Source organism: Pan paniscus, chromosome 13 (genome assembly GCF_029289425.2).
Source record: "Pan paniscus chromosome 13, NHGRI_mPanPan1-v2.0_pri, whole genome shotgun sequence".
NCBI classification, from domain to species: domain Eukaryota; kingdom Metazoa; phylum Chordata; class Mammalia; order Primates; family Hominidae; genus Pan; species Pan paniscus.
The window spans coordinates 63,682,126-63,925,918 of record NC_073262.2 but is presented as its reverse complement, the minus strand read 5'-3'; the positions used below and the strand labels follow the sequence as shown (position 1 = coordinate 63,925,918).

General features: G+C 37.7%; 1 protein-coding gene, 1 long non-coding RNA gene and 1 pseudogene across 3 annotated transcripts; 2 read left to right on the top strand and 1 right to left on the bottom strand.

The window, feature by feature from the left end:
- Positions 1-2,385: 2,385 nt before the first annotated feature.
- Positions 2,386-78,226, bottom strand: TANK (TRAF family member associated NFKB activator). 2 transcript variants are annotated; one of them, XM_055108672.2, is made up of 9 exons: positions 78,084-78,226; positions 77,156-77,283; positions 58,829-58,976; positions 34,969-35,077; positions 33,770-33,888; positions 14,564-14,640; positions 13,811-13,926; positions 7,011-7,591; positions 2,386-3,217 (listed from the first exon to the last, which is right to left on the bottom strand). In XM_055108672.2, exons 2-9 carry the CDS (start codon positions 77,278-77,280, stop codon positions 3,041-3,043), a joined length of 1,452 nt encoding a protein of 483 aa, XP_054964647.1. In that variant the 5' UTR covers positions 77,281-77,283; positions 78,084-78,226; the 3' UTR covers positions 2,386-3,040. The 2 variants fall into 2 exon arrangements, with proteins under 2 accessions (XP_054964647.1, XP_008972666.2); XM_008974418.5 differs by lacking the exons at positions 77,156-77,283; positions 78,084-78,226 and adding an exon at positions 77,746-78,030.
- LOC134728698 (uncharacterized) lies at positions 78,170-144,416 on the top strand. The gene is made up of 3 exons (XR_010109395.1): positions 78,170-78,467; positions 79,363-79,434; positions 142,027-144,416. It is a non-coding gene; the product is annotated as an uncharacterized LOC134728698 (long non-coding RNA).
- Positions 144,417-187,802: 43,386 nt separating this feature from the next.
- Positions 187,803-191,076, top strand: LOC100995895 (ATP-dependent RNA helicase DDX18-like; annotated as a pseudogene).
- The last annotated feature ends 52,717 nt before the right edge of the window (positions 191,077-243,793 follow it).

The following is a 243,793-nucleotide window of genomic DNA, read 5'->3' as shown; positions in this document are numbered from 1 at the left end:
CCTGCTGCTTTTCTCTTTTCTTCCCGACTTCTGCTTCCCTCCCCCCGCTTTCCTTCCTAGTTTATTTATTTATTTATTTATTATTTTAAATGCAATCCCGGTGCTTATTTGGGCGAGTCCTCCGCCGAGTTAACCTTTCGCGTATACATGTGTGCATTTATCTGTATATGGGAAATTGGGTGTCTGTGCGTGAGCGGGGGGCGGGCTGGCAGTTTTGCGGGAAACACTGCTTCCACGCCGAGAGAACTCGCTTCTCCTAAAGATATTTTTGGGAAGGGAGGAGTTGCAGAGAGGGACGGGAGGGGAGAGTTGGGGAGACCTCAATTAATGCTTTAAAGATCTCTTAGAAATTAACAAACTGGGGAGTCTTGGAATCTGCTGTTAGAAGCGTGTTTCCCCCTCTCTCCTCTAACAAGCACTGACAGTCTAATTACTGTAGCTACAAGCAGCTGTCGAGGCAGCAGCCCGGGAGAGGAGGCGCCACAGGCTGGGCGCACCCGGCCGGCCCCTGCGCCCAGCCGAACCGCCGAAGCGCGGCCCGACTCGGGGAAGGACTCAGGGAGGATGGAGAGGGGCAAGGCCCCGCGCCCGAGAACCCCGGCGGGCCTGCGAGCCGGCGGACACGCTTATTGTTTCCTTAAGTCTTTACCTTGAAGGTTAAAAGATGTGACGAAAGGAGGGGACATGGGGGGAGTGGGAAGAAAATCTCTAAGCTTCTATCCACCCCTTTTCTACCTCCTCGAGCTCTCCCTCCCCCCGTGTTGGTAAAATAACCACGCAACCCGGGGCTGAGGGGGCGGGGTGAGCCAGGCTGGAGTGTAAGAAAGCAGATGTCCCCGCTGGCAGCAGCCTCAGCCTCCGGGGAAAGCTGCACCGGGGGGGCCCTCCCGAGGACATTCACCTCCCACTTCTCAGGCATCCCGCTCACAACTGCCTCGCCTCGGCGGGGGTGGTTTTTTCAGACTCGGCGTTTCGCGTGTGCAGCTTTTTTACCTGGGAGCTGTTCTTACCCGGCCACGCTTAGCAGATGCCAAAAGCCAGACCCTGCGCGACTCAGTCATGAGACAGAGGGAGAGACCTGGCGGGTGCCCACTCCACCTTTAGAGCGGTGACCCGCGCTCCCTCTGTAGAGCAGGGCAGGGGGCTGCTCTCCAGGCTGCCTTTCCTGTGGCCCCAAAGGGTCTATGTCCCTCACCACGTGGAGCTTAGGGTGCCGCTGGAACCCAGAAGAAAACCGAGTTTGCTAGTCCTGCTAAAAGTGGTGGGGGCGGGGAAAGGATGGGCTGGGGAGGAAGGTCAATGGTACACTTTAATTTGAGTCACCTTCTGGGACACGGAGTTTCCTCTGGTTGTCAGCAAGCTAGTAGATGTCAACTGTGTTGAGAGAAAGTCTTCCCATCTAGAAAAGGACAGGGGAAAAAAAGAATCCCCTTTCACCAGATAGGTACAGTGGTATATTCTGGCTGGTACACGCTGGGAAGTTTTTAATTTTGTGTGTGTGTGTGTGTGTATGTGTGTGTGTGCGCGCGCGCGCGCGGAGAAGGGAGGCTGGGTGGGCGGGAAGTGGGGGGAAGGGAAGAAACTTGGATAATTGTCTAGGCATTTCCATTCAGCCCTAGTGGCAATGAAAGAAAGATGTACATACCTCAGAACCCTTCGCAGTGAATACCTAATAATTACTGTCACCCTGGTGAGGAACATGTCAATATGATGTGCTTGGCACCGGGAGAAGTCGAGGCACCACTCTCATTCTTCCACAAGTTAAGGTTCTTCACTGTGGCACAGAGGCCTGCTCAAATTCCCCCATCCCACACCCTCTAGTTTAAAGCACTTGCTTCAAGAAGGCTTAAATTTCTGAGAGTTGCAAATCAATGCTTACTTCATAAAATGGAAGCCATGCCTTAAACACTTTTAAGAATCAGGGGAAAACAGAAACCTATAAGGCGAGAATCATAGGGAATAAAAATGAAAGGGAAGTCTCATTTTAAACAAATTTAGCAGCCGTCTGAATTTGGTATCCACTCTCTCAAATGTCTTCAGTGGCCATCAATCAGGCTGCTAACAATGAATAACAAATTTCTCAACAAGAATATGAACATTTCTAATCTAAGTTAACAAATATAGATAGTCCTTGCAGGGTTTTAGATTTTCTCCCGTTAAAAACAAATGTTTCTTTAGAAAGTTTAGTTTGAAGAATAATTCTAAAATTCAAAGTGATTCACTAATTGTAATAAATGCCACCAAATCTGGTCATCACCATTCTATTAGGTTACTGAAATGAAAACATGAATTTTATAAACTTCCCTAAAAATGTGATTCCTTCCTTCCCTTTTTTTTTTTTTTTTTACTCAGGAACAAAGGACATACAAATGATCACAACATAAGTACCTCTTAATATTTAATTAATTTCATCATGTAGCTATACACACAGTAAAAATTAAAGCCATGTATATTATTTAAAAATCTAAAGTGTTTAAATAATTCTACCAGTTGTTTTATCACTGGACAAGAAATGCATTAGGTTTGATATTTACAAAGATGTTTATGTTGTCTGCTATTTTCTATTATAGGTTTATTCAAAGAGAATATCACCTATAGCATAAATAATTAAATTTTTCAATAAAAACAAACTAAAAAAACCCTAGAAACATTTGACATCACCAAATTCAACAGCTCTCACTAGAAATCCAAGCAATAAACTTAGATATATGAAATAAACATAAATTATGATTATATAACTCTAAGTCACATACATAATTTTGAATTATAGTAATAGCACTGTAAACATGAATACAAAGGATTATAGTTTTATACAGAATTTTTTTTTGTTTTTCTTCTTTTAGGCTTATTTCTCCTTGAAAGAACAGAATGATCTTTTAAAAAATAAGAGTTATATAGTAAATCCAGAAAAAAATTCAAATAGCTGTGAAACTAGATTTTCCTATAAATGATCTTGAATTTAGTTTACAATCAAGTATTTACAGTATTAAAAACCCAAAATCATCACATAGAACTTGATATGTCTGTTTTCAAATGTGTCTTAAGTCTCTCCATTGAAGTGTGAATTAAGATGCCGAAGGAAATCCCCCCTGGATGTAATGGATGGTGGGAAAACTGCTTGACAGAATTCACATACTCGAGGTATATGCAGTTCTGAGTCTGTGCCACTTAGTACCACCGAGTCACTGTCTTGATTAGGAAAGGGCTTCCAAATGGGCTGCAGGAAACAAACAAAAATATCTGTTACTTATGTTTAAATTCAAATAGCACTGGACTTCAAATTTGAATTTCTGAATGCGTTATGTATGGGCATATATATTGAATTCCCTAATATAAAAGCAAATTACTTTTCCGTAAAGTTAGCATGACATGACTCAATTCGTGGTTTCATAAAGGGCACAACTAAACTTTGATTAAAAGTCACTTGGGACACACACAGTCATGCATTTTATCTTTATATATTTAAAAAGATTGCAGCTTTAGCATGCAATTTTTAATACTCAATGATCACAACAGCAGTAGTTTTGGAACAATAGTTAATACTTTGGTCTTTTAAATTAAATTCTATCTTTTGTTTTTTACAATAAAAACCTTAAATTATAGGGGCTTTATTAATTACATAGTACACAAGACATGATGTGTGTGTGCATTGCGTCTTAATCAAAATCAATTTCACTACTGTTTATAAGCAAATACAGTGGATACATCATACATGAATCAGCATTATTTTGATTTTTAAAAAGAAAATTTTCCTTTTAAACTACTGAACAAATTTCACTGATGTTATCTTTTGTTTTTAAAAACACAAATATTTAATCATTCAACAAAATCTAACACATGCAGTGTTTTGACTTCTTACTTTGCTTCTGTTATATAATAGGTAGTTTGGCCTTACTCATTCTTGTGGCTGAATAAAGTGAAACTCGTCAATAGTTGCCTGGTTAAAGAATTATGGAAAGTCATAATCTAACAGAACCACCTCCACTATAACCAGCACATAAATACCCTTTCATAACTGCATTTATTCTTTTTTTTAAATTTCTAGAAGGACAAGAAATAGCATTTAGCTTAATAATAGCTACACAATAGATGTCTGTTAACTGGAAAATATTTTCCTGAATTGTGTAAACCAAATTATTTTTTTAAATTTCTTTCTTATGTGGACACAGGTAAATTCCTCTGACACAGCTAAATTCTGATATTTTAAGAATCATCATCTCATAAAGTCAAATTTAAAGAGACCCCTTATCCTCCTATTACTAATATGTTTTTAAAGTCACACATCCTAGTCTAGCACCTGACAAGTGTTACTGTTATTTCCCCTAACTTCTTTCATTCTGGTTAACCAATCATTTACATAAACAGTATATTACTAATGGAAGCACTTGGGTTTCACGACATCACTGTCTTCTTATGAACAGTTTACTGGACAGCTGTGTACAATTGGTGTAAATATACAACGTCTGTCTAGGCACCCAGACACATTCAAATATCAGTATGGAGGACTTATAATAATGCTGACTCAATTCCTTTCATAAGAAATGTCAATTTTATTACAAAAATAGTAATATTTAAAATAAATGTTATAAAATTTAGGGTAAAATAACTCTCTGGAAAAACTTCTTTGATAAAAGTAGTAAAAATTGTGAGCATACAAACAAAAATCTAGTTAGAGTTAACTTGATTCTAATTTTAATGTTTTCAGTTTAAACAAAAAAGTACAAATCACTGTAATGGGAAATTGATATGGCCAAAAATAAAAGATTATTAAAGATAATTCTTATTTATATAAAATAGTAAGAAATTAAATCAGAAGCAATTTAGCTTCTAAATTTGGTAAGCCAATCTTCTACTCCCAATTTACCTATTAAGTCCATATTCATTTTTCTCTATTAAGAACTTTTAGTTCAGATTTGATCTCTTCATAGAATTTAGTTGGGATCCCACTCACTGACTCAGCAAAGTAAAAAAGAAAATCACATAGAACAATAATAATCTGATATACTTTAGTCTTGGTTATGATAGCTGAATATATAAAATAGATGTTTAGTAGTAATGATTGATATAAAGTAAAATTTTGAAATATGTAGCCAAAAATTTCACTTGTCTTTGCTACTATCTACAAACAACTCAGGATTTTTTTTAAAAAAAATTATTATTATTATTATTTTGAGACAGGGTCTTGCTCTGTCACCCAGGCTGGAGTGTGGTGGCACCATCACAGCTCACTGCAACCTCGAACTACCTAGCTCAAGCAATCCTCCCACCTCAGCTTCCCAAGTAGCTGGGGGCCACAGGCGCAAGCCACCACACCCAGCTACATATATCTATATATCTATAAGTATTTGTAGAGACAAGGTCTCACTATGTTGCCCAGGCTGGTCTCAAATTCCTAGGCTCAATCAATCCTCCTGCCTCAGCCTCCCAAAGTGCTGGGATTATAGGCATGAACCACCGTACCTGGCCCAACTCAGGAATTTTGTACTTATACTAGCTTTGTACTTATACTAGCTTGCATAATACTAGCTTTATTAATACTAATAAAATAGCTTAAAAGGTTTTTTTTAAAAAACTCATTTTAAGAAATATTCTTTCCATCCTAAACTGTAACATGGTCTTCAAAACAAACTAATTTCTTTGCTTTTTCTGCCAAAATATCAATTATCTAACCTTATGCCCCATGTCTTGTGACAACTCAACACTAATTCTCCTGAATTTTTTAAGCTGAATACTTTTCCATCAAGTTGTAATCACATACCAGCTGTTTCCCTTGCTGTAGTATAGAAAGCAAATGTACAATGCAGGGTGCCATCTACTGAAACATGAATGCACAGACTAGTAAAAGAACAAGCAAGACATACAATAGAGAAAAAAGTAACAAGCATTAGAACTGATGCACTTCACAGCTCCACAAGAATTCTACTTGCAATAAATGAAATTGTTTAATTTGTTTCATTTAGTAGCAACTATAACTGAGACTATGACGTGAAATAAAGTACAATGAACAAGAACATAAGTGAGGTTATAATTAAAACTTATTGTCAGCCATGCCTAGTTCTTCCCACTACTAAAATATACCACAGCTTGACAACTGCCTTCTTTGCATGCTGATTTAAGTCTATAACCTATATGTGTACTTAAAGCAAAAGGGTATTAATAACTTTTTTTTAAAAAATATCTCAAGGCAAAGAGAAATCAGACAAATGTTTGCAAGTTACATAGACATTTACATCAATCTGTATTTTCATAAGCTTCTGTTTTTTGTAAAAATTATATAGTTTTCATTTGCTTTCAGACATTAAACTTTTTTTTAACTAAAAGAATCATTCTGTGATAGAATTTGAATCTAAAAGGGAGGGCAGGAGTGGTTTGGGGGATATTAGCCTGTGAGCTTTAGAAACATTAAATAAAATATTTGATATCATACACATGCAGAGACTATTTAAAAAATATACTAGGCTACATGTTCATTTCCAGATTAGCAACCAAAACCAAACTAAACCCTACAGATCTGTGTACTATATAACTGAAGATGTAGTAGAAGTATTCACTGAAAGATAGTTCACTTATTTTGATAAATAGAAATGTAAGATGCAATTATTTACTTATGAAAGATCATGAATTCTTATAAAGATGAATATGATATACACAAACTATTAAATAAAACAGCATGTTTCACACTATGAAATTTAATAATCTTATTAATCCTGAGTAAACAAGCTTTTAATAAGGAACTAAGAAAGTGACACCACGACAGATATGGATAAGGCTTAACATGTATTTTTAAATCTGACATAAATTCTAAGGTACTTTCCAATAAAGTTTTACCATATTCAGCTTTTCTAATTTCATGTCATTTATTATGGGACTTGTTTTTTTGAAAGCCTTAACTTTGGCTGTCAGTAGTTTAAAAAGGATGTTTGATAACATAAAAGAGATGCATATCTGTGCATGTATGGCAAAATGTGTGTTCACACATAATAATATATTTGTTAATGCAAAACAGTTACCTGCTGTGGTCCTCGGATAGCTTTTCCCGGGGAATCGAGTGAGGGAAAAGGTGCATCAGATGGGTCCAGAAGTGGGAAGCTATTTACATATAATGCATTATGGTCTCCAGGTGGCAAACACGCAGCTCTATCCAGAGTTGTCCTGATACAAGTGTTTACAAGATTTGAGGGCTTTGTTTTGTCAGTTGTTTTAAGGTTTTGTATAGCTGAAGCTATGGGGTCAATTCCCTGAATTTCAAATAAAGTTTCTTCTGTTTTAACAAAGTTCCCTGGGTTGTCTCTGAACTCCATATTAAATTTCTCTTGGCACATTGCCTCAGACGTGGCAGGACTAAGGATGCCGGGTCTCTCTGGAGTGCTATGTAAGAAAGTTGAGTCATTGTCCATAGGTGGAAACTTGACATTGAATTTAGAAAGTGATTCAAAAGAGGTGTCTTCCTCATCTCTGCACAGTCCTCTTGGTGTGACAGATGTGATGGATGGTGCACCTCTATTTATATCATCTTTAGCCTGAGGCTTAAACAGCGCTTCTTGTTTATCTGTTTTATCCGTACACTGTATAGGCACAGAGCACTGTGTTTCTGCAGGGAGAAGAACACAAAAGAGAAACAGACGCATTCAAATCATTAAAAAAATCTGTTCAATCAGCTTTGGAGAGATTATTATTATTTTTTCTATTGGTTTTTATAGCAAATGAAGACAACTGGGATTTTAAAATCTGCTACCACCTTACACAGAATATTAGCAGTCTCCAGCGGGTGAACTGAAACATAGCTTATTAGTTGCAATTTAACTACTTTGTCTTTTCCTAGGTCTTCTGCCGTAAGCTTTGCATCTTGTTCACAGTTACACTGCTCCACACTTGAAAAACATTTGCTTGTAGTGTATACATTTAAACATTTTGTCAGTAACGGAAGCTATAACTGTGAGTTTGCTTAGACAAATAAGTTGTTAAAAGGGAAAATCTTACTAGGTATATCTAAAATTAGGTCATTTATTATTAATGTCACTGTCTAACTAAGTATATCACTAATCAGTTTAGCCACTGTCTGCTCTCAATAATCCATGTGAGGGACTGGTGGTTGCAGGAGTTGGGAAAAAGAAGACAGTGAAGGCAAAGGAAGGATGAAATATTGTGATGCATGTTAAGAAAACTGTGGATGAATAGATTATTTTATCATCTTATATCTTTTTTTAAAAAAGACCTCTGTAAAAAACAGGTAAATATCTGGTAGACAAAAGGGCCTCTGTAGCTCATTTATCTAGAACCACTTATCCAACAAATTCAGCTTTGTAGGACACAGTCAAAAGCTAGAAAGAAAACAGAGCTTCTGAGGAGCCAGAATTAGAGCCACAAGGTTCATAGATAGATGAATTTTGTTCCTATTGTCATTTTAGATTTATTCTAACAAACTTGGTGGTATTTCCACAGCTCATAGCTGGTTTGAAACAGCAAATTAAAAGGGAGTATGAGTTGCTAAAGGCAGACATAGATATCAACAAGAGCTAAAAGCATAGGAAGAGATAAGAAAGACAAAGAAGCTGATATAAGAACTTAGAAAACACTACAGTCTAGTATAGGGCCAATGAGTGCTCAATACAAAAAAACAATCATCAAAGTACTCTCCATGTTGATGATTCTGAGACACTAGAAAAAGCCAAATTAAGCTCCACAATGTCCCTTAAAGAAGGCACTGAAGTTGGTAATGTATGTATTTTAAGGATTGTCATCAGCACTGTTGAACATTCACAAATGGAGACATTACCAATGATGCAAATCTAGGTAGACAGGGTATACAGAACACAAGGTATACAAAGTATCTGTACAGGTTAGTAGGCACTTAACAAATGTCAGTTCCTTTATATTCCTTTGGTCTTGGCAGTCTCATGACACCTCTCTGTCTTTTGCCACAGCACATTCCAATATATTTTTTTCTGTTTGGGTATGTGTAGTAAAATGCAACCAACTTCTTTGGTTCATTTTGTTATATACCTACTGCCTCTCTTTATACCTCTCTTCATACCATCCTTTCTTATTGGATTATTGTAACAGCCTTTAAACTGCTTCCTTGCCTCTGAATTTGTCTCATATCCAATCTGTTCTCTTCACTGCAACTTCCCCTCCATCCCTCATTCTCAGAGTAGTTTTTCTAAAATACTAATCTGACCAAGTTACCTTCCTAATAAAATCTTTTGATGGCTCTACAAGCCCCTCAGATCTCAGAAAAGGCTTATTAGACTGTTCATGACTGGCCCCTGGTCATCTCTCCATGCTCATCTTTCACTCCATACTCTGGCTACAATGAACTTTGTATAGTTCTCCAAAATAGCTACACTCTCTTGTCTTTGCACCTTTGCACATGCTGTGCAGACTGCCTGAAGTGTCCCCTCCCATTACTCTTTGCCCAACTCTTATTTGTCCTTCATATCTTGGCTTGGACATAAGTTTCTCTGGATGACTCTCCCATGACTCTTGGATGCCCTGAGAACTGAAACACTCTGTTATATAGTTATGTGTCACTTAACGACGGAACATTTTGAGAAATGCAGTCTTAGGCAATTTTGTCATTGTGCAAACATCATAGAGTGTATTTACAGAAAGCTAGACAGTATAGTCTACTACACACCTACATTATATGGTATAGCCTATTGTTCTTAGGCTACAAACCTATACAACATGTTACTGTACTGAATACTGCAGGTAACACAATGGTATCTGTGTATTTAAACACTGAAAAGGTACAGTAAAAATATGGCATAAAAGATAAAAAATGGGTATGCCTGTATAGAGCACTTACCGTGAATGGAATTTGCAGGACCGGAGGTTGCTCTGGGTGAGTCAGTGAGTTAATGGTGAGTGAATGTGAAGGCCTAGGATATTACTGTACATCACTGTAGACTTTATGAACACTATACACTTAGGTTACACTAAATTTACAAAAAAAAACAAAGTGTGCTACAATGTAACAACAGCTACCTACAATGTCACTAGGGTGATATTAACTTTTTTTTTTTTTGAGACCAAGCTTTGCTCTTGTTGCCCAGGCTGGATAGAGTGCAATGGCATGATCTTGGCTCACCGCAACCTCTGCCTCCCAGGTTCAAGTGATTCTCCTGCCTCAGCCTCCCGAGTAGCTGGGATTACGGGCATGCGTCACCACGCCCGGCTAATTTTGTATTTTTAGTAGAGACGGGGTTTCTCCATGTTGGTCAGGATGGTCTCGAACTCCCAACCTCAGGTGATCTGCCCAGCTCAGCCTCCCAAAGTGCTGGGATTACAGGCATGAGCCACTGTGCCTGGGCTGATATGAACTTTTAAGTACCATTATAATCTTATGGGGCCATCATTGTATATGCAATCTGTTGTTGACTGAAAATGTCATTTGGCACATGACTGTATTTCCAAGTATAACTCTCTTTCTTCCCACTAAAGTAGGTTTTTTGAGGTCTTAAACTGTTTTGTTTCCCTGTAACTCCAGACCCTTGCCCAGTGTCTGGCACATAGTATGCCCCTAACAAATGAATTCTGAATGAATCTGTAATCTCTCCCCTACAAAGCCTACTATAATAATCAACATTTACCAGATACTCTATGACTAGGAGTGCTATAGTAATTGTCACCAAGCTTAATTGTTTATCTGGATTTCTTTAGCCTCTGAGGTTCTTAAAGTCCATTAACTCTCGAGTAGTCATTTTCCCTGGCAGTAGACTTGAAAGTGGTAGGAAAGTCTAGGAAACAGTACTGTCTTTGTAGATGACATTTGCTACTTGCAAATAACAAATCAGGAAAACCAACTGTCGAGGTAATCAGATTCTGTAACACCCAAAGAGGAGAGACTTATCAAATGATCTTCACAAGGAGAACAAGGTGAATGCTGGAGAATCTGCTGCTGCTGCTAATGGAAATGACTATTAACATTAATAGCACTTCCACATGGCATGTACTATTATAATAATTGTATGTACATTAATTCATATAATACTCAAAGTAATCCTGAGGCAGGCACTATTATTATCTCCACTTTACATGTGAAGAAACTGGTTGGAGAGGTTAATTCAAAGGCCACACAACTATTATAGTAAGTGGTAGATCTGCCACTGGAACCCAGGCAACCTAACTGTAGATTTGTGCTCTGAACCATTAGGCTAAATTGAACATGTTGGTTTCTGTATATAGAGAGAAGTCCCCAAATTGACAGAAATGTGCTTTGAATTATTTTTCTAGCAGTTGATCTATCCCTGCTGTGAACAAAACGAGGAGAAATCAAACAGCTCTAAAAAAACATATTTTCTTTCAGCAAAGCTAGCTGGCATAAAACTCAGCCACATTAAAATAATCTGAGTTAATCTGCTCAAGCAGTGAGAGTTAATATCTATTAAAAAAATTTAAACCTTACATTCCTAATGCTACTAGAAATCTAAGCTGAGACAACTTAAAACTCAAATGAGATGCATGAAAGCACTTGTCATCCTGACACCATATTGAGAAACATGATCAGGTGAGCAAATAGCTTTTCTATTTTGTCTATTTTAAGACTACTTAGCTTTGCAAGGAAAAAGTAAAATGGGAAATATTTTTAGATTTCCCAATTTTAAATACAGGCTATCCATTTAGTTACTTCTCAGTATAATCACGTTGTATACTGACAAAAGAAAAAGACCTCATGGTTGTTTATTACCCTTCTCATGGATGTTTGTTACCCTTAATCCTATATTCTTCCTTCCTAATCTCTACTGAAATTGGACACTCCTTTATGAACCAAACAGTACTTTATTTGAAGCTATGGATAAACATACATTTTATCTTTATCATTTCTTAAGTCTACTGCCATATGTAGATGAGTAGAAAAAACAAAGTAATAATAAATAGGAAATGTAGAATTCTACTAACTCAGTATTTTCAAATGAATCATATCTGGTTATTTAAAAGTAAAAATCAAATTTTAATACAAAATAACATAGGAACAATACACATACTCTTCCCAGATATATTGTGCAAATCATATTCAAAATAGTTCTTCTATATTTTTATACAGTGTAGCATACATACTTGGAAACCCTGAATAGGCATCTTTTCAAAAAATATTTTTTCCTTTCTCCTTTTGATATACCACTGTCAGAGTATAATATTTATTTTGGTTTCTCTTTGGACCCCAGCAAAACTTCACTAGAGTCTGTAGCACAAAATATTTTGAGAATAATGTACTTATTATTTGTGACACTGTTAACATAAAGCATAAAAATAAGGCATCAGGAAGCAGTTTTAGTGGAGGAGAAATTGAAGTTAAATACTCAGTGTTCTAGCTGACAGACACATACTCAGATTTAGACCTGTGCAATTTAAAAATGGTCAAAGTATTAAGCCATTGATAATGAGGTAAGTTTTCTGTGTAACAAAGAATATATCACCATTACAATGCCTTGAAAAGATGTTGATGTTCAAAAAAGCATGTTTATGAATTCTAGGTACTACATCTCCATAGCTAGCATATTTTAAACAGAAATAATTCATTTACTTCAGAGGTACCTAGTATCTTTAGTCCATACAAAAGATCAATTTCTCATGAAAATGACAAAAATTAAGGTGAAGAAAAGAGTTGTTTTGGGGGAGGTGGGGGAAGGGAGAGAAAGAACCAAATTATGTCTGTCTACAAAGATTATTTTGTTTCTGTAATACCACATTGTGTAACTTTTCTGAAAATAAAATGGTAGTAGTAGCAAAAAGTGAATTTACACTATAAAATGATTTTAAATAGCCTAGATGTAAGAGCTGCAAGAAATGGAAAGTGATCTTTAATTAAAAGGGTGTTAGTCAGCAAGACTGCAACATCTCTCAGAGTGAAAACTGTAAATCACATCCTTTGGGAATTGTCTGCAGAATAGCTCAAATCACAAAGGTAAAGGAGAATTTATCATTATAAATGATCAGTTTACCTTCCTTTTGTTTGCAGAAGTGTTTGGTTGCCAGACCTAATCCCTTATATTTTGCTATTCATATAGAACTACTGAAGCAAACACCAGGAAGCCAGTCTGGGGTTTTAGGAAAGGGTACAGCATTTACAAAACATACTATAACACATATGTAAAACAAATGTTCCTTCTAAATTATATTTTATACTAAATGTGTATTTTGTGCATTAAACACAACTAGCACTCAGGAAATTTGAGTGCCACGTTTTTATTCTTGAACCAAATGAGTTCAAAGAATTCTTGAGCCCAGGAGTTCAAGGCTATAGTGCACCATCAGGCCTGTGAATAGCCACTGCACTCCAGTCTGGGCAACATAGCAAGATTCTGTATTTAATTAAAAAAAAAAAGAACATGAAAAAAACATCTATCCATAGTGTATGTAATGAACTTTCAGGCAGAAGTTACAAACAAACCTGATGTTATAATTTTACTTAGCTCATATAATATGGTAGTGTGGCTTCAAGGTCACTTATTAACATAAAAGTTAATGTTTAATAAGGTCCCCAAAAAACAACTGAAAACTTTCAGGGATATAGTCTGTATTTATTTTGTATTTTTTTAAGGTGGGATGTCTCATTAAGATAATTAGTAATTATGTCTTTCAATTTAATCTATATAGTACCATATACAACAAAGAGAAAAAAACCAACAATTACACATGTAATACATTACAGAACTTACACAGCATGTACACATTCAAACATACGTGGATGAGGGGTAAATTACAGATGCTACACACTTAATAGGCATTCAGGAATATTTTCACATTCAAAAGGAAATCAATTTCAATCAAACAAATCAATATTACTGTAAATTAAATTAAATCTTACCAGTTGCAGTGTCTGGTATATTAAGTTTGCTTAAGTGGTCTTTCTGTGCTTTTGCTAGCATGCATATTCTATGAAATTCTTCTTTCAGATCCCAGAAAGTCTTCTCTATATTACCCCTAAAAAAAAATCAACATTTTAAAATGTAAAGCTATAACTTCCAAGTTTTTTAAATAATCAAACTTATGTAGTACCATTTTATGTGCCACAAAATAATTATTTAAAAGTAAAAAAAAATTATTTTAAATTCCTAGACAATGTCCCCAAAATCAGCTTGTGTTTGTAGAGGGCCAGGCACAAAGTAAGTGATAAATTAAAAGTTTTAATACATAAATATAGTATAGTCTAGCATATCTACTTATTCATATATACACTAATGCTGGCTGTCTTATTCTCACATTAGAAATTTCAATGCATTGACTTTTGTTCTCTGCAAATATCTTAAATAGAATATTAAATATTCCTCATTTTGGTAAGGTTCACATTAGGAGCCATCCATATAAAGAAATACGACCTTAACACTTGGTCTATTGAAATAGTAGAGCTTTACAGAATTCAAGTTTTAGATTCAGCTCTGCTATTAACTGCATGACTTGTTTAGGTCATCTTTAACATGTAGGATTCTGGGGTTGGTCACTTCCACTTATTCTAAAAGGCTATTTTTTTTTGCAATTGTTAAAGCTTAAAAAAACAAATATAAAATATATTTCAGTATTGATAATTTTTAAGAGTTGAGAAAAAAGGATGTAGAACTACCTTTCATGGAGCAAAGGACTGCCAAGACTCCTTGCTGAAGTTTCTTTTCTAGGAGAAGAAACCTCTTGTCTTCTTACCTTAAAGATACAAAATGATTACTATTACTACTTTAAATTGCTCCCAAATTCAAATGAGGTCGAGTAAAGAGAAAACACAAAGGAAATTTTATTTACCTTCCCTACTGAAAAATAACTTGAGACAGCTTATAGACCTATATGTAATATACAATTGATTTTTTTCTTTAAATGAGAAAAATCAAGGAAAAAGGAAAATGAAGAAGGAAAGTATGAAGAGATGAAATATTTCTGGTAACTTCAATTACTATTTCCGGTACTGGTAATTCAAGAAATTTCTCAAATTCAACTATTGATCAAAATTGCTGCTCTGTTCACCAAGCACCTCATACGCTCAGAAACTTAGGGGGAAAAAATCTATGTGTCTACTTCTTTTGATATTCAGTAAAAATGGCCTATATATTTAAATCAACGTGTTTGTCTTTTGTTATAGATTCTTTGCTGAAGAATGCAGCTGTATTAAAGGAAGAAAGAAAACCAAGCTACAGCTCCTTATAATTCAACAAGCATTTAAAAGGTTTATAAAGATGGTGCAATTATGTATTTAAGCTGCTTCAACACAAGTTCTTGCCTTTCACTCCCACCCTGTGGCTTACACTGGTATTACATCTATTCTGACATTTAAAAATCAACATTAAAGAACATATTGTAATAATGTGTTCTATGGTTTAAATATTTAAAAAATTTTACATCATACCTAGAAAGTGTTGTGTACTTTCTAAAGCTTATAAACTGAAAAGCCCAGAGATTTGAAGAATCCTAATACAGAATCATAAGTTATAATTCATCCAAAATTGAATAGTTCTTAAATTTCAAATCCAAACCAGTGGATATCTGTCTTTAGTGACATTTAGATTTTATTCAATTAAGGTCATTGTAGCTATTATAAATGGAAGATTTTACTTCATTGTGTCTTATCACTGAAGTACTTCACTCTTGCTTTTCAAAAGATTTCTTTCAATTTCTTCAGAGTCTTATTTGTTCTCTAAGACAAAGACTTGATTTCAGTTTGTTTTTCTTAAAATTAATATCTTCTCCAATTTATTTCCCAGTTTTTTCTAAATAAATACTTTAAATATATAGAGTATTATTTTTATAGTATCTCAGAATTAGTAAAATAAAATCTTGCCAATACAAACAATTTGTGATTTTATACATTATATTGTCAGACTGAAGTAAAATAAAGATTATTTTGTTGCTGCATATCATGTGTTTGACAAACATTCAGGTCATATATTCTTCTGGATTAAAACTGCTGTATTGAGCGTTATAATGCAGTCACATCAGAAGATATTTTCACATTCACAGTTTGTTTTTAAAAGTGGTAGACAAGGTTTTTCTATGGTGTTTTGTACAATTAGAACACTCAATGGATTTTAGTGTGGACTAGGAAGAAAGGCAACATTTTACAGCTAGCCAGCCAGTCAGAACACTACAAATACGACAACAAACTTTTAAAAGATTTTATTATTAAGTCTATATCAACAAAATCAGAGAAGAGGTATATTAAGAGAATACTTATATTTGATAATTTAATGTCAAACAAATCATAAAATAAGTGATTATATATTAAATGGAATGACCTCCTTATAGTGAGCCAAGATTGTACCACTGCACTCCAGCCTGAGTGACAGAGCAAGACTGTCTCAAAAAAACAAAAAACAAAACAAAAAAAAGAGTAATGCCCTGTAGTTTTAGCCTAAAACTGGAGATAGTTACAGAAAGTGGTAAAGATAGTGCTCCAAATTCCAAAGTCCTGACTTTGACATAAACTAGGAATGACTGCTTCTGAGATTAAAGAAGTATTAAAAACTAATGGGGATGAAGAGGGCTGAAGGAAAAGATAGGAAAAAAATGACAAATCTTTGTCTCGCTTGGTAAATCATTGATGCTAACTTACTTCTGTGATGTTTGGATTTGATAACTAGTGTGGGTGAATTTATCAAGAAAAGATTCCTTTGGTGTGTTGGCAGGAGGTAAAGGAGGACTCCTTGAGGAATTCCTATGACGTATCTAAACTAAGGTCTTCAGCTTCTTTGGGGTTAGAAACACAGCTCTGCTTACTATTATTTTTGTTTTTATTCTTATTGAAAAAACTATTACTGGTTGTACTAGGCAATACACTGCACCTTTTATCATTCATGCCAAATAAAGCTGTTAATATATTTCAAATGAAAATTCTGAGTTCCCGGTACCCAAGAAAAATTTTCAGAAAGGCACCTCTTAACATGTTACCTGGGGGAAAAAAAAAAAAAAAGTAAACGGTTTTCTGACAGACATTTTGAAGTCGGGTTTATTTAGAATGGGGCATAACATGTTAATGCTATTTTCCATTACAGCAGTCTGATACAACTTTCTGAAAACAATCATTAATTTTTCAAAGGATTTAGGATTAGTATAATCAATGGCAACTTCAACACTTTCCCAGAAACTCAGACTTTTTTGTCAATGCATTATCTTAATAAAGATTAATCAGTTTGTTCAGCATCTCAGAGAGTAAGATAACTTGTATTTTTCTTTCTATTCTCAAATATAATCCAAGTGGGCTCTGTACTGCAGGAAGATGAAGTTGTAACTTCAAATAAGAAAGCAAGGGAATTTTGAACATTATATTTTAGGAGATTTTAAGCATTAAATCATTCAAAAAATGAATTTATTTTGAGGTACTAAAACTTAAAATACTTAACATCATAAACTGTTCCAAGTACTAGTTTGGAAATGCTGAACTTGTGGAATGAATGCTGAAATAAGAGTTTTACACATCATACTTTTCATATACACTTCCAGTATGTCGCTGGGTAAGTCATTCAACTAAATCCATTAAGATAAACACATCTGAAACAGTTGGAAGATGTAAAATGTTTCCTTAAATTTCCTATGTGAATTGGGAGAATTTTGATTTAGTGTAAGTCAATTTAAGCTTCTCCCTAGATGGGTATTATATCAAAAATATATGTTCAAGGGACAGTTGAATATGCAGTGATATTTAAGGAGGAGAAAAAAAGTGGTTAATATTTCATTAGTCCAAATCAGGCTTTATTATTGATGCAAAAATAATCAAAAATGTTTTTGTTTCCCATTCTAGGATATGTTAGATATCAACCTCTCAAAGAAAGAAATGTACATTTTCCTTAACACCTGCTTTTGTTATAGTTGATACTAAAAGTGAAATTATTTTATTCCTTTTATAAAAAATTGGAAAGATACAGAAAAGAAATAAAAATTGTCATTCAAAACCATATTTTTTCTTAAAAATTTTAAGCAATTAAAGTCAGCAAAATAAAATTGAGTTACGGAATTTTTTTTTTTTTCCTTTTTTGAGACAGAGTCTCGCTTTTGTTGTCCTGGCTGGAGTGCAGTGGCGTGATCTTGGCTCACTGCAACCTCCATCTCCTGGGTTCAAGCGATTCTCCTGCCTCAGCCTCCCAAGTAGCTGAGATTACAGGTGCTCGCCACCACGCCCGAGTACTTTTTGTATATTTAGTAGAGACAAGGTTTCAACATGTTGGTCAGGCTGGTTTCGAACTCCTGACCTCAGGCAATCTGCCCACCTCGGCCTCCGAAAGTGCTGGGATTGCAGGCGTGAGCCACCGCGCCCAGCTGAGTTATGGAATTTTTAAAGATAATTCTGACTAAACTCTTTAACAAGATGTATATTCTCTCATATGTATGTAAGAAACCTAAACTTTAAAAGGCTTCTATTAAGTAAAGAAGGTTAGTTTTCAATGATACATATTTCACTTTACTCCAGTGTTCATATCAAAGACTCCCTTTAAACTTTAGTTACGATCCTTGCATGCAAAGGAATATTTATTTTTAGCTAGCTTAGGCAACTGAGTGTAGTCAATGTTTTATTTCGTTTCTGGATGAGGCTAAATAGAAATATGCTTTTAAAACAGAAACGAGAATCCTTACTTGGATCAATGTAAACCAAGAAATAAGCCAAGGTGGGATGGGATGGATTGGTAGAGGGAATATAAACTATGGAATAGGTATAAATGTTAGCTTGATAAAATTCACTACAGAAAAAGGAAAAGTAAGTAGTAGGAAAAAAACTGAAAATAAGATTCATTTGTCACTTAGATTTTTGAGAACTAAGAATGAAATGTTAAACGAGGAACTGAGGTTGAATATTTCCTTACCAGTCTACATATACTGAGACAAAAGATGTTATAGTGAAGTCAAGCACTGGATACAGCTGAATCAGGGAGAAAGTGAAAAAAGGGCTGAGACAGAAAAAGATTAAGGTATAAAACAGGACCAAAAAAAAATTACAAAAAGATATTTGATAAGAATAAACATAAAAGAATAGTACATAAAAGTTTGAGGACAAAAGATAAAAAAATAGAATATTGTATTTAATCTAAAAGAACTTACGGCCATATAAAATCTATGGTTCTCTCACCCTCATTAACATTCCTGAAAATCTAGCAAAGCAAGAGAAACACAAATCCTAGGAGCCTTGTCTGTTCTGTGTGATACAGTGTGCTAGGCAAACCCACTGCCAGTGTGGGAACAACTCCAGGGCAAAATGGGATCCATCCCAGAGTTCTGAAGGAAGTGGCAAGAAAATAAACAATATAAAAATAAAATTAAACACCCTAATTACTTCCAAGTTCTTTATTGGGTTGTGGTTTAACATAACCCATCCCCACAATCTCTACTGATTCAATGCTACAATAAAACATATTGTTCAGAAAAGGTAAAATCCTTTGCCAGTACTGCCACAATTACTGTAATTTCAATTCTATCAAAGTTAATTTGTAGAATGAGATGAATACTTTTCTACTATCTGTCTTCTAAGTCTTTCACTTTGTATTAGGTACCTTTTGCATATATCTTTCTGATTTCTTTAAAGGGAAGAAATATTTAATTGTGGACATGCTTTTTTAATGCAAAATAGAAACTGCATAACTTCAGTGAGCAATTTAATTAAGATTTCTCACACTCCTTTCACTCTTTCCCCAAACACTACATTTAAAATGAACTGATCCGTGCTGTGCATGGTGGTGTGCTCCTGTAATCCCAACTACTAGGGAGGCTGAGAGGGAGGAGTTTGAAACCAGCCTGGGCAACACAGCAAGAACTCATCTCAAGAAAGAAAAAATGAACTGATTTGGAAAAATCCTTTAACCACAAATTTAGTGTTATGCCACTACACCATGAAGAACAGAAGCTATCTTCTTGAAAATAGCTATTATTTAAGCAATTTGCATGTATTACTTATTTAACTGAAATCACAAAAGCTGCTTATTTTGAGATGGAGGTCTTGCAACGTTGAGCAGACTGGAGTCAAATTTCTGGACTCAAGCAGTCTTCCTGCTGCAGCCTCCGAAGTAGCTGGGACTACAGGTGCACGCCACTGCACCTGGCAAGCCACAAAATCTTCTGAATTACGTATTTAATTATGATTTTTAAATTTGCTTTGAAGAGATCAAATAATTTGTGTATAGTTTGGCAGGCGGAGTAGCTGTGATTGGAACACAAGCCTTTTTGCCCCAGTAGCTTTAACTACTTAGCCATAATGCTTGGCTGCTGGAGAAGCTAAGTGGTACAGTTATCCAGCATAGGGTTGGAGATAAAGAATGGTTACATTTACATATTGCACCAAGGCAAACTAATTTTAAGATTCTAAAATCTTCCTGTCATACAATAAAAAATATATTTATCACTGAGAAGCAGTTACAGGCCATGTTTTGATGCTTAAATATTGCCCAGGGTGGGAGGGGAAACCTTTGGTATAGCCTTTTTTTTGCTGCGTTCTCAAGGATGTATCGTACAAATAGAAATGTACATCCAAAAATAACTTAAGATAGATTTACTCAAGTTTTGCCAAACGAGTCACTTGTTAACATAGGCAATTTGGCAGTATTTTCTTTGACAAAATTTCATAGTATTTCTCAAACTTGGCATAGAAGTTAAGCATTTGACAAAGCATGACAATGGGTGGAGTACCCTACTGGTTAATTCTATCCTCTCTGGAAAGCTTAACTCCCTTCCTGCCTCCCCAGCTATCTTTTAATAAAAGACTGGGTATAGTTATAGCAGCTGATAAAGTCCTTGTCTGATAATTTCAGTGTCTGAATCATCTTAGGGTTGATGTCTGTTCTCTTATAACTGGGTCATATTTTCTGGGTTCTTTATATGTTGGGTGATTTTGGACCATATCCTGACCATACTCAGCCAGAAAAAAAACAAAAAACTAGACTTTAGGAGCTCAGATTCCATTGTGGAGGAGTGAGCACCTAACAAACCATTCTTCTGCAAATAACAGTTACAAACTTTGGACAACACACACACACACACACACACACACACACACACACACACATGCACACACAAACCAACTACCTGAAAACATTGAAGACCGAACTTTGCATATATTGGAGGAGAGTAAAAAATGTGTAGTAAGTAATTGGCTTAGAGTGCATTCCCAGTTTTCTATGGTTTTGTCCTGATGATGGCCACACTGCAGTAGAGGCACAGTAGTGGCTGAAATTCCAGTAACAAAGCCCACTAACATTCTGGCTGGAAGAACCAAGAAGGAGAATGAGACCATAACCATGGTCACCAGAGAGTGAAGGAAAGGAGCCCTAGAGAATTTGAGAACCTTAAATTCCGAGTTTAAATTCAGCCCAAGTCTCTGGCAGTCCCCAGGTTGGGCGAGGCTAAAAGCTTTGCAGCTAAAGCTCTAAGGATTGAATGGAGATTGGAGCTGCCCCTCTCCATAGGAGTGACACTTACCCTGAGCTAATCAAGTTCACTGCCTGTAAAAACAAAACTACCAATACCCTTTACCACTCTAGAAAACATTTTGTCTGTTTCTTAAAATAAACAAAAAAACTCCAAACATGTAAGTACTATATGACCCAATGAATGCACTCCTGGGCACTTCAAAATTTATGTTCACACAGAAACCTGTATACAAATGTTTACAGCAGCATTCCGTCTATAAAGTAAGAAAAAGATAGGAAGCACTTTCTCCTCTGAAGCCATGATTATATCACCTAAAAACGGTTATGGTAAATGAAATGGCTCATTCAAAACTCTCAGTTTTAGCTTTCAGTTTACATAATGTTCTCCCAAGTGACCTAGAATAATTGTGGCTCTTGTCTAGAAATTATCGTTTTTCCATTAACATCTTGTAGAAAATTTAACTTTACGTATCTATGCACACATAACCAAGATAAAGGCAAATAAGAACTTGTCTTCTTTTCTGTTAGCATCAAAAAATCTTAGGGCAGGAGAAACCCTAAAGAAACTGAGGTTAGGCCTTTCCTGAGTAGTAAAATTTCAAACTGGGGGCCTCACCAACTTTTTTTTTTTTTTTTTGGCCAAGAAAGAACTTAGTAAAAAATAAACTACCAAGACCTAGTATATTCTTCATGTCAAAGGGGAATGAACATTTATCAAAAAGAAAAAAAGTAGGAAGAAGAGTTTTAGATTCAGCTTTATCAAAAAATTATCACTTTATGCTTACGGCTCAGGATAAGATGAGAAGCAAGAGCTGAGGACAGAAGTGAGGAGTCTCAGGCTGCAGCACAGGTAAAAAAGAGAAAGCAGGATAGAATGTTCAATTAGTAGAAGCAAGAAGGAAAGCAAGGAGATTCACTGTGGCCATTTGGCCATCTAGCAGACATACGGTCCAGATGTAACTTCTAGAGAATACAGACAAGTCAGTGGCTCCCTATAATATTATTAAGATAAAATGTAGAGGGAAACATGCTGTCTTTAATGTTAAATAGTCAAGAGAAATTAGGAGTAGAAATAACAATGAGTAAATCCATTAAATATGGAATTACTTAGAGGAAACTAAGCTTAAATGCAAAAATCACACTACTATTGACAAACATAACAGGAAAGAGACAATAAAAGATGCTCGTCTTAGAATTATTTGTTTCCAAAAGGGACTTATCAGGGAGGGAGACAAAAACCACAGGTTAATGACAATGCAGAATGTGTGGAAACTGCTATACAATAGTTTTATTAGGATTCTAAGATATATAGCTTAGAGCATAAGTATATAGAAAGATGACTAACTGGCAAAGAAAAAAAAATCTTTCAGGAAATAAATCAGCTTTCGTAACATAGCAAGACACTGCTTAACCAAGCAGCAGAGAAGCTCAGAGTGTATAGGTGCAAATGAAAAATTAGGTGACTCTTCCCCCTCCTCTACCCTCAAAATCTAGCAGTATCTTAGAGGGAACTAAGAATCCAGTTAGAGGATGTTAAAATACAATACTGGGAAGAGTGTTAGCTGAAGATCCTGTACTTAAACAAAGCTAAGTGGTTTTCTTAGTATTGATTTCAGATCCCAGATACAGTCTTGCACCTTTAAAAATTACCAGAGTACCTAGTATGCAGCACTTCATAGTCCTAGGGTTTTATGGAACATACTAGAAAATGCAGGTATCTACTATCAAACTATCTTTTAACAAATTAGAGTCAAAATTCAGAGTCTGCTCTAGACTTAATATAGATTAATTTACAAGCATCACGATTTAAAGTATGAAGATATAAGACAATTGATTATCCAATGTATGTGAAAAGAACTGATGAGGAAGCACTAGGACCTCCATGTACAAATAAAGGTTCCTGAGGAGATGCTGGAATATTCTTAGAACATGACATTTTTTCAGCAGGATGAAAAGTAACTTACTAAGAAAAAGGCAATATGATTTTTTTCTAAAAGGAAATTATAATCTGGTTAAACCAGTGGTTCTCAAAATATGGTCCAGGATCCTTAAAGGTCCCAAGAGCCTTTCAAGGGATCCACTGTTGGGAGAGATAATCTGCCATGGCCCCTGAGCATCCTGGCACATTTTTGCTGTTCATGTCAGGAATACAAGAATCTCACTGTTCTTTACCGGAGCCTTTTCTTAGGCTTGTGTTTGCAGAGCAAATTTGAAAGACTAGGTAATGTCTCCCTCTTGGACAAAGAGCAGGCATGCTTACTGCCTGCTATAAAATGGTGGGTTCCCCAAGCTCAATATGCCTCTCCTTTAATGTAACCATTGCATGTATAAGCATCATCTGTGTCTGTGTTACCTCCTAGGCAGGACCAATGAAAATAAGATGTTCTTGGCTACTAGCTTTACTGTAAATAATAAAGTCCTTTTCCTCTGATTCACTTTTCTGTTTTCCTCCAGTACCCACCCATGAAACAGTAACTAACTTATTAGCTTGTAAGTAGAATAAAATGAAATCCCAGAGCCTGACATAATTGAAATCAACTATTGTCACAATTAAGATATTATTAATATTTGCATTTTTTACTGTGTTGGCATTTAGACTGATGATGCAAAAACAATGAATAAAACTGCTGGTGCCCGAGTATGACTAAGGCCATATCAAACTGTTGTCACTGTATTCTTTAATGTCACACACTCAGTTAAAAAAAAAAAAAAACCAGCAAAAAAAGGCAGTTTCAACTAAGAATGTCCTTAATAAGGCAGTAAAAGTGATTACTTTTATTGAAACTTGATCTCAACATATTTTTAATATTTTGTGTGACAAAATGGGAAGTATACACAAAAGGACTTCTGCTGCATACTGAAGTACAATTATTGTCTTGGGGGGAAAGTACTTGTGCAACTATTTGAGTTGCAAGTAAACTGGTTACTTTTCTAATGGAATGCCATTTTTGCTTGAAAGAATGACTGACACACAAGCTATGGTTATTCAGACATTTTCTCAAAAGCAAATGAAGTTAGCCTGTCATGTTAAGGAAAGCAACAGACAAGATTTGTTGCCAATGATAAAATCTGAGCTTTCAAGTGAAAATTAAAATTTTGGAAGACCTGTACCTGTCACAGTAAGCTTGACAGATGCCCAATACTTGAAAGATTTTTCTGATGCAATCAGTGATGATGTTAAATGTGATATTAAAATATTATATAATAGGTCAACATTTGCAAGATCTACATAACTTAGTGAACCAATATTTTCCAAATGATTGATTCATGATGTTACAGAATCATACATTAGTAAAAGACATACTCAAAGTACAAGATAGACCAACAGCTTTTAATGTAGCAGAAAAGTTCATTGATACGCTTTCAGATTCCATATTGCAGCTAACATTTTAAGACACTACCAAATTTTAGTGCAGTATCAAAGACTATCCACAATCGCTAAAAATGCTATTAAAATACTCTTCCCCTTTTCAAATACAATATCTATTTGAGGCTGAATTTTCATCATACAATTCAACCAAAAAAAAAATCACAGCAGGTTGAATGTAGAAGCATTTCATAACACTGAAAAAAAAAAAAAAACCTTCAAAACAGATTTAGAGAAATTTTCTTTTTTTTTTTTTTTTTTTGAGACAAAGTCTCACGCTTGCCCAGGCTGGAGTGCAGTGGTGTGATCTTGGCTCATGCAACCTCCACCTCCTAGGTTCAAGCGATTCTCTTGCCTCAGCCTCCAGAGTAGCTGGGATTACAAGCACCCACCATCATGCCTGGCTAATTTTTGTATTCTTAGTAGAGACAGGGTTTCATCACGTTGGCCAGGCTGGTCTCAAACTCCTGACCTCAAGTGATCCACCCACCTTGGCCTCCCAAAATGTTGAGATTACAGGCGTGAGCCACTGCGCCCAGCCAGATTTTGAGAACTTTTAGGATGACAGGTTATAATAATAAGATAAACTAGATGGTTTGTGGGTGCTATAGTTTGGATACTTGTCGCCTCCAACTCTGATTTTAAAATTTGATCCCCAGTGTTGGAGGTGGGGCCTAATGGGAGGGGTCTGGGTCATGGGGGCAGATCCCTCATGAATAGAGAAATCCTGGGAGCTGTGGGGGTAAGGATGGCAGGTGAGTGAGTTCTTACTCTTTTAGCCCCTGAGAAAACTGGTTGTTAAAAAGAGTCTGCCACCTCCCCTCTCTCTCTTGCTTCCTCTCTCATCATGGGATCTTTGCAATGCTGGCTCCTCTTTGCCTTCGGCCATGAGTGGAAGCAGCCTGTGGCCCTTGCCAGATGTCAATGTCCAATCTTGAACTTTTACAGATATCAAAATCATGAGCCAAATAAACCTTTTTTCTTTATAAATCCCCAGCCTCAGGTATTCCTTTACAGCAATACAGACTAAGATGGAGGTGGACAGGGGGCTATTCCTTACCTATCAAGGTTTAGAGAACAGCCTTTCATTCCTTGGCCAAGAGAAATCAGGGCTGGATAGACTCTTATCGACTCTATTTTGTGTGCTTTGAAGACAAGTTTTAAATAAAGAGAAGTGTGAGAAAAGGGATGATAGGGGAAATAAGGAGAGAAAAGCCATACTAGAGACATTCGAATTTGCTTCTAAGTTAGGAAAGACAATTTAGAAGGTGACATATCACTTCTTATTTTCTTTTCTTCCTCAAAATTATTTCCAGTATTTTAACAAAAGCAAAAACTGTAAGATGATGTACTGAATTCAAAAACACAAACCCAGAGCAGGAAAGGGTTAGGATTAATTAATAATTTAGATTGGAAACACAGTTTCTGCAATAGAAAATTTCAATGTAATTATTAAAATGTTTTGGATATCAATATTTGTTTTCTTAAGAGTTTGTGTATCAGCCAGGCACAGTGGCACACGCCTGTAATCCCAGCACTATGGGAGGCCGAGGCAGGTGGATAATTTCAGGTCAGGCATTTGAGACTAGCCTGGCCAACATAGTGAAACCCCGTCTCTACTAAAAATACAAAAATTAGCCAGGTGTGGTGGTGTGTGCATGTAATCCCAGCTATTCGGGAGGCTGAGGCAGGAGATTCACTTGAGCCTGGGAGGTGGAGATTGCAGTGAGCCGAGATGGTGCCACTGCACCCCAGTATGGGTGACAGAATGAGACCCTGTCTCAAAAAAAAAAAAAAAAAGTTTATGTATTATGACTCTTTGGAAAAAACTGAACTTTTAATGAATAAATTGGTTGAAGATAGTTATTTTCCTTTCTAATTAACATTCTACCAGAAAGTCTATAAAAAAGGCTAGTCTCCAAAGAGGAGTAATATAGAAGCATTATATATAAAAATAGGGTATATATAATGCAGTTTCTAGAAAGAAAACCAGGAGAAGCGGTACATTTGCTTTGGACTGCAAGGCAAGGAGTACCTGAGGTACTACACACAAACACGTTTTTCTCCAGTTCTCTAAGCCCCAGCCTACATTGGCCTGTGCCATTGTACAGTGTGCATAATCACCATTTCTGTATGATAAAAGATAGAAAGATTAAACATTAAAGGAATTCAGGGGCAAATTTGTAAAAAGTTGAGTAACGAACACATGCAATTACATTTATTTCAAGTTCCTCTTTTAGAAGAGGTGCTATGTGTTTAGATGATGTAAATGAGATTTGGCTTTTCCATAGAAATCACTTAGTAGCTAAATATGTTGACTAACGGCCTAATTTTTAGCTTTTGTTCAAATGATGAAAAACATATTTATCATTTACCTATAAACCATTTTAAAGCTTTTACAATGAATATAAAACCAGGTACCTGGACAACATACAGCAACTTAACAAACAAATGTGGATTAAGGGACTTGCAACAGAAAGTGTCTGGAGTGTTGAGAGAAGCTACAGGGGCCCAAAACTCAGACGAAGATCCCTAAGTGGGCACTGCACTTGAAGTCCAGTGTATATAAGATATGAACAGTGTAAGGATGGGAATGCCATCTAAGACCTAGACCTGTGAGATTAGGATTTTATTAGCTACAGAAGATCAGAAAGCAAAACAGAGTTCAAGTTCATGTACTGCCTGCCAAAACTGCTATACATAATTGAAGGAGCAGACCATGCGTAAATGTCGCTCACTGAAGGACTGTCTATAGAATAAAGTTAAGAAAAAGGTAGAAAGCACTTTCTCCTCTGAAGCCATGATTATGTCAACTAAAAATGGTTATGGTAAATGAAATGGCTCATTCAAAACCCTCAGTTTTAGCTTTCAGTTTACATACATAATATTCTCTCCCAAGTGACCTAGAATAATTCTGGCTCTTGTCTAGAAATTATCCTTTTTCCATCAAAGTCTTGTAGAAAATTTAACTTTACTTATCTATGCACACATAACCAAGATAAAGGCAAGTAAGAACTTGTCTTCTTTTCAGTATTTGAACTTAAACTTTGGGCCCTTGATCAAGCCTACCTTAAGCTCACTGAGAATTTTAATTTTTAAATTAAGGTCCTATATGTTTTATCTGTGCCATAAAATTATAGTTAGAATTTCTTTTTTTTTTTTTAGACAGAGTTTCACTCTTGTCACCTAGGCTGGAGTGCAGTGGCGTGATCTCAGCTCACTGCAACCTCCACCTCCCGGGTTCAAGCAATTCTCCTGCTTCAGCCTCTCAAGTGGCTGGGATTACAGATGCCTGCCACCACGCCCGGCTAATTTTTGTATTTTTAGTAGAGATGGGGTTTCATTTTGTTATATAATTAGGACTTTACATTATTTTATAATGCTTGCTAATTGCTGTAGGTCTCCATATTGTCATTTCCCCAACCAGACTATATCCTTAAAGGGGATAGATGTTGTCTATTACAATACTATTGCTATTGCTGTGTTTTGTTTTTTGTATTTCTGTTAATGACTAGCAAGGCTTGGCAAATAGGAGTTCAATAACTACTTCTTGTGTAAGTGATTGACAAACGACTTTTTAGACAACAGCTTTCTTCAAATATGTCAGAGCTTCTATATTTACTTGCAATTGTCAGGTACAGCACATCTTACTGCTTGCAATTGCCAGCTCCACAGCTATATCACTGTTTATACTATTCTAAACCTAAAAAATCTTTCTTGTTCCTCAAAGCCACCATATCTGCTGATCTAATCACAATGATAGCTATATTTGAAATCTGCAAACTGTTTAACTGACATCTTTCAGTAACTGCACTCGTCATTTACTTGAGTTTTTGATTAACTCAGATGAAAAATAAAGACATGTTTAAAGAATAAATTAGAAATATATAGACATGAGAACACATAAACTCTATTTAATTAGTGAACTCATACCATGTTCACTTCATATTTTGGATCCTAGAATCTGAAATAACTTTTCAACATTCAATAATGTTAACTATTAAATCAAGACTTTAAGCCAGAAGACAGGGACAACATCTCTTTGCTCTCCAGTGGTTGGCAGTGTTAAGTATACATCATGAATTCAGAATTACTGGATAAATGAAGAAAAATAATTTACCAATATCACCAAATTTTTTGTCTTCTATATTATTGCTTTCTACATATTTTCTTGCATCAAACCACCGGAGAATTTTGTATAATTCTCCACAGGAACAAAAAGTAGCATAGAAAGATGAGGGCAAACAATTTCTGTCAAAACCTAGACACTCAAGATAGTATTTAGTTTGGCAACCAAACTATTTCCCAGAAGCAAATTATAAAAATCTCATTTCTGAGATTATATAAGTGACACAGTACATTACCATCCTGGTTTTTAAAAAAGTGAATTAAACTGACAATTTATAGTTTTGTATTTTTATAGAATGCCTTTATATTTGTTACACAAATACAAAACTTGTTATTTAAATAGTAACTGCTAACATGGACATAAGTTACTATGTCTGAAAATGGTGTTCTGTAAACAAGAGATGAATAGTCTTTGTCAAGAATAATTGTGTGCATTTTTGTTATCTGATTTCCTATCTGCATTTTCAGTTTTTAACATTATAAAAAAGAATTAGTAATATGCAACAATTTCTTAGTTCTCTAAGCATTGCTATTATTCTCCTCTGGAAAGTATATTCATATTAGAATTTTTGAAATTGTTCTTAAGATGACAGGCTATGATATTTTTTCCCTTTAGGATTAATAATCACATAATTCAGGAATTTAATTCACTATTAAGTGAATATTAAGTTCCCTTACGTTTCATCAATATTTGTCATAAGGTAAATTAAGTATCAGCCCCCTTGTCTCTTGATCTTTCACATCCTCTTCTGTACACCACAATCTACAATACCTGTGTTGCTTTTAAAATATATCTATGAAACTTTGATACTTTTCCCTTCAAGGGGTGCAGCTTAATTTCTTGCCCCACTACTTAGTGACTTGCTTCTAATGAACAAAATTAAGTGGAAGTGAAGGAATGTGACTTTGAGACTACGTCACAGAGGGCACCTTTCTCTCTCTCAGATCCCTTACTTTGAGTGAAGTTAGCTATCAGTTTGTGCAGAGAGGCTCATATGGAAAGGCCTCCTGCCAACAGTCATGTGAGTGACTCATCTTGGAAGTGGATCCTCCAACCAGTTAAGCCTTCGGATGACTGCAGTCCTTGTCCACATCCTGACTTCAACATAAGAGACCCTGAGTCAGGGCCACCCAGGTAAGTCACTGGGTGAATTTCTGACCCATAGAAACTCAGGTAAATTTGTTGTTCTAAGCCCTAAGTTTTGGGGTAAGTCTGGAATAATATGATAGATAATGCAAAAGACTGTGCAAATTACTGTGGTGTACAAAAGACAAAACTAAGGTTTTCCATTAAACTGAGTATTTCCTTCCCTACTGTCTCAAGCAGAGTACTAAGGGTCATCTAATGATAGAGGCTTTGTCTTTACCTCTTTCTGTCCCTTTAGAAGTCAAAGGATTTTTGCATTCTTTTTGTGTAGCAATAACATGAATAGAGACTGAACTATAAATTTCAAGTTTCTTAAGTAAAATTTTCTAAAAGGGCCTCTTTCCCCTTCAACTATCCCTCTTGCCTCTACTTTGTGTCTCTTTTTTCCAAGGCAGCCAGAGTGGCTATTTGCCAAAATGTCCACAAGTCTTTCCCTTCTCAAACATCCTGACAAAACAAAATCCTAAACAAAACAAATAGTCTAAAGAAAACAAATCCTCAAACCACCCACCAAACAGAAGGAGGAAAGCACTGTGGGTGGCTCGTAGTGGCTTCCTTCTGTTACTGGTTCAAAGCATTTCTATTAACTTACTAATTCATTATAGAAGCTAGGCCAATTGACTGGGAATGTGATTTCTAGAAATAGGTTAGTTTTGCAGAAGACCATTAAAGTATATTAAAAATAGAATAAAAAAGAATCATACCATCACCTTAACCATTTCTCTATAATGCCTTCCAGTTCTCATCCATGTGGGTGCATACTTTTAAAAAACTGCAACAGACATGGATTTTTTTCATTGTGGAAGAAGCTTGAATATAACCATATATTCAGAGTTCTTTAGGAAAGGTTTCACCTGTATTAGCTAAAGGTGAATTATAACTCACTAAGTATAGATCAACACATAGGCCAATGGAACATATTTTAATTTCCATTGCTTGATGGGCCAGTATTTTTTCTAACATAGGCCTAATTTTTTACACTAAGCACACAGCCAACTCTCAAATATTCAATAAATCTAATTTATCCATTCTTTTACAATATATTTTCTCTTTTCTTTAATCCCTTATACGTTTAGTGCTCATTAGCACTTTGGCTAGAGATACATAAAAAAAGAGAAAGCTGAACTGCAAGACAGTTAATTTTTATTTTTATTAAATGGTTACAAAGAAAATTGAGTTGATGAGCTATTCAAAGTATAAAAATGTGGCTAAAACATAAACCTTTCCCCTATTAGTAAAGATAATTAAGAGAACTCACTGAAGTTAGGTTTATTCCTTACTTGGAGCTTTTCCTCTTACCGTCTGCCCAAAAATATAGTTATAATTGATGTAATATTATTCATTCTTTGCACACAGGCTATCTCTGAAATGATTTCTGTTACTTAAACTTAATTTCATCCCAGGTATCCAAATATATATTTCACAGATAAAATACTTAGCTTACAGAATTTAAACAAATATAATTTTTAAAAAGATTTCCATTGAAGGTCTGCTTTTGATACTTATTGACTGAAAATAAACTCTAAAACTTGCATAAATAACAAATTATCCAAATTTAAAAAAACAAAACTATTACTATATCTTAGAACTTTTCACATCATCCCTTTTGTTCTAACCAAGGTTTTATTTTCAAAACTACCTTCTACATACTTTAAACTGGAGATATTCTATTACTTTCAAAGGAATGCTATAAATTATTATTAAATTTGCAGTTAAGTAATGGCATTTGGAAGACATTGAAAGAGGAAGATTAGAAATATTGTTTATTTGAGCACTAACTTTATGTCAGTATAGTAATTCAACAATTTTATAATGTACTACAATAGGCCTAGTAAAAAAATTGCATTCCAAAAAGTCAGAATCATTGTTTCTCAATTTCCTCTTTTGCAAAATAAACCTAGTATATTTCATTGCCATGGTTTCTGTGTTTATCAGCATTTTTAGATAAATGAAAATTCGAATGGGGGTGAAGAAAACTGAATGACTCAAAGAATGGTTTAAAATAAAAATATATGTACTAAGGGGTACCAAGAGAACTTCTTATTCTAAAATTTTTATTTATAGAAAAAAGCTCTCAAAATTGGATTTCTCAGATTTGATGTTAAATAGTAAGACAGTCTTAGTTATGCAATCAGTAACTGAATAACCCTAACAAAGTGAAAATCTCCTACTTTATTTAGAAGGAAAGAAATAAATATAGCACTCTTGATTTAATTGTTCTTGTTGATGTTAAGAAACCTTATTTGCTAGGAGTTCGTATTTTATTCAAAATATGTATCGTCCCACTAAAAGCCAACTCATCTCATTAAAAATATCCTTTTCAAACTTATAAAATTTCAATGACTTATGAAAACATGGAGAAAAATATAATATACATACATATACTACTGAGTTAACAAGTGTTAACATTTTGCATACTTGCTTGGCTCTCTTCTATTAAAAAAAAAAAGCTGCAGATATAACTGCTGAAGCCCTCATTATTCCTTTCTCAGATATCACAGTCTCTTTTCTCCCCAATTCTAGAGGTGATCGTTTTTCTAAAGAAGATGTGTGCCCTTCCTGTACAGGTTTTTATACTTTTATTACATATTTGTGTTTTCACAAACATTAATGTTATGTTTTAAAAACTACATAAAGTATCCTAATTAGCCAGGCATGGCAGCATGCGCCTGTAGAATTGCTTGAACCCAGGAGGTGGAGGTTGCAGTGAGCAGAGATTGCACCACTGCACTCCAGCCTGGGTGACAGAGCAAGACTTCATTTCCAAAAAAAATCCAAAAACAAAACAAAACCAAACCAACAACAACAACAAACTACATAAAGTATTCCCATTTTATCATTTTGTAATTTCCATCTTTACTCAACATTGCTATTGAAATTTAGGCAAATTAATATATATTTAGTATATTTTAATTTTTATAAAGAGTTTCTAAAGATGGACTATTCTATTATTGGTGGATATTTAGGTTGTTTCTAACCCATGGCATGAACGTCCTTGTATATGTCTCCTTGCAGATATGTACTATTTCTTTCTGTATTACTTCAATAGAGTCTTGCTTAAGCTAGTTGGGTGTATTTTTCTTTTAAACTAAGCACAGACAATTGAAGAAAAAGCTAGAAAGCTATTATCTAATCTGTGTCTTATTATTTACCTGATTTTAATCTTTTATTTCATTGTTTATATATATACACACACACACCACACACACACATATATGTACATATGTATGTGGCATTCATTCATTAATTCATTTATTTATTTATTTAGAGATAGGGTCTCACTCTGTTACCCAAACTGGAATGCAGTGTCATGATCATGGGTCACTGCAGCAGCCTTGACTTCTTAGGCCCAAACAATCCTCCTACTGAGTAACTGGGACTGCAGGCGTGTGCCATTCTGCGTGGCTAATTTTTTCATTTTTTATAGAGATAGGGATCCCCCTATGTTGCCCAGGCTGGTCTCAAACTGCTGAGCTCAAGTGATCCTCCCTCCTTGGCCTCCCAAAGTGTTTGAATTACAGGAGTGAGTCACTGTGCCCAGCCCTATTTCTTTGTTAAATCTTTTCTTTGTTGAAATGCTTGTGATGTAGAAAAACGGTCAGTAGGAAATACAAAACCTCAGCCTTTATTTTACTTGAAAATAGTTCTTCTATTTAGAAATATTTAAGCCACATATTTGTATATATGGAACTTCTGTTTGGAATTCCAGCAGTAGATCACTTCAGAAAAATAAAATGAGGAAGCTATGTCACGCATCAGCATTTAAATGCTGCTTTCTGCAGAAGCAATGTCTACCTTTGGTAGTTTTTCTCTTGCTATTCCTGAAATCACTTTATCTTGTGGCTGATCAACAGTCAAATTATTCTTTCTTGTTTCACTGTCTTCAAGCAGAGGAACACAGCCATAATTGTTATCTGCAAGACAAAAACCTCTTGGACATTAGCAGAAAACCCTTATTTTTGGTACCACCTGAAAAAGCAAAAAATAATACAAACTCAAAACCATAAAGAGAATACATTTTAAGGTAGGAGTTTTAGAAAATTCTTTAGGTAATAGTTACTTTGACAAGTTGTCCATTTATATTTTTTCCTTCCCACTAAACAAACACACAAAACCCCTGCTCTCCAAAAGCCAGCAGTATGTAAAATATGCAGAATTTAGAAAACTAGAAATATGCTCTTTGCATCTGTCAGCAACAATTCAACTTTTATATTCACATTTTCAGGTATGCGTTTCTTATTTAAGACAATTATTTGTATTATGACTCCATGCTTATTATGGGAAAATTAGAAAATGCAGACAGCCAAAAAGAATAAAAAGTAAATGCTACCCAAATTTTTATCACCTGTGAATTATTCCAGTTAATATTTTGGTTTATATATTCTATCAGAATTCTTCTTTTCCTATACATATAAATTCACACAAGAATCACCTTTTTCTGCATAAATGAAAAATAACACTTATTTATGTATCCTGCTTTGTTCATTTTGCTATATATCGTCAACATATTCTTACAAGTTAATACCTATTATCATCACTTTTCTTGGCTACATAGCTATTCATATAGATCAGTGTAACTACTGAATATTTATTTCTAGCTTTCCATGATTAGACATTATACTGTGATACACATCCTCGCATATATATTTTTGAGTACCTGAACAAATATTTTCTTATGATATAGTCTTAGGACTTGAGTTTTTGGTTCAAAAGGCATAGATGTTTTCAAAAGCTTTTGCTGCTATTTACTGGCAAATTGCTTTTTAGGAAGTTTTATAAACTTAGAATTCTACCATATAGTATAGTATATGTGAAAGTCCACTTTCCCATATCCTGCAAGTGTTCATTTAAATAAACATAACATATAACTGTACCACAGTTATAATATCAAAACTATTGAGAAACAACGAAGGAATAAAATAGAAAAACTCAACTTACACCCTTCTTTTCACCAAGAGGTTCTAGAAATACATAAAAAATTAACATGAACATACCTTGAGTGGAATTCACAAGAAGTAACTGAGATTTTAGCTTGTCAATAATAGTCTGTTGAAGTGACAGCTGTTCCTGTTGTTCACGTATTCTCTGCTCATAGTTCTCAGTCTGCTGACATAAAAACCAGTTAGCCTGATATTCACTGATAGACATGAACATATATTTACCATCCATTGATAATATAAATAGATATGAGTTGCCCACATTGTCATTTTGCAGGTATTGTGATTTATGAGATACAAACTGGCTCCAGGAATGTACTTGTAATTGTTACAAACATCAGTGATTTAAGACACTTAAAGCACCGTAGAAGTTTTAAAGATTAACTTATTTAAAGACATTTCAGTCAAGGATTCAATCTATGATTTCCTGATCCTTCAGTAAGGATCAAAACTGTAATTTAGCATTTATTTCTTAATGGAAAAAAAAAAGCACAAATGATACAACAGATGCTATATTAAAGTGATTCTTTAAAAATACATACTAACTTAAAAAATTAAGATTTTGTGTCTTTCAAATAAACACACTTCTAAATTTATTTTTAGAGTACACAAACACTAAGGAAGTGTTGATACAAATCAAAGGGACAAATGCAAATTATAAAATTATACTGACCAGAAACTTCTCCACTAAGTTTTAAGAAATTAAGAGAATATAGTTGACCTTTGGTGTCTTAAATGCCAGTTTCCCTTATATTGTTAATCCATTCATTTTGCTATGTTATTGCAGTGACTGTGAGAATAAAGCAATGAAAAAAGACACAAGTTTGTACTGAGGAATACAGATGCTGCAAACATTCAAGCAAATTTGAAACTGTTGTATCACAATTACCAAATCAGTACAGTCTTAAAAGCGTATCACCAAACAATAACAGAGAACTCTTTTTTTAACCAATTTCTATCCCTGGAGGGATAAATAAATAATGACTAAGTTGCAAATTCCTTGAAATATAAAATGAAAATGAAGTTCTAATAATCTCAGAATGATCTTCAGTAGATACTAGATATTTCACTTTAAACTGATTCTTAAAGTTCAAAATTAGTGAAGCTCTATTATTTTCAGAGACCAATAAACTTAAAAATTTTAATAAATTACATAGCTGTTCATAGATTAGCAAATATAAATTAGCTTAAGAAATTAAAGCTTGGGAGGCTGAGGTAGGTGGATCACGAGGTCAGGAGATTGAGACCATCCTGGTTAACACAGTGAAACCCCATCTCCACTAAAAATACAAAAAATTAGCCAGGCGTGGTGGCAGGCACCTGTAGTCCCAGCTACTTGGGAGGCTGAGGCAGGAGAATGATGTGAACCCGGGAGGCGGAGCTTGCAGTGAGCCAAGATCACACCACTGCACTCCAGCCTGGGCAACAGATCCAGACTCTGTCTCAAAAAAAAAAAAAAAAAAAAAGAAATTAGAGCTAAATACTACATTTTCCCAAATAAAAGGTAAACTTTTATAAGTAATACACTCCAAATATGAATAACTGACAAAGCTGATAAGCAACCCATGTGGTACATTGTCTTTGCATATTGCCTAAAGGCAGTCTTACATAGTTTCACATTCCCCACAGAATTCATATGGATTAAGTAACTTATACATAGGAGATGTTCAGTATATGTTCACTGAAAAATTTAAAAAGGAAATACGGATTCCAATTACATTTTATTATTGTGAACAGAAGAATGAATCATGTGGGTCTACCTGAAGTGCATGTCCAATGAATACGTCTCAGAACTGATCACTGATACCCAAGTCTAGTCTAGGGCCTGGCTTCCCAGGATAAGACATCTTATTCCTGTATAAATTCACACCCAACCCCCTAGAAACAGTGTGGTAAGCTGACTGAATGAAGGATCCAAAAATCTACAGCAAATTCTAAATACCTTAGATTTACTTGGGCTACAGAGCACCACCAGGGCTGAAGAATCAGCAAACAAGTTACAGTCTTCTCTATATATTTCTGCGCTAATTAAAGCTTTCTCCAAGAACTCAAAGTTCTTCACAAACATCAATCAATAAGTACCTATTTTTTCACTTTATTTTGATAGGTATATACATTATACTGTCCAGAGATTAAGTAACCAGTCCAAAAAACTTAGCAAGTTAGAGATAGGCGCAGAATAAATGCCTATGTTATTCAAGTCTCTCTGTCTTTTTTTCCCACCTTAATGAAGAAACCATATATTTTCTTTTGAAACCAACTCAGAAAGCTTCTGCCAGTTAATTTTTATCTTCTATTCTCTGGCTTAAAAAACATACTTTAGCACATCTGCATATAAGATATTACAATAAATAAATAATCCTGAAAATGTATTCAATAGCTAAGAAAAATTAATGGATCAATGGCTATTTCAAATTGAAGTTTTAACTACTTCTTAAGCTACTTAATAAAGTATTATAAAGGTCGAGCAAAGTCTACAATAATTTTAAAAACCAACACTCTGAAAGTATAGTAAGGGAAACAGAACAGCAAGAGTCCATGTTTTCCTCCTACACTTTTCACATACTTGTATTTAGCAGTTATAATATTCTAGTCTAATTGTCTAATGTCTGATTTCCCTCTAGACTGAACTCCTCAAGGGTAGAGAGTATTTCCTCCTGATATCTCCAGAGTATTACAGAGTGCCTGGCACATATTAGGATGCTCAGTAAATATTAGTTGAATAAACAAACTAATTAACTTGTTAAAGAAATATCAGAGTTGAGCATCCCATGCTGCTGCTCTGCCTCTGGAGTAGCCATTCTTTTATTCCTTTACTTTCTTAATAAACTTGCTTTCACTTAAAAAAAAAATCAGAGGAACAGATATGCTTTTAGAAATGATCTGAAGGAATGGAGGAATGCTTTTGCTTATATTTCTCTAAGGGAAACACTAAAAACAGAAACAAGGTCAGTAGGTAAATACGACAAAGGGAAACTAAGTTTGAGAAAATGGATGCAAAAGATAGGTAATGTTTGAAGATTCTTTTTTTTTAAAAAGGGAAGCTTATACCATTAGAAAAAAGGTAGTAATTTCAGAAAATGCATATTCAGAAAAAAGTATAAAGATTTTGACCACAGACTATGAGAGGGAAAGTCCAAAAGGAAACATTACATCAAACTGGGAAATAACCAGTAGAACTTGGTTTATTTGCTATTTGGAAAGTAAATGAAACTAGTCTTTTTTTTTCATTTGATTAAATGCTTTTGTTCACAGAACATATCTGCCTAAACTTAAAACCAGAAAAGTCCTTTTACAAGGTCAGATTATTGTTGCATACTCATAGTATTTTTTTAAAATACAATTACAAAGCAAGTACATTCTAGCACTATCAAAGACCCCACGAAACAGAAAACTCACTAACAACCACATTGAAAATGTACAACAGCAATGTCTTGTCAACACTTCTGTACAGAGCACAGACATGACAGCTAAAACAGACAGAAGAGAAGATGCTTTTGACAGCCAGTGTGTGTGAATGATTCTTTGAGTCAGATGGCAGCAACAAGTTACCAACTAGGAGATCTGCATGACAACTAACCATCCATCTGTATCAAACACCATCTGGCCAAGATGACTCTGGCTTCTGTGTATTTGACACTCCTTCCAATTTCAAAGACTAGCAAAACAAGTGGTCTACCAGCATCTAAAGAGGTAAACAGGTACTTAGGTACTTGTGCTATAAGGTACTTTGTTTTTTATTTTATTATTATGTTATTTGTATGGAGACAGGGTCTTACTATGCTGCCCAGGCTGGTCTCAAACTCCTGGGCTCAAGTGATCCTCCCACCTTGGCCTCCCAAAGTGCTGGGATTACAGGCATGAGCCACCATGCCTGGCCCATAAGGTTAACTTTGTATTCTTTCTTAGTGTTCAAAAGTAAAACTTAAAACACTGGTGATCAAATATAGCACACGTCCTAAATTTATCAAAAATGGTTGCCCATACTCTGGATTATGATAAGCAAAGCAAAAAGTTTATTTTAAAAATTGCCCTTTTATCCAGGCAAAATTTCAATATTTCCTCTTCAAAACTAAGGCAGCATATTTCCTATAATTTTCTGTAGATAGATGTTTAAATTTTCATGAGTATCATAAATATTAAAATAGAGTTCCATAAATTGAATTGTTTCCTATTGCTGGTATTGAACATTTTTTTTTTTTGTATTTTCCAAGGCACTTATTTCTTACATAGGGGAAAAACAGTTTAAGTGCCCTTAAGTTATCTATAATATCCTAAGTCAAACATTTCTTCTCATCCTCAATAATTAATTGCAATATTCTCAAAAATATCACTGCTTTCCTCCAATGATTTATTAAGGAATTTAATAAATGTTGAGTGGATTGAAAAAAAAATGAAATAGTCCCAATTTAAAAACCTTTCAAATTATTCCAAGGTTAATAAAGAGAATGAAAGATTTACTAAAGGATTTGCGTGGCTACCACAAATGCTCTCCATAGGAAGCTCTACAGTTCATGAAGGAAGATAATTAAATATTAATTATCCTAATACATAGCACTTTAGATAGAAACTAATTAGACACAATCTAATTAAAATACATCTTGAAATTTTGGTAAGCTAAGAATCAACTTCAATTTTGAGTTTTCTTTAAATAGTATGAGATCAAATAGGATCAGCAACCCAGAGATCCTGGCTTACACAAGTCTTTCTTCAACCATTTTCTGCCTACTAGGTTATAAGCCCTGTATGTTCCCACCCTCCAGTACCAAGATTTATCTAGAAGATCTGCAATTTGACAGATCAGATTTCCAATCTAATTATCTACTTTTAGGTGACAGTGCTGCCACCAATTTCTCAGCATGCCAAATGGTAAACTATGACAAACTATTCTTATTTTACAATCCTGTGTTTCGGTCCTGATTAATTTACTTGCCTCTTTGAGCCTTTGGTTTCTTCCTCTGTAAATGAAAATTATACTTACCTGAAGGATTGAAAGACACAGAATATATAAAGTATTTGTCTCGCGATATGCTCATTGGAAATATTAGTTCCTGTTTTTAACAATGAGCAAGGTATCTAAATAATATCCAAAGCCGTGGGAGTGAGGCCAATGCAGAGAGTCACCATCAGGGCAATTCCTAGTGGAGTTGCCCAGGCAGGGCCATCCCAAGACCCCAGACCAGTAGAGCCACCAGGGTGCAACTCCAGGCTGGGAGACCCAAAGGCATGCAACTCCAACACACAAGAAATGCAGCCAGCAATGTGATGAAGTAGGGTTGCCTGGAGCCTTGGGGGCCCAACTTCCACCCCAGTGTGTCCAGAAAATGAGAAATGGGAGTAAAAGACTACACTCAAGCTTCAGGGTTTAATGTTTGCCCTACTGAGTTTTTTGTTGTTTATCTGAGGTGTTTGGATTTGGTTAGAACCTATTAGCCCTTTGTTCTTTCCTGTTGCTCCATTTTGGAGTGGGAATGTCTATCCTATGTTTGTCCCACTATTGTCTTTTGGAAGCATATAACTGTATAATTTCATAGGCTCACAGCTGAAGAGGAATTTGTCTCTGGATGAATTGTACTTTGAGTCTCATCTCCGTATCTGACTTAGATAGTGTTAAGATGAAACTTTAGATTTTAAAGTTGATGCTGGAACAAGGTAAGTCTTTTGGGGGCTTTTGGGATGGAATAAATGTGTATCACGTGCATGTATCTCATATATTTTGTATGTGTGCAGGATATAAATCTGGGGGAGCCAGGGGTGAAATGCTATGATCTGAATGTGTGTCCCCACCAAAATTCATGTTGAAACTTAATCCCCATTGTGATGGTATTAAGAAGTGGGGCCTTTTAGGAGGTATTAAGTTATAAGGGCTGCTCCCACATGAATAAGATTAAGGCCTTTATAAAAGGGGCTTCACACAGAGTTCAGTCCTTTTTGCCCTCCATCCTTTCTGCCATATGAGAACACAGTGTTCATCTCCACTAGATGATGCAGCAATGAGGTGCCATCTTGGAAACAGAGACTGGGCCTTCACCAGACACCAAGCCTGCTGGAGCCTCGATCTTGGACTTCTCAGCCTCTAAAACTGTGAGAAATAAATTTCTATTATTTACAAATTACCTTGTATAAGGTATTTTGTTATAGAGTGCAAATGGACTAAGACACAGAGCATGTAGCACATGTTTATGAACAAAAGCTCTGGTTATCACCGAAGCCAGATCTCTCAGTCATTTTTCTAGTTCGTTGTAACCTAGGATTCAGGTGTTTCTTCATGAGAAATCAGTATGGTATCTCCATTGAATCAAAAACATTCTGTCAAGCAAAGAAAACAAAACAAAAAACCAACACCTGATTGTTCGAAGTTTACAAAGAGACAAAATGGACTAAATGATTAAAGATTAATGGCTATAAAGAGTTATAAAAATCGCACATTTGTTGAAAAATTCAAATAACAAAATGACCACTACCACCAACAGAACAAAAATAATGTACAAGTACGTACAGATATGTACAAAGTAAAACATGGCAGTATCATCCCTTACTTTGCCTTCCATTTTTCCTCAAGGGTAACTGCTATTGACATTTTGGTATATACCCTTTCAGAACTCCTGTATACATGTGTGTATATGTATCACACTTTTTTACAAATGAGAACTATTCCGCAACCAAATTTTTCAACTCAGCAACACATTATCATCATGTGATAATTTCATTTAATACTATGTACCAAAATCAGTTTTATTTTCTTTATCTCATTTAATCCTTAAACCAACCTTCCCAGGAGACTATTTCCCACATTTTACAGATGAGGAAACTGAGTCTTAAAGAGGTACAAAATAATCTGCCTAGGCTCACTGCAACTTCCACCTCCCAGGTTCAAGTGATTCTCCTGCCTCAGTCTCCTGAGTAGCTGGGATTACAAGCGCTCCCGCATCACACCTGGCTAATTTTTTTATTTTTAGAAGAGACAAGATTTCACCATGTTGGCCAGGCTGGTTTTGAACTCCTGACCTCAAGTGATCCGCCTGCCTCGGCCTGCCATAGTGCTGGGATTACAGATGTGAGCCACCGCGCCTGGCCCCCAAGTATCAATTTTAATCTTAATTATTAAGATTTCCCAGTAGATAGTAGAGCTAAGATTTGAATCTAGGCTTGCCTGAATACAAAGCCCAAGCCCCTAACTAACCACTATGCCACATCGTATTAGTACCTCTAGCTCACCTGAGGCCCTCTCTTGCTATATATTCTCTTCCTAGGTAATCTCATCCATGCCAGTAGCTCAAATTTTTCTTCTAGCTTAGATCTCTCTTCTAAGCTATAGATCTATGTGGCCAACTGTTCCTGGGGAAGCACTTAGAATATTCAAAACTGATGATTTCCCCCAATTACCACTCCCTCTCATCTCTCCTCTCTACCCCGCCAAAAGTCTGGTTCTTTGCTAGTATTCCTTTTCTCAGTATATGGTGCTCTTATCTATACAGAAAGCTGTAACCATCTTTGACATCTATTTGTTGTACAGCCAATCCATTACCAAGTATCAATTTTATTTATCTTTTTGAGATGGAGTCTTGCTCTTTCGGAGCTCTGTCTTGCTCACTGGAGTGCAGCGGCGTGATCTAGGCTCACTGCAACCTCCACCTCCTGGGTTCAAGTGATTCTCCTGCCTCAGGCTCCTGAATAGCTGGGATTACAGGTGCCCGCCATCACGCCTGGCTAATTTTTGTGTACAGACAGGGTTTCACCATGTTGGCCAGGCTGGTCTTGAACTCCTGACCTCAAGTGATCTGCCTGCCTGGGCCTCCTAAAAAAAGTGCTAGTATTACAGGTATGAGCCACTGCGCCTGGCCCCAAGTATCAAGTTTAATCTCAACTATTAATATCTCTTAAATCTATTACCACATCCTTAATGGACTGCTGCAATAGCCTATTCTCTAGTAGCCACTGTGTTCTTTGCAAAATGCACATGTAATCATATTACTCCATACTTTTTCCCTACGCCTCACCCTTGTCCCCCAAAAAACCTTAAATGGCTCCTTACGCTCCTAGAATAAAGAACCGAAAGTCCTTAATATGGTCTCCAAGTCCCTACTAAGAGCCCCTGACTCTTCTCATTGCACTATTTCCCTTATACTTTAAGTTCTTTTAGGCCAATGGGTTTTATAATGCAGGTCCTTGAACTTAAAAAGCCCTCCAAACCTGCCCTTTCAAAAATCATTATATAATGATAATCTTCTCTGACCTGCTGGATTAGGTCAAGTCCCCAACAGACATTCTAATAGCAATTTACCTTTCTTCTTGATACTTTGATCAGAGTTTCAAGCTATATTTGTGAGATTGTTTGATTAGTCTCTGCTTTACTAGACTGTGCCACCATTCCATGAAGCAGGAAGCAAGCATGTCTGTTTGCTTATCATTGTAGATTTAGTACTTAGTGCAGTTCCGGATACATAGTAGCTGCTCAATATATTTTTGAATGAATATCATTAATTCTTTATTAACCAATCTCCTTGAACATATATCCTACATACCTGACTAAAAGTTTTAACACGACATATTTCTGGAAGTAAAACCTTGGAAGAAAGGATACAAATATCTTCCATTCTGATAACGTGGAAAATGAATCTACTGGCAAAGTACTGACAATGTACAACAAAGAAATAAAGCTTTGATCAGAAACTACCTGGAGCACTTTTATTCTAATACCAGTAGCTTCATTAGGAAAAAAAACCAGAATGAACTGCTTTACCCCATCAACACTTTGGATAGAGTATATATGTTGTTGGGGAAAAAAAAACATAAAAAATAGAGTGGTAAACAATAATGAGGCCATTTACATTTTATGTGAAAATGAAGGATTTTTTTTAACATAGTACCTACAATAAAGGTATTTTATGCCGTTTGCAATCCTTTAAAATATGTTTTACAAGCTTTTAGAGGTAGCATAAGCCTTAGGCTAAAGGTTTACATTTCACATGGGTCAAGACTAGCTCTTGAGTAAAGCAATCTGACAACAAAACGGTCCTTATCGCTTAACATTTATTGTCAGAAAAACATTAGAGAAGATCTGTAACTTATGATAAAAAGACAAGGCACAGTCAAATTTACTCTTATTTTAGGCCTTCTCTTCAGCCTTACTGGCAAGTCAATAAGACTCTTTGCTTAGCAAATTGCATGGTTTTAAATATTATGTATCCTTCACTTTTCTTCTCGGTACAAAGAAAAAGGAGTCAATACATCATAGCATCTGAATAATTTTAGAATTAAGGAGAATGCTTCCCTTCTATGTAAGACTTTGTCAGTTTTTCTCTTTTAATCAAGAGGGGGCAAGAAGAGAAAAATTCCATTTCAAATTTCTCTTCTCAACAAAGAGATTTCTATTTTCTAATTACATAATACAAAGAATCTTGGGACAAGCAGGAGAGGCCAGCTGCAGGTTTTCTATAACCTAATCATTTACGATTATGGTAATCTGACTTGTAAATTGCTATCAGTTTTAACATTTTCAGATGTTTTAATTATTTTATTACTGATTCTACTCTTGGAAAGATGGTCAAAGAAGCAATAGAAATTTCTCTCATGGAACAGTGGCAGAAATTGATGACAAGTAACTTGGTATGAGTAATAAACTGATTAAATATTTAATTCCATATTATGGAGTCTTGTGATACTTGAAACTCTCCAGGCAATTTTGGCGTAGTCAGCCAAAAGATGTGGCAAGGACTGCTAATTATTCCTCATATCCATTTTCTTTCTTTCTTAGAGTTTTAACACGGCACATGGTCACCCAGCTAGAGGATATATTTACCAGCCTTCTTCACTACTAGATGTGATCATGTGACTAAGTTCTGGCTAGAGGGTGTGAACAGAAATCATCTGCACAAATTCTGGACAACATCATTAAAAGAAAGCTGCCTGCTCTTCACTTCTCTTCCCCTTCTCACTGGCAAGGAAATGAGGAGAGCAGCCATTGTGATTTGGGAGAGGGAAACCATATTTTAAGAATGGTAGAGCTGCCTTACTAGCCCTGTTCTAGTCACCTGTGGACTGCTACAAAAGAGAGAACTTATTTATCTATTTATTTATTTTTAAATAAAGACAGGGTCTTGCTATGCTGCCCAGGCTGGTCTTGAACTCTTGGGCTCAAGCAATCCTCCTGCCTTAGCTTCTCAAAGCGCTGGGATTACTCACATGAATCTTTGTGCCAAGCACAGACAAAAGTCAACTTTTATATTTATGCACTGTATTTCTTAGTCTCTCTGTAATAGCGTATCCTATATAATAACCAATTCAGGGGCCAAACCAACTCTACCACCCTATACTCTCCATAATAATCTTTTGTCTTATTCTGTAAGCATAGTAAAAGTTGTCTGGTCAGAGGCTATTGTGATTAAAAGATTCCTCTACCTTGGAATGAACAGAAGACCTCTTAGTGTGGGTATGTATGAATGCTTACACATGCCAAGAAATGGAATAAGCAGTATTTGACTGTGAACCCTTTAAGTGAATGCTCTATCTTTTAATTGCTAGCATATATGATGTCCCTGGCACATGATAAATTGAAGGATGAGTAAAGGAAATATTCATAGCAAACTTTATACTCTAACCTCTCTTGCTAAAAAGAGATGTATAAATCACAAAGTAAGGATTCATCCAAGAAGAGAGGAGACTATATTAAGTTATTCATAGCAATGGGAAGAAAACAGTTTGAAAACCTGGAATGAGCTATGACTTAGCTAGGTTAGTATAACGAATATGGTCTTCGGTCTGATAAACCTAGTTTCAGTATAGATTCTGCAACTTAGATTGGAAAATCAACATTTCTGAGTCTAGGTTTCTTCATTTGAAAATAAAGCTAACAATGTCTACTTCTGTAGGGCTGTGACACCTGTAGAATATGCTCATTCATTAAATGTTAATTTTCCTTTCTTATTTATGAAGTAATATGAATTTAAATGTTGAAGGGAAGAAGATTGCTTCTGTGTATCTGAGATTAGTGCACTACTTCCATGTATCTGAAATTGTCTGGTATTTTAGTATGGTCTAGAATGAGGGCTGTACCAGAGGATAAGCTAAAAAGAGCCATGTTTTAAGACTAGAGGTTCTAAAAAAAACAATTTAACAGCATGGTGGCAAGAGGGCCTAGGCATAACAATGGAAAATTTAGTCTAGAACTAAAAGAGAAAAACACAATTTAGAGGCCAGGTAAAATAAATATACTTCGTGATCAGTAGCAGGACACTAGTAGTGGTAAGAGGAGAGATTATCCTTTGAAATTTATGTGAAGTAAATTTAGGGAAAATAAAAGGTAGTATTATTCCACGCAGCAGCTTATTAAACTCATTACTCTCTTGCAATGGTACAGGTGAGAAAAAATGGTGAATATGTAAGTTCAGGTCTGGATATTCAGTTTAATATGCCTTCCAAGTAGCAGTGATACAAATGGGTATACAGTTCAGAGGGCAGGTCTGGACTAGGAATATAAATTTAGGAGTTAATTGTCACAGATATCTCAAGCCACAGGAAAAAATGAGAAGGTTCATGTAAGAATAGAAAGTAAGGGCTGGGCATGGTGGCTCACACCTGTAATCCCAGCACTTTGGGAGGCTGAGGTGGGCAGATCACTTGAGGTCAGGAGCTCGAGACCAGCCTGGCCAACAAGGTGAAACCCCATCTCTATTAAAAATAAAAAAATTGGCTGGGCATGGTGGTGGGCACCTGTAATCCCAGCTACTCAGGAGGCTTAGGCAGGAGTATCATTTGAACCCAAGAGGCAGAGGTGAGCCAAGTGAGCGCCACTGCACTCCAGCCTGGGCAACAGAGTGAGATTCCATCTCAAAAAAAAGAAAAATAGTGTTTTAAGAAGGAAGGGTAGTACAAGGTATTGTCAGGTATTCATGATATGAGGTAGGTTTATATGTACAAACCTGAAAGACTATTGACAATTTTTGGCAGAGAAGTTATAGACAAGAAGTTTGTGGTCAAACATTTTTTGCAAATTCTAGCTCTACTAATTCTACTAACTTAGTAGCTATGTGGTTGTGGGCAAGTTACTTCATCTCTCTCACTTCATTTTCCTCATCCAAAAAATGAAAATAATACTTCCTCATAAGATTTATACAAGGATTAAATAACTGTAAAGCTCTCTGGCAAACAAACCTCAACAAATCTTAGTGATGAAGATGATGACATTAAAACATTTAAAACCTTTTTCAGATTAGCATGCTTGCATTTTTGAAAAAATATGATTCTCATACTCTGAAAGGATATATACCCAATTACTAACAATGGATAGCCCTGGGGAGTGAGGGAGAGGACTATCACTTTATATTCTGTACATCTTGAATTGTTTACTTTAAAAAAATAAGCATGTGGTGCTTTCGTAATTTAAGCCAATAATATTTTAAAAATCACTTATCTGTTTTGTCTTTACCCCCCTTATCAATTTGGAATACTTAGATGTCTTTCCTGAACAGAATGTTCCTTAATGGATACAGCATACTGACTTCTCAAAGAAAAACTTCTGAGCCTCAAATTGCAGTGAACTGGAAGAAACACTGAGAGAAGAACTGATGTGGAGTATAGACAGCTAAGTGGTAAAAGGCTGGTGAGTTTATATAAATTGATGAGTGACAGTTGAATAGCAATAAAACATGGCTACTAAGATTATCTAGGCTAGACCAATTCTTTTTTTTGTAATAGAGTTTTTAAAAATATGGTAAAATATATATCAAATAAAAAATTCACATTGTTGTGCAGCCATCACCACCATCTACCTCCAGAAACTTTTTTCATCCTTCCTAACTGAAACTCTGTATCCATTACGCAGTAATTCCTCATTCCTTCCTCCCTCTCAACCTCTGGCAACTACCCTTCTACTTTGTCTTTATCAATTTGACTATTCTTAGTGTCTCACATAAATTTAATCACATAAATTTAATCATACAATATTTCCGCTTTTGTGACTGAGTTATTTAACTTAGCATAACATGTCCAAGGTTCTACTCTGTAGCACGTGTACAATTTTCTTTCCATTTTAAGGCTAAATACTACTATGTTGTGTGTATATACCACCTTACAGTGTGTATATACCACCTTACAGTTATCCATTCATCTGCTTATGAACACTTGGGTTGTTTCCACCTTTTGCCTAATGTGAAAAATGCTTTTCTGAACCTGAATGTGCAAATATCCAATTGAGTCCTTGCTATCACTTCTTCTAGGTATGTAACCAAGAGCAGTAGGATTGCTGAATCATATGGTAATTCTATGTTTAATTTTTTTAAGAATTGCCACACCATTTTCCACAATGGCTGCATTATTTTACATTCCTACTAGCAATGCATAAGGGTTCTAATTTCTACACATCCTTGCCAACACTTATTTTGCTTTTTTGAATAACAGCCACACCAATGGGTGTGAAGTAGCATCTCACTGTGGTTTTACTAATGAATAGGGATGCTGAGCATCTTTTCATATGCTTATTGGCCATCTGTATAACTTCTTGGAGAAATCTCTAAAGTCCCTTGCCCATTTTAAATCCAGGTTTTGTTGTTGTTGAGCTGTAGTTCTTTATATATTCTAGATGTCAATTTCTTACCAAATATGACTTGCAAATATTTTCTTTTATTCTGTGGGTTGCCTTTTCACTCTGTTGATAGTGCCCTTTGACGCACAAAAGTTTTAATTTTGACGAAGTCCAACTTAACTATTTTTTCCTTAGTTGCCTGTTTTCAGTGTCATACGCAAGAAGTCACTGCCAAATCCAATGTCATAAACCTTTCCCCCTAAGATTTCTTCTAAGTCTTTCATGGTTTTTACCTCTTGCATTTGGTCTTTGATCTGTTTTAATTTTTGTATATGGAGAAAGGCAAGGGTCCAATTAATGAAAATGTGATTTCTTTCCATATATTTGTGTCTTCTTTAAATGGTTTGTTGTTAATGTATAGAAACACAACTGATTTTTGCATGTTGATTTTGTAACTTTACTGAATTTGTTTATTAGTTCTAACAGGTGGGTTTTTTTTGGGTGTGGAATCTTTAGGGCTTTCTATACTTAAGATTATGTTGTTTACAAACAGAGATAATTTTATTTCTTCGTATCCAATTTGATGCCTTTTATTTCTTTTTCTTCCTTAACTGCTCTGTCTAGGACTTTCAGTACTATGGTGAATAGAAGTATATCCTTGACTTATTTCAATGGTAGACAAAAAGCTTTCAGTCTTTCACTCTGGAGTATGATGCTAGTTGTGGGTTTTTCCTATGTTGGATGATCTTTATTTTGTTGAGTTCATTTCCTTCTATTCTTAGTTTGTTGAGTGTTTCTTAAAATCCTAAAACAGTGTTGAATTTTATCAAATGCTTTTTCTGAATCAGTTGAGAGGATCATGTTTTTTCTTTTTAATCCTGTTAACGTGGTATATTACATGGTATATCATGACTAGTTTTGTATGCTGAACCATTACTGCATTATAGGAATAAGTCTCACTTTGTCATGGTATGTAATTCTTTTAATATGCTGTTGGATTTGATTTGCTAGTGTTTTGTTGAGGATTTTTTGCATCAATATTGTCTTAGTCTGTTTTGTGCTGCTATAGCAGAATACCTGAGGTTGGATAAATTATAAAGAACAGAAATTTATTTCTTCACAGTTCTGGAGGCTGGGAAGTCCAAAACTAAGACACCAGTATCTGGCAAGTCCAAAACCAAGACACTAGCATCTTCCACATAGTGGAAGGTATCATGTGGCTGAAGAGCAAAGAGAAAGGGCAGCAGCAGCCAAACTGACAGTTTTGGAGCAGCATTAATTATGCCCATGGGGGGCAGAGACCTCATGGCCTAATCATCTCTTAAAGGTCCCACTTCTTAATATTGTTATACTGGCAATTAAATTTCAACATGAGTTTTGGAGGCGACAAACATTCAAACCATAGCAAATGTTCATAAGTGATACTAGTCTGTAGTTTTCTTTTCTAATAGTGTCTTTGGTATCAGGGTAATGCTGGCCTCATAGAATGGGTAAGGAAGTGTTACATACTGTTCAAGTTTTTGGAAGAGACTGAGAGGATTGGTATTAATTCTGCTTTAAATGTTTGGCAGAATTCACTGGTGAAGCTATCTCATCCTAGGCTTTTCGTTGTTGGGAAGTTTTTGATTACTGATTCAATCTCCTTACTAGGTAAAGGTCTATTCAGATTTTCATTTTCTTCATGATTCATTCTTAGTAGTTAGTGTGTTTCTAGGATGTTTTACTAGCTTATCCAATCTGTTGGCATACAATTGTTCATAGCACTCTTTTATGATATTTTTAACTTTTGTAAAGTAGGTAATAATGTCCTCATTTTCTTATTTTAGTTATTTGTCTTCCCTCTTTTTTTAGTCAAGCTAACTAAAGGTTTGTCACATTTCTTGATCTTTTCAAATAGTCAACACTTGTTTTCGTTGTTTTTCTCTATTGTTTTTCTATTTTTTATTTATATTTGTTTCCATTTTTATTATTTTCTTCTTTATGCTAGTTTTGGGTTTAGTTCTTTCTCTAGTTTCTTCAGGCATAAAGTTAAGTTACTGATTTGAGATCTCTCTTCTTCAATACATGCATTTACAGCTAAACATTTCTCTATTCACTGCTTTTACTGCATCCTAGAAGTTTTGGTACTTTGTATTTACATTTTCATTTGTCTCAATATATATTCATTCTAATTTCCCTTGTGATTTCTTTTTTGACCCACTGGTTGTTTAAGAGTGTTATTTAATTTGTACATAGTTGTGAATTTCCCACTTTTTCTTTTGCTGACTTCCAGTTTCATTTCATTGTGATTAGAAAATATACTTAGCATGATTTTAATCTTTTTAAATTTATTAAGTCATTTTTAATGGCCTCTCCCAGAGAATGCTCCATATGCCCTTGAGCAAATGTGTATTCTGTTGTTGCTGGGGTTTTTACATATGTCTGTTAGGTCCAACTGCTCTACAATGTTGTTCAAATCCTCTATTTCCATATAGATCTTTTGTCTAGTTGTTCTATCCATTATTTAAAGTGTTTAAAGTGTAACACTTTAATTCTCCTACTATTATCATAGAACTGTAATGTTTCTTCCTTCAATAGTGTCAATGCTTGCTTCATATACTTTGGAGCTCTGGCATATGATGCATATATAACTGTTAATATTTGCTTGATAAACTGACCCATTATCATTATATAATGTCCCTTTCCTGTCTCTTGTAGTAGTTTTTGTTGTTTTGTTCTTTTATTTTTGAGACAGGCTCTTGCTCTGTCATCTAGGCTGGAGTGCAGTGGTGTGAACATGGCTCACTGCAGCCTCCACTTCTGGGGCTCAACCAATCCACCTGCCTGTCTCCTGAGTAGCTGGGACTACAGGAGCACACCACCATACCTGGTGTTTTTTGTTTTTGTTTTTTTGTACAGATGGGATTTTGTCATGTTGGCCCAGGCTGGTCTTAAACTCCTGTGCTCAAACGACCCACCTGCCTCAGCCTCCCAAAGTGATGGGATTACAGGTGTGAGCCACCATACCCAGTTTGGAACAATTTTTGATTTAAAGTCTGTTTTCTCTGATTTAATATATTCACTCTTGCTCTCTTTTGGTTATTAACAACTGTATGAGTGTTCTCCCTTTTCCACCTCTTTGCCAGCATCTGTTATTTGTCAAATTTTTTAATCAAGAAAACTATTTTAACTCAGGTGAGATGATATCAAATTGTGGTTTTGATTTCCATTTTCCTAATGATTAGTATGGTAAGCATTTTTTTAAATGCCTGTTGGCCATTTGCATGTCTTCTTTTGAGAAATGTCTATTCAGATCTTTTGCCCACTTCAAAATTGATTTGTTTTTGTTGTTTTGCTACTGAATTTTCTTTATACAGTCTGCTTATTAATCCCTTGTCAGTTTGCAAATATTTTCTCCCATTCTGTAGGTTGTCTCTGTACTTTGTTGATTGCTTCTTTTGTTGTGTAATTTTACTTGATGTAATCCCATTTGTCTAATTTTGTTGCCTGTGCCTTTGAGATCTTACCCAAAATATCTGCCCAGACAGATGTCCTAAAGCATTTCCCCAATGTTTTCTTCTAGTAGTTTCATAGTTTCAGGTCTTATATATAATCTTTAATCCATTTTGATTTGATTTTTATACATGGTGAGAAATGAGGGTCTACTTTCATTCTTCTGTATCTGCTTATCTAGTTTTCCTAGCACTGTTTATTGAAGAGACTGCCCTTGAAAGCAATAAAGGAGGAAAACGATAAGGGAGAAAACCATGAAAATATCCAAAGAAAAACCACTCCAACCAAATGGGATAGTAAATGCAAAGGTTCTGAAATAGGAATATATTTGAAAAACAACAGGAAGCCCATGTGGTAGAAAGGCTGTGAGAGAATAGAGTGGTAGGAGATAAATGGACTGTCTGGTAAGGGCCAGATTAGGCTCTGCCTTAGTAGGCCATGGGAAGGACTTTCGTTGTTTTACTTTTTTTGAGCCAGGGTCTCGCTCTGTCACCCAGGGTGGAGTGCAGTTGTGTGATCTCAGCTCACTGCAGCCTCAAACTCCCTCAACCTCCCAGGATCACTGGGCTCAAGCAATCCTCCCACCTCAGCCTCCTGGGTAGCTGGGACTACAGGCACATACCACCATGTCCAGCTAATTTTGTTCATAATTTTGGCTTTTATTTTATAGAAATCACTGAAAAATTTTGAGTAGGAGACTGATATAATTAACATTTAAATATTTCTTTTTAAAAGGATCACTCTGGCTGTTGTGTAATGTGATTGTAAAAAGGCATGAATTTTTTTTTTTTTTTTATTATACTTTAAGTTTTAGGGTACATGTGCACATTGTGCAGGTTAGTTACATATGTATACATGTGCCATGCTGGTGCGCTGCACCCACTAACTCGTCATCTAGCATTAGGTATATCTCCCAATGCTATCCCTCCCCCCTCCCCCCACCCCACCACAGTCCCCAGAGTGTGATATTCCCCTTCCTGTGTCCATGTGATCTCATTGTTCAATTCCCACCTATGAGTGAGAATATGCGGTGTTTGGTTTTTTGTTCTTGCGATAGTTTACTGAGAATGATGAATTATTTTTTCACTCTATGTTCAGGCTTTCTCCTCTCTCTCTGCTATGTTATTTATTCTTCCACATTGTTTCATTCATCCAAAAAAAGAAAAAAAAAACAAAAAACAAAAAACCTCACTAGTTATCACTCTATTTATCTTCTGCACAGTCAAGCTTTTAACCACGTGGTTTATATTGTCTTTACTTCTTCATTCCCTAATTCTCCTCAGCCTACTACAATCTGCCCTTCCCACTCAACTTAACTGCCTTCATAAATGTCAGTAACCTCCACATAGCCAAATGCAATTGGCTTCTCAGTTGTCATCTTACTAGATTTCTTGGATATCTGGTACTGCTAACCAGTGCTTCCTTCTTGAAGCTCTTTTCTAATGCCTTCTATGATACTACACTCTTTTTCTATAATTTGTTTCTTACCTTGTAGAGTAGTTTTTATTAGTTTCCTTAATGATTTTTCCCTCTCTATGCCTATTCTGTAAAATATTGGTATTCTCCAAGTTCTCTTCCTATGCGTCTCAAATTGCTTAACCTATGTTCTGAATCTCCAGAGGCCAAGTGACTGATCTTCTTCCCTTCCTTCTCCATCTCCCACTTCTGTCCTTCAAATATTCTTTCAACCTATACACTCTTAACTGGGAGATGTTATCCACATTTAAGGATACAATAAAATCCATTACTTCCATATCTACACTTTCCAATTCAGAACTTCTTCTAGGCCTAGATCCAAATTTACAACCATCCATTGGCATTTTCACACCTATAAGCCTCACAGGTAACTACAACTATTAACTAAAACCTAATTATAGATCTTATTTCCCTACCCCAAATTTGTACCCTCTTATCCATCCTTGGTTTCAGTCATCAGCACCACCATTAATCCAGTAATTTATTCCAGATACCAGGATACCATCTGAGAGGGTACCAGGCCTCAGATGTGGCCTGCATTCAGGCACCCCTGCTTTCCATTTTATCTCCTAAATAAACCTTAAATCTTTTCCCCAACTCATCTCTAATGCTTAATTTATGTCCTCATTTTGATTGCTTGAAATGATTGCCATTCACTTTTTTAAAAAATTGAGGTATAATATATATGTGCATACATTTAGTATGTGTATTAATAGATATTTTATGTATCATATAACTACATAATTTTATATCAATACATATATTAAAGTCCATAAAGTGCAACTGGATAGTTGCCAGTTATTTTATATTGCTTGCTCTTAGAACATTGCTTAGTATGAAATAGGTTCTTAATATATATTCGTTGAGCTCAATTTCACATTGTTCTGTATCCTATCTATCTCTATCCCACTCTCAGGAAGACTGTTCCAAAGCACAAATTAATCCTTCAATAACTTTTGATTGAAAAGGATATAGTACAAACTACTTAGCCATACTAATCTACCTTTACAGGTTCTTTTCCTGGAATGTCCCATCATTCTCTTTGAAGCTATATGATTCCTTGTGGTACATGAAATGTATCATATACTCTCTCACTTCTGAGTTTTTTTTAATATATAGTGCTCCTCCTGCTTCTTCCTAACCTTAGCTCAAATATCGACTCACATTGAGCTTATTAACTGATTCTCATAGACCAAGTGTCTCTTCTCTGTGCTCATGTATTATCCTATACTGATCTCTATTGTAGTACAAAATACACTATAGTAATAACTACTGTCTTTTTTTATTCTACTATATAGTAAAATATCTATTTTATTTATGATTTATTTGAACTTTTTAAAGTTCCTTAATGATATAAATGATATTTTATTTATTTCAGTATTCTCAAAACTTCATGAAGGGCCCAGTACTTAGGAGGTACTCAATAAATGTTTCTTAAATAAATCTACCAGAATATTTTGAATTTAACATACAAGAATATATATTATACATTTTTTCTTCATCCATTCTTGAGTACTTAACAAATATTAGCTTTGAAAACTAAATGTAAAAAAATTTTCCTTTTTCCTTCTTTGGAATATATGCTAATGTGAGCAAAGGCTTCTTCCACAGCAGATAAGGGGTTAAACTCCCAATTGCTTACCAATGGCTAGTGCAAAAAGAATAGGAGTTAACAGGAATTCCTGTTTCTGTCTTATCCAAAAGATATCTTAATACTCCTCTAGAAGAAATATAGAATTGTCACGGTTTCTTAATGAACCTAAGAAGAACGTTGAGTTTTTTGCTTTCTACAAAAGTAGTTATGTCTTAAACCTGAACTGAAAAAAAAAATAAATTCAAATTCTAAACTTCATTTCAATAATCTTAGAAAGCCCTCTCTCATACTGTGCGCTCTTTCCTCCTATCCGCCCCTAATGAAGACTTACAGTCCATAAGTATTCATAGGTATTCCATAATGGAGTATTCTTTTGTAAACCAAGAGGAGACTCACAAAGAATAACAATGATTTCTGAAGAATGGAGGGAGTTATGAATGACAGCTAGTTTTATAGATTTATCAATTAGAAAGGAGAAGGAAATTGTGTAGCTCCTGTATTTAAGGAAGAAGCTAATAATTGCATGGCTAGCTGTGGCATTATGATTAGGTTTTTGTCCATGGTTCCTAGCTCGTAACTCTCACAACTCTTGTTATAGTCTTTTGTTACAATGCTGAGGTGCTTCAGGCCTTGGAAGCACGCCTCAGGAAACAGTCTCTCTAACCTTCTCCTGCTCTCCTCTCACTTGCTGAAGACAGGACTCTAATATGACTATGGGTTATCAGACCTTCATTCCAGAGAGGGTCTTGCTGCATACTCTGGAGGAAGGAATGCTGCACAGAATGACCAAGAAGAATCTGAATAGACAGGAACTGCTGGGTTTAGATCACACCCTTTTTGTGCAATCACATTTTGAACTGGTTGTCCATTCTTCAATCATGGACAATCAATGAAGTCTCCATAGACGCCCCAAAGGACAGGGTTCAGGGAACTTCTGGGGAGCTGAACATACGAAGGTTGACAGAAAGATGAAGAACTCATCCACGTGCTGGGAGGGTAGTGCACCCCAACTCCCCAAAGACAGAAGCTCCTGTATTTGGGACCCTTTCAGACCTCACCTTATATGTCTCTTCATTTGGATGTTAATATCCTGTAAAATATCCTTCAAAATAAACTGATACAAGTAAGTATTGGTTCCCCTGAGTTCTGTGAGCCACTCTAGCAAATTATTCAAACCCAAAGAGGGGATTGTGGGAACTCCAACTGGAAACTAGTTGGTTAGAAGTTCTGGAGGCTGGGACTTGCAACTTGGGGAGGGGAGAGGGTGGTCTTGTGGGACTGAGCCCTTTACTTGTCGGATCTGATGTTATCTCTGAGTAGATGGTGTTGGAACTGAATTGGAAGACATCTAGCTGGTGTCCACTGCTTAATATGTGGGGAGAAACCCACACACATTTGGTCACAATTGTCAAGTCTTCTTAATGAACCTAATCACAAAATAAGAATAAACTCTGAGATTTTTTTTTTTAATAAAAATGGTTATGCCTTAAACCTGAATGGAAAAAAAAAATCCAAATTCTAAACTTCAATTCTCTGACGTTCTCCTGTTCTCCTCTTCTATGTTGTTGATTATTGTTGTTGTGTGAGATTAGAGGAAAAACAAGGTTCGAGAATTTTTCCAAAATATTAGCATATTAGACTTCAGAGTTTCACAGGCTAGTATTTTTTTTTTTTAATTGGGAAAACCAACATAAGATCTCTCACTTTCAACTGCCTGTGCAGAAGTAATTTAACACAGCAGGCCTGAGGCTGTTATCTTCAGAAAGGTTTAGGTGCAAGTTTTCCCTTGGCTAGTGATGTGGTTTGCCTCTGTGTACCCACCCAAATCTCATGCTGAATTTTAATTCCCAATGTTGGGGGAGGGACCTGGTGAGAAGTGACTGGATCATGGAGGCGGATTTTCCCCATGCTATTCTTGTGATAGTGAATGAGTTCTCATGAGATTTGATGCTAAAAGTGTGTGGCACATCCCCCCCTCCTTGCTCTCTCTCTCTCCTGCCACCTTTGAAGAAGGTACTTGGTTCTGCTTTGCCTTCCGCCATGATTGTAAGTTTCCTGAGGCCTCCCAGTCATGCTGCCTGTTAAGCTTGTGGAACTGTAAGTCAATTAAACCTCTTTTCTTCACAAATTACCCAGTCTCAGGTAGTTTTTGTTGTTGTTGTTGTTGTTGTTTTTTGAGATGGAGTTTCGTTCTTATTACCCAGGCTGGTGTGCAATGGTGCAATCTCAGCTCACTGCAACTTCCGCCTCCTAGGTTCAAGTGATTCTCTTGCCTTAGCTTCCCAAGTAGCTGGGATTAAAGGCATGTGCCACCATGCCTGGCTAATTTTGTATTTTCAGTAGAGACGGGGTTTCACCATGTTGGCCAGGCTGGTCTCAAACCCCTGATCTCAGGTGATCCACCTACCTCAGCCTCCCAAAGTGCTGGGATTACAGGCGCAAGCCACCATGCATGGCCGTCAAGTAGTTCTTTATAGCAGTGTATAGCAGTGTGAGAACAGACTAATACAGCTGGCATTTGGGAACCTGGCTTTTGAAAACCTTTCCTAAATGATAATGTTGTGCCTGCTGTGCCAGCCCACTTAAGACTATACAATGAGATTTACGATGAACACCTTTCCTTTTGAGAGAATCTGGAATTTTGGTTGACAAGAGGTTGCCTATGTGATCAATCCTCAAAAAAAAAAAAAAAAAAAAAACTCTGAAACTAAAATGGAGTTCCTGATATACTGCACACGTTACTGAATTTTAAAGTTGAAGGAAAGGTGTATAGGAAGGCTGAACAACATGGATTCCTCTAGACTCCTCCTGATGTCTTTTTCCATTAATAATCTGGCTATATATCTTTACTATGTCACTGTAATAAATCTTAGCTATGAGTATGATCCAATGTTGAGTTGTATGAATCCTTCTGGGGAATCACAGAACGTGTAGGTGAAATTGGAGACTTCTGAAACACTACTATGTAAACATAATAAAAAGGAGAGAATCCTATCATCATCATTTCACAAAAGTATATGTTAATAAAATTCTGCTCTTTACTTTGATCATATGGAAACATGGAACATAACATCAGAATAGAAGGCAGAATTTTAAATGAAATAAATGTAGCATTATGAGAAGTTTAATACTTAGCCTTATTTTTCTCATTTTGCTGCAGATCAGTGAAAATCTCATCATGAACCAGTAACAGATAGGTGCTTAAGAACTATGAGATTAAGTAATTTTTGCCTGGATATGCCTTTCCTCCAATTTACTTTCTTCTGAAACTAAAAGTACTAAAAATAAATGTTATGTGTACAGGGATAATTGTAAAAGCTGAAACTTTAGTAAGTCATTAAAGATTTCACTGAAATAGTCCACTTTGAATTGTTATAAAGAATGGAAGAGTATTATTAATTAATAACAAATTTAGTTCTTAAATATTTTAAGATTTGAGAAGTTTTCCTGTCAGCCAAATAACAACATAAAAAACACCAAAACCAAACAAACGGAGACAGTGATACTTCTGTGTCATAAAACTGTTTTTATAGTTATTTCCTCCTTATTTATAAATACTGATATTTTAAAATTATTTATGGAAGACAACATTCACAATCTTTCACAATCACCTGAAAAGGAGCCCATCAAATCAACTCTTCCTATGGGTTGCAATATTTTTAAAAAAAACAACAAACAAAAACTTCAAATTTAATCCATTAATATATACCTGCATTTCTGTAATTATAGTTCTTCAGGGCAATTTCTAACAATATAACATTTTTCAGATGCAAAAGGCTCTAAAATTCCATGTACCAAGATAAAGAATAACTTTCAAAACCAGAACCACACACCTTTTGCTGTAATTCTTTTACTGCAGAATCTCTATCCATGCAAGCCTGCCGGAAGGCTTCATACGCTTTATTGAGTTGCTCGCCAATGTTTTTATCCATTCCTCTTCGTCCTGTAGCATCACTATAAAGGATGGAGTAAATGACAGGTCTGCAAAATAATGAGATCAATTTAGATAATTACTAAGTTACATAAACCTCATTTTAAAAATGCATCTTGAAGATAGTTCTATAAGGTTTACCACAAACATTATACCATCAAGTACTATAAACATAAGTCTCATCTAAAATCCTGACTAGAAATTGTATGAAACCTTAAGTTCCACAATTTTAAAATATTCTTATTCTAATGTTCAAGGAGCAAGTGGGGTTCTGGTTCAGGAAGATGCTACTTTGAGAATACTAATCTATAAACTTAACCTAAAAATGAGAAAATATAAAAGGCCATTTTAAATTCTTTATTATGGAAATGTACAATAGGATCAGCAATGTGGGAAGGGATTTCATTTTATTAAATGGACTCTTAGTCCCACTTATGAGGTGAATTCTTGCTACACTGAAATTAGAGCAAAATTAAATAGATAATAAATGTTTGTGGATGGAGTTCGCACTGTTGTTACCACAGAGCAATTAAAATGTGTGAAAATGCTCTTATTTTAGCACAAAATCTAGGGAGAGCCACTGTTGCATTGTACGTTAAAAAAGAAAAATCACATCCCTTCAGTCCTACCCCCACTACCGACTAGTTTTCCAGCTTCCCTGCTGTTTCTGAATACAGGTGATTTGCTCAGTGGAGGTAATTTGGTTTTATAACCTCAGTTTGCATAACATCTCTTAACGACATTCCTTGGCTCTGAGCAGAAGGCTAAGTAATGATTCTGATTCTTCCTGTCCAACTATAAAAATCACAACGCAGGACCTTTCTCTTAATTCTCTAAAAGTCACAGACTAGACAAAGTTCTCTATCAGTTATATTGGGTACCGAGTTATTTCATGTTTGTGAAAATTCTTCAAAATTTCAGTCTCTAATCTGTCATAACATCTTTTGTTATATCCTCAGGCACACTTTTTTAATTTTCACATTTTCAATTGAGATACAATTCATATAGTATAAAATCCACTATTTTAAAGTGTACACTTTGGTATTTTTTAGAATATTCATTATGTTGTGCAAGCATCACCATCATCTAATTCTGGAACATTTTAATCACCCTCCCTAAAACAGTCCACACCTATTAAGTTAGTCCCAATCCTCCTCTTCCCCCATCTCCTGGTAACCATTAATCTTTTTTTTGTCTCTACGAATTTGTCTGTTTTTGACACTGCATATAAATGGAATAATACAATACATGGTTTTTGTGTCTGGCTTCTTTCAGAAAGATATTTCTGAGGTTCATCCATGATGTAGCATGTAACAGTACTTGACTCCTTTTTATGGCTAAATAATATTCCATTGTAAGATATGCAACATGTTGTTTATTCCTCAGTTAATGGACATTTGAGTTGTTTCCACCTTTTGGCTGTTATGAATAAAGCTACTGTGCACATTTGTGCATACATTTTTTGTGTGAACACGTTTTCAATATTTTCAGATATATACCTAGAAGTAGAACTGCTGAGTCATATGGTAATTCTATCTAACTTTTTGAGGAACTGCCAGTTTCCACAGAAGCTGTACCATTCTACATTTCCACTAGCGTTGTATAAGGGTTCCAATTTCTCCACATCCACACCAATACTTCTTATAGTCCACTTAAAAAATTACAGCCATCCTAGTGGGTGTGAAAGGATACCCTATCAAGGTTTTGATTTGCAGTTCCCTAATGACGAGCATCTTTCCATGAGCTTATTGGCCATCTGTGTAACTCTGGCAATTTATCCATTCAAATCCTGTGTCCACTTGTAATAAATGGGTTATTTCTCTTTTTATTGTTAAATTTTAAAAGTTCTTTATATATTCTAGAAACTAGACTCTTATCCAATATATGATTTGTAAGTATTTTCTCCCATTCTGTAGATGCCTTTTCACTTCTTGATAGTGTCCTCTGACACACAATGTCTTTAATTTTAATATAGTCCAATTTACCTATTTTTTCTTTTGTTGTTTGTACTATTGCTGTCATATCTAAGGAACTGTTGCCTAATCCAGGGTCATGAAGATTTTCAATTGTTTCTTTTTAAGAAGTTTATAATTTATATTAAAGTCTTTGATCCATACTGAGTTAATGTTGTATAAGGTGTGAGGTAGGGGTCCAGATTCATTCTTTTGCATGAGGTTAGCCAATTGTCCTGGCATTATTTGTTGAAAGGGCTATTCTTTTCCCACTGAATAGCCCTGGCACCCTTGCCAAAAATCAACTGATCATAAATCACAACTTTTTTTTAATACCCACATGCAAGTAATCTTTCAGCCAAAGTCTTTCATTTTAAGATACTAAATACATTTTAAGTAATTTACCAGGCTCAATAAAAACAATTCCAGGGTTTTGGATAACAATGTCATTACTTTCTGAAAAACTGAAGAAATGGCAATTCTTTATGCATTCCACTTAGGAAGTTAGTTTCTACTGCTACCTCTGATAGATGAAAAAGTTGAAATCCTGTTACGATAATTAATGTTGCTAGGATCTTGGCCCAGACATAGACACTATGGAAACATAAGCAGTTAGCATTAATAAAAAGCATCATTTTGAGTATTTTAGACACTGCTTCATTCGAAAACATACTAAGGCTACTTACAAAAAATACATGAGATTAAAAATAAATATGCAAAGAGGAAAGAAAAAGTAAGTATAGGTAGTCACAGGGACTATAATATACTATAATAAACTAATACAGAAGTTAGAGGTTTTAAGTAGCTAAGTGGCTAAGCTATCTATCACTGCCTTAAAAAGCTGCATGTCGTGAAAAATTGTCAATATAAACCACACCTGTACCTTTAGATCTGAGACAAATAAGAGCCTCGAACTGGAAATCCATCTAGTCCCTTGCTTTGTTCTATTACTGACTGACCCTTAGTTAAGGGCCACTAAATCTTTTGGGACCAAAGTTTCTTTTTCTTCAGTACAAAAAGGTGTTTGGACCCAATTTCTAAGAAACTTCCTTTTTCTACAGTTCTTGAGTTTGTGAGTTAAAAATGCATGTCTGTTCCATCGAGAAGGTGCATTCTTGTTTTTAAAAATGTAAATGCAGCACTAAAAACAGCTGCATCATATGCAAGTAAATCATGTGGAGCCATCCCTTCAGGTCCTTGAATTAGATCACACAAATGTCACTAAGAGAGGAGCTACTGAGTAAATTCCACACGGATGCATCCTATTTCCTGAAATAAGAATGTATGCTGAAGAAATAAGTTCCAGGTTGATACAAATAAGTAAATGATACTTTTAATTCCTATTTCACAACCAAGAAGATAATTAGGTGTTAGATCAGCGACACTGACCAGAGAAAAAGGAAAGTCTCTGGGACTCAGCTAATTAAACTGGACAGATTTCAAATATTAACACCCTGAACTTTAAAGCCACTTGTTTATTTATCTATTTTTAGCATTTGTTAAGTATAAAATTAAGAGGCAGCTACATTTCAATTACATTTCAGTACACCTTCCGCAATATTTGCCAGACTCCAGGAAAATGCTTTTTATTTATAGTAAACATGCTCAAACCTAAATCTCATGGTTAAGCTCATTCTCCAAACCCAGGAGGCTGATGCTATAGCAATCTCTCCCTTGAAAACACTCTCCTAGTTAGGGTTTTGCTTTATTTCTGGATTTGGTTTGCTGGTTTCCTTCCATTACATGAGAAAAAAATTCTGAAATCCCTGAAGGTAGCAGGGCTAGCTCAATGCAAATCACCAACCCAATCTTGTCCCCTGCAGTTCTTCTGGAGCCTGGATACTCTCATCTACCCACTGTTGTCAATCTAGCAGTAATTCCTTTTTTCCTACCCAGACCAGTGGTTCAGACAAGCAAAACTGAGGGCAGTCGGTTCTTGTCCCACCTCTCCAGCCCAGTGATTGCCCATGGTGTGCCTGTCCATGAAGAAACACCAAGAAAATCCCTGCTTCCTCTTTCATTGATCCCTTGGTTCAATAATGAAACTGTCCTGGAGTAAGAGAGGCAGCATGAGCAAGAAAGATAATTTTCCCTTCCTTTGGTAAAGCTTCCCAGCCCTAGCAAAACTTTGATTTTAATAAAATATATCCCATTACCATTCAATCAGAACAAGGTATTTGCTGGCTTATGATGTGTAAGGCACCATATGGGGAACAGCAAGGGATTCAGATATAGTACTATCTTAAAGTTATGTTTCTTTCACAAAGTATTTTCACCAATTCTTCATTTCCTATTACATATTAACATTCCTCTTTGACTGATAAGGCTCAGAAGGCTTAAATGACTTATCTATAGCTATAAAGCTGTGTTATGAACTAGATTAAATCTTTAAAATTCTTGGTTCAAGGATTGTTCATTAGAGTCAGCTGCAAAGTGCTCTCCCAGGGTGTTATGGTCAATATGCTTATTTGATAAAATATTTAGTGCCAACTATGAGCAGAAGTGTGCTGGGTACCACCGATACAGTGAGAATGAATCAGACATGACATCTCCTCCCATGAAGGTACCATTAACTGTAACTTGAAGCATATAGTATATGAGCATCCTAAGATATCCAAAAGGCTAGAGTTTGGAGAGGAAAGTTAATCTATTTATGAAGTTTAGGAAAGGCTTTGAGAGGTAGGTGGCATTTGAATAGGGTGTTGAGATATAGGTGGGAATGATCTTACCCATTCCTTTTATTTAATTATCAAACGGCAGTCATCCTTTTTCAAGCAGGTTTCCCACTGTGATAAGGATGTTTTTAATATTAAATAATATCAATTCTTTACTAAAACAGGCCAGGATTATATGCATTTCTTATGCACTGCTCAGTTTGATTTTCCTGATCAGGACAACCACGCAAACCTGAGACAATTCTTAAGCATAACAATGATGGTTACTATAAACATGACGGATTACGCTAAAGCTTTTCCCATGATGCCTGAAAGCAAGTAGAGGTGGAAATGAAAGAAAAGGCAAGTTCTGCAGCCTTGATTTTCTTTGTTATTAAGACAAAGAGTTTGGATAATAGAATCTCCTTTAACTTTATAATTGTATAACATTACCAAACTATACACAACATAAAAACTTTTGCTCAGCAAATATGGTGACTTATTTTTCCTCATAAATGATATCATATATTTAAAAACAGTAGCTGCTTTGTCTTAATTTATGTTACAAATTAAGCCTTGATTGCAAACCAGTTGCTAGGGCATTTCATTTCACAATGGTGAGAAGCAAGGAGTAAACTTTATATATAAGAGTGTCCTGGAAGTAAAGAGATGATATGATACTGTAAAAGTATGTGATATGAAAAATATGTGATTACAAGTAATACTGTGAAAATTACTGTGACTTTTGTGTATTCAATAACATTTATATATTCCCTCCTAAACACTTTACTAAATAGACTGAAAAAAAATACAGCCTTTAAATTCAGACCCCAGATCTGCAATTTCCTAGCCATTTACTGAACTCTGAACATCACTTTTCACATCATACATAGTTGTAGGGTTACAATAAAAATTGAGACCATATATACAGTAAAAATTAAGTAAAACTTCAGTGAGACCATATATATAAAATATGTTATTTGTTCCTCAATATCTAGTCTCTCCTCTTATAGTACTAATACTTCTGATTTTTAGCTGGTGTGGTCATGTGACTACGTGCTAGTCATTGGCAAATGGGTGTAACTTCCATAACAAGTTTTCCCTTTCACCTTTTTTCCCAGCTGGATGGAATGTTACAGTGACAAGCCACCTAGAACACTGTGATGCAGGCAACCCTTGTTTAACCACTGTTTTGTGGGTCTCTAAAGGAGGAACTGAGCTGTATCCTGATTGGTACAATGTTCAAGACTGGTTCAGTGTTGAACACACAGTAGGCACTCCTTTTCTCCCTGGGAAAGTGAAAAACAGTCATGGTCTTTGCCTTTTTCTCCAATTAGAGCTTATAATTGAGTGAGGCAGACACACATGAAAATAATTAGCCAAAAGGTCAATTATAAATGTTTAAAAAAAAAGGTCTGGGCACATCTTCACAGAGGTCTGGGTAGCACAGGTATAAGCATTTGTAGACCTCAACCAATGGTTCACTAGAGATTTACGCATTTCATTCACAGTTTTACCTAAAAAGAAGAAGAAAACTGTTAAGTAAAAGGTATAAACAAGATAAAGGCTCAATAGAAGGAACAATCAAAATAAGAAGGATTGTGGAAGGCTTCACAGAGGATCTGACACTTAAACAGAGTCCCGAAAGATGAGAAGAGTTTCAACAAGTAGAGAATGAGTGGGCAAAGTACATTCATTCTGAAAGAGCAGAGGCCCTGAAAAGTCATTAATATGGTGCATTTTAGTGAAGGGAGTGAGTATTCTGTTTATGCAAGTCTAGCATGTGTGCAGAGATGATAGCGAGGTGAGGGTGCCATGATAAGCTATGGTCAGGGTCAGCATGTATGACTGTGCTGTACTACAAAAATCCTAGGGAAGACCATACATAAAGACCATGATTGGAATGGCATCCCATAGAGCTGTAGAGTACACTGGCTGCATAAACCACATGCAGCAGACTCAGTTATGGCTAGACTATAGTAGACCTCGAATGTCACTCTAAGAAATTTAGACTTTAACATGTTGACACAAGGAGTAATGAGAGATTTTCAAGGAGATGATGGACATATTTTAGACAGAACAGATAACAGCATGGACTACAAACTAGCGAGGGAGACAAAGTGAGGCTATACCACAGGCAACTAATGCTGTATTCTAGGTAAAAGATGAGGGCTTGAACTAGAGCAGGGGAAATAAAGATGAGTGGATTCAAGAGGCATTTCAAGAGTAGAATTAACAGGATTTGGTGGCCGACTGGATGTGCACAATAGACAAGAGGGCAGCAATTCAGGTACCTGTGACTGCAAATCAGTTGGCCTGAAATGGGACCTCAGAATCTACATTCTAGTTAGCAAAGCGCCTCAGGTGATTTTGTTGCAGATGGTTCACCAGCCACTGGTTTTCAAAACACCCAGTAGAAAGTGGTGATAGCCAGACATAAAGTGACAGGAAGAAAATTTTCAGGAGGAGAGGGAAGATACTGAATCCAATTTTGGACAACAGTGCTAGAAAAGACATCATAATAAAGAGGAAGAAAGCATCACCTGCATAATTATCTATAGGAAAAAAATGAAGGCAACTATGCCTTCACTATTGTTTGTATTCTTGAAGTCCTGTTTTTAATGTCTCCTGATACTAGTACATCCTTGGATGGCCAATCAGGCCAAAATCATTTTACCCCAAAAAAAAAAAAAAAAGAAAAGCCGAAAAAAACTACATTTTTGAAAAGAAAACAATAGAGAAAAGCAATACACATTATTGTACCACCTTATAGCACAAGATGTACATGTTTTTCCTACCAAATATAAACCAAAAAAGAGGACAGGCCCACTTATTATTTCTTTGAAGGAGGCCAGAAGGAAAACTAGGAAATGCATAAAATAGTGTATGACATTTTGTGTCTGTTATTTTATGTAAAAAGACTATTAATCCAATATGTAGAAATGTTATCTAATGCTCTGTTTTGTTAACCTTTCTATGCTGTTAAATAACAGGAAAAACAACTCTGGCAGAGTATTTGAATGCAAGATTTTCCTTAAGTATCTTCTACTCTACCAGATTTATAAATAAATAATAAGGTAGTACTAATGATTTTTCAAAAGAGTGGTACAGTTTGTATCTATCCTCTGGTCTTAACCAGAAAAGTTTGAAAAAAAATATTTTCAGTAATCTCAAAAAGGTCCCCCAAAACACAAGACAATAACATAAGAGAAGTCACAGGCTACACAAGATTCATAAATGGTAAAGTTGTTTCAAAAGAGAAGTAGTTAAAATCTTATGAGTTAACGGGTTGGCTGCCCCTCGAGTATCCCTGAGTCATTTACTGTATCAGAAAAAACCACTATGGAGGAAGAGAGCTCTTCTATGAAAAAAGAGTTGAAATTTCAAGAGATAGAGGACCTTTTCACAAAAGGGCCTAATTTCTCTTTAAATCACAATTTAAAATAGCTGAGCAGCCATTTAGCCTTGAGAATATTACCAATGATAAATAGGAACAGGCAAAAACCTACATAATTATAAAGCTTTACTCTGTGCTCTTAACCACTGGCACAGGACTCTACAGCTCTTCATATCCCTTGTTTTTAATTTCCCTGAGGACATCCATAGGCTGCTGGATTTGCAAGTCACAACTTGTTTTATTAGAAGTAATTGTGAGAACTCTAATGAAAACATAAATAAGGTTTCAGAGATTTCCGGATCTCCATTTTCAGCCATTCTGAAGATGTTTAGGGTATGACTTTAACATATTAGCTTAAAACCAGATCTAATATTTTTAATCCAGCACCATGCAACAAGTTCTCTCCTTCAGACTGTTGAATATTCCTAAAGAGAAGGCTACAAAAATCCCTGGGCAGCCCAACAGACCAACATTCCAAACTTGCATCTGTGCCAAAATCACCCAACTTTCTACCCTTTTCAAGGCCACACCAGTTTACCTCAAATATGAATATTCAGACCTAGTAAATCTTAACACTTGCTGTGCCACCCTACTGTGGGGAAGTAATAGTTGATTAGAAACTCAGATTTGCTGTTTCACTTCCTTTTGCCTCTGGAAAAAAATAAAAAGACACTATAAAATAAAGATTGCAAATGATATTTTTAACTATACCACATCTTGTGTAAAATGTACTAATTTCTCTGCTAAGGCAATTTAGATTAGGTTCTCTAAATTAAAAAGCCTAGTCAACTGAAGATAAAATCAGAGTTGAAGTATACAATACATGTCCAGTCTAGACAGGCTTGGTGATGGGTGAGAGTAAACAAGTCATTTAACCTTTCTATGGACCTCTGTTCCCCCATTTCTCCCAATTTAGAATCTTGGCGTACAGTCAGGCTGTAGGACATTGGTTCGCAACCTGTCAGTAAATTAGAATCATCCACGGTGGTTTTAAAAAATACATTACCAAACCCTGTCCAAGACTCCTGGATCTAATTTTGTACAGTGGGGAGATGTAAGATGGATTTAAAATTACTGCCATAGGGGGTCGAGTCATAGCTTGGAAAGCACTATAAAATGCTATACAAATATGCACCAACGCAGGGAAACAGGCTTTCATAAAGTTGCCTTTTTTCCCATAGTGATCTGCTTTTTAATTATTCTACAAGAAGTATATAGAATTTCGGAACAAAAATAGCAGTTGCTAAGGTAGAAGACTTTCTCAAATAAATAAATAAAGGTATTTTGATACTTTGGCAGATGGCCCAGAGCAACAGCACTTTGTTGATCTTGCTTCCATAAAACTTCCACAACTCATCAACTTAATTAACAGAGAAAACAAATGTTTTCTCTATTAATGGCATTTGTTGAAGTTCTTGTTGAGAAATTTGACTGACCATAGCCCATCTCCCACTAAGCAGCAATGACACTTTTAACTTGATGTTCCCCCTATCAATACTCTAATCATCTTAATTCTATTTAAATTCTCAAACTATCTACAGATAGTTGAGAGACAAGATAGATCTCAAAGACATGCCTTTAATTCAAAGAGGCACAAAGAGTCATGGATAAGAAGGACAATCTCAGTCTTCTGTTTGGATGGCAATCATCCCAACAATGAAGAAGGTGGTTCCCTATTTGATCATGGGAAGCACTGGGGTTAGGGGCGGAACAAAGATCTATTTGCAGGTGCTTTACATAAACTACCTCATTTTTAATCGTCCCTCTGCAGAAGCATATATTGTCTTCCCTTTACAGAGGAGGAAACTGAACTTCAAAACTGAGCTTCAAAAGGGTAAATAAGTTGCATAAGGCACAGAATTAGAAAATGGAAGAACCAGATAAACCTAGGTCTCTGTTGCTAAAGCACAATCTCTAGCTCTCTCCCCTCTAATTTTTTATTTTAATCAGAGCTATACGTACCTATATCTTAATGAGTTGTGTAGTTCTACAAAATAAGAAAAACAGTAGTCCTCTGCTTTCCCCTTCCTATTTCCTGCTTCACCTTCGCAACAAATTTTGACTAATTCTTTTTTGTATTTATCTCTGTATCCCTAAATAACATGTAATACTGCCACTACTGATTTTTCAGTTTTTGTCTCCTCATTATGGAAAATTAGGATTCAGCTCTCTTTAAATATCCCCTACCTCCTATTCTCCCCCATTTCCCCAATACAGTTATATCTAATTTTTCATTAGATTAGCATTCAGCTTTTACTTTCTTATTACTATGTAATGCTATTCACTGCTGAACAATACCATGGATACTTTTCCTTTTCTGAAAATTTTTTTCCCTGAAAATTCTTGTTTGCTTTGTTTCCTATTATCACTAATACAACTCCTCAATATATTCAGACACGTCAGGTATTCTATCTCTTTAGAAGAATCACTCTGTAAGCTTTCTGGCTTGCTCCAATCTAGACTAGTTGCTCTCTATACCTGATGGAAAGCCTTCATCTTGGGACCTTCTTTACCTTGAATTTGGGGATACCCTTTGTCCATCTCTTTCTTTAATTGAATCCCTCATTTTCAGTCTCCTGAATCTTGTTTTATATACCCACGTGGTGATGCAAATCTTCTAGCAGCTTCCTAAGAAAGTGTTTGGGAAGTAAATTTTTTGAGGCTTTGCATAACTAAAAATATCTTTACCCTCTGACTTAACTGATCCTTTGGCTAGATTAAGAGTTCTAGGTTGGAAGTAATTTTTCCTCAGAATTCTGAAAGCTTTGCTATGCTATCTTCTAGCTTCTGTTTATTTTTTTTGAGGATCAGATCCATTTTGATTCCTGATCTTGTACAATTCTCACTCTGTTGCTCGAGGCTGGAGTGCAATGGTGTGATCTCAGCTCATTGCAACCTCCACCTCCAGGATTCAAGCGATTCTTGTGCCTCAGCCTCCCCAGTAGCTGGGATTACAGGTGCACACCACCACACCCAGCTAATTTTTGTATTTTTAGTAGAGACGGGGTTTCACCATGTTAGCCAGGATGGTCTTGAACTCCCAGCCTCAGGTGATCTGCCTGCCTCGGCCTCCCAAAGTGCTTGGATTATAGGCATAAGCCACTGTGCCTGGCCTTAAACCGGTTTTTTTCTCTTTGAAAACAATTAGGATTTTTTTTCTTTTTGTCCCTAGGATTCTGAAATTTCAGGACCATACCTGGCCACGGACTATATCATAGCAATAGGTGTTTGGTGGGCCCTTTCAATCTGGAAATTCCTCCTTCAGTTCTTGGAAATTTTCTTGAAAATTTTTTGGGGCAATTTCTTTCCTTTTGTATTCCTTTCTGGGACTTCTGCTATCTGGGTTTTGAATCTTCTGTACTGGTTCTCCAATTCTCCTTATTCTGCCACTCCTTTTAAAATGAACTTCCCTCCTTATTTCATAGTGAGAAATAAAAACTTTTAATGTGAGGAGTGCAAACCCATTTTAATTATCAGGCCCAGAGAGGCACTGAAATGTAAGTGTGTGACAGCAGTCACACCTCACTCTCCCCTGTGAACTAAATGACCCTCTTGAAGCTACCTACTATGTGATGCCAAGTAGCCATAAAATGCCATACGTTAGATACCAAAACTCATGCCCTGTAGTTCAACAATGTATAATCACTAATCAATGTTATTTCTGTAAACCAATGAGAATTCCTATCAAATAACTTAGTATCAGCCCATTCTTTGCTCTCTTTTGCCTTTAAAAACCTGGCTGCGGCCAGGCACGGTGGCTCACACCTGTAATCCCAGCACTTTGGGAGGCCGAGGCGAGCGTATCACAAGGTCAGGAGATCGAGACCATCCTGGCTAACACGGTGAAACCCTGTCTCTACTAAAAAATACAAAAAAATTAGCTGGTCTTGGTGGCGGGCATTTGTAGTCCCAGCTACTTGGGAGGCTGAGGCAGAAGAATGGCGTGAACCCGGGAAGCGGAGCTTGCAGTGAGACAAGATCGCGCCACTGCACTCCAGCCTGGGTGACAGAGAGAGACTCCATCTCAAAAAACAAAAACAAACAAACAAACAAAAACCTGGCTGCAACAAAGGCCGAATGGAGCAACCCCCCAAGGCAACCTGGAAGTGTGTCCAAGGCAGCTGTCGTCAACCTTTACCCAAATAAATTCCCTATATTAATTTTGCCTCCGTTTCTTTAGGTTGACAATAGATACAATATCTTAAGTCTGTTGTCTTTGGCAGCCATTATCCTGCCAAATGACAGCCAACAAATCCTGGATAAAGAAAGTAGTAATCAAGGGTAAGTAGTGGTGCCTCTGGAGCTGCACTGAGGCTGACAGTGCATGAGCCAAATCATGTTCCACCTCTAACTGCCTGTTCAACCAGAACATCTGAGCTTTGATCAGTTATGTATATATACATTGGAATTCCACGTTTGAAGAGAATCAAAGGCTTAAAGGTAGGATTTTCGCCATCTTGACCCCAGGATGATTAGTCATTCTTTAGTAAGGTCTACTTTTTTGTAGGTGGTTGAGACAAGTGTGAGTAATTTGGGAGGCAGGCAAGGCCCCTCTGCTGGGTTTCCCCAACTGCTGAGCCTATTCTGTTTCTGGGTAAATGTTCTGCCAGAGTTCACACTTGTGGTGAGAGACCAACTCAAATCTAAAGCAGTTTCAGGATGGGGAAAGGAAACCACCTTGAATAACTGCTACTCCTTCCACTTTGCCCTAGAAAAGAAAGCCACCAGCCTTTCCCAACCCCTTGGGCTATGAATAAGAGGAGTTCATATTCTATTTCAGAAAAGTTGCCACTCTAGTACATAAAGAGGTGAATCAGTGAATGAAAGACACATTCTGTGTTTTTGTTTTGTTTTTTGTTTTTTTTTGAGACAGAGCTTCACTCTGTCCCCCAAGGGTAGAGTGCAGCAAGTGTGGCGGTGCAATCATAGCCCACTGCAGCCTGGACTCCTCACCTCAAGCAATCCTTCCACCTCAGCCTTCTGAGTAGTTGAGATTATAGGCATCAAGCCACTGTGCCCCACTACATCTTGGTCTTTTCTGTATCTTAGTTACATGTTTGCCTTCTCACCCACAAAACACATCAGGAGTAAAAAGCAAAAAAATCAGTCAACAACACGGCATATACACATAAATAAGACATCTTCTCTTTTGGATGGTTAGGAAGATCTTTAAAGACACTCAAAAATATTAAGTGTGTTTTCCTTACCTGAAGAAAGGAAATGGAAGAGAACTGTCACTACTCACATTTACTTGTGATCATTTTCCACTTTTAAGGAGTTATATAACACAAGCAGCTAATTCCCCAACTGACCTCTTGCATTTCTATTCTCCTTCCACATTGTAAACTTTGGTCATGAATATACCCATAGCATATTGTACTACACTGTTTCTGTGCTCCATCCAGGCAGCTGATATAATAGAAACCTTAAATATCATAAATCCAGCAGAGTTAGAATTTGAATTTTGTATTTTTCCATAAGCTGGAAGGCTAAATGCAACAGGATAAACAAGACAATCTCACTGGTTAAACCCAAAGGTCCCCAGTACATGTTCTCCATTTTGCTGGATGTTAGAACTTGGTGAAATTTTCTATGCGATCTTGCAAGAGCTAAAAGATTTCACTGTCAAAGACCACACCCATGAGTCTCAGTTTTGCCTTACTTCCTTTTTTTCTCCAGTAATACTTCTTTCTCTGAGACTATTTATCAAATGTTATGGGTTTAAGTGCACAACTAAACAGTATAACACCAAAAGGGAAAGCAGGCATGTGATGTTCTACTCCTCTGAGGTGAACATAAACATGGCACTGCTCAGTGCTGAACTGAGTAATCTTTAAGGGGTATCCTCTCCTCTGACTAGGGGCAATGTTAGAATCTGAAGATGGGGGAGGAAGGATATACAATTTTGAAATAGTTAATATTAAAAATCTATTACATAAATCATACAAAGAAGGACTTTGCATAATATTCACAGATGAGGGAACTAGAAGAGAAAGTCTGTAGTCAGTATGGTGAGGTGTAGAGGAGGAGTAGGACTGTATGGGAAGGAACATGTATGACAATCCTCTAGGATTTGTGAGATTTTAATGTTTATCAGAAAGGAAATATGGATTTTTAAAGGTTGAGAAACAACAATCTCAAGGGAAAGGCATTTCTACTTTTGGGATTCCAAATACTTGAGGTTATGAAACCACATTCCAGTAAATGCCACATAATAAATGGTTATGAATAGTAAAACCACTTAAATCTCTCACAATAACAGTTGATTCGCTGATTCCAAAAATCCTTCTTCAAGCAATTTAAAAAAATCCTTTATTTTGAAAGAATCTAAGTCTCTAACTTCTGTCCCTTATAGCAAGTCACTCTCTGGAAAAACTATTACCTGATTGGGTTGTTTCGCTGTTCAACAGAACAATTCTCATACTGCAACTATTTCAAAGACTCTCATAAGTTCAACTTGCTAAGTAACCATCAAAATGGAACTCATATTAATTTTGTTTGTCTACTCAATTTCCCGTAATTCCTTACTGCAATGACTTAAAATACTTTGTTGTCAATGTTAGCAACCTATTTTCAGTAGACCCTTCCTTTTGCAAAAAAAAAAAAGTATTGGTGTTAAGTAAAAGCTATTATAGATCACTAGTATTCAAACTGTTTACTCTCATAACTTACTACTGATAATTACCATTTATAGAGAATATATCTCTGAAGGTAAAAAGTTACTGTCCAGGAAATTTTCCATGAGACAAACAATTGCCATCATTTACTTCCCAAACTCTTTTCCTTAAGAAAAATACGTCCCTTTAAAAATGTTTTTCTTGGTTGCATAGCAATGTGAATGCACTTAACATTATTGAACCATATACTTTAAAAAAAGGTTAAGATGGTAAATTTTATGTTATGTGAATTTTACCACAATTTAAAAAGCTTTTATAGATTAGGAATTGGAAAATGTGACACATGTACTACCTAAGTCCCAAAGCCTGTTTTCAGTTGCATAGGGCTTGGTACCAGTTACCCTCAACTTATTTGAACAGCGACCAAATACTGCACTTAGTTCAAAAGACTTTGAAAATTAATTAACAACTCACTGAAAAGGTAGTTCATTTCATATTCTGTTATCCCTTCCTGAAGATAATCATAATCTTGGTTCTGAACTATAAAGCGATTTTTGTTACATATCTAAATAATAGCCTCCTCTTTCCCTGTATTTATGATTCAAAACCATGGCAGCAAGCATAGGAGATAACAGGTGGGAAATGGCAGCCACAGCATAAATCCTACAGGAAATAGAAACTAAAACTAGGCTTTACGTAACTGAACACAAACGAACTGCAATTAAACAGTAATATTTTATGCTTATAAGGTGTTAGAAAACAAAAAGGATAAACAGTAACAGTCAATCAGCTAATGCATAGCATCGAAATAGCGAAGCTTTATGTCAACAGGCTATTTTTATTTACCATTTGCTTTTGGACAAAGGTATGGTTTTAAAAAACATGCAGTCTTCTTTCATCATAGGGCAACTCCCCAATTATTTTTGCTATAGTAGCCCATAAATGGAAATAAAATACCCACGCATTCACATAATGCCTGCATCCTACTGTTAGTAACACTTCAGTGTCTGTAGGTATCCTCCACAGTTCATAGATGCAAACTGCTAAATTACAATACCTGTCTCAGGTCATATTCTTGAAGGTGATCAAAAAGCATTTGAAATAATCATTTATAAAAGTCTATCAAAGATTACACTATTATCGAGGTATTAACAGTAAACAATTAGTCAAGTAAAAAGGTGGGCTTCTGTTAGATGACAGCACTGCCCCATGTGCGTGCACATACCATGCACATACCTGAACTATGCTAATGATTTTCACTTCATGTTAAATAAGTATAAGCATGTTAAGCTTGTATATTTTTTCACCCACTCATTTTGAAACCCTCTGTAGGATTTGGCTACAGTAAAATGTCAGCTTGGTTATTACCTTTAAAGTAAGAAATTTCCCGGCAAAATTGGGAAGCTAGTGACAATAAAGTGAAACTGATGCTTTCCCAGTTGAGTTTCACTCTTGGTTTCTTTCAGGGCATAGACAAACTTGCCTATGCAGAAGCAATACCCTTGCTTCTGTAACATAACTGAAGAAGAGAAGAGAAAGAATAGCAAGACATTTTACTTAACAGCCTCAGCCTACCTACAGCATTTTTCCCTGTCCATGAAAAAAAAGTTGTGTGTAGGGGGGAAATAACCAGCATCAGTACAGCAGCTGTTCTTAGTTCTTGACATTACTGTGTCCCAGACTCTTTCATTCAATTGTATTTACTCCAAGGAGTTTTTGTTTGTTCTGAACCATTTTGCTGAGTATTGTTGCTGTCTTAAGAACAATGAACTTCCAGACCCACATGGTTTCATGAGTGAATTCTTTCAGATCTTCAAAGAGCAGAGTTCTTAGGCTATTTAAACTACATCAGAGCAGAGGAAGAGGAACTCTGCCCAGTTCTTTTTAGGAACCAGCATAACCTTGATACCAAAACCTAGCAAAAATAACAGAAAAAGGTGAGTATAAAATGAATCTCAATCATTGATTTTAAATAAAAATGCTACCAAAGGAACCAATATATACTTAAACATTACACCATGACCAAGCGTAAAATTGGTTCACAAACTGGAAATATACTAAAGTAATTCACTATCCTGTTAGGTCAAAGATGAAAAGTACCTATGAAAGGTTATGATAGATGTCAAAAAGCCATTTGACAAAATCCAACTTCCATTCCTGATAAAAATGTTAAGAAGTAATGAATATACACACCAAATGAACATCCAATATCTGTTATTTAAAATTGTTCTCAAAGTGCTATCTAATACAATAGACACTCCCCATCCCCAGTTGCAAAAATGACTTTGGATGCAATCCAAACAGTTCTCTGCAAAAATCACAATGAGCTAGAAATATTAAAGGAAACTTCCCTAATATAATTTATTAGATATTAATAGTAACTTCATATTTAATGACATAATAAAAACATCCCCAAACTAAGAAACAAGATAAAGGATGGCCAGAATCACTGTTTTATTTACCACTATTCTGGGGAAGCCAGCAATTCGCTAAAGCAAAGAAAGAAAGAGATAAGATGAATTATAATTAGATGATTGTTTTCCTAGAAAATTCAAGTGAAATAATTTATTAAAATTAATAAATTTAGAAAGTTGGCCAGATACATAAACACTCATCTACATACCAGTCACAAAATATAAGAAAATATAATGGTTAAATCCCAAAAAGAGTATTTTAATGAAGCATGAACAGTTTATGTTAAATTTTATCTCAAAGATAATGCAATTATATTCAAGAAAATTTTGAAAAGGAAAAATGAAGAGGGACTTGTCCTATGAATTACTAGAAAACGTAATATCAAAGCAGATTGGTATTTTTAAAGGAAGAGACAAAAAGATCAAAGCAACAGATGAGTCTAAAGAAAAGATGCACGTACACATGAGAATTTACTATATTAAGGAGGTATTTCTAGTCAGTTGGGAGAGAAATGATTTCAACAAATGATTTCAGGAAAAATGGCTGCCCAGTCATAAAAACAAAGAAAAAAAATTAAATCCTTATCTTAGCATACAAAAATCATTTTCAGATGTTTTAATGAGTAAATCATAAAAAGAGAATTAACAGGCAATATAGGAGAAGATTTTAAGAATTTTTGAGTGGGGACTACCTTCTTACCTGAGATAAAAAGCCTGGGCATTTTAAACCAAAGCATTGATAATTCTTGAAAATATTTGCCATATATTTCACAAAGGATTAATGAAATCTGTAGTCTAATGAGAAACAGATAATTTTGAAGAATACTGGGCAATATATACGGACAGGACATAGTAAGTGACAGTTAACTATAATTTGGTACATCTACACAATGCAGTACCACGCCAACATTACAATAAAATAGAGCTACATATGGCAAGACTTTCACCATATATATATATTTAATCTGAAACAGATTATCGAACAGTATGCATAATCTCATTTTCATAAGAAAGCAAAATAACATGGTTATGCACATACAGGAAAGATGTGGAAGGCTTGGATTACAACTGGGGAGAGGACTGAGAAGGATTTCACTTCCTGCTTTGCACATAGTTGTATTATTTGAGGATCCCTCCTCTCTCAAATGAGGACACAATAATTTTTAACAGAATGCACTGCTTGCTTCTCTGCTACCTCTCGTTTGGGTGTGTATTCCAACCGCGGTAAGGAGGCAGGTCATTTTCTTTTCCTTCAATTTCACGTCGCTTCTTCACTTCCTTTACTACCATCTCTCCCTTATTATAACTTGTCAAAAGCATCTCCTGTGAGGTGAGATAAACACCACTTTACATAGCAAGGCTGCTTTACTTTTGCTCGTTATAGCATAACAATAAAGGCACAGCTCTTCTTTGATTGTCCTCCCCCTTTCTACTTCTAGAAAAGCACAGCTTTTTTGCCTGTAACTCGTTGCTAGTCAGTTTACACCGGCGTGAGGACTCTACCTAACGCCTGGGTTCCCACTGTGGGCGGTGTTGGCTTCTGTTCTTCCTGCCTTGGCCACCCACTCCCTCCGTGACCCTCTGGGAAGTTACCCAACTTCTCATTGACCAGGCTATGATGACACCCCACAGGAAGGCAGAGGGGAATTGTGCAACCACCTTGGGAAAACAACAGAAAGAACCAATTAAGTTTTCGAAAGAGTAACCACGATACTACTTGATTCTAGGAGGCAGTCTCTCTCCCGAAGGGAAGTCGGGAATGTTCCTGGAGGGTCCACTGCTCACCTCGACACCGCAGGCCCTTCCACCCCCATTTCCCGGGCAAAGCAGCCGGGACGAGTCCCTCCCTTGAAGCCGTTGGGGCAGAGGCCGACGATGCTATGCTGACATCGCGGGCCCGGAAACCAACCCACAAGGAGTCCGCTCCGGGGGAAGGACTCGCGTGGTTTCTCCCGCACAAAATCCCTCCCCAAACTGCAAATTGGTTGTCTCCGCTGCTCCTCGGCTTCTCTCCCTGCGGCGCCCCTACTGTCAGCGCGTCCCTCTCGCTCACGCATACAAATTCTCCGACGTCGTGCTTGACGGATTCGGACACACCAATTCACAAAGTTTCTTACTCACACAGTTCACGCTTTCAGCTGCGCTCCCTCTCCCCTCAGGTCGCCGGCGCCTGGCCGAGTGACTCCAACCGGAAGTTGCTTTTTGTTCCAGTTCAGAGGGCAGTGCCTGCGCGCGGAGCCATTAACTCTTCACCTTCCACCCAACAAGGCCAGGGCCCTTCCGCCTTGCCCCACCCAGCCCAGGGCTCTTCTGCCCCGCCCCTCCCCGCCCCGCCCCTCCCCGCCCCGCCCCTCCCCGCCCCGCCCAGCGCCCTCCCCCAGCCCTGCCCAGCCAAGTCCCCGCCTCTTAGAAAAAAAAAGCGTCAGCAGCGGAAGAGAATCCTATGTCAAGTGTAAAGGTCACTTGTGAGTCTTTGCTGGATTTTTTTGCCAAACGATAAATAACCGGTAAATAGATAACCAGTAAATAAATAACATCACCCTATATATGAGTTAGAGTACACAAGAATCACCTGAGAAACAAAATGTAGTTTCACCAACCGACTCCTACAGCTTTCATTTCAGAGCAACCGGAGTGAAGCCCAGGAACCTGCATTTTCAACAGATCCTCGTAAATTTATGTAATTAAACGTGGTTAAAGTCCACACTCTGAGAAACACTACATATACACATACCCATTTGGTTTCTCCCCAACTAGTAGTATTTTTCACTAAATGTATTTGTTAAAGAGGAATGGCTGGAAATGGAGGTGGAACTTTATTAGAAAATTTCCCATGAATTAAGACTTTCCCATTATTCCAATTCCTAGCCATGCATGAATATTCTCTAAGATTCATATCTTAGATACCGCAAGAAAGATATCTTTTCCCTTTAGGGCAAGAGGATGAGGTCTGGCTGCCCCAATTTCTCCCTGTATTTCTGAATCATGGATGTTTACACATCTTTCCTTAGGCCAGTAAGTCCAAGGATTTAAAAACCTGCCAAGTTGCAGTGCATTCTGTCTAGTTATCTTGAATGTTGCTGTATACTTTTAAAAGTCAAAGCCTAAATATATTTGAAACAATGTTTTTAACAAACAGAAACTTCTTATATATAACGTTTTGACTAGTTGAATAGTTTTCTTGTAATAAGTAATTGAGTTAAACATCACAATACAGTACTGCTTTAAAAAAATTATTTAAACTTTTTTTGAGGGCAGTTTTAGATTCACAGCAAAATGGAAAGGAATGTCCAGAGATTTTCCATATACTTTCTGCCCCGACACAAGCATAGCCCTTCCCCATTATCAACATCCCTCACCCCAGTGTGATGAAGAAAAGCTGTTATAAATATCTGTGTGCAGGTTTTTTTGTGCGGACATAAGTTTTCATCTCCTTTGGATAAATACCAAGTAGTATGATTGCTGGATCATAAGGTAAGAGAATGTTTAGTTTTGTAAGCAATTGCCAAATTGTCTTCCAAAGTGGCTACCATTTTGCATTCCCACCAGGAATGAATAAGAGTTCCTGTTGCTCCAAATCCTTGCCAGCATTTGGTGTTGTAAGTGTTCTGGATTTTGGCCATTCTAATAGATGTGTGTCATATTTTATTGTTGTTTTAATTTGCATTTCCCTGATGACATATGATGTGGAGGATCTTTTCATATGGCTATTTATTTACCATCTGGTTAACTTCTTTGGGGAGGTAAAGGCCTTTGGCCCATTTTTTAATCAGGTTGTTTTCCAAATGTTGAGTTTTAAGTGTTCTTTGTATTTTTGATAACAGTCCTTTATCAGATATGTCTTTTGCAAAAAATTTTCTCCTTGTCTGTGGCTTGTCTTTTTACTCTCTTGACAATATCTATTGCAAAGCAGAAATTCTTAATTTTGATGAAGTCCAGTTTATTCAGCACTGCTTGAGCAAATTAAATAAGCTGATTTGAAGATTTCTGATTGAAATAGTGGAATTTAGTAATATACTCAGAGTCTAAAGCTGAATGCATAGGCATTTTGAAATATGGAGGTGCTAAAAACTTTGAATAAGGAAATAAGCTATATATACACATTTCTTAAATGTGTATTTTTCTCTTTCCACTTCCATGATGTTGTAGTCTTGAAGAGAAGTGGATGCATAATTCCCCTGTATGTGAAATATGCATAAATGCTGGTAGAATTATTTTCTAATCAATGCTAAAATGGCATCAAACATTTTCCTTTTCCTATAATGATGATTTTTTAAGAATTCACATACAGTATGTTTTACAAAGGTTAGAAATTGAGTTGACATTTATTTGAGGAATAATCTTTTAAAATAATGACATAATTTTATTCCAATTTTCCTTCACTCATATTATTATATACCTCAAGTTAGTGAGCAGTGATGTGGCATTGGAGGTTGGGTATGGTGGCATGAAAATGGGGAACTGACCAGGTGTGGTGCTCACACATATAATCCTAACACTTTGGGAGGCCAAGGGCAGAGGATCACTTGAGCACAGGAGTTTCAGACCAGCCTGGGCAACATAGTGAGACCACGTCTCTATTTAATAATATTAATTAATTATTATTATTAAAAGAAAATGAGGGAATTGCAGGCCTTTAAAAGATATTTTGGAACCTGGACGGGTGCAGTGGCTCTCGCCTGTAATCCCAGCACTTCGGGAGGCCAAGGCGGGCTGATCACTTGAGGTCAGGAGTTTGAGACCAGCCTGGCCAACATGGTGAAAACCCGTTTCTGCTGAAAATACAAAAATTAGCCAGGTTTGGTGGTGCACACCTGTAATCCCAGCTATATGGGAGGCTGAGGCAGGAGGATCACTTGAACCCGGAAGGCAGAAATTTCAGTGAGCCAAGATCACGCCACTGCACTCCAGCCTGGGCAACAGAGAGAGACTCTGTCTCAAAAATATTTTGAATCCTAGTTTTAAAACTGCTTAATAATTTATTGAGAATTCTGAATATAAACCTAAGGACAAGGAAACCTGGCAATATAAACACTTACTATGACTTGGAATGTCAGTTATGTTCTCAGTCAAATCTTTGATGTGCAATATCACTATTAATGGAATCTGGTTGACTTCTGATTTACGATGACATCTGGACTGGCTGATTATATTGCAGACTCTCCAACTAAAATGGCTATGAAAAATCAGAAAAACATGAGAACTCACAATGGCCTTGGAAGGCAGACTGACAACCAGGGCCACTGTGTATGGTTGAGCAGGCTGTGCTCAGTTGCAAAGCCTTGCCTCCTTCAGCCTGTGTCTTCTCAGAGAGGTGCTTTTTCTAACTCACAGAAAAGTACCATAAAAGCAGCTATAACCCTGTTGAGAAGCACCCTAGTTCCAGAATTTGATAGGATACTGGACTTATTGCAAGAACTGTGAAGCTGAAATGGACATGTACTTTTTTGTTGGAAGGCAATCAAAGGTGTTGGTATGGAAGGATAGTAAGGAAGCTACCTGCCTCACGGCCCCTACTAGTAATTCCACTACTATGTGTGATGGCTAAGAAGTATTTTACACCTCTTTGCCCTAATCTCTCCCATTAGTTTCTCCACTCTATGACCCATTTTGGAGCTACGGCCTAGAGAATACCAGCAATAACCCAAAGGGAGTGGATAGGTGTAATGCTCTGTGTCCAAGCTTAGGAAACTAATAATGAAAGGGGTTGGGCAGACAGAACTGGGTGTTTGTTTCTCTGGGGGTTTACTTTTTCATATATGGTTCTTATCAAGAAAAAGACAAATCATTGTTTCTGATTAACCAGGAATTCTTCTCTTTATAGTAAAATAACTAGCTATTAAAGGTAAGGAATCTCACCTCAGCCCAACACCCGCAGTGACAAAGTTGATAAATGTCAGCTTCAAGCCAAAAAGTTAGCTGTTGACTGTGCATGTCTATATGTCTTCCAGCTCAACATCTATGCTGAAGAACTAATAGCATCAGACAGATAATGAGAAGAGCCAAGAACCAAAATCCACACATTCAGGTAGTAAGGTTGACACAAGGCTTGGAACGAGTAATTACAAGAGAAAGCATCCCTTTGAAAAGATTATGCTGTCTGAAAGAGAGTCTTCAAAATACAAAGAAAGTGAATACTTTGGAAAATTATTTACCAGAAGCAGAAGTATATGGAGAGAATCTGCTTTGTATTTTCTATGCAAAAAGAGATGAAATACATGATAAGCTATTAGACTAAGATAAGGAGGGAACTAGAGACAAGGTGAAATAAAACCAAAGTTGGATAAGTTAAGTCTGTAAGGACACAGAACAACATGCAATGGCAAAATTCACATATAATTTGGACATAATCAAAGATGGAATCAGTATTGCAGAATAATAAATCAATGATTAGAGTAAAAGCTTGAAAAACTCTTCCAAAATATGACTGGAAAGTACAAATAGGTGACAACCATTAAAGGAAATGGTAGAAAGATTATGCCCCAACTTCTTCCTGAAGAAGAAATTGGGGTAAATAGAACAGAGACGGCAACCACAGATATATCAGAAGCTATCTGAAGTAATACTTTGAACCAATACAATACTTCGTAAAAATGAAAAGGACTCAATGTGTTTTGAAATATATTAATGACCTATCTTGTTAAAAATTTCAATATTAAATGCCCTATCAAGTCATTAATTTAATCAGTGAATATTTTGGGAATATTTGCTATGTGCTAAGAATTAGGGATAGAAAGATCACTAAGACACTGTCCTACCTTTAAAGAACTTGGTGTCTATACTGGGTAACATACATACAAGAATCAGGCAATTATTATACAATGTGGTATTATGATTTTACATTAGGGGTAATATATGGTACTCTGAAAAGACATTGGAAAGTCCATCGTCCAGCCTTGAGAGGGTGAAGGAAGGCTTCTGGTATCTAAGTTATGGAAAAAGTTCGACAAGAATCCAGGTGGAAAAAAAATTAATTGCAAAGGAAGAAAAACTTGTCTTCAGCAGTAAACTTCAAAAGCTGAATAGAATAACATCTACAGTTGCCTGGGAAAGATTTGACCTATAGTGTCTGCCTACTCAAGTTATCATTTATTCAAGAAAAGGAAAACAAAGACATTCTCAGATACCTCAAGGTTCAAACATCATACCACCCATTTTCTGAAACAATTGAAGATATGCTTCCCTTATTCGAGAAGGAGTCAAAATTAAAAACTCAAGAAAGGTGAAATTTTGATATAAAATAAATATTAGAAAACATTTGAAATAATTTAAACATAAATTAAAAACATGTTGCAACTACAAAGCAATGGAAAAATGTAATTTTTGACACATAAGATATAAATTATTACCTAATAAATAATTTAATAATAATAATATGGTCACAACTTTCTGATTACAGCAACAAATATGCAAGTGGGTGGGAGAGAGGTGGCAGGAAGTAAATGTGTTCTGCTATTTTACTCATTTTCTAATCTATATATAGAAATAAGAAAATTACAGGATCTCATTCTAAGTATAATAATTGAAGATGTATCATTTTAGTTTTTTTAATATGAAGATAAATAACTACAAGTAGAATTTAAAAGTGTACGCTTGTTTTTGGCTGCACATTGTAGCTCACACCTGTAATCCCATCACTTTGAGAGGCCAAGGCAGGCAGATCACTTGAGGCCAGGAGTTCGAGACCAGCCTGGCCAACATGGAGAAAATTCGTCTCTACTAAAAGTACAAAAATTAGCCAGGTGTTGTGGTACACGTCTGTAATCCCAGCTACTCAGGAGGCTGAGACACAAGAATCATTTGCACCTGGGAGGCGGAGGTTGCAGTGACCTGAGATGGCACCACTGTACTCCAGCCTGGGCAACAGAGTGAGACTCTGTCTCAAAAAAAAAAAAAAAAAGTGTATGCTTAATTTTTATGTTAATAGAGGAAGAAAGAAATTAAAACATTGTCCACATAATAAAGATTTAAATATCTTAATTCCCAACATTCAATCAGTCACCCAATCAGGTACATCATGTGAGTACTCCTCTGCAGTATTTCTTGCATGCTTACACTCTATGTCCCCATTGCTACTATCTATCTCCATTCCTACCTGTTGTTCAAGCCACCATCAACTCATAGTTTCAATGCTAACCTCCTAATTGTTTGCCTCACTTTTTCCCTTGTCAGATTCTATGTTGTTATGTTTCTTTACCACCTACAACTATTAAATGTCTTCCCCTCACCTTTAGAATAAAATCCAAAATCTTAATCCTGGAATAAGGCGTCTTCCTAACTCTCCAGACTTATGTCCTGCTGCTTCTTCCTGGTGATTTTGGGCTTCTTTTAATACCTTAAGTGATCACTCTTTTGTCCTTTTCAGGTATTTGCTGCTTTCCTCAGCCTAGAACATGTTTTCCTCATATTTTACCTGGTCTGTTGAGTCCTCTACTGAATGATCTGATTCTAAGCTAGGCCACACTTGATTTCCTTTCTAGGTTAAGACTGTGGGCTCAGCTGTGGGCTCCTATTTTACCCTGTCCTTTCCTCTTTATGACATGCATTATGCTTGAAATTTCAAGATACATATTTGAATGTTTTTAAGCTTAGGATGGCCATTATGACTGATATTAGAGAAACTTATACTCACTAGGCAGAGTCCTAGGTTATCATTGCCCCCACGAAGGCAAACTACAGCTGAGAGAAGCTAAAGCATGATGATTGTAAGTGAGAGTTCTGTGTTAAAGTTGCCTCGTTCATATGTTGGTATTGCCATTTACTAATCATATGACTTTACTAATCCCGTGCCTCAGTTTCTTTTCCTGTCAAAGGTCGAGTGTACTTGTCCAACAAAATAATGTATGAACAAGATCTGGCCTACAGGAGGACTGCAGTAAATATTGGGTAATATAGAAAATTCCTGTAACTTAGTAGGTGGTTCTACATGCGGTTGATTTTTTTTTTTTTTTTTTTTTTGAGACAGGGTCTCACTGTTGTCACCCAGGCTGGAGTGCAGGGCAGGATCTTGGCTCATTGCAGCCTTGACTTCCTGGGCTCATGTGATTCTACCACCTTATGCTCCTGAGTAGCTGGGACTACAGACGTGCACCATCATGCCTGGCTAATTTTTGTATTTTTTGTAGAGACAGGGTTTCACCATGTTGCCCAGGCTGGTATTAAACTCCTGAGCTCAAGAGATCCATCTGCCTCTGCTTCCCAAAGTGCTGGGATTACAGGTGTGAATAGGGATCACACCCAGCCTGATTTTTAATTTAAATAAAAAGTCATAATTATCACTTAAAATGTCTTTAAAAGTTCATACTGAGAAGGCCTCTATATTGGACTTAATAGAAAAAGACTTTCAATCAGTTGCCTTAAATATGCCCGAAGAACTGAAGAAAACCATGGACAAAGAACTAAAAGAAATCAGGAAAATGATTTATGAACAAAAGGAGAATATAAAAACATGATATAAATTATAAAACAGAACCAAACAGTAATTCTGGAGCTGAATGGCACAATAACAAATGGAAAATTAATTATAGGGGTTCAATAGCAGATTTCAGCAAGCAGAAGAAAGAGTCAGAGAATGTGATAAGATAGTTAACATCAAGCTTACCTTCTATGCATTGTGGGAGTCTTGAAGGAGAAATGAGAGAAATGAAGCAGAAAAAATATTTCAAGAAATAATGGCTGAAAACTTCCCAATTTGCTAAAAGTCTGAACCAGCTTATTCAAGTTGCTCAATGAACTCTAAGTAGAATAAACTCAAAAAAATCCACACTGAGGCATTATAATCAAATTATCCTTTAGCTCTTTGGGCATATTTAAGACAATTGACTGAAAGTCTTTTTCTAGTAAGTCCAATATCTAGACCTTCTCAGTGTGAATTTTTAGACATTTTAAGTTATAATTATGGCTAATTATTTAAATTAAAAATCAAATGCATGTAGAATCACCCACTAAATAACAGGAATCATTTATATTACCCAGTATTTATTGAGTTCCTTCTGTAGGCCAGGTCCTGTTCATATATTATTTCATTGTACAGATACTCTCAATTTTTGAGGCAATTTTTGAACTGAGGACAAAGAGAGAATATTGAAAGCAGCAAGAAAGAAGTGACACATTATGTGCAAGGGATCATCAATAAGATTAACAGCCAATTTTGCTTTGAAACTATGAAGGCCAGAAAATAGTAGAATGACATATATAAAGTGCTAGAAAAAAGTGTAAACCAACAATTCTATAAATGGCAAGACTATCCTTCAAAAATAAAGAAGAAATTAAGACATTTTGAGATAAATGAAAGCAGAAGGAGCTTGGTGTTAGTAGACTTACCCTAAAGAAATGATAAAGGGAGTACTTCAGGCTGACTACTAGGAGATAATTTGAGGCCATACAAAGAAATAAAGAACTTCAGTAAAGACAACTACATAGGTAAATATATTAAAGCTAGGATAATTGTATTTTGGTTTGTAACTCCTCTTTTTATTTCCTATATGATTTAAAAGACAAATCCTTAAAAATAATTATCAATCTGGCACACAACTTATAAAGATATAATTTGTGACAACAACACGTAAGGGGTGATTAAGCTGCTTAGTAGTAGAGTGTTTGTATGTTACTGAAACTAAGTTGGTATCAGTTAAAATTAGGTTGTTATAAATTTAGGTTGTTAATTGTAATTCACATGGTAATGACTAAGAAAATATTTTTTAAAAATCACAAAAGAAAATGAGAAGGGAATAAAATGGTATACCACTAAGAATAAGCTAAAATACAAAATAAGATAGTATTGGAAGAAGTGAGAAAGAGAAAAATGGTATAGAACATACAGAAATCAAATAGCAAAATGGCAGCCGTAAGACCTTCCTTATCAATAATTACTTTAAATGTAGATGGATTAACCTCTTCAATCAAGAGGCAGAGCTTGGCAGAATGGATAATACAACAGGATCAAATGATCAAATCATATGTTATCTGCAAAGGACTTAATTTAGATGCAAAGACCAATAGATTAAAGTGAAATTATGGAAGAAGATTTTTCATGCAAACAGTAACCAAAAGAGAGATGGCGTGGCTAAACTAATATTAGAGAAATAGACTTTTAGTAAAAAACTGTTACAGGAGACAAAGAAGGATATTATGTATTGACAAAAAGATAATTCATCAAGAAGATATAGCAATTATACACATATATCCATCAAATAACAGGGCCCAAAAATATATGAACGAGACATTGGCAGACTTGAAGGGAAAAATAGACAGTACTACAATAGTCACTGGAGACTACATTATGTCACTTTTAATAATAAATAGAAAAACAGAAGATCCAAAAGAAAATAGACAACTTGAAAAATAGTATAAACCAACTAGACCTAGCAGACATGTAGAGCATTCCACCCCAAAAAAGCTGAATATACATTCTTCTCAAGTGGATATGGAATCTTCCCCAGGATAGATCAAATGTTAGGCCACAAAAAGTCTTAATATATTTAAAAAGATTGAAATCATACAAAGTATCTTCTCTAACCAAAATGGAATGAAACTAGAAGTTAATACAAGGAAAACTAAAAAATTTACAAATATGTGCAAATTAAGCAACACATTCTTAAACAACCAATGAGTCACAAGGATAAATCACAGGAAAATTAGATTTACTTGGAGAAGAATAAAAACAAAATTGCAATGTATCAAAATATATGGGATGCAGTAAAAACAGTGCTCAGAGGAAAATTAATAGCAGCAAATGTTCATATTAAAAAAGATCTGAGAGTTGGGCATGCTGGCTCACGCCTGTAATCCCAGGACTTTGGGAGGTTGAGACAAGCAGATCACTTGAGGTCAGGAGTTTGAGACCAGCCTGGCCAACATGGTGAAACCTCGGCTCTACTAAAAATACAAAAATTAGCTCGGTGTGGTGGTATGCGTGTGCCTATAATCCCGGCTATTTGGGAGGCTGAGGCAGGAGAATCGCTTGAACCTGGCAGGCAGAGATTGCAGTGAGCCAAGATTGCACCAGCCTGGGAGACAGAGTAAGACTCCATCTCAAAAAAAAAAAAAAAAAAAAAAAGAAGAAGAAGATTTGAAATCAATAATCTAACTTTATACCTCAAGGAACTGGAAAAGGAAGAGCAAACTAAATTGAAAGCTAGCAAGGATGAAACTAATAAAGATTAGAGAAGAGATAAATGAAACAGAGAATAGAAACACAGTTGAGAGAATCAATGAAACTAGAAGTTGGTTCTTGGAAAAGATCAAGAAAATTGACAAAACTTTAAATCGATAAGAAAAAGAGGAAGAAGAAATAAATAACTAAAATCAAAAATGAAAGTGAGGACATTACCACCAACCAAATAGAAATACAAAGTATTATAAATATTATGTTATGGAACAGTTGTAGATCAACCAATTAGATAACCTAGATGAACTGTACAAATTCCTAAAAACACATAGACTACTAAATCTAAGTAAAGAGGAAATAGGAAATCTGAACAGAATGATAATAATACAGAGATTGAACCAATAACCAAAAATCTCCCCACAAAGAAGCCATCTGGTGAATTCTACCATGCACTTAAATAACACCAAATTTTCAAACTGCTAGAAAAAAAACGGGTGGAAAGGATGCCTACTAACTCGTTCTATGGGGCTAGCCTTGACTTTATACCGAAGCCAGACAGAGATGTGATAAAAAAGAAAGCTAAAAACCAATATTCCTTGTGAATATAGATGTAAAAATTCTCCACAAAATACTAGCAAACTAAATCCAACAGCCTATTAAGTGTATCATACATCATGATCAAGTGTGATTTATCCCTGTAACGCAAGGGTGGTTCAACATAAGAAAATCACTCCGGGCAATGCACCACATCATAGAAAAATGGAAAAAAACCCCACATGATTATCTCCACTGATGCAAAAAGGCATTTGAAAAAAACGAACACCCTTCCATGATTCCTCAGAAAACTAGGATTAGAAGGGAACTTCCTTAACATAATAAAGAGCATTTATGAAAAACCCTCAGGTAACAACATATCAAATGGTGAAATACTAAAAGCTTTCTCCCTAGGATTAGGAACAAGACAAGGACACTTTCTTTCACCACTGCTATTTAACACTGTCCAGGAAACAGTAGCCAGTGCAATTAGACAAGAAAAAGAAATAAAAGCCATCCAAATTGGAAAGGAAGAGGTAAAACTATTTCTATCCTTAGATGATATTATCCTATATATGAAAACTCCCAAAGTATTCACAAGAAAGCTACTAGAGCTAATAAATGAATTTAGCAAAGTTATAGGGTATGATATAAACACTCAAAAATCAGTTTTTTCTATACATTGCCAATGAACCCTCTTAAAAGGAAATTAAGAAAATTCTATTTACAGTGGCATCCAAAAAAAAAATGCCTAGGAATAAACTTAACCAAAGAGGTAAAATAGTTATAGACTGAAAACTACAAAACATTTCTGAAAGAAATTATAGAAGACCTAAGTAAGTAGAAAGACATCCTATGTCCATGGATTGGAAGACTTAATATTATTAAGATGGCAGTACTCCACAAATTGATCTCCAGATTCAATGCAATTGCTATTGAAATTTCAATAGCCTTTTTTTTTGTAGAAATTGAAAAGCTGATTCTGAAATTCATATTAAATTGCAAGTGTAGCCAGAAGAATATTGCAAAGGAAAAACAAAGTTGGAAGACTCACGCTTCCCAATTTCAACACTGACTACAAAGCTACAGTAATCAAAACAGCATGGCACTAGCATAAAGATACACATATGGACCAAAGGAATAGAACTGAGAGTACAAAAATAAACCCTTATAAGGGTGCCAAGACCATTTAATGGAGAAAAAATAGTCTCTTCAACAAATGATGCTGGGACAAGTGATAACCACATGCAAAAGAAAGAAGGTGGACCCCTACCTCACACCACATACAAAAATTAACTCCCAATCGATCAATTACCTAAATATAAGAGATAAAACCATAATAGCACACTTAGACAAACACAAGTGGGTAAGTCATCATGACATTGGATTTGGCAATGGATTTTAGATATGATACCAAAATAACAAAGAAGAAAACAAACCAATTTGACTTAATAATTTTTTAAAACTTTAAACATTGAAAGACGTCAAGACACTGAAAAGACAGTCTATAGAAAAGGAGAAAATATTTGCAAATCACATATCTGATAAGGGGCTAGAATCTAGAATATATAAAAAACTCATGACTCAACAACAAAAAGACAAACAATCCAATTAAAACGTGGGTAACTGACTTGAATAGACATTTATCTAAAGAGGATCTACACATGGTCAACAAACACATGAAAAAATGCTTGACATTATTAGTCTTCAGGGAAATGCAAATCAGGACTACAATGAATTACCACTTCACATTCACTAGGATGGCTGTAATAAGAACCCAAATAGAAAATAACAAGTGTGGAGGAGGATGTGGAAAAATTGGAAGCCTTATATATTGCTGGTTGGAGTGTAAAATAGTTCAACCACTGTGGAAAATAATTTGCCAGTTCCTTAAAATGCTAAACATAGAATTACCAAATGACCCCAGAATTCCACTGATAGGTATATTCCCAAAAGAACTGAAAACAGGTACTGAAACAAATACATGTAAATACATGTTCATAACAGCATGATTTACAATAGTCCAAAAGTGAAGACAGACCAAATACCCTATCCATCAACAGAAGAATGGATAAATAATTAGCGGTATATACATATAATAGAATATTATTCAGCCACAAAAAGAAATGAAGTACTGATACATGCTACAACATGGGTGAAACTCAAAACCATTGTGCTAAGTAAAAAAAGACAGTTTAAGAAAGTCACAGGTGAGGACATGATGGCCGACTAGAAGGAGCAGCAATTGGAGGCTCCCATCAAAAAGAACTATAACAGCACGCAAATCCTTCACTGGCAACGGAGGTATCCAGGTTCTGTCATCAGAACTGACCAGGCAGCTGGCGTGACCCTCGGAGAGGAAGGAAGACCATTATGGTGCGGTGGCCCACCTGAGAGCCACATGGGGCAGGGAAGCCCCCAGCCCACAGCCAAGGGAGGCAGTGAGTGAGTGTGCTACCAGCCTGGGAAACCATGCTTTTTTCATGGAACTGTGCAACCCACAGGTCAGAAGATCCCACTAGTGAGCCCACACCGCCAGGGCCTAGCCTCCCAAGCACGGAGTTGCACTGATTCTCAACAGCCACTCAGCTAGAATCTGCTTAAGCCTGCTAAGTTCCCAGGGGCAGGGGCAGTCAGCACCACAGCTGCAGCTCTCTGCTGTCCAAGCTGTTTGAGCTCCTTGGGGGAGAGATGGTAGCCAACACTGGGACTGATAGCCACCTAACACACTAAGTTCCCAGGGTGGGGGAAGGGCGACAGCCATCTCTATAGCTCCAGGCTGCGCTTTTTCCCTGCTGGAGCCAGGGAGGCTGGATGGCTTGGTCCCAAGCAGTAACTCCCACACCCCCACCCCAACACACCAGCTGTGGCAAACTGTGGCCAGACCCTCTTCAAGCCTGACCCTGACTCATCCCTCCTTATTGGGCGGGGCCTCCCTGAAGGAACTCCAACAACTCCAGCCAGGGACTCAGGGACAGAACTCTGACCCCCTGGGGCTGAGCCCCTAGGGGGAGGGGTGCTGCGGTCTCCATGGACCAGCAGACTTATTCTTTCCTTCTGCTAGTTCTGAGGAATCTAGGCAGCCCAGATGAGTGGGTTCCCCCCAGCAAAGCACACCCCCTCCACCAAGGGATAGTCAAAGTGTTTCATTAAACAAGTCTTGCTCCCCATGCCACCCAACTGGGTGAGACCCTCCAACAGGGATCGTCAGACACCCTATATAGGAGCATTCCTACTGCCATCTGGTTGGTGCCCCTCAAGGTCAGAGATCCCAGAGGAAGGAGCAGGCATCCATCTTTTCTGTTCTCCAGCCTCCTTGAATGATGTCTCCAGGTGCAAGAGCAAACACCAGATGAATAAGGCCTGTAGTGAATCCCTAGCAAACCTCAGCAGTCCTACAGAAGAGGGACCTGACCTTTGAAAGAAAAACAAACAAACAGACAGCAACAACAACAGCATCAACAAAAAAATTCCCCACAAAAACCCCATCCAAGGGTCAGCAACCTCAAAGATCAAAACTAGACAAACTTGTGAAGATGAGAAAGAACAAAAAAACTCTGAAAACCCAAAAGGTCAGAGTGTCTCTTCTCCTCCAAATGATCACAATGCCTTTCCAGCAAGGACACAGAACTGGACGGAGGATGAGATGGACAAATTGACAGAAGTAGGCTTCAGAAGGTGGGTAATAAACTCCACTGAGCTAAAGGAGCATGTTCTAACCCAATGCAAAGAAGCTAAGAAGCTTGATAAAAGGCTATAGGAGCTACTAAATAGAATAACCAGTTTAGAGAGGAACACAAATTACCTGATGGAGCTGAAAAACACAGCACGAGAACTTCGTGAAGCATACACAAGTAAGTATCAATAGCCAAATTGACCAAGCAGAATAAAGTATATCAGAGTTTGAAGATCATCTTGCTGAAATCAGGCATGAAGACAAGATTAGAGAACAAAGAATGAAAAGGAATGAACAACACCTCTGAGAAATATGGGACTATGTAAAAAGACCTAACCTACGATTGATTGGAGTACCTGAAAAAGACAGGGAGAATGGAACCAAGTTGGAAAACACACTTCAGGATATTATCCAGGAGAACTTCCCCAACCTAGCAAGACAGGCCAACATTCAAATTCAGGAAATACAGAGAACACCACTAAGATACTCCACTAGAAGATCAACCCCAAGACACATAATCATCAGATTCTCCAAGGTTGAAATGAAGGAAAAAATGTTAAGGGCAGCTGGGGAGTAAGGCCAGGTAAACTACAAAGGGAAGCCCATCAGACTAACAGTGAACCTCTCAGCAGAAACTCTACAAGCCAGAAGAGAGTGGGGGCCAATATTTTAAAGAAAATAATTTTCAACCCAAAATTTCATATCCAGCCAAACTACATAAGAGAAGGAGAAATAAAATCCTTTCCAGACAACCAAATGCTGAGGGATTTCATCACTACCTGGCCTGTCTTGCAAGAGTTCCTGAAGGAAGCACTAACTATGGAAAGGAAAAACCGGTACCAGCCACTGCAAAAACACACCAAAAAATCAACATCAACAAAGACCAATGACACTATGAAAAAACTGCATCAACTAGTGTGCAAAATAACCAGATAGCATCATGATGACAGGATCAAATTCACATATAACATTATTAACCTTAAATGTAAATGGGCTAAATGCCCCAACTAAAAGACACAGACTGGCAAATTGGATAAAGAGTCAAGACTCATCAGTGTGCTGTATTTGGGAGACCTATCTCACATGCAAAGACACACATAGGCTCAAAATAAAGGGATGGAGGAACATTTACCAAGCAAATGGAAAGAAAAAAAAAAAAAAAAAAAGCAGGGGTTGCAGTCCTAGTCTCCTAGTCTTTAACAAAACAGACATTAAACCAACAAAGATCAAAAAAGACAAAGAAGAGCATTACATAATGGTAAACGGATCAATGCAACAAGAAGAGCTAACCATCCTAAATATATATGCACCCAATACAGGAGCACCTAGATTCATAAAGCAAGTTCTTAGAGACCTACAAAGTGACTTAGACTCCCACACAATAATAGTGGGAGACTTTAACACCTTACTATCAATATTAGACAGATCAACGAGATAGAAAATTAACAGGGATATTCAGGATTTGAACTCAGCTCTGGATCAAGTGGACCTAATAGAAATCTACAAAACTGTCCACCCTAAATCAACAGAATATACATTCTTCTTAGTACCACATGGCACTTACTCTAAAATAGACCACATAATTGGAAGTAAAACACTCCTCAGCAAATGCAAAAGAACTGAAATTATAACAGTCTCTCAGACCAGAGTGCAATCAAATTAGAAATCAGGATTAAGAAACTCACTCAAAATGACACAACTACATGGAAATTGAACAATGTGCTCCTGAGTGACTCCTAGGTAAATAATGAAATTAAGGCAGAAATCAAGAAGTTCTTTGAAACCAATGAAAACGAGATGATGTACCAGAATCTCTGGGACACAGCTAAAGCAGTGTTAAGAGGGAAGTTTATAGCACTAAATGCCCACATCAGAAAGCTAGAACTGAAATTGACAACCTAACATCACAATTAAAAGAGCTAGAGAAGCAAGAGCAAACAAATCCAAAACCTAGCAGAAGACAAGAAATAACTAAGTTCAGAACAGAACTGAAGGAGATAGAGACACCAAAAAACCCTTCAAAAACTCAATGAATCCAGGAGCTGTTTTTTTGAAAAAGTTTACAAAATAGATGGCTACCTAGACTAATAAAAAAGAAACGAGAGAAGACTCAAATAGACACAATAAAAATGATAAAGGGAATATCACCTCTGACCTCACAGAAATACAAACTACTATCAGCAAATACTATAAACACCTCTATGCAAATAAGCTAGAAAATCTAGAAGAAATGATTAAATTCCTGGACACATACACCCTCCCAAGACTAAACCAGAAAGAAGTGATACTTGAATAGACCAATAACAAGTTCTGAAATTGGGGCAGTAATTAATAACCTACCAACCAACAAAAGCCCAGGACCAGATGGATTCATGGATGAATTCTACCAGAGGTACAAAGAGGAGCTTGTACCATTCCTTCTGAAACTATTCAAACAATTGAAAAGGAGGGACTCCTCCCTAACTCATTTTATGAGGCCAGCATCATCCTGATACCAAAACCTGGCAGAGACGCAACAAAAAAAGAAACTTCAGGCCAATATCTCTGATGAACATCAATGCAAAAATCCTCAATAAAGTACTGGCAAACCGAATCCAAAAGCACATCAAAAAGCTTATCCACCAAGATCAAGTCGGCTTCATCCCTGGGACGCAAGGTTGGTTCAACATACACAAATCAATAAATGTAATCCATCACATAAACAGAACCAATGACAAAAACCACATGGTTATCTCAATAGAAGCAGAATAGGCCTTCAATAAAATTCAACATCCCTTCATGTTAAAATCTCTCAATAAACTAGGCATTGATGGAACATATCTCAAAATAAAAAGAGCTATTTATGACAGCTAATATCATACTAAATGGGCAAAAGCTGTAAGCATTTCCTTTGAAAACCATCACAAGACAAGGATGCCCTCTCTCACCACTCCTATTCAACATAGTATTGGAAGTTCTGGCCAGGGCAATCAGGCAAGAGAAAGAAAGAAAGCGTATTCAGATAGGAAGAGAAGAAGTCAAATTGTCTCTGTTTGCAGATGATATGAGTCTATATTTAGAAAACCCCATAATCTCAGCCCCAAACCTCCTTAAGCTAATAAGCAACTTCAGCAAAGTCTCAGGATACAAAATCAGTGTGCAAAAATCACAAGCATTCTTATACACCAATAATAGACAAGCAGAGAGCCAAAGCATAAATGAAGTCTCATTCACAATTGCTACAAAGAGAATAAAATACCTAGGAATACAGTTAACTAGGGATGTGAAGGACCTCTTCAGAGAACTATAAACTACTGCTCAAGGAAATAAGAGAGGATACAAACAAATGGAAAAACATTCCATGCTCATGGATAGGAAGAATCAACATCATGAAAATGGCCATACTGCCTAAAGTAATTTATAGACTCAATGCTATTTCCATCAAACTACCACTGACATTTTTCACAGAATTAGAAAAAAACTACTTTATATTTCATATGGAAACCCCAAAAGAGTCCATATAGCCAAAACAATCCTAAGCAAAAAGAACAACCTGGAGGCATCACGCTACCTGACTTCAAAATATACTATAAGGCTACAGTAACCAAAAGAGCATGGTACTGGTACCAAAACAGACATATAGACCAATGGAGCAGAACAGAGACCTCAGAAATAACACCACACATCTACAACCATCTGATCTTTGACAAATGGGACAAAAACAAGCAATGGGGAAAGGATTCCCCATTTAATAAATGGTGTCGGGAAAAGTGGCTAGCCATATGCAGAAAACTGAAACTGCACCCCTTCCCTACACCTTATACAAAAATTAACTCAAGATGGATTAAAGACTTAAACATAAGACCTAAAACCATAAAATCCTTGGAAGAAAACCTAGGTAAGACCATTCAGGACATAGGCATGGGCAAAGACTTCATGACGAAAATGCCAAAAGCAATGCAACAAAAGCCAAAATTGACAAATCAGATCTAATTAAACTAGAGTTTCTGCACAGCAAAAGAAATTATCATTAGAGTGAGCATCAACCTACAGAATGGGAGAAAATTTTTGCAATCTAACCATCTGAAAAAGGTCTAATATCCAGAATCTACAAGGAACTTAAACAAATTTACAAGAAAAAAACAACCCCATCAAAGAGTGGGCACAGGATATGAATAGACACTTCTCAAAAGAAGACATTTATGCAGCCAACAACATATGGAAAAAAGCTCAACATCATTGATCATTAGAGAAATGCAAATCAAACCCACAATGAGATACCATCTCATGCCAGTCAGAAAGGTGATTATTACAAACAAGAAGCAATAGATGCTGATGAGGCTTTGGAGAAATAGGAATGCTTTTACACTGTTGGTGGAAATGTAAATTCGTTCAACTATTGTGGAAGACAGTGTGGCAATTCCTCAAGGATCTAGAACCAGAAATACCATTTGACCCAGCAATCCTATTAATGGGTATATACCCAAAGGAATATACATCATTATACTATAAAGACACATGCACACATATGTTTCGTGCAGCACTATTTACAATAGCAAAGACATGGAACCAATCCAAATGCCCATCAGTGATAGACAGGATAAAGAAAATGTGTACTTATACACCTGGAATACTATGCAGCCATAAAAAAGAATGAGATCATGTCCTTTGCAGTGTCATGGATGAAGCTGGAAGCCATCATCCTCAGCAAACTAACACAGGAACAGAAAACCAAACATCGCATGTTCTAACTCATAAGCGTGAGTTGAACAATGAGAACACATGGACACAGGGAGGGGAACAACATACATTGGGGCCAGTCAGGGTTGAGGGGCAAGAGGAAGGAGGGATAAATAGCTAATGCATGCAGCGCTTAAAACCTAGATGACAGGTTGATAGGTGCAACAATACACCATGGCACACGTATACGTATGTAACAAACCTACACGTTCTGCACTTGTATCCCAGAACTTAAAGTAAAATAATAATAAAAAAGAAAGTCACACTGTCTGGTTTCACTTATATGAAACATTCAGAATATATGCATCCAGAGACAGAATGCGGATTTGTGGTTGCCAGGGGCTGAGGGGAGTCAGAAATGCAGAACAACTGCTTAATAGTACACTGTTTCCTTTTGGGGTGGTAAAAATGTTTTGAAACTAGATAGAGGTGGTGCTTACACAACATTGTCAGTGTACTGAATGCCACTGAATTGTTCATTTAAAAATGATTAGTTTTGTGTTATATGAATTTCACCTCAGTTTTAAAAAGGGAAAAAATAAGAAAACCCGAATAAACTATGGACTTGAGTTAATAATAATGTACCCATATTGGTTCATAAATTGTTACAAATGTGCCATACTAATGCAAGTTGTTAATAATAGGGGATGCTGTGAGTGGTGGGGGTAGGAAGGGTGGTATATGTGAATTCTCTGCAGTGTTCGCTGAATTTTTCTCTAAATCTAAAATGGTTTTTAAAAAGACAGACTATTCATTAAAAAAAAACCCTTACTATCCTAAATAAATCTGATCAAAGAGGAAATAAAACTTCAATTAAAAACTTTAAGACAGTGAAATGTGAAAGCAATGTATCAGAAGTTGTAAGATGTTAAAATAGTACTAAAAAACTCCTAGCCTTAAATATTTTCATTATAAAAGAAGAATAACAATACATGAACTAATAATTCAACTCACAAACTTAGAAAACTAAAATAGTCTAAAAAAGGCATTGAGAAAATATTAACAAAGATAAAGCAAAAACAATTTTACAAAGAGCTAACTATAGAAGGAATAGATCCAAGAAATTAGTTCTGTGACATCCAATCAGAAAAAAAAAGAGAGAAAAGACAAATGGACAAAATGCATCATGAAAAAGGGTTATCCACATAGTTATGGAGATGATTTTAAAAAGTTCAAGGGAATACCATGTATGCCAATATATTTGAAAAATTTTTTAAAAGAGTAATTTCTAAGCAAAAGCAAGTAAACTAAGCTGCATGAAAAATAGCATAAACCCCAAATAGATCAATAACAATGGAAGACATTGTAAGCATTTAAAGAATTATTTTCAAAAGGGGATGCCAAGGCCCAACAGTATTATGGATTCTTCTTTAAACATTTCAAGGAACAGATAACTCCTATTGAATTTTCTTTAGAACTTGGAACATTTTGGTATTTTTATCATTTTACTTTATTAAGCTAGTCTCATTTTAAAACTGAAACCTATCAGTGATATGTTCTAGAAAATAAAAATATAGACTAATTTTTACAGACTTATGAATATAAAAACAAAAATACACACTAACCTTCTAGTTTTGAATATGAATATTAAAAATTCTTAGCAAATTTCAAACATTTCTCTTTAGCATACATTTTCTTAATATAAGTTGGATATAAGATTAATCAATTTGGACACACATTTTGCTTACCACAGTTGTAACTGAATTGCGGTCTGCAGCTAGCACTGTCATAATAGGAAGAAGGCTTTTTGCACAAAGCGTAGGAATAGCTGCTTTGTTTATTTGGCTGCTATGCCTGGATAGGGTTACTTGGCTTATGTCACATTGTTTTCATTCTTTTTCTATTAGTTTGAATTGGGAACAGAATTATGAAGCCAAAATAATAGAGAAGAGGTGTCTAAGCATGTGGATTGGAGAGAAAAAGAGGAAACGTGTAGGTTTGGTTGGTTTATTTTGAACTACCAATTTATTATTTTAATTGGAGCAACAATAAATCATAGCTCATAACTATAAATCTACCTTTATTACCAAAGCAATCATTTTCATATCACAATATTTGATGACATGGAGTTTTTAAAAATGCAATGACTCTCTTGTGTAACAGCAGACCACTACACAGTTTGAAGTAGAAAAACCATACAGTTGTCTCTAATGATATCAAAAAGACATTGAGTATAGTTTAACATGAAGTCTCTATTTTGTTTTTATTTAAATAAGCCTCTAGTAAACAAGGTACTTGGCAATTATTTGGTTTTTATGATAAATGTACTTATCTCAAACCAACAGCCAACCTCATTCTTAATGTTAACCACTAGGGAAATTCCCACTGAGATCAGAAACAAGACAAGGTTGACTGCTCTCTTCTCTGTTATTAAACACTGTTCCAGAAATTCTGGCCAATGTGGTGAGGAAAAAAAGGGATAATACATAATTGTATTTTTTTCTGTCTAGGCATCACATGTTAATTACCTAAAGTAATTTAGAAAAAATGAGGGATCAATAAAATTGCTAGATGAAAGATAAAATTGTGAAATTAAGAAGCCAGCAATAATTAGTTAGAAAATATAGTGGAAAGAATATCCCTATCAAGTACCTTTACTACACACACAAGAAGACAAAACAAAATATATTGGAATACATTTAATGATAAATAAAGAACTTTTATGTCTACTGAGGTCTTAATACATTAGAGACATATTAATAGAATATTCAGGCAGGAAGTTTCTATGCTATAAGGATGATCACTTTCCTCAAATTAGTGCATAAGTTTCATGACATTCTAATCAGAACTTTTTCAGGGGAGCTTTATTTATTTTTAATCATCTAGTTAGTTATCTCTATGACTCAATGTCATAAGTGTTTAAAAGAAGTAACTGGACATTGCTCTAGGTCCCCAGTTGGCTGCTGGGCAGAACCTCAAGGCAGGTTAGACTGGGTATACAACCCCACATCTTCCGGCTCTGAAGCTAACTGCTTGGAGGCACACTAGTGTGCCCACCTGTATGCATGTGGAAGTGTATCCTGGAGGGAGTGAAGAGATGGGAGTGGGTGAGTGAGAAGAAAGACCTAGCTTCTAAAAATGACTTGGTTGCTGCCTGAACATGGCCAAGTCATCTTCCTTTTTCTATCATAAGAATCTCCATCTTTTGGGATATGACATCTCTCAAATATTATTTTAACATTATAAGAATGCAGGGCAGTAGTAACAGAAAGCCCTGGATAAAGAGGTGATATGAATTTATGTTTAAGCCCTGGTTCTGCCACTTACAAGCTTGAATATGACAGCTATTATAATGTAACAATAGTGATAATAATTCTTGACTTTTAATCTTTTTGAGCTGTCATTTTTCCTATGATTATTCTTAAGAAAATAACTTAATGAAATATTACATGGTATTTGATGTTCATTTTTGGTTGTGAAAATATGAGGGCTAATTGATAATAGAATAAGACTAGATTACTATAACTGTGTAAGTTTAAATGGTCCAAGGAGATGCAGCATTGTCTATAAGATTAACACTTTAGTGTAATGAAATATTCACTATCATGTGCTTTTTATGAGATGAGAAAAATACTAAACTTGAGTTAATCATTATTATTATTATTTTTTTGAGACGGAGTTTTGCTCTTGTTGCCTAGGCAATGGTGCTGTCTTGGCTCACTGCAACCTCTGCCTCCTGGGTTCAAGTGATTCTCCTGCCTCAGCCTCCTGAGTAGCTGGGATTACAGACATGTGCCACCATGCCCGGCTAATTTTTGTATTTTTAGTAGAGACGGGGTTTCATCATGTTGGCCAGGCTGGTCTCCAACTACTGATCTCAGGTAATCTGCTGGCCTCAGCCTCCCAAAGTGCTGGGATTACAGGAGTGAGCCACCATGCCCAGCCTTGAGTTAATGTTTGTATAGACACACTGGATCAGGCCAGGATCGATTTTTAAAAATATAACCAAAAAAGTATGAATACACTTTTACTTTAATTTACTTTTCAGCCTAGTAAGTTATGAACAACTTAAGCCAAATATCTTTCAGCATAATGTCAACATTATGTTATAAAAATCATTCATTGGAGAAGGCTCTCATTCCAGATATAAACTTAAAAAAATCATTGAGGTAGAGACATAAATTCTATCTTAAAAGTTAGAAAGAAAATTAAAAAGAATTTAAAATTTTCCTTGGTCTTGGCTAGGGACCCCATTATTTATTTATTTATGTATTTATTTATTTATGTATTTATTTATTTATTAAATAGAGATGGGGTCTCACTATGTTGCCCAGGCTGGCCTCAAACTCCTGGGCTCAAGTGATCCTCTTACCTTGGCCTCCCAAAGTGCTAGGATTATAGGCATGACCCACCACGTCCAGCCATTTTTTAAAGGCCAAATTTCTAACTATGACGTTAACTACAAAGGCATTATTGAATCATGTCATAAATTACTTACATAGCAAGAGTAAGAGGGTAACACATCTGCAACACTTCAGTTTAAGACACCCAGGCCACTTTCCTAGGTTAAGAATCAGTAGGAACTATTGAAATTAGATTACCTCTTCTCCAGGTTACAAGTCTTCCTTTGTAGACTATTCCTCTGTAAAGATGAAGACAGTTACACAGTCGTAAAGTGTTTTCCACAGGCTCTAACAATGCTGCTCAAACTGTCCAGAGCTCTCCCTTATGTTGAAGTGGGAACTTCCACTGAGAAATCCCCCAACTTGAAGACTTCCTTATTTGTAGCTAGCAACAGCCAATCATGGCACGATACTGAAATGAAGCAAAGACTATCAGAAAATATTCTGTAAACCACTCGTGACTGTAGCTCTGACTTCCTTTTGAAGCAAGATACTTTATGTGAATAGTTAAGGCATTTTAACAACAACAACAACAACAACAACAAAAACCCCAGGAATTGTAAACACAAAAATATTTTTGGATTAAGCATTTTATGTAAGAAAATTTAAAAGTTCAGTTTATTTGATAAGTGGCTTTTTAACCTTTAAGAAGTCACTTTTTGACCTAAGAAGCATGTTTATAAACAGGAGGTAAAAACCAAATTTGATTATAGTTGTCTTTATGGCCTACAGAAGTTACTTGGAAGAAGCTTTGTAGTAATAAGGTTTAAGCTCAATTGCAGAGCCTGAGCTTAGGTACTCAGAAGAGAGGTGAAGCAAACAAGGCTCTTAAGACAGCTTTTCTGCCTTGAGAACTTAAGGTTCACTGTTTGTGGGATAAAAGTGTGTTCCAGCAAACTCGGGAAATGCTTTACAAATACATGTATTTCTCTTAGGTTGCTTAGAGCAAAACATCACATTTTACATGCAAACGGAAGACAGCATGTGCACCACAGACATTTTTCTTTGATATAAAATTTTAGAGCTGGAAATGTCCTTAGACAACATCTGTTCCATTTCCTTTTTATTACAGATGAGGGAAACAGGAGAAGGTAAATGCTCAATGTCACAAGTAAAGTTAGAAGCAGCGCTTAGATTAAAATCTGAGTCTTTTGAATCCAAGTGCATTTCTTTTTTTTACTGCACTACACTCTTGGCATATAAAGTTACTGAGCTGGATAAAAACTGAATTAAGCAGTCTCCTTTTTCACCTCCTGCATTTTACAGATGAGAAGTCTGAGGCTTTACCTAAACTTCAACAGTTATTAAAAGGTCTAGAATTTAGAACTTCTGATTCTTAGTCTAGTTTGTTTTCCACTTGAAACACTGCCCTCTCTTAAATTATATGTTAAATAAATCTGAGATATTGCTACTTATGATGAAATTATTCTATAAAAAATAATTTCAAAAGTATCTAAAATGCTGAATAAACTTATGATTAAAGGCTTCTACGTACTCATCTAACATACAATGAAGCATTACATTTCTTTTGGAACTATGGGTTTTATAACTATCTTACTGATGAAATGCTAAATATTAAATGCTATTGTGTGCAATGGAAAAATAAAACCAACCTATCCCGTGCTATAAATATAGCAAAACAAACCAACAAAAAAGTGAGATAGCCACTAGTGAAAGGAAAACTTACTTCTTAAGAATTTACAGTTTTGAATGAGCAGAGTTTTAAAAACACAGCTTTTAAAAAAAGCAGTGCTCCTGTCTAGACTGGGAAATGCCCCTTTCTTTGGTCTCTTCATCCTGTGCCCCCTCCCTCCTCTATTTACTTTGGCATTTGAGCTTGGCTGACACCCAGGCTCCTGCAGAACTGGCTACTCCTGGGTATGCTGGCCTCAGTCTGGTGGGGCATTGTTTGAGAGAGGGTCCTACAGCCAAAACAGAGAAGCTACAGTTAGAGAAGCTTTTTGAAGAAATTCTGAGTACATGAAATTTAAAACCTATGCCACTAACCAGTTCTAGACTAGGCAAAATATGTGAGGCAGATGGAAGTTTTAATTTTTGTCATCTCTAGTAGTTCCTTTTCCTATTTCCCTACTCCCCACCTTTTTCCTTCTCTCGGAGTCATAAATCAAGTGACTAGGGCTGACAAAAATGCAGAAATTCCTTCAGAGGAGGAAGCAAACTGGTACTAAGCCAGGATTGGCAAGGGTTAGGGTATAATGACCAGGGCAGGAGTGGGATGAGCAGCTCCAAGCCCAAGTTAGAGGGTGGGAGGCAAAACTCATGTTCCTATTCAGGGAGAGAAGAATGGCTGAGGGGAGTTACTAGTCAAAGAATGCGGACATCACTGCCCGGGGGCAGCAGGATTCTCAGGGCAGGTCTGGTCGAAAGGCCTCCCTAAGAAGAATCCTGGAAATTTTTTTTTTAGTGAAAGTGGAGAGCAAGAAAGCCAGGTCTCTTAATTGCTAACTAGGATTTAGAAATAGGTTCCCTCCTTCGGAGGGAGACCCAGGTGCCTGCGACTCTGGCCAAGTAGCTAGTTAGGTAGCCAGGCTGCATGGGGTGGGTGTTTGATTGAGAAACTTGGTTCAGATGATCACATGGACACCTACAGGACGAATTCATGCTCTAGGCACAGTATTTGTGAAAACGGCGTGTTTTCCAGGCTCTACTTGCTGGTGGGCTGATGCTTCAGGATTTTATTGGCCTGTGGCCACAGCAGGGCTGATGCTAAGGGGAATTGAGACCTGCAGGGATGATAGATGCTCTTTTTCCATGACCACCCCAACCTCTATAAATTGTGCACTGGGCAGAGTAACCTATATGACTTATTTGCAACTCAACAAAAATTTATGCCAAAGTTTTGCTTCTCCAGAGGGGATATTTGCATTTTAGTTCGAGTGGTGGAATTAAAGGTATCCCCATTTAATGAAACTTCTGGTCACACTGAATGGATGAAAGGGATATGGTGGATGTAGGGAGTGGGGTAGTGTAGGGAAAATGTCCTTACTCTTTATAATTCATATACTTAAGCTGTTACCTAAGTTAATGATTGGCCTTATACCTGTAGGGACATTTAGTTAGCATGCTTGGTCAGTTACAGTTGCATCAACCCCCCTCATATAACTTTTGACTCCTCCAAAACTTAACTACTAATACATCTTACCTATAATATAAAATCGATTAATGAATATTTTGTATATATGTTATATACTATATTCTTACAATAAACTAGAGGAAAGAAAATGTATTTAAAAATCATAAGGAAGATAAAATATATTTGCTATTCATTAAGTGTAGTGGATCATCATGAAGGTCTTCATCCTTGTTGTCTTCACATTGAGTAGGCTGAGGAGAAGGAGGAAGATGAGAAGGTCTTGCTGTATCGGTGGTTTGAGGAGTCAAAGAGAAGGAGAAGGTGAAAGGGGAGGCAGGGGAGGTGGGCCCACTTGGTCTAACTTTTACTGAAATATATTCACATGTAAGTGGACCCACACAGTTCAAACTCATGTTGTTTGAGGATCAACTGTATTTATTCAATAAACTTTTATTATCTACCATGTGTTAGGCTCCATGCTGGGTGCAGAAGTTCTTAAAATGGTTTTTTTGCTCTTGAGGAGCTCATGTTCTTAAGCAAGAGATAGACGTGCAAACGTTTAACTCTGCTCATTGACAAAGTTAAGAGTGGTGATGCATACAAAGTGCTGGCTGTGTGGGCAGAGAGGCAGTTCTCAGAGCTCGAGCTACGCATGAAGAGATGCCTAGATACCCATGGATTAAACAAGTGAAAGGATCAAGGGTTAAAAATTTATTTTATACCCTTCTCCGTATTCTCAATAAATCCACTCTGATTTTTTTTAGACTAAGCTTGTGGTTTTCTGCTTGTTTCCATAGCTTTATTAGTAAAATAATTGTAAAAATCTTATCTTTTTAACATTGTAGGGGATTATTTATAATCTTTACTTTTTCTTTTTTCTTTTCTTTTCTTTTTTTTTTTTTTTGAGACAGGGTCTCACTCTGTTGCTCCTGGCTGGAGTGCAGTGTTACAATCATAGCCCGCTGCAGCCTTGAACTTCTGGGCTCAAGCAATCCTCCCACCTCAGCCTCCTCAGTAGCTGGGACTACAGGTGGGCACCACCACTCCCAGCTAATTTTCTTTTTAAATTTTTTTGTAGAGTTGAGATCTCATCATGCTGCCCAGACTGGTCTTGAACTTCTGGGCTCAAGCAATCAACCTTGGCCTCCCAAAAGGTTGAGATTACAGGTGTAAGTCACTGTACCCGGCATATAGTCTTGATGATAGTTAGACACAATTTGAGTGTTCTTAGCATCTAGCCTTAAAAAATAAATCTGTGAGGTACGCAGACTAAGTAGTTAAGAAGTAGCTTGAGCATATTCTTTTTAATTTTTTCAACTTTTAAGTTCAGGGTAAACTTGTGTAATGCAGGCTTGTCGAATAGATTATTTTTTCACCCAGGTATTAAGCCTAGTATCCATTAGTTATTTTTCCTGCTCTTCTCCCTCCAGTGTGTGTTGTTCCCCTCTATATGTCCACGTGTTATCATTTAGCTCCCACTTATAAGTGAGAACATGCGGTATTTGCTTTTCTGTTTCTGTGTTAGTTTGCTAAGGATAATGGCCTCTAGCTCCATCCATGTTCCTGCAAATACATGATCTTGTTCTTTTTCATGGTTGCGTAATATTCCATGGTGTATATGTGCCACATTTTCTTTATCCAGTCTACCATTCATGGGCATTTAGGTTGATTCCATGTCTTTACTATGTGAACAGTACTGCAGTGAACATACACGTGCATGTATCTTTATTGATAGAGCAATTTATATTCCTTTGTGTACACACCTAGTGTTGGGATTGCTGGGTCAAATGGTAGTTCTGTTTTTAGGTCTTTGAGGAATCGTCACACTGCTTTCCACGATGGATGAACTAATTTACACTCCCACCAACAGTGTATAAGTGTTTCTTTTTCTCTGCAACTTAGGCACATTATTTTTGAGAACAAGAATAAAAGTGGGACCCTGGATTCCCCAGCACCTTGTCCTCCCCTTTATATGATAGGTATGTATTTTTGGCTATCAAAAGAAAGAGGAAACTTAGTAATATGTGATAAAACAAAGATTGATAGACTAAAAATTTTAAAAACTCTTGACAAACTCAAGTAATAGGCTGATGCCAAAATGAAATTCAATAGGAATAATTATGAAATTGTCAGTTACTACTCCCCTCCCTACCACCATCCCACAAATGAACAAAAACCAGAAAGGAATTGCATAATCACGGAAAGAGTTGATGAGATGCAAGTTAGTAGTAGTCACACAAAACTGACTTGAGTTTTATTTGAGGTGATAATATGGGGATTCTAAAAATATCCCCAAAGTAATAGGACCTTAGAATTCCCTCTAGAATGAGGGACGCATTAGTCCTGCTTTCTGACCCATCTTTCTGGGTACCACTCTTTAAGACCACAGACAAACTAGTTATCAAATACTCATCCATATTACACGTGTATGATTGCAGGAATGGAGAATGTTTAGCTTAGAGAAACTGGGAAGGAGAGAACTGTATTCAAATATCAAATTCATTTATGCAGCTCCAAGAAAGGCCTCAGACAGTGAGCCAGAACTATAAGGAAAAAAAAATTGGCTTGTTACAGGAAGATCAACGTTTCAGTAGTCAGAAAATGAGATAGGCCACTTTAAGAGGTAATGAGTTCCTTCTTCCCCGGGAGAAAGGAAACATATGATGAATGACCATTGTTTGGGAATGTAGAAGAGATTAAAATCTCAGATGGGTTAATAATGACAAATACCTGTATATAATTTACTATGGTCCTGGCACAGTTCTAAGTACGTTACATGTATCACTTTATTTAATCCTTATAATACCCTATAAAGGAGGTACTCTTTTATAGATTCAAAACTGAGGCATAAGGAAGTAAAGTGGCTTGACCAAGTAAACATAGCCATTAAATGTAAGTGGAAACTGAAGTGTCTGTCTCCAAAGTCCATCCTCTTAACAACTTTTAAAGCACCTGGGATTGCCCAATACAGGGCACTTTATCTAGTGAAGATTCTCTCATTCATTGATACATGAAATTTTAACGGAGGTGGAAAAAAATTCAGATGCATTCTCTACCACTTTCAATTTCTTTCTTTTTTTTTTTTTAGATGGAGTCTCGCTCTGTCACCAGGCTGAAGTGCAATGGCGAGATCTCGGCTTACTGCAACTCCACCTCCCAGGTTCAAGTGATCCTCCTGCCTCAGCCACCATGCCTGTCTAATTTTTTGTATTTTTAGTAGAGACGGGGTTTTACCGTGTTAGCCAGGATGGTCTCAATCTCCTTATCTCATGATCCGCCCGCCTCGGCCTCCCAAAGTGCTGGGATTACAGCCGTGAGCCACTGCGCCCGGGCTGATTTCTTCTTATGCCTAGTTGTGGAAGCTTCCAGGCTGACAAGAACGTAACGAACTGAGAATATGCCACCTTCAATTCCTGCTTAATACCTACCTTGGTCTTGGGATGGGCATGTTAAGAATAGCATAATTGAAGATGGCAGGAGGATGGGAAGGGAAAAGGAGGGTGATGCAGAAGAGGTGCTGATATGATTGGCTTTGTGTCCCCATAATCCCCACGTGTCAAGGAAGAGACCAGGTGGAGGTAATTGAATCATGGTGGGTGGGGGTTTCCCCCATGCTGTTCTCGTGATAGTCAGTTCTCACGAGATCTAATGGTTTTATAAGGGACTCTTCCCTCTTCGCTTGGCACGCCATCTTCCTGCCCCCTGGCGAAGAAGGTGCTTTGTTTTCCCCTTCACCTTCTACCATGACTGTACATTTTATGAGGCCTCCCCAACCATACTGAACCGTAAGTCAATTAAACCTCTTTCCTTTATAAATTACCCAGTCTTGGGCAGTTGTTCATGCAGTACGCAAACGGACTAACACAGGTGCTCCTGTTGAGAAGTGGAGGAGCAAATTAGACTTGCTGTCTCTTTTCAAATGCCAATTTAGAAAAATAGGGCAACCTGGGAGCAGATTCAATACAATTAGTCAAGGAAGATGATAATGCACATTTGTTTCTGCAGTTTTACTCATCCTTCCATTTTTCCTTTCTAATCTGTTATGTATAGCTTAATATGTCTCATAAAAAATACATGATACTTTCTACAGGGTACAAGGTGAACTATTTAAGTTTCCATAAAAAGTCTCTGTAAGCTGACAGAATTTAATCAGAAAATGAGACATCTCACCATTGAAGAATTTGTTTTAGATATTATACATTCTACTTTCTGTTTTATTGGCCAAGATAGCAATACATTTAGTTTATTACCAATTAACCTTTCTATTTTGATCTATGCACTGGGATTTCTCTTTTCTAAAGTTGATGAGAAACACCAGCCAAAAGAATGAGCCTCACAGGCATTTTCTTTCTAAACTGAGAAACCTAGAAAAGTGGTTTTGATATTAGGATAAAACAGAAATTACTGAACTCCCCTCAAAGAGGTAAGGAATATATAAATTGTAGAAAACAAATTTGCATTACCTGAAATATATTTCTTTTGGAATTATAAATTCATGAAATTGAAATTGCTATGAGATGCCTGTCATCAATAATTTTCTATGTGAGAACACAGTAATTTAGTACTGATACAATTACTAATATTAGTAGGATTAATAATAATAGTTCATACTTGTAATTATCTATAAATGAGAAAGATAAAAAATGTCAGCCTGTCAGTAACCTCTAAGACACAATGGTGGTGAGAAAGAAATCAAAGAGGAGAAGAGAATAGAGGGAGAGATGGAAAGAATAATCCATAAACTCTGGGTTTTTCTATTACTTCAATAAAATAAGTCAAATTCTCAATGAGATCTGACCTTTGAAAACTGTTTAGCATGACTCCAGGGGGATGTTGGGAGGATTAACTAGCTGAAGCTTGCAGAGAGATTTCAAAGTTCCTTGTGTGTTATTTATTCCTTGGTTTACCAGTTCAGTTCCTTTTTAATTTGATCATATTTGGTGGGATGCCAGAGCCATGATAAAATATCCAATAAACACGGGTTTCAAGTAAAATCACAAGCTATTGTTTGAGGAGGAAAGATTGAGGTAGTTCTAAAAGTGTAGAGGTAATTCTGTGCGTAGACATGCTATTTTTAAAAGATTTTTTTAAGTTAAATCACTTCAAAGAGCAGAAAACGGACCCAAAGAGATTAATTGATTTTCTAAATATCAAACAGCTGACTCATAATTTTGACAGTTTTTCACTGGCATTAGAGATCCTGGCTTCAAAGTACTTGATCACCTTTGGCATTATAATTTGAAGATGCTGTTATGGTTTGGAATCTGAGTGGGATGGAATTGGTGAACTTTTTCTAATTATTCAATTGGTGAAAGAACTGTGTGTTTTATTCTTCTCTTATCATTGGGTTTCAGATTTTAAAATATTGTTTGGATGGAAAAAAACTTTGTAGAAACACCTCTTTCTCATGTCTCATTTATTTATTCTTTAACCCTTCATTCATCAATTGCAATATGCTGATCAGCTCTTGGGAGAGGGAACCATAGAACCAAGCCCAGCGGCACTTTCTGGAGCACGTCAGAAGTAACACCCATCTCTCTGCAGAGGAGTTAGGCAAATAGGTGCTGGAGCCATAATGCCTACATTCCAAATCCTGACTTCACCTTTGACAAATGTCTTGCCTAAAACTTATGGTAGTTTTGAGAATTGAATGAATTAGTACGTGTAAAGGATTTAAAACCCTGAGCACATGGTAAGACTATGTAAGAGAGTTTCTTTGTTGTTTTTTATTCATTGATGTATTTTTCTTCACTGTCTCTGTAAAATTAAAATGTGAATTGGCTGGGTATGGTGGCTCATGCCTGTAATCCCACCACTTTGGGAGGTCGAGGTAGGTGGATCACTTGAGGTCAGGAGTTCGAGACCAGCCTGACCAACATGGTGAAACCCTGTCTCTACTAAAAAATACAAAAATTAGCCGAGCATGCTGGCAGGCACCTGTAATCCCAGCTACTCTGGAGGCTGAGGCAGGAGAATTGCTTGAACCCGGAGGATGGAGGTTGCAGTGAGCCAAGATCACACCATTGCACTCCAGCCTAGGTGACAGAGCAAGACTCTGTCTCAAAAAAAAAAAAAAAAAAATTGTGAATTCATACAAGTTTTGCAGGAAAACTAGATGGCGAGAAATTAAATTATTTAAGCAAGATCATTTTTGTTTGTCTATGCAACTTCTATATTGCCTTTTCCTTTTTCCCCTTGTAGCCTATGTACTGTTTGGGAAGCAAACTCCACCCACTGTCCATGAGTAGGCTAGGACTGGCTCAAACCAGTCAGTACATTATATTTCTCCTACTTTTGTTATTGGCTGAGGGTGGAGTGCATGACACGAGCCAGTCTAACCTTGGTGAATACCAGGACTCTTGCTTGGATTACAGAGCTGAAAGTAAAAGTGAAGCACAGCCTTCATTATTTAGGCTGACAAACAGCCTAAAGCTGTAAGGGTCTTCAACTACAGAATAAAACCATCATCACGAGATGGCCAAAAAGAGAGATGGGGAAAAAATTGGTGTTTAAAAAATTTTAATTAATTTATTTACTTTTGAGACGTAGTCTCGCTCTGTCACCCAGGCTGGAGGGCAGTGGCATGATCTCAGCTCACTGCAACCTCTGCCTCCTGGGTCCAAGCAATTCTCATGCCTCCACCTCCTGAGTAACTGGGATACAGGCGCATTCCACTGTGCCCGGCTAATGTTTGTATTTTTAGTAGAGATGGGGTTTCACCATGTTGCCCAGGCTGGTCTTGAACTCCTGGCCTCAAATGATCCATCTACCTCGGCCTCCCAAAGTGCTGGGATTACAGGTGTGAGGCACTGTGCCTGGTTAAAACATGGGTCTTTAATAATATTGCTGAACCACTGACTCAAACAACTTTAAAGCTCCCTCTACCTCTTGACTTTTGAATTATGTAATCCCCAAGGTTCCCTCGTATTGTTTAAGCTAGTTTGAGTTGGATTTTCTGTTACTAGCAATTGAAATCTTCTTGCTATAATACTCTATATGGTCAAAAAGGAGTCGTGAATACAACAATAACCACAACAAATAGCCTTTATGGAGATTTGCTCTACGTCAAACACTGCTCTCAGTATTAATCTTTACAACAAGCCTGTGAGACAGGTATCATGACTCTCAATAATTAGCACTCTAAGTGTGGGACTCTGCATAACATATGCAAAGTATCATGGCTGCAGATCTTGCATTTCCAACATGACCTGTTTTGGCCTATTTTGTGATTACGTGTGTGTGTGTGTGTGTGTGGCTTTTTGAGATGGAGGTCTCTCTATTAGTACTGATACAGTTTCTAATAGCAGGATTAATAGTTCATACTTGTAATTCTCTATAAATGAGGAAGATAACAAATGTTAACCTATCTAACGTCTAAGACCCAATGACAGTGAGAAAGAAATAAGAGAGGAGAAAGGAATAGAGGGAGAGATGGAAAGGATAACCTATAAACTCTGGGCTGCTGTGCAGTGACCATTATCAAGTATGATCGTAGCTTACTGCAGCCTTGAACTCCTGGACTCAAGCAATCCCCTATTTAGCCTCCTGGGTAGATGGGACTACAGGCATGCATCACTGCACCTGGCTTAGTTTGAGATAATATTTTTGCAGAGAACAGATGTATAAAGTCTAGCTAGTCAGGCTCCTTTTCCCTGCTTCCTCCAGATAATTTTTAAACTGAACACAGAACATATTCATTTGGGTACCATACTGCAGATTAACAGTTGATTAAGTCCCTTGTATATTTCAGTTTGAATTTTTAGTTTAAGCGTTTTGTTTTATTTGATTTTTTGGTCGAGGGTTTAATATGAGAAACTATCTTTCTTGGATTTGAATGCTCACTGGTTTTTTCTATGTCATTTGTTATAGTCAGGATATTAGAGTCATTTGAAATAGACTACTCTGGCAGAAGGGCAAACTATCTTCTGGTTCTTTGCATACTTTGGGTTTTTTAAATAAGTGCTTGGAAAGTTTATTCCTTAGGAATGAAGGCCTTTTTCCCCAACCCCTCTTATACCAGTCAAGGTTCAATCAGGAGACAAAATCAGATAGTAATTAGAACAGGGAAAGTTTAGTATAAATAACTATTAACTATACCAGGTGCTGATCTATAAAGGAGTAAAGATACTCAAAAGGATATCTGGGGCTCAGGGAGGGTATCTAAAGAAGGAACAAATGTGGGAAAGAGAACCTCTTTCCTAAGGCCGGAATTCAGACCATAGTGGAAAAGGTGTGGTTGTAGACCAGGAGATTCCAGAGAAGTGTGCTTGGTTGCCCAGGCCAGAACTGGTCCACAGATGCTGGGCAATGAGTAAACCACCCCTCCAAAGTGCACATGGGCCAAGGCTGGGAAGCTGACTTTCGGGACACCTGTGAGATTCATCGGGAAGCTGTCAATAGGAATGCCACTGCAACTCGATGAGGAGCCATCAGTATGTATGCCACTGCAACTTGATGGGGTGTCACTAGAGCAACCTTACATGCACAGTTGGTAGCCATGATATAGGAACAAGAAGAAAATAGAAAACACCAGAACCAGGAAGAGGAGCCCTATTCCTCTTGTAGTGTTTCTCCACCTCCGTATGCAGACAAAGCTTGACACTGTTGTCACTGCAAAGAAGAAATATTTCAACATTCCAGCTTCATTTTTGCCAAGCAGCCAATAAAAGGTGGCTTTGAAGCTGGGATGCAATACATACTTAGCTGGCACACTTTTGAATGCAGGGGATAAGTTTTCATTATACCCTGTTATGTCAACATTCAGCAATAGCTTTGTTTAAGTATATTACTTACATTATATGAAGGTCAGTGAAGCAGATGTTAACTATAAAATGTCTTTACAGGTGTAGTCCCCACCAACATCTTGGGGCTCCTCAAATCTTCCTTGAATGATGTCTGAAATAGGTTAGATCTTTATTTGTAATATAATGCTTTGACCCCAGTTAAAATATAACTACCTCATGAATGAGAACTATTATACTGTTATTGGCTATTAAACTTTAAGATGATTGAAGGTGATAAATTACCCCAAGAGGCTGAGGAGAGGACTTTAACTGACTCCCTGTATTTTAATCAACATTCTCTCTTGAAACTTTCGACAAATAGTATCAAACCATCTTAATGAGCTCTCAGAGTATTCTCTTATTTTCTATCCACTGAAACATGGTAAAACCCTGAATATGCTCTTGTCTGAACATATGTTTATGTTAATGAGGAAAGTTTACTTTATGTAGGAAGAAAAATTGTTTCTATTTCTGACATGATAAGATGTAGGAACAGGCTACAAACTTCAGACTTTATGTGATAGAACATTTGAAGATAATGAAAGTTTATTTCCTCTTCTTGAAAGATGTTAAAACTTTATAAAAGACACAGAATTCTAAATTGACTTTTTAGGTTAATTTAAAATTTGTTAGGGGTATGGTTCAGAAAGTTTGTGCAGCTATAAGATATAGAGCACTTAAACTTATAAGTAGCAGAATTTTTTTCCCCTTCCATTAACCAGTTTATTTGATGTGCTATCTGCTAGAGCTGCCATAAAAAAATGCCACTGATCAGCGGGCCTAAACAACAGAAATTTATTTTCTCACAGTTCTAGAGGCTGGAGGTTCAAAATTAAATTGCTGGCAAGGTTGATTCCCTCTAAAGGCCTTGAGGAATGAACCCATTCCAGGCCTGTCTCCTTGGCCTGCAGTTAGCTATTCTCTTCTGCTCCTTCACAGGATGGTTCCCCTGTACAGGCAGGTCCCTTGTGACTGTGTGTGGCTAAATTTCCTCTTATAAGCACACCAGTCTGATTAGATTATAGCCTATCCTAGTGGCCCCATTTTAACTTGATCATCTCTTTAAAAGTTCTATCTCCCAAAACATTTTCTGAGGTTAGGGGGGTTAGGGCTTGAACACACGAATTTGGTGGGACTCACTTTAGCCCATAGCATTGGATGAACTAAGCATGATATATGCAGAAAGCACTTAATTTCTTTTCTCACCACTGCCTTTTATCTGTGCTATTTGAATTTCTAGATCAGCTGTTTGGGTGGCTTCTTAAATTCATAATGCGTGTTCTTAATCTTCTCTGTTCTAGGGTTTCTGATGAAAATCAGAAGCAACGGAAAAAAGCCTATATATACTGCTATATGCATCAGTAATTTTACTACTGAGACAATTTAAACTCAAAGTTTAGATTCAGGTTATATCTATAGACAGAACAAGAAGGTTTGATTTGTGGACTTGTTTTCTCAAACTATTGCTTCAGTCAATGTGGTTGGACCAGTTTGGTGTGTAGAATTAGTCTCAGAGACATTCATCATTCTTTCAGGGTGGCTCCCAGACAGGCGAGTGGATAGACTGGGTAAATGGGAGTAATTTTGTAGGTAGGGCTGACAAAGATTTCCAAGAGATCTACTTAAGGTCTCTTAGGCCTTCTTTCCCAGGAAGCCTGAATCAAGGGGCTTCACTTAGCATCCATCTATCTCTGGTCTGTGTTCCTGATCCTCAAATAATGACCTAATTCTGTTCTACCATTTTCCTAATTTTGGCATGTCCACCAGACTCAAACAGTCTGTGTTCCTGTGATATTTCTGCTTTACTCCTGATTTCAATTATGTTTCCAATCCTGGATTTACAATCTGGGCTTGATTCCTGCTACTCCCTTACTTGAGTTCTGTTGTCTGTGGCCTTGAATTGCTTGACTATGAATCATTCCATTTCATGACTCAGCAGGAAGCACCCTGCCGCTGCTTTCACAGCTTGCCTACTCGTAAAGATTTCAGAAGTTTTTATTTCTCTAATTTTAAAAGCATTTTCTTTGGTTTCTTCTTTATTGTCATTGAAGCCAGTTTCAAAGCATAGGAAAACAGAGTTTTGCCTTCTCTACAAATCCAACACAACTTCTTAAAAGTGATTACAGAATTAAATCCTGACAGCGACTCAGGAACTTGTTTCTCTTCTGGATACTTATCCTGTGTGGGCTGCTCATAAATGCAGCCCATACCATGTAAAGTAATCAGTGGCAACTTGGTGGGAATCAAACATTCATATTCTGGAAAAACTGATAAAACAAAGTTCTCTTGTTTACGGCTGGCATTTCCTCAATACAGAGGAAAGAGGATTGTCATAACTAGGATATCATAGAACCTATCAATATGGACCAGCAGGTAGGAGAAGGAAGCTGGGATCGGGCAAATAGAAATCAGCCTTCTAGGAACAGCTCGTGTCTACTGCAGAGAGCATGGAAAGGATGATAAACCTGGAAGTGGTTTAGGTTGGTACTGATTTTCAAACCAGATTCATTCCCTGCACAAAGACCCTAGTCTTAGTTATTGATGAAGAAAATATTACTTGCTATCAAAAGTTCCTCCTGTTACTTAAGCCTACAGTAGTACCTAAGGTGGAGTGTATGGACTATTATGATGAAGTTTTTATCAGACTAGGTGAAATGAGAAGGATAAGGCTAGTGTAGTGATTTTTCCTATAAAGCTAAATTTATTCACTTTTAAGGAACTGCTTTTTATTATGAGATTAGTTCCCTCCTAGTTATGTTTTGGTATTAACACGTGCTTTTAAAAAATAAAACAACACTGTTAATGGATGGTAGTTATTTGTTTTTATATCTTTGCTTAGCTAATTAAAGATTAGCAATCTTATATCAGTCCCCAAATTGTTTTTGAAAATATTACCTAGTTCATAAAATCCAAATATTTTGGAAGTTCTGATTGAAGCCACACACTATCCGGTGATATAACAATGGGGAAAGGAAAAGGAAACCTAATTGGCAAGAGACCATGTTCTTTGAATGATGGCAAATAGAGGGTGGGACAAAAATGGCATCAAACCCCAGACTCAGTTTATCCAGAAAGTCTCTCTCTTCACCGTGGTGCTTCCTATGCACTGAATATAAAAGTGGGTTATCATAAGTGGATTGTGTTTTTCCATAGGAGCAATGCTTTAATTATGGGACATACTTTTATCCAAAGACTCAACATCAAATATATCAGAAATGGTAAACAATGTCTCACAAAAGAAAAAAGAACTTCAAACAGTTGAATTATGTTCTGCCCACAATTAGAGGTGAAAAAGACCATGGATATCCTTGCTATTTAAGTGTGGTCAGCTGGTTGGCGACATCAGCAGCATCTGGGCAATTGTTAGAAATGCAGACTCTCAGGGCCCTGCCCCTGCATTTCTGAATCAGAACCTACATTTTAGCAAGATCCTCAGGTGATTCTTATGGACATCTGTTTGTTTTGTGGAGGAAAACCAGGACCAAAAGGACTAGCAAACAGAACAAAGTCTATTATGACCCCACAATGGGAATAATCTAAGGGCAAGATTAGGAGATGAGCCCAGGGCAGGTAGGGCACACAGGGCCAGGTTAAGACATCAGGAAGGTTGAAAGGAACAGCTGCTTAATAGGAAATGCTGCTGGGATGTGCCTGGAAAGTCATGGCAAACTCACGGGGCTCCTTCTTGGGAAGAGATGATGTGGTTCTTCCATAATCCCATCCAGTGTTTTGGCTGGAGTTGGGACTCAGAATAATCAGTGGGGAGCACAGTGGGAAACTCTGACATACAGTAAATAAGAGGAGAAAATGTAGTCAAATCTCCCTCCTCCTACGTCCCTCAGGCTGTTCATTAAAATCACCCAGAGAGCTTTACAAATGCCCCAACCCCCAGTGCCTGGGTGCTACCCATGGAGATTCTGATTTAATTGGACTGAGGTCTGTCCCAAGCATCAGTAATTTAAAAATGTCCTCAGTTGATGGTTATATGTGGTCTGCATTGTAAACTCTGAAACATTATTGCTTTAAAGACCTGAAAGGGAAAAATAGTAAGTATTTACAATCCATAAAAAAGCAGCTCTGCTATAGCATAAATATATGCCATATAAATTAGTATAAAAATTGGAGTAAGCATTTAATTAGAAATTTTATTTAATCATGTTAGAATCTGGAATGATGAGGGGGAGCATGGATTTGAAGGTATTTTAAACCACAAATAAAGTATTGTGTTTTCATCTTATTTAAATTTCCTGTTGCAAACAGATACTCAGAAGTATAAATTGGGATTAAGACTCGCGAGGCCTGGATCTGCTCTGCGACCTCTTGCTAGTGATTAACCGTTGTTGAAACTGATGAATGCGTGGGTGAAGGTGAAGAGTGAGTGTTAATTAGACTGCCTTGAAGTGGAGCAGCTCCACAAAAGGCTAATCTTGGAAGCATGGAGTTTCTTTTTTATTACCTTGACACCTAGTTTGCAAATTCCTATGAAGGAAAGTAGCAAGAAGCTAACTTTTATTGGGCGCCTATTCTGGGCCAGGCTAGGTTTTCTCATGTCATTTTCCCAACTACCCTTTAGTTATTTTTCAGAAGATCAAGCAGGCTCAGAGACTGAGTAACTTGGACATAGGTAGTAAATGACAGATACAGTTTTTGAACTCAGGTGTGCCTGTCTTCAGAGCCTATGGTCTTTCTATGGCACACATGCTGTGCTCTCCAGAGAACAGAGGAGCCTGCTATAGCATCTTTCTTTCCCTCCTTCTTCTTATTTTTTTCTTTTTTTGAGCAGGATCTCACTCTGTCACCCAGGCTGGAATGCAGTGGCATGATCATGGCTCACTGCAGCCTTGAACTCCGGGGCTCAAGCCATCCTCCTGTCTCAGCTTTCCAGGCAAATGGGACTACAAGTGTGCACCACCATGCACAGCTATTTTAAACAACATTTTGTTGATATAGATTCTTGCTATGTTGCTCAGGCTGGTTTCAAACTCCTGCACTTGAGCAATCTTTCCATCTTGGATTCCTAAAGCAGTGGGATTATAGGCATGAACCACCATGCCTTGCCTAGCATGTTTATATCCATAAAGATGTGTCTCACACAAAATAGATGGCTGCTAATTATTTAAGAAGGAACAACTTACTTATGAAACATATATTAGCTGAAGGTCTACAGCTGTGCCTTACATCATGACAGTGGGCCATGGCCATGAACTCTATTTCCCTTTACTTCTCCTCATCTCCTATCATTCTCTTTTTGGTAATTCTTCAACTATTCCCACCCTGTGATATGCTTCTTCTCTCCCTGTGGAGCTGAAGAGCCGAATGCTGACCCAGCTCCCAGATTCCCTTTAGCTGCGGGTCCTGGCCTGGCAGTCTTTGGAAGTATAGTAGAAAGGTCAGACTGACCCAGGTCTGGAGGTACCCAAGAAAAGCCACAGATGCATGGTGCTTGAACCTTGATATGAATTAGACTCAGGTACAGAAATGGAATAAAATTGTAGGCTCTGTTGGGGGTCAGAACACATACTCCAAAGTATAGTACCTTGGGAATTGAGAAAACAGCTGAAGCAATAAGGTAGTTCTCTGACTTCCTTCCACATTTCTCCCCTGAGAGCTAGCCATCAAAGAAGTCTGACCTCCTTCTCCTGAAAGTAGGTCATAAGATCCTCATGTGGCAGGTGTCCTGACCTATACCCCAAGGGAAGGAATGTCACACAGAAAGGTCAAGAAGAATCTGAACAAGTAGGCCTTGTGGAATTTCCCCCAGTTTGTTACCATTAGCTCATACCCTTTTGTCCTCCAATCATTTCTGCACGACTGTCCACAAAAATACACAGTTTTCCCTAGGTCTTTGGTTCTTCATTTCTGAAACCTCTGGTGTCACATAAACCTTTTATAAAATAAATTGTATGCTTTTCTCTTGTTAAACTGTCTTTTGTTATAGAAGTGTTAGCCATGAACCTTGCAATGGGCAAGGAAAGAAATCTTCCCACCCACACAGCTACTACATTCTAATTTAGAGATTAGTTAAGTCTTCAATAGTTAACATGATGGATTCCTAAGACCCTGTATATTTCTGAATTATTGATGGGACTGAATAAAACAGACTGTTCTCAAAAATTTATTCTGGGGCTTCCTCTTCCATATGATTTGGTGTATTCAAGACTACTTGAATCACTAAGGCTGAGCTCAGGAGAATTTTTTTTTTGATGGTATCTCCACAAAATGGGTGCTAAATATTGAATAACCAAAATGAAAGCTGTAGTTTTGCTGGATCTGAACTAGACAATGTCCTAGAAATGAGTAATTCTATTAAAAAATCAGTGAATTTATAATAGCTGTAAGACAGATTCCACAACAGAAGCAGTCCTGTGTTGGTTTGGGACAGCTGTATGGGCAAATGATTGTCACAAGTTATGGTTTCAATACTAAGCATAGTGTGAGCACTCATTAATCTGGTGAGGATTAGCTAAGCAGAAAATACAGTTTTATAACTAGTTGGAAACTTAGTGCATTACTTTGAGTTCTTCCTACCTCCAACTTAATGTTTGACTGATTTCCTCTTTACTCAGAATTTATATGACAGTAATGAGAATGATGATAATATTTATGATTTGTTAGATACACAACTGTCCTAGATACCTGTATATATTAGTTTTGAAGTTAAAAGCTCATAAATAGAACTTATTGCAGCTAAATAGTGTCAACTGACATCTTTTATTCCAACGCTGTGCCATTTCCCGAGACACCAGCATCACTGTTACTGAGCTTCCCTGGAGCTGTGCTTGGGTAGGGCAGATGTTAGAGCTGAAGATTGTTCTCTGTAAGCCATACTCTTTTCAGCTGTCTGTGTGCACTGAAGAAACTGAATACTAGCAGTGGTCTTGGCAGGGTCTTGGCAGGGAACCTTTGTTTCTTAGTACAGTCAAAAAAGCACAAGAAAAGGGAACAATTCTGTATCCACAAATCATCTGTTATATTGAAGCATCTCCTGGCGGGCATTTTTGATGAGGTGAAAATCATGCAATGAAGGAGCTTTAAAATAGGCAAACTTATAGCTGATTTGTTCTCCCTTCTAGCTTTTACATTAACAAAAGAACAGATCTGGGTGAGGAGAGTTTGGGCTGAATGTTGGCTGGTCCTCAACCTCTTGCCTGAGCTGCTATGTAGTGCACCTCCTGAACATTTCATGATGTTCCTGACACAAGATATGGTGCTGTTTATAAAATAAAGGTGTGGTTTAAGAAGAGTATTTCATCTTGAGAGCCTCTATATCATATGTTTACAAGGTAGAAGGAAAAAATTATCTCTTCCTAACTTGAAACCCTAAGAATAACAACTACAATAAACAAATATATTCAATTCCAATAGGCCAGTTGGTAACTTTTGCACTCAAAGCAAAATGTATTGTGAATTCTAAGTTTGGCCAGCTAACCCATGGATTTCCAGAGAGGGAAAATGAGGGTACCTGAGGCCATAAGGGAAGAGAGAGAGAACGTGATTTCTAGACTGAGAAGTAAATTAAGAAGTCTTGATGAAAAGAGGTTACATATTAGTGGGAAGATGATGGGAAACAAAAAGATCATAATGTATTATAGTGAAATCTAAGCCCCATGAGAAATCAAGGTAAACAGAATGAGTTGCCTTCACCTATTCTCTTGTTTCATAATACTTGCAAAATAGGTATTGTTAATTTAACTAGTAGAACTGTTAGGCAGAGCCTGCAATTAGGATTTCCAAGCTCTGTCACAGTCTATCTATTTAGCTTAATTGTAGAAAAAATACAATGTTGAATATATTTCTTTAAAAAAATTGAGGGAGACGACTTTCCCATAATCTGACAACTCTGACATTTTCTCTTGTAGTTTTTTTTTCAAATACAGAAGATATTTAGTTGCAATCATGTACATGCAATTTTGTGCTGTACATTTTTTTCTATTTTCTAATGCATATTTTTGTATTGCTTAATTTTTTTAGTGATAATTTATAAAAGCTGAAAAATATTCCATTGAGTTGATGTATTGTACTTTAACTGTTTTTCTATTGTTGGATATTTAATTCAACAATTCTTTTAGACTTCTTGCCTTTTAATAAAGGAAATTAAACTATGTGTATCATTAAGATATACTTGTTCTTTAGAAATTATCCTATTTAACTAAAAGTATATATTACATCTCTTGCTTGTTTGCCTTTTAATAAATGGCTTATGCTTGAGTCTTGTATTTTATGGGACAATTTATAAAATAACATAATTATTGAAATTCTATTGGTGATAATTTCAAAGGAGCTGTTCTCAAACCTTAGTGGCTATAAGAATCACCTGTGGTACTTGTTAAAATGCGTATTTCTGAGCTCTATCTTCAGATGCTCTGATTAACTACATCTTGGGTACTGGCTGAGGCATTCTCACGTAGGGGGTTATATAGCACAGGTAGGTAAGCACTGTCTTTACGGAAATTTAGGATATCATTTAGCACAACGTTAGTCAAATTAACCACAGAATGCTGGAAAATCTTTAATTGCATTTAGGAGTACTTTTTAAGGCAGCTTGTAAAATCTAATGATTCTTGTGCCTACAAGCAGAAAGTCTAGTTTGACTTTATGTAAAAACTCACCAGGCAGCAAAGAGGAAGTTAAGGCCAGGAGAACGAAGAAGAGAGCTCCTACCCCTGAGGTGGAAGACAGAAATGGTAGAAGACTTGCCAGCTGCATGTTTGAGATGATGAGAGGTCTGGAGAAGATGTGAGGACTCACGAATCATAGATCCGTACTGTTCTCCACCTACAAAGTGATGTGATAAAGAGACAGCAAACCTATTTGATTTCTTAAGAAATCTAAACAGCAGTTTCAATAAAAATAGTGTTTAAACATATTTAGTCAGCTTTATAGTTTGACAAAACTAAGTGCTTAAACTCATGTTCAGCACTTACAAAAAAAAACCCACAGTATTTCCACCTTATCAGAATAAAATATATGTAAATTTGTCATACTTTCCCCAAAGTCATTGGAGAATAAAAGTGTGATTAGGACCCAGTATGTTTTTATATGATGTTCTCCTATTTTAGTGTCCATCATGAAACTCAAAGCATTTGTCAGACTGTTCTTTTTCCTTTATTTCTCAAAATAAGCAGTGAGTGGGCAGATATCATTCCTATTTTGTAATCACAGAAAGAAAAGCACTGAAAAGTGAAATGTTTTGCTTGTAGTTCCACATCAGCTAGTTGATCTTCCACTGAATTCTGGAGGGCTGAGGTCATACTTCTTTAGCTTTTTAAAGTGCTACAGCAGGCTTAGCACTGCTGGGAGAACTTTTCCACGCATCTGTCACATTTCTGCATATCTTAGGAGCAGAGACATCGACTATCTGTTGCCCAAGAATGTCTTTGATGAAGTTTGTACAGCAAACAGTCTTTGAAGACAGAGATAGTGTCTCCCTTTGGTGCAAAGGCAGGGCATGCTGGCTGTCCAGTATAAAAGATTCAAGTTCCCTAAATTCAAAGTCCTTTTCCTGAAATGCAAACCACTGCTCGTGCAGGCCTTCATCTCAATCTGCATTGCTTCTGTAGGACCTGGGGACAAGGGAAAAATATGATACTCATGCTGCTTGCTGTGCCATCAGTAATAAAGTCCATTGTCTTTGACCCAAGAGTCTTATGTTATCAGCCAGCATCCATGAATCTATGGCAGGCTAACTTGTTAGCTAATCAATGGGGTAAAATCTCACAGCCTTCACAGTTCTTGACAATCACAAAATGGTATTCAGTTAAAGATTGTAAAAATGAACAAGACCCAAATAATAGAGTCTGAGTCTTCTGGCTGTAAATTCAGGGTGCTTGGAGAAATCTGTACTACCCTATAAAGTGCAGCCAGAGAAGTAGTAACAACCACACATGCCCTGGGGAGAAACAGATAACCCATTTTGAGTAGAATAACTGCTGACAAAGGTGGTTCATCTAATTGTATTTGAAACTATTGAACTTGGTGTTACAAACTTGTGTGGATAAGGAATGTTCTTAAAGTTACTGAGCTCGCAGGAAACCTAATTTTTGTCCTTGTTCTCCTTTTCCTTCGATCTAGAGGTTTGCATTTTGCCCCGAAAATGAGGGCAGAGCCAGTGTGGTCCATTATGGTCACTTCTGATCTGCTCTTTAAGCTAGTGTGGTGCCTTGAAGCAGCTGATTCTGTGCTTCTGTGCTGATTTGGCACGGGCATCTCTACTGAGGCTGCACCCAGAGAGGGAAGTGAGTTCCCAGGCTCCTTGCTCTCTTTCCAGTTGAGGGGAAACCCTCTCTCTCTGTTAGGACAAATTCTCGTTATACACATAACATAATACCTTCAAGGAGCTTATACTTTTTGAAAAACAAAATCAGGAAGGAAACACATCCTGGAGCAAAGGAGTCCAAAGGGTTTTGGCTCTTTTTCTGGAAAGTGTCTGAAGAGGAAAAATAAAATAATTTGAGAATAAAGCACAGTTAAATATTTCAATAAATCATCCAGCTAAACTGTGTTTTATATCTTTTCCTTCTTTATATTCTTCTTGAATCCTTTTCCAAATAAAAATGGGTGACCATTTTTGGAGCGTTACATGGATTGTTTTAAGGGTACAAGTTCTAGGACAGTAGCCTGGGAGTTAGAGGGGAGTTAAGGAAAGAGGTGGTACATGCAGAGGGTGAGCAATACAAATAGAAAACCTTTAAGTTGGTCTCTTAGGCTTTAGCCCTCTTATTTCTCTTCAACTAGTAACCCTTCCTCCCCGTATCAGGCTCTCAAGGTAGAACCAAGCAGCAAAATGCCTGCTTAACCAACACTTTTACAATTGAAGACTATGTAAATGACAATAAAACACTGGCAGTATGTGCAGATTCTCTTGCATACTAGATTCAGAACAGAAAATATGGTCTGTCTTGACTCTCACTGCTGTCAAGTGTTTAAATTGTCCTTCCAGCATATATTTAAAACACATTGTCATTGCAATGTTACCAAACAGTGAGCAAGTCAATGTATCTGAGACCACACAATGATTGACATTTTATAAGTCAAACAGAGAGACATGGAACCTCATTCTGTGACTGCTGTTTCCAGCTCTGAGGACTGCTGATACAGTTTCTGACAGTATGGGGAGATGTGTAATGTTGGTTCACAACCACAAGCTGTAGAGTCAGAAGGTAGCCTCAACTCTTCGGTCGCTTGGCACGTGCTCCTTTCTGGAATGAGAGAGAACCAACTCAAAGGACAGTAATGTCACTAACACATTTTCAAGCAGTTGTTCTCTTTTGTGTGAATGTTGGGGTATTCTGATTTTGTTATTTTCCATCTTTTACTTCTTTTGGGTTTGGGAAAGATGAGCTTATCTGGGTTATATGTAGGGCCACTTATACGATCACAGAGCAAGGCAAGGGGAGACACAGACCTTCTGGGACATGACACATGGTCATACATGGGTGAGCAAGGTTCTTGTCCTCAATTCAAATCATTTACCAAGTTTCTCACATACCATCAGAAAAATTTAACTAAGATTCAACTTTTAAAAATTTAATTTGCACCTGAAATGAAAGGACAGATTAAGCTTTTTAGTTAGAATAAAGTTCTATCCAAGCAGCTGCCCCAACTGAGTTAGGGTGAGATATTTTTCGCCCCTAGATTGTGAGCCATTGCAGAAGGCAGAAACTGCATTTTTAATTTTTGTATTCTAAAAACGTAGCTCAGTGCCTGGCACAAAATACATGCTTGATAAATTTTTGTCAAATAAGAGAATGAATACCAACAATTGAATAACAACAAATATAAAAGCCTTTCAGACTTCCTGGGTTTTGTTTTCAGAGGTTACTCTTTCTATTGACATATTTTTTTTTCAGCTTGAATAACTACATCTCATTTTATTACATCTTTTATCTTTTTTCTAATTAAAGTTACCATGGTTCACAAACCCTGAGAAAATAGCAAGGTTATCCACTAGAGAGTATTTCTTGATCCTCATTCCCTTAATAAGCATCCCTGGCAATGTTTTTGACTTCCCAAAAGAGTTGTTACACAGATTTCATATTATTTAGATGGAGAAAGAAGAGAACAACATGATCAATGAAATTAAGGCTTTTGCATAATTAGGGGAAAAAACACCCTTTGCCTGGCACAACTTCAATCTTCCTTTCCACCAGCTGCTAAGTCATTTTCATATCCCTCGCTGCTTTCTCCAAGCACAAACACACCTGTTCTCCCAGCTCAGTACCCATTTTATGCTGGCTCCTGTGAGCAGGAGATGTGAGTGTGTTTTGACTTGCGTCAGAGAGCTGAATAATCATCTCTTTATTCTGAAATGATAATAGCCCTCTTTGGCAGAGGTAGGTAGCTAAATACTGTTCAACCTTAGAATTTTTCTCCTGAGACCGTGAGCAGGACAGTTCACTTAGCAAACCATTTGTAAGATAACTACAAGCTCGAATTTCTCTGGTCAACTTCTTGTTGTATCAATCTGTGAAAACTCCTCTGGTCTTTTATACTTTATGCAATGGCTAGAGATGTGTGTTTGGTGACCTCACCAGAAACAAATATTCTTACGCTTCCAGTCTGCTGTAGATGAAGTTGCCACCAGATTGGGTGACTGGCAGCCAGCGTGGCATCTCTTCCTTTGACACTCAAGAAAGGAACGTGATCTATTGCATAAAGGCTGCACAGTTTATGTATAAATGGAAGAAAGCAAGAGCAAGCGTCGGGGCACGAGATTAAGAGGCCAATGGTAGAGCAATTGGTGTGCTGATAGACAATGATATTTGGCAAAAGTAGAGCCTATTCACATCTCTGCTATTCTTTTCTTTTCTTTCTTTCTTTCTTTCTTTCTTTTTTTTTTTTTTTTTTTGAGACAGAGTTTCGCTGTTGTTGCCCAGGCTGGAGTGCAATGGCACAATCTTGGCTCACCAAAACTTCTGCCTCTCGGGTTCAAGAGATTCTCTTGCCTCAGCCTCCTGAGTAGCTAGCATTACAGGCATGCACAACCACACCCGGCTAATTTTGTATGTTAGTAGAGATGGGGTTTGCCCATGTTGGTAAGGCTGTCTCGAACTCCCAACCTCAGGTGATCCACCTGCCTTGGCCTCCCAAAGTGCTGGGATTACAGGCGTGAGCCACTGTGCCCAGCCCCATCTCTGCTATTCTTTTATACTTCCATTCCATGTGGATGAACTATATGGAATTCAGGCATTTTGGCTCAGAGCATTTTAAGTGCTTCTTATCACAGAATATTCAGGAGTGACTGACTCATTTTTTACTGGGAGTTGATTATAGGACCCCAACCCCAGCTGATTTATAATAGTTTCCAAAATAATGGTGTCATTCTGAGGATTTCGCTCCATTGTTCCACTCTGTATTTTCCCATCTGGTTAATACACCACTCATCTTAATTAGTAAAATGCCATCCTGTCTGGTTCTCCCTTGCCCAGAAAGTCATTCAGTTCCCAAATCACTTCTTCACCTCCATCATATAGTTTAGTATTTTGCAACAGGAAAACTGTAACATAGCACATTCTTCCTCTCACAGGGAAAAGTGAAACCCGCTACAGCAATGCTAATTAAGCAGAGTTTAACATTAGCTTTAATTTAAAGCGGCTCTCCTGAGACTTCTTAGCATATACCCAGGGTGTCATAAAATATGAAGCCACACTCCCTCTCAATTAGCATCCATTTATTTGGGAACAACACCAAGCAGCAATAAACAGGCACAACCTGTTCCTTTCTTTCATATTCTGCCTAGGAGCAGATAGCTTATTGGATGGTTGCTTCATAAGAAGTGGCATCTTCTAGGTGACTGGATTAAACCAAATTTGAGCCAGGAAAAATACCTTGCTAGGCATTCCTCTCAAATCTTAGGTATATTTTTGCAGTTTTAAGCTGCATCATGGCAGTGAGTTAACTGTTGAAATAGCTTGCATTAAAAGGAAGATGATTAAATCACATTCAAAATGGAATTGGCTTGGCCATAGGTGATTGTAAGCAGAAAGCAAGCAGGTGGAGGCTGCCGGCCCGAGACTGTCAATGTGTTAGGTCTATGAATCAGGCTTTTAGAAACTTTTCCTATCCCTGCTGTAACACCTCCACCTTCCAGATCTAACCCTCCATCAGTCTTCTGTCTCTTGGCAGCTAGTGCCTGCCTTATTGAGCCTTTCTGATTTCCCTCTGTCAGACTGTAAATGACTAGTATATCTCTGGTCAGTAGTTAATGCTACTCTGCTAGTTTAGTCTATAGTGTTGATGCTAGACCTCCCAGATAAACATTTTTAGTATAGATGAGGCTGTCAAATTGTTTTCTTTCCATTTTAGTTCATGAACACCAAAAATGAGGACATTTTTAGAAGAAAGGAAAGGAAAGGAACTTAGCATTCATCTATTAGCCTGCATCAAATCCTGGCACATTGGGTAACTGTTCAATCCAACTGTGTCAGTTGTTCCTACTGGGAAGACCTCAATGCATTTACAAATGCATAGAAGTAATAATTTAAAAATTGTCTGGATAAGGTGATCTTGGCAAATTCAACCCAAACACAGAAGCCTTCTGCTTTTTCTTGTTATGTAGATCAGAGCTAGGATTTTAATAAATAAGAGAGGTGGGAAAAAGAAAAAAAATTACAGGAAATATCAATAATATCAAACATCTTCTAGGGCCCATCTGTTGCATAATCCATTAGCTGAGAAATTGCAGAGAGCCCTAATAATAGTACTTGAGATTTAAATAGTACATTTCAAACAAAGAGCTTTGCCATCACTAAAAGGATGTTCTCACGACATCCTTTTAGGGTGAGTGCCTGGGATAGGTATTATTATCTATGTTTTACAAATAGAAACACCATGATACAGAGTTTAGTGATTTAAGCGAGGTTATACACTGTTAGCCAGGGGAAATATAAGATGTATACCAAGTGCTATAACTATAGCACATCATTATAGCAGCTACATTATTCAGCTCTATGCAGACATGGTCCCAGATGTAATTTAATGACCTAAACAGCACTGTCCATAAGGTACTTGTGGGAAAAGATTAGATCCTCTTTTTAAGGGAATGCTGGTTGCATATATGATAATATATGTTCTTTATAAATGCATAACAAATGTCGTTTGCCTGGATGAAACACTTAAAAGTCCTTTCCCCAGCATGCATTTGTCCTTCCCCCCGCCACCCCCAGCAGATGGAGTCTCACTCTGTTGCCCAGGCTGGGGTGCAGTGGCCTGATGCCAGCTCACTGCAACCTCCGCCTCCTGGGTTCAAGTAATTCTCCTGCCTCAGCCTGCCAAATAGCTGGAACTACAGGTATGTGCCACCACATCTGGCTAATTTTTGTATTTTTTAGTAGAGATGGGAGTTTCACCATGTTGGCCAGGCTGGTCTTGAACTCCTGATCTCATGATCTGCCTGCCAAGGCCTCCCAAAGTGCTGGGATTACAGGCGTGAGCCACTGCGCCTGGCCGCATTTGTCCTTTTGATTGAAATATATGTTTATCACAGTCAGTGTCAGTCATAAATATACGTGTGTGTGTGTGCGTGCGCGTGTGTGTGTATTTGTATATATATGTATGTGTGTGTGTGTGCATGTGTGTGAGGAGATATGTATGTGTTTATGTGTGAAACTTTTTGATATGCTGGCCAAATCTGAGGCTGAGCTACTGTCATTAGAACAAATTTAGATAAAAAGCAGCAGGAAATCTGGTCAGAGACAAATATGTAACAAAGTTCTGTCAGTCTCAGATGCACTCCAGCAGGTTTCCTTAGAGTTTGCAGTTGGGTGTTATCTTCCACTAATGGAAATATTCCTAGTTGGGGGTCCAAATAGAATTGGCTGTGGGTAAGACCATGGTGTTCCACAAGAAAAATCATAGGGAGAACAGTGGGTCCTTTCATATTTGAGAAACGTTTAGCATGTCAGAAAAGAAGGGCAAATATCACATTTTAAAGTATTTTCTAGATTTCTCAGTTTTGCTGATCGTTATAACCTTGGAAACAAGTATTTAGTAGAATTAGTTCATTCAGTCAACAAATATCAATTAAGCTCTTACTATGTGTGAGATCTTTATCTGGGAGCTGGGGACAGATCATTTAACAAGACATCCTAGGTCCCTGTCTGCATTGAACCGATATTCAAGGGGAGAGAGAGATAATAAGCAAGAAAAGAATGGGACTACAGAAAATAAACACATAAAAAAACAAAGAAGATAATTAGGGATTTTTAAAAAATCTCTTAAGGAAATAGGGTTAGGGAGGAGAGAGAGAGAGAGAGGAACTGAAAAAGGTCCTTTTGGACAAGGTGATTAGAGAAGACTTTTGAGAGGGTGACTTTGAAGCTGGGGCCTAAAGTTGTTGATAAAATGATATTTGTGATATTTATGTGTTTCTTAATCTGTACTGGGTCTCACATGCTGCAAAAGTAGAACAATATTTAATTATTAATTCCTTTGGAATAAAGCTTGCTATTCAACACACACCTTGGTTCTTATAGAGCCATGGTTCTCAAACTTTCTAGTCTCAGGATACCTTTACACTCTTAACAGTTGTTTATGTGGATTATATTAAGATATACTGTATTTGAAATTAGAGACATTTTAACATATTAATTTATTGAAAAATGTGATGTTTTATTACTGTTAACATAAGCAACATAACTATATATTTACATATTAGAGATTTATATTTAATTATTTTTTAAAACAGAACCAACTAGTGAGGAGAGTGACATTGTTTTACACTTTTGCAAATCTCTTTACTGTCTGGCTTAATAGGAGACAGCTGGATTTGCATGTCTGCTCCTGCGTTCAATCTGTCATGAAACGTTGTTTTGGTTGAAGTGTATATTTTTAAAAAATCCATCCTCACACAGCTATATAGTTGGAAAAGGGAGGATCTCATGTTCCTCTGGGAACCCACTGTCATAGAGTAGCTTTTAACTCAGTGTATGTAAAGCAATTCCAGGACAAGTGAAAAATCTCCATGGGAAGCCAGATATCTGGTGATCCTAATCATCTTCACATTTATTACTTTTCAGTGGTTTACCTCCCTGTTGTTATGGGCATGCATCAGGTTAAACTCAAGTAGTAATAAAACTCAAATTTGACTTCCAGCAGCTTGTTCCTTTTTGAGCAATTTGCAAAGTGACTTTTAAATCTCTGAACATAGAAAATGTAGCAGGTGGTAGGAATTTACACACTATGACTCCTATTTTCACTTTATTTTCTACGACCAATGTCATTGTACTCTGGAGACTTCATTCCCACTGATGGCAGTATGCACTGGCTATGACGCACACCCTCACCTCTGCAGGTTCAAACAGTCTCTTTTCAGTAATTACTCAGTTTTCCAGGGTCTCTTCTCAGAGGCAAGTTTATGGGAATCTTATACTTCAGGGCCCCTCATTTGCCCAGGACCCTTTCAAGGCCTGGGAGGGACCCCAGCAATTTTCTATTTATAATTTTGTATTCTTTTTCCTAAAGAGGGTTCTATAAATTGTATAAACTTCAGGCAAAACAAAACCTGGATTCTCCCCCTTTCCCCTTCTCTGTGTCTTCCTTTCCCCCTCCTTCTCAAGGTGGCAGCTAGAGGTGAGAGGGGATACTAACTAGCCTTTTGGCAATGGGAGAGGGATGTCTGTTCTTGTGAGGGATGCCTGGGTTCTTGCTGAATGAGCTTCTGAAGTGCCCTTGGTCCTGGGAACTATGATGGAAACTATTCTTGTTTCCTAGCTTGGCCCTCGCTGTAGTAGTTGCAGTGAGATAAATCTTCTGGGGTCTGGCTGTGATCGCTGACTTAGCTTTTGCTTTGTGGTCCTCTGCTGAAGAGTTATCTCATCCATGATCTTGGTAAACCTCTCATGAGCTTGACAGTCAACACCCTGAGCTATCTTCTGTGACTACCCAAGTAGTCACAATGATATCTCATTGTGCTTTTGATTTGCATTTCTCTGTTGAGTAGTAATGTTGAACATCTTTCCATATGCTTGTTAGCTATTTGTATGTCTTCTTTGGAGTAATTTCTATTCAAATTCTTTGACTGTTTTTCTTTTCTTCTTTTGCTGACATCTCCTGCCACCTTGTGAAAAAGTCTTCCTTTCTTGGGTCAGGAAATTCCTATAGCTAATAGTCTTATCTCTCCTGCACCGTAGTTCCTTGTAAAGCTCTCTGCTTCAGTTTTCTCTACCTAGTTCATGAAAAGTAAAGTTTCACTTCACAAGTAAAGCCTGGAATTTGCAAATCAAAATAACTTGTTTAGAGTATTGTCCTACTGACTCAAAAGGTGATTAATTCCCTAGTTTAGGATTTATTATATAGAGAGATTCTCCCAAAGCAGTATATGAATCCACTCAATCCTGCTCTCCACTCCAACCCCACTTAACTTCCATTTTTCTTGCTGCAGTTCTAGTTTAAGCCCTGATCATTTTTCATGTGAACTCTCTCAATAGGCTTCTGTTTTGTTTCCCCATGTCTGATCTTGATCCTTTCAAGCTATCTTGTTCCTTATTGCTAGAGTGCTGCTATTTACAAAATATGATTTTGATAATTACTCAATACTTAAAACTTTTCAATGGCTCCTGTGGCCTACAATAAAAAGTCCAGATTTCTTAGTGCAGTATATAAGGCTAATTATCATATGAGTTTTGACTACTAGCTTGTGTCTCTACCATACTCTGAACACCTTTTTTTCCTCATAGTACTTAAGCCTTCTTCCTCCTCTCATAGTCAGCCTCTTGAGGGAAGGGCTCTGTAACATCTTCGCATCCTTTTATCTCACATAGTTTCTGACACAAGATAGGTACATGATACATATTTGCTAAATTAATAAAGGTAAATAATTATGCCTAATTGTTCATTTTATTATTTTGAACTTTATTATATTGGCTTTTCCTTAAGCTGGAATATATATGTATATAATTAAATTAGGTTTTCCTAAAGCCACATATATATGGCTTTAGAAAGTATATAGGATAATATAGGATATGTATGTGTATTTATATATGGACACACATTAATATCCTATCATACTATCCTATATATTTTTATCCTATATTATTTTATATATTATATTATCCTATATATTTTCTAAGGCCATATATATATGTGACTTTAGGAAAAGCAAATTAATTATATACATATATATTTCAGCTTACGCATATATATGTCCTATTAAGACATATAAGTACAGGGATACATAATATTTTGGGTCAAATTCCATCATCCTTAAAATCTACATTGATAAACTAATAAAATTTAGAGACTGAAAAGAAATGAAATTATGCGATTCATGCCCCAAAAAGATTTACAATCTGCTAATGACGTCATAGCAGAGTTTTAATAAAATGTCCTAAATAAGCAAGGAATTACGCAGGAAGAGGGAGTCATTCCACTTTTAATTTCATCCTTCTACATTTTAATGGAAAAGGCACTGTTGTTTTCACTGTCCATTTCTTCTTGTTTCAGACTCATGGTTCAGGGGTTTACTTATTTAAGGCATGAAGATCTTCCTGATATTTAAGAGATATTCTTCCTCATTTTACCATGATTTAACTTTGCATTATCAAATAATGCAAATTATCAAAATGCAGAATCAAATAATGCATTTTGCACTATGTTTTCAAAGTTATTATTATTATTATTATTATTATTATTATTATTATTATTTTACTGAGTAGAATACCTATTTTGAACCTCTCGGTTCCATCCCCTATCATGATTGACTGTCAGGAAGCACCGTGGGGGCTGATGTTCAGAAAGCCCTTTCAGCTACATTTCATATGTTCTTTCTCAAAATATTCCTGTGCCTCAGTGTTCCTTAGCCAATATTTATGTGGCAGGGAAATGTGTCTAATCTCTTTTGTGTAGATGATTAAAGTGCTGCACAACCATAAGGTGGTTTCATTCTGCTGTTTTCTACCCTACACCTGTGACTTTGATAGGGAGCTGTTGATGGGCCTGGGAATAGCTTGCAGATGTGTATGTACCAGCAGTATGTTAGGATTCAGTCTGAAAACTAGCAAGTCTGCAGCCTTGGCATCCAGGGCTAGATGTTTCTCACATTTTTCTTTCCTACACTTCTTCCTGTTCAGCCCCTGGTTTTCCAGAATCGTGGTTAGGTTTATATTGGTTAAGGTTTTTGTTTGTTTGTTTCTTAAAGCTTCCTCTGTAGTTTAAAATCCTGAAGATCCTCAGAGCTTGAGCCTTGACCTTAGGTTTGGAGAATGTGGGGTCTGTGCAGCTGTGATCCTACTTGAATAAGTTTGGGCAAGTCATGGGACAGGAGTCTCTGTTTCTTCATTTGTTATATGGGTTTATTATCACCTGACAAAAGGGTTTCTTTAAAGTTTCCATGAGATTATTTGTGAGCGAGTGCTTTGAAAGGTGTAAACTGTTGTACAATTTTGACCTGGTATAATAATGATTTTTTTTTGAGACAGAGTCTTGCTCTGTCACCCAGGCTGGAGTGCAGTGGCACGATCTTGACTCACTTCAACCTCTGCCGCCCGGGTGCAAGTGATTCTTCTGCCTCAGCCTCCCGAGTAGCTGGGATTACAGGTGTGTGCCACCATGACCAGCTAATTTTTGTATTTTTAGTAGAGATGGGGTTTCAGCATCTTGGCCAGGCTAGTCTTGAACTCCTGACCTCATGATCCACCCGTCTCGGCCTCCTAAAGTGCTGGGATTACAGGCATGAGCCACTGCGCCCGGCCCGATAATGATGTATTTTTTAACCTATGGCTATTAAATTCCTGTGGGCAATTATGTGGGATGAATCTTTGCTATATTATAATAACCAGTGATTTCAGCTAATGCAGCCAAACATCTGGTCAAATCCACTGTAAAGCTATTTCAACTGAATTGGTTAATAGACCTGTATATAGAGAGAGTCCAAAATAGCCTCAAAATTTAACTTTGCTTTTAATAAAGAAGCTTCCTGTTTGTCTCATTAATGGCACCTGTCTGACTCAGTTCTGAGCCAGATGTTATACTTCATCGTTTCATAATGTGTCATTTCTGCACACCGACTTTCTTTTCATAGTTTCTGAAGCAAAATCTATTTCATCCCATCACCAGGATATTGTTGGTGACAGCTGCAACACCTGAATAGGTAGCTTTAGCTTTCACATGGACATAGATATGGAAAATGTTCTCAGAATCGAGCCAGCAGGGAATGAAACATATGGCAGGCAGTGGAAGAAGTGAAGTCTCGTTTCTATAACAAACCCCTCTGAGTTTTGACAAGGCTCTCTGATATACTGTCAAACCACCCCAGGGCTGAGAGGCAGGTAACTCTTCTCTATCTCTAGTCTGAGCACTAAGACTTGCCTGAGGAAAGAACTTTCTTACATTGTTATCTAAAAACTGTGAGTTCTTCATGATTAGATATAATAAATAGTTTGTAACCCCTAGCTGCTCATCAGATTCACCTGCATAGATACTTAGAACTCTCCCCAACCCCCACCCCCTGCATCCTTTGATATTTTAATTCAGTAGGTCAGGGATGGGGCTCAGGCATTTATTTTTTAATTATTTTATTTTATTATTATTTTTAGTTCTTCTGGTGTTTCTGACGTGCAAAAAGCTAGCCAGAAATGTATCAGAGAATCTAATTATCAAATGGATGGTTGTTCTAGAAGATGGACTTTAAAGACCTCTGCCAAAGCTGAGTGTGTAAAAATAGATGAAGATAAATCTTCACTTGCAGGGGTCAAAATCTGCAATGCATACAGGAACTAATAGGTAAGGTGAATGTGAAGTGTGAAGCGGCTTATACAATATAAGTAGTGATGGGGATTGTGGCAAACTGGAGAATGAAACTCTGTTGAAAGGCACGCCAGCTAACAAAATGTCACTGTGGACAGATTTGGCCTTTGTTCTCCTCTTTTACTTGAGTATAAAGTCTTCATGCCTGGAGTTTTCTTCAGTTTCTCCTGTGTGAAATACTCAGTGTTATTTTCCTTTTGAGATTTTAAAAATAATGTTAAAACATTAAATGTAAGAGGGGTATCTTGTAGACTGCTTTTCACAAAGGTAGAGGAGAGGAATATGATTAAAATGGATCCATTTCTATTTCTCATTTTATCCCCCAGCTTACCCCATCTGACTACATGGATAGCAAGTTTGAGTTGGATGAAGCTAAGCAGGGCATAGTGAACTTGACATTGAGTTTTTCTCAATTTCTTCTGCTCCTGGATTCACTCCTAATCCTGTAGGACAGTAGTAAGAAAGACATCAATAAAATAAGAGAACTATAAATGAATAGGAAGCACTTCAAGAAGATTTGAAGAACTATTTTAAAGTTAGAAGTATTTTAGGGGCATCTGCTGAAAATGTTGCCTAACTGTGGTATTTCTTTTTTTCACTCTGGGGCAATGAAATTTTATGAGTCACTAAATACATATTTTGACATCTGGCTTCACTGCTTTTTTTTTTTTTTTCTGGAATGCTGTAAATTCTCATCATGAGAGTTTACTTCTTGTCAGTCTTTTGATACTACACTCTCAATCATTTTCTGGGTGATTTACAGATGGTGGTACCTAATTGCCTTAGGCCTTAGTTTCCTATTAATTCCCTAGGCTAGGGTAAGGCATAGGGCAAGGAATGAAAATGTTAAACTTTATGTGAAGGCAGGCTTAAATTTTGACCTTCCCTAACTATGCAACTTTTATCTTTGTGCTTGTTTCATTTGTTAATGTAAATTCTTATATTCAGCATTATTTAGACATGATTTCATACAGATTTGAAGATTCTCTTGACTTAAAATTTTGTTCTGACACCTCTAGTCTTAACTACAGCTACCAGTTTTGGAACTCTGATCCATGTGAGATCCTGAGATGTTTTAATTTAGAGTTTGTTGATTTTATTTTGTAGAGAAATTAATTTTACATAGACATAAGGTAACAACTGCTCTTTTTTTATAAGTAAAATTTTAAAAATTTTAACTGAATATTTATGAGCATCAAAGAGAGTTTTAGTTTCCCTGTATGTCTATGCTGTTTGATACATGGAAAATGTGGATGAGCAATAGGTACTAGCCATTTTCATGTGTATGAAATAAAAATTTCTTCTATGATTGTGCATTTTAGGCTATTGGCTCAAGGGTAAGGAAGGGACTAGATTATAGTTCTAAGCTTCTGATCATAGTGTTTTTTTCCTCCCTATGGCTATATTGCCTGATTGTCTTCTGATTTTTATTTTTTATTGGGGTCCTGGTTCTGTATTTGTGAACTTATGTTTTGACTTATGAAGTTTTATATTAAGAGCTAGGTAATGAATAGAAAATGACTATCAATGATACCACATCAAAACTGGCTGCCTAGAGTATGTATAATTTTCTCTCTTATCTCCCTCTTCTTCAATTTTATGGATTCTTCTAGAGTATTTTAAGAGTTTCATTGAAACCTGATTACCATCATAGTGAGAAATGTCTATCAGTAACACTCACCATTAGGCAACCTTGTGGGAGGTATACAAGGAAGTTTCTGGAGTGAGTTTGCAATTACATGTTCCAGGAAATTAAGGATAATATGAAGTCCAGCTCTTTAATAACCATCTTAATTAGTGAAAATGTGATGGAGAAAATGGATGGAATCCTGCATATGTATGTAAACTTTTAGAAAATTAGCCCTCATGCATACCTAACATCTCAGATGTCAACACTGAGTTCTAGCCTGTCGCATTAGTTCCTTAATTGGTACTGCCTAACCTTAGGTATTGCTGCCAGAGTGTGAAAGAATGTGTTTTGGGTAAGTTACTCTTTGCATTTACCAGGAAAACTCCTTGGGGTGTCTAAAGGCACAGAGTTAATTGCTGAAGCAAACTACAAGAACTCTTAGGACCACAGCATTCTTAGGATGGCAGTGAGAAGCTTGGAATGGGAGATCATCTTGAGTTGCCAACATTTCCCAGCAATTGGTTTCTAGTTGAGAACAAATAGGCATTTATTTTAGAATCTGTGGAGGCGCTTTCACTTTTTTTGTTTTGTTTTGTTTCCACTTCCGACTTTGGAATTAGTGAGGAAGGTTTTGCCAGCAAAAGATAAGATCCTAACATGCTGGAATCCTAATTAATTGCTTCAGGAAAGATATTCAGTCGACTTGCCTGAGGGTTAATGACCAGTTTTGTTTTCCTGACTTTCCTGAAGAGAACTGCTTCATATGCAGCCTGGATTTGGGCAGGGCGTAGAAGTTAAAAACAGGCCCAGCTTTGAGGGGCAATGCTTGAGTGACTCAAAGTAAGGTTGTTTTGTTTTTGTTTTTGTTTTCCCCCTCATAGGGTGCCTCTATGCTACTCACTGATTTTTGTTCTCCCAAATATCACATATATCAATCCTATAATATTTGATTAAAATATAGAATAGTTTTGAATTTTATTGCCTCTTGCATCAGAGCATAGCTTACCCAGACAGCCACATCACAATGAGCACATTATTGATTATTCATGAAGACACCCTAGGCATTGTAATTATTAGCTCTTCTTTAAATCGAATAGGCCTACTCATGTAATTGAAAAGATTAATAGGAGCCGGGGCTGCAAGTGAAGAAATGGAAGGCCAACTTGCAAATCTGATTAAAATGTCTAGTATATTGAAATTGAGGAGATGTAAAATTAAGAAAGTTACAAGCAGGAAATGGCAAACACCAGCTGAGGCGATAGGGAATGCCATATGTTATATGTTCTTCATGCTTTTTTTTTTCCTCTTGCTTTTTTCAAGAAAGACTATATATAAAATACACACATTATATATATACATGCATACATTACCCTGGCACATGTATCATTAAGGATCTCCTTGGAAAGACAAGTTGATATATTTATTTTTTGGAAACAAAAATTCAAAGTTATTTTCTGCAGCATCAGGTTTGCATTTATACCAGTAATCCCACGACTCTATTCATTGTTGAAGATTTAAAATTCTAGTCAGTTTACTTTTGGTTTTCCTGTTAGATTTTATCTGTCCAAGTTCTGAGCTCTGCTGTCTCTCTGTGTTTCTGTTGATGAGCATCCAAGGAATAGTTTTGAAGCCTGTTCCAATCTATTCTTCCCACAATATTTGTTTAACACAGGATAAACAACTGATCACAAAGGATAAACAATGATAGAATATTCTTAATCTTATTGTATTAGGGCCATGCAAATCTGGGAAGCATGTATTACATGAAGGCAAATGCAAATTTTATGTTATTTCATAATGTGAAACTACTTTTGGATGTCAAAATGAATTATCCCATTTATATTCCCTGTTTAGATTTACTTTAAAAATTTGACATTTCCTTCTGAAATTCACTGTTCAAAACCTGTCTGCATATTTATGTTTTTTCATCATATACTGCTCTAAACAATAATCAATAAAGCATGCAATAAAAAGTCTAGAATTACTAGTTGTTAAGAAAATCAACAACTTTTGAAAAAGGAGCAGCTATTCATCCTATCAGCTCATCTACATCTCTCCAGGCCTTAGATGTCTTTGACCTCCCTAGTTTGCCTTCCAGATGGCAGTAGCAACTAAATGTCCTCTACATGTTCTGTATTCTGATTTCATAGAGCTCATTTAAAAGGAAACATCTCAGCCTTGATGAACAATTTATCATTGTTTAATAGATTTACAAAATTACATCAAGAATGCTCTCTGAGAGGAAGTCAAATTGTCTCTGTTTGCAGATGACATGATTGTATATTTAGAAAACCCTGTCGTCTCAGCCTCAAATCTCCTTAAGCTGATAAGCAACTTCAGCAAAGTCTCAGGATACAAAATCAATGTGCAAAAGTCACAAACATTCCTATACACCAATAATAGAGAGCCAAATCATGAGTGAACACCCATTCACAGTTACTACAAAGAGAATAAAATACCTAAGATACAATTTAGAGGGGATGTGAAGGACCTCTTCAAGGAGAACTGCAAACCACTGCTCAAGGAAATCAGAGAGGACATAAACAAATGGAAAAACAGTCCATGCTTCATGGACAGGAAGAGTCAATATCGTGAAAATGGCCATACTGCCCAAAATAATTTATAGATTCAATGCTATCCCCATCAAGCTGCCATTGACATTTTTCACAGAATTAGCAAAAACTACTTTAAATTTCATATGGAACCAAAAAAGAGCCCATATAGCCAAGACAATCCTAAGCAAAAAGAACAAAGCTGGAGGCATCATGCTACCTGACTTCAAACTATACTAAAAGGCTACAGTAACCAAAACAGCATGGTACTGGTACCAAAACATATATAGACCAGTGGAACAGAACAGAGGCCTCAGAAATAATGCCACACATGCACAATCTGATCTTTGACAAACCTGACAAAAGCAAATGGGGAAAGGATTCCCTATTTAATAAATGGTGTTGGGAAAACTGACTAGCCATATGCAGAAAACTGAAACTGGACCCCTTCCTTACACCTTATCCAAAAATTAATTCAAGATGGATTAAAGACTTAAATGTAACACCTAAAACCATAAAAACCCTTGAAGAAAACCTAGGCAGTACCATTCAGGACATAGGCATGAGCAAAGACTTCATGACTAAACCACCAAAAGCAATGGCAACAAAAGCCAAAATTGACAAATGGGATCTAATTAAACTAAAGAGTTTCTGCACAGCAAAAGAAACTATCATCAGAGTGAAGAGGCAACCTACAGAATGGGAGAAAATTTTTGCAACCTATCCATCTGACAAAGGGCTAATATGGAGAATCTACAAAGAACTTAAACAACTTTACAAGGAAAAAAACCATCAAAAAGTGGGCAAAGGATATGAACAGACACTTCTCAAAAGAAGACATTTATGTGGCCAAACATAGGAAAAAAAGCTAATCATTACTGGTCATTAGAGAAATGCAAATTAAAACCGCAATGAGATACCATCTCATGCCAGTTAGATTGGCGATCATTAAAAAATCAGGAAACAACAGATGCTGGAGAGGATGTGGAGAAATAGGGATGCTTTTACACTGTTGGTGGGAGTGTAAATTAGTTCAACCATTGTGGAAGACAGTGTGGTGATTCCTCAAGGATCTAGAACCAGAAATACCATTTGACCCAGCAATCCCATTACTGGGTATATACTCAAATGATTATAAATCATTCTATAAAGACATGTGCACATGTATGTTTATTGCAGGACTGTTCACAATAGCAAAGACTTGGAACCAACCCAAATGCCCATCAATGATAGACTGGATAAAGAAAATGTGGTACGTATGCACCATGGAATACTATGCAGCTATAAAAAAGGATGAGTTCATGTCGTTTGCAGGGACATGGATGATACTGGAAACCATCATTCTCAGCAAACTAACACAGAAACAGAAAACCAAACATCACATGTTCTCACTCATAAGTGGGAGTTGAACAATGAGAACGCGTGGACACAGGGAGGAGAACATCACACACCAGGGCCTGTCGGGGAGTGAGGGGCTAGGTGAGGGATAGCATTAGGAGAAATACCTAATGTAGGTGACGGGTTGATGGGTGCAGCAAACCACCATGGCACATGTATACCTATGTAACAAACCTGCACGTTCTGTACATGTATCCCAGAACTTAAAGTATAATGATAATTTTTTAAAAATGCTCTTCCTCTCCATGACAAAACAAATAGCAGTGATATTTTCATTTTAGAAAGGAGCACACCGCTTAAATGGCTGATTTGTTCCGTGGCTTAATTCTCTGCCATTTTGCAGTCTTGGAACCGGTAGGGACAGTTGTCTTTTTGATAGACAGTAAAAGTTGGCTCTACTAAAACAAAGAAATATGCTTTATAACCATCAGATACTTCATTCTGGATGTGACATTATCTTCTGGAAGACCCATTTGTAGAAGGAAAGGTTGCCTAGTTCAGTCAAGAATTGGCAGTGACCTGGTATGTCAGTTTAAGCTACACATAGACTGCAACAAAAGCTCTTTGAATATTTACTTTTTTGTTTGTTTTGTTGTTGCTGTCGTTTTTTGAGACAGGGTTTCATTCTGCTATCCAGGCTGGAATGCAGTGGCGCTCTCAGGGCTCACTGCAGCTTTGACCTCCTGGGCTTAAGCAATCCTCCCACCCCAGCCTCCTGAGTAGCTGGGTTTACAAGTGTGTGCCACCATGTCTGGCAATTTTTTTTTTTTTTTTTTTTTTTTTTTTTTTTTTGTAGAGACAGGGTCTCCCTTATGTTGCCCAGGCTGATCTTGAACTTCTGGGCTGAAGTGATCCTACTGTGTAGGCCTCCCAAACTGCTGGGATTACAGGTGTGAGCCACCACATCTGGCTGAATTTTTACTTTTATTTTTAACAGGCAAATCTCACTATGTCACCTAGGCTGGAGGGCAGTGGCTACTCACAGGCCTTGAACTCCTGGGCTCAAGCAATCCTCCCACCTCAGGCTCCTGAATAGCTGAGACCACTACATGTAGCCTTACCTAGACCGGCATTACTGGTATGGATAAAAGCATTATAAAAATTATTAATTCAGAATGCCAAAAAGGTTTAGGGTCTGGGGATTATAAAGGGTTGGGGATTATATATATAAAAAAAACTATGTCCAGAAAGACATTGATAATCTTTGGATTATTCTACAAATCCCTGAGTTACTACATGTTTCAGAAAAGTGCCTCCTCCACCTCCTCTTCCTCCTCTTTTTCTTAAACAAGTGAATTATCTACCTATGTTTTGATTGTCTATTGTATTTCATAAATGATAGTCTATGTCAGGAAAATGGAAGCTCAAAGTAAGGAAATGAAAGCTTTCTCTTTTTAAATTATAAGTAAAATAGTGGTTATAAATACAAAATCCCAGGGTAATTTGACTGACAAATGTAATCAGACCAAGCTCATTCTTTGTTTCAGTCTTCACAATGGGAGATGCAGAACAGCTGGCAGGAATCAATGTACTCTGTGTTTCTCATGGGAGAAAGAAAGAACACTGAAGGAAACAAGGACTGTGCCAGGAGAGGTGATTAAGCAATTAGGATATTTTGAAGTCTAAAAGAACTGTAGTATCAGGAGAACAACTGAATGAGAAAATAAATTACTGAGAGTAAAGCAGTCTGTAGGTTTTGGGAAGATTCGTAGGTGTGTGAGAAACAAGACATTTTGGAATCTTAATGTAATCTGAGAAGTAAAATAGACCTGTATTCCTGTCATTCTCTTTCTCATTTTCTTCCTCCCCACCAAATCATGATGTTGAAGGTCAGTGAGAAGAGTCAATTCGGGCTGTTTCTCACGAAGGTGTACACCAGTCATCCGGAATGTCAGTATCCCTTATTCAGAGTGATTTTGATAAATGTGCTTAAATAAATAAACACTCTCATTTCAACTAAATAATTTGGTGGGAATCATAGGTAAAATGCCATAGTGTGAACTAAGTCATATCACTGGTCCCCTGAAAAAGTGAAGGTGGAGTTTTTGTGCTTGTAAATACTGAAAAATGATGTTTCTATATTACTTATTTTTATAATGCTATTTTCATTCTGTGTGATGTTCAGGTTCTGAATATCACAGGGGTGGAAAGATAGACAAAAAGACAGGTAAGAAAAGGGAAAGATAGGAAAAGCATTTAAACATTTTGTAGCATTTCCAGAGTACTGGTGCCTATTTTTTTTTTTTTTTTGAGACAGAGTCTCACATTATTGCCTGGACTGGTATCCAGTGGTGCAATCTTGGCTTGCTGCAACCTCTGTCTCCTGGATTCAAGCGATTCTCCTGCCTCAACCTCCCAAGTAGTTAGGATTACAGGCGCCCGCCACCATGCCCAGCTAATTTTTTGTATTTTTAGTAGAGACAGGATTTCGCTATGTTGACCAGGCTGGTCTCGAACTCCTGACCTCGTGATTTGCCCGCCTCAGCCTCCCAAAGTGCTGGGATTACAGGCGTGAGCCACCACGCAGGCCTTTTTTTTTTTTTTTTTTAAACTTGCTTTAATTGATTTCCCTCTGTGCTTCTCAACAGAGCTTTCCTTAAGAGTGAGGTGTTATATTTATGGTAGGATTAACATGTTATTGGGAGAGTTCTGTTTCTTCCAAGATATTCTAGTTTCTCACTCTTTTAGTTTCTATGGTTTAACCATTCAGAATTGATTTCTTCAGGTCTTCAAAAATGGCCCAGTGAAATGTAAATATACCAGGAAAGTTAATACTTTGAGCTTCCGTTGGCTGAAACCAGGGTGGGGTTAGGCTCACTTCAGTAAGATAAACCCTGAATGTAATATAGGCTAAATGTGAGGATGGGAGGACAGTCGTGTTCCCAGAGGACAGCTCAGCAGTAAGGTGAGAAACTTTTATGGAGCCAGGGAGTGCTGTAACTTGCTAGGAGAACTAGTTAGCAGCTGATTACAGCTTCCATTCTTAAGTTGAACAGATGAGTTACTTAAAATGGTTGCGTTGGGGGGCAGGTTGAAGAATTTTATGTCGTTCATCATCTTACTGAGAGTCATATATAAACAGGCTTACTTTCTATTTTAAAACAAAGAAAACAGAGGGCTCTGACAGAAGTACACTGTAATTGTGACCATGTGTGAAACCCAAATATAGGCCATAACAATATTTCTACCTGTCCCTGCAGGAACTAAGACATTTGGTGAACTACTTTCTAAAATTTCAAATAAATTATAAAAATTCAGCAAATATAAGAAAAGAAAACAAAAAAAAGTTACATGGAGTCTTATCTTCCAAAGATAACTGCTGATAACATTTTAGAGTATTTATTTCCAGTCTTTAAAAAAATTAATAATGTTTCAACTTACCTTGTTATGAAAGAAATAGATGATCACTGCACAAAGTTTAGGTAATTCAGAAAGTGTAGAGGAAACAGTCTTTACAAACCCTATTAACTTAGAGATAGCCACAGTATTTCCTTCCTGCATTAAAAAAAAAAAAATCTGTCCAAATGAGATGTGACAGACTACTGGTTGTCCCCAAAATTCATTCTGCTTTTCTTCCTGGACACACGGCAATTCAACTGAAAACTAAATTTCCCAGGTTCCCTTGAGGCTTGCTGTGGTTACGTGACAAAGTTCTCACCAATGAAACATAAACAGAAGTCATGTGTACAATTTCTGCCCATTTTCTGTAAGGTGATTGTCCTGGCCTGTTCCTCTGTTTCCTTCCCACCCACAAGGCCTGATTCTTTGGACGGGAGCAGGAGTTCCAGGCTGATCGCAGGGGTAAGGTATGATAGCACATACCCTTACCCAAATCTGGGATTTGCCTATATTTTTCATCTTAGAGAACCCATGTACCTTTTGGGGACTTCCAAAGAGATACTCAAGCAGAAGGAAGTTCGAGTTTGTAACCTTTTAGTTAACAGCTAATGATACAATGATCCCTTGGATTTAGTGGCCTTCCTTACAAACAAGCCAATGGGACCTAGGGGAAATTTGAATTTGTATGTTGATATTTTTAATATTCTATACATTTATAAATACTCTGTAAATATGTAAATAAATACCATACATTTATTTTGGCACATATTCCTATATCATTAACTGTTCTTTGAAAACATGATCTTCAACAGTTGTATAATTACATGGATAAATTATTTTTTATTGGACATTTAAATTGTTTTCAATTTTTATTAGAATTTATATACGTATGTATATATTACTTTGACTTACTAATTTTGTACTTTGGATAAAATGCTGAAAGTAAAATTAATGGGTCATAGGTCATGTACATTTTAAAGACTGTTGGCATATTTTGGGCTTAATAAACTGTCACCGTAACTGTGAGGTACCTGGGATGTATCTGTAAGTCTCTTTCCCAAAGACAAATTACACATATGACAGCAATGGAAGGAATCACAGAATGCTTACAAAAGGATCATGAAAAGTCCCTCATTATCAAGAAATTATGCTGGTTAACTCTCTAATGATTCTGTTAGAGAATAGAGAGAAAGTTGATTTTTAGTGCATTGAATAAGTCAAGAAATTTGAGATTGGATATTACCATGCATCTTGGTGTTATTATTATTTTTTTAGAGATGGAGGTGTCACTGTGTTTCCCAGGCTGGAATGCAGTGGTGCAATCATAGCTCATTGCACTCTAGAACTCCTGGGCTCAACCGATCCCCCTGCCTTAGCTCCCCAGTGACTGGGACTACAGATGTGAACCACCACACCCAGGTATCTTGGCTTAAATAATGTGAGACCTCTGCAATCTCCTGATTTCTGCTTCAGAGAAGGTGACTAAAGGGGATGGAATCTTTCTCCATTTGAAGCAGTTGCCCACTTGCTACCTTAAAGCTTGCTGTAGCCTGGGAGCAAATGCTTCCTCAAGTAGGAAGAGTAAACCAAGAATGGCAGTCCAGAAGATCATAGACAGCAAAGAATCTCATCTTTGACAGAGGTCTGGAACTTAATGAGGTTTCATTGGAATACTGCTTAGCACTATCTGTGTTGGGAAATTAAGGCAGAATAGAAGCATTTAGCTTAAAACTTCTGTTTCACTGTGATGACAAAATTGAAGTAAAACAGCTCAGTATGGGGGAGGCAACCCTGGTTCGTTGTGATAGCTTCTAACAACATTAGTGACTCTTGAAGGCTTCAATTTCACATACAAAATCTATAGTATGGAGAAGCCATTACTGCCTCCATCACATAAATGTGCTACTTGCTCCAATTCTGATTTTTTTTCATAGCACTTTCATTCAAAATAGTTAAAAACTGGAATGAAGCCAAATGTTCATCAGCAGGTGAATGAGTAAACATATGGTGGTATATTCATACAAAGGAATACTACTCAGCAATAAAAATAGGAACATATTTCTGTTATGTGCAATATCATGTCTTAAATTTTATACAAATGAAATAATACAAGGTGTACTCTGGTTTCTTTTGCTCAGCATAATTATTTTGAGCCCCATCCAGCTACAGTCCATTTGCAATAGTTCACACCAGCTGATTGCACATATCTCTTTCCAACTCTGCATTCAGTGACATCACAGTAGCAGTTTGAAATTAAGCATGATGGGAGTATTTGTATCATGGAAATTGGCAAATGCTACATAAACCTGGACTTTAATAAAATTACTGTGAACATTTTTGCACAAAAACAGCTATGGACGTTCTTGCAGAAGCCTTTTTTTGTCGACATGTATTTTCATTTTGCTTGGGCAAATACTTAGGAGAGGAATTACTGGGCCATAATGTAGATATATATTTTACTTGACAAAAAAACTATACCTCATTTTTGAGGCATTAGGTATTCAAACTGGAAAAAGAAATGTGGAACCAGGATGTCCAGCATCCTTTCCTTAGACTCTTGTTTCAATGCTACTAGTATCCCACTCCACCACCACCTCCTCCAGATTAGAAGAGAGAAACTCATGTGCTATGGTCTGAATGTTTATGTCCCTTCAAAATTTATATATTGAAACCTAATCCCCAAGTGACAATATTAAGAGGTGGGACCTTTGGGAAGTGATCAGGTCCTAAGGATACAGCCCTCATAATAGGATTAGTGGCCTTGTAAAAGGGGCCCCAGAGAATTGCCTTGCTCTTCCTCCATGTGAGGATGAATCAAGAAGGTGCCATCTTTGAGGAACAGCCCTCACCAGACACTGAACCTGTTGGTGCCTTAATCTTGGGCTTCCATCCTCCAGGACTGGGAGGAATAAATATTTGTTGTTTATAAGCCACCTAGTATTTTGTTACAGCATCCTGAACACACTATGACACTATGACAGCTTGTGCATTTAATCATTAGTTAATTAGTTCATTCAACAATACTTATTGAACATCTACTATGTGCCAGGCACTGTGGTATGCACAGGAAATACAGTGGTAAATAGCACAAGTAAGCACAATTTACAGTCTCGTGAATATCCAGCCTCTTTTGGACCTCTTCATTTCTGCCACATTTTTCATATGTAGAAGGGACAATTATAGAGCCATTCTCTTAGTCACCAGGATGGAGAGTTTCATGGAGAGTGACACCCTGGTTCCACATTTCTTTTTTGTTTGAATACCTAATGCCTCAAAAGTGATGCATAATTTCTTGTCAATCCAACCACAAAATCCAGGCAGATTTGAGGCTTGTCATGAATGATAAGTTGAACTTGTTTAAGGTCACTTTTGCTTTGTTTTACTATCTAACCAGAGAATAGAGGTGTGCCTGAAGCTTGGGGGTGTCACCGTCTGGGCAGAGTAAGGACCCCACAAGGTCAAAGTAGCCCAGAGCTGTGAATTATCTGTCCTAACGTCAGATAGCATTGAGGGATGGCCTTATGGCAGCCTTTAAGGCTTCACTCTATTGTCATAGAAAACTGAGTCTTGTTCTGCCACAGTTATCTACTTCTGTGTTTTTTGTTTGTTTGTTTGTTTGTTTGTTTTTACTGTGTCACTGAGCCCACCAAAATTTTTAGTGCTGGAGACCCCGTATGCTCATGTTGAATTTGCCAACATAATGACAGTATTTGTTCTTTCCAACACTCACCATCTGGGAAGGAGAGAGCTTAGTGAGTGTTATATCCTCTCTCTGGGCAGAGGTAAATAAATGATAAGAAAATATTCCCCAAATAATTATGCTGCTGTTGGAAAATGATTATCTCCATTTTAAAGACAAAGAAACTGAAGCTGGGACTTATATGTGCTATGTAACTAATAGGATTTGAACTATGTGGTTCCAAAGTTGTACATCTTCCTGAGTCCTTGGTAGATAAATTATGGAGATCTAAGGTGATTGGGAGAGCTCTCTGTCTCCTGGGGTACCCCATGGCTAAATGTCAAGTGTTTGCCCCTTTGGAGTTCTTGTAATGTTGGACTAAAATGACTAGAAGTGGAGTTGGCTCCCAAACGTTTTGACCTCATCAAAGGGCCATTTGCTAAAGGCTAGCCTAACTCTTCCTTATTTTAGTTCTGTCAAGAAAACAGAGGCAAAATTGACTTGCCTACTTTACAATGTTGCTGTGGCTGGCCCTTGTTATAGATTGCCAGTACAGATCCTAACTTGTGGGGATATCAATTTATAAATGGGTAATTAGACATCCTGCCTGAGTTTTCTTCTTGAGGAAGTTCCATGTGGATGCCTGTGTTTGAAAAGCGGGGATCCGCGGGCAGCGTGTTTGGTGTGGAGGAAGCTGTCTTGGTATGCAAGCTCTGCTTAGAGGCACCACTCACCGAGCCAGCATTTCCTGGCAATGTGTTTTTGGGTGAAAAAGCTGTATAGTTTCTTTTTATTTTTTTCTCTTTCCTTAAAGCTTTATCTATATTCACACACCAGCTAGAGGGAAGAAAAAACCCTCAAGAGCTGAGTTCAAACACCTGCAGTTATTTTGAAGACAAATGATTGAATGAACTTAACATTTCCCCCCAGCAACAAGTGCTGGTGTGAAGATGAAACCTGGGAGAAGAGCAGCAAGTTCAAGAACCATAAGGTAAAGCAGAAAAAAACCTACTTTGGGTAGTTGTAATTACTCAGTTCAGGTTGTTATTGTATACAGCTTTAAACATTTAATATCTTGCTTTATAACCTTATAAATAAACAAGGACCCACATAAGGCTTTGGGCCAGTTTGAACCTCAAATATGAAATATGTCAATCTACACATATAATACATAACTATGAGAAAATGCCTTTTCTTGCTCTTCAACATTTTCTGTGTAGAGTCAGCTGAACATAAAAACATAGGGGATGGATTCACCACATTTATTTCCATTGCACAGAAAGTATCTTGCTTGTTTACTTAGTAGGTCTGCAGCAATTGCACATGTTCTTACCTCATTTCTTCCTTGGTAATTAGCATATTTTTTCTTAGAGGAGCATATGGCATCCTCACTTGTAAACAAACCCTGCAAACCTCTTTCCATGTTGTTGAGATCTGAACTGAGCTGTAATTTTATCAAGTCATAATCATGGAAGCTCATGGATTCCCTAAGATAATAAAATTCAGCACACAGGCATAATAGGTAAATTGTCAGGAACTGGGCCAATGTGGTCTTATATTGCTAGATGATTCAGGATACATACAGTATACAGAACTAAGGGATGAAGTGAGAAGACCCAATTGCAGCAACTTTAGCCTGTAAACAAAGCTAGAGAATGAAAGACCAGACAGAAATAGAAAGCTGCTGAGTTTGAATTACCAATCTGGGTTCAGTGACTCTCTGAGAAAACTGAAGTTGTTCTTTAAACAAAATAGATTTTTTACTAAGATTCCTATTGTCTGAGATAGGAATAAAACATGATTTTCAACTACCTGTTTTGTCATAATGTAGTAGAAAAGGGGTGATTATATATGGTCACATTTTGGAGTCTGTTGTCTGAAATTGCACATGGAAATTTTGCTTGACAATCATTGTATTCAATATGCTTATCACAATTGCAGCACACAAATAACATTTATCTTCTTCCTAAATATGTAGGTGTAGCTGTAGTCATTCTAACTTTAAAAGCAACCCGCAACATTTAAGAAATTCTGGCTTTGAATTTGGGAGGCCAGTTGTGCCGAAATCATACTGAATGTTTATAAATTGGTCATGAAAAAAATCCTAACAATTCAAGTGTGTTATTTTTCAATTGTGACACCTATCTACACCCAAGGAGAAGGGTGTAGGTGACTAAGTGGGGAGGTTAGAGTGGGTGCTTGCCTTTTTGCCCAGGAAATCATTTTAGCATTTTGAAACTGTTTTTATGGCACCTTGTGTAAGATATATAAAACAGAAAGTGTTAATTATACATATTAAAGAATAGGGGAAGGAGAGGAGCTAAAAACTGAGGGAGTTCTAGAGATTCTTCCCATTCCCCCCACCTCATAGCCATGCCTTGATGCTGCCAGGCCCTAGACTTTCCTAAATGCCTTGTAAAACCAAAACTACTCAGAAGATTCACATCAACGTACATGCATCAACCTTAGCTGACTTTAGTGTTTCAGAGGGAAGTGAGAGTTTTGGGGCCTCTGGGAATTCTGAGCTAAGTGGTTTGACAGTAGACTGAGAAAAAACAAGAGATGTTATGAGGTGCATCAGAACCCTTGGGGTAGCCTCAGGACTGTCAAGCAGGGAGTTGCGGATTCAGGTTGGGATATGACAAACACCATGCCTGATAGCCTAGGAAGAAAGTGAGAGCCAAAAGAGTTAGGTGTCTCTGGGGGGAGTCATTTCGTCAATGGTTTCTATAAGTTCTGGCTCTATATTGGTCAGATAAACACAATGAGCCCCAGTGTTGGTCAAATAAGCACAATAAGCCCAAAGGTATATTACCTGAGTTAAATCTTACATCGGTGAATCTCAGTCTTGGCTATATATTGGAATCCCCTGGGGAGCCTTAAAAAAATACTGATGCCTGGTTCCTACTCTTAGAAATACTGATTTAATTGGTTAGGAATGCTGCGTAGGCTTTGGGAGTTTTAAAAGCTCTCCAGGTGATTCTAATGGACAGCCAAGGCTGTGAACCACTGCGTATGACCTAAATTGAGTCTGTTTGGGTAAATATGTTGCAATTCACCTTCTCTAAAAAAGTAAAAATACTAGGTTTTAACCTTGCACTAATATTTCAAATATTTCAACAACCTTTCAAGGTTTAAGAGTTGAGTAGTATACATTTGAGATGTAGTAATATCCCAGGGTCAGGTTCCCCTGGGACCTACCCTGGCTAGCCTCAGCATGATGGCGCTTGCCTGCCCTTCACCTCAAATCCTTGCTGCAGTGCTGTGTTCTGTCATGAGAGTCACAAGATACTTGGTGATTACAAATCTGCTGGCTTATAATAAGTAAATAGTGGGCAAAGCAAAGGTCCTTAGGAATCGAAGATACCTATGGTACCCTATTATCTGTAAGATAATTTTGGACTTCATTGAATCATTTGTGTGTGTGTTATTAATACTTTGCTTTGCTTTTTCCAGATGAAAAAGATGTCTTATACAAAATTTGTCAATCAAACATAGCTGAGGTATTTTGCTCAACAGATATATTGCCTCTTATGATTTAAATGGGGGATTAACAAGAGGTTTTGAAAATCTGGCATTAAGAAAAATGGCTAAAACTCACTTTTGATTGCCCCTGAGTGATGGTGAAGGAAAGGGGGAATAAATGAAGTCAAGTGACTTATGGTTGTACCATCTAATTTTCTTGCATCTTGACAGACCTTGTCTTGTGACAATTTCCAAGGGGTTCTTGCCTTTTTATATCCAGAGTAGTATATGTGGACCCAGGATTCCTACTCCAACTAGAGGACTAACGTCTTGAAGGCTGTGATTATGATTTTTCTTCTGGAATTATTAGCAAGTCAAGATGTAAGCCATAAAGCTATAATGGTGGAATAAATGAGGTGGGGGTAGAGAATTAGGGGTCTATTTATAGCTGATCACCTAGGTAGCTCACCACCCCACTACCTCCAGGGTCCACCTCACCACCCTACTACCTCCAGGGTCCACCCTGTCTAAGTCTCAGAATCTATCTGCATGGATGGGAAGGATGCTAGCTTGTCAAAGAAAGCAAGCTTTGAGAAGACCACCAAGACATATTCTGAGATCAGATTTTACAACCTTATTTACTGAGATCATTAGACTGTTTGCAAAATGTTTGTTGTTGCTGTTCTACTTAGTAAATGGGCCTATAGAGATCTATTTAGTAAAACCTTGTTATTTGGACAGAGAAAACCAAGGGCTAGGGAAGTTAAATTGGCCATAATCAATACCGTGAGTTTTTTTTCTTTTTAAAAAAAAAAAAAAAAAAAGCTAAGACTAGAACCTCGTTCTCTAGTACCAAATCCAAGGCTGTTTCCTCTGAGATGGTTGCAGTTTCAGAGTAAGAGAAAGAACCTCTTAGTCAATCCCACAGTTTAACAAAGCTGATTGGGAAAAATGAAAATATTAAAGAAAACATGTTTGTATAGTATTTATGTTTAGTGATGTTCAGTCAGCATTTATTTATATTATAAAAAATTAGAAATTGCCTGAACTGTCACAGAAAGGAAGGTTGCTTGGTAAAATACCATTTCCATTATACAATATGAAAGAAAATAATTCAGCCATTAAAAACCATGTTCTTGAAACCTATTTAAAGATATTGAAAGATGGTCATAATAAATGGCAATTCATGACAGAAAGCAAAGTTGAAAAAGCATGGGTTAGATGCTAAGCATTACTTCTAAACTACTAGGCTTCGTGTCTAAGGCTACACATTTCTGAAGTTTATGGAGAGCCTTTAAATGTCAGCATCATTTTTAACCAAGAGCTCTTTTCTTACACAACATCTAAAAATATCTATTAGTTTAACTTGTCAGCATGTAAAACATTTGCTATGATTTTTCTCATATCACTCAAATCATGTCAGCTAGAAAGAAAAAACTGCTTGGATAATCTGGCAATGACTAATATTATTTGCTGAGACTTTCTGGAGGATATTTAGCAGCAATTTAATAATGGTTATAATCATAAGAAGCCTAATCAAAGAGTTCTATTTACTGCATATTTCCACTTAGGTATCCCATAAGCAATTCAAACTCACAATGTCCCAAACTAAACTTTGTGTATAGTACCAGTATCCATTTAGTTGCCTAAGTCATGAACTTTGAATCATCTTCTAATTTGCGTATTTTTAGCCTGGATTACTGTGAAAACATCTAAGTCTTCTCTCTAAATCTAGGCTTGACCCCCTCCAATCCATTCTCCACTCTGAAGATAGAAGAAATGCTCTAAAAAGGAAATCAGATTATGTTACTTCCTTGTTTATAAACCTTTATTGGAGTCCCATTGCCTTCGGGATAATATAAGCTCCTTGGCATGGCCTTCAGGGCCCTATATGATCTCTATCCTGTTTTCACCTCCAGACTGAAAGCTTGCTGGTTCTCCAGATATGCTCGCCTCTCAATTGCTGACTCCTCATCTTTCTGGGCCCCAGTTGTATGTTGCCTCCTTTGGGAATCAAGGCCAATTAAGTGCCCCATTCAAGGAACTTCCCTGGGACCAGGATGTAACATTTTATGTTGTAGTTGCATGTTTACTTGTGTACCTTCCCTCTTAAAACTGTCAGCTCCTGGAGGAGAGAGATTTAGTTCTGTCCACTCTGATATCATTAGCATCTATCACAGTGTGTTACTACTTTAAAAAGAATCTTTCCTCTTTCCATATCATTAACAACATGGAGGACTGGAACAGAAAGGATTGCTTACCCAACATTCACGCCATATGTATTGCCCCACCCCACCCCAGCCTGCCAGTCCTTTTTCACAGCAGAACCAGATTGTGTGCATATATCCATCCTCCAAGTGTTTCAGGGGAAGCTGACCACAACGCTGATTTGTCTATGACAATTATGTTAATCTCCTCCCCCTTGCCTGCAGTTGATTTAAGAAGGGTCACATGACTCAGCTCTGGCCAAGGAGGTTTGAGGAGTAGTCTGATGGGGGTTTCTGTGAAAGGTTTCCTTGCTTCTAAGAAAGAGACACAGGAAGAGACGGTTCGTTTTCTCTTGGCATTTTTATGACAAAAACCACTATAGAATTTTTGTTCCCATGAAGGGAACCAGCCTGGGAATAAAGCCAACACATGAACAATGGCTGAATGGAGAGGTGGAAAGGACTTGGGCCCCTTTCGGCATAAACATTGATTATACTTCTTGGAGCCCACCCAAGCTCCAGACTTCTTATGTAGGATAATCAATTTTCCCATTGTTAAAGTAGATTTGAGTTGGGGATCTCCGTTAATTGTAGCCAAATACCTATAAAATGATAAAAATATATATTAGAAATAGGCCTTGTTCTACTGATAATTATTCTCCTGGTATAAGAAAGTAGGCTTTCTTCCACTGGGAAGTATAACACTAGGCATAATACAATTGTACAACAGACCTGAACAACTGAGGTTCCAATAACTTGGAACAGCAAGTTATTCTTGCCTTACATTGGCATATAACTTATTTATATGCTCTCGTTGGGTTGTTTGGTGGCTTATACAGTACCCAAAGAAAAATGACATTTGATATTTTGGAATTTGAGGCAACAGAGAAACCTCACTGCATTTTAAGTTGCTGAAGTCAGTATCAACAAAGTTAGATAACCCATAAATTAACTACGAAAAAAAAAACCAGCTTTAAATTTTTAAAAATATTTTTTAAAAAATAATTAATTTTTTTAAAATAATTATTTTAAAAAATAATTTTTTTAAAAAATAAATTATTGAGGTATGGGTAGACATAAAGTCTCTCAGATGCTAACAATTATAAAAAAATTAGAAAATACAAACAAATGTAAAAAATGTAAAAAGTAATGCATAGTTTTATTATACACTGATAACTAATTTTAATATTTTGATGTATTTCCTTTCAATCTTTTAAAAATAAAAATATAAAGATACACATTATAAAAATATGTAAGTATATGCATAGCTTTGACTCATGTGTTTTTCACTTAATATTTTTTCATAAACATATTTCCATGCAATTATTTTTCCAAACTGTGCTTTTAAATAGTTGTATAACATTCCATCCCCTACATAGATGTGTCATCGTTTAACCACTCACCTTGGTTGACTCTTTTAGGGGTTTCTTAACATTTTTATCATAAGGCAATATTAAGATGAATATTTCTGGGTACAAAATTTGGATTATATCCTTAGGGTAAATTTTAATTTACGCTGGTCTTTGGGCTATCTATTCTGTTTCATCTTTCTGCCTATTCTTACACTGGTATCACTTTTTGAAAACTATAATAGCTTTATAATATGTCAATTTCTAATATAGCAAGTTGTTCCACATAAATTTTCTTTTGAATAATTTTCTTGTCCTCATGTTTTTTCCCTAGATAATTTATTTAAAAATTGTCCCAAACTCCAAAAAAACTAATTGAGCTTTTGATTCAATTGTATTAAACATATATATTGACTTGGTAATAATTCACAATTCTATAATATTGAATCTTCTTATGTTTATTTATATATCACTCCATTTATTAAGGCTTCTTTTATGTCGCTCAAAAATATTTTTAGTTTTTCCCAATTTCTTTTTAAGATTTTTTTCTCTGCTTTTCTTTAAATTTTTTTTTTTGTTGCTATTGTAAATGTTTGGGCAAAACTATTAAAAGTATCTTATTGAAAGCCTGACCTTTTAGCATCAGGCTTTTTTTTTTTTTGAAGATGTTCACATTGGCATCTTCTGGCAACAAAATATGACTTTCATGAAGTATGAGGCAGGAATAGTCACATGCTCTGAGTCCCAGTTCTGTCACTAATGGTAACAATTTATAAAAAGCAAACCTCTTCTTATCTTATTTTATAAATCTAAGAATAAATATTTAATATGCCTTAAACATATGCCGTTTAAATCTTTCAATCATTGCTTTAAAAAATTAAACCTGTAAAAAATTATACCCTGGAAGAGGTAAATTTTAAAACAAAATTTTTCCTTTTCTTCTTTATATATAAAGCAATATAAGACCAAGTACATTTGGTTTCAAAGACTTGATGGCTCACATAATTATGTAGAACTAATTAATTCAAAATCTGTTTATCAACAGTTGTCTGTAGCTACAGCATTTTCTCTCAGAGGCATTAACAAAGGCTTATCACCTGCTTTCTTGTTGCAGTTTGTCTCAAAGGCAAATCAATACAAAAAATGTAAAAATGCTATTCCCAGAACTAACACTTTCAGCAACTTACAAGAACTTTTAGTATCTGATACCAATTAGTTTTCTTAGCTTAAATTAAAACAGTTTTATTTTAGCAATGAAATGTGTCAAAATACTAAGGATTTTAAAGGGCATAATAAAGTTTTACCAATGATTTTTTAAATTTAGGTTATAGATTTGTTTATTTATATATGTGCATACATTTTTAATTAATATAAAATAAAGCTATTACATACTTTATAGATTGTACAACATAATGTACATTGCACATACCCACATTACATGCATATGGAAATAAAAGAATCCATATCATGGGCAATATCTTCCTTTGTATAGTATCAATGAAATAGCAGAAATGAGTTATCAATGAATGTATGTATCTGATTTTTGATAGGTTTCCTGGATCAATTAGATCCCCCAAACATTATTCAAATTATTACATTTCTGTAAGTTCACTGGATAGAACAGTAGGTAAAATGCAACAGTGTTTTGAGTTAGAGAGAAATACTTATTTGCTTTTACAGAAAAGAAAATGAAATTTCAGGAATTGAAATTCCCCTTTCCTCCTGTTTTTAAAAAAGATGCACCTGTCTTTTGAAAAATTAAAAGTGCTCCTTGTAAATTAAATGAACTTATTCCTTTTTTTAGTTCATTTTTATAGTTGGCTTTGCAGGCTGAAAGAAAGGGTTAAAATCTGCTTCTTTTGCCTCAGGATGCCTGAGGGTTTGGCCCTTGTTCTTATGCTGCTTACAACACAACTCAAGGAACTGTTAAAAGTTTCCCTATGAAAACCTACAGAATGTGAGAAAATTTTTGCACTCTATCCATCTGACAAGGGGCTAATATCCAGAATCTACAAGGAACTTAAACGAATTTACAAGAAAAAAACAACCCCATCAAAAAGTGGGCAAAGGATATGAACAGTCACTTCTCAAAAGAAGACATTTATGCAGCCAACAAACAGGAAAAAGCTCATCATCACTGGCCATTAGAGAAATGCAAATCAAAACCGTAATGAGCTACTATCTCATACCAGTTAGAATGGCAATCATTAAAAAGTCAGGAAACAACAGATGCTGGAGAGGATGTGGAGAAATAGGAACACTTTTACAGTGTTGGTGGTAGTGTAAATTAGTTCAACCACTGTGGAAGACAGTGTGATGATTCCTCAAGGATCTAGAACTAGAAATACCATTTGACCCAGCCATCCCATTACTGAGAATATACCCAAAGGATTATAAATCATTCTACTATGAAGACACATGCACACATATGTTTATTGCAGCACTCTTCACAATAGCAAAGACTTGGAACCAACCCAAATGTCCATTAATGATGGGCTGGATAAAGAAAATGTGGCACATATACACCATGGAATACTATGCAGCCATAAAAAACGATGAGTTCATGTCCTTTGCAAGGGTATGGATGAAGCTGGAAACCATCATTCTCAGCAAACTATCACAAGAACAGAAAACCAAACACTGCATGTTCTCACTCATAAGTGGGAGCTGAACAATGAGAACACATGGACACAGGGAGGGGAACATCACACACTGAGGCCTGTCAGGGGTGGGGGTGGCTAGGGGAGAGATAGCATTAGGAGAAATACCTAATGTAGATGATGGGTTGATGGATGCAGCAAACCACCATGGCATGTGTATACCTATGTAACAAACCTGCATGTTCTGCACATGTATCCCAGAACTTAAAGTGTAATTAAAAAGAAAACAACAAAAAAAATTTTATCCAATTCCCTACATGTTAAAGTATTATAAATAAAAATATATTTTTCATCAGAAAAAAGTTTCCCTATGCCAGATCTAAAATAAATGCAAGTTCTATTGTCTATGAAACCTAGCACCTGTACCTTACTGTTAACATTGTTTATCAAGTAGCGAGTAACCAGTATTGATGAGATGCAGCTGCACAGCTAGCGAGGTATGAAAGGTGAAGATATGCCAGAACTGATGGTGCTATGGTTTGAATGTCCCCTCTAAAACTAATACTGATATTCAGTTGTCATTGTGATGGTGTTAAGAGGTGATTAGGGCCGAGCGTGGTGGCTGACATCTATATTCCCAGCACTTTGGGAAGCTTAGGAGAGCGGATCAGGAATTTGAGGTCAGGAGTTCAAGACCAGCCTGATCAGCATGGTGAAACCCTGTCTCTACTAAAAATACAAAAAAATTAGCAGGGAGTGGTGGCATGCACCTATAATCCCAGCTACTTGGGACGTTGAGTCACGATAATTGCTTGAACTCGGGAGGTGGAGGTTACAGTGAGCTGAGATCGTGCCACTGCACTCCAGCCTGGGTGAGGGAATGAGACTGTGTCTCAAAAGAAAAAAAAAGAGGTGATTAGGTCATGGGGCTCTGCCCTCATGAATGGATTAACAACATTATTTCAGGAATAGGTTTATGATTGTGAGAGTCTGCCCCCCTTTTTCTCTGTCTTGAGTGCTGTCACTCTTCTCATTATATGATGCTTTCTGCTGTTATAATGCAGCAGAAGACCTTCACCAGATATGGCCCCTCAGTCTTGGACTTTCTGGTCTCCAGAACCATGAACCAAGTAAACTTCTTTTTAAATTACCCAGTTTGTGGTATAACAGCAGCAAAAAACAGACTGAGACATATGGCTTCCTTGAGCTTAGAGATGCTGTGTGTACTCAGCTTCATCTGTCATTATGACCATACATTTCCCAAGTGTGTGGGATTTGGACATTGGAAGCTGTGCCTAGGAGTTGCGAGACCTCTACTACACTGTTAGTTTACATACTGTGCTGTTGCTTTTTGATTCTTTCTAAAAACAAAGTAAATTTGGAGTTAAGTGAAGCCTTTTGTGTCTCATAAGTTGATTATTAATCTGAACCCAAGTTGAGCAGAGTTGGAAAATTTTCATAGCAATAAATTATCCTCTGTATTCTAACTTAATCCTTGTAGTCTCAACTGCCAAAGCCCAAAGGGTCTATAAAGAGGAAAAACCTACTTGATAAATGGGTAGGTGGATTCTCATTATGGCTTGACGTTAATGTCCCTCTCAGCTCAGCAACTTCAAACACTAAATTGTCAATGACCCTAATGGTTTTCTGAGATAATAAAAAGTACCATCACGAGAGAAAGAGGTATAAAAAACACAAAGGGAGAAAATCCTATAATAAAATGACCTGCAATTGGCAGCCACTGATTCAATTTCTCCCACTCGCCCACTAAATGTTTATGAAATACTGGTAAAAGGCAAACCTCACATTACCTCATGCTAAAACTAAAACTGACAGATAATCTATTGCTAAAACCTATAAAAATTTGTATCCATTTCCACAAGGAAATAAAAGCAGATTGAGGAAAAACAATTTTTAAGTTAGCTAATAATTGCCTCCTGAAATATAACAGGACAGCTAAGCTGAAAGAAGGTAAAAAGCCAAGTATTTCTCCATGAGCCCTGCTGATTGGTCCAGGGTTTAGAACAATCAAGAAAAAAAATGGATGACAAAAGAAGTACTTTTTGAGGTATACTGTTCTTCACTCCCACTTTCCACATCAATTCATAAACACCCTGGAAGGGAATGGGATTGGTGGCATGCCATTGCATCTGGGGAGATTTGGTCCCCACAAATAAAGCACTGTAGTTGAATGTAGTACTTGAAGAGTCAGACAGACTTGCCACTTACTAGCTAGGTGACTCTAAGTGGGTTATTTAACCTCTCTCTACTCAATTTCCTCATCTAGGGTTGCTGTTAGTATTAAATGAGATAGTGAATGTACAGCACAAAGCATAGTACCTTGTACAATGCTTTGTTCAATAAATGGTAGGCATTTTTATTATGACAAGGGTAGAAAATGGGAAAGTTCTAAGAGTTCTAGGAGTATGTGTGTGCATTGTAGGTTGAGGCTTTGTTTTATGCTCTATGTTCAGTGTGTCAGAGAATCTAGCCATGGAGTGAGAGTGGGGGGGTGGAGTGAGAGTGGATTCTTTGTTAGTCTTATGCTGTCATATATGACGAATGTTTGTCCAGGGACTCGTCATTTTAGCCAGATTTCCAGCTACACAGTCAATGAGGGGCTCACACTTAGCTGAATGGATGGGGTTGTACAAGCCACAATCCCTGTCTTTGGTAAAAGACAAAAATTGACACTACAACAAAAAAACTGACATGGGTTATGGGTCTATGAAAAAAATACTGCACAAAAAAATGGCTTGGAATCCTAAATAATATGCAGGAATACACAAACTCTATGAAACAGCAACAAGCTAATTAGCCACCTTAAACACTGAAGAGTTGGGTACCTCATTTCCCCTCATCATCTCTACCCATTTTACCACCATTCTGGGTGCCCTCTGTCTCTTCCTGAATGACCATTCTGTTGTGGGCTTAATTGTGTTTTCAGCTCCATCCCCATTCATATGTTGAAGTCCTAAGTTCTAGGGCCCCAGCATATGACTATATTTGGAAATGGGGTCTTTAAAGAGTTAATGAAGGTTAAATGAAGTCTTTGGAGATTGGCCTCAATCCAATATGACCCATGTCCTTGTAAGGGAAGATTAGTTCACAGACAGAGAAGAAAGAACACTTAAAGGCACAGGGAGAATACGGCTACCTACAAGCCAAGACAAGCCTCTGAAGAAAGACCCTGCTCACGCCTTGATCTCAGAGTGCCAGCCTCCACAACTGTGAGGAAATGAATTTCTGTTGTTTAAGCCACCCAGTCTGTGGCACTTGGGAAGCCCTAGCAAACTAATATACCATCCAATTGCTTGGCCTCTCAGTTTCTTTATTTTCTCATCTCTAGGGACTTTTACTGTGTTTCTCTTCAGCCCCTCCTCCCAGGGCAGCACCCTGATGCTGTCATGATCCAGAACCTTCTGAAATATTACATTCAAATCTGTACTGTTGGGAAATCTCTGACCATAGTTATACTGCCTTGTGACCTTCACATTTGGCTACTGCCACCCAATCCTTCAATGTCACCCGTGTCCCCAAATAAACCCCACTTCTTGCTCCCAACTCCCCCGTCGTCTTCCTTGTCAACTGAGTCTAGACATTGTGGTTTATCACTTCATCCTTTGTTTTGTCAGTATCTTTAAACCTGTATTTCCTTCCATAGTGACAGCCTCGCAAAACCCCAACCCAGCTGTTTTCCCTGAACTCATACAGTATTTCTGAGCAGTGTTAAAGGAAACCGCACAGCCACATCATGTGTTCTGAACCATTGTAAAGTCATTTAGGTCTTCAAGCCTGTCCCATTATCTCTTCCCTTCTCTGCAGCTACTATTTCAAACTTCCTCTATTCTCTCTTCAAAATTTGGCTCTCACTATGTCCAACAGATGACTTCACTTCCTATTTTATAGGGAAAATTGAGGTCACCAGAGAGAAATTTCCCCCAGTTCTGCCAACTAATCTGTAAACATCTTCATTCTCACTAGTCATTCTTTGTTACCCTGTATTACACACGAATATGTGCTCCTTTTCCTTCCTGAGGTTAATTCCTTAATAACCCTTTGAATTCCATTTCTCACAGTTCTTCCAAGGCCTCACACTTTTCATTGTTCTTTCGTTCTCTCTCATGTTTAATTCTCTACTTTCTCCCCTTATCTGTTCCTTCTGCTCACTATTTAAATACTCTCAAAATATCCCGGTAGCCCCTGCTACTTCTGGAAGCGTGCCTCACGCCTCAGTGTGCTGGGGCAAAATGTTGGAATGAGCCCCACTGACACACGGACATACAAAGTTTGTTTGTTTGTTTTGAGATGGAGCTCTATCACCCAGGCTGGAGTGTAGTGGCGCGATCTTGGCTCACTGCAACCTCTGCCTCCCGAGTTAAAGCGACTCTCCTGCCTCAGCCTCCCGAGTACCTGGGATTACAGACGGCTGCCACCATGCCTGGCTAATTTTTGTATTTTTAGTAGAGATGGGATTTTGCCATGTTGCCCAGGCTGGACTCAAACTCCTGACTTCAGGTGATCGCCTCAGCCTCCTAAAGTGCTGGGATTACAGGCAGGAACGACCACGCCTGGCCTGGCATTGTTTTAAGTGTCTTTCACATTTTAACTCAACTACCACACAGCAGAGCTCTAAGAAAGGCATGATTTTTTCCATATTGGGCAGCTTAGAAAATAAACCATACATAATAACAGAACAATAACAAAAGCAAACATTTACATGGCACCTAATATTAAAAATGCTGTACATTATTACATGATTTATTTCTCACATTAACACTATGAGATTGGTACTATGACCGTCTCTGCTTTACAGAGTGTGACTTCTAAGGATACCCAGTTGGCAAGTGGTAGAGTCAGGATTAGAACCCAAGCAGTTTTAACACATTGTTAAATGTGTTAGCACTGTTTTGAGAAAATCTTTAATCAAAAAGCAAATCAAAAGTAAGACCTGAAGAAGGAAGAAGTCACGGAATAAAAGAATCATTGACTAATTTCTGTCCTACCAGTTCCACTGCTTCCCAGCTCTGTGACCTGAGGCAAGTTGTGTAACCTTTGTGTCTCAATTTTCTCATTAAAAAAAGGAATAATAAGATTATTTATTTCTTTGGTTGTGAAGATAAAAATATGTTAACGCACATAAAGTGCTTATATCAATGCTTAAGAATGTAAGATGTACTAAATCAGGGGTGTCCAATATTTTGGCTTTCCTGGGTCACATTGGAAGAATTGTCTTGGGCCATACAAAAAATACACTAATAGTAATGATAGCTGAGAACGACAACAACAAAAATCCCCCAAAATCACATTATGTTTTAAGAAAGTATGAATTTGTGTTGGGCCACATTCAAAGCCGTCCTGGGCTGCAAGTGGGATCAAGGCTGCGGGTTGGACAAGCTTGTGCTAAATCATACTATTTTGTTTTTCTTACATCTTCTCAACCATGCATAATTAATGACGAACAGGAGGTAAGGTGAAAAGGAGGCTGGCAAAATCTCTCCTGAAGAATTTACATAAGTGACTTAATTCCTTTTGGAATGTCCCTCTGCATTGCTGCAATGAGTACAGCTCTTAGCCCAGGAAAGAGGAGTCTCTGTCCAGGTCCTACAATTTAGAGGGCCCCTTGTATCACACATAAAATGAATTCATTAAAGAATGCATGGGTGCCTCTGTCACTTGGTAATCCTAAAAATTCAGTCTCAGGACAAACACCATTCAGGCCACAGAGAAATCCTTCTTCAAATCTGCTCAATGGCCTCAAAACAAAAGTCACCCGTTCAAATGGCATGAAAGTGTATGGGTTGAAATACTATTGGTATGGAAGACACACACTACTTGGAATCCAGGAGCAGTGGAAACACTGAGCTACATGAAAATATAAATGTCTAACTTGTTAAATTCTCCCTCTTAATTAACATGCATGAAATAGATTCTTGTTATGGTGAAGTATCCCAGTGCTGAATGTCTATTTTCTCGCTTCACTTCTTGTTCCCATTTGTGGTTCTAGAGGTACTCATAAATTAGTGCAATATTTGAAACAGTTGCACAAAGCTGTAGAAATTCTGTAGGATTAGTTTATATTACTCAGATTTGTGTATATATATAGGTTTTAGCTTAAAATTTTTGAAGCATGTAAAAGATATTGATTTTTTACATTATGAGTAGATCTACATATTGCTTTAAGAGATGATAAAAGTTGCAATACAGGCAATAGCTATACATATGGTGAAGTTAAAAATATTTTGCAATATTTTCTATAATAATTTATCAATATATCACTTTTACAATATCTGAGCAAGACATGTATATCTTACTCATTTCTAAATCTAACTATTGAATTAATAACTTGACAATTCCTGCCCCTATTGCCTCAGCAGAGCCAAGTTTCTTTAAACAGGAATTAATAAAAATTTATTTAAAAACAACTGTGACTCAAGAAAGTTTGTCTAATTTGGCATTACTATCAATAAAGCACAAATAATGTGAAAATCTTGATTATAACAACATTTGTGATGCTATGGAAATTAAAGCAAGACAAACATTTTGTGGAATAATATATAATAAATTATGAATTATATGTATTGTACTTGTCATCAAAACATTACTAACCTATGAACATACATGCATGATGAAATTCAATTTATTCCTTTTTGATATTTTGCTTAATTTCAATTACTATATATAAGAATCATAGCTTTTCACACACTTTCATTTTTTATCATTATAAAGATGTGTTTGTCAAGGCAGGAGAATAGAATATCTTTTATCTAATCACCAGCAGCTTGCTTTCTACTTTTGAAACAATTGGACATATGGTATGTGGACTCCTATTTGTACTGTTGCCCTGGGTCCTGCAAATGTCAGAGGTCAAGACCTGGGATTGTGAGTTTGGGAATTTAATGTGCGTTCTCTTGAGAATGAAAGTTCAATATACAGTCAGCCCCCTGTGTGTGTGTTGGTTCCACATCCATGGATTCAACCAGCCACAGGTTGAAAATATGTTAAAAAAATAATAAAACAAATTAAAAGAGAATACAGTGTAACTATTTATAACGCATTTACATTGTATTATGTATTACAAGTAATCTGGAGATGATTTAAAGTATACAGAGGGATGTAGGTAGGTTATATGCAAATACTAAACTCTATTATATAAGGAACTTCAGCATCTGTGGATTTTGGTATCCTGGGGAGGGGGTGGGAGTGGGCATAGAACCAATCTCCTGCAGATAACAAGGATGACTGCATATCTAAAAATATCATCTTGTAGGTGTGTGGTGTTATTTCTGAGGTCTCTGTCCTCTTCCATTGGTCTATATGTCTATTTAGGTACTAGTACCATTCTGTTTTGGTTACTGTATCCTCATAGTATAGTTTGAAGTCAGGTAGTGTGATGCCTCCAGCTTTGTTTTTTTTGCTTAGGGTTGTCTTGGCTGTACGTGATCTTTTTTGGTTCCATATGAAATTTAAAGTAGTTTTTCTAATTCTGTGAAGAATTTCAATAGTGGTTTGATGGGAATAGCACTGAATCTATAAATTACTTTGGGCAGTATGGCCATTTTCACAATATTGATTCTTCCTATCCACGAGCATGGAATTTTTCTCATTTGTTGGGGCCTCTCTCATTTCCTTGAGCAGTGGTTTGTAGTTCTTCTTAAAAAGGTCCTTCACATCCCTTGTTAACTGTATTCCTAGGTATTTTATTCTCTTTCTAGCAATTGTGAATGGGAGTTCATTCATGATTTCACTCCCTGCTTGTCTATTGTTGATATACAGGAATGCTTGTGATTTTTGCACATTGATTTTGTGCAAACCTTTGACAAACCTGACAAAAACAAGCACTGGGGAAAGGACTCCCTACTTAATAAATGGTGCTGGGAAAACTGGCTAGCTATATGTGGAAAGCTGAAACTGGACCCCTTCCCTATACCTTATACAAAAATTAACTCAAGATGGATTAAAGACTTAAATGTAAAACCAAAACCATAAAAACGCTAGAAGAAAACTTAGGCAATACCATTCAGGACATAGGCATGGGCAAGGACTTCATGATGAAAATGTCAAGAGCAATTGCAACAAAAGCCAAAATTGACAAATAGGATCTAATTAAACTAAAGAGCTTCTGCACAGCAAAAGAAACTATCATCAGAGTGAAAAGGCAACCGACAGAATGGGAGAAAATTTTTGCAATCTACCCATCTGACAAAGGGCTAATATCCAGAATCTACAAGTAATTTAAACAAGTTTACAAGGAAAAAACAAACAACCCCATCAAAAAGTGGGCAAAGGATATGAACAGACACTTCTCAAACGAAGACATTTATGTAGCCAAGAAACGTGAAAAAAAGCTCAACATCACTGATCATTAGAGAAATGCAAATCAAAACCACAGTGAGATACCATCTCCTGCCAGTCAGAATGGTGATTACTAAAATGTCAAGAAACAATAGATGCTGGCGAGGCTGTGGAGAAATAGGAATGCTTTTACACTGTTGGTGGGAATGTAAATTAGTTCAACCATTGTTGAAGAGAGTGTGGCGATTCCTCAAGGATCTAGAACCAGAAATACCATTTGACCCAGCAATCCCATTATTGGGTATATACCCAAAGAAATATAAATCATACTACTATAAAGACACTTGCACACGTATGTTTACTGCAGCACTATTTTCAATAGCAAAGACTTGGAACCAACCCAAATGCCCATCAATGATAGACTGGATAAAGAAAATGTGGTACATATACACCATGGAATACTATGCAGCCGTAAATAGGAATGAGATCATATCTTTCGCAGGGACATGTATGAAGCTGGAAGCTGTAATCCTCAGCAAACTAACACAGGAACAGAAAACCAAACACTGTATGTTCTCACTCATAAGTGGGAGTTGAACAATGAAAACACATGGACACAGGGAGAGGAACAACAACTGAGGCCTGTTGGGGACTGGGGGGTAAGGGGAGGGAGAACATTTAGGACAAATACCTAATGCATGTGGGGCTTAAAGCCTAGATGATGGATTGATAGGTGCAGCAAACCACCATGACACACATGTACCTATGTAACAAATCTGCACGTTCTGCACATGTATCCCCGAACTTAAATAAAAACATTAAAATGACATCTTTACTCATTCAATACATTTGCTCATTCATTCAACATGCGTTAAGCACCACACTGAAGATACAAAGATAATCACTGACTAGTACAAAGACAGACACCTGGCAGGGCAGTGACAGGCTTGTACACAGGTATCACTTTTTCCCAGAAGCTTTCCCTGACCATAGGCTGATACTCTTCTGGGTCTTTTCCTTCAATGGTTTCTATTTCTGTGGAACAGTGAGTGAATTCCCTGAACTTAGTAAGAAAATCTGATTGTGAATCTTGACCTTTTCACTTACTGATCATAAGGTCTTGGGTTAGTTAATCACTTGGACTTACTGAACTTCAGTTTTCATTCCAGTAGTATGGAGGTAAGAGAACTTGTCCCAGAAAATGTAGAGTGTTGTTGTATGGGTATATACACATGAAGAGGAGCCACATGCCAGATAAACAATGAGCCTGGGAAAGGTGATATTTAAGAAAGTACTCTTCAAATTCGAAAGTGCTATTGAAATATGGGATGATGATATTCTAAGAATCAAGTTCGGTTTTTCTGAGATTTTCTCCGACTATAACAATTTACTATGTGACCTCCTCTGTAGCGTCAATGTGACAAACTGAGGAATTTAAAGTGTCTTGGAATTATATAAACTTTTCTCATGAATAGACTGTTTTCTATATAGCAGTTTAATAAAATATCTTGTGCTAAGTTGTTTAGATATCCACTTTTCAGGGTTTTTTTTCTTATTGATAATTCCTCATCAAACTGTAAGAGGGAGGGAGGGAGAAAGAGAAAGAAAGAGAGACACTGCGTCTCATTTCCTCAGTCTCCAAATTGTGTAATTTACCACCTTCCAGGCAGGTACTCAAAATTTGTACTTGGGAAAAGGCCTTAATGAGCAAGTGGAAAGTGTTTTTATAAAATTAAGGTCAAACTTACAGTTGTGATAACTTAGCAGTCATGACTACCTTTGTAACCCTGAAGGCTGTTCTTAGTCACTTGTGCATGTATACTGTATCTCCCATATGTATCAGTAAGGAGAGGCTGGTTTATATTGTGGTAACAAATAACCCCCAAGTGTTAATAACTTAAAAAAAACAAAGGTTTATTTCTTGCTCACATAGGTTTATTTCCTCCTCCAGGATGCTCTCAACAGAGCACCTGCTATGGACTCTTGCTGGTCTTCATGGCAGAGGAAAGATAGCTCTGCAGGCTCTCACACTGGCCTAGAGTAAGTAAATGCTCTGGCTCAGAAGTGTCGTACACCACCCATTTCCCCAAACACTGGCTGAGATAGTCATGTGGCCCCACCTGACAAAGGAGCCAGGAAATAGAACCCTATCATGGTCCAGAAAGGGGAGAACTAGAAGTATATGGTAAGCATTACTAATGACTGGCATGCCATTACTGCTTGCACAAAGCAGTAATGTGGGTTTCTAAAGTGAATCCAGCATTGCCCAAGAAGGCCAGCAGGCTGATGTGGTGTGATTGTTGGTCTCAGTCTGCCTCAGTGTCAATCTCCTTCATCCACTCTCCACAATATTTACTACTGAAGCCTGTTATTTCTTTGTCAGAATTTACTCCTTATGTGAATTCTAGGCATAATTTTGTTCTCTTTTAGAATGCATATAAACATTAAGTATAGCATAATTTAGTCTGTTCATCTGATGGTTTTGGGGAGCTGGCTGATGCAGAGTTCTTGAGGATGGAAAAGTTATTTTTGAAAGACTAGAATCTCCTCTGAAGAAGGGGAGAAAGGATGTCTGAAAGTAAGTTATCTGCTTCAAATTATTTCCCAGAATAGGTCCTGACCACCAGGGTGGGGATTTATAGGGCTATGCACCATATATTGTTCCTCAGTTGCAAGCCCTGGAGCAGTCACATAATCGATTCTTGTCCATTTTAGGAAATAGGCCCCAGGAATATCAGGTTTGGGATGCTTGCAGCACAAAATGACAAGGTACATACTGAACTATACATTCTCTGGTGCCCAACACAAATAGAATTTCCATTCTGATAAATGTACGGGAATTAAAACATCATTTCTCTTGAACATTTAAAAATGCTTCCCATTATCTTTAAAAACATCTTAAAATATATTGCAGTTTGTTTTCTAATTATGCAATAAAATCACTCCCAGTTCTGGTATGTTGGTTAAAAGTCAAAACAGCTTGTATTTGAATACAGCTATACACATTCAACATTTAAAAGCTGTTTTCATCATGATAATTAGACATTAAATTGTGATTTATATTGTTAAATACTGATTTAGAGTTAACCAAGTAACAGTCTGGAAATTTTGAAGTACTTTTAGAATATTATGTTATATTAAATTACGCCCATAATACATCACATTTTTTTCTTTCCTCCCAAATTTAATGCATTATTATAATTCACATCTTAAAATATTTTGGGTAGGTAATATGTATACATAATACAAACGGCTAAAGTTACAAAATAGTTTTTCAGTGAAAAACAGGTATTTTTCCTATCCCTGTCCCCTAATCCTCAAATTTCCCCTTCAGATATAACCACTGTTATCAATTTATTGTGTTTCCTTCCAAAGATAGTCAATGTTGCTATAATTTTATTTTATTTTCTGTTTTTTTGTTTTTTGGTTTTTTTTGCTGTTGTTGTTGTTTTTGAGACAGAGTCTCACTCTGTCACCTAGGCTAGAGTGCAGTGGCGCAATCTTTGTTCACTGCAACTTCCGCCTCCCGGGTTCAAGAAGTTCTCCTGCCTCAGCCCCTGGAGTAGCTGGGACTACAGGTGCACCCAACCATGCCTGGCTAATTTTTGTATTTTTAGTAGAGACGGGGTTTCGCCATGTTGGCCAAGATGGTCTTGAACTCCTGACCTCAAGTGATCCACCCACCTCGACCTCCCAAAGTGCTGGGATTACATACATGAGCCACTGTGCCTGGCCGCTATAATTTTCAAGTGTGTGTGTGTGTTTGGTTTGGTTATTTGTTTGCTCTTATACTTTATGTTTTTCATTTAACAGTATGTCTTGGAGATTGTTTCATGCCACTATATACAAAGCTGCTTTATTCACCTAACAACAACATATATTCTATTATTTTAATCTATTATAATTTATTTACCCAGGTCCCTATCAATAGATATTTATGTTTTTTCAAATCTTTTTCTATATAGACAATCCTGAAAATTATATTCTTACATTTATTTCTATATATGTGTGACTTTACAGTAGACATAATCCTAGATGTGGAATGGCTAGATCAAAGGCAGATTTTGTTATAGAAATGTCATTAGCATAAATTAAATTTTAAACTGTGACAATAAAATTAAAGACTTTTTTTTTTTTAACCAAGGTGAAGTATTTGTGAAATATTTGTTCCCTTAATTGTACAACTTTGGGCTAACACAGTCAAATGAGTCATCATTTCAGACCTCAAGGGACTGAAATACTACGGGTAAAATGGCAGCTGTTTAGAAAGTACATATCTTGAAAACCATTTTATTGTCATTCTTAAAAGACTTGTTTATTAACCATATAATTGAATCTAAAAGAGATATTCAAATGTTCCTACTTATATATCTGGACTCTGAAAACTCCTAACTATAGAACATTATAATAATAGTTCTTCAAAAGTGAATGCATTTTCAAGTAAAGTTCTGTTAAAAACATCACCAGGATTAATCACATCAAACCTGTCTGGGGGTTTCATAAACAGTTGACAAAGTCAAAACAGTGATGTGCTTTGTTAAAGGGCTCACTGAAAAGCTAATTTGTAAATTGGCCATCACTTAAATGCATGTATCTAAGTTAGCTCACTGAGAACTTCTTTAGACTAGAAAATCCCCTGCTTCAAGCTTCCAAGAAGATACTTGTACTCTTTAGAAAATCTTGCATAATTACAGATGATTAGAGAAGCCATAGTAACTTCATGGGACAAAATTAGACATCCATTTCCTTCTAGAGAAGAAAGGGTGTGGTTTCCCAGAGCAGCACAGGAGGGGTTAAACTATCATTCCTTCCTGATAATTTCATATCTCTTGTATAAGATTGCTAAATGTCAAAAAGTGTTTATTTTTTTTGCTAACAGTATAAAACTGAACATACTGTGAGACATAAGGTAGCAGGTGTCTTGGCTCTAAACTATCAAGTCTGTGGGCATTCTGTTATAACAGGTGCTCCAAAAAATTTGAACAGATTTTAACAAGAGCTGTATGGGCTTTTTAATTAGCCTGGTTATTCAGCATGTGTAAAAAGCATTAGGTATATGCTTAAAACATCATAGGGTCTAAAAAACAAATGCTTCACATAGTTACTCCCTCCGGCTTCTCTTTGCTTTCTGCTGTTACATTTGACGTATGTGTTTCTCTTATCACAGAATTTCCCCAGCTGAGACAAGAGCGTGACAAAAAATGACCAGCGGTAACAGTGATAGAGCAGAGATCCAAAATACTCTTCTGGCTGATACACAGACACGCTGTACACTTTTCATAGAACTCAAGTTCGATATGTATTAGGGGCATCCTTACCTTCCCTGGAATAGCCTCTTAAAAATTTTATATGTCTCATAAATTGACTATTATCAGAAGGATTTTACATCAACCTCTACAATATGGGAAGATGAGCTTTTACTTGGGACTTGTGTTCAGGATTTAAAATTAAAAAACTTCTACCTATATTTTAATTTCTCTTACAGGTCTTTATGTTAACACAGATGTTAATTTAAGACTATCTTTTTCCTTTTGTTGTTAATGTACTAATGTGACATTTGGTCTTTGGGATCCAACTTTGCAGCACTAATTCATTGGTCTAGCAAATATTTTCTGAAAATCTATTATGTTGAGTTTGTGTATGTGTGTATGTATGTGTGTGCATATGTGCAGCAAAGAGGAGTAAAACAGATTTCCTATCTTTAAGGCACTTAAGATCAATATAAATTATAAAGTGGAATATGTTTGACTCCCTAGTGATGTAAACAGAGTATACCATGGGAGCTGAAAGGATGGGGAGATCTACATTTAATGAAACTGAGGAAAGATTCATTGAAGCAGGTGACATTTAATTTCGGTCTTGAAAGTTGAATAGAATTTTGAAGTCATGATAGAAGCTGACATTTGGGGCTACATTACAGGCACAAATGAAAGTACATTATAGGTTGTTGACTTATTGATTATAGTTATTGCATATATTGTGATCAGTGCTTAACTTTTTAGATATACAGATGTAAGGTACAGATTTATTTTAAATAAACCAAGTGAAAAGTTACCAATTACTGATTGCTTAGTGTGCCAGGTTCAGTGTGCCAGGCTTTACCCACTTTGCCTCAGTTGATGTTTATGACAACCCTCTGTGAAAGGTATCATTCCACCAGTTTTACACATGAGGATACTTAGTATCAGAGAAGTTAAATAGCATATTCAAGGTCATGTGATAAGCAAGAGGTGGAGTTAGGATTTGAACTTAAATCCATCTGTTACCAAAGTACATACAGTTATTCTTCACAACACTGCACCATTCTCCTGGTTTTAAAGTAAGAAGGAATCTTGTAGATCCTTCTTGTGGATATAATTCATGCATTCTCTTGGGAGGTAAAAAAAAATACTCTTTATGTATAAAGTGCAGACATACATACAGTGCATATTCAGTTGTACAGTTTAACTGTGGCATTGATATTTTATGATGGAGGGTGACATGGGAAAAGAGTCTAAAAAGGCTCTGTAGGGGTGTGATCACGGAAAAAGGTTGGGAAGCATTGATCTAACTCAAGCTCTTTCACTTTTTAGGGAACAGATGTGGAATGTTGGAGAGTGAAATGACTGCCCCAGTCACACGTCTAGTCAGTGATGTATATGCATGTGTGTACTTAAAAATAAATCCACTGTTTTTAGGGGCAAAAGGCTCATGCACCACTTATCACTATGCCAAGCTCAACAATCTTGTCCTCTCCTTTAACTCGATTTCTTTCTGGGTTTGTGCGTGAGCTTATTTATACTCTCCCCCTTAAGCTGTGAATCACCAAGTTTCAACTTCCTGGAGGTCAACAACAAGGAGTGAAATAGTCCCACCGCTAAGTCTTGACCTTGGAATATACCATTTAAGCTGCGGTGTTTTGGGGGCACTCTTGAGCGGTCCACCTGGTGCTTCTAGAGCAGCAAGCAACGTATAGTAGGTGCTCAGAGTTATGAATTAATGCGTGAATATTGACAGTAGCAGAAAGAAAAGGGCTCAGAAGGACTGAGAACTGCTTGTCTTTTAAATTATTTAAGTATTAGTTAAATTTATTTCACATGGCAACAAGCAACACTGGCTCATTTGCTGGCTGTCGGACATCTGCTGTAGAGCTAAAAGTGGCCTGAGGTCTTGAAGAAAAGTTGGGCACTAAGCAGAGCTCTTATCTTGGGGTCAGGTACTCCACTAGGTCTTGAATTCTGTTACTGCTAGTGAGCTGAGAAGTGACACCCTTAGCTTGTTTGGGGCCAGACAAGATTTCATCATGAAGGAATAATGTTAAGGAAGCCCTTAAACAGTTTTACTTACACTCTTCCTATGCATCAACACACAATCATTAAATCTGTTGAAGATAGAAGAGGGATTTTTTTTTTAACCTACTGACATAAATGATTCTATTACATTTAATGTATATGTGCTATTTCCATGTATTTCCCCCCCTCCTCCAGCCCCACATAAGAATGCAGTAATATGTTTTCTTTCCACAATCTGCCTAGTCTATTTCCGTGGACCAATGTTATTACTTTCATGGGCATTTTTCTAAAGTTTCTTTATGTTTATAAAGCATATTATGTTATTCTTAGATAACAGGTATATTACTATTAGATAATAGATAGTAATAGATATATTAGGCTGGGTTTGGTGGCTCATGCCTGTAATCCCAGCACTTTGGGAGGCCGAGGCAGGCAGATCACCTGAGGTCAGGAGTTCGAGAGCAGCCTGGCCAACTTGGTGAAACCCCGTCTCTACTAAAAAATACAAAAATTAGCTGAGCGTGGTGGTGCGTGCGTATAATCCTAGCTTTTAGGGAGGCTGAGGCACAAGAATCGCTTGAACCTAGGAGGTGGATGTTGCAGTGAGCCGAGATCGCACAACTGCACTCCAGCCTGGGCGACAGAATGAGACTCTGTCAAAAAAAAAAAAAAAAAAAAAAGTTATCCTCTCTCCGCTGTAACTAAAAAGTACCATATTATGCATATGGTTCCGTACCTTTATTTTTTTCTCCAAATAATTTATCTTGGAAATGCTCTGCATTGGTAGTATATGTATTTGTGATGTGGTTAATTTGTTAAATTGTACTTTCTAGGAAGTGTGTCAATTTATACTTAGAGTAGAAATGTTATGAGTGCCTGTTTCTTCATAACCTTGCCAAGAGGGTGTGAACAAAGTTTTAAATTTTGCCAGGCTGAAAGGTAAATATAATATTTTGATGTCAGTTTAGTTTTCATAGCTCTAATTTTGGGTGAAGTCAACCATCTTTCCTGTGTTTAAAACCATTTTTAAAAAAATGTGTGAATCATCTAATAACATTCTTTGCAATACTGAATTGTTGATTTTTCTTATTGATTTCTAGGAACTATTTATTTATTATAAAGAATCTCTGATATGAGATTACAGATGTTCCCATTTGACATCAATGATATTAAATATTACATAATTAAAATTTTATTTTTAGAATTTGCTAGCATGATGAATTGACATTGCTGAAAAAGATTACTTGACATAATCACACTATTTATTGTCTCATATTAAAAACAAATAGGATACTTACAAAATAATTACATCTACAGATGGAACTACAGCACCCCATTTTACATTTATTTGCATTGAGACAAGTAAACTGTTCAGAGAACTAGCTGCTTATGCTGGGGTAGAAATAATTTTGCCATTTATTTTACCAATGGTCCCTAATAAACAAATGACAAATCTAGAACGTCCAAATTTCTAAGTTTGCCCTTATGATCAACTGCCAATTGAACAAGAAACTTAACAAGGTTATGTTCATAACTTGGCAAAGTGTCTAGCATATAGGGCTAGAAAAACGTTTATTTATTATAGAGATAATATACTGAACTGTCTTTCTACCTTATTGTGCCTCAATGTAGTTACTAGAGTAGAAAAGATTTCCACTCTTGGCTGCCATTCACAGGGCTCAGCTAAGAAATTCCCTCCCTAGCTTACATTGAACTATATGAAATTGCTGCTTTATTGGTCAAAAATGGTTGACTGTTGGCACTTTCATACGGTTCAATCTATATCTGAAAGCCTGATGCAGTTAGAGAGGATTCAGCTGTCACAGCAAAAAGCTAAAAATTTTCAATACTGGGTGGACTGGAGTTCCTAGTCTCCTCACATGTCTATGTGTGGGAAGTGGGGTGTCACAGCTCTCTTGCTGGAAGCGAGGACTGCAGTATTCAGCAAACACCACAAGAGGGGGCATTTCTCTTGGAAATGTGAAGACTGATGAATGCTTTTCAGACTAAGAACCGGTACAGTCAGTCTGGGGGGTGTGCCAACAGGCTAGCAATAAACATCGAATTGGGAAGAAGAGGGGCCAGTGATTACATGTTAAGCCATTGTCTATCTCAGAGGGAAAGTCAACAGCTTTCTGTCTGGCAGCCTTAAAGCTAGTAATGCTGAGAACAGGCAAGCCAAAGTGAAGGGAGATCATAGCAATTGTGATTTTTGCTGGTCTAATTGTGGATTTGGTAGCCAGAATCAAAACATCAAAAGTGACAAGTAGAAAGGGCTGAAGGTGTGCCTCTTACATATTTGAAAATGTCAGCTTCTTGGGAAAATTCGAGATGATGTAAGAGCTCTGCTGCATTTGCCGGTTGAATGGCATATTCCTGTTGGAAGTTCTGGCTGCCTTGCTAAAAATGCAGTGCACTCTAGCAATCGGCCCTGTGCACAGATGTTACACAGCCTTTACATTAAGCAGATAATGCAGAAAATATTTTCCTTTGTATTGGCACAGCTGTTACCATCTTCAACTCAAAGACTGTGCAGCTCTTGATTAATAGGAGATTTGTCTTTTGTTTGGCTATGAAAGTTAGCTCTAAATGAGAGACTTGGCTGCTCTTTTGCTTGTGTAACACCACATGGCAAATGAGTGCAGAGCAAGGGAGGTCCAGACTTCTGGGGCTGGCTTGTACAATCAATCTCCCATTGACTAAGAAACTCAGCAACAGCCAAGCCCCCTATATGAGAACATTAAGTGGCCCTAAAGAAATAGCTCAACTAGAGGGGTTCTTATTAGAAAATTAAGGAAGAAAAAGGCCAATATGACAAATTACGATATACTCTCATAACATTGAATTTAGCAGTCCCAGCCTTTTTTCATTGCCCAGCATCCTAGGTCAATTAGAATTCAGTGATTCTTGGATTCAGTTAGTAAATTGTTATAATTTGACACTGAGATAATAAACAGGTAATTATTTCTCTTCTGTACTCCCCTCTCCCCACCCCAAATCCTCCAAAACATTTAAGCTAACTGGGGTGTTTTGCTATGGTGGTTTGTCGGAATTCTTTCTCCTCCACATCCAAAATAAACCATCATGTTTTTACTTGTTTTTCTGAGAAAGCAACACAGATGTTACGTTAAAAAATGTGAGCTTTAGCTTGTTATTGTGTATAGGCATGAAAATGGCTGTCTTATACATTGCAGCAAGTGTAAGCTGTCCTATCTCATGCTGAAAGGAAGCAATTTACCAGTAATGCTGGTGCCAGATTAAGATTCTCAGTGCATCACAAATGAATTACCATGTCTGTTATTTTAAAGGAGAAAAGAAAATGGCAAAAAAAAAAAACAAAAAAAACAAAAACCCACAAGAAACAAACAAAACCAACCAAAGCCAAGAAATATAAGAAGGGGGACTTTGGGCCAGACTTTGCTAAAAGGTACATAACTCACTTTAGATTATCAGCTGGATAGATTATCCTGTTTCATTTTTAAAACAGATTTTGCAAGTGAGTAGTGAACAAGGAATCGTTGATTGCTCTTGTGGCTATTTGAGTTCTTATGGCCCAGAGATGAGAATATTCAGATAACAAGTCTTTCATATTTTGTGTGTGTTCCACAAAACCACATGTGAAGAGAAACATTTTAATATATTGATTTGTCATAATAAGTGCTCAATAAATGTGTTATTGAAACAATGAATTAAAGGGAATCTTAGGGAACTCTACTACATATAGTGCGTGAAGTGCATCACAGATAATAAATACAATAAATAGGGTCTGGGAGGTAGATAGAGATGGTTTCTGCTGGGGAAAAGGGTGGAAAACAGTGGATGTCTTCTTCCAGCTGCAAGTCCTTGAAATATGAGCCGTAGCTTCCTCTTCCCCACAAATTTCACTTTAATTCCTAGACAAAATAAGAGAAAAACAGATACGTGTTGAGGGCTGAGTTACAGAGGTCTTGTATGTTCAAGATCTGTATCTTTTTCAAACATTCCCCATATTTATCCTGACCATCGGCTTGCATCAATAAGCCAGAGATAAGCTTTGTAAGAAGTGGAAAGGAGAATTTATCAGGGAACAGAGATGGTGGGATATCAGAGAGACATTGTATTAGTCAGGGTTCTCTAGAGGGACAGAACTAATAAGATAGATGTATATATGAGAGGGAGTTTATTAAGGAGAATTGACTCACACGATCACAAGGTAAAGTCACACAATAGGCCATCTGCAAGTTGAGGAGCAAGGAAGCCAGTGGTTGATCAATCCAAATCCCAAAACCTTAAAAGTAGGGAAGCTGACAGTGCAGCCTACAGTCTGTGGCCGAAGGTCCAAGAGGCCCTGGCAAACACTGGTCCAAGTCCAAGAGTCCAAAAGCTGAAGAACTTGGAGTTTGATGACTGAGGGCAGGAAGCATCCAGCATGGGAGAAAGATGAAGGCCGGAAGACACAGCAAATCTGGTCCTTCCATGTTCTCTGGTCTGCTTTATTCTGGCTGCTCTGGCAGCTGATTAGATGATGCCCTCCCAGAATGAAGGTGGGTCTCCTCCTTCTAGTCCACTGACTCAAATGTTAATCTCCTTTGCAATACCCTCACAGACACAATGAGGAACAATACTTTGCATCCTTCAATCCAGTCAAGTTGACACTCAATATTAACTATTACAGACACCCTTGGAATAGTCCAGAGGCTTTAATTGTAATCCTTTCTTGGAGATTACTCTGACCATATCTGTTCATGATGCTGTTCTATTAGCAAAGAAGAAGAGCCAGTGCTTTGTGATAAAGGCCCACCTGGGGCCAGTGTGTCAAAATTAGAGTAGAGGCGGTTTGAGTCAACAGGTGTTTTCCATTATTATAATTCGGCTCTCACCTGCACTCAGGATTAGCAAGACCTGCTGCAAGCATTCACAGCTGAGAGGAAAATGGAACATCTGGGTTGCAATTTTTCTTAGGTCTACATTTCAGAGTGATATTTTGTATCAGTTTCCTTGAAATGGAAATAAAGTTTTGGTTCAGGGCATGTCTGTGTAGCTATTTGTATTTCACAGGAATGTGGGCTTTCTTACAAGGAACTAAAGAGTTTTAGAAATTCTCAGGTCTTGTTTATGAGGTTGTTAAGCCATCTGTGACATTATATGCATTTTCCACAAGGATTTCAAGAAAAGGAGATACGAGTGTGTTCTGCCCCATCATATAACTCATTGTTGGGTCAACATAGGACTTAAATTCTTGTTAGTTTTCTAGATAAAAGTGGAGAGTGAGAGGAGGCTTAGAATGTTTAGTGTATTGTTCATTGGTTTTGTGCAGGAGATAGGGACTTCTGTGGATGCTTATGAAGAGTACTGAAGCACTGAGTAGAAATGGGATACAGTTCCTAGATGATTGTAAATATATATTTTTGTCTCTAAGTGAATTCCAAGGCCTGAAAGTGACATGATTTACTTTACTACAATAGAGCTGTCCTTAGTGAAACTCACAAGAACACTACGTTTTATCCTCAAGGATCAAGAGAGTGGACAGTAGAATTTCTCCCCTGCATCCACACCACTGACATTGTGCTTATTTGTCAAGGCCAGATCCTAAAATCTGGACATGCCATTGAGGCATGTGTGTCATGGCCACAGATACGTGTTGAGGGCTGAGTTACAGATGTCTTGTATGTTCAAGATCTGTATCTTTTTCAAACATTCCCCGTATTTATCCTGACCATGGGTTTGCATCAATAATCCAGTTTGCAGCACCCTTCTAATAGCCTATTCTCTAAATATTTTAGGATTTTAGCCTGATGCTAACTTCCTGCCTTAGAAGAGGAGAAAGGGGAAAAGAATAGAAGGGGAAAATTTGAATTCTGTTAAATTTTCTAAGGATAATGAGGTTATGATTTCATGAAGATACAGTGTTTCTTTGGGGGCTTCAGTCAGGCTAGACAATTGTTCTTCCTACTAAATGGAACCAGATATTCATAGGGGCATAAGGATGCTTTCCAATTTCATGAGTTCTACAGCTGGCATACAAAGACTATGGTTTCTCTAGAATCTAGAGATTCTCCTCCAAGAGGAGTCTGAGCTAATGCTGGAATTATAAAGCTCTGAAGTTAGAAGTCTAGAAGTTACAAGCTTCTAGGTCAATTTCGCTAATAAAAATCTAGAACACAAACAGGACTGTCTCTGCCTGGAGCTCTCCCTCCTTGATGAACCAGTGCCTGATCTCTGGCCTCTGTCTGCTCTGGTGTCAGGCCATTCTAACTTGGCTTGACTACAAGGCAACTTCTTGTTCCACGCTGTGTCCAACCTTCTCTGACCTATGCCAAACCCTTGTGCCACTCATTGCCAACACTGACTATGTCTGTCCCCATTGCCTGACTCAGATGAGGCTAGCAGTTTTCTTTTCCAGAACACACTCATATTTCTTTTGCTATAGTACAAACACATGTTGTTCAATGTTAAGAAAGATGATATTTGAAAATCAAACCCTCACATCTGATGGACTAGGCAGCATTCCTTGTTCTAGATGGGAACAATAAGCTTAGCTGACCAGGTGAGAATGCAAGGCCTGTGGCAGTAGCCTGGTGCTGGAGGTTGGGATGGTAGATGGAGTCAGGGTGGGTCACAGTTCAGTGCCAGCTGGAGCCCGGGTCATAATAGCCTCATGGAAAATTCCTGGGAGTTAGGGTTTTATCTGGAGACTGATGTAGTAGCTGCTTCTTTATTCCTGGTCACCCAAGTGTTCTCTGATTTATCCTTAATACCTAAAAGAGCCACCAAGATAAGTGTTGTTCCCTGGGAGAAGGATTCCTAGAGCTAAGTGTTCTTGGTTTCTGTGTCTAAACCAGAGTCAAGTCCGCCCTTGGCATGTTGAACGTCTGTGGAATCTGATTCCTCTTAGGAGAATGCACACACTGACCCCTTCCTGAAGGAGTCAGTAACATTTTTTAAGCCTTTACTATGATCTAGGCACTCTTAAGTATTTTCTATAGGCATAGAATTCTATGACATTCTGTATATATTGTTGCCATTTTACTGTTATGGAAATTGAGGCTCATCAAGGTAAAGTAACTCCCCCAAAGTCACATAATCAATATGAAGCAGAGCTTGGCTTGAACCTAGGTCTGCTGGACTGCAAAGTCTGCAACTACTCCATGGAACAGAAAGAGAAATTCCTGCAATGGGATCATGATTAGATAGATTATTTATACCATAAAGGACCTTTTTTTCATACATACACACAGAATGCCTCTAAATAGTGAAATGTATTTGTAAGTTTCAAATGTCTGATTTTGAAAAGATCAAGGTATGCTACTTTACAGCAAAGTGCATTATTGCATAAAGCAAACTACAACTTGCAACTTTTGTATGTCTGTTTTCTTGGCAGTGTTCAATAATGTTGTATTCTTCACTTAATTACTTCCTGTTTTTTTAGGTTGCTTTATCCTTAATTTCTCCACATTATCATATTAATTACGCTTTTCAAATGTGATAATACCTTTTCATATATTCTCAAGGAAATGCTGTTTTCACCACTGGGCTATTTTGCTCTAGAAACAGAGATAACAAGCTGGGCACAGTGGTTCACGCCTGTAATCCCAGCACTTTGGGAGGCTGAGGCAGGTGAATTACCTGAGGTTAGGAGTTTCAGACCAGCCTAACCAACATGGAGAAACCTTGTTTCTATTAAAAATACAAAATCAGCTGGGAGTGGTGGTGCATGCCTGTAATTCCAGCTACTCGGGAGGCAGAGACAGGAGAATCGCTTGAACCCAGGATGCGGAGGTTGTGGTGAGCCGAGATCGCACCATTGCACTCCAGCCTGGGCAACAAGAGTGAAACTCCATCTCAAAAAAAAAAAAAAAAAACACCCCACAAAAATAGAGATAACACAACTAATCTTCAATTCAAGAAGAGGCTTTGGATACTGGGAAGAAAAAGCAGCAACTCCAAAATAATGTTACCACCAACTCTTGCCCTCCTCCTCTACTTCACAGCAGCCTCCTCTGCTGGTGGCATTGCTGGCAAGAGCTTCTGCTGGCCCCCGCCCCACCGTGAAGCCTAATTGCGTTAAGCCCATTAATGATCCATTTGTTTCTTCTCCTCCTGCTTCCACAAAAGGAAATGTATTATTCATGGATAACCTTTCTCCCCTCTCCCTTTGTGTTTTAGCAATACTCTAGACCATCTGAATTTCATATTGTTGCACAGACTGTGATATTGGCTGTTTCAGTGTCTCTGTTGTGAAATTACTCCATTGTCATCAGACATTAACAGGGTTCAAGAAAAGATTTGGGTAGCAGCTCCTTGTTTCACTTAGAACTCCAGCCATCCTTCCTAATGGCTCTCAACTGGCCCACTTCAGCAGAAAGTTGGTCGAATCTCCGTTCTATTCTCTTGGGGAGATGCCACTTGCTTCTTGTGTATCTAACAAATATCCTACCAGCTACTGAAACCTCTCTGGAGGTACAGGAGTTGTGATCACAATTTTCTCCATGTTATCTTTGATCATCAACACCGACAAAATAAAGCTGTGTCCTAAGAGCTATAGCTCTATCTTTAATTGGTTGGGCCTATTCTACAGCACTTCAGGACCAGGGTCTTTGGGGGATAGAACTCTGTGCCTTTTTGTATACCAATAAAACCCTGTTTAAAGTGGTTGCTCTGACAAACATATGAAAAGAGCTCAACATCACTGATCATTAGAGAAATGCAAATCAAAACTACAGTGAGATACCATCTCATGCCAGTCAGAATGGAAATTATTAAAAAGTCAAGAAACAGATGCTGGTGAGACTGTGAAGTAATAGGAATGCTTTCACACTGTTGGTGGGAGTTTAAATTAGTTCAACCATTGTGAAAGACAGTGTGGCGATTCCTCAAGGATCTAGAACCAGAAATACCATTTGACCCAGCAATCCCATTATTGGGTATATACCCAAAGGAATATAAATCATTCTATTATAAAGATACATGGACACATATGTTCATTGCAGTACTATCCACAATAGCAAAGACATGGAATCAACCCAAATGCCCATCAATGATAGACTGGATAAAGAAAATGTGTTACTTATTCACCATGGAATACTATGCAGCCACAAAAAGGAATGAGATCATGTCTTTTGCAGAAACATGGATGTTAGAAGCAGATAATCAGTGTCACCAAGAAAAGTCAGCATGGAGACAAAGGATCTCTCAGCAAGGCAACCTTTACTTTCTGCAGAAAGGGTGCTGCTTGCCAGCAGTCTTGCCATGAGAGCACACTGAACAAAGGGGATAAAAATATTTATATCTGACACATCCGTACCCTACTGCTGTGTCCTGATTCCATTGGCTGGAATTGGACCTCACAGTCTAGGCTGCTCCCAATTGGCTAAAGGTTTAAAACTTTTCCTAAAGAGATAATGGCAGAGAAGAACAAAGGAAAGGAGGAAGTTTCTTATGAAAAGACTTAGAAAAGTAATAACATCCCCAAATAAGGAAGGGGCATAGTCTGCGAGCTGGGACATGCTTGTGAGCACGTCTAGCACAGATATCTTGGTTAAAGTACAAGGTCATAGAATGTACTATGTGCCTGTGAGCATGTCTAGCATAAAGTTAGTCTTTAAAAGAAACTATTATTTCTAACACATATGACTTATTCTTTAACAAGAAGAGAAACAGTAAAAAGGAACTTTTACTTTCTGCAAAGAAGAAGCTGGAAGCCATTATCCTCAGCAAACTAATACAGGAACAGAACACCAAAACCGCACATTCTCACTTATAAGCAGGAGCTGAACAATGAGAATGCATAGACACAGGGAGGGGAAAAATACACACTGGGGCCTGTTGTAGGGGCTGGGGGGAAAGGAAGAGTATCACGATAAATAGCTAATTCATGCAGGGCTTAATACCTAGGTGATTGGTTGATAGGTGCAGCAAGCCACCATGGCACATGTTTACCTCTGTAACAAACCTGCACGTCCTGCACTTGTATCCTGGAACTTAAAAAATGGTTGCTCTGTCTTCTGCCCAGCTGTATATGGCTTTTTGAATTTAAATGAATAAAAATGAAAATTTCAGTTACGCTAACCACAGTTCCTGTGCTCCACAGCCACATGTGACTAGTGACTGCTGTATTAGACAACACAGTAGAATGTCCATCATCTCAGAAAGTTCTAGTGGCCAGCAGTGGCCTAGTAATGCTAAGAGCTAAAGCTTTTTGAGTACCTCTTATGTGCTGGGCACTGTTTGCAGCATTCTACATGTATGAATTCTCTTATTCCTTATAGCAAACCTAGGAGTTAGATACTATTTGTCTGATTTATAGATGAGCAGACACAGGCACAGAGAGTTTATTTACATCATAAAACCACTTGCATCACATCCTTAATATGTGACACAGACAAGACAGTCACAGGCAATCTGTCTCCAGAGCCCAAGCTCTGCACCTCCTGGCTCTCACACTGGATACATTAGAAAGAGACGGAGCCCCAGACTAACTATGATTTAAATAAATGCTTCTATTTTCAAAGAATGAAAGACTGTTAATCTAGTAATCATTGCTTCCCTGCCCTTCCTGGCCCTGACTCTGCTCTGAGCAGATGGTTGACCTTCCATTTTATAAAAAGGAAAGAGGCAAAACACCTTTTTCCTTCAACCATTTTCTTTGCTACTTGACTACTGCCCTGTTTCTTCAATTTTTGTCTCCTCTCTTGTATCCTCCTAAAAACGGCTAATACCTTTACTGGCCTGTCTGATTTCATCCTTTCCCACCTTACTCAGAAACAAGCTGCCATTGCTTACTTTCTCTCTAATCAATGTTTTCCCTCGGTAAGATTCTTTATCTTTGCAGAAAACACGTGTGGTACTTTTCTTCCCTATGCCTTTGTTTAAATATGCCAGCCCAGCTTCTAGTTCTCCCTTCAGAGTTAACAGGTATCATCTGTTTAGGAGGCCCTTCAGCCCCATCACCTCCCCTTTCCCCAGACCAGGCCACCAGGCTAATAAATGCTCTTGTTCAGTGCTTCCGTAGCCTGCTGGTTACCTGGCTTCAGGTTGAACAATGTAGTTACATTTCTGTTTTCTCCTCTAAATTGTATACTGCTTGAGAGTAAGGATCAAGTTCTAATCATCTCTGGATCTTGCCAGCCAGCACAATGTAGGCACTAAATAAATGTTGATTGGAATATAACCATTTATTCTGAAAAGAAAACCGCACCAAACACCTAAACATGTCATCTTTCTTTTGACTCTGTTTCCTCCTCTGGTATTGGCTTCTGGCTTTTATCCTCAGACTTCTTGAAACATTTGTATTTACTACCAATGACTCTTTTTGTTTTTTTGAGACAGCTGTTGCCCAGGCTGGAGTGCAGTGGCACGATCTCAGCTTACTGCAACCTCTGCCTCCCGGGAGTGATTCTCCCACCTCAGCCTCCTGAGTAGCTGGTATTACAGGCATGTGCCACCACGCCTGGCTAATTTTTTTAGTTTTAGTAGAGATGGGGTTTCACCTTGTTGGCCAGGCTGGTCTCGAAATCCTGACCTCAAATTATCCTCCCACCTCAGCTCCCCAAAGTGCTGGGATTACAGGTGTGAGCCACCACACCCAGCCTACTATGAATTACTCTTTATCTCCTGGCAATTTGGTCTCTGCATGCAACGCGGCCTTTGTGTATAAGCACTGTGTGTGTGTAAAAGCATTGAAACTTCCTTAATAAATGAAGAGATGTCCTTTTTGTACATCTGGATTTGTGAAAGGCATAATTTCTTGAGATCTTAGCTGCTTGGGCAACTGCTTGTGCAGTGTGACCCGTTACAGTTTTTGATTGATCTAGTTGAAAGACTTCATCACAGTTGTCATCACAGTATTTCAGATGACTGTAGTTATAAACCTGAGTGCACACAATTACTAACCAAGTTACCATGTGTTTATATGTTTCCCTTTTTATACATTTCCTTTTTTATTCTATTTCTTTATGCATATCATTTGCTTATAACTGTTATACCTGTGTAACTGTTGTCAGTATATGAGAGCATTTGCTTGCAACAATATGTATGTTATTATTGCCTATATTATTATGTGAAGTAGCCTATGAAATGTTCTGTTGTGATATGTTTCTCAAATAAACCCCCCTTTTAAAGTGTGAAATGTCTTTTAAAGAACTTTTAACATTATTTTTTTCCCAAATTACATTTCTGGGACTTTAGACTTTAGGGATTTTGATCTTTCAGGATTTCATCATTTAGGATTATGTTGTACAAGACTGTGTCAACATTATAATCAGCTCCCCCTTGATAATACATTTTTGGAATTTAAACTACTTGATATTAGTGACCCCACCTTGAAGTTCTCCTCTCTCTTAAATTCTGTTCACTTCAGCATTTGGACTCCTGTTTCTTCTTTGGTCAAATCACTTCTTGCTCTTGATGTTCTTGGCTAGCTTCTGTTCTTCTACCATTCATTAATTATGATGGACATTCCTTAAGCTTTAGGAATTCTTCCACTTTCTTTGTGATGGTATAAATTTCTGTGACTTCAATTATTTTCTCCATGGGAATGATTCTTACGTTCATGTCCTTCTTAGTATCTGTATCCTGCTGGTTCTTGAAACTTAACATTTGTAAACTAGGTTAATCATTTTTGCTGTTAAACGTGTCCGTTCTCCTGACTTTCCAGATTCTTCCAAAGTCATCACTATTTTGCATTACTATATTTCAGTCTCAAACTCATCTCTGATGTCTCCTATGTCTTCAATCCCATATCTCCAATAAGCCATTATATCCTATTGAATTTTCTTTGAAATTGCTCTCACTTCTTTTTTCACATGCCTTTCACATGGCGGCCTCCCTAATCAAGACCTTTATTTAGCTCTCGTCTGTTCTATTGCAATAATTTTCCAGCATCTAGCCTCTTCTGCCTTCTAATATATCTTTCACACCACTGCCAGAGTGATCTTCTCAAACAACTCTGATTATATCTGATTATGTCTTTTCTTTATTCAAAATATCTTTAATGACAGCTTCATGCCTAGTTAAGAAAGTCCATATCATTTGCTTGACAGTCAAGAACCAGATATAACAATTTTTCTTTTCATTTTTATCTCCCATGGTTCTATGCATATACCCTGAATGTCTCATTTCCCAACACACTTTCCAGTCTTTCATCTCCACACTTAAAAAAAAATATTCTCCATCCTGCTTGAGTTGCCCTAGATCACTCCTCTGTCTTCTTCACCTCCAGTTCTACTTATTAAAGTGCTTTCCATTCAGTGCCCTGTTCTGATGCCATCTGCTCCATGAAGACTTTCCTGATGACTGCAGCCAGGAATGGTCTCTCTCTCTCTAAACTCCCACAGTCTTCTATCTGGGCCATGAGAATTACTGCCTTCTGCTTGTTACCTGACCACATGTATTCTATGAGATGGTAGCTCCTTGAGCATGAATACATGTCTAATTATTCTTCACATTCCTCACAATATTTTGCTAAGGGCAGATGCTGAGTCAGTATTTGTTGACTGTGGGACTCCCCCAGCTTTGATACTGCACTTCTTTTGTCCAGAGTATTGCATTAACATCTCTGCTATGAGAACTTCAGCAGGAATAAAGAAGAAGCTGAAAATCTGCCATTTAAATAATAGGTGGCAGCTCTGTGATGTGTCTGCCATTTATCTGTCTTTCTTTTGGATGGTAAAAGAGTATAGGCAATAAATCAAAGATTGAAGAGAAGAGAGTTAAATCCCAATTTTGGCCTCATCACTAGTCTTTCTGCAATATGCACACATCCTTTCTTTCTTCACTTTCTTCTTCAAGGAAATTGGCATCACTGGGCTACCTCAAAGGAGCCATGGTGATAACTACCAATTACATTGACACTTCAAAGTGTTAAGACCATGTGGCTGTCACTTTGGCACATTGTGCTTTCTTCCTTCTGAATTCTCGTGACTTTTCCTGGATGCCTTACTAACTTACACATACTACAGTGTATTGGATGGTGGTCCTGAAAACATATGTACACATCCTAATCCCTGGAACCTGTGAATATTACCCTATGTGGTAAAAGAGCAAATATTACCTTATATTGCAAAAGATGTGATTAAGTTAAGAATCTTGAGAGGAGGGGTTTATCCTGAATTATCTGAATGGGCACTAAATGCCATCACATATATCTTTATAAGACAGACAACACAGAAGAGAAGGCAATGCAAAGAAAGAGATAGAGATTGGAATGCTGAAGCTACAAACCAAGCAACACTGGGGTTGGCAGCCACCCTTAGAAACTAGGAAGGAGGCATTGAAAGAAATCTACCCTAGAACCCTTGGAAAGAGTGTGGTCCTCTCAGCATCTTGGTTTTGGACTTCTGACCTCCAGAATTGTGAGAGAATACATTTCTGTTTTAAGCCACCACATTTGTGGTAGTTTGTACAGCAGCTCCAGGAAAAAAAATATACCTATTCCATCCTGTGATACACCTTATGCTGATACTTAATATTTGCATCCATGTTTTGACTTTCTTACAAGCTACTTAACAACCACTATGCTTAAAACTTTCCCTTTCGACAGGTATTGATTGAGATTCTACTATGTGCCAGGTACAATTTTAGGTCCCAAGGTTACAAAACCAAAAAAGATCTCATTCCTGCCCTCAAAAAAGTCATAATCTTTAGGGGATAAGGTAGTCTAAGTGAAGCAGGGGCAGGTAAGGAAGCTTCCTGGATGAGGTGACATTAAACTGAGTTCCAAAGATTGAATTGGGATTAACTAACTAGGCTGGGGGAGTTAGGAGATAGAAAAATTTTAGGCAACGAAGACATCATGAAGAAGGTCACAGAACCCAGACCTCATGGTGTGTATCTTGTGTGGACAGGGATTGGTGGGAATTGCAGCTGGAAAGTTAGGGAATAGCCACATCACTGAGGCTTTATGTTCTTAGAAGAAGGGGAGAAACCAAGTTTTAATCTCAGTTAAACTACTCATAGCAAGTGGAAAGTTTTAACCATATAGTCAGTACTCAGTAGATGTTCCCTGAATGACTCTGTATTAAAATAGATGCAATTTGTAATAAAAGTTGGTAGCATTGGTATAAAAAAACCCAATGTTTTCTTACTGAATAGTGTCTAAATCTGTTGGTTATCTGTAAGAGTGCAATGAGGATAATTATGGGATAAATAAAATTCACAGACATGTTTTTAAATACTGAACAATATAATGGATATTTTACAACTTGCTACCTTTCAGATTGGTTATATGAGGTCCATAAAGCAAGTTTGTTCAGTGCCATGCATATTAATGAAAAGCCATTTGGAGAGTGGAGGACCCATACAGTGGTGCTGCTGTGAAGATGTGAAGGCGTCTCCCCAAGAACACATCTTACCTATGGATGACACTCCTGTGCAAGAAGATGGAGAGGCAGAATTTCAAATGGTGGCAGTGAAACCTAAAGCCACCGGGGGCTTTGGATGTGAGCCTATCAGAGGCTCAAAATGGAAATGTGTCAGAAGAAACAGTGGGGCATGGAAAAGTTAAAAAAATCCCTAAAACATGTTATGATTGTGGGCTTGTCAGAAGCCCCAAATGGAGACATGTCTAAAGAAATAGTAGAAAATGTAAAAGTTAAAGAAAACTAGAAATCTATCATACTAACCAGTGCAGAAGCAGCAATTCAGTCTCTAGATTCGAAATCAAAAAAGAAAAGAAGAACAAGAGAAAAATAGTGACTAATGCTGGGCGTGATACAAAAAAAGCAAAAACTGAAAACAAAGGGGAATCCGAAGAAGATGGTATCGAGGCTCCTGAAGAAACAGAAAACTGGGGGGAAGCCAGACAATGAGAGAGATGAGAATACTTCATTTCTTCTCTAATTTTGTCAGTGAAAACACTTTGAAGGCAATAAAAGAAATGGGCTTTACCAACATGACTGAAATTTAGCATAAAAATGATGGGCCACTTATGGAAGGCAGGATCTTCCAGCAGCTACACAAACCAGCAGTGGCAAAAACCCTGGCATTTCTCATCCCTGCATTTGAACTCATTGTTAAGTTAAAGTTCATGTCCAGAAATGGAACAGGAGTCTTTATTCTCTCACTAATTGAACAGCTTGTCCTGAGACTCTTGGTGTTCTTAAGGAGCTAATGACTCACCATATGCACATGCATGGGTTGATAATGGGTGGCAGTAACAGATCTGCTGAAGTACAGAAGCTTGCAAATGGGATCAGCACTGGTGGTCACACCAGGCCATCTCCTGGGCTGTATGCAGAATTCTGCAGGATTTAAGTATAAAAACCTATGGCGTCTGGTTATGGATGAGGCTAATGATATCTTGGATGCTGGGTTTGAAGAGAAATTAAAGCAAATTATTAAACTTCTTTGAACATGGAGACTATGCCCTTTTCCGCCACACAAACTCAAAAACTTGAAGACCTGGCAAGGATTTCTCCAAAAAAAAAAAAAAGGAACAAATGTATGCTGGTGTTGATAATGATAAAGCTACTGCAACAGTGGATAGTCTCAAGCAGGGATATGTTGTTCGTCCCTCTGAAAAAGGATTCCTTTTGCTCTTTATATTCCTTAAGAACTGAAAGAAGAAACTGATGGTCTTCTTTTCATCCTGTAGGTCTGTAAAATACCACTATGAGTTGCGGAACTACATTGACTTGCCTACCTCAGCCATTCATTTCCAGAAGCAAAATTACGTGTAGAATTACATTTTTTCCAGTTCTGTAATGCAGATTCAGGGATATTGTGTACAGATGAGGCAGGGAGAGAGCTAGATATTCCTGGCTGGATTGTTCAGTATTATCCTCCAGATGACCCTAAGGAATATGTTCATCGTTGGGGGACAATAGCCAGGGACCTAAACGAAAGAGGGCATGCCTTGCTCAGTTTTTGCCCAGAAGAATTGGGTTTTGTTTGTTACCTGAAGCAACCCAAGGTTCCATTAAGTGAATTTGACTTTTCCTGGCCTAAAATTTCTGACATTCAGTCTTGGTTTGTAAAATTAATGAAAAAGAACTACTTTCTTCATAAGTCAGCCCACGAAGCATATGAGTCATACATACGAGTAAATGATTCTCATTCTCTGAGACAGATTTTTAATGTTAATAACTTAAATTTGCCTCAAGTTGCTCTGTCATTCGGTTTCAAGGTGCCTCCTTCTGTTGATGTGAATGTGAACAGCAATGAAGGCAAGCATAAAAAGAGAGGAGGCGAGAGTAGATTCAGCTACCAGAAAACCAAGAAAGTTAAGTCCATAATCTTTAAAAACATTAGCAAGAAATCATCTGATAGCAGGCAGTTCTCTCACTGAAGATACACCTTTCTTTCATCTTGAATAAGTGTCCTGAGGTGGAGTTTTTCCCCTTTGCTCTAACAAAGGCATTTTTGTAGGCTTTAGAATTTGAATGGATATAACAACAGTGTAGACTGACTTGGGTTGCGAGCACTGAGCATTGTTATTTCCAGCAAGTCTCTTTTGTATTTTTGGGATTTAAAACAGATTTTAACTGTTCTTGGTTGCTCAAGGGCAAAGCAAGGAGTCTTCTTCATCTTTCTTGTGATGATATGAGATTTTAATTTTAAATACACCCCAAATTTATGTAATTGTTTTAATATAATTTTGTACCTTAAAAAGAACAAAAGCCTCTTAGAATCAAGATGAAAACTTCAAATTTTCTGTATTTTTTCTTTTTCTATTTTTTCCTTTTTTTTTTTTTTTAGAGATGGTTTCGTTCTGTCACCCAGGCTACAGTGCAGTAGAATAATCAGAGCTCACTGCAGCCCGGACCTGGCAGGCTCAAGTGATCCTCCCACCTCAGCCAACCAAATAGCTAGGACTACGGGCATGCACCACCTTGCCCGGCTAATTTTTTATATTTTAATTTTTTGTAGAGATGGAGTTTCACTGTGTTTTCCAGGCTAGTCTTGAACTCATTGATTCTCATCCCAAAGTGTGAGGATTACAGGCATGAGCCACAGCACTCAGCCCAGCTTCTCTTTATTATGAAAAATGAGAGCTTATTCTTGAGAGGACAACAGGTTTCATTGTTTATCTGGTCTGTCTACTGTAATGAAAGCTGGAGATGTTATTTAGGCAATGAGGCACAATACTGCTGTCACTAGCATTGGTGAGCTGTCCCCACATGGTATGATTATGATTTTCATGTCGTTAGCACTGAAGTCCTCAGAAACAGGATAAAGTGGGAAAGCAGGTGTCAGGTGAGAACTCTGTCCTTGTAAGGAACATCCAGTTGATAGATATGAATGCAATTAAGTACTTCCTGTCACTGGATCATATCATTAGGACTCTGCTCACCTGATCTGTGATACAAGCTGAAATCAACTATGCTGTGAAAACTTTTTCAAATTTTGTCATTTTAGCAAATTACAAAATATTCTCTATATGTAAAAATCTCCAGGTGGGCATTTTAAAGTGAAGTGAGCAAGTTCCTAAGAAATATTTCCTGTGTATCTGTTGTTTTATGTTTTGCTAGAAACAAAGGAGATGTAGTTTCAGCTCACAAAGGGCTTAAAGTTTTGTTGGAAGAGAAAATGATAAAGACACTTGACAAAAGCATGTACTTTTTTTTTTTTCTTCAGAGACAGGGCCTTGCTCTGTTGCCCAGGCTGGAGCACAGTGCTATGATTATTGTTCACTGCAGCCTTGAACTCCTAGGCTCATGCTATCCTCCCACCTCAGCTCCCCAAAACACTGAGATTACAGGTGAAAACCACTGTGCCCGGCCCACAAATATATAATTTTTCGAAGCATGTTGTGACACTTGGAAGTCCCTAAGTGGAAAGTCATATTGAGCAACCAATGAAAAGGTGAAAGAGTTGAGACTTGCATCTGACTCAGCCTTAGAGCACCAGATTTGAATTGGTATGGCAGGAAAAATGGTTTGAGTGGAGAAGCAGTGTGGGATTAAAAACAAATGAGCATGTTTAGGGACTGAAAGGAGACCCACTTGACTGGAGCAGTGGATTCCTGTTTCAGAGTACTGGGATATTTTGGATACATAAGTTGGATCCAGATCGCTAAAGGTTTAGCTTTAGATTTTGATTGCTGCCATAACAAATAATCACAAATGTAGTAGTTTAAGATGACACAAATCTATTATCTTATATTCTCTGGGCCTGAAGTCTAGTGGGCTCAACTGGTTTCCCTGCTTGGAATTCATAAGACGAACGTGAAAGTGTTGGTGCAGTTGTGCTCTGGAGAAGAATCTGCATCTGTGCTCATTTAGGTTGTTGGCAGAATTCACTTCTATGTAGTTGTAGGACTGAGGCCTCTGTTTTCTTGCTGGCTGTTGGATGGTGGTTGTTTTTAGCTTTTGGAGGCCACCTGCCTTCTTTGCTCATGGATCCCTTGCTCCATTTTCAAAGCTGGCAAAGGCAGTTTGAGACTTTCTCATGCTTTAAATCACTCCAGTGCCTCACTCATCTGCTGTATCACCCTGATTCTTCTGCCTTTCTCTTCCACTGTTAAGGGCCCTTGTGATTACATTGGTCCCAACTAGAGAATAAAGGATAATCTCCTAATCTCCCTGTTTTAAGGTTCAGAACCTTCTATCTGCAAAGTTCCTTTTGCCATGTCACGTAACATATTCATGGGTTCCAGGGACTAAGGGCCAAGCTGAGGAGTTTGAATGTGAGACAGAAGATAATAGAGAAGCACTGTAGATTATTGAACAGAGGAAATATACGTAGGTACACAGGACAGGCTGATGATATGACATACCTTCAAACCAGTATTATTTAACTATTCATGTAACATTTATGTAGAGGAGAGACTGAGCAAGACATAGGGAACAGATGAGGAGAACTACTGGTGGCTGTTTTTGACCTCTCTTTATTAGACCCAAGCAAATTGACTCAGTCTTGAAAACTCCACTCAGTAGAAGAAGATTCCTATAGTTGATTGTACTTACCCTCCTTCAGGGCAGTTTAGCCAACACCCTTGTGGGAGGGTGGCTCATCCTCCCCCTGACTTATGTGGTTTATCAAAGTATTCCCTCTATAAACATTTGCGGAGGAATTCTAAAATAGATATCCTTTATCTCACTATCTTTTCAGTGAAGCTTCAGCCCCCTTTTATAGATGGGCGTCTTAGGCCACCACCCCACTGTGCCCCCCAGCCCTAAGCTGGTTCTGAGGATATTCATCATTTTATTCATTCATGAGCATTTGCTATATGCAAGTAATGATCCAGGTGCTGGGGTTACTGCAGTGAACAAAGTCCCTTTGCTCCTGGAACTTAACCTTCAAGTGGGAGAAGAAAGTCAGGAATCAAACAAATATACATCAGATGATGCAAATGTGAAGAAACTAAGTAGGTTAGAAGGATAGAGAGTGGTGGGTGAAGATGGAAGGTAACATTGGAAGAGACACTTAAAAGAAGTGAAGTGTTAAGCCATGTGGCCGTCTAGTGTAAGAGTGTTTAAGGCAGAGGAAATAGCAAATGCGATGACTGTGAGAAGGGGGCATGCTTGGGACATTCATGGAAAATAAATGGGTCTAAAAGACTACATATTGGGTACACTACTTAGGTGATGGTTGCACCAAAATCTCAGAAATGACCACTAGAGAACTTATTCATGTAACCAAACACCACCTGTTCCCCAAAAACCTATTGAAATAAAAATTAAATAAAAATAAATTGGTCTATGGCTGGAGCAGAGTGAGTGAAGGGGGAGGAGTGTTTGGAAAGGAGGTCAGAGAGGTGGCAGGCAGTGCTGTAGTAAAGTCATCTGTCATTGGTCCACATTAAGCAACATTCTAAACTTGGGCCTGCATGTTCTCACACACTGTTTACTCCAAAACTTTAGTCTGATTACCACACAGAAGGATTTATTTGTCTCAAGAAATTTGGACCAAAGAGCAAAATAGCATATCCAAGTTCTGGGTATAGACTGCTGTGAAAAATTAACTTATATGCATTTATTCACTATTGTTTATGACGTAAACAAAGCTGCTCTTCTTCTATAATAAGAAGAGTTGGTAATATTGTACCTTTATTTTCCACCATCAATATTATTATAAAATAAAAGAGCTGAATATATAATATACTGCCGAGAGGGTAATGAGCAGGATTCAATCACACATTTAAATGAATTTTTAAGAAATCTGAACCATGTCCAAGTTCTTCCATCTAAGCATCACTTAAGAATCTGTTTGTTCAGTTGAGTTTCATCTCTGCAGCTGCCAAGGCACTTCAGTTCTGCCAGCTCGACTCTCTGATTGCAAAATAAAGGGTGGTCAGTTAACAGTGGATGTGAAGAATAAGAATGTTCTGTGAAAAGAATGACATTATGAGAAACCCTGATAATGGAAAACTGGAGGCTTCCCTCTTGTGCCCCTCTTAGCCTGAAGGCAGTTAAATGGGAGGGTATTCTCACCTTCCCCGAATCTCAGCAGCCTTTGACGGGGTATGTGTGCTTTTGGAAGATGGATGCACTTTGCTGCAGCTTACATTCATAAATATTTTTGTAGTATAATAGGTTGTCAAAACAAATCTGTGTTTTCCATTTGTGTGTGCGTGAGTGTGTCAGTATGCCTCTTCATCTTTTTGTCCATCTAGAGGTAGAGCACAAATAGTTTACTTTCCTCGTTGTGGATTTTTCATTACAGTATAGAGTTTTGCAGAAGTGAGTCATGAGGAATAGGTAAATAAATGACCATATAATTGGTGGGAACAGTTTGTGTATCTTTGTTTTAGCAGTTCCATGTCTTTGCTGGAAATCTGTGGTTCTTTTTAAGCATTTTTTGATGGAAAATCCTATCTGAAGCTTGGCAGTAACTATATCATTGAGCTAGGGAGGGAAGGCAAGGTGGTCTTGTTGACAACACAGTCGTGCCTGTGGAAATGCAGCATTGTGTTCAGAGGACAGGCACCAAGTTTCATACAACTTCATCACTTGTTAGCTGTGTGAACTTAAGTGATCTGCTTAACTTCTCTGAGACTCCATTTTTTATTTTGTAAAATGAGGAAAACAATGCTTACATCCTGGAGTGGTTGTGAGAATTACATGAGGTAATATAAGTATAGTGCTTAGCGTAGTGCCTGCACCTGCTAAATGCTCTATAAATGGTAGCCATTTTTACTATCATTTTTCTTTGGCTTATTTCATTCTGATGGCACAGCATGTAGACTTGGCATAAAGCAGCAGTCTTTCTGGTGCATGGAAATGTAGTTCCTTAGAGGCTAGCACATCAAACCCTGAAACTCAGTGTATATCCTCCTTCAAATTTTTCACAATATTTTTCTCTCTTCAAGGAAACCTGGACAAAACATTTTGCTGCTTGCTGCCTGAATTGACCAGCAATTCTAGTTTCCAAGGAGATTGTAAATGGATGTATTTGTGTATGCTGATTTGCCTCAACTTTAGAAGAATTCCTCAGGGTATTCTTCAAAAGAGACAGAACATAATGGAAATGCTTTTATTTTTTCATAAGCCATGGAAAATTGTGTGTGTATGTGTGTGAATCCTTAGTGATGTAAAAGTTACTTAGAAGTGGTCAGGCAAATGGAAAGATTTGCTAATGAAAGATTTATCTCCCCATGACTGCAATTTTATATGTCCTTTCAGATTAATTTATCTGGGTCTTTTTCTATTTAGAAAGGCATTTAGTGTAATTTGGAATTGTAATTAGGATATTCTATACCATCTGCAGTGCTCGATGTAATTCTCTAGCTTCACTATGGTTACATCACAAAGGAGGCTGGAGCTGAAGTCTGCTTTTTTACTCTAGAAAACCCAACAGCAATCACACAATGTCTATCCTTGATAGGTATTCAATATTGGTTAACTGATAATAAAGTTTTACTCCTGGTACAGGTTCCATTAGGGCTTGTGGTGAAAAATTGCACATTAGTATCTTAAAAATTATGGATTGATGGACAGAGGATGCCACTTTCAAAGGCTCTTGGTTCTAATTCTAGATAGCCCATATGACATTGACCCAGGCCTCTCTTAGTCTCTCTGTTTTCATTCAGTCAATTGTCAGATGGGATAATAAAACTGATATAGCTTCTAGTATTTTAAGGAGAGTTATTGCTGTTATTTTTTTGCATATCTAAATGTTGAAAATTTTGATTTAGAGGTCAACATCATTCTTTTCACAGAACACTTTTATTTTTCACATCCACTATTAAATGGCCACCCTTTATTTTGCAATCAGAAAGTTGAACTGGCAGAATTTAATTGCCTTGGGTCCAGGCTTGTTTGATGGATTGATTCATTCATTCATCACTCATCATGTATTCGTGCAGCATTGAGTGGCACAGTGTGGTGTAAAGGACACAAGCTTTAGAGTCAAGACTTGGGTTTGCATCCAAGCTCTCTTACTAGTTTTATGATCTTGGTAAAATTACTTCACCTTTATGAGCTTCCATACTGACATCTGTGAACATAGGTGGTTGCAATGATTACAGAAGAATGAAGAGGTGAAATGCCTGCACAGTGCATATTCCTTTTAGATAGGAGGTGCTCTACTTCCCTCCTACTTTGCACACTGGCATCCCATGGAACAGACTGACAGTCTTTACTCTTTAGAGAGTTTGCAATCTAAATGAGGAATATGTAAAAAGGAATAATTATAACATTACGATTTGGCAAGAGCCATCCTGGTCTTATTAAAAAATGAGTCTGTGGATAGTTTGAGTGAAAACAGTGAGTAAAAACCAGGATTCAAGAAGAGATTCTAAACAAAACATGATTGGCAGCCAACCTTAACTTCTGATACTGGAGCTGCCTTTGCCAGTGCTTTCTTCATCAATGCCTAAGTTGTAGTGAGACCACAAAAGCGAAATCTCTCATACCTGCTTGCTGATCAAGGGGATTATGTTCAGTTATATGTGAGTTGTACTAGATTAAGTATTAGTAAAGAGTTTCTTTTCTCAACTTCTCCTAAATAGATTAAGTGGCTTATTAATGTGCTTTTAATTCCATTATCTTTAACATTTTTCATTCAAAATGTATGTAATAGGTTGGGAGTGCTGGGGGATGTACCCAGCCCCCACAGGCAGATTTGTTACCACCCCATCTGCCATCCCAAATGCTAAATCCCAGGAACACCACTGCTTTGCAGTATGTTCTATTTTACAAGACTTTGAGGAAAGAGAAACACAGAAAGACAGTGACAATCACTGCAGGGTTAGAGAGACAGAGAGCATAAGGTTAGAGCTAAAACTTCTAAAAAGCAAATGGAGTGTTGGAAAAAAGGAACAGAGGGAAGAATTGAATACATTTACCAGGGAATTAATGAATAGGCTAAAGGTATTTATGCAGGCAGAGAGCATATGGAAAAGGGGGAAATGAATCATGGAAGAAGGCAGCAAGTCTTATCACATGAGTTTTTTCATCTTGAGAAGTGTGTGTGTGTGTGTGCGTGTGTGTGTGTGTGTGTGTGTCTGTACACAAGCTAACGTGTGTGTGTGATTGGAAGGAGAAACAGTTACTAAGTCCAGTCCATACCACAGGAGAGAGGAAAAAAGTATCTACCATGAGGTTGTCATGATGGTTAATGTGTTCTGAAGTGTTACATCTGAGCCATACCTTGTAGAGGACTTCTGTAGTAACTATAAAGAGAAAGCCATAGAGCAAGGGGAAGGGTTGTTGTGGAGAGCTGAGATCTGGATGAATACGGTAAGCTTCTCCACTTGCTGGCACTTTTATTGCCCCCTCCTCCTTCCTGGTTTCAAGACTTGCTGTCATACCCAGTGATTGGTTTTGCCAGGGCCCTTACAGGTATTGGTGTCTCCTGTAAGAATGACTGTAGAGAAATGGGAGGCTTGGAGAGATTGGGGGATTTTGAAAGACTATGGGTTTGAAAACTTCTGCAACTTGGGGCTGTAGAAATAGGGAGGGGAAGACAAACTTATTCCTAAGTGTTTCTGATGAAGAATATCTTGGCCGGACGTGGTGTCTCATGCCTATAATCCTAACCCTTTGGGAGGCTGAGGAGGGTGAACACCTTCACCTCAGGTGTTTGAGACCAGTCTGGGCAGCATAGCAAAACCGCATCTACAAAAAGTACAAAAATTAGCTGGGTGTGGTGGTGCATGCCTGTAGTGTCAGCAACTCGGGAGGCTGAGGCAGGAGGATCGCTTGAGCTCAGGAGGTTAGCTTTCAGTGAGCCAAGATTGCACCGCTGCACTCCAGCCTGGGCAACAGAGCGAGACCCTGCCCCCCTACCCCTCCAAACACACACACACACAGAATATCTTGCCTCATTAAATATAATTGTAACATTGGGGACAGGGTTCAGGAGAGTATGTGGTACAAGTGAGCGTGGGAAGCAATTAAGCACATGGGAGGAGCCTGAGAATAATGCAGACAAAAAATGTCAAATAGGACTCAGAGCAGTTGAAAAAAATGGCTGAACCTGGATGATATAAGAAAAGGCTCTAAGAAGGTGGGTGTATCTGAGGCCAGAGGATGGCCAGCAATGGAACTGCCCTGCCAGTCTACAGTGGAGCCACCTGAAGTGAGAGCTGAGCGGCCAGCACAAGGCCAGGAGTCATGGCAGTGACATCTGTCCTAAACCCATGGGCTAGGCTTGGGTTGTGCCTGCAGGGACAGGGCCTGGAATTGAATTATCCTGCAGGGTGATCTCTACACAGATGTCTGACTGAGGCCTGTGTACTGGCACTATGCTCCCTGCTCAAAGCTCGTATGTGGAAATTATAATCCAGCAGATTATTTCTGAAATCTTGAAAAATCTCCTGATCATAATAAGTTCCTAGCTAAAAACCTCCAGATAGACAGGAAAGCACAATTTCAAAATAGAGCTTACATCTAAGGAAGTAAAAAAAGGTAATTTTATAAAATCAAAAATGTAAATGCATTTAATAACCTCAAAGAGATAAAGAGGTGAAAGTATCTATACATAGACATATAGATAGCTATATAGATATATAAAAATATGATGTTATAAATCAAGAATGGGTTATTATGGAAAAGAACCACTTAGAAATAATGGCAATAAAAAATAAGGTTGTTGATATAACAAGACTCGACATAGTGAACTAGACATAACTTAGACATAACTGAAGAGTCAATTAGTGAATCATAAAATTGTGTTGAAATATTAATTTTATCTGATATTAATTGAGTAATTATTTTGTGCCCAACATTATTCTAAGCATTTAATATGTATAATTTCATTTAATCCTTGCAAGAATGATATAAAGTAGGTTCTCTTTTCATTCCCAATTTATTGATTAGGAAATTAAGGCCAAGAGGATAAGTAATTTGCCAAAAGTCACACAACTAGTCTTGAATCTAAAAAGAGCCCTTGTGTTTAACCATCGCACTATAACACTAACTCCCAAGATTTCTCAAGATGCAGCACAAATAATTAAAGAGATAGAAACTAAAGGAGGAAAAGTTAAGAGGGGATAAATTCCAGAGATAATGAATAAAAATCTGTATTTTAACAAATCCACGGGTGATTTATAAGCATTTTAAAGATCGAGAGCTTTGTTCATTCCCAAGTGTGTTTTCTTAAGATAGTAATGAACAAAGCTCTTCTCTCATCCTCTATTGGATGCTTCTCTGAACAGTGACTCGGATTCTGGGAGAATTTGACAAGGGAAGCTCACTATTCAGCAGTCCCTAGGGCGATTTGGCAGCATAGATCTTCTGAATGCCAGTTCCAAATGATTGCTAGTGGTCATCTGAAGCTATGTCGAGAAGGATTCTGAGGCTACATCTGGCCGTAACAGGAAAGAGTACTGTAATTAGTGATATGTGTCATGGGCAAGGGAAGGAGTAACATGGGGGAGGGTTAGCAGTATGTGGCCATATATATGGCCTGGAGAGAACCCCATCTGCTAACCATCTTTGGAGGCCAACGAAGGACAGGATTAGGAGAGCAATGAGCAGGTAGTGAGGACCACTTCTTTTATAGAGACCTCAAATTCTGGGTTACCGAATTTTCTGAAGACTACCTTTGTTTTGAGGTGACATAAGTAAATTATTTTTGTACAAACATGGGCTTGAGACCTTCTCAAACTGACCCATATATTTCAAATTCTAGTACTGAAGAGAACCCAATAGGACCAGCTGATTGGGGAATGTCTACACCAGCTTATGTGAACTTGGTTTCTAATACCCTAAAATCTCTATTGACAAAACAGGATTTCTGAGAATTTGTCACCATTCATATTAGTGTGTAGAATTGAATACTCCTATCAATTTGTCAGGACTTTCATATTCCTGCTCGGCTCCTCATTTCTATCCTACTCATCTCAAGCTGACCTAGGTTAAAGGGCTGAAGCAGCTTTCAGCAGACGACACTCATGGCCCACCACGCTTGTCAGGCCATAGGATGTTGCACCGTTAAAGATTTTACTCAGGCAGTGTTTTTTGTTTGTTTGTTTGTTTGTTTTTCTAAAGTGTTTCAATTTCCTAAGATATTTTAGGATCTTTAATATTTTTCAAGAAAGCAAAGTCTTCTAGAAGCAAATAGTTTATTAACAAAGAATAAAAAGGTCTAATAGTGCTAGACAAGGGGCTTTAAGAATGGAATTGAGAAGTCAGGGATCTATAATAAAATGATAATATGACTGCCTTTGCATGAATTGCTGCGTTGGAAAAATCAGGAAATTTGATATCTGACAGGTCTAGGTAGAATTTTGACTATTCTAAAATGTACAAATTTGAGAAGGTCTCTGTTTCCTCAGTTGTAAAATGGGTAAAATAATACCTCCCACACAGTGCCATGTGTATAAATGTGTGACACATTAATAACATCTAAACAAAAAATGAGAGTTTCCCTTTCTTCTGTTATCTGGTTTCATTGCACATGACATGTTGTTATCAACCTCAATTTTAAGAGTTCAGAGGAACATGATGCCAATATTTTAGTGTTCAAACTTCCAATTAGGAAAGTAACATGTTATCTAATCCAAATCTCTCATGTTTTAATTTATTCTGCAAATTATGAAAATAGCAAATTCTTATGCTGATCAAGCTGCCCCTGAAGACATGGATGTAGGGACTAAGTATCTTAAAGCTCACAGAGCAAGTGGAGCTGAGTTGGTGCACTTCCTTTGCCAGCAGGATAAGCTGCACTCGCCTGCCAGGCTGCAGCAGGGAGATGAAGTACCCTGATCACTCATGTCTTGATTCTGAGTCCAGCCAACACTGCCTTTGAAAGTGATGAGGATATGCATTTATTGCCATAGACTAAAGGAGAAATGTCCCGTAAAAATAATTCTTGCACTTGCAGACATTCTAAAGTCTCTATGGTAAGATCTTTTCCAGTCTATTTGCACTGTGAGGAGGAGACTGAAGAGGAAACTGAGACACACTCAGCTGTCAGACATGGAGCTAAGAATACACATAGCCTCCTGATTCTAAGTCATGCTAACCAGTTTGCCTCTTGATTGCCCCCAAGGTACAAGTACAAAGGATTTATGGACAAAATCATCTCTTTATGTGGTGCTCCTAAGGTATCTAGCATAGTCCTGGCATCTAGAAAGTGCCATGATGTCTGACTATTGTTGCAGAAAGTGACTTTTTTTTTTCTTTTTAACTACAGTAGCCATGACAATCTAGGGATGTTTGGGATTCAGATAGACTGTTTTCCCTTCTTCCTTGAGCTCAATCTGGTCAGTAGGAAAGGAAATTTGACCATGATGCGTCCTTAAGGAAATCTTCCATAAAAAGACATGCCATAAAGACTTAAGCACATGGCAGAAATTATTACAGAGTCATCTTCAGAAAGTTTATGACAGTTAAGGATGTGGGAACTGGAGGACTCAGGATAATTGGATCAGGCTGTGATGTACTGAGAATCATTTGTGGTTTTGGTGGCAGTAAATGTGCTAGTAAGACCAAACCAGTCAAAACTAACTGCAATGGGCCTATTATTTGCAGGAAATATGTTCCCATAAGAAGCCCTTGATGAACAAGTAGCTTAATGATAACATAAAAACCTAGAGACTTTAGCCTGAGGTCAAAGATACTTAGTAATAGCCAGTTCTTGGTCTTGACATTAAAGGAAAGACAATATCTGAAAATCAAAAAAGGAATTCACTAGATTAATGAAGGAGGCCAATTAACCCACTTTGCAACCAAAACTGAACAAAACCAAACAAGAACAAAAACACCATGCCCAGAAAGTTGAGAAAAAAGAAAATTAACATAAGTGTATCAGGCTTTGTGAAACTTTGGAGCATCCTAGGAAGGAAATGATATGGACTATCACCAGCTAATTATTAGACAGAATCTGCTGCCAGCGTCGGGGAAACAGAACCAAGGAGGAATCAATCTCCCCTCCGTGAAGTGCTAATTTCAAAGCCCAATTAGGTTTCCACGGCCCTGATTTCTTGGCTATGGACAAAGTGTGTGGCGTTCTCACCCTTTTCCATGCTGCTGCCAAGCTTGTCCTGCACTGTGTCCTTAGGTGCCCACTGATGATATCCTGAACCTGAGTCACCTGAGGTCATCCCTGCTCAGACAGAGCTCCAGCCAAATTGTATCGGATTCAGATTCAATTTTCAATACTTACTTCCAAGAGAGACTCAGTCCCTGGTTCAGATACTGGCAATCCTTGGCCTTTTCTCGACCATCTCCACCCACCTATGTGCTGAGGGCCTTTCTTAGAACAGGGGTTTGGTCAGCATTTCAGCTAAGCTAAGCAGCTGTCTCTGGAGGATATCAGGACAGACCCTCAGAGTCTCTGTGTCCCTGTGACCACCCTCCTCCCCAACATATGTACTTCACTGCCACACTGCCAAGTGACAAGATCAAATAGCCTTTCTCCATAAATGGGACATAAGGACAGAAGTGGCATTTAAGGCACAGGAAAGGATGGGAAATTTTTCTTTTCCTTAAGTGTCTCTTGACTCTAAGGGATTATATAGGTGTAGGAGTCAGAAAACCTGGACTCTAATTCTGGCTCTGCTAGCCACTTAACTTGAGAGCATCATGTTAGGTGCAAAAAAGAGGTAGTTGCATTATGGAAAGCAGTATGGCAATTCCTCAAAGAGCTAAAAGCAGAACTATCATTCCATCCAGCAATCCCATTACTAGGTATAGCCAGAAAAATATAAGGCATTCTACCCTAAAGACACATGCACGCAAATGTTCATTGCAGCACTGTTTGCTATAGCAAAGACATGGCATCGACCTAAATGCCTGTCAATGACAGATTGGATAAAGAAACTATGGTACATATACACCATGGAATACTATGCAGCCATAAAAAAGAACAAGATCTTGTCTTTTGTGGGAACATGGACGGAACAGGAGGCTATTATCCTTAGCACACTAATGCAGGAATGGAAAGCCAAATACTGCACGTTTTCACTTACAAGCTAAATGATGAGACCTTTTGAACACAAAAAAGGGAATAACAGACACTAGGGTCTACTTGAGGATAGAGGGTGGGAGAAAGGAGAGGAGCATAAAAAAATAATTATTGGGTACTGAGCTTAATACCTGGGTGATGAAACTATCTGTACAACAAACCCCCGTGACACAAGTTTGCCTGTGTCACGGCAAACTTTGTATGTTATCTACATAACAAACCTTCACATGTACCCCTGAACCTAAAATAAAAGTTTCTAAAAAGAGGGGGTTGTGTTAGATAATCTGTAGAAGGATCCATTTCAGCCCTAACTGTCTTTCATAATCTGTGAAAATGGCTTGCAGTCAAGGAGGTTTCAGGCATTCATTGCATTCTCTTCCTATCATTTGCCTTTCTTGACTTCCATGTTCTTTCCCTCCATTGAATCCATATGCACTTTGTACCACCTTTAGGGCATTTACCATGTTCTGCCTTATAGCCATTTGAATTCTTGACTTCTCACCTCCTACAGATGATAAATTTGGGAGTATCAGGGATGGCAATTTATATACCTTGGTTTTGCATCAAAGTACCAAGTGAAGTGCCTGGCACATAAATATTTGGGAAGTTAGATTGTCAGTGTCTAGCATGGGAACCATGATAAGTCAACAGTCTCTGCCTTATGGCAGGTGCCTGGTGTCTGGGAACAATTCTCAACTTGCTGTTAAGTTGTCATATCCCAATCAATATTGTGGCCATGGTTTGTCTGATGAGTGGTAGTTGGAACCTTTTATTTCAGGTTGTTTGGGGTCAACTTGTATGTTTTGTGCTCTTTGGTAGCTTCTTTAGATTATGGCCCTTGGGCTTTTTAATTCTCATTTCTCTTGGGTGTTTTTTTTGCTCAGTGCTATGGTGCTAAAGATGCTCTACATTCACTGTTGTAACCTCAGTTGTCTTGAAATCATCAGGCTTTGGTAGGAAAGATTTGAGACTTAATTGAACAGTGACTATGAAGGAGTTAAGTGTTATATGGTAAAGCAGCCACTTGATTAATGGATGCAAAATGCCTTTCCCTTCCTTTATTGTTTTTCTCCCTGCTTTGCCTTAAAGTTGAGAGATCAAAGGAACTTATAGTAGTTATAGTCATCTATAAATTATTTGGTTCTCAGTTTCTCAGTGAATTTGTAGACTACTTTGAACCTCTGTACTACCAACGAGATTGAATAGAAAGGGATTCTGTGATGCTTATATTCGGATATGCCAATGAGAAAATAGCTACATTACCATTTTTCACTGTTGTCTGAAGTGCCGCTTTTAAAATTAATCTCCACAGCATCACTTGGATAATTTGTGATGTCGGCAGAAAGCAAGTCTTCAGTGTTCAATGGTGCTCAGTTCTGAGAGTGACACTAAAGAACAGCAAGTCATGGATGCAGGAGACATTTGTCTTGAGTTTTGACTGCCTAGTTCTTGAGCACCCTCCCTAGGCTTGTAGGAATTTTCCTCATACAATGCAATGTTTCTCATGACCAAAGAAGCTGAAAATACCAAATACTCGCTCTCTTGCAGCTGGAGGATGGGCACGTGACTGGGTTCTACCAATTGGGTGCACTCACCTGTTTTCTGGAAACTGATGAAACAAAAAACCTCAGAACACTTGAATTTTTATCTTAGGGAGGTTGATGGTCACAGCAGCAACCTAGAGGTTTCTGAAGTGGTTGTGACAACAGTTTATCTGCAGTGTCCAGCAATGTGGCTGTTGGGAGGGCTGTGTCCAGTGATGCTGTTTGTTTTCACAGGACCAACCAGTTCTGTGGTGGATCTGGGGCCTTGTTCTGGGCTGCAGAGCCTCTAAGCCTGGTTCTCCAGCCCTTCTGTAGATTCTGTGAGCTATGTAATATATTTTAATAAAATCCTGTTTCTGCTTTAATTAGCCAGAGTTGGTTCCTGTTGCTTGCATCTAAAAACTGTGATTGATACATTGGTCCATGCTCCCAAGAGATTTCTAATCTTGGGGTGGAGGTGACTAACATAAACATCTGGAATATATAAGATAGTATGTCAGATTATATCCAGTGGAGAGTGCTTCATACTAAAACAACCACAGGAATAGAGAATAGGAAGAGAAAGCACAGTGTAGTGATTCAGACTCCAGACTAAATCCAGGGATTACCCACTCAGATGCCTTGAAGGGCCATGCAGATAGAAGTAAAAGAATGCAGCAGTTGGGCTTTGGGGAAAATTAAACAAGACAGTAGTTATAAAGCTCAGTGAACTGTTTATAATAAATGAACAAAACTGGTACCATGGTAATAGCAACAACAATAATGAAGGCTAAACCAATAAAAATCGCTAGTCTTTACCTATTCCTTACTGAGAGCCAGACCTTGTTCTAGAGCTTTATTCTTAGGGTACATAAATTACCTATTCAGCTTGCCTGGGAATGTCCTGCTGTATCCTGTTTAGTTTAGCTTTTACCCTGGATTTTCCTTCCCCTTCCCCTTCCCGTTTTCCTTTCCCTTTCCCTTTCCCTTTCCTTTGACAGAGTCTCATTCTGTTGCCCAGGCTGGAGTGCAGTGGCATGATCTCTGCTCACTGCAACCTCTGTCTCCCGGACTCAAGTGATTCTCCTGCCTCAGGCTCCCTAGTAGCTGGGATTACAGGTGTGTGCCACCATGCCTGGCTAATTTCTGTATTTTCAGAAGAGACGGGGTTTCACCATGTTAGCCAGGCTGGTCTCGAACTCCTAACTTCAAATGATCCACACACCTGGGCCTCCCAAAGTGCTGGGGTTACAGGTATGAGCCGCTGCACCCGGCCTCCACAGTGCGGTTCTTGATGGCCACTCAGGGGACCAACTAGATGTGCCAAGGCCCATGAGACATAGCCTGCAAGAAAAGGGCCAAATAAAGCTAAGCAACTGATTAAAGAATGTGAATATGCCCCAACATGAATATTCTGCTTATATATATTTTTTAATATTCAGAAAGCCAAAAAATTTAGGCTTAATGTATACTGATATGTATTGTTTTTGGGAAAAAATTATTTCTGAAATAGTGTTTGAATAGAACTATTTTATAGATCCATCAATAAGTTTAAAATATTTTCTGGGGTCAGTAAATAAGTTTAATTGAACTGCGCATCATTATTTCAAAAGTAATATGCATTTTACTCATTTTTAGTACCTCTTTTCACGCTCAGAAATATAATGTTTTGGGCAATAAATTATAAGATCATCTTATATGTTTGTATTTACTTGCTTAATCCTCTCAACAACCTTCTGAGGTAGATTTTTTTAAAAATTCTATTCACAATTGAGAAAACTGAGGGTCAGCAAATTATAGGAATCTGTTGCTTAAAATACTTAGCTAATCTGCAGCAAGCTGAGATTTTAAATTTGGCAATCTGGCTCCAGAGTCTTTGCTCACAACCATTACTCAAAAGTAGATCTAATGGGAGAAGTAAGATTTTAATACAAAGACCTGCTCTACTCTTCCACCGAGCCTCTTCCTAGAGTGGAACCTGGGGCAATTTACTTCCCCTCTTTGAGCCTCTTATCTTTATCTACAAAATGGGAGTACTACTCTCCATGTCATAGAGTTGCTGGGAGGAATCAATGAATTAATGTGTAAGAAAAGTGCTTTTGTAGGCTTAAAATGCTGTACATGTTTAAGATAATCATGTGTGGCCTTTTCCATACATCTAAGGCAGCATTTTGTGGGATGATGCCGTAAACCAGAAGTCAGGGTGCATTCTGGGTGATGGGCAATGACTCTCAGTTTCTCCAAGTTCTATCTCCAGTTGAATAAAGTCAAAGATAACACTTCAGATGTGTGTAGAGAAACACATTATGATGTTAGATATCAAGAATCCTCACACTGGTGGCATGAAGCATATGCATATGTGGTTGAATTCTTCTGGGTTTACGTAGAGTCATAGGGCCTAAGAGATCAGAAGGATTTAAAATCTGTTCTATTCTTTTAGAAGTGGCTGCCAGCAAAGAGAAACTATTTCTGCCTTGTTTCTCTGATTTCTGCCTAAAATCTAGGTGGAAAGTGGGAATAAAAACTGGGTCATTGTGGCTAACTGATGGATTTTTAAAAATAATCCCATGAAGGGAACTAGGTAATTTCCCATCCGCGTGGCCATTGTTCAGGCTCTGATCTCTATCCTCTCAACAATGGCAGGAGTTGGAATTACCTCAAGTCTGAACTCCTCTGACCCACTTGCTTTGCTGCTACTGCACAGATTTTTCTAAAGTGAAAATCTGATCACTCCACTTCCCTGCTTACAATCTTTCAGTGACTTCCTTTATCCTTAAGATAAAGTTCAAAGCTCTTTGCATGGTGGGGTGGACATCCACTATTTTCCCTTGCCCCACTATCACTCCATATGGGATGGATTTGACTGAATTACCTGGAACTAACTATGGGCACGTGACCCAGGCCTGGCTAATTAGAGTATTAGAGATTCATTTAGGGATGGGCATAAGATCCAGTTCAGGCCACTGCAAAGTTAAGCCTGAGTTGAAGGAAGACTCCTGATCCATTATTTTTCCCTGCCCCACTCTTCACTCCACATTGGATGAATTTGACTGAACTGCCTGGAACTAACTGTGGGCACATGACCCAGGCTTGGCTAACTAGAGTATTAGAGATTCATTCAGGGATGGGCACAAGATCCAATTCAGGCCACTGCAAGTTAGGCCTGAGTTGAAGAAAGATTCCTGATGATCAGCCAAGTACTGTAACCAGCCATGCTGGAAAACTCATTTACCTCCTAAACTCTCTAGTATCTGAGTCACTGCATTCCACATTTTGTTATTTAAGCTATTTGTATCGTGTTTCTGTGACTTGAAACCAAAAAGTTCTTGCCTAACACACCAGTATACAACGTTCTTCATGCTCTGGCCCAGGTTACCTCCTCTGACTCATCCCCTTGCACTTTGGATATACAGTGTTGAATTGCTCAATGCAGCGTGCTATTTTATGCCTCTGAGCTTTCTGCCTAGAATGCCTTTCACTATTCTACTCTGCTTCTTCATCCTCCTATCTTATTCTATTCATCATTCAAAATGCCACTCAACAATGGTATCTTCTCAAAAGCCTCCATTGAAACCCCAGTCTAGGTTGCTCCTTCCTTGTGTTTGCTCTTATCACTCCACGCTGTAGCCATGGGTCTACTTCTCTGACATCCTTTCTAGATCAAAAATTTCTCAGGGAAAGGGGTCCCATGTCTTATGTCTTATGTCTCAGGGAAAGGGATCCCATGTGTTACAAAGTTCAATATGTGTTTGTTTAATGAATAGAGGCAATTCACATTTGGCTGAAATTTTCTCTAGTCTAGATAATTTTTGGCATACTAAGGTAATTTATCTGATTGACAATTTTTGGGTGGGGGGGGTTCTGTGCACTTTCTAGCCAGATTCTATTCAGACTAAATTAATATTTGGACCAAATGACCCTTCATACTTTAATATCCTAAAATTACTTCCTCCCCAGGACATAGGGAATCTTCCGCTTTATGAGTCTGGGTGTGGGCTTCTCCATCAGCCTGAGACAGGCCTAGGCTAGGCTGGACTTTGAGTGGGTTGCTGGCAGAAAGATCTCAGAATGAACCCTGACAAGTTGGCTTGGGAGTGATTGAGTTTGACGAACTCAGGAAGATAATGCCATAACTAACACAGTACAGTAGTCCCCCTTAATTTGTGGGGGGTACGTTCCAAGACTCCCAGTTGGATACCTGAAACCATGGATACGGTGGTACTGAACTCTATGTACTATATATTTTTCTTATATATACATAGCTATGATAAAGTTTAACTTATAAATTAGGAACAGTAAGAGATTAACAACAATAATAATAAAGTTTACCAATATACTACAATAAAAATTATGCGAATGTGGTCCCTTTCTCTCTCATTCTCAAAATATCTTATTGTATGTCATATTTTCAAATTGTGGTTGACTGAAATCATGAAAAAGGGCAACTGTGGATAAGGAAGACTACTGTCCTAGAGAGTTAGTTACTCACCTTCCACTCACTTCTAAATCCCCTCCAGTCTGGTTCCTGACTCTTCCCCAGAAACAACTTTTGCCGACGTCATCAGTAATTGATTATCACAAATCCGTAGACATATTTGGTTCCACAAGGCTGAGTCCTGGCTTTCTTCTGTTGATATTCTACATTCTTTTCCTATAGGGCCTAATCCACACCCTTGACTTCAATTATCTCCACCATGTATGTCACTCACAAATTTTTATGTCTAACCCAACATTTTATCTAAGCATCGGACTTGTAGTTACAATTGTTACTCACTATCTTTAATTAGGTGACATGTCAAACTCAACAGGTCTAAAGCCAAATTCCAGACTTGTCCCAAACTTAGTCCTCAGTGTACGTTCTCAGTTTCAATGAGGGACATCATCTTGCATCCATTTACTCAAACCAGAAACCGAGGTGTCATCTTTGATATCTTGTTCTGCCTTTTATTTTATATGTTTTCAAGACAAATTGATTTTATGGAGATAGCTTTTGAATTTTCTCATCCTTTTATATTTACTACTACTACTATATCAAAGTGTTTTCTCCTACTAAAATAACCTCCTGAATGATTTCTCAACTTATACTCTTTTCCTTCTCCAATTCTGTATTAGAGTGATCTTTTCAAGACATAAATTTGTTTTGTTACACACTGCCTAAAAACCTTTAATGATAACCCATTGTATCCCATTGCTCTTGAGTAGAGGTATAATACCTTAACTTGGCCTTCAAGGCCTTGACCTCTACATGTATTTCCTGGCCTCTACATGTATTTCCTGTCTCATCTTGTGTCTGTATTTCTTAGTTTCTCTTTGTTGGGTCACTGTGACCTCATTCAACTCTTCCTGTTTTTCATCTTCCCTTCCAGCATAGGCATTTTTACATACTCACTTTACCCTCCTCTTGATCTGGTTAAATCCTACTCATCCTTAGATCTTAGATCAGTGGTAATTCCTTCAGGGGAGCCTTCCCTAACATCCCAAATTAGGTCTGTTGTGTACTCCCATAGCACTGAAGATCTCTCCTTCATAGCACTAACCACAGTTCTAACTTAACTTTTATTTGTATATTATTAGATGATAGTCTTTCATTTAGACTACACTGTTAGTCTGATGAGGACAGGGCCATTTAATTTTGCTAACTTTTCTTGTCAATTAGATAATGCTACATAATAAATGACTCAAAAATTTAGTGACTTGAAACATTAACCATTGCATGATAAGATTTGCTCATATCATTAGTTGTTAGGAATGTGCAAATGAAAACCGCAATGAAGTACCACCTCATACCCAATAACATGGCTATAATTAAAAAGAAAAAAACAAGTGTTGGTGAAGATGTGGAGAAATTGGAACCCTCATACATTGCTCATGGGAATATGACATGGTCCAGCTGCTGTGGAAAGGGTTTGACATTTCTTTAAAAAGTTAAACATAAAATTATCATATGACACCATAATTTCACTTCTAGGTTTACACCCAAAGGAACTGAAAACAGGTATTCAAACAAGTACATGTATACATTATAGCTGCATTATTAACAAAAATCAAAAGATAGAAACAGCCCAAATGTCTTTCAATGGATGAACTGGATAAACAAATTATGGCAGACAGGCATACCTTAGATATATTGTGGCTTCAGTTCCAGACCACAACAATAAAGCACATCACACAATTTTTTTGTTTCCCCGTGGATATACAAATTATGTTTATTTAACTTTAAGGTTCAGGGGTACATGTGTAGATTTGTTAGGTAAATTGTGTATCATGGGAGTTTGGTATATAGATTATTTCATCACCCAGGCAACAAGCATATTACCTAATAGGTAGTTTTTCAGTCTTCACCCCCCTCCTCCCCTCTACCTTCTAATAGGCCCTGGTTTCTGTTGTTCCCTTCTTTGTGTCCATATGTAATCATTGTCTAGCTCCCACTTATAAGTAAGAACATGTGGTATTTGGTTTTCTGTTCCTGCATTAGTTTGCTTAGGATAATGATCTCCAGCTCCATCCATGTTCCTGCAAAGAACACGATCTCATTGTTTTTTTAATGGCTGCATAATATTCTGTAGTGTATATGTACCACATTTCCTTTATCTAGTCTACTGTTAATGGGCATGTAGGCTGGGCATGGTGGCTCATGCCTGTAATCCCAGCACTTTGGGATGCTGAGGTGGGAAAATCACGAGGTCAGGAGTTTGAGACCAGCCTGGCCAACATGGTGAAACCCCTTCTCTACTAAAAATACAAAAATCAGCTGGGCGTGGCTGAGGCAGGAGAATTGCTTGAAACCGGAGGTAGAGGTTGCAGTGAGCTGAGATTGCGCCACTGCACTCCAGCCTGGGTGACATCTCAAAAAAAAAAAAAGGGGGGGGCTTTTAGGTTGATTTCATGTCTTTGCTATTGTGAATAGTGCAGTGATAAACATATGTGTGCATATGTGTGCATGTGTCTTTATGGTAGAATGATTTATATTCCTTTGAGTATATATACCCAATAATGGGATTGCAGGGTTGAATGGTAGCTCTATTTTAAGCTCTTCGAGAAATCTCTAAACTGCTTTCCACAATGGCTGAACTAATTTGCATTCCCACATGTAGTACATAAGCATTCCCTTTTCTCCACAACCTTTGCCAGCATCTTTTATTTTTTTTACCTTTTAATAATGGCCATTTCAACTTGTATGAGACAATATCTCATTGTCATTTTGATTTGTGTTTCTCTAATAATTAGTGATGCTGAGCATTTTTTCATGTGCTTGTTGGCTGTGTGTGTGTCTTCTTTTGAAAAGTGTCTGTTCTTGTCCTTTGCCTACTTTCCTTATTTTTTTTACTTGTTGAATTAAGTTCCTTTTAGATGCTGGCTATTAGACCTTTGTCAGATACATAGTTTGCAAATATTTTCTCCCATTCTGTAGGCTGTCTGTTTACTCTGTTGATAGTTTCTTTTGCTGTGCAGAAGCTCTTTAGTTTAATTAGGTCCCATTTGTCAAATTTGATTTTTGTTATAATTGCTTTTGGTGTCTTTGCCATGAAATCTTTGCCAAAGCCTATGTCCAGAATGGTATTTCCTGGGCAATCTTCTAGAGTTTTTTATAGTTTTAGGTTTTACATTTAAGCCTTTAATCCATCTAGACTTTATTTTTGTATATAGCGTATGGAAGGGGTCCAGTTTCAATCTTCTGCATATGGTTAGCCAGTTATCCCAGCACCATTTATTGAACAGAGAATCCTTTCCCCATTGCTTGTTTTTGTTGAATTCATGAAAGATCAGATGGTTGTAGGTGTGCAGCTTTATTTGTGGGCTCTTCATTCTGTTCCATTGGTCTATGTGTTTTCTTTTGTACCAGTACCATGCTGTTTTGGTACTGTAGCATTGTATAGTCTGAAGTTGTGGTGATACCTCCAGTTTTGTACTTTTTGCTTAGAATTGCTTTGGCTATTTGGGTTCTTTTTTGATTCCATATGAATTTTAAAATAGTTTTTCTTTTAATTCTGTGAAGGATGCCATTGGTAGTTTAATAGGAATAACATTGAATCTGTAAATTGCTTTCGGCAGTATGGCTGTTTTGACAACATTGATTCTTTCTATCCATGTGCATGAAATGTTTTTCCATTTGTTTGTGTCACCTCTGATTTCTTTCAGCAGTGTTTTGTGATTCTCATTGTAGAGACCGTTCACCTCCCTGGTTAGCTGTATTCCTAGTTATTTGATTCTTTTTGTGGCTATTGTGAATGGGATTGCATTCTTGATTTGGCTGTCAGCTTGCACGTTGGTGTATAGAAATGCTACTGATTTTTGTATATTAATTTTGTATCTTGAAACTTTGCTGAAGTTGTTATCTGATCAAGGAGCCTTTGGGCAGAGACTATGGGATTTTCATTTGCAAACACAGATAGTTTGACTCCCTCTCTTCTATTTGAATGCATTTTATTTCTTTCTCTTGCTTGGTTGCTCTGGCCAGGACTTCCAGTACTATGTTGAATAGGAGTGGTGAAAGTGGGCATCCGTGTCTTGTTCTGGTTCTTAAGAGGAATGCTTCCAGCTTTTGCCCAGTTAGTATGATGCTGGCTGTGGGTTTGTCATAGATGGCTCTTTTTATTTTGAGGTATGTTTCTTCAGTGCCTACTTTGTTGGGGGTTTTTAACACGAAACAGTGTTAAATTTCATTGAAAGCTTTTTCTGCATCTATGGAGATGATCATGTGGTTTTTGTCTTTAGCTCTGTTTATGTGATGAATCACATTTATTGATTTGTGTATGTAAAACCAACCTTACATCCCAGGGATAAAATCTACTTGATTGTGGTGGATTAGCTTTTTGATGTCCTGCTGGATTCAGTTTGCTAGTATTTTATTGAGGATTTTTGCATCTATGTTTATCAAGGATGTTGGCCTGAAGTTTTCTTTCTTTGTTGTGCCTCTGCCAGGTTTTGGTATCAGAATGATGCTGGCCTCATAGAATGAGTTAGGGAGGAGTCACCCCTCCTCTTTTTCTCTTTTTTTGATAGTTTCACTAGGAATGGTACCAACTCTTCTTTACACAGCTGGTAAAATTTGGCTATGAATCCAACTGGTCCTGGGCTTTTTCTGGTTGGTAGGTTTTCTATTACTGATTCAATTTTGGAGCTTGTCATTGGTCTGTTCAGAGTTTCAATTTCTTACTGGCTCGATCTTGGAAGGTTTAAAAGTTATATTTAAATTATACTGTAGTCTATTGAGTGTAGAAGAGAGTTATGCCTGAAAAATGTACATACCTTAATTAAAAAGTACTTCATTGCTAAAAAATGCTAACAGTTATCTGAGCCTTCAGTAACTCATAATCTTTTTGCTGGTGGAGGGTCTTACTTCTATGATGGTGGCTGCTAGTTGATCAGGGTGATGGTTGCTGAAGGTTGGGGTAGCTGTGGCAATTTCTTGAAAAGTAAGACAACAATGAAGTTTGCTGCATCAATAGACTCTTTTTCACAAAAGATTTTTCTGTTGCATGTGATGTTGTTTGATAGCATTTTGCCCACATCAGAACTTCTTTCAAAATTGCAGTCAGTCCTCTAAAACCCTGCCACTGCTTTATCAACTAAGTTTATATAATATTCTAAATCCTTTGTTGTCATTTTAACAATGTTCACGGCATCTTCATCTGGAGTAGATTCCATCTCAAAACACCACTTTATTTGCTCATCCTTAAGAAGCAACTCTTCATCTGCCCAAGTTTTATCATGAGAGTGCAGCAGTTCAGTCACATATTCAGGCTACTTTTCCAATTCTAGTTCTCTTTGCTATTTCTACACATCCGCAGGGACTTCCTTCACTGAAGTCTTGAACTTCTCAAATTTATCCATGAGGGCTGGAATCAACTTCCAACTCCTGTTAATGTTGACATCCTGACCTCCTGTTATGAATCACAAATGTTATTAATGACATCTAGAATGGTGAATCCTTCCCAGAGGTTTTCAATTTACCAGATTCATCAGAAGAATCACTATTTATGGTAGCTATAGCCTTATGAAATGTATTTTATTTTTTTGAAACAGGGTCTCACTCTGTAGCTCAGGTTGGAGTGCAAAGGCATGATCATAGCTCACTGTAGCTTTGAACTCCTGGGCTCAAGTTATCCTCCTGCCTCTCACCCGCCGGAGTAGCTGGGACTATAGGCGTGCACCACCGCACCCAGCTATTTTTTTCTATTTTTTAAAAAATAGAGATTGGGTCTCCCTAGGTTGCCCAGGTTGGTCCTAGACTCCTGGCCTCAAGCAATCCTCCCACCTTGGCTTCCCAAAGTCTTGAGATTACAGATGTGAGCCACTTGCTTGGCCAACACAATGTATTTCTTAATAAGTCTTGAAAGTTAAAATTACTTCTTGATCCATGGGCTCCAGAAAAGATGTTATGTTAGCAGGTCTCAAAGGAATGTTAATTTCCTTGTACCTCCTCATTGGAGCTTTTAGGTGACCAGGTGCATTGTCAATGAGCAGTAATCTTTTGAAAGGAATCTTTTTTTCTGAGCAATAGGTCTAAACACTAGGCTTAAAATATTCAGTAAGTCCTGCTGTAAACAGATGTGCTGTCATCCAGGTTTTGTTGTTCCATTTATAAAGCACAGAGTAGACTTAGCATAATTCTTAAGGGCCCTAGGATTTTCAGAATGGTAAATGCACATTGACTTCAAATTTAAGTCACCAGCTGCATTAGTGCCTAGTAAGAGACTCAGCCTGTCCCTTGAAGCATTGACTTCTCTAGCTCTGAAAGTCCTAGATGACATCTTCTTTGAATATAAGGCTATTTTATCTATGTTGAAAATCTGTTGTTTAGTGTAGCCACCTTCATCAATGGTCTTAGCTGTATCTTCTGGATAACTTGCTGGAGCCTCTCCATCAGCAATTGCTGCTTCAGCTTGAATTTTTATGTTATGGAGATGGTTTCTTTTCTTAAACCTCATTAACCAACCTCTGCTAGCTTCAAACTTTTCTTCTGCAACTTCCTCACCTCTCTCAGAGGGTCTTTGATATGGTTTGACTTTGTGTCCTCACCCAAATCTCATCTTGAATTGTAATCCCCATGTGTCATGGGAAGGACCAGTAATCCCTACATATCCAGGGAAGGAGGTGATTGGATCATGGGGCGGTTTCCCCCATGCTGTTCTCATAATAGTGAGTGCACTCTAATAATAATAGTGAGTGAGATCTGATGGTTTTATAAGGAGCTTCCCCCTTTGCTCACTTCTCTTTCTTCTGCCACCTTGTGAAGAAGGTGCCTGCTTCCCCTTCTGCCATGATTGTAAGTTTCCTGAGGCCTCTCCAGCCATGTGGAACTGTGAGTCAATTAAACCTCTTTCCTTTATAAATCACCCAGTCTCAGATAGTTCTTTATAGCACTGTGAGAATGGACTAATACAGCCTTCATAGAATCAAAGAGGTTTAGAGCCTTCCTCTGAATTAGGCTTTGATTTAAGGAATATGTCTGGTTTGATCTTCTATCCAGACCACTCAAACTTTCTCCGTATCAGCAATAAGGTTGTTTTGCTTTCATGTCATTCATGTGTTCACTGGAGTAGCACTTTTTGTTTCCTTCAAGAACTTTTCCTTTGCATTCACAACATGGCTAACTAACTGTTTGGCACACTGTGCCTAAGCTTAGGCCTGTCTTGTCTTTTTGCATGCATTCTTCCTAACTAAGCTTGATCATCTCTAGCTTTAGGTTTAAAGCAAGAAATGTGCAACTCCTCTTTTCACTTCAGCACTTAGAGACCACCGTAGAGATAGTAATTGGCCTTGTGTCAGTATTGTTGTGTCTCAGGGAATAGGGAGGCCTGAGGAGAGGGAGAGAAATAAGGGCATGGCTGGTCAGCGGAGCAGTCAGAACACACACAACATTTATTGATTAAGTCTGCCATCTTTTACGGGCATGGTGTGTGGCACCCAAAACAATTATAATATTAACATCAAAGATCCCTGATCACAGATCACCAAAACGGTATGAAAATAATAAAAAAGTTTGGGCTGTTCACCGCGGCTTATGCCTGTAATTCCAACACTTTGAAAGACTGAGGTGGGAGGATTGCTTGAGGCCAGGAGTTCAAGACCAGTCAGGGCAATATAGCGAGACCTTGTTTCTACCAAAAATAAAAAAAAAAATTATCTGGACATGGTGGTGTGCACCTGTGGTCATAGCTACTTTGGAAGCTGAGATGGGAGGATTGCTTGAGCACAGGGGATCGGAGCTGCAATGAGTCGTGATCGTGCCACTGCACTCCAGCCTGAGTGACAGAGTAAGACTCTGTCTCCAAAAAAAAAAAAAAAAAAAAAGAGAGAAAAAGAAAAAAAAGTTTGAAATATTGTGAGAATTACCAAAATGTGACACAGAGACACAAAGTGGGCACACACTGTTGGAAAAAACAGTGCCAATAGACTTCTTGATGTAGGGTTGCCACAAACCTTCAATTTGAAAAAAATGCAGCATCTGCAAAGTGTAATAATGTGAAGCACAAGAAAATAAAGTGTGCCTGTATATATACACATTATTAAACCACAAAGAGGAATGAAGTATGCCTATATATATATATATACACACACATTATTAAGCCACAAAGAGGAATGAAGTATGCCTGTGTATATACACATTGTTAAGCCACAAAGAGGAATGAAGGACTCATATATGCTACAATATGGATGAACCTCAGAAACGTTATGCTAATGAAAGAAGCCAGATACAAAAGGTCATCTATTTTATTTTTCCATTTGTATGAAATATCTAAAATAGATAAATCTGTAGAGACAGAACACAGATTGGTGGTTGCCAGAGGCTAAAGGGATTGGGAAATGGAGAGAAATTTGCTTAGTGGAGTGTTTCTTTTTGGCATAAAATATTTTGGAGCTCAATAGAGATGATGCTCACACAACATTGTGAATGTACTAAATGCCACTGAAATGTTCACTTTAAAATGGTTAATTTTACATCAGTAAATTTCCTTTTTTTCTTTTTTCTTTTTTTCTTTTTTTTGAGACAGAGTCTCTCTCTGTTGCCCAAAATGAAGTGCAGTGGCATGATCTTGGTTCACTGGAATCTCTGCCTCCCCAGCTCAAGTGATCCTCCCACCTTAGCCTCCAGAGTAGCTGGGACTACCGGTGTGTGCCACCACACCTGGCTAATTTTTGTATTTTGTTGTAGAGGCTGGGTTTCACCATGTTGCCCAGGCTGGTCTCTAATTCCTGGGCTCAAGTGATCTACCTGGCTCGGCCTTTCAAAGTGGTGGATTATAGGTGTGAGGCACTGTGCCTGGCCTTAGTAAGTTTCTTAAATAAACCTTAGCCATTTGTTATTTTACAAGAATCTGCACAGTTGGCTAGACTCAGTTCTGTTGATCTGGGTGAGGTTCAATGATCTCAAGTGGGCTCATTCATGCATTGGCAGTTAGCTGTGGCATTGATTGGCGGTTGGAAGATCTAGGATGACTTTGACTTGGATGACTTGGCTCTATTCCACATACTCTCTCATTCTCCATAGGGGACACTGGCTTATTTTCAAGGCAGAGGCAGAGGTTACAACAGCAAGGCCTCTTGAGATGTATGTTCAGAATTGGCATCCGTATTCCCCTCCATTTAGTGGGTCAAAGCAAATTGCAAGACCAGCTTAGATTCAAGGGTTGAGAAAATAAACTTTATTCCTTAATGGGGAAGCTAAAATGTTACTTTACAAAAGAGGTAGATACAGGGAAGGGTGGGGGGAATTTGCAACTGATCTATCATAGTTTTTTTTTTATCCCTAGTGCATGGTGTGCACTCAGTAAGTATATGTTCAATTAATGAGTGTCATTGAATTTAGGCCAGAAGGGGATCTAGGGTCCCAATTCAACATTTGAAATTATGAGTTCCCATGAGCTGGAAAGAAAAAACAAAAATAGAATATTTGGAGGTATTGATATACCTTCTCAGATTAGCCTAACTTTTCCAATCATAAATCAGAAGCTCTTTCACTATCTTGTAAGGAGGATGGAATACCCCATCATCATCCTCTCCGGCCCAGCTCTCTCCTTCTCCTCCCTGTTTTGGTTAGGATTTTGAGGACTTCCTGGTGTTAAATTCTAGGTAAAACAAGTTTGGTAGCTATGCTAGTGGTGTAGCTCTCTTAAAAAAACAAATAAACTGGATCTCTAAAAAAAAGTCTGATTTATGGTGTTTGCCGATTTCTATGGTGTAAATAGTCCCACGATGGCCAGTTTCAAGCTACCAGCTTAAAGTGACTGAATGCAGAGCTGGGAAAAGATGTACATTTTTGACTCCTGAGAGTCAACAAGAGCCAACTCCAGCTTACCACTGGATGGCTCTGTGGGGCCCAGCTCAGCAGCACCTTGGCTGCCTTACCCACTGCTCTTCCAGGACCATCAGAGCCAACAATCTGCTCTGATTTGTTCTTCTGACATTTGAAGTTTTTCTTTCATTTACTCAATGATAATTATTGAGTAACTCTCATATACAATTATGTTAGGCCGTGGAGGTGAAATCATGAACAATGAGAACATGGTGTTCACTCTTATGGAACTCGCATTCTCCGTAACTGAATCAGTACTTCCAGATCCTCCTGAGGGAGTCCTGTATCTCTAAAATTGTTTTAACTGATGCTCTCTCATTGATGGTATCTCATTGTGGTTTTGATTTACATTTCTCTAATGACTGGTGATGATGACCTTTTTTTCATGTTTGTTGGCTGCATAAATATCTTCTTTTGAAAAGCGTCTGTTCATATCCTTCAACCAGTTTTTTATGGGGTTGTTTGTTTTCTTGTAAATTTGTTTAAGTTCTTTGTAGATTCTGGATATTAGCCCTTTGTTATTAGAAGGTGTTAGTGTGGTGGGATTTCAACCCAGATGAAGAATATCCCTATTTTTTAAAAAGTATTCCATCCATAGGATGAGGATGTGGTCACTCACAGAATTGGTATTTACCACAGTCTTTTTGGACTGCTTCTTTCTGGATTGGAACCTAATATTCAATTATAGACCAGCTATATAATTCAATTTGAAGGCATTGCTTCATCACAATATGAAAAATTAGAATTTGTTGAAGCACCACACAGAACGCAAAGAAATCAGAAGGCATGTAACAGCTTTACTGCGTCACATAATATTCAATGTAGTGTAATCAATACATAGCACTCTGTAGAAATAAACCATTCAGATTCTCACACATCTGAAGGAAGAGGAGATCATTCTCAGAAGTGCTTTCTTTTCACTGACTGAATGATAATGACACCCTGGGGGAATCAAATATTCATTTAAAGACAAATACTAAGGCATATATTATCTTTTCTTTTCAGTTGTATATAATGCTTTTTTGGTATATTATTAACCATGGACATATGTTTTCTATTTCACTTTGTTCCCAACACACAGTGTGGTTTTTTCCTTTTTCCACAGGGGATGGCAAGTGGGGGTAGCAGTGGGGAGTGGGCAGGTGGGGTGAATCAACATATAAAACTATATATACATATATTTCATATTCTGTTATATTTTATATGTTGATAATATAAAATATGTCTTTATAGATATATATTTCAGATGACTGACTGAAGTTCCTAACACAAATTATGCTTTAGCAAACAAAAAAAATTTGTGATTTATTTACTGTGTCCAGGACCCAAATATAAAGCTTAATACAATCAGTCATCTATGGCACTCACAGCTTTAATATTAATTGCATTTGGAAAAGCAGCATAATAGCAATCTTTGTGTGGGACAAGCAGCTGGAAGGCATATTTTCAGAATACAAAGCAGCTGGTTACCCTTGGTAAGTGTAAGGAGATTGACTTGGGAAACAGTAACTCATTCCAGAAAAAGAATGCACTCTGCTCAGCAGTCAAGGTCATAGAGCCTGGAGTCGTCCTAGAAAATAGACTTACTGCTGGGGCAATTTGGTCTAACAAACTGTTATTTCCCCATGCAAAATACATTGCCCTCCTGCCAAGTCTCATGAGCATGTAAAGAAAAATAACCACTTGTACCAATTGCTTTGGGAACCAATGTTATCGTGGGCTGTGAGTGATGGGTTGCAGTGAAATTCTGTGGAGGGCCCCTCAGGGACACAGAATAGAAAGATCTGTGTTCTGTTAAATTTCATGAGGACTTGTGTGAGTCTTAAAACCAACTCAGTGGCCAGCCTTACCATTGGAAGGAGGCTTACTGAGCAGTGATCACATGTTTCTATTTGATTCAGAACTGCATGTTGGGAGACTTGGCTGGGGAGAGCTTATGTGGGACTCTTAATGTCAAAATTAATTTCTCTTTGCTCCATGTTCCTACAGCACATTATTCCACTTCTAGTGGAGCATACTATCCATTCAACCTGAACTGAGGATCTCTAGAGAGTGGAGACTATCCTGGTTTATCTTAATATTCTCTCTGTTCTTGATAGGTATAGAGTGAACATTTGTTCAGCTGAAGTGAGAGGAAATTTAATTATTTCACAGGCTTTGCAGTCCCCAGCTGATCACACATTTTCTGTTTAATTAATGGGGCCTTTAGTGGATCTGCCTTGGCTACCTCTGGTACACTTGTGCCTCTTGGGTCTTGCCTCTCTCTCTTTCTGTGGGAATAATCCTATCTGTCTTATCTATTTGACAGGATTTTTGGTAAAATCAAATAACAGCATATATAGAATTCTGAAAATTTTGGAAAGGACTTTGAATACTTGTAGTCTTAAATTCCCTCAAGCAGGGAGCTCCTGTATCATCGCTCCCCAGTAGTCATTTGGCTTCTGCTTGAGAACTGCTAGTGATTCCAGTGGGCAAAATGGTTCAGAGCTATAAAGTGAGATCTGCTAACAACATCCCTTTCTTTGTTTCTCAATAATTAGACAGGAGTGTCTCTCCTATGTCCTCATTCTACCTAGTGACAGAAAAATGAGTCCAGGTTTCTTAGTCATTTTAAGCTCAGCCATTTCAGCCAAATTCATCTCTCTGGTGGCAGACTTTAGTGCCGTGTATGCTTATAAAGTATTGGGCTTCTGGGAGGCGCCTGGTCCTGAAGAAATGCACTACACTGGTACCACTGTGAGACACAGTCCTGCTTGATTCCTGGGCACAGCACCTTTTCACATTGGTACCCACTAGAGTGCTCAAGTTCCATTTATCTCAGATCATCAGCCTAGACCAGCAATTCTTAAACTTTTTGGTCTCAAGACTTGTTTACACTCTTAAAAATTATTGAAACCCCAATAATTTGTTTTTATGTGTTATATCTATCAGTATTTATCATGTTGGAAGTTAGAGAATTTTGAAATATTTATTACTTTAAATACAAAAACTATTGTGTGCTAACATAAATCACATATTGTTTATGAAAATATATTTTGCAAAGTAAAAATTAATGTTGAGTAGATTTAAAAATTTCTCCCAGTGTCTTTCTATTAAGCCAATATTTGGCTTAATAGAAAATAGATTATCATATCTGTTTCTGCATTCAAACTCTTGTGATATGCTGTTTCGGTTGAAGCATATAAAGATAGTCTGGCCTCATACAGATGTGCAGTTGGAAAATAGAAAAATATTTAATAGCATTTTCAGATACTGTTCATATTCTCCTCAATACTATCCCAAAACTCAACAAGTGGTAGTTTCTTTTTTTTTTTTTATTACACTTTAAGTTCTGGGATACATGTGCAGAACGTGCAGGTTTTTTACGTAGGTATACACGTGCCATGGTGGTTTGCTGCACCCATCAACCCATCATCTATATTAGGTATTTATCCTAATGCTATCCTTCCCCTAGCTCCTCATCCCCCAACAGGACCTGGTACATGATGTTCCTCTCCCTGTGCCCATGTGTTCTCATAGTTCAACTCCCACTTATGAGTGAGAACATGAGATGTTTGGTTTTCTGTTCTTGTGTTAGTTTGCTGAGAATGATGGTTTCCAGCATCATCCATGTCCTTGCAAAGGACATGAACTCATCCTTTTTTATAGCTGCATAGTATTCCATGGTTTATACGTGCCACATTTTTTTAATCCTGTCTATCATTGATGGCATTTGGGTTGGTTCCAAGTCTTTGCTATTGTGAAGAGTGCTGCAATAAACATACGTGTGCATGTGTCTTTATACTAGAATGATTTATAATCCTTTCAGTATATAACCAGTTGTGGGATTGCTGGGTCAAATGGTATTTCTAGCTGTAGATCCTTGAGGAATCACCACACTGTTTTCCACAATGGTTGAACTAATTTACACTCCCACCAACAGTGTAAAACTGTTTCTATTTTTCCACATCCTCTCCATCATCTGTTGCTTCCTGACTTTTCAATGATCGCCATTCTAACTAGCGTGAGATGGTATCTCATTGTGGTTTTGATTTGCATTTCTCTAATGACCAGTGATGATGAGCTTTTTTTCATGTTTGTTGGCTGCATAAATGTCTTCTTTTGAAAAATGTCTGTTCATATCTTTCGACCAGTTTTTAATGGGGTTGTTTGTTTTTTTTCTTGTAAATTTCTTTAAGTTCTTTGTAGATTCTGGATATTAGCCCTTTGTCAGATGGATAGATTGCAAAAATTTTTTCCCATTCTGTAGGTTGCCTGTTCACACGGATGATAGTTTCTTTTGCTGCGCAGTTCTTTAGTTTAATTAGATCTTATTTGTCAATTTTGGTTTTTGTTGCCATTGCTTTTGGTGTTTTAGTCATGAAGTCTTTGCCCATGCCTATGTCCTGAATGGTATTGCCTAGGTTTTCTTTTAGGGTTTTTATGGTTTCAGGTGTTAAGTTTAAGTCTTTAATCCATCTTGAGTTAATTTTTGTAGAAGGTGTAAGGAAGGGATCTAGTTTCAGCTTTCTGCATATGGCTAGTGAGTTTTCCCAGCACCATTTATTAAATAGGGAATCCTTTCCCTGTTCCTTGTTTTTCTCAGGTTTGTCAAAGATCAGATGGTTGTAGATGTGTGGCATTATTTCTGAGGCCTCTGTTCTGTTCCGTTGGTCTATATCTCTGTTTTGGTACCAGTACCATGCTGTTTTGGTTACTGTAGCTTTGTAGTATGGTTTTAAGTCAGATAGCATGATGCCTCCAGCTTTGTTCTTTTTTCTTAGGAATGTCTTGGCTATGTGAGCTCTATTTTGGTTTCATATGAAATTTAAAGTAGTTTTTCCAATTCTGTGAAGAAAGTCAATGGTAGCTTGATGGGAATAGCATTGAACCTATAAATTACTTTGGGCAGTATCACCATTTTCCCAATATTGATTCTTCCTATCTATGAGCATGGAATGTTTTTCCACTTGTTTGTGTCCCTCTCTTATTTCCTTAAGCAGTGGTTTGTAGTTCTCCTTAAAGAGGTCCTTCACATCGCTTGTAAGTTGGATTCCTAGGTATTTTATTCTCTTTGTAGCAGTTGTGAATGGGAGTTCACTCATGATTTGGCTTTCTGTTTGTCTGTTATTGGTGTATAGGGATGCTTGTGATTTTTGCACATTGATTTTGTATCCTGAGACTTTGCTGAAGTTGCTTATCAGCTGAAGGAGATTTTGGGCTGAGACGATGGGGTTTTCTAAATATACAATCTTGTCATCTGCAAACAGAGTCAATTTGACTTCCTCTTTTCCTAATTGAGTACCCTTTATTTCTTTCTCTTGCCTGATTGCCCTGGCCAGAACTTCCAATACTATGTTGAATAGGAGTGGTGAGAGAAGACATCCTTGTCTTGTGCCTGTTTTCAAAGGGAATGCTTCCAGCTTTTGCCCATTCAGTATGATATTGGCGATGGGTTTGTCATAAATGGCTCTTATTATTTTGAGATACGTACCATCAATACCTAGTTTATTGAGAGTTTTTAACAGGAAGGGCTGTTGAATTTTGTCAAATGCCTTTTTCTGCATCTGTTGAGATAATCATGTGGTTTTTATTGTTGGTTCTGTTTATGTGATGGATTACGTTTATTGATTTGTGTATATTGGACCAGCCTTGCATCCCAGGGATGAAGCCAACTTGATCGTGGTGGATAAACTTTCTGATGTGCTGCTGGATTTGGTTTGCCAGTATTTTATTGAGGATTTTTGCATCAATGTCCATCAGGGATATTGGCTGAAATTTTTTGTGTGTGTGTCTCTGCCAGGCTTTGGTATCAGGATGATGCTGGCCTTTTAAAATGAGTTAGGGAAGAGTCCCTCTCTTTCTATTGTTTGGAATAGTTTCAGAAGGAATGGTACCAGCTCCTCTTTGTACCTCTGGTAGAATTCGGCTGTGAATCCGTCTGGTCCTGGACTTTTTTTGATTGGTAGGCTATTAATTGCTTCCTCAATTTCAGAACTTGTTATTGTTCTATTCAGAGATTCAACTTCTTCATGATTTAGTCTTGGGAGGGTGTATGTATCCAGGAATTTATCCATTTCTTGCAGATTTTCTAGTTTATTTGTGTAGAGGTGTTTATAGTATTCTCTGATGATAGTTTGTATTTCTGTGGGATCAGTGGTGACGTCCCCTTTATCTTTTTTTATTGCATCTATTTGATTCTTCTCTCTTTTCTTCCTTATTAGTCTTGCTAGTGGTCTATCAATTTTGTTGATCTTTTCAAAAAACCAGCTCCTGGATTCATTGATTTTTTTGAAGGTTTTTTTGTGTCTCTGTCTCCTTCAGTTCTGCTCTGATCTTAGTTATTTCTTGTCTTCTGCTAGCTTTTGAATGTGTTTGCTCTTGCTTCTCTGTTTCTTTTAATTGTGATGTTAGGGTAACAATTTTAGATCTGTCTTGCTTTCTCTTGTGGGCATTTAGTGCTATAAATTTCCCTCTACACACTGCTTTAAATGTGTCCCAGAGATTCTGGTATGTTGTGTCTTTGTTCTCACTGGTTTCAAAGAACATCTTTATTTCTGACTTCGCTTTGTCATGTACCCAGTAGTCATTCAGGAGCAGGTTGTTCAATTTCCATGTAGTTGTGTGGTTTTGAGTGAGTTTCTTAATCCTGAGTTCTAATTTGATTGCACTGTGGTCTGAGAGACTGTTCGTTATGATTTCCATTCTTTTGCATTTGCTGAGGAAGTGTTTTACTTCCAATTTTGTGGTCAGTTTTAGAATAAGTGTGATGTGGTGCTGAGAAAAATGTATATTCTGTTGATTTGGGGTGGAGAGTTCTGTAGATGTCTATTAGGTCCACGTGGTCTAGAGCTGAGTTCAAGTCCTGGATATCCTTGTTAACCTGCTGTCTCGTTGATCTGTCTAATATTGACAATGAGGTGTTAAAGTCTCCCACTGTTATTGTGTGGGAGTCTAAGTTTCTTTGTAGGTCTCTAAGAACTTGCTTTATGAATCTGGGTGCTCCTGTATTGGGTGCATATATATTTAGGATAGTTAGCTCATCTTGTTGCATTGATCCCCTTACCATTATGTAGTGCCCTTCTTTGTGTCTTTTGATCTTTGTTGGTTTAAAGTCTGTTTTATCAGAGACTAGGATTGCATCCCCTGCTTTTTTTGCTTTCCATTTGCTTGGTAAATATTCCTCCATCCCTTTATTTTGAGCCTATGTGTGTCTTTGCACATGAGATGGGTCTCCTGAATATAGCACACCAATGGGTCTTGACTCTATCCAATTTGCCAGTCTGTGTCTTTTAATTGGGGCATTTAGCCCATTTACATTTAAGGTTAATATGTTATATGTGAATTTGATCCTGCCGTTATGATGCTAGTTGGTTATTTTGCCTGTTAATTGATGCAGTTTCTTCATAGCATTGATGGTCTCCACAATTTGGTATGTTTTTGCAGTGGCTGGTACCAGTTGTTCCTTTCCATGTTTAGTGCTTGCTTCAGGAGCTCTTTTAGGGCAGGCCTGGTGGTGACAAAAATCTCTCAGCATTTGCTTGTCTGTAAAGGATTTTATTTCTCCTTCACTTATGAAGCTTAGTTTGGCTGGATATGAAATTCTGGGTTGAAAATTCTTTCCTTTAAGAATGTTGAATATTGGCCCCCACTCTCTTCTGGCTTGTAGGGTTTCTGCTGAGAGATCCGCTATTAGTTTTATGGGCTTCCCTTTGTGGGTAACCCGACCTTTCTCTCTGGGTGCCCTTAACATTTTTTCCTTCATTTCAACCTTGGTGAATCTGACGATTATATGTCTTGGGGTTGCTCTTCTCTAGGAATAACTTTGTGGTGGTGTCTGTATTTCCTGAATTTGAATGTTGGCCTGCCTTGCTAGGTTAGGGAAGTTCTCCTGGATAATATGCTGAAGAGTGTTTTCCAACTTGGTTCCATTCTCCCCGTCACTTTCAGGTACACCAATCAAACATAGATTTGGTCTTTTCACATAGTCCCATATTTCTTGGAGGCCTTGTTCATTTCTTTTCACTCTTTAATCTTGTCTTCTCACTGTATTTCATTGAGTTGATCTTCAATCTCTGATATCCCTTCTTCTGCTTGATCAATTCAGCTATTGATACTTGTTTATGCTTCATGATGTTCTCATGCTGTGTTTTTCAGCTCCATGAGGTCATTTATGTTCTTCTCTAAACTGGTTATTCTAGTTAGCAATTCATCTAACCTTTTCTCCAGGTTCTTAGCTTCCTTGCATTGGGTTAGAACATGCTCCTTTAGCTCAGAGGAGTTTGTTATTACCCACCTTCTGAAGCCTACTTCTGTCAATTCATCAAACTCTTTCTCCGTCCAGTTTTGTTCCCTTGCTGGTGAGGAGTTGTGATCCTTTGGAGGAGAAGAGCTGTTCTGGTGTTTGGAATTTTCAGTCTTTTTATGCTGTTTTCTCCCCATCTTCATGGCTTTACCTACCTTTGGTCTTTGAAGTTGGTGACCTTCGGATGGGGTCTCTGAGTAAATGTCCTTTTTGTTGATGTTGATACGATTCCTTTCTGTTTGTTAGTTTTCCTTCTAATAGGCCCCTCTACTGCAGGTCTGCTGGAGTTTGCTGGAGGTCCACTCCAGACCCTGTTTGCCTGGGTATCGCCAGCGGAGGCTGCAGAACAGCAAAGATTGCTGCCTGGTCCTTCCTCTGGAAGCTTTGTCCCAGAGGGGCACCTGCCAGATGTCAGCCAGAGCTCTCCTGTATGAGGTGTCTGTCAACCCCTACTGGGAGGTGTCTCCCCATCAGGAGGCACAGGGGTCAAGGATCAACTTGAGGAGGCAGACTGTCCCTTATCAGAGCTCAAATGCTGTTCTGGGAGATCCACTGCTCTCTTCAGAGCTGCCAGGCAGGGATGTTTTAAGTCTGCTGAAACTGCACCCACAACCGCCCCTTCCCCCAGGTGCTCTGTCTCTGGGAGGTGGGGGTTTTATCTATAAGTCCCTGACTGGGGTTGCTGCCTTTTTTTCAGAGATGCCCTGCCCCAAGAGGAGGTAATCTAGAAAGGCAGTCTGTCCGCAGAGGCATTGCTGAACTGTGTTGGGCTCCACCCAGTTCGAACTTCCTGGTGGCTTTGTTTACACTGTCAGGGTAAAACTGCCTTCGAGCCTCAGCAATGGTGGACCCCCACCCCCCTCACCCCCCGCCGCCCCACCAAACGCGAGTGTCCCAGGTCGAGCTCAGACTGCTGTGCTAGCAGTCAGAATTTCAAGCCAGTGGATCTTAGCTTGCTAGGCCCCCTGAGGGTGGGACCCGTGAGCCAAACCACTTGGCTCCCTGGCTTCAGCCCCTTTTCCAGGGGAGTGAACAGTTCTGTCTCCTTGGCATTCCAGGTGCCACTGGGGTATGAAAAAAAACTCCTGTGGCTAGCTCAGTGTCTGCCCAAATAGCCACCCAGTTTGGTGCTGGAAACCCAGGGCCCTGGTGGTGTAGGCACCGGAGGGAATCTCCTGATCTGTGGGTTGCAAAGACCATGGGAAAAGCACAGTATCTTGGCCAGAGTGCATGGTACAGTCCCTAATGGTGTTCCTTAGCTAGGAGAGGGAGTTCCCAGACTCCTTGCGCTTCCCAGGTGAGACAGCGCCACACCCTGCTTTGACTTGCCCTCCTTGGGCTGCACCCACTGTGCAACCAGTCCCATTGAGATGAACCAGGTACCTCAGCTGGAAATGCAGAAATCACCTGCCTTCTGTGTTGATCTTGCTGGGAGCTGCAGACTGGAGATGTTCCTATTCAGCCATTTTGCCAGTAATCCCCCGTGGTTTCTTAAAGGCTAGTTGCAATGTGGAAGCTGAAACCATAGCAATAAATGTTTTCTATTCTGTCACATTAAAATCTATTTGTTTATCTTGTACTTAGGATAGATCTTTTACTCATACGTAATTTCATAACATCATGCCCTGGTCTTTTGGAAAATTGGTTTACTCAGTCATGTAGATCTTCTAAGTGCTGGCACATATCATTATATAACATCCAAACTCATAGTCATTAACATCATCAATTCATTAATATCATCTATTTCATGAGAAAGGTAATTAAGTACCAGGATGCTATCAAGCTCACAGTGGTGGATACAAGTTTTCAAAAATTTTTTGCTTGAAAGCAAAAACTGAGTTATGGGCAACAAATTCTGTTAATTGTTTTCTTTGATATGCCAGACTCAGTTGATTCATTTTCAAGAAAATACTCAAAAATACTCAAGTCTGCCAATACTGAAATCTGAATAGTCATAATCTTTCAGTCTTTTATGGGAATAAAAATGCCGTTCCGTGAAAAAAACACCTAGTTCAGACTGCAACTCAGTTGCACTCCTACTTTACCATTTTTTTTTTTTTTGAGACAGGGTCTTGCTCTGTCACTTGGATTGGAGTGCAGTGGTGCAAAAATAGTTCACTGCAGCCTCAAGCTCCTGAGCTCAAGCATTCCTCCTGCTTTACCTTCCCGATTAGTTACAACTATAGGCATGCACTACCATGCCTGGCTATTTTGTTTGTTTTTAGAAATGGGGTCTTGCTACATTGCCCAGGCTGGTCTCAAACTCCTGGCCTCAAGTGATCTTCCCACCTTGGCCTCCCAAAGTGTTGGGATTACAGCTCTGAGCCACTGGGCCCAATCCTCTGCATTTCCTCTACACAACCATTGCACTTCGAAATGCAGCAGAAGTGCTTTATACATACTATCTGTTTTAGTCTGTTTTCATGCTGCTGACAAAGACATAGAGACTGGGTAGAAAAAGAGGTTTAATGGGACTTACAGTTCCAAATGGCTAGGGAGGCATCAGAATCATGGCGGGAGGTGAAAGGCACTTCTTACAATGGCAGCGGCAAGAGAATAATGAGGAAGAAGCAAAAGTGGAAACCCCTGATAAACCCATCAGATCTCATGAGACTTAATTCACATCACCAGACTAGCACAGGAAAGACTGGCCCCCATGATTCGATTACCTCCCCGTGGGTCCTTCCGCAATATGTGGGAAGTCTGGGAGATACAATTCAAGTTGAGATTTGGGTGGGGACACAGCCAAACCAGATCACTATCCATTTCCTCCCATGGGATATTAAAAATACTCATGCTCAAGAGATTTAATAAAATTTTAATTTGTACTGTGTTATCAAAGACATTCTTAAGTGAAACTGGCTTTTTTAAAAAAATTAAACGTGCATGTGTGGTGATAAAGGATACGATGACAACTAGTACAGTTTCGTGCCATTGCCTTGACTCATGCTAAGGTACCAGCAGTTTAACTCACTGTTCCTTTTGCATCATCAGTGCAAATATCAGCACCATGAAAAAGGCAAGCAGCATCTTAATATTAATATGAGAATAATTTCAACCCCATGGATGTCCCAAGAGGATCTCAGTGACCCTTGAGAGTCTGTGAACCACACTGATTACTGCTAGCCTAGACACACAGAGCCCTCTTCATTCTAACTGGGAGGTTCCCAGTCTGTCCAGCCCTCTCATGTTCAAACACATGGCCTTGGGGAAGGACATTGGTTTGTTCCCCATGTTTTTAGGGGGGCATGATGAATTTGCAAGGCTCCCTCAGGCCCCTCATGCCTAGCATCATGGTGCAATCCTGTTATTCCTTCTGTTATGCTGTGGTGCAGGCGTCCTGAGAAGGTTCTCATTGTAAGGGAGTCCTGTCAGCTCTCAGGCCCCCAGCTTTGTGTATGAGTAGGTTTGTTTTCATTAATATCAGAGCTTGGTGGGCATTTACCCTCTCAGGCACACTCATCAACATTCTAATATTGAACCCAAATTATATTCATGCATTGACATAAATCCCATCTTTTGGACTTACAAAGAGCAATTCAAATCCCTTTACAAAAATCGTCCTTTTGCACATGCACACGTATGTTTATTGCAGCACTATTCACAATAGTGAAGACTTGGAACCAACCCAAATGTCCAACAATGATAGACTGGATTAAGAAAATGTGGCACATATACACCATGGAATACTATGCAGCTATAAAAAATGATGAGTTCATGTCCTTTGTAGGGACATGGATGAAATTGGAAATCATCATTCTCAGTAAACTATTGCAAGAACAAAAAACCAAACACCGCATATTCTCACTCATAGGTGGGAATTGAACAATGAGTACACATGGACACAAGAAGGGGAACATCACACTCTGGGGACTGTTGTGGGGTGGGAGGAGGGGGGAGGGATAGCTTTAGGAGATATACCTAATGCTAAATGACGAGTTAATGGGTGCAGCACACCAGCATGGCACATGTATACATATGTAACTAACCTGCACATTGTGCGCATGTACCCTAAAACTTAAAGTATAATAATAATTTTAAAAAAAATCGTCCTTTTGATTTTTTCAAAAAGGCTACCACAAACCTCCCTGTCACTTCTATTCTCAAAAAATAAATGATGTAACAGGAATGAGAGGGACATGGGTTTAAGTTTTCCACAGTCACTTAAAGTGTGACCTTGGGCAAGTCACTTCATTTCTTTCATTTCCGGTTCATTATCTGTAAAGCAGGGATAATAATTCTTAACTCAGAAGGCAGTATGGGGATTTCAGTGTTTTAAGGCGAGGTCCCCAGCTCCAGGGCTGCAGACTGGTACCAGTCCGTGGCCTGTTAGGAACTGAGCAGCACAGCAGGAGGTGAGCTGCATTACCACCTGAGCTCTGCCTCCTGTCAAATCAGTGGAAGCATTCGATTCTCATAGGAGCGCAAACCCTATTGTGGACTGGCATGAGAGGGATCTAGGTTGCATGGTCCTTATGAGAATCTAACTAATGCCTGGTGATCTGAGGTGGAACAGTTTCATCCCGAAACTCTCTCCCCTCCCTTCCCCCCAAGTCCATGGAAAAATTGTCTTCCAAAAAACCAGTCCCGGGTGCTAAAAAGATTGAGGACCACTGTTTTAAGGGATCAAATTTAATGCGGAGTGCATAGTAGAGATATAACAAATGTTATTTCTCTTTGCTTTTGGAAAAATGTCCTACTCATAATTTATCTTAAAATACAAATGTATTTTGAGAATTTAATAATAAGGTATTAGTACTAGTGGTAATGGCACCATATCAGTAATTTTATTAAGAATAGTTGCCCTTATCCCATGTTGGTCTTCCAAATCTATAAATTTGATCCTAGGGTCTACCAGTTGACTGTCAGTTTGGGGCTTTTTTTCTTCTTTTTGGATGAAAGAATGAGGTGTAGAAATAAATGTTCAGGAATCTGAGATGAAAAACTTAAAACTATTCATACATTAGGAGTCTCCATAAGCAAAAGCAAGATGGATGCCTCATATTTCACAGAGGGAATTAAAGTATGACAATAAATAAATAAATTTCTTATTTTATCAGCAAAAGGAAGAAAATGGCTCCAGTGGCTTGGCTTTCATTTTTCTAACAAGCAATGAACCAGTGACACGGAAGCTAATATTACAACAGTATAGAAGAATGATCGAATTATGAAGCTCTCATAAACTCGAAGTTCATAAGAACAAAGTTGAGAGATGTGGAAATGTACCATTAAAAGATATCATGGAGTATTTGGAGATGTAAAGATTATTAATCTCTCCAGGGCCAGGCTAGCCAGTAATGGGGTGGCGATTAGGAAACGCCTCTTACAGCTTTATTAATTTTGGGACACCTCATCTATCTGTAATCATGTTTCACAGGAATAAGCTGTTTCATAAAAATAAAAAAAATTTAGATAATTAAATTATATACCTCCTGAAACTAAGACTATTTTTATTTTAAATTCGTGGTTTATAACCCAGGGTTTATGAATCAGTTCTAGGGAGTTTCTGAACTGCCTACAATTATATGGAAGATTTTGTGGGGTTTTTCTCACATATAAGTTTCTGAAGAGAGAATCCATTATTTTTAGAAGTTTTTCAAAATGAACTATAATCCATAAACACCAAGAACTACTGTTTTAATCAATTCTTGAAGTAATTTTTTCCAATCGATTATTAACTTCCCTATCTTATTTGCTACTGGTTGGAAAACTGACACATTCAGGGAAATTGATTTTAAATTCTTACGATTTAAAATTCTTGTGTTGTCTTTTTGTGTTTTTTTTTTGTCTCCTCTCTCACAGGTACAGTTATTTTTCCCTTGTTATCAGTAAGTTTGCTTCTAGCAATTTCTCCCTGCCTACTATAAAGTGGCTGCAAAATTACATAACAAAGCTTGTTAGAATAATGGTAAATAGACTCTTTGTGAAAGTGTCTCCTATGAATAAAGTGTGCAGGTGTTCCTGTGCAGACCATAGGGTATCTCTTTTGGCAAGTCAGGGACCAGTCTTGCTTACTTCTCATTCTTCACTGTGGTCTTCATGACCAAGCTGACCACATATCTATGATTTCCTGAGACTTGAGAGGTAGATGTGTTGTTTACACAATGTAGACTAGGATGTAAATTTCACTCTGTGTTATTAGTCTTTGTATTAGTCAACTATTGCCACAGTAATGCTGCATTCCAAACCACCCCAAAACTAAGTGGTGCAAGCATTTATTCCTCTGCTTCTCAGCTGGAGCTTCGCTAGTCTAACTGTGTTTAGTTGGGCTTCACTGAAAACTGTGGATTGGATGCAGAACTGCCATAGCACTTCTTGGGTCAGTAGCTATTTGAGGCAAAGATGGGGTAAAAGAGAGGTGAGCAGAGACATATGACACTGCTTAAGGCCTAGGCTTGGGACTGGGACACTTGCTTCCACCCACCTTACACTGGCCATAGCAAACCACATGGTTAAACTCAACAATGGGGAAGGGAAGAATATTCCTCCAAAAAGAGCAAGTGAATATTAGCTGAATAATTACTTAATTGACCACAAGCTGCTGCTTTTTATTAGTAAATTTAGATTTTTTTAATGGAAAAATAACTACAGATCACCTTGGCATGATTTTTTAAAGGCAGATTACACATTCTATTAAGATCTCAAAACTTCCAAAAGAAAGAACTTTTTATTGTCATTCATCCTAAGAGTGTAAGTAATGGGCCAAAAAACAAACAAGGCAAAAAAACAAAACAAAACAAAACAATCTCACTCAGCTTAAAACATGAAGGAAAAAATATTGCTAATATTACCTTAGCCATAACATTTCAAACCCAATTCTGAATCACAGTTTATAGAAATTGTCATTTGAGTGGCTTTCTTGAGCTCCCACGATACAGTAATTCCACAAGGGGGCAGTTTGTTGTTTCTGATAATGTAGTGTCTATCTGAATTCTCTTTCTTTTTCCTTTATTACAAAGTCTCTGGGTAAGTAGAGAAATTTTACCTTCATAACTTATTTATGGCTGGGAAGAAGAGTACAACCTTAGAGAGAATCACTGAAGAGAGGCATTGCCAGTCCTCACTGACTCAGGGATAGCTCTCATTCATGCTTCCAAGGATCAATGAGAATAGCTTTCCTTAATTTAGAACAGGGAGATGCTGACCTTTATATGTACTTCCTGCTTTTTCTTTCTTGATGTAAGATTCTCCCTTAAAACAGGAATGACACAGCCTATGTCTCTAAGACCTAATGAACAACACGCCACAGGCAGGTCGTGGGGCAATCTTGATGGGAAAGAGCACGGGACTTTGTCTCAGTTGGCCACAGTTTGAATTCTGATGGCTATTAATGAGCTGTCTGCCCTTGGGAAAGTGACCTGACTTCTCTGAGCCAAGTCACCTTATCACTAAAGAGAGTATACTCATGTCTATCTCACAGCACTCTGTGTTTCACACAAATTAGCCCTCAGAATTAGCTACCTACAAAATGGAGGGTATTCATCAGTGTACTTGAGTAGGAGAAACTAAGAGAACTCTGGTTCTAGAAAGTTTTCAGTCCATGGAAGAACCACCAAAATAAAGTGAAGAGCACCCTTTGATTTTAATCTTGGATGGCATCTGTACAAAATTAAATAGAAGAGAAGCAGAGAGGAGTGAGTTTCCAAACACTCAGATGTTATAAGAATTGTTCACAGTCATTGATTTTATACCTTGAAATCCTACAAGTTTCGAAAAGGCTAATTCAGACAATATGCTATTCCTTCCACTGACGTTAGATGGATGGGAGTGGTACAGGATGGAGAAATAAAAAACAAATACACCAATCAGACGCAGATTTGGTCTTTTCACATAGTCCCATATTTCTTGGAGGCTTTGTTCATTTCTTTTTATACTTTTTTCTCTAAACTTCCCTTCTCGCTTCATTTCATTTTCCATCATGGATACCCTGTCTTCCAGTTGATCGCATCGGCTCCTGAGGCTTCTGCATTCTTCATGTAGTTCTCGAGCCTTGGCTTTCAGCTCCATCAGCCCCTTTAAGCACTTCTCTTTATTGGTTATTCTAGTTATACATTCGTCTAAATTTTTTTCAAAGTTTTCAACTTCTTTGCCTTTGGTTTGAATTTCCTCCTGTTTGATCGTCTGAAGCCTTCTTCTCTCAACTAGTCAAAATCATTCTCCGTCCAGCTTTCTTCTGTTGCTGGTGAGGAACTGCATTCCTTTGGAGGAGGAGAGGCGCTCTGCTTTTTAGAGTTTCCAGTTTTTCTGCTCTGTTTTTTCCCCATCTTTCTGGTTTTATCTACTTTTGGTCTTTGATGATGGTGATGTACAGATGGGTTTTTGGTGTGGATGTCCTTTCTGTTTGTTAGTTTTCCTTTTAACAGACAGGACCCTCAGCTGCAGGTCTGTTGGAGTTTGCTAGAGGTCCACTCCAGACCCTGTTTGCCTGGGTATCAGCAGCGGTGTCTGCAGAACCGTGGATTTTCATGAACCACGAATGCTGCTGTCTGATCATTCCTCTGGAAGTTTTGTCTCAGAGGAGTACCCGGCCGTGTGAGGTGTCAGTCTGCCCCTACTGGGGGGTGCCTCCCAGTTAGGCTGCTTGGGGGTCAGGGGTCAGGGACCCACTTGAGGAGGCAGTCTGCCCGTTCTCAGATCTCCAGCTGCGTGCTGGGAGAAACACTGCTCTCTTCAAAGCTGTCAGACAGGGACATTTAAGTCTGCAGAGGTTACTGCTGTCTTTTTGTTTGTCTGTGCCCTGCCCCCAGAGGTGGAGCCTACGGAGGCAGGCAGGCCTCCTTGAGCTGTGGTGGGCTCCACCCAGTTCAAGCTTCCGGGCTGCTTTGTTTACCTAAGCGAGCCTGGGCAATGGCGGGCGACCCTCCCCTAGCCGTGCTGCTGCCTTGCAGTTTGATCTCAGACTGTTGTGCTAGCAATCAGTGAGACTCTGTGGGTGTAGGACCCTCCGAGCCAGGTGTGGGATATAATTCTCCTGGTGCACCCTTTCCTAAGCCTGTCGGAAAAGCGCAGTATTCGGGTGGGAGTGACCCAATTTTCCAGGTGCCATCTGTCACCCCTTTCCTTGAGCAGGAAAGGGAACTCCCTGACCCCTTGCACTTCCCGAGTGAGGCAATGCCTCGCCCTGCTTTGGCTTGTGCACGGCGCGCTGCACCCACTGTCCTGCACCCACTGTCTGGCACTCCCTAGTGACATGAACCCGGTACCTCAGATGGAAATGCAGAAATCACCCGTCTTCTGCGTCGCTCAGGCTGGGAGCTGCAGACCGGAGCTGATCCTATTCGGCCATCTTGGCTATGTGAAAAGACCAAATCTGCATCTGATTGGTGTACCTGAAAGTGACAGGGATAATGGAACCAAGTTGGAAAACACTCTGCAGGATATTATCCAGGAGAACTTCCCCAATCTAGCAAGGCAGGCCGACATTCAGATTCAGGAAATACAGAGAACACCACAAAGATACTCCTCGAGAAGAGCAACTCCAAGACACATAATTGTCAGATTCACCGAAGTTGAAATGAAGGAAAAAATGTTAAAGGCAGCCAGAGAGAAAGGTCAGGTTACCCACAAAGGGAAGCCCATCAGACTAACAGCGGATCTCTTGGCAGAAACTCTACAAGCCAGAAGAGAGTGGGGGCCAATATTCAACATTCTTAAAGAAAAGAATTTTCAACCAGAATTTCATATCCAGCCAAACTAAGCTTCATAAGTGAAGGAGAAATAAAATCCTTTACAGACAAGCAAATGCTGAGAGATTTTTGTCACCACCAGGCCTGCCCTAAAAGAGCTCCTGAAGCAAGCACTAAACATGGAAAGGAACAACTGGTACCAGCCGCTGCAAATTCATGCCAAAATGTAAAGACCATCGAGACTAGGAAGAAACTGCATCAACTAACGAGCAAAATAACCAGCTAACATCATAATGACAGAATCAAATTCACACATAACAATATTAACTTTAAATGTAAATGGACTAAATGCTCCAATTAAAAGACACAGACTGGCAAATAGGATAAAAAGTCAGGAACTATCAGTGTGCTGTATTCAGGAAACCCATCTCACGTGCAGAGACACACATAGGCTCAAAATAAAAGGATGGAGGAAGATCTACCAAGCAAATGGAAAACAAAAAAGGCAGGGGTTGCAATCCTAGTCTCTGATAAAACAGACTTTAAACCAACAAAGATCAAAAGAGACAAAGAAGGCCATTACATAATGGTAAAGGGATCAATTCAACAAGAAGAGCTAACTATCCTAAATATATATGCACCCAATACAGGAGCACCCAGATTCATAAAGCAAGTCCTGAGTGACCTACAAAGAGACTTAAGACTCCCACACAATATTAATGGGAGACTTTAACACCCCACTGTCAACATTAGACAGGTCAACGAGACAGAAAGTTAACAAGCATACCCAGGAACTGAACTTAACTCTGCACCAAGCGGACCTAATAGACATCTACAGAACTCTCCACCCCAAATCAATAGGATATACATTTTTTTCAGCACCACACCACACCTATTCCAAAATTGACCACATAGTTGGAAGTAAAGCACTCCTCAGCAAATGTAAAAGAACAGAAATTATAACAAACTGTCTCTCAGACCACAGTACAATCAAACTAGAACTCAGGATTAAGAAACTCACTCAAAACCACTCAACTACATGGAAACTGAACAACCTGCTCCTGAATGACTACTGGGTACATAATGAAATGAAGGCAGAAATAAAGATGTTCTTTGAAACCAACGAGAACAAAGACACAACATACCAGAATCTCTGGGACACATTCAAAGCACTGTGTAGAGGGAAGTTTATAGCACTAAATGCCCACAAGAGAAAGCAGGAAAGATCCAAAACTGACAACCTAACATCACAATTAAAAGAACTAGAAAAGCAAGAGCAAACACATTCAAAAGCTAGCAGAAGGCAAGAAATAACTAAAGTCAGAGCAGAACTGAAGGAAATAGAGACAAAAAAAAAAAACCCCTCAAAAAATTAATGAATCCAGAAGCTGGTTTTTTGAAAGGATCAACAAAATTGATAGACCGCTAGCAAGACTAATAAAGAAAAAAAGAAGAATCAAATAGACGCAATAAAAAATGATAACGGGGATATCACCTGATCCCACAGAAATACAAACTACCATCAGAGAATACTACAAACACCTCTACGCAAATAAACTAGAAAATCTAGAAGAAATGGATAAATTCCTCGACACATACACTCTCCCAAGACTAAACCAGGAAGAAGTTGAATCTCTGAATAGACCAATAACAGGCTCTGAAATTGTGGCAATAATCAATAGCTTACCAACCAAAAAGAGTCCAGGACCAGATGGATTCACAGCCGAATTCTACCAGAGGTACAAGGAGGAGCTGATACCATTCCTTCTGAAACTATTCCAATCAATAGAAAAAGAGGGAATCCTCCCTAACTCATTTTATGAGGCCAGCATCATCCTGATATCAAAGCCTGGCAGAGACACAACCAAAAAAGAGAATTTTACACCAATATCCTTGATGAACATTGATGAACAAAAATCCTCAATAAAATACTGGCAAACCAAATCCAGCAGCACATCAAAAAGCTTATCCACCATGATCAAGTGGGCTTCATCTCTGGGATGCAAGGCTGGTTCGATATATGCAAATCAATAAATGTAATCCAGCATATAAACAGAACCAAAGACAAAAACCACATGATTATCTCAGTAGATGCAGAAAAGGCCTTTGACAAAATTCAACAACGCTTCATGCTAAAAACTCTCAATAAATTAGGTATTGATGGGATGTATCTCAAAATAATAAGAGCTATCTATGACAAACCCACAGCCAATATCATACTGAATGGGCAAAAACTGGAAGCATTCCCTTTGAAAACTGGCACAAGACAGAGACGCCCTCTCTCACCACTCCTGTTCAACATAGTGTTGGAAGTTCTGGCCAGGGCAATTAGGCAGGAGAAGGAAATAAAGGGTATTCAATTAGGAAAAGAGAAAGTCAAATTGTCCCTGTTTGCAGACGACATGATTGTATATCTAGAAAACCCCATTGTCTCTGCCCAAAATCTCCTTAAGCTGATAAGCAACTTCAGCAAAGTGTCAGGATACAAAATCAATGTACAAAAATCACAAGCATTCTTATACACCAATAACAGACAAACAGCCAAATCATGAGTGAACTCCCATTCACAATTGCTTCAAAGAGAATCAAATACCTAGGAATCCAACTTACAAGGGATGTGAAGGACCTCTTCAAGGAGAACTACAAACCACTGCTCAATGAAATAAAAGAGGATACAAACAAATGGAAGAACATTCCATGCTCATGGGTAGGAAGAATCAATATCATGAAAATGGCCATACGGCCCAAGATAATTTATAGATTCAATGCCATCCCCATCAAGCTACCAATGACTTTCTTCACAGAATTGGAAAAAACTACTTTAAAGTTCATATGGAACCAAAAAAGAGCCCGCATTGCCAAGTCAATCCTAAGCCAAAAGAACAAAGCTGGAGGCATCACGCTACCTGACTTCAAACTATACTACAAGGCTATAGTAACCAAAAGAGCATGGTACTGGTACCAAAACAGAGATACAGATCAAAGGAACAGAACAGAGCCCTCAGAAATAACGCTGCCTATCTACAACTATCTGATCTTTGACAAACCTGAGAAAAACAAGCAATGGGGAAAGGATTCCCTATTTAATAAATGGTGCTGGGAAAACTGGCTAGCCATATGTAGAAAGCTGAAACTGGATCCCTTCCTTACACCTTATACAAAAATTAATTCAAGATGGATTAAAGACTTAAACGTTAGACCTAAAACCATAAAAACCCTAGAAGAAAACCTAGGCAATACCATTCAGGACATAGGCATGGGCAAGCACTTCATGTCTAAAACACCAAAAGCAATGGCAACAAAAGCCAAAATTGACAAATGGGATCTAATTAAACTAAAGAGCTTCTGCACAGCAAAAGAAACTACCATCAGAGTGAACAGGCACCTACAAAATGGGAGAAAATTTTCACAACTTACTTATCTGACAAAGGGCTAATATCCAGAATCTACAATGAACTCAAACAAATTTACAAGAAGAAAACAAAAAACCCCATCAAAAATTGGGCAAAGGATATGAACAGACACTTCTCAAAAGAAGACATTTATGCAGCCAAAAGACACGTGAAAAGATGGTCATCATCACTGGCCATCAGAGAAATGCAAATCAAAACCACAATGATATACCATCTCACACCAGTTAGAATGGCAATCATTAAAAAGTCAGAAAACAACAGGTGCTGGAGAGGATGTGGAGAAATAGGAACACTTTTACACTGTTGGTGGGACTGTAAACTAGTTCAACCATTGTGGAAATCAGTGTGGCGATGCCTCAGGGATCTAGAACTAGAAATGCCATTTGACCCAGCCATCCCATTACTGGGTATATACCCAAAGGACCATAAATCATGCTGCTATAAAGACACATGCACACATATGTTTATTGCGGCACTATTCACAATAGCAAAGACTTGGAACCAACCCAAATGTCCAACAATGATAGACTTGATTAAGAAAATGTGGCACATATACACCATGGAATACTATGCATCCATAAAAAATGATGAGTTCATGTCCTTTGTAGGGACGTGGATGATATTGGAAATCATCATTCTCAGTAAACTATCACAAGGGCGAAAAACCAAACACCGCATGTTCTCACTCATAGATGGGAATTGAACAATGAGAACACATGGACACAGGAAGGGGAACATCACACTCTGGGGACTGTTTTGGGGTTGGGAGAGGGGGGAGGGATAGCATTAGGAGATATACCTAATGCTAAATGACAAGTTAATGGATGCAGCACACCAGCATGGCACATGTATACATATGTAACTAACCTGCACATTGTGCACATGTACCCTAAAACTTAAAGTATAATAATAATAAAAATATTTTAAAAAGACAAATAATTAAATAAATATTGTTTAAAAAACAGAAATAGACAAATTTGCCACTGTTTTCAAGTTTTCTTTTCTTTTTTCTTTCTTTCTTTTTTTTTTTTGAGACGGAGTCTCGCTCTGTCACCCAGGCTGGAGTGCAGTGGCACAGTCTCCGCTGACTGCAACCTCCACCTCCCAGGTTCAAAAGATTGTATATGCTTCAGCCACCCGAGTAGCTGGCATTACAGATGCATGCCACCACGCCTGGCTAATTTTTGTGTTTTTAGTAGAGACAGGGTTTCACCATGTTTGCCAGGCTGGTCTTGAACCCCTGGCTTCAAGTCATCTGCCTGTCTCAGCCTCCCAAAGTGCTGGAATTACAAGCATGAGCCACCGCCCCTGGCTTTTTTCAAGTTTCTAAATATTAACTTTTTATGGAGAGACTGTTTAACTCTGTCATGAAAACTATTTCACCTCTGTACAATGTAGAAGTAACCTGTAAACAAAACACTAATGGTATTCTTGTTTAACATTTAAAATAAGTTTTCTCTAAAATGGATAATCCTATAACAATAGTATCAATGACTATTTCTAAGCCTTCCCATGCAAGGTCCTATGCAAAATGCTTCATATGAATTATCTAATAGATCTGCATGAGGACAAATATTGAACTTCTATTAAAAATAAAGACATTGAAAACCAAAGTATTTAGAATGCTGATAAGGCAAAATGGTTTACTTTGTGCAGTTAGATAGAAAAAAATACCACAAAATAGCCAAATAAAATAAATGCAAATGGAAAGACACACACAGCTCACTACAGAGAGCACTGGTTATCAGCATCTTTCACTTAGTTCCATGAAGATATTTTTATTGACTGTCACTCATGGCTTAATGACAGGGATGGGTTCTAAGAGATGTGTTGTTTGGCAATTTCGTCATTGTGTGAACATCATAGAGTGTGCTTAACACAAGCATAGATGGTGTAGTCTGTTACACACCTAGGCTATATGGCACAACCTATTGCTCCTAGGCCACAAACCAGTCCAGCATGTTACTGTACTGAGTACTGTAGGCAATTGTTACACAATTTGTGTATTAAGTGTTTGTGTGTCTAAACATACCTAAACCTAGAAAATGTACAGTAAAAATATGGTGTAAAAGATAAAAAGTGGTATACCTGTATAAGGCATGTACCATAAATGAAGCTTGCAGGACTGGAAGTTGCTCTGGGTGAGTGAGTAGTGAGTGAGTGGCGAGTGAATGTGAAGGCCTAGGACATTACTGTCTACTACTGTAGACTTTATGTGTGCTGAATATTATATGTAGGGATACTAGATTTATAACAAAATAGTTTTCTTTTTTCAATAATAAATTAACCTTAGCTTACTATAACTCTTTTCCTTTATAAACTGTTTAATTTTTTAAACTTTTTGACTTTTTTGTAATAATGCTTAGCTTGAAACACAAGCACATTCTACCATTCTACAGCTATATAAAAATTCCTTTCTCTCTCTCTTTTTTTTTTTTTTTTAAGATGGAGTCTCACTCTGTCTCCCAGACTGGAGTGCAGTGGCGCAATCTCGGCTCACTGCAAGCTCTGCCTCCCGGGTTCATGCCATTCTGCTGTCTTGGCTTCCCAAGTAGCTGTGACTACAGGTGCCCGCCACAACACCCAGCTAATTTTTTTTTTTTTGTATTTTTAGTACAGACAGGGTTTTACCATGTTAGCCAGGATGGTCTCGATCTCCTGACCTCGCTATCCACCTGCCTCAGCCTCCCAAAGTGCTGGGATTATAGGCAAAAATTCCTTTCTTTATATCTTTCTAAACTTTTTTTCTATTTTAAGAATATTTTATTTTTTACTTTTTAAACTTTTGTGTTAAAAACTAAGACATAAACACACATTAGTCTAGGGCTATACAAGGTCAGGATCATCAATATCACTGTCTTCCACCTCCATATCTTGGCCCACTGGAAGGTCTTCAGGGGCAATAACAAGCATCTCCTATGATAAAATGCCTTTTTCTGGAATCCCTCCTGAAAGGACTAGAAGGTTATTTTACAGTTAACTTGTTTTATGAGTAGAAGGAGAGCACTCTATTATATTGATAAATGGTGACTCACACCAGTAATCCCAGCATTTTGGGAAACAGAGGAGAGAGGATCCCTTGAGCCCAGAAGTTCAAGACCAGCCTGGGCAACATAGCAAGACTTGTCTCTACACACACAAAAAAAGCCAGTCATGGTGGTGTGCCTGTAGTCTTAGCTACTTGGGAGGCTGAGGCAGGTGTATAGTTTGAGCCTAGGATTTCGAGGTTGCAGTGAGCTATGATTATGCCACTGCGCTCCAGCCTAGGTGACAAAGCAAGACCCTGTCTCTAATAAAAATAATAAAAATTTTAAAAAGTTAAAAAATAATGATAGAGTATAGTATATCAAATACATAAACCAATGATATAGTTGTATCAAGTATCATGTTTGTATAATTATATGTGCACTTTTATATGACTGGCGGCAAAGTAGGTTTGTTTACACCAGCACCACCACAAATACGTGAATAGTGCATTGTGCTATGAAGTTATGATGGCTACAATGCCACTAGATGATAGGAATTTTTCAGCTCCATTGTAATTCTATGAGACCATCTTTGTATTAAATATACGTGATCCGTCGTTGACTGAAACGTCACTATGCAGCATATGACTGTATTTTGAAAACAG

Coding starts and splice junctions, on each gene's coding strand:
- TANK (XM_008974418.5), bottom strand. CDS start 78,017: ATGCGTGAGCGAGAGGGACGCGCTGACAGTAGGGGCGCCGCAGGGAGA. Junction 35,078..58,828: donor TAAAAGAATTACAGCAAAAG/GTGTGTGGTTCT, acceptor TTATGTCAGCAG/ACTGAGAACTATGAGCAGAG. Junction 33,889..34,968: donor TCTTGTGAATTCCACTCAAG/GTATGTTCATGT, acceptor TTTGTCTTGCAG/ATAACAATTATGGCTGTGTT.